This window comes from Aedes albopictus, chromosome 2 (genome assembly GCF_035046485.1).
Source record: "Aedes albopictus strain Foshan chromosome 2, AalbF5, whole genome shotgun sequence".
Classification (NCBI taxonomy): domain Eukaryota; kingdom Metazoa; phylum Arthropoda; class Insecta; order Diptera; family Culicidae; genus Aedes; species Aedes albopictus.
In genome coordinates, this window is record NC_085137.1 from 33,797,520 (window position 1) to 34,070,923 (window position 273,404).

Sequence of the window (273,404 nt, forward strand, 5' to 3'; positions counted from 1 at the left end):
AATTGATCAAAATACAATTATTGACTTTTTCTGACAACAGGGTGTGCTGTAATCATTCGTAAACGACGTCTCCATGCCGTTGTATGTGAAAACACGAAGTGACCTATATTGTTAATATAGTATATTTGGTAAAAGCCAGGAAGTTGGTGTTTGTGGGGTATGCGAGCCAGCAAAAGGCGTTCCGGTTCCTCGACACCAGTACCGACCGAATCACAGTAAGCCGAGACGTGAAATTCGTCGAAGATCTTCGAAATGAGGCGAACAATAGTGATGTGAAAAGTGAGCCAAATTTGGCTGAAGAATCGATTGCGCTGCCACCTTCTGTGGAGCCGAAAGTGAATGAAATTGGACAAGGACCTTTGGACCAAGAAGAAGAACCAGTGAGTGAAGAAGAACTACAAGAAGATGCAGTGCACGGAAATGTAAAAGTGAATGCCCGACGAGAAATGCCCCGTAGAGCAGCACGAGGCAACTTGCCGGCTAGATTCAAAGACTTTGAAGTTGGACTGATTGCGATAAACCAAGATGAACCGGAAACGTACCAGGATGCTGTTAGCTGTGCCCGGAAGGAGGAATGGATTCGTGCAATGGAAGAAGAATACGATTCCCTAAAGCTGAATAGCACATGGAAGCTCGTGGATCCGCCCAAAAACCGCAACATCGTCGGCTGTAAGTGGGTCTTTCGTACCAAGCTGGATGCAGAAGGGAACGTGGAACGGTTCAAGGCTAGGCTCGTGGCACAGGGTTTTCACCCAGCGTGCCGGGTCTGACTACGAGGAGACCTTTGCACCGGTCGCCATGCAGTCCACACTCCGAACACTTCTAGCTGTGGCTGGGCACAGGAAACAGATGGTCAAACATTTAGATGTTAAAACCGCATATCTTTACGGTACCCTCAACGAAGAGATATATATGCGGCAACCTCCGGGCTTCGTTGAAAAGGGAAGAGAGGAGCAAGTCTGCCGGCTACTGAAAAGCATCTACGGGCTCAAGCAGGCGGCCAGGGTTTGGCACCAAACGATAACCAGTATTTTGTCAGACCTTGGATTCACCTAGTGCAAATCGGACACCTGCTTGTACAGGAAGCAGATTGGAGGGAGTAAATGGATTTACCTCCTTATATATGTAGATGATATCTTGGTAGTGTGCGAGCAGGAAGAAGCCATCCACATCGTAGAAGCGGAGCTGCAGAAACGTTTGAAGATCACGAGACTCGGGGCCATCAGTTGCTTCCTCGGCGTTCGAGTCAGTCGTGATGCTGCCGGTATCTACAGTCTCAACCAAAGTGCATTCATCATGAAGGTTGCCAAGCGGTTCGGACTGGATGAATCGAAGGGATCATCCGGGTTATTTCAAGATTGTATCGGACAGTAAGAAGCTGAGTGATAACGTCGAGTTTCATAGCTTGATTGGGTCTCTACTCTATCTCGCGACGAACAGTCGTCCGGACATAGCAGCGAGTGTTGGAATACTAAGCCGAAAGGTAAGCTGCCCGTCGGAAGTCGACTGGACGGAAGGGAAGAGAATCGTGCGGTACCTGGTTTACACTAAAGACTACGTGTTGAAGCTTGGAGATGCGACACAGGAGTTGGAGTTGACTGGTTATTGCGACGCTGATTGGGCAGGGGACACTGCTGACCGCAAATCATGTAGTGGATACCTGTTCCGCGTAGGAGGAGCCACCGTAACCTGGACAAGCCGAAAGCAGTGCTGCGTAACTACGTCAACCATGGAGGCTGAGTATGTAGCCTTATCTGAAGCTGTGCAGGAGGTTGTGTGGTTGCGTGGATTACTGGAGGAGTTAGGTGCGAAACAGGACGTGGCGACGATAATCTTCGAAGATAACAAAAGCTGTCTTGACTTCGTTGTCTTGGATCAACTCAAACGGCGATCCAAGCATATCGCTACACGGTATCATTATACGAGAGAGCTTTGTGCAGCAGGCATCATCAAGTTGAAGTATTGCACATCGGAGGAGATGATAGCGGATGCCTTGACCAAGCCGCTTGGTTCGGTCAAGCTGAAGAGATTCGCGACCGCTATGGGTTTAGGAGGAGCTCAGGGCTGAATTCGCGAGGAGGAGTGTTGGCATCCCTACATGCCACCCTAGTGGGAACGCGAATACACCCCTGTTCGTCGTTGGGCCGTTATCGTTCGGCGAACGGCGAAGAAGAAGAGAAATAGTAAACAAACAGTGACAGATAATTTCCATTCAGTACCTTTGTAGAAGTTTGAGAATAAAGCCACGTTGTAAGAAGTACGTCTTCGAGTTTCGTTTATTTTCGCGTATTTTCCCTGCGGTTTTGTGGTCTCTGCCCCCTGTCCGCCAACAGAATATTCCATAAATTTTACCAAGTATTTCTTCCAAATTTCTTGTTGTGTTTCTTTTATCAATAACTCTTTCAAAAAACCTTCGAGGGATTTCTATGAAAATTTCTTCAAGAATTCCTCCAGAAATTCTCATAGAAACTACTTTAGGGATTCTTGTAAAAAATCAAATGAAAAACTCTTCTGGAGATTCCTCTCAAAGTTTTCTGAAGAATTCGAATTTATTCGAAAATCAGTCAACGAACTTCTCCCGATATTTCTCCAAGGATTTATTAGATAATCGTCCATGATTCCATTAATAAATTTTGGCCGATATTCTTTCAAAAAATCTTTAACGGTTAAATTTGTACAGTTTCTCTAAGGAAATTTCTCCACATATTCCTTGTAGGGCTTGATACTGAGTTTGCCCTGGAAAATCATCAATGAATTTTCCCGAGTTTTTCTTCAGAATGCTCATAAAGATTCGTGATTTTTTTTAAGGATTACTTTGAAACTCTTCAATAGATTTCCTCAGGAATTCCCCCTTGGATTCCTATAGAAAATCTTGCAAAGATTCCTTTAGAAATCTTTCTCAGAATTCCTTCAGATATTCTTTCAAGTTTTTGTTTTAGAAAATCTAGATTCCTGTAAAAATTTAATCAAAGTTTCCTTTAAAAAGTATTCTATACATTTTTTAGAAAGAAGAAATCTCTCAGAAAATTCTCCATTGATTTCTTCCGAAATTGTTCCATGTTCACTAGAGATTGCTCCATGAAGTTCTGCTAGAATTTCTATAGAACACCTTTCATAAATTTCCTCATAAATTTATCCATAAGATCATTAGTTAGAAATTCCTGTAGAAATTTTTCCAGGTCTTCAATTGGAAAAGGAACCATCAAGTATCTTTTGAAAGCCTTTTATGGATTCCTTCAGAAATTCCCCAAGAGATATCTTAAGAAAACCTTCTAGGGATTTTTCTAGAATATTCTTCAGAGATTCCTTAAGAAACTTTTTCAGGGATTCTTCCAGTGAAATTGCTTACACAAATTCCTACAGGAATTTCTTCACGAACTGCTAGAAGAATTCCTGCAAGATTTACTCCAATCAATTCTATTGGAAATTCTTATTGAATTGTCTCCCGGATTTTCAAGAGGTATTTATCTGGAAATTTCTGTACAAATTTCACTAATTTCATTTAGTGATTTCAGGGAATTGTTTCGGAGATTCCGATAATAAGTCATGTAGAGATTTCTTCAGGAATTCATCCTGGTCTTCCTCCATGTTCATGATTTGTCTTATGATTACTAAAAATTTTCTTACAGATCTTAAGGGAAATATATTGAATAAACTTCAAAAGAAACATTTGGTTTAGTTATTGATTTTTTTTTTTAAAACAAAATTCAATTGAATAAAAAAAAATAACATCACTTTTCCAAATTAACCAAGTCAAATAATTGTGGGGCGCCAATCTGAATACTTGCCAAGGGCGCCATGGGACCACGCTACGGCTCTGGGCACAGACAAACAGACGTAACACTTGCGAAATTTCCATCGACCTCGCTTTTAACGATCATTTTAAATTTTTATAGTTGTGGCTTTCACAACCAGAGGCGCGCGCTTCGTTTTTCTATGCGTTTGACGTTTCACACTAGCGCCTTCTGTTGACGATATTGCACAACACAGTGATTTGTGCAAATTTTCCACCAGGTAATGGTAGTGTAGACTGAGCGATGGATTTCCATGAAAATCTGTTATGTCTGTTTGTCTGTGATCACGCTTTCAGTTCATCCAAGATCCTCAACGAGGTAACTCTTTGTCGGTGATCCGAATACCCAGTTGATTTTGACCTATCCAAGGTTGTGCATATCAGGATATCAGCCTAATTTATTTCACCGGAGAACCATCTTCTGACCAGCTTTATTTATCTGGGCTCGTGAAATCAAAACGGATACCTGGAATACCTTTTCTCAGCATCATATTATATCAACGACCAAGGCAAGGATACAGGATAACGAGCAGGACCACATGACAATTAACTAAGACAACCGAATAACCCAAAAAACTCATCTTTGTAACATCAAACTGGTGGTCCTAGTACAGCCACCTCAAACGATTACTATTTTTACCGAGATGAACCAGCCCTGGGCTGAACATCTCGGTAATTAAGATTACAATAATAATCTGGGCTTGTTAAACTTTGCGGGATAAATTTCTTTCCTTATTCTAATCAACAAAATAACAATCGAACTATTGTTTAATTATCATGAATAATTAAATTTGATATATTTCTCGTCTCTGATTTCTAATATTTTCATATTTTAATGAAATTCATGTAGTTTTTTTTTGTTGAATTTTAATGTGCTTTTTTGTTGTATTGTTGCTTCTGCATATCTTTTTATTAGTATATTATTGGTTTTTATTATCAGTTGACTTCTCTGTGAGTGAGAATTTTAATCCTCTCTTTTTATCAGTTTTATTATTTCTTCACCAACCGCTTAAAATACTCTAGGTATAATTGAAATTTCTATAGGATTCTCTGTTTGCTTTGCTTTGATAGTTTTATTTTTTTTTTGCTTCTCGATCTCATACACAATAGATAAACGTAGAGTGATTACCGATAAGAGATAGTACATATAAGTAGTAATATGGTATCCTTGTTCTAGTTCACCTACTTAAACACTTGCAGCTTGATTTTTTTCTTCTCTTTTTTGCATGTAACTGACTTTGTAAGTGTGTTTGTTGTGTGTATTTATTTGTGTATGACATCCGACTTTATCTTTTTTTGTTTATTTTTTCGTTTCATTGTTGTTTTGATATATAAATTTAATACCTAGTTAAGAACTCCACTTTATTTTCTGCTCTGCAAGGATTTAACCCTTGTTATTTTGTATTTATTTTTTGTTTGCTTTTATTAGTTACTAAATACTCTGTTAAAATTTTGCCACAATCTACTCACAAGTTATTACTTTTATTCTCACGTCTCATCTATCACGTACATTTTGGTGAAAGTTAGGGTTTCAGCACCGACGAACCGACGTGACAGCTAGAACAAATGAATTCAAATTGGGTGTCCCCGACGCCATGCTGAAAAATAGCCGAACACTACCGCCTCCTCTATAACGGTTCGCGATGTTTTGATAGCTTGACTCAAAACCCTCCGTCTATTCAGATGGGAAAAGGTTCGCAGCTGTGCTGATTTGACAGAAGCGTTCGCTGGTCGACCGTTAAAATGGGGCGGGGGGGGGGGGGGCTTGGGGCTGTATTAAAACGCCACTGTCACGTCGGTTCGGTGGTGGTTTCAGGCTTAAGGAAACATAAAAGACTGGAATACGATGCGATAAATCAATTTGGGGATAAGCATGATGCTCTAAAGCAGTTCGTTATGACGTCTTTGACAATCAAAAAGGGATATTAGGGCTACCTATAGGTAAATCTCAGGTGAACCCAGGAGACACAACTGTTATTCAACTCCACGGAAATTTGCAGAAAAATGTTTACGCTAATGAAGGGAATAAACTGCAACTACAGTTACTGTTGATATAAATGAACTTTCACCCAGTTTATCATCCTTGAAAAAAAAATGGATCAATTTTTCAACCGCTGCAGAAATCCTTGTTGTATGATATTTAGGGCGGGAGCGGTACATTCGGCATAAACTCATTTGGCATAATGGACATTTGGCATAATCGAAATGCTCCCTTCTTTATTATGCCAAGTGCCCTTTATGCCAAATGACCGTTAATGCCAATTGCCAAATGTCTTTATGCTAAGTGACCTTATGCCAAACGGCATTATGCCAAATGACTTCATGCCACATGATACAGACCCATTTAGGGCAGCGTACCCACTTGAATATAATCTAACTTGTACAATACTGTTTTTCGATCCAATAATTTAGCTTTTAGCTAATTAGCGTCATTAACCTTCACCGACAACTCATTTTCAAAATGCTGGCATTTCGTCAATTTTCATCCGATTTTTTTGAAGTCGCCCTCAATCGATCATAAATTGGTGATAGTTTTTTTACACTCAAGTGCCCATGTGATATCCGGAACCATTCCGGAGATATTCCGGATTGTACTGGGGTCAGGAGGTGAGAGAGGGGTCTGTTTTGCCAAATGGCTAAAAGTGATTTTTTCGTGTGTTATTTTGTTTGAGAGGCCCCCGCGGAACCTGTTCCAAGTGTTCCGGAGCGGCCACATCAGTGGATACATACTTCAGTCATTTTTTTCTGCCCCATTCTCTCGAAATCATGAAGATCGATACGTCGCACGGCATGTTTTGGTTTCAAACCAGAAGTGTCCTCGATGACACCCCTGTGGAACCTGTGCTAGATGTTCCGGGGTGGCCATATTTGTTGATACAGACTTCAGGGTATCGTTTCTGACTCAGTCATTCGAAATCATGAAGTTTGCTATGTCGCACGACATGTTTTGGATGAAAATCAGAAGTGTCCCCAATGAGGCCCGCGGAACCTGTCATGGTGATCCGGATGGGTCAACTTATTCAAATCTGGTTATCGAACTTGTTCGCAATAAAAATTCCGCTGAACATCGATGATTCGAACACAATAGAAGAATTCGAATGACCCCCAATTGTAGAGGCGCTAGGTGAGATGAGGAGAAAAACGTTTGTTTACATCAAAAATTCAATTTTTCGTCTTCAAAATTAACTTATATTTTGCCTTGGTAATTGCTATTTTCCATTGGTAATGGCTTCCATTATCATCATTCTCGATGCCCACGCCGACAGACCCGGATTGGCCAGCTAACAAAAAAAAAAACCGGAAGATCCCTCGCCAGAGGCATAGCAAGAGCTCCTCAAATTAATCACATAAATTGTTCGTAAGTATCTACTGGATCTATGCGCATCTGGAAGGGAATCAAATTTTCTTTCCAAAAAGTGCTCGTTTGTTTCTCTACGATGCGGACTTCGATACGAAAAAGTGAAAAAAGTGCACTTTGCCTAATGCTGCGCCATGGCACTTTTTGGCAAAGTCACGTTTTTCGTAGGGTTCTCATTCCTGCCACCAGATGCGGAGGGATCGTTAGCTTCCGTCAGATTTGCCTATAACACACGAAATAATCACTTTTAGCCATTTCGGCACCCCCCTGACCCCAGTACATTCCGGAATATCTCCGGAATGGTTCCGAATATTGCATGGCCACTTGGGTGTAATAAACTTGCACCAATTTATGATCGATTGAGGGTGACTTCAAAAAAATTGACGAAATGCCAGCATTTTGAAAATGAGATGTTGGGGGTCGGGTACGTGAAGGTTAATGACGATTGTAAGCTGAAACTGGAATTTAACAAATTAGAGAGGATAACTAAGCTTCGTTATCAGTCATATTATTTTAATATTTGCAAAATAGGTAGGTAATAGCTACATTTTTTTCTGTTACAAATTCATGTATGCCTGGATTGAACGATCGACAAAAAAAAAACAATAAGGTATCCTATATCCTTTCAGCGCGTGCCATTGTGGGTCTAAAAATCCACCTTGCTCGTGTTGTGTACGACGAACGAGGTTTCTCTGGAGGTGTTGTTCCTTTTCCCATGAGTGTTAAGGTAAAATGAGAGCGCAACCAGGTGCATTCTAGACACGGATTTTTAAGAGCACGCAGCTCGTCATTCTTGGCGGAAAGTTAGTTGATGTGAAAGTTAATTCATTTCAAAGTTCAAATATTGGTGATGTGGGTGCTTGCTTTGTTCTTCCCAGCACGGCATTCACTTGGGTATCCATATTCGGCTGTGTGTTCTAATGAGTCTTAATTCATTCAATCTCTACGCAAAAAATTCAACGACATAGTAGAGAGGATTATTTTTAGTTATGGGGTAATCTTAATGTTTTATATATTTACAGAAACCTACTGGATAGAGAGAAAGAATCATACAGGTTCTGCCAATGGCTCATAAAATTAATTAACTGTAGCAGGGCATATGATAATACAAAAAAAAAAGTAAGTAAAAAAAGACTACGGATGATATCCTTCAATCACCTATTGATACTTGAACTGTTGGATAATTTGCTATGCGTCAATTTCAATTGCTGCTGTTTTGTGGCTTCTACAGCTGTAGATGTATGGTTAGGTTATGAAAAACGTATGCAAACTTCAACTGTGACTTGGAGAAGTGGGGATCACATATGGTTACTTGTTGGCGGAATTGTCGAGCTTAGTTGTAGGCGACGGTGGCTCCGACGAGGAATCGTAGCAGGTTGTATCATCACCGTCTCCGTTGTTCTCCACCGCCAGGATCACATGTTTGCCGTGCACCTTTGGCTGATGGTAGGAATTCGGAGGCGGAGGGCCGGCTACGTTGGAACCGGTTGAGGAAGCCGACGAGAGGGTTTGTTGCTGCACGATCGACTGGTTGGAGGATTTGTTGGAGGTTGTGGCTAGGGGATTATTCGACGGCTGCCCGCTACCGGTCACGGCCGAATTGTGATGCATCAGCGCCGAACCGATGGAACTGGATGGCGAACAACCGTAGTAGATCTCCGGCAAACTAGTGCTCTGCTGGATGCGGTTTGTACTGGAATTGAAGTGAAGCTTGTGAATCTTCTTCAAAGGCTGATGGTAGTTGAGGTTCTGCGTGGTCGAGGGCGAATCCCGACTGTCGCTGCCACTATTGATTTGGCTGTTATTATTACTACTGCTATTGCTATTGCTCCTGGCGACGTTCGCCGTTGACACCGCTGCCGTAGGGACATTGTGATGAATCATCGCAGGTGATCTTTTCAGTCGCTCCGTTTCCCTGTTTTCCAAGATTGCTATATTACCTCTACTGCTAGCGCTAACCTTATCCCTACTATTACTCCCTGTTATCACCTCGTTCATAATGTCAATTTTAGAATCGTATATAAACTTGCGAATTTTTTCGTTACTGTCCTGGATCATATCCTCCAGCGAGTTGTAGTACTCGGTATTGTTCGGAAGCTTCTTCCGGATGGTTGCTCGACCAGCCGTCCAACCACTTCCCACCGGGTCACTGGGTCCAACTCCCCCTCCTCCCAGTTTATTGACGTGAATAATCTTGTAATGGGCCTCCTTTGGATCACTACCCAAATTCTTCATCAGCAAAGTCTCGTACTCGCACAGTTGCTTCCCTCCCGCCGGTTTCCCAATGGCTTTTCTCTTCCGCTTGTGCTTCCTTGTATGCTTCAGACTATAGTTATTCTCGTCCTCGCACGAGTCACCGCCGCCTTCTATCGCATCATTGTAGCACTCATACCTCATACTCTCATCCAGCTCATCCCCGCCATACCCTCCACTTAACCTATTCGGTTGATAACACATTCGATACTTTTGAAGATTCCTATCATACACAAACTTGCCCGGAGGCTTCAATATTGACCTTACAACTACCCCAGCGCCCTCTATCCCACTCGGCCCGGCCAAATTCTGTCCCAAAACCGACTTGAATGACTTGGGCGTATCGCCACCCAACGGCGGGAAACCCACTGCACCCAACCCAGCCACGTCGCCCATGTCGTCCTGGATGTAGTTGATATGGATTGGCGACAGCTGCAGCTGCAGCGGCGGCTCCGGACTCAGATGGCCATCGTTGGGAGTGAAATACACGGACGCCTTGCTCTCGTCGACGCTTTTGGCCGAGAAGTTTTCCAGGTTGAACTTGCTGCTGGATGGCGCTTTGCCAATAATTCCGCCTCCGTTGGCAGCCGATACGGCGGCGGCAACGACGGCCGACGCCGCCGCCGGGTCCAACTGCGACAGTTTTTCGATTTTGGCCTTCAGGTAGACTTCAAAGCCTGGAAGTGGAGAGGGAAAAGGTGAATTTAGTAAATTTTGCGTGGAAATCCGGCTACTTATAGGCTACATAACATGGATGGTACCGTTTTCCACGTGGAAGTAAAACATACACAACACGGAACTAGAGCAATGTGGTTGGGTTAGTAAAAGTGCGGGATTAAGCATTGATGTATGGTTAAGGATTATTTTATAGCAGTTGTGGGTTGCATTTAGATACTCTTCTTTTCCTTACTCAAAATTATGATACACTCTCTCTATTATATTCGATTCTATCTAATTCATTCCACGGTGATTCAATATACCTCCATACGGAGACGGCGGTTTCCAAGGTGTCTCGTAAGGCAACATAAAATTCCCTGAGTTTTCCAGATTCTACCAGCTGAGGAATTCGCTGGATTCCTTCCATTTTTGTTAGTGGTTTTTCGGAGATTTTTATTTTCAAATGTCCCAGTTTTTCCAGGATTTCGTCCGTAGATCTCGAGATTTCTTTAATAAGTCTTTGCGGAGTTTCTCGCAAGATATAACCTGGTCTGGATTCCTTTTGATATTTCTCCGCAATTTTTTTACAGGAAATTTCGTAAGTTCCGTAAACCCCTGGAAAAATCCCAAGATTTTTAAAGAAATCACAGAAGGAGAATTCAAAACCTCAAACAATTGTTGGTAGAGATTATGGGAAGAACTCTGGAAATAAAAATTTAGGTGAATCACCGCAAGGAATACGGTAAACAATTACGTGAAAAATGCTGGAAAAAAGCTCTGAAAGAAATATAGAGAAGAAATCTCAGAAGACACTCCGGAACAAATCTTGGAAAAAATAGACAAAAAAAACTATTAGCAGTGTTGGTACTTACTTGCAAAGTCTGTTGAACACTTTACAATGCTGTCTTTCAAACAGCGTTTTTTGATGGCATGCTTCTAAACTGAGATAGTAGCAAGTGAATATAACCTTTGCAAGTGAGTATTTCCAACACTGATTCTGAGAGACAGGGGATAGACAAAATGATCGGGACAGGCAAAATTTCCACTTTACAAAAAATGTCCAATTAGCTGTAACTTTTCGACAAGTGCATCAAATATTTCAAAATTTTCACTGTAAGTTGATCAACTAGTTGTGTATTAGTGGACAAAATTTGGAAAAGATCGCGCTATTCGGCACGAAGTTATAAGCATTTTAGAAAAAGGTAGAATTATCCGATAGCCAACTTTGAGCTGTTATATCTCCGGAATCAATGAAGCGAATGCAATGAAATTTTGTCCATTCATGACTTATATAATGAGCTCTAAAAACGTTGGACACATTTTGAAGTTATTACCGAGCGAAAAAGTTATAGCAATTTCATTAATTTTATGATTTTTCAGTAAATTGGTCTATTTTTAATATTCATCCTATTACTTTTTCAATGAATTGCCGCCTATGTTGTTACTTTCTTTCAAAACATATCTGTATTCGAGAGAATAAGAGGGAATTTAAATGAACTATAATTAGCATCTTGAATTTTTAAACGATGTTGAAATTTAAGAAAATTGGGTGTTTTATTAGAAAAATAATCTAATCGTTATAATTTTCTTCCGTGTTAAGAATTTTTAGTTATGTCAAAAGTTTTTCGAAGCTTATTATATAAGTCATAAATGGTCAAAATTTCATTGCATTCGGTTCATTAAATTTGGAGATATAACAGCTCAAAGTTGGCTATCGGATAATTTTACCTTTTTTTAGAATCTTTATAACTTCGTGCAGAATCGTTCGACCTTTTCCGAATTTTGTTCACTGATACGCAAATAGTTGATCAACTTACAGTGAAAATTTGAGAATATTTGATGCACTTATCGAAAAGTTACAGCTATTTGAAATTTTTTTGATAAGGGAAAATTTTGCCTGTTCTGATAATTTTGTCTATCTCCTGTACATCCCAGGATCAACACCAGAAGGAACACCGGATCCCAGGATAAACTCTCGCAAAACAATCTCAAATGAAACTTTAAAAGAGTGAGCCTTTAGAAAATATTCCTACCGAAACTTCTGTAGAAAACGAGCGAGAAACTCTAGAAGAAAGCTCATAGAAAATTCTTGATGAAATCACAGGGGAAATTTTGGAAGAAATCCCGGAAGGAACTCCTGCATAAAATTTGTGAAAAAAATCCAGAAGAAATTCTTGGAGGAATTGTATTGGAAATCTCAGGAAAAACTCCTGTAGCAACACTGGGAGAAATCCCGAGAAGGTTTCCTTGGGAAGGCCCTCAGCGAAACACCGGAAGGAATTGCGCATGAGGAATCCTGGGAGAAATTCCGCGAAAATATCTGCGATATTTCCAGAGAGAAATGCTTGTAGAAACCTCGGGATAAGTCCTGATAGAAACCCCAAGAAAATGTCTTCGGGCAAAATGCATGCAGGGGTAATTCTGGGAGCAACACCGCAAAAACCCTTGAAAAAAAAATTCTTACTACAACAATGTAGTAAAAGCTCATGAACACTACATATTCGAAACTGTTTTATTTATACCAACAATGTAGTAAACTGAGGTCTCTATTTCTAAATAGATCTACACTGCCTCCACTCGCATAACAGTCCCATTTGTAAAACGTAGGAATTGAGAAAACGGCATTTGAAGTTTGAAAACATGTTTCCATATAAAATTTTGAAAAATATTTCGACCATCTCGAAACTTTCACAGATTGCTTTGCACATGAATACAGAACTGTGAAAAATATTACCATCACTACAAAGTTGTTTAGTTTTGTGTTACATGATGGGACTGTTATGCGGGTACTTTTAATATGGGACGCTCATGACTTGGTATTTTTTTCACACATTGACATAAAAATTCGCAATTTTTATTATGGGTTTTGGACATACATCGAAAATGATGACTATTCATAACGTTAACTTGATGAAAAGTCAAATGGGACTGTTATGCGAGTGGGGGCAGTACAAGCAGTAAAATTCACATATTTTTATTCACACGGCACAATGCTTTATTTTTTATCGGTGCCAATTTTTCCTGAGTATTGAATATATTCCCTGAGCATTCTAGGTTTGTCCCTGTGAAATTCCCTGAGGATTTTACCAGGTAGTATACAGCCCAGGTTCAATTCCCGTTCTGATCGGGGAAATTTACTTGACTTCCTGGGCATAGTGTATCATTGTAATCTTTCGCGAAGCTAGAAACGTTCTCGTAACACAATCTTTTTTAGACAACTAATTTTTGAACTGTCATATCTCGGAGATCAGTGAACCGAATTGAATGAACTTTTGAGCGATTATCAAAAATATATTATTGCTTGAAAGTTCATAAAACATAGGTACTTTTTAAACGTTTTCCAGCTTCCATAGTGATGCTTTTCCAGCTTTCAGAGGGCAGCTTACCAGTTTCCAGAGCGAAGCTTTTCCAGATTTAAGAGAAAACCTTTTCAGCTTCCAGAGAAAAGCTTTTCCAGCTTCCAAAGGACAACTTTTCCAGCTTCCCGAGGTAAATTTTTCCAGCTTCCAGAGGTATGCTTTTTCAGCTCCCACAGGGAGGGTTTTACAGCTTCCAAAGGGAAGCTTTTACAACTTCCAGAGGGAACCTTTTCCACCTTTCAGAGGGAAGCTTTTCCTCCTTCCAAAGGGGTGATTTTCCATCTTCTGGAGGGAAGCATTTCTAGCTTCCAAAGGACGCTTTTTCAACTTCAAGAGGGATTCTTTTCCAGCTTCTAGAAAGAAGCTTTTCCAGTTTCCAGGGGAAGCTTTTCCAGCTTTCAGAGGACAACTTCTCAGCTTCCCGAGGTAAATTTTTCCATCTTCCAGAAAGATGCTCTTTCAGCTCCCACATGGAGGCTTTTACAGCTTCCAGAGGGAAGCTTTTTCTCCTCCATAGGGGTGATTTTCCAGCTTCTGGAGGAAAGTTTTTCCAGCTTCCCGAGGGAAACTTTTCCACCTTCCAGAGAAATTCTTTTCCAGCTTCTAGAGGGAAGCTTCCAGCTTCCCGAGGGAAGCTTTTCCAACTTCCAGAGGGAAGCTTTTTCAGCTTCCAGAGGGATTCTTTTCCAGCTTCTGGAGGAAAGCTTTTTCAGCTTCCCGGGGGAAGCTTTTCCTGCTTCACGAGGGAAGCTTTTCCCGCTCCCAGAGGGAATCTTTTCCACCTTCCAGAGGGAAACCAGCTTCCAGAGGGATTCTTTTCCAGCTTCTGGAGGGAAGCTTTTCCACCTTCTAGAGGGAAGCTTTTCCACCTTCCAGAGGGAAACCAGCTTCCAGAGGGATGCCTTTCTAGCTAATAAAGGGAAGCTTTTCCAGCTTCCAGAAGGAATCTTTTTCAGCTTCCAGAGAGATTCTTTTCTAGCTCCCAGAGGGAATCTTTTCCAGTTTCCAGGAGAAAGCTTTTCCACCTTCTAGAGCGAAGCTTTTTCAGATTTCGGAGCGATGCTTTTCCAGCTTTCTTAGGCAAACTCCAGCTTCCAGAGAGGGTTCCTGGTCAAAGGCTCAGAACACTGCACAGATCATATTGGAAAACAAACAAGTTAAGGAGGTTTATTCAACAATTTTAACCATTGGAACCCCTTTCTGAAGAGTACCCTCTCTGATTGAGTAACAATATGATTCTACTCTGTGCATAACTGATCGGACAAACGCCGATTTTCATACAAAATGGCCATTTTTGAGATTCTGTTACTATGGTTTGCTTCGGTTGATTGAGCTCAATTTTTGACACTGAACCTCTTTGATTTGCACACCTGCCGCTGTTCGCTCACTTTTGCACATTTTAAACGCCTTGCCATGCCCCAACCTGTGAACGAATACATTTAGTACTTTGTATACATAAAATTTAGCATATTGTAGTTCTAGTCAAAAATTGAGTTCAATCCATCTAAGCAAACCATCGATATGGACCAGTAGGTCTGTGCCAAAAAGGGAGAAAATAAAAAAAAAGCAAACCATAGTTACAGGTTACAGCATCTCAAAATTTGTCATTTTGTATGAAAAACGGCGTTTGTCCGATCAATTGCGCTACAGTGTTGTATAAAGAAACAACATGTTTACAATTAAATATCAAATAATTAATTAATTATTTCAAATCAACCTTCATTTCACAGCAGGGATAACCTTTTTTTTCTATCTGTATTAACGAGATTTTTAGCTCTAGGCTAGTTCATCTCGGGACCCACGCTTTACTTCCCTTCCGAAGGAAGAACCCACATTTTGTGAGTTTGTCTGGAGTGGTATTCGTTCCCAGGTCATCGGCGTGATGGTCTAGTGTTCTAACCATCACACCAGGTCCGCTCCCGAGGGATAAACTGTTATTTAGCTGTAATGAAAGCCTGAGATTTCCTTAACCCTTAAGGTTACATAAGAGTTTAATAAGTGATCAAAATAATCGAATACTCTGGTACACCGGTAGCAACACATTGGTAAATATAACATTCCTCCAATCATGTTCGTGTGAATCGCCAGACCCCCGGGTGAAAGCTCCAAGCCAATTAACCTTGAACCTTTGAAGGCAACTCCCTAACTAGCATGCCACCGACGAACGTCGTCAGCCAACACCACCCACCACCACCATCGAAAACCAATACAATAACTGCATTCCCATAGAAGGGTGGCTGTCCGCCACATCAGCTGACAACTATTTGCTCGGAGTCATTTGGCCCCACGAATGCTATTGCTGCTACCTAGTGGCATGTTACAGAATTGGACCGTGTCTTTCTGGTAAGGTTCATGTTTTTGCCAGGTACGATCGTAAATCCTAAACCTGCACGCTAAAACTAATCTTATCAGAATTGAGTAAGAACTACTCGTATAATTGCATAATTTCCAGAACACACAAAAATGCACAATTCTTGTAGAGATAGAATTCGGCTGACCTGTTTGAGACTGTTAATGAGAGCTTCTAAATCTATTTTTTTTTTGTAATTGTGTCCTTACACATTTTAGAGGAAAGCGCTTTAAACGTGTAGGGAAAATCAGGTCCTCACGAAACGAAGAAAAATGTCTTTCCGCTCACGTTTGTTTCTGCTACTGCATGTGCAGTGCATCAACGAACAGCGAAAAACTATAAGACTGCGAAGACCTTGAACCGGTTGGGGTGAGTGTTCTTTTCATTCTTTCACTTTGAGTGGATCAAAAAAACTGTTCGCAGGGAAAAGAAGGACATAACGTCCCATCTTTGCAAATGTGGGCAGTTGGGTGGGTCAACGTTGTATGGGAAAATTTAAATTTGATCACTACAACCCAAATAAGTTTTTTTTCTCTCTTGTAACGACCAAAACAACTGTGCCAAATCTTGCGTTGATGATGTTAAAGTATAGCCTAGTGTCGAAAAACTTTGTCGAAGACCTCACAGCGATCCGACACATGTGACAGAGCTTATAACCTACGGATCGCGTGAGGGTGTTTAACCCTTATGTGGCCGGCAGGGTACCCGGGTACCCAGCACCCATTTAAAATACACGGTGTAGAAAAAAAGCAAAAAGTTTGCCGGACACATAACGGTTAATATTCAACGTGTGTAAAGGAATAACATCAACTATAATAATTTTATTTTTGACCGGAATTGCCATGGTTATGACTGCTTTTCTCAAGCGTCGGATCACTTTGTGACCAAGGTACCAAGGTAAAACTTTTGCTAACTTACATGTAATTTAGCTAAAATGGCAAGGCACGAATAATTTCTTATATTTTCTGTACATCATTTAACGTTGATTCTAAGTAGAAGAAATCAGTTCAATATCGTAAGAACCCTACACCCTACTTTCCCAGGCAAATAGGTAGAAACTGTGTCGTGAAACGTGACACACTCAACATAGAAGTCAAATCGGTTTGTTAGTTGCTCGAAACTGTATCAACAAAATACCCAGAACGAGTTAGCACGCGGATGCTCCCCGGCAGTGGATAGTGGGTGGCACTGGGGATTCGGACCGACGACGGACGGACGAACGGTAATGTATGCAAAGTGGCTGGACGTATGCGCTCGGACGAATGTTCTCTGCCTGGATGCAATGCGGTCGGTCTAGCCAGCTTGCTCTTCTGGTTCGCTTGGTTTGCGGTCGTCGTCGGTGTACCGTCGCGTCGATGGGAAAATGCAAGAAGAAATTGAAACTCAATGACCATGACTCGGACAGCACACACAATGACACCACGTTCGTCATAACGTTCGGGATTATGGCCAATTAAATATGCAACTGCTGGTTGATTGCCGGAATGGAAATGTCAGCAGTAGCAGCAATAAGAGAACATTGGGTAGGTTTGATCTTTGAGAAAATTGGAATCTGCTTCTTTTTCAGACGTAACGTACAAACTGGAACGAAGCCCAAAGTGTTTTTATAGTATTCCTCCAGGAAGGCATCTTCCCACAAAACCTTCTGGGGTACCTCCAGGATTGTCTTCTGAGATTTTTTTTTCTATTCCTTGTTGGGTATCTAAGTCACTGCGACCAGTTGATAGATCTATTGTGACATTGTCTTCTGAGATTACACCAGGTGTTTTTTTTTTGCGATCCCTCCAACAATCTCAATCGGGTTGCATTCCGAGATAACGTCAGAAGTTCTTTCTGATAATTCTTCAAAAATTTCTTCCAAGATTCCTTAGGATATTCATTGTATTGGCTCAACAGTCTAGTACGAGCATTAGGCAAACTACATTTTTCTGGCTTCGACGTTTTGGTGCCGGTTTGGAGCGTGAAAACTGTTGTTCGCTTAATGTTTATATAAAACTGCCGATCCAATATAATCTATGTGTCAAGGTGATATCATTTATCTCTATCTCTACTTCTACCTGGTGTTCATTGATTACGAAACAATTTTCGACCGTCTTAATCAGGAAAACATATGGGGAGCCCTCAGGCGCAAGGGTGTACCTGAGAAAATAATCGGCCTCATTGAAGCACAGCACAGGGCATTTTCGTGCAGAGTACTGCAAAACGATGTACATATGTTGGACAGAATCCATGGTGCGAACGTTTAGAGGTAATCATACCATCTACCAGAGCTGCGGCAACACACCTGGGAACAGGTTTCATCGTGATCGGTTGGTGGCCGATTGACGAAAGAATGTGCAGGTTGAGGATCAAGGGCCGATTCTTCAACATCAGCATAATAAACGTGCACAGCCCTCACTCCGGAAGTACTGATGATAACAAGGACGCATTCTACGCGCAGCTCGAACGTGAGTACGATCGCTGCCCAAGCCACGACTTCAAAATCATCATATGCGCTGTCCATAAACTACGTAGACTTTTTTTCGACCATCTCAGACCCCCCCCCTCCCCCCTCGTAGACTTCTGTTCATACAAAATTTTCGAAATTTGTATGGAGCGTAGACTTTGGCCAGACTCCCCCGTCCCCCCCCCTAAGAGTCTACGTAGTTTATGGACAGACCCATAGGAGATTTGAACGCTCAGGTAGGCCAGGAGGAGGAATTCAGACCGACGATTGGTAAGTTCAGCGCCCACCAGCAGACGAACGAAAACGGCCTACGACTCATTGATTTCGCCGACTCCAAAAATATGGCCATACGTAGCACCTTTTTTCAACACAGCATCCCTTACACGGAGACGAATTTCGTTCGTTTGAAACAAAAATATTCATGTTTATTCTGTAAACTGATAAAATTTTTAAAACTAAAATAATAATTTTTAAAACTAACTCAATTACATATTGATTTCTACAATACCCATTGAAGAGCCCCCCGTTTCGCCGTCGAGAACATAAACAAAACTCTCAAGTTCCAGCTGCAGTATCAAACAAGATTTCCTCTTGCAAAAAAAGTCAAGTTTCACCAAAAGTTTCCACGAAATCCTATTGATTTCGGGAGCGTATATTATCTACATGATGCCGGCATTGGAAAGTGGCATGCGGGAAGTGAGTTTTCCTAGAGAAGGAAATGACTTTGTAAATTTAATTGGAAAACAAATATTTCCGTAGGGCCGACCTGCCACAGAAAAACAAAAATGTTTACATTTGTTTCTAACATAACCTGTCAAAAGATGCATGTTTGTTTCAAAAATGGATTGAATTTGCTTCAAATGTTACGTTTGATTTGCTCCAAACAGTTTTATTTTTGTTGCCAGTACAAATTGACAATATATTTGATGATGATTAACCTGGGCTTGTTAGGGGAATATCTGTAAATAAAAAAAAATCACGTAAGTACTGTTCCTTTGAATTCCACTAAGAATTTGCATCCTTTGACAGATACGTATTTCGACCTCAACTGTAAGGCCGTCTTCAGTGTCTTGTACTTGACTCGACTGTCGAGTCAAGTACAAGACACTGAAGACGACCTTACAGTTGAGGTCGAAATACGTATCTGTCAAAGGATGCAAATTCTTAGTGGAATTCAAAGGAACAGTACTTAACGCGATTTTCTTTTTATTTATTTAATATATTTGAGTTTACCTGAAATATTTTTGATTTTACCATGCTTTTTTCTGCGTGTATCGTTACACCTGGAGATCACCAAAGCAGACGGAATTTCAAATCGACCACGTTCTGATTGACGGACGGCACTTCTCCGACATTACCGACGTCAGGACCTATCGTCGTGGCGCCAACATCGACTCCGACCACTATTTGGTGATGGTCAAACTGCGCCCAAAACTTTCCGTCATTAACAATGTACGGTACCGACGACCGCCACGGTACAACCTAGAACGACTAAAACAACCGGATGTCGCCTCAGCATACGCGCAGAATCTCGAGGCCACGTTGCCAGACGAGGGCGAGCTCGATGAGGCCCCTCTAGAGGACTGCTAGAGTACAGTGAAAGCAGCCATCAACGACGCAGCCGAGAGCACCATCGGATAGGTGGAACGGAATCGACGGAACGAATGGTTCGATGAAGAGTGCAGAAGGGTTTTGGAGGAAAACAACGCATCGCGGGCGGTAATGGTGCAGCAAGGGACTCAACAGAACGTGGAACGTTACAAACAGAAGCGGAAACAGCAGACCCGCCTCTTTTTGGAGAAAAGGCGCTGCCTGGAAGAAGCGAAGTGCGAAGAAATGGAACTGCTGTGCCGCTCCCAAGAAACACGGAAGTTCTACCAGAAGCTCAACGCATCCCGCAACGGCTTCGTGCCACGAGCCGAAATGTGCAGGGATAAGGACGGAGGCCTCTTGACGGACGGACGTGAGGTGATCGAAAGGTGGAAGCAGCACTTCGATCAGCACCTGAATGACGTGGAGAAGGTAGGCACGGGAGACCACGGCAACGGAGGAAACGACGACACCAGTGCAGCGGAGGACAGAAATGAACAAACTCCTACGCTGAGGGAAGTTAAGGATGCCATTCATCAGCTCAAAACTAACAAAGCAGCTGGTAAGGATGGTATCGCAGCTGAACTCATCAAGATGGGCCCAGAAAAGTTGGCAACCTGTCTGCACCGGCTGAAAGTCAGGATCTGGGAAACCGAACAGCTACCGGAGGAATGGAAGGAAGGGGTATCTGGCCCATTCACAAGAAAGGCGACTATTTGAAATGTGAGAACTTCAGAGCTATCACTATTTTGAATGCTGCCTACAAGGTGCTATCCCAGATCATCTTGTAATGATTTTTCTGTTAAAATAATAAAAATAATAATAAAAAAACCATCGTCCTCTGATTGGTATAAGATTCTTGATACCACCATCAGATTGGCTGTCGATGATATCATAAATTAAGTTTTCTCACCAATCACAGATTTCTACGCAGTAGAATCAGTAGGGAGCCTCCGCGCTATAGTATAAATAGAGGCTACCAACGCGCATTAGGTGAAGTATTTGTGCACTAGGTTGTCCCAAAAATTGCACATGGTCAAAAAGCTTGGGGGCTCACCCTGCAAATGATAGCTAAGGGTGTTAGAAACAAACTTTTGTATGACGGTAACTTTCAGAAATGACGTTTAGAGGTCGCCCCGGCGAGATTTTTGAAAAATGGCTATTTTTCATAATAAATTTCATACAAATATTTTTTACCGTACAAAAATTGGTAATATCCACTATTTTTATATTTTTTGCAGCTTGATATTGATCCAAACTACTTGGGAAAAATAATTAACGACATGTTTTGCAGGTAACTTTTTGATACTGAATTTTTGAATATACTAAAATTTGTCATTTTTTGATATACTGTGCCTTTTACCTATCATAAAACGTATCTGAACCTTATGCTAATTTAAAACAATTTCCATAAAAAGATCGGAAATTTTATGAGGAAAAACTTTGCCGAAGACAGCATGGCGTTTTTTCTATCCGTTTTAGAGTTATTCACAATTTGCTATTTGGTAAAATTTGAATTTTTAGGTATTTTTCTAAAAATGTCACATAAGAACTTCCCAAAAACACATACAAAGTAAAAAAAATCACGTATGCTCAACAAGTTTTTGTCCTGATTGTATTATGGAATCATGGTGACATCATTTTTTAATTTTTATTTTTTGTTATTCAATCCCTTCGTATAGAAATTAACTAGCAAAGATTTCTTAAAAAGCTAGCTCTCTTGACAAGCTTCGTACAGACTATTGATTTTTTGAAGATATTCTCCACAAAATGTTGTGCCATATTTTCGCGTTTATCTTACTTTCCTGTCGATATTCTCAATTATTTTTCTACATGAAGAAGTATGAGTCCTGGACCAGTGAAACAGCCCAGGAAACAGTGGCAAAGTGCATAAAGGCGAATACGTTGATCCATGTTAAATTCAAATCGCGTTTACGAACATCTTCGTACGAATACCAATGTTTAGACACTAAGTTCCAATTCTATACATTCTGAAAAGCAGGGCATGTCTTTTTTACATCTACTGATTTGAACTATCTTATCAACACCGAAAATAAGATACACCGAGGCAAATTGAAACGGGTGGGATAAGATGAATCAGTGAGTTAACGTAATGTTATCCAAAGTTAGAACAATTTGATTACCATAACACCTACACGGCATACAATAAGACAAGGTAGGCTATTACTGGTAAACAACAGTTTCGACATAAACAAGTGACGTCATTTTTATCGTCCTATATGTTGATCAAAATGATAGGGACTAATAGAACGTTTTATTCATGTCTTTGAACGATTAGAACAACATCATTGAACAATAAAATCAGCATGTTTTGCGAAATGTATCACCTTCTAAATATAAGGTATAGAAAATGTGCCGTGCGTTTGATTGTGTATTATGCTCGTATAAACCATTGTCAGTACATAACCGTTAAAAATGCCATGGCCTACTGAGGCATCTCAAAATGGTACCTAATGATAAAGTTTCTCGCTAGTAGGTACCTTTCTGTATCAAAGAAAATGGATTTGTCAACGGAAACAAAAATTCAATGAATGATGCCACCATAATTCCTTAACACAATCAAGACAAAAACTTGTTGAGCATACGTGATTGTTTACTTTGTATGTGTTTTTGGGAAGTTCTTATGAGACATTTTTAGAAAAATACCTAAAAATTCAATTTTTTTTTTTAAATACCTAAAAATCCAAATTTCACCAAATAGTAAATCGTGAATAACTCTAAAACGGAAAGAAAAAACGCAATGCTGTCTTCGGCAAAGTTTTTCCTCATAAAATTTCCGATCTTTTTATGGAAATTGTTTTAAATTAGCATTAAGTTCAGATACTTTTTATGATGGGTAAAATGCAAAGTATATCAAAAAGTGACAAATTTTAGTATATTCAAAAATTCAGTATCAAAAAGTTACCTGCAAAACATGTCGTTAATTATTTTTTCCAAGTATTTTAGGTCCATATCAAGCTGTAAAAAATATAAAAATAGTGGGTATTGCCAATTTTTGTACGGTAAAAAATATTTGTATGAAATTTATTAAGAAAAATGGCAATTTTTCAAATATCTCGCCGGGGCGACCTCTAAACGTCATTTCTGAAAGTTGCCTTCATACAAAAGTTTGTTTCTAACACCCTTAGCTATCATTTGCAGGGTGAGCCCCCAAGCTTTTCGACCATGTGCAATTTTTGGGACAACCTATTGTGCACCCTTCGGGCCAGTGACGACCGAATCCAGCCTGCCGATCGTGGAACGTGAGCAGTTTCGCCGAACGACCTAGCCGATCGAGAGCTGCTGTGCATACGCTGGTAGGCGTCCATCCGATCAACAACGACCAACTGGTGCCTGAGAATGCCTGATCTCTGCAATTCTTATTGCATGAGAAATCAGATGAGAGTTATATCAGAATGTTTTCCTCCATCGCCGGTCCAGAGCAATGTTGGTCCACCGAAGGGAACTATTGCGCTTTGTGGCTATCACGCATCCGCAGACCGACGTAAGCAGCCTGTGCCTACGAACAGTGAAAAAATGCAATAATGTGTGATTTCTAACAGCGCTTTCGAGCGGTCGGTTTTTTGTACGCCACCGATGCAGATACGCAAGCAAGAAGAGTGCACTGTGAAAAATGCACGAAGAAAAATGCGCGAGTTAGGGCTAGGTTTTTCCAATTAATAAATTTGTGCAAATGTTAATCAAAATGCATAAGCCTAGAAAATTATATGTAGTGATTGTGAGAACACTAATTGTGATAAAGATTTCTTTGTGTTTTTGATTCTTTTATGTTGTTTTTTTTTATGGAATTCCTCTATTGCGATTGCGTCGGACCTACGACTTCCCGACTGAGAGCTGGGCAACCCTTAAATGAAATTTCAGCATTCCTTTTTAGGAATGGCGCTAAAGCTGGAATTTTTGAAACGAGGATTCTGTTTTGATTTTTTTAGCCTAATTCTTTTGTTTTATTTATTTTACCACCGGGAGAAAACGTTACAATCTTCCATCGTCTGTCACCCGAAACAAATGAGTTCGTGGGAAGTTATCAAGCTGGCTTCATCGACGGTCGGTCGACAACGGACCAGATCTTCACCGTACGGCAAATCCTCTAGAAAAGCCGTGAATACCAGGTCCCAACACATCACCTGTACATCGACTTAAAAGCGGCATACGACAGTATCGAACGCGCAGAGCTATGGAAAATCATGGACGGCAAGGCGTCGGGGACTGCGACAAGGCGACGGACGCTCATGCCTACTCTTCAACATCGCTCTGGAAGGTGTGATGCGACGAGCCGGACTCCACAGCCGGGGAACGATTTTCACAAAATCCGGTCAATTTGTGTGCTTGGCGGACGACATGGACATTATCGCTAGAACATTTGGAACGGTGGCAGAGCTGTACACCCGTCTGAAACGCGAAGCAGCAAAGGTCGGACTGGTGGTGAATGCCTCAAAAACAAAGTACATGCTGGTGGGCGGAACCGAACACGACCGGATCCGTCTGGGTGGTAATGTTAGGATAGACGGGGATACCTTCGAGGTGGTGGATAAATTCGTCTACCTAGGATCCTTTCTGACGGCGGACAACAACGTGACTAAAATTCGTGAAATTCGAAGGCACATCGCCAGTGGAAGTCGGGCCTACTACGGGCTCCAGAAGAAGCTGCGGTCTAAAAAGATTTACCCACCACCACCATGCACCAAATGCATCATGTACAAAACGCTAATAAGACCGGTGGTCCTCTACGGGCACGAGACATGGACCATTCTCGAGGAGGACCTGCAAGCACTCGGAGTTTACGAGCGACGCGTGCTAAGGCCGAATTTCGGCGGCGTGCAGGAGAACGATGTGTGGCGGAGAAGGATGAACCACGAGCTCGCTGCACTTTACGGCGAACCCAGCATCCAGACGGTGGCCAAAGCCTGAAGAATACGATGGCCAGGCCATGTTGCAAGAATGCCGGACAACAACTCTGCAAAGTTGGTGTTCGCGACAGATCCGCTTGGCACAAGAAGGCATGGAGCGCAGGGAGCACGATAGGCGGATCATGTGGAACGTGACTTTACGAGCATCGGGCGTGACCGAGGATGGAGAACGGCAGCCACGAGCCGTGTATCATAGAGAAATATTGTTGATTCAGTTTTATCTTGAATTTGATGTAATACTAAATAAATGAAATCTTGTCGCCCCTAGCTTCAACTCATCATTTGAGTAAACTTTTTTCAACGTGTACGTCAGATAGGAACTTGTTTGAATCCCCAGTGTGGCAAATGTCAAAGTATACTGCCGTGAATCGCATATCTGTCCATTTTGCAAAGAAAATTCAGCAAAGATGGAACTGATATGCGATTCACGGCAGCATATCACGTCAAAGTCGATCTCAAATGTCAAACTATAACTGTTTACAATTTTACTTATTTCGAGTTTTTCATTTTTCTTTCGATTTTTGAGTTCGAGAAATGTACTGTAGTCAAAATGAGACGATATATTTTTATTGAGCAAATGGCATTTACTTAAAACAAACATCAGACTCTACCACCATAAATTGAAACCCAAAGGCAGTCCACCTACATAAATTCACACGTATTTCCATGCATAATGCAAATAACAAAAAAGAAAAATTAGTGAGAGAGAGAGAGTGAGTATGAAAAGGACACCGGACACGGTTCCCTGTCTGTCCAAGTGGAAAACTCGAAAATAGCACCCAGCCAGCTCCAACTGAAGTGTACTAAATGAAGCATACATCATCATCCAACGAGCCTAACGAGTGTGACAACCGGAAAAAAGGTAGACTATCTATTTTTCTTTACCATCATACGCAGTAGTACCTATTATAGCAGCACCACCATCATCATCCATTGTGTTAAGCATTGGCTGATGGGTGGTGGACGAGACCGGACAAACACACATGTTCCTTCCAAACACCCACCACCACACAATCATCATCAAACCAATCAACCGAAATTTTCCCCGACACGAAACAAGAAACATGAAACGGACTAATGATGGTCAGCTGTGAGAACTCGAACGATTTTCGGATACAGTGATGGATAAAATAATGGTGTATTCGATGATCGATTTTCATTGAAATGCTGAAATTGTCGTGCTTTGGAAATCTAGTTAACTCGGTCTCTGTAACCCTAGATTACAGTGTGATTCACTTGCACAGAATTCATCGTTGGTATTATTGATTCCTCGCTGACGTTTCGATTCTTTGATGTGGATTTTCTTCAGAGTTCTAAGTTTTATTGCATTTTTTGATTAACTTCAAGTTCTGAAGATGATCCAAACTAGTTGAACCACTAGTTTGAATCATCTTCAGAACTTAAAGTTAATCAAAAAAGCATCGACGAAAAATTAATATAATTAACGTTTGATTCTGTTACCGCTGTTCGAAATCACAAATATGTTATGTTATGTGAAGTTTTTACGCAGAAGGGGGTTCAGTTATGTAAAAGAAACCTAACTGCATGATTTTGAAATAGGTATGTTTCAATGTTTTTGGTCAAAAAAGTAGGTCGATTTTCTTGAACGAACAAGGTAAAATGCCTAACATGGATTCATTAGCATGAATTACAATAGGGGTATTCACTAAACAGATTATATAACTGCGTAAGCCATGACTATCTGATTATTGAAATGTTTCAAGAAAATTGCGAATGGAATAATCAAAGATTGTCTTGATGATTGCGAAGTTTAATCGGTTTAGGCTGTTTAGTGAATCCCCTAATGAACTTTTCATAGGATACAGTAGACGTTCGATAACTGCAACACATTTGATTGCACTGCTGTTAAACTGCAACTTCATTCTGAAGTTGCTTGTGGTGACTTAACTATCCATACACATTGTTTACGGTCGCCATGTTGTTTATCATGATTCAAAGTAAAATGTGGTGTAGGTGTTCTAAAACTCACACAAAAATCGGTTGAATTCTCTCTAAGAATAATTACAAAATAATATTTTTTCACGGAAATCGATCAACACCCACTTAATTTCGTCCACCACTGTACCACCGAAAGGTTGAATGGTTAATATGCGCTATTGTGAAAGGTTAATAAACAGCTCTCGCCTTGATGATGCGATGAAAATGGATACACGAACGATCAATAAACTGATGGGACTGAGACTGGACACCAAACCACTCGATCCGCCGCACCGAACCGAACCAAACCCCGAAAACTTGCAACACAGGAAAAGTAAAAAAAAACAGAACATACTTAGGTATTGGGGGTGAGTGGGGAAAAGATACGCGACCAATTTAGGTGCACCTGGGAAGAGCTACTCCGTTGACGATTCTTTGCTGGGGTTTCCTCCGTTGTAGGTGTTTCGGAATTGATGCTGTCGTACTACATAGTTAGTGGTGAGAGGGTTTAGGGTTTCTGTTTTTGCGAATCACAGCTTTGTCATGTGCTCCCACTTCCGGTAGGCTTCGCTGTCCTCCGGAATTATTGCGTACACTGTGTGTGTGTTTGTGTGGAAGTGGGCACGTGTGTAAGGTATTGTGGGTGTTGGGTGCAACCATTGTATTTTCGGCATTTGCATCAAAATATGAATCAATATTATTCAACTAGGCCAATAAAAGGGGAATTTGGTGGAAGGTGGTGTAGTGTTATCCAAAGCATGTTGGGTAGAGTGCCCCAGAAGAAATAAATGTCATTAAGGTAACATACTCGCTAATCCCACAGATTAGTGTCCCGAGCAAAACTTTGAAATTCAATAAAAGAGAAGCTGATAATAAATGAGTACCCTGAGGTTCTGTAACTGGGGAAGTACCGACAGGAGAAAAACATGTGGAACTATTGACTATGATGACACGGTCATAGTTACCGGGGAGGCAAGAGAAACGGGAAACTCTAAAATTCTACTCTAAGGGCAGTAGACAGGCAGTCTGTCGTTTACCGGGTCAGCTAGTTATCAATAAAAATAAAAGTAAAAAGTTTCCTTCAGTGATTTCTTCAGGATTTCCTTGAGAAATACCTTCTGTAATACTTCCAGAGATTTGTTGTAAAATTAATTCAAGAAATTCCATTAGGAATTCATCCAGAGAAACCTTCCTTAGTTCTCCCTGGAATGCCTTCGACATTGTCAGATTTCCACGAATTCCAGAGATCTGAATGGTCAATTCCCCTCGAAAAAAAATAAAAGGAAGTCTGAAAGCATAATTATGTCTGTGGAAAATGTTCATTTCATCACATCAGATCAGATCAGGAAGTCAAAGTTTTCTCTTAGAAAACAAGAACTCCCATTAGTATAGGTCAACCGATCGTACCTCGCTGTATTACGATTGAGGCTTAAATTATGGCTCCAATTTTCCCTGAAACTACCCAACCCATACATACCCATCTGGAACCCGTTCAAATCCTCAAATATCCCAACAAAACCTTATAAATATCCTCTGAAAGCCTCTTGAAATCCCTTAGAAATCCTCCAAATCTCCCTGAAACGTCTGGTTGTTTATAAAACGCATTGAACCTTTTTCTTTGTTACCAAAAGTTCAAATTAAAAATGAACCTCGTTGTCATGCATGAGGTATCATTCAAACCAACGTTGGTAGACGGTACATTGAAAACCCCCCTAGGTCCACTGAAAACACCCTGAGAGACAACCTGAAACTTCTTGCAAGGACTTGAATTCTTCTGAAACAATTCTGAAATCTTTTCAAAAACTTCCTGAAATCTCTGGATACCATTTCCTAACCCCCTTAAATCTCCTGAAGCTACTTGGAATTCCTTAATACCCAGCTGAAACACCCTGATGTCCTCTTGAAAATCCTCTGAAGCCCGTTGAAACCCTCAGGAATTTCTCCGAAACCTCCTGAAACTTCCATATACAATAGAAACATTCTAAAGCTGATTGTATCCTAACTCCAAGTTTTGAAAATATATGTATGAACATTTTCCTGGACTTCTGGACGGAATATGGCCGGTGGGTGATTGGGTCAGGTCGGGTAAAATATTAACAAGTACTATTTGCAACCTCACGCTTCTCTCATAAACAAAGAAAATCAATGAAAGTTTGCATATTTAGTTGCTAAAAAAATGTTGGAGTTGGTATTGGTTCGAAGTTTTAAGATTCCAAGGTGCTTTCTTTGAGTTCTACGGACATTCAACACTTTTGCACTATCGAAGTCTACGTTAACGTGTGTTAGTTACAAATGATTTTGAACATGAGATATAGTTCGCTTATTGATCAGAGAAGTCAGTGCAGGCATTCTCAGAACACCAGTTGCCTTTCTATCAGTGTTCATAATTCTTTGATATATCGATAGATTGCCTGAATCTGTACTTATACAACATGATGATCGAATCAATCCTCCAAGACTATTTTCTATTGTATTCATCGCTCTTTTCTGGCATCAATACTTGAAAAAGTGAATAATGTTTGAATAATTGAAGTGTATATCAGAAATCTTGACGCTCTGACTGAAATCAGGCTTTGACTTAACTTCAGAGAACCGTACGCGAAATTTTCTGTTGAACGAATATTACATCGCACCGGGTGGAAGATGTTTCTCAACAAGATTTCTGGGTATCTGTGATGACCTAGTTGAAGTCAGTCCCTGTGTTCAATAAACTGAAAACGAATCGTAAATAGGGAATCGCGCCACTTGGTCGGTGGCTTCTATATTCGTCTGTTTTCCACTATAACTCAGTCAAATTTGAACCAATTGACACAACTTTTGGAATGTGGTATAGGTATAGTATCTACCCGTGTACAACATTTCAAGTCAATTGGTTCAAAATTGACTGAGTTATAGTGGAAAACAGACGAATATAGAAGCCACCGCCCAAGTGGCGCGATACCCTACATGTGTTTACTTACGTGAAGCTTTATGAGCCACATAAACTTATATTTTATCATGTGTCAATGGGAAGATGTCTCATAACTATTCCCGAGAGTTTTTGATGGCCTAACTGAAGTCATGCCTTGACTTCAGAGATCAGGATAATCAGAGGTCAGGATTCAGATTCAGAGGTCAGGATGAAGTAAGTTTCTCGATAATGTTCCTGATTATCTCAGATAGCCTGATTGAAGTCAGTCCTCAAAGTCAATAAGTAGTAGATAAACTGTTATTATAAATGTGCATAAATTTGTCGCGTTCAAATTATTTTAACTATTGTCCATCTACGGTTCTCTGAGGTCAAAGCCTGACTTCAGTCAGGTTGTCGAGATTTCTGATATACACGATGATTATAAAAATATTGTCCACTTTTTCAAGTATTAATGCCAGAAAAGAGCGACAAATCTAATAGAAATAGACTTTTAGGATTCATTTCATTCATTCATGTTCTGTAAGGACGGATTCGGAGGATATCTATGGAGATATTCAAGAATTAAGAAGACTGATAAAAAGGCATTAGGTGTTCTGAGTATGGCTGTACTGACATCTGAGGTCAATAAGTGAACTATATCTCGTGTTATTTTATTTTTTTTTGTCTGTATTAACGAGATGTTTAACCCTAGGCTAGTTCATCTCGGGAACCACGTTTTACTTCCCTTCCGAAGGAAAAACCCACATTTTTTGTGAGTATGTCGGGAGTGGGATTCGATCCCAGGTCCTCGGCGTGATAGTCAAGTGTTCTAACCACCACACCAGGTCCGCTCCACATATCTCGTGTTAAAAATCACACTCACGTTAACGTCGAAGTCCATAGTTCAGAAGTGTTGAATATCCCAAGAACTCAAAGAAGCATACCGTCGTGCGGGGCTTCTTTATACACTTTTTCATGGTTTTTCAACTTTATGACATTATAACTCCCAGACTAGTGAATGAATTTCCGCAATTTTTATACGCAATAATTGTGAGTATGTATGTAGGATGTATGCAAAATTTGAGCTAAATCCATCAATAAACAAAAAAGTTGTTCATACACCAATCTGACACATCTCATATAGAACCGGATGGGGGCTACTTTGGACATTTTTATCTATAACAAAACTGCATTTCAAATTCCAGGGTTATTTGGAAAACTACATTGTGCCAATACTGTAGTATACTGTATCATACATAATTTCAATAAAAATATGCGTTTTAAGATGGTTCTGTGCTACCTTTGGTATTATGAGCAGCGTGATATTGCTATATAGATAGCCTGAAAAAAGGGACCATCAATCCTTTATTTGGGCGAAACGGTCATTTATAACGTATAACGATACAAATATTCGATTGTATATGCTACGTTGATACATTTTGAATGAATTGATCAACCCTTTGAAATTTATGAACTGTAGAAACAATGCCTACAGACCAAATGTTCTGATACATTATGTATATTATATTGGACTATTCGATTTTTTTTCGCGTCCTGACAAGCAATAAACGGTCTGTTTGAAAAATAATTTCAACCAAATGAAGGGAAAACTATTGCTTTATAATAGTTCCTAAGACATCAAACAGATTTGAACCATATTTTGAATTCAAAAAATCCATATTCAAAAGTGTCCAAAGTAGCCCCGCATTTCAAAAGTAGCCCCGCACGACGGTATTTGAAATATAAAACTTCGAACCTATCCCAATTCCAACCTTCACTTGGCAACCAAATATATTGTATATTTGTATATTTATTTATTTAATTTCAACTGACCTATCTGGTCTCACTGAAATACTTATAACTAATTGGACTGTATTTATACAACATTACTTGAATCAATAATATTAAACTCGGAAACAAACATCGTTCCAACGCGCGAACAAACTTAATTTAATAATCAAAATTTGTAAATTTTCTGTTATTCTGTTATTCTGTTATAATCAACGCACCCCCGGGCCGTGGCCAATCTGCGTTGAATCGCTGGGCGATACGTCTACCAGTAGACTTGTATCTGCCCTATGCTAAACCGATTAGCATAGCAAGTCCATTCCACTGATGAGTAGGCTCGAATGTCCCGCTCCTCCCTATAACCCATAGGGGGAAATAAGGAGTTTTCAGTTTCAAGTTTTGCATGAATCATGACACCAACTCTTTCTACCATAATGCTTTAAAAATTCTGAAATAAAAGAAAACTAATATGATGAAAATAATTGAGATGCAAGTTTTTATACAAAATTTAAAGATCAGTTATTTAAAGGTGAATTGAAGAAATGTTAAGTACGGTACCTATATTATAAAATGTTCCGCACAGCCACGAATGTGATGAATAAGCAAACACATAAATATTTTATTTGCCTAGTAGTAGAAAGAGTTGCGTGCCTGTTTATAAAAGTTTTTACTTATCTTGATTGCTCCGGACAATTTCCGTTTGTGTTTGGGAACTTCGTGGGTGTACCAGGATAAGTTTTCTTCAGAACTATGGCGTTTTCTGGAATTAAAAAATAAAAGGAAATACTGGGCCGCACAGCTCCGCGGCCCACTTATATTAGTATAAACATATATATATATATAGGACGAAGTAGTCAGTTTTTGTCGATTTCGTCAAGTATGCGTCTTAAGTCTTGAGTCTTGATCACCCGTTGGCTTCGAATCTATAAGCAAGCACTATTAAATGCTGCACTTTCACACTATTGGTTTCGGCTTCTTAGTTATTTTAAATTGATATGGCAAGAAAACATTATTAAGCATTAGACATTCAAAACATATTAGGGATTACTCAGAAAACAACTATCACATATGAAAATACTGATATTGAAAATTAAAATTAATATTAATCACAAGTAAATACAATGTCAGCACTGTGAATGAGCAATTTGAATACACGAGATACTACTATTTGTTGCATATTGATTGTTAAAATTAACCAAATAGTGGAAAGCCCAGACAACAATTCCAAGTCTGTTGACTCCAGAAAGATCCCAAGATTCGTCACAAAGCACAAATGTTTTCATTATGATTCACAACGACTCTCGCAACCCTTCCCGACTCAACCGACTGGACCTGTTTTCTGAGTATAGAAACTACTAAGCCCTAGCAGGTTCCTCCAGTTTATCAAGCATTTCTGATAAATCAGCTATACTCCATCTGTAGCAGCCGGTTCGCAATGAACCGCTGGAGGCGCATTAAAGTGTTAAAGGTGATATTTTCATTACAAGAATTATAATTAACTTCCTTCACTTAAATACCGTCAAACCCTGTGATCTTGGCTAGGGAGTAAACAGTTACGTGAAGTTGTATCAAAATTCTACAGAGTGTTGGGGAAGGGGAGGGGAGATAAACATACTTCTTCTTACACCTAGCAGTTCGGATCTTCTGTTCACACTGTCATTCCAACCTTCTTTCAGTGTGAAACGTTTCTGGATCTGAAACGGGTGGTATCACTTTACGCTACTCTTCTATCATGAACATAGATAACTACTTTTAAAAATAAAAGTTTTGTCCTACTACCTATTTTATACCTGAAAGATGTTAATTGGTCAAATGTTTCGTTCAGCAAGTCTATGTCCATATTGATGATACAACCTTTTATTAATGAGTAATAATGTTGCTTACAGTTGTGAGGCAATATAACATTCAACTCGTTGAGTGCAAGTTATGAACCTACAGAAAATTTCTTATTAGGCTGTTACCTCTAAAACTACTAAACACATATTGAAACGTGAAATTGTATTGTAACAATTGATCCTAATCTTAACCCTATCACTGGAACGCGTTTGAAGCAAATTGATATTGCTAATGATTTGGTTGGGCATTAAAAGTTTTTTTGGTTTTTCGACAATAGTCACATACTATGCCCTACGACATTGACGATTCTATTGTCTATGGCTCACCTATTTCGTGCCAACCAGCAGGGACTTGGTCTGGTACCCAATTCAGTATATCCGCTCCACGTAATATACCGCACCTCTTTTGATTTGTGATATATTACGCGGAACATTACTCTCTTCATTCGGATAGCGGCTATGTAACCCATTGGATTAAAAGCCTCCATCAAACATGAAGCGATTAATCGGAGACTGAAGACTCTATACCAAATTTGGCTCAGAGACAGGTAATCAGTGAGGTCAGTTTTTTTCGTTTGTCAGAGACGATTGATACGTATTAAGACAAATTTTCCACTGCATCTGCCAGCAATAATCGGTGATCGATCAACATTCCGAGTACCCCAATTTACACAAGAATGCCAAGGATCACCGCTCATGCTTTACAATACAGTTGGAAAAACTAGAACAACACCTGGCCACAATGATGCATAAAGCACTAAAGCGGACCGGAAGTGTTGGTGAGCCAGCCCCCACCAATAATCAAAATTTGTAAATTTTCAACACAAAAACAAAGGAGTGAGGTCAGGAGCATATTCAGTTAGGTATATTTTTTACATAATTATTCTGGTGCCCAAACAGTGAAACGGTTCTCAAATCACGACACTTAAGTGCTACAGGCCAAGTTGATTGATCCATCGCCAAGCACTTAAGTTGAATCGAGTGCAACTTTGAATGAAATGTAATCTAAATCATCAATTGAACTTCCCTTCGATAGCAATTTCCGTATTTTCATAGATTTCCTATCACTGATATCAAGGCATTCACATACAAGTTGAATTACATCCTCTTCCGTAGCGCGACAATCGATATGAGTAAGAAATAGAGAAAATGTATCATTCCGTTGCCAACTATGGTTTGTTACATTTTTCCCATGTAAATAATAAAAATCTTAATTATAAAATTTGAAAAGTGTAGGAGTTAGACCCTGTTATTATTGTTTAAAAAAACTTGTGTTCCGGAGAGCCGCGAACGCTAACCCCACTCCGACAAACGAAGTTTTCCCCAAAACGCAAAAATGATAATGATCGGGTGGCGCCTTCCGCCCGAGGATCGACGATGAGGCCACCGAGAGGGTCGATAGAAGATAAAACGGCGAGAACAGGTCTCTTCTGTGTGAGTCGTCAAGCCGATCAGTCGAAAACCATAGAAACAGGTCGATATAAACGGTGACTCCGTTCCGCGTGTGAATAGCCCAAGTGTCCTCAGATGTCCAATAGGGAACCTGGTCAAAATTAGGTGCCCAGAGTGCGCCGTGAACAAAGCCGAAGTGACCTCGAAAACAAAAATCGGGACCGCTTGTGGCTGGCGAGAAGAAATTCCGATTCGAGGAGATGTCTCAGTGTCGCGCGTGGGATTGTGGAATCTTGTGGTCTAAGTGTCCTGGCGGAATAGAATGGCCAGCTCTAAGAAAGCTGAACCGAGAACCTCTAGTGAAGAGTCTCGATTGGTGAAGATTCCGGGGGAAGTGTTTCCAAGGGATATAGGCCGAAGAAGGGTGGTCAGTAGGGTAGGGCGGGGCAAGATGAGCTCCCTAAGGATCACGTTGAGTTTATTGAAAGTTAACACAATTTTTCAAAGTACCTCTCAGTAGTTCTTTTCTATATCATGTTTTCTATCAGCCATAAACATGGGAGGGTTCAAAATTCACAATAAGTATGATTTATTTGACTAAACAAAAAAGATGTTTTATGGTCAGTTCGAACATGCTACGGGGCAAGAAGAGCACTTCATAAAAATCCCAATATTTTAACAATAAATTGGCCATACAGTGATTGATATAGTAAACCTTGTTTATAGCTATGGTATCACGTTTTAAAATTATCATTTTTTTTTCGATTATTGAAAAAAAATGCGGTTTTATAATACTTTATACAAAATAACCCGAAAAACAATAAACGATTATTAAGTTGTTTATTTTTAGGAATTTACGCAACCAAATAGTTGCAGAGGTCACGGAAACCTATGCTCGGCACTATTGAGTGGATTACAATAATTTCAAAATATTTTCTATATTCCCCTGATGGGGAATAATGGGTGCTCATCTTGCCCCACTATAGTTAAATAACTAAAATTGAATAAATTTTAATGTTTGTTTTTAGAAAATATTTTCTAATGTAAATTAAAATGCTTTACAATAAGCTAGTAATGTTGGTTAATAACCAGAATTATGGTAAAAATTTGATTCTGACATAAAAACCTTATTTTATTCTGATGATTTCTTATAGGAAAATGCTGAAAATCCATGCTATTGACTATTTTGACGATATTTTTTAATTCGTTTATTATAAAGTACCTTTTATCAGGTTTACAAACAGGATGAACATTATTCTAACGGATTATGAAGTTGTTTGGGCTAAATTCATCATAAAAGTAGTAAAACGGAGGGGTGCTCATCTTGCCCCGGGTGGCCATCTTGCCCCGTCCTACCCTAAGGTGCGCGAGTGTAAAACGTTTGTGGCCACATGTTAATCACTTCGTTACTCCACTATACGGCACGGCCCATTTTGTGACATTGTGAATCCACCCTCTGCGCCGAAGAACATTCGCGAGCGTGACGTGGTTAAGGTTGAAGGATTCGTCATTGACATAATCGTCATCGTTGAAAATTCAAAAGCAGTTTTCTCGCTCAAAACATGAATGTTTACATTGAAAAAGTATTCACTACACTCCATTCTGCATCCGCAATACAGTGAATACATTTTCACTGCGGAGTTTTCAGCTTTGAACGAGAAAACTGCTTTCGAATTTTCAATGATGACGATTATGTCAATGATGAATCCTTCAACCTTAATAAGGTATGCGCACAGCAAAATCTAGCCAAAGAAAATCAAGCAGTAATAAGGCCGGAACAAATCTCATTTTCTTCTTTTGTCACTTTGCTCGTTGACTCGTCAAGGGGGGGATAATAAATAATAAATGTATTTGATGAAAAATTACCCAAACAATTAGGCAAAATCGTCAAACTTATTGGATTTGTTAAGAAATTTTATCGACGGCTCTAATTTCCCTTTAAAATTTTTAAATTTCTTAAATAATTTATTTGTGTCCGAGGGGGGGGGGATGACATAAGAGAAAATCGAAATTTGTGTCAGCCTAATGCATTCTAACTTATTCCCAAACCAAAAACATTTTTCGTGAAAAAGCATTAATTTACTTTAAATTAAATCCACATCAAGACATTGCCAATTTCTTGATTTTGCTTTGGCTGACCAAGCCATGTGGGAAATTACACTGTTGAAAATGCTTTGACATCCATGTGCACAACAGAACATGTGCTCGATGAACAAATTGAGATTTGAAATTATGAAAAGTAATCCACGTACTCCGGTGAGACTCGAACTCACGACTCCCAATTCGCTAGACGGGCGCTTCTATTCCTTCAAGCTACGAAGTCACTCGACTATCTTCGTCGCCAGTAGGCCTAGAACTGAACACGGGTTAAGCGACCCCTCTGAAACATCTTTGAAGCTTTTTGAAAGTATTCGGAATCTTCCGGAAACCACTTCCAAATCCCTCTGAAACACCCTGCAATCACCTGACCTGGAAGGTTTGAAATCCTTTGATAACTTCTTAAAACTCCCATAAAGCCCTTGCCCATATTAAACCCCCTGAAACGTCTTGGAACGAATTCAGATGCACCTCTCTACAACAATCATGAAACCTTTTTAAAAGATTCCTGAAACCTCCGGATCCGCTTCCAAACCCCTGAAATCCTCTGACACCACCTGAAATACTCCGAAACGCTCCTCAGAAACTCCATTGAAACTCACTTGGAAGCGCACCAAAATCCCTCGAAACTCCTGAAAATCATTTCAAATCTTCCCTGAAATTTCATGTAGCGCCTTGATATGCCTGGAAACTCCTCTGAAGCATCACTGAAACACTTTTGAAAGTTCTCTGCAAGCCCCTTCAACTTCCAGGAGCCGCATGAAATTTTAAAATAAACATCTGACAAAATTGTAGCAGATGATTTCAAATTTCGACTACCAAAATTAGCGTTTGAAGAATTTCCGAAGAAATCCCTGAAGGTACAGGGGATAGACAAAATGATCAAGACAGGCTAAAATTTTAACTTTTGAAAAATGGTCAACTATCTGTAATTTTTCAATAAGTGCATCAAAAAATCTCAAATTTTTACTGTAAGTTGGTAAACTAGTCTATCTATGGTCCAGATTTGGAAAAGAACGGGCTATTTTACATGTAATTAAAGGTTCTAGTAATAGTCATAATTGTCCGACAGCCAATTTTGAACTGTTATATCTCCGGATTCCATGGACCGAATGCAATTAAATTGCGAACGTTCATTACTTATATAATGAGCTTCGGAAAACGGTTGACTTAACTTGAAATTGTTTATAAGAAAAAAAGTTATGGCGATTGAATTTTTAACATCCATCCCATAACATTTTCCATTTGTTCAGGAATGAGAAATGTACTGCAAAAAACGGTTACCGGCTGTACATTTGACATTTTTCCACACGAACATCATAGGCCCAGCCAAACTCAAACTGTTCGAAAAATAAATGTCATAACATTTTTTTTCCTGCAGCCTTCTTCCTCGAAACGGTTTCCAAGCGCGAGAACGCCAGTACTCGAGCACAACGACGACAAAAATTTCTGTCTTTCCCGTATTTCGCATTTTTCTGCGTTTCAAATTGCTTCTAGACAAACTTCTTTACATGCATCACAAAGCTAGGAGTATGCTCTAACTATTTGTGCAAATCGATTTAAATTATTTATTAAAACAAGTGAGTTATTAGCAGTTGAAAATATTTGACATTTTTCGCAATCACCCGCCTCAGCACGACTGCTCATAAATATTTTCGTGGGGAGGCGAAAACCATCAAGCGTCTGCTTGACTGCCGTCGGCGCGGCGTCTGATGGTATTGGTGCTGCCGTTGTTTTGTTTTTATTTTACTGCCAGTATCGATGAACGGAAAAGAGAAAAAAGTATTTTTGCCATCCCTGTGTTGCCGGGCATTTTGTAACTTTCTTTTAAGGGCGGACGGGACGGTCGGGTAAATATCCGCCATTGCTCTGTTGCTACTAAGATGGTAATCTCAGATTCTACTTCATATTTTGCAACAAAAACCTATCATTGTATATGCTCACTTGCACTGCACATGCTGATTGTTTTTCATCATCTTCAGTGCAATAGAACTCGAGATTACCATCTTCAAAATCGCGAGGCAAATTGTTAGAAAGAGAGGCAAGATAGGAAAAATAACACGGCGTCCCGTTTCACCTTAAAACATGTTTATATTCAAGTTAGAGACTGTACACACTAAACGCTTCCAGCAATATTTTGCTGAATTTTGCCGAGCTGAAGGGTACAGCAAAATTTTGTGCTGAACTTTCAGCAAAGTTTGCTGAATTTCAGCAAAACGTTGCTGGTGATCAGCAGAGTTTACTGAACAAATCAGCAAATTTTGCTGAATTTCAGTAAAATTTTTGCTGAAACCTCCAGCTCGGCAAAATTCAGCAAAATTTTGCTGAAACCTCAAATGGATTTTTGGTGTGTATATATAGAGACACGCAAAGACGACTTCTTTAGACTGTTGTTCTTCTTCTTCGCAAGACTTTGTTTTCATAATTTTGCTGGCGTGCTCGATAGGTAGCCGATTTGACAGTTCGATAGGTAGATTTGGTTTCACTCTTTGCGGGACTGTATTATAAACAGACTGTAATTCAAGTCAGTTAGAGGGAATTAAACTAAAATTATCATCTTGAATTTTGAAGCGATGGTAAAAATTTGGCTAATTTGATGGTTCATTAGAGAAACAATCAATCGCTATATTTTTTTTTCCATGTTAACAATTTCAAGCCAAAAGTTTCTGAAGAAATTTTTGCGAGTGCTCTTGACAAATGATCGCAGGTTTTCCTATATGAAATTCTTGACGATATCCTAAAGGTAGTATTCCTGAAGCGTTGGAGATATTCGTTAGAGTTTTGGAAGAAATATTCCTGAAGTACTAGATTAATTAATTTGCGGATTTGCTACGGATACGATAATCGACACTTTTACGGGGGCAAGCATGTTACCTGTTGTACATTTCTTCCGCTTTGGGACACGCTTATATTGGGCTGTTAACAATCATGGCTGGGATCTGGACAATTTACTCTTAATTAGCAAACAACTACTGAACAAACAAAAAGAAAAACTTAAAATTATCTACACTACATCCCCAACATTTTCCGGAAAACACTAAGCACATCATGTTTCTATCTTCTACCAACTCAAGGAATAGTAGCTAAAGTATGCAAGCGCACTTACCGTCGAACTCCTCATCCTCGTCGTTCCGCCCGCGGCAGTTCTCGAAGTAGAAACTGGGCAGATTTTCCAACACCTTGTTGAGCGTTTGCTGCTGGTACTTGTAGCCCTCGCGCAACCTCAGCGCCTGATGGGCACTGAACTTGCGAATCTTGTTCCGCTGGAAAACGTAATTCTCGCGGACCCAGTTCAGCTGACTCGTGGAATAGTCCCGGACGCGACGCACCTGGATAAAAAAGGGGGAAATGAGAATTGAAATTGAAATAACTGTAGTCACATGGCGCTGCTAGCACGTGGATGTACAATACAACGGCTCCCTATGGGATGCGCGAGTTGATACCTAATAAGATTGAAAGAGTGTCGTTGAATGAGAACCGCAGGGCTGGTAGCGGTCGCTTTCTGATTAATGAGTACATGTTTTTGCTTTCCTTAGCGCAACGAATTGAAATTCTTTGGCTTCAATATAAATAATGTAGGTAGTATATTTGTTTCTGAGAAATTCCTAGAAGATTTTCTGTTTTGTTTGGAACGCCTGATATCCGCGAAGGAAAGTTCAAGTGTGAAGCTCCTGCTGATGATATTTATGGAAGAATTCCTTAACAAATCTTGAAGAAACTTTTTGAACATTGTTTGCATGAAACTATTAGAATTCTGAAGATTCAAAAACAGAATTCTAAGAGAAAGGTAACAGGACTCTAAGCGAATTTCAAAGCAATGTAATTGTTAAACCGCTACCAGCCCTCAAACCGAGTTACACGCGGACTTTCTACGGATACGAGCCACATGTCACCCGTTGTCGTCGGTGCCGTCAACGGGAAAAGGCAGGGGATTGAAATGTATAAAACTTTTCTCCGTTGAACTTTTTTTCCGATGGCTTCGGCAACTTGAAACGTGAATGTACCACCGTTCATCGCACGGTGTTGTTCCGGTTGTCGTCATGTGGCGAGAAAGGGGGGGGAAATGTAACACTATAATAGCTTAAGAAGGTTTTAATCCTCTGTGCGTGGTGGCGTGGGAGGTCATTAGTCACCCGGCCACACTATACGGCAGCAAGGAGGATAAGAATGAGAAAAAATAAGTTATGTCCCGTGGTTGTACCGCGGAATAATTTATTCAGTTATAATTTGTGCCAGTTAAGAAATTGTCCTACGTCTTACCTTCTTTTTTGTGTTTTAAAGGTGCTTACTTAGAAAGTCTTTCTTACTCGATAGTATAAGCTTTCCGTCTTACCTGATCATAGTATTGATCCCGTAGCGTCGTCAGGTGATGTGTACCGATGTCACGAATCTCTCGCAAATGCTTGGCTTGAGTACTATAGCCATCCTGAATCCATTCGACCTGCTGGGCGCAATTATCCTTGATACGGTGGACCTGCGAGAACGAATGTTTGTGATAAACTCAAAACCAAGTCTCACATTTGAGAAGAATAATTCTTGAGCTCCGTAAGGTCAGAAATTCATCAATTTATGACATCAACCTTACCTGCTGGGTGTAATTCTCGCGCAACCGTTCCAACTGTTGGCTTTTGTAGTGCTCGATGTTGTCCAGCATGGCGTAGATCTGCCGTGCCTTCGAAGAAGTCTTGTCGGTGCGGTAGCAGTAGCTGCAGCAGTTCTGGCAGATCAGCTCGATGATGCGGAACCGGATGAACACCCGGCGGATTCCCTGGAAGATGAGCGTCAGCGCGAGGAACGAGACTGCCGAGATGGCCCCGGTGATGATGCTGCCAATCTTCACCCGGTAGAACACGATGGGATCGATGTACAGTCTGTCAAGAGAAAGAGAGAGAAGATGTCCGTATAGAACGTTGAATGTTAAGCACATTGCGAAGGTTATGTTAATGTGTTTTAGGGTCAACCGTAGTCGCAGTGGCTCACAGGGGAGACAAACTGCCACCAATGTCAATCAAGCACGTCAATAGTTCGCTGAATTATTCATTGGCAATCTGACTCGACTCTGGGCGCACTACTTGCATCATGCCGTTTCGTCTATCTCAAACTATGCGCCATTGCAATTTGGATGGAAATGCATCCATGGCTGTTCTGCTATGTTTACCCAGTCAAGTCGGTGCAGCACATGAACAGCAACTACAGCAGTAGGGAACCATGAAAGTGCACCCGCAATTTCGAATCCAAGTCAAATACTGTTGCAAATGTGGCAAGATTGTTTGTGCTATGTGATACGTAATGGCAAGAATAGATAACAGATAGCAAAGTTAAGGACAGACAGGAGTTTTTTGCTTCAATTCTCGAATCTTTGTGCCAATTATTGATGATATACATATTACAAAATCTGATTTGCAGTTATTTCAGATTTTAATAAGTAATGATATCTATAAAGTACTTACATACGTACATAACGTCAACGTCAATTTAAAACAAACCGAAACATCAACCGAAAACAGAATCAAATGGTTAATTATAGTATATATAGCAACAGTGATACAACCACCGACCGTCGGTTTTACGACTATATTTCAGCAACATACATGTATGACATTGTATGAGTAGGACTAGGAGTATTAATCATAATCAATAGAAATGACTCCCAAATGTTGTTTCTCATGCTATGTTGCTGTACAAACAGTGTGTTGAAGTTGAACAATGCATTGAGAGCAGAGTGTTCAATATTGAAGACGTCCTGTGCATGGAAACCGCCCTAAACGGGGCAATTTATTACAAGTGACAATTAAGGCGACAGCAAAAATAAATTATGTTGGAAAGGCCGGGAAACACATTCCCCCGGAGTGATAATGAACCCATGTTAATAGGCAGGAAATAGGGCTCTTTTGGTTGTTGTTACGTTTGCGCTGAAATTTGACATGGCTTTATTTGATTGTACTTAGAACTTACATACTGTCGATATTCAAATAATTTTTCTGATGTTTTTTATTGAATGAAAAAAAAACTACGATTCCTGAAGGTAATGGTTATCTGGCTCTTAGCAAAAAACATGTATCAACAATCTTTTTTCAATTCGATTTAAACCTATACAGAACTAAAACATACTTGGACACTGTGCCAATATCTAAAACAGCTGACATACTTGCAGCCCCGACAATGCGAGTCGACAACGTGAAAGGAGATTCCAACATAGCCCTGATGCTTCCACTGGTGAGTCGATGACAAAGACTGTCATTTAAAAAAAGTTGTGTGCCTTAGCTGGTAGTGCAGCTTGGACATTATGTCCTTCAGATTTCAGCTGGATTGAGGAGGTACGTATCGAGCTTCTGTCCACCAAGGAGGTGCGGATCAAACAGCGTCGGCTCTGATATCATGACTGAACATGAAATGCTGTATCACGTCAGCTCAATGGCACCTCATAACCTCACTTTTCACTACAATAAAAAAAAATCAACGACTCCGGCAAATTTATGATCAAAGATAGAAAGTAAATGATCGAAATCACTGTTTTATACCATTATACATCCATTACAACAAGATCTGTGGAGACAAATGCTTCATTCGGAGTAGATTCACTGCTACGAATTGTAGCCCATCTATCAAATACAAAGTAAGTACATACATCCAAGAAATTGTCGGTGTGTCAGCTATCAGGTATCAGTAGACACATTCCACGCACTTCTACACCAAGGGTGTGAAATTTCAAAGTGATTGTTTTGCCCCAAACTTTCCAGCATATGAAAAAGAGTAGATTCAATCTTCCGAAAACAATTTGCTTTACTTAAAATTTGACTGGTAACGTGTTTAAATATCTAGGTGAAGTAATAGCATTTTATACAATAAAAATGAAATATTTCATTGATAATTCTCAAGTATGCCTGCTTGCATGTTAAAGTTCGAAAACATTATATTTTTTTTTTGTTATTGTAGTATAATAATGTATTTTTTATACACCCAAAGGAAATTTTTCATAAAAATTGGGTTTGATATGTTTTAAGCACTTTTTGCAATAGCCGCAATTTTATGGTGTCCCGTTACGAAAATAGCACATTTGTTGTAATAACGAATTTATTACGAACTTTAGAAAAATGATTTTCAGGATTCTCTTAGTACTTGTGGAGACCTTTCTTCCAACACTTGGGTTGCCTTGATCGACGCGTTATATTAGGCGTTACAATGGATACGTAGACATGGTGTCCCGTTACGGAAATTTGAAAGACATTCATAAGTGAATAAAGAAGTTTGGTTTCATCAAATATATACCCAAAAATCTGTACCCATGATGAAATGATATTATAGGGTGTATATATTTTCATTATCCTTCTTGGTGTAACGCCCCTACTGGAACAAAACCCGCTTCTCAGCTCTCTACGAAAACTATGTAAACAAAGGGCAGGTATTCTGGTGGATCAGTATAACAAGTGATATTTTATTAAGTTTTGTGGTGACAGCATACTCTTTAGTTGCTATAGCCTTTTTACCATGTCCTATGAATTACCACCATGATGTATAAAAAGGTTTTTGGAATCTCACAACGTTCAAAACTTGAAGATCCCGAAGTGATGGTTGGCATTCCTTGTTTACCCCATAATTCACCGTATAATTTACTTATATATTTTGAAGCGATGCTGGGTCATTAGGCCGAAGGCCATTAGGCCGAATGGTCATCAGGACGAATTGAAAGTTAGCCGTTGTTTTTACCTTTTCCAACAATTTTTGCCAAAAACTAGTTTAACTATGAAACTAGAAAGAACAGCCTATGTTTTAAAGAAGGAAACATTTATGAATTGAATATCAGCAGTTTCAGCACCAAAAAACTAGAAAGAACAGCCTATATTTAAAAGAAGGGAAAATTCATGGGTAAAATATCAGTAGACTCAGCATCAATAAAGTATCTTCGTGCCTGTCACACGATACACACATGCAAAATGGTCATTTGCAGAGGAAGCTCTCAGTTAATAACAGTTAATAAGCTGAGAAGCAGGCTTTGTCTCAGTGGGGGCGTAACGGCAAGAAGAAGACCTAATGACCATTCGGCCTGATGACCATGCGGCCTAATGATTATTCGGCCTAATGACCTTCGGCCGAATGGCCTGACACCTTTTGAAGCTTATGTGCTTATTGAAAATAAAAAAAAACATGAAAAAATGCATCACGAACATGGCGTTGCGTTACATTACTTTTTGTGACTACATAAATTAGTAGTTGATTGAAAGTCTAGCGACCTCCCTCTTGTCGTTTTGATTATCAACCTTTTTTCGTCTCGAAATCCGTTTGTTTGTGTCGTTACTGGATTATAGCAACATGCAACATATGCTTGAAAAGACTGTGTTGGAAGAATGTACTATAGATATCATTGAATCGTATTCGGATCATTATAATGTTGAATATGGATAAACCGCGAAGATAGATACGTCACCCAACCATAGTTTTGGAGATACAATTGAACTTCAGGTATTACACTCAAGTGGCCATGTAGTATCGAAACCATTCCGGAGATATTCCGGATTATACTGTGGACAGGGGGTGGGGAAGGGGTCTGTTTTGCCAAATGGCTGAAAGTGATTATTTCGTGTGTGTTATTGTGTTTTAGAGACCCCCGCGGAATCTGCTCCAGGTGTTACGGAGCGGCCATATCAGTTGATATATACTTCAGTCAATTGTTTCTATCCCATTATTTCGAAATCATAAAGATTGATACGTCGCTCGGCATGTTTTGGTTACAAACCAGAAATGTCTTCGATGACACCCCCGTGGAACCTGTGCTATATGTTCCGGGGTAGCCATATTAGTTGAAACATACTTCAGTCTATCGTTTCTGACTCAGTCATTCGAAATAATGAAGATTGATATGTCGCACGGTGTGTTTAAGTTGAAAATCAAAAGTGTCCCCAATGAGGCCCCGCGGAACCTGTCACGAGGATCCGGATGGGCCAATTTATTAAAATCTGGTTATAGCAGTCGTGTTTTACTGTTCGCAACAAAAATTCAGCTGAAAATCGATGGTTCAAACATAACAACACACGAAATAATCACTTTTAGTCATTTAGACAACCCCCTGACCCCAGCACAATCCGGAATATCTCCGGAATGGTACCGGATATTGCATGGACACTTGAGTATAATAAACAAGCACCAATTTATGATCAATTGAGGGCGACTTCAAAAAAATCAGATGAAAATTGACGGAATGCCAGCATTTTGAAAATGTATTGTCGGGGGTCGGGTACGTGAAGGTTTAATAAACCTCGAAACAGGTTCCCCAGGGCCCATTCCGATGGCCACCATAGGGCCAGAGCGGGTTTGAAGGCCTATTTGTGTCCTACAGGACAGCTACCATCTGTCTGAAAAACATTGCCGAAGACACCAACATTCGATCTAGCAAAGCATTTGATCTACAACTAGATGTCTTTAGCCGTAACGGGACACCATTTGCAAAACACTGTTTTCACGCGAGCGTAACGCTGCGTTCCTAAAACTAAATCAAGAATATTTCCAAAACTATACATTTCTCAGTAAAACTCACTTCGGCAATCTTATTCACATCAATCCAAAGAAGAAATGTCTAGAAGACTCTATTATTCAAAACCTAATAACAGAGCTGATATACGCATTTCAGATTGAAAATTTTAAAAAGAAGATTTCTGCGATGGTGTCCCGTTACGAAATGTAACATGTTATATAAAGTAAATTGGAACCAAAACCCCATATAAAAAGTATTGCATCAGGAAGTACATCTAATAAGCTTGTTATAAAACCTGTTAAACCATATGGTCATGAACATTATATTCGATTGCAGACGTCATTTATTCACGAAAGTTAGTTCCTCGCGGTGTGCCGTTACGCTGGAATGTGTCAGTAGATCTCCTCCATTTGGGAAATTTGTGCCATCGCCATGAACACGAGCCTATTCATCATTTATCTGACGGAGAAGGGAATGAAAAAAGATAGGACAGGGGAAAGGACAGGTAAGGGAATAGGAATAGCGTTTGCTGAATTCAGCTCCTCGATTTGAGTTCGACAAGCGATAACTATGTTCGACCTGGAGTTGGCCGAAGCAAGTGCTTTAATAGCAGCCTGGCTATCTGAACAGAAGTATATTACTTTGCCCATTGCATGCTGCTGAAGTGCTGATTGCACTCCGCACATGAGAGCAAAGATTTCGGCCTGAAAAACGGTGCAGTATCTACCAAGCGAATAAGATTGATACAGCCTTAGCTCACGAGAATAAACACCAGCACCTGCTCGATCTTCGAGAAGGAAGCCATCAGTGTAACATGTGATGCCGTCCGAAATACTTCTCTCTAGATAACCAGATGTCCACTCTTCCCGGGAAGGGAATTTCGTGAAAAATGTCCTATATGGAAAATTTCAAGCAATTGTCAGATCACTTGGAGCAAGGACAGCTTTGTCCCAATTCACCAAAAGTGGAAACAACGAAGTGTGTGTTGACCTGCCGTTCACAGGAATTTCCTCTAGTAAACCGAGTACCCATAGGCGGTAAGTGCAAGGAAGTGCTTCTTGTTTGAGATGAATGTGTAGTGGGGCAACGTCAAAGAGATCTTCGAGCGCTGCCGTAGGAGTTGAAGAGAATGCTCCATCGCCATTAAGCACATCCTTTGGAGATGGCCTAACTTTGATTGGACCGTTCTCACTTCGCCCTTTTGCCACCACACAAGACATCCATAGGCCAATGTTGGCCGAACAACAGTTGTGTAAATCCATCTGATATACTTGGGTTTTAGACCCCAAGTTGTACCAACGGTTCGCCGGCATTGCCCGAAAGCCAGAATCAAAGAGACGTAAAGGTCGAACACCATTACGGTTTCGCTTTTCCGTGAAAAGAACAATAGATGTTTTACTCGGATTTACCGAAAGGCCATATTGGCGACACCAACCCTCAACTGACGACTGACCCCGTGCGGCTTCCAATATGGCATCGAAAGGCACGTTGGCGAAGGCACCCTCGACATCTAAGAAAACACCCAAGCAGGATTGCTTTTGAGCGAATGCCTTCTCGATATCGTAAACAACTTTGTGTAAAAGAGTCACAGTGGACTTTCCAGATTGGTAAGCATGTTGGTTCACATGAAGAGGCACATTGACCAGATGAACATCACGGATGTGATGATCGACAATGCGTTCTAAGCATTTCACAAGAAAAGAGGTGAAACTGATGGGTCTGAAGCTCTTTGCTTCTTCATACGACAAACGACCCACTTTCGGAATAAACTTTACAGTAATATCCCGCCAGGATTTGGGAATATACCCTGTAGCAAAACTGCAAACAAGTAGTTGTTTCAAAACATGTTGGAAATGATCAAATCCCTTCTGAAGCAAAATAGGATAAATCCCATCTGCCCCAGGAGATTGAAAGGAGCAAAACTATTAAGTGCCCATTCAATCGATTCTAAAGTTGTGATACTCCGAGCCGAAGCTAAAGAATCATAACTACAAGAAAAGACAGCAGCAGAAAACAGCAAGTGAGTGTAACTCTTCGCAAGTGAGTGTTCTCAACTCTGCATCCATTATAAGTTAATTTTGAAATTTGTACTTGTAGAACAGGTACATTTGAGAAATCGCCACTGTATCAGCTATATATAAAGAGGCAACTTTTTCACTGCGATGTCGGCTGCGCGATTCCGGTAAGGTAGCCTGACGAAATCCTTCAACTAACAAGAACAGCAAAAGTACAGCAAATGGATTGATTCAATGACAACAGACCAGAAATGTGGCACCTATGCATGAGATACTCTAGCACACAACTGGTGAAAGCGAATTATGGTCTCATGGTTAACACCCATCAAGTATGTAAGTAGAAAGAACATCGGGTTAAGTACTGGTGGGCTTCGTGGCCGTGCGGTTAGTGGCGTCAGTCGTCTAGGCGTGTCGTAAGCCTCGGAGTGCGGGTTCGATTCCCGCTCCAGCGGGGAAAACTTTTCGTCAAACGGAAAATTCTCCATTGGGCCACTGGGTATTATGTGTGCTGTCCGTTGTCTCGTGTATGTAATGTTCAGTCTGTACAGCCTCTGGCTGAAGACGGTGTAGTGTCTTTTTTTTAATCCCACTAAGAATTTGCATCCTTTGACAGATGTTATTTCGACCTCAACTGTAAGGTCGTCTTCAGTGTACTTGACCCGACAGGGACACCAAGAGATCTTTCGCGGTGTCTCCACAAATTTGTTCCGGGGGTTTATTTAGGATTCCTTCAGAAGTTCCCTCTGAGGTTTTCTTCTGAGATTCCGTAAAAGATTCCCTCTGGGATATTATCTAAAGCTGTCAGGATTCCTCCAGGAAATATTTCCGGGATTCGTCTAGAGATACTTTTCTGGAGATCTAGGAAAGAGTTCTCAAAGGAAGCACAGAAAAAAAAATCTCGGAGGAATCCACGACATAGCTTCGGAAGAAATTCCAGAAGCAATTGTTGCCAGAAGTCCAGAAGCAGTTCTCATAGGAATCTCAGAAAAAAATCCTGGAAGGAATTCCCGAAACATCTTGGAAATAGTTCCTAGAAGAACTCCGGAATGAAAACATTCTTTAAGCAATCCCAGAAATATTTCCTGAAAAAAATCCGAAAGGAATTCCTGGAGGAATCCCGGAGAAGATTTTGAAGGAAAACTAAAAGAAGTTCTCGTCAGTGTTCTTATAAGATTCCAGGACGGATCTCAAAAAAGGAACCCTGAAAAAATCCCTAACGGAACTGCAGGAGAAATCTCGCATGGAATTCCTTTAAGAAATCTCAGAAAGGATTCCTGAAGCAATCTCCGAAAGAACTCCTAGAGGAATCCAGGATGAAATTGCTGAAATTTTCAAGAATACTTTCTGGAAGTCCAACAAAACTTCTGAAAGGACTATTGGGAGAATCTCGGATGGAATTCCTGGGGGATTCCCGGAATTCATTGAGAAAAATCTATTTAAGTCTTAAAAGGAATCCTGGAAGAATCTCAGTTGGAACCTCTTAAGAATCTCAGAAAGGAATCTCATTTTCCCAGAGGAAATTTCTGAAGAAACCCTAAAAAGAATATCAGATTGCTCCCTGAGGAATCGCAGAAGGATTGATTGATTTGTTTTTATTTAAGAGACTTTCATCGCAGAAGGAAATCCTAGAGGGATCCTAGAATAAATTGGTGAAGAAACCACGGATAAATTTCCTGGAGGAATCGTAGGAAAAATAGGGTAATCCTAGAATGATTTCCTGAAGAAATCTCGAAATTTATTTGTAGAAAAATTTCGGAAGGAATTTTGAAAGAATCTAGGAACTCCTGAAGTAATCTCAAAATGTGTTTCTTAAGAAATCCCAAAAAAGGATCTTTGGGAGAATCCCGAAAGAGCTTCCTCGAGGAATCCTAACACGAGCCCTTGAAGGAATCCCAGACAGGACTCCTTCAAGAAGCCCAGAAGCGTGATGAATTAAGTGTAGAGAAATGAGTTTACTGTGGGGATATCGTATCGTAGTTCCTACCAAATTGAGGAAGATGTTACTGAACGAACTTCACAAGGCAAATGTAGGAATCGTAAAGATGAAAAGTATGGCCCGATCGTATTTCTGGTTACCATTTTTGGATAACTAGATCGATACCCTTGGAAAGAAGTGCGAGCTGTGCATCCAGTAAAGCCCAGAAAGAAGCGATCCTGATGCACCGTCACGACTGACGTCTGCACCAGGAGACCTGGATAGCTACAGCAAATGAATTAAAGCTTCTCCCTGTACACACTTTGATCTCTAAAGAAACAATCGAGAAACTATGTGAGTACAGTCAATTTTCGGTCGTTGGGCTACGTTTAGGTGGGCTACGTTTTAACTGGGCGCCCGTTAGGTGGGCTATAGCCCAATGGGGCACGTTCGGTGTACACACTCAAAACAGATTCGCGGGCTCGGCAAAATCGCGCACAGCCGTCTGCTCAGCAAAATCTTTATCTGGTATCTCAGCAAAAAGTGACAATTGTTAGCTGATTCTCAGCAAAACGATTGCCGACTATCAGCAATTAACTGTTAAAATTGCTGAGATCCCGGCGAAATGATTGTTTGCTGATTGCTCGGCTGTGCGAATCTCGGCAAAAGTTTGAAAAAATGCTGATATCCCGGCAATCTGAATTAAGTGTGTAGTACTAGATTTGTAGTAATGAGCTAAATTTTAGTATGGTGAGAAGGTCAGTTCTTTGTTTCTGCAATGAAATGGTAAAAAAAGCGTCAATTTTTGTCAATTGGTTTTTGTATGGTCCATGTATTTAGTTAGGTTCTTGTCAATTTGTCAGTTATTCGAAGTAGATCTCCAAGGTAATAGTCAATCAAGTCATTCTGATCTGTTCTATCATAGCAGCTTTAGTCTTTGCTTTATTGAAGTGTAGTTTTATTGGAAATATGCTGAATGTCGTTATTAAAAAGAGACGTCTGGAACTGTGTCCTGGTAGTTGTTGCGTCATGCACATACGTCATGTCTTAATAATGCCTAGGAGATTAACAAAAACACGTGTGTTCGGTCAGATTGCGTAGAAAGGCAAGGAAAATAGGTTTCTTTATTGTCAGTTGTTATGTAAGCCTCGCTTGAAGCACTTCCCGTGAGAACCCTGTCATCTGTACGCCAACTAATCCGTATCTTCGTACTCAGCTAAATACTGTACTGTATTAAAAAATGAATAATAATGCTGTCTAGCGCATTGTTTCCTATCGGTCACTATTTTAGTCTAGTCCCAACTGCAAGCTTTTTTCTAATCTTAGCATCAATTCTCTTCTACTAGATACTTCTAGATAGATTCATCGAATCAGTCGAACCCGTATGTTAAAATATAGTCGATTCTGTGTCAAATTGTTTTCTTGATTTCGCTAATCGTTTTCTACTTCTCTGTGTTCATCTCTTGTGTCCTTAAATTGTCATCGGTCCAAAACCCACAGAAACATGTAACTGAACTTCTGATATTTTTCTGTTTATGTCATAACATAATCTAAGAGATAAACAATAATACGCAAAGTTGGTCAGTTGATTGTAATAAAACAAAAATTGCTTGTCAACTATTATGTATTCATCCCCATATAAATACACGCAGAAAAAAAAATTGTAAACACAATTAAATTCTAGTTCAAATCAACCGATTTTTCAGTTTGCTATAGCGACAAACTGATTTCTAGTTTAAACTGAACTTTATCCATTGTTTGATAATACAAATATTTTCATTTGACGAAATTTTCGACAGTTTGTTAGAACAAACTGAGATTTGGTAGTTTCAACATAAAATGACAGATTGTTTTAAACGACTGCACTTTTGGTACTAACAAAACCGCAATGTGATTGTGTTGGTGACGGCAGCTCCTGCGGCAGCTCGGAAATCTATTTTTAGACACTCGGCAAGCGGATGGAAGCGAGAACGAATAAAAAAGGCAAAAAAGCGAAACCGACCAACTTTTTGAGGATGCTGTCTTGAGTACCTGCGCGTTATCCATCACGGCCAAAACTGCACTTGGAAGTTGGAATGATGGATTTGCAACACTTTCTTCGTTGTGGCGATTTTGGGGTAAGAATTTTAAAGATGTGTGAGTGCATCCGGGCCATGTTTATGGTCCCCATTTTGTTGAAACAAATGAAGTTTTCGTCGTTATATGGAATGATGGGAATTGATTGTTTTGATCGATAAACTCTAAGCAAGAACAAAGAAATATAACTTTGGAATAAGCAATTGCTCAGTTTGAAAATCAACCATGCATTTTATTGTTTTAAACAAGCCTCTTTTTTCTGCGTGACTATGAAAAATGTTCTAATTCGTTCAATTGTCCTATCGGTCCTACCTCGATAAACCATGTCATTTTCTCATGCGTGGCCTAGAAATGTCAACCTAGTCATACAAAAGTAACGTTGTTCAGTTATTAAAAAGCAGTCAGTTTTTTGTCCAAAATGTCACGTCAAACGCATTGACGTCAACAATGCGTTTAAGTGTTCGCATGTTAGCTTCGAATCTATCAGCACAATTAAGTGCTGCAAATCTCCTTCCCACTATTAATTTTTCGGTTGATTTTAATCAGTGTTGAAAAATTCATTTTGTCATATCTAAGTTCAATCACCTACAGCTCAATTTAGAAGCTGAACCTGAGAATATGGTATATGGAAAACTTGTGCGGCTAGACCAGTTCTGCAAGAAAGTCACGGAAAAACCACCATTTTTCGAATATTTAAGGTAAATGTCACGGACTACCTTCAAAAAATGCGAATGATATTCACGGTGAATATCATTTGGCATTTTTCAAAGGTGATCCGTGACATTTACCTTAAATGTTCGAAAAATGGCGGTTTTTCCGTGACTTTCTTGCAGAACTGGTCTAGCCGCACAAGTTTTCCATATACCATATTCTTAGGTTCAGCTTCTAAAATGAGCTGTAGGTGATTGAATTAAGATATGACGAAATGAATTTTTCAGCACTGATTTTAATTGCTATATTCAAAGAAATATAATCAAGTACCTAACATTTTAAAAATGCGAAAAAGCAACTATGACATTAATATATTACTAATCAAAATCAACCGAAAAACGTGGGAAATAGAGCCCAAACAACATTTTGAAGTCTTCTGGCTGTAAAAGGTTCCAAAACCTGTCACAAATCCTATAATACTTTTATTAGGATTTGTAACGATCATCAAAACCTTCTCAAATCCAACCGACTTGGAACTATTGCTTGGGAATAGACTCTACTAAGCCCCGGCGGTTCCTCCGTGTTTATCAAGCATGTCTGATGCATATGATCAGCCATACTCCATCTGCAGCAGCCGGTTCGTGATGAACCGTTGGAGGCGCATTAAAGTGTTAAAAAGGTGATATGTTTCACTAAAGAACACTACATTACAATAATCAAAATGAAACTCCTTCACTTTAATACCGTCAACCCCTGCGAACTTGGCCAGGGATGTTCAAATGCTGAACTTTATATTCAAAATCAGGAGAGTACTAAAACTGCTGCTCTAGAGGTTCTTGTATCCTCGTCAAGAATTCCAGTTATACATTTTTTAAGGAAGCCTTTGATCAATTTTCAAATATCTGGTCTGGATATTCCACCTTTACCCGCTGAACTATGTAGACCCCTTAACAATCTAAATCTAGTGATATGTGATAGAGAGCCAATTACAATAAACAATTTTCTTCAACACCTACTCCATCCGCCCCCTCCCAAGAACCATTTGCTAGGCAATCACCACAAATCGTGCTTGCTTCCCCTGAACGGACTAAAAGCTTTCTAACCGTTTCAGCCTCGTGCAGTAACACCAAACGCCTACCATCTACGGATTCGTGGAGCAAAATGAACCATGTTCGTCGCGTGTCCCGTCCCATCTATTAAAGCCCATAATCCTAGGAAAAATATCAATTTGCCTCATCTTTTCCGCAAACTTTGGCGACCTTGGCAACCGTGATGACCGGAACAACCAGCACGTTACGATTGAAAAAGATCTCTTGTAGACAAGTGAACGAAATAAATTGATTTTTCGCAAACCATTTTACGGACAGTTAGCCGTTCAGCACTTGATAAACTTAAAAGAAATATATGCCAAAAATAGTGAACCATAAAAAGCGCCTATTCACTGTTTTATGTGAGTCACACGGTGTGGTTGTGAATTCCGTTATCGTCAACTTTGTATCGTTGAGAAACTATTCATTTCAGAAAGTATTCCAAGCGTAATAGGCCGGAAAATAAAATATGAGGACATTGTTCTACAAATTTCGATGCATAATATTCATCTTTGGTTGGATGATGATGAAATTCCTTTTTCCGTTGGGCACAAAAAGTTGACTGGCGCCTCCAGGGCTCAAGGGACAATGCGGAAGATAGCATTCGCCGGACAGCATTATAAACACCCACTTTTCACGGCACTAATGACATCTCCGGGCCTCTCGACTCGCTTGACTCGGACACTACCAGGCTGCGAACGTTCTAGGCATAAACAAATCGTTCATATAACAGCCTCTACCGTCCACCATGAGGATGACTTATAACGATGTTGCCGGTCCACGCGGCTCCGACGATGATGGTGGCATTTTCTGACACAGAAATCGGCACACTAGTGCCTGCCTCTCATTTCATCCAAAGTCGCCGCCGCGCCGGTCACCATCAAACGCTGGGGAGAATCGATTCCAAAGGGACCAATGACCGCTGTCCTTACGGTGGTACTTAAAGCTGCCCGTCATTGCAGTAGATGTTGGCAGTTTTCTTTTTGCTTGTTTTTCCCTGGATTTATTGTTTCAAGAAGCTCCCTCAACAAACAATGGGGAACCGCAGTGGCGCGTCGGCTTGTCGATATTTTGGCATGTGGCAAGCTTCCAAAACAACGAACGTCGTTCCGAGGGAACATGCACATTAGGGTGTTCCGGCGAAAAGTTCCGGATTAGTTTTCCTAGATTCAAGTAGACGACATCTAGCTAGGATTGAAAAATAACTTGTTCTACAAAGGGTTTCAAATTACACAGGTCACATTTATATTCAAAAACTTGATTTTTGGCACATTCTATTGTATGAAAGCAAAGCACATACCCCGTATATGAATTGCTGTCGACGTAACTGTATAGAGTCTAGTAAGTACGTTTGTTGGCCAGACCTGAGCACGTCTTGTTGCGTTTGGCCGAAGGCCACCGTGTTTACCAAAAAATCGAAACATTCACATTTGAGCAGTAATAAATAGAGCGGAAAAAAGCTTACCTTATTCCTGCGGTTGCATTGCCCATTATGTTAATGGCGTAGCACGTGTACAGTCCGCTGTCCCTCCGGGAAATGTTATGAATCCGCAGGAATCCATTCTCCAGCAGTGTAATGCCCATTCCGAGATTTTCGTGCAGTTCACCATTCCCGGTTACGTTGTCGGTGGTGAGCATTTGGAATTCCACCGCTTGTTGGTACTTATTGGGAATGGTTTCGCTTGAAGACTCGAACAACAATGATTTCTGGTCGTGCTCCTGACTATGGCGGAGGATTTCGTTCTTCGGCGTAATCCAAATAATGTCCGGCGGGGGATTTCCGGTAAACACACACTCCAGCACGGCGTCCGACTTGAGCAGGTGCATTTTGCTGTCGGATGATTGTAGCAGTTCCGGTTTGAAGCAATTTATGTGCTGTAATACTCTGATGACGTCGCCCGGATAGCCGCTGCGGCACTTGAGCTGTGACAGACTTAACAGATCGTATATCTTTAGGGTATTGTTCTCCGCTTGCAGTTCATCGATCCAGCTGAGGATCCAGTACATGTGGCAATCACAACCATAGTCATTGTTTAGGAAGTTTGCTTGTTCCAGCTGATGAAGATGCCGGATCTGCTCCGGGATGTACATAATGTCGTTGTTGGCGACGTCCAGGTATCGCAGTTTAGTCAACTCGCCGATCTCTTTCGGCAAGCTCGTCAGTCTATTGTTGGATAACAGCAGTGTTTCCAGGTTTGGAACGTTTCGGAAAACGCATGGTTCGATCTCTTTTAGGCGGGTGTTATTTCGGATCGACAGGTAGCGTAAATTGCGTAGGATTTCCTTGTTGATTGTATTGTTATGCCTGGACACCCAGTTGCTTAGCGTTTCCAAATTGGTTCCATCCAGATACAACCTTTCCAACTTGAGCTGACCGGAAAAGATTGAGTTCGGTAGCGTTCTCATCACGTTGTTACTCAAATTGATGGACAGAATGTTCCTCAGCGTGGAAAATACCGTCGAAGGAAGAATGTAGATTTGATTGTTGGAGATGTTCAGATGCCGCAAATCTTCCAATGTATCGAAGGCATTCCGATCGATGAATACCAGCTTGTTGGAGGAGAGATCCAAAGTTTGAAGCTTTCTAAGGCCATACAGGGCGTTTTTCGAGATCTTCTCGATGATATTGTTATTCAGTCTTAATACGCGCAGCTGTTTATTGGCGAGAAAGAAATTATCCAGGAAAGAAACTAGCATGTTGTTGGAAACGTCTAGCACTTCCAACGCGCGTAGTTCTTTGAAGATCTGAAATGGCACCACGTACAGGCGATTGTTGGACATGTACAACTCGGTAAGGTTGTTCAGCCCGTTGAAAATGTTCCGCGGAAGATCGTGAATGGTATTGTTCGATAGGTTCAGAATCCGTAGCTTGCTCAGTGGCCTCAGCTGACCTGGCACGATCTCGACAAGGTGGTTGTGCTGCAATTGCAGCTCTTCTAAGTTTATTAAGTCATAGAAAATATCACTTGGAAGATTGGATAATTGATTCTCGGATAATTTCAACAGCTTCAATCTGTCTAGTTTGCTAAAATAATCTCGCCTTAAACTTCTAAGGCTATTTCCGCTTAAATCTACTATCAGTAAATTAATAAATTTCTTCTCTTCTCTCGCAAAAGTCAACTCTAGCTGCTTCTCCGTGACATTGCTGTCACTCCACTGTACCACCTCCAAATAGTTCTCATTTTTGAACGCCAGGTGGTCACTCTCCGGGTGTTCCACAGGAACCCGCTCCAATAACACTCCTTTGTAGGAATTGACCGGTCGCAGATAGTCTTCGTTCACCACTCGAATGCCCGTATCGGAGCAGCTCAGCACCTTGAGGAAGCTTCTTACATCCTCACTGTCATCATTGTAGGTCGGATAGTTGTCGTCCGATGGGAGGCGCGCTTCCAATGCGGCGCGACCTCCATCGGACAGGAGTGTGCTGAAACCGCTGCCGTAGTTCGGCGTTAGGGCACATTTTGTCTGATCCGCTACACGAACGATGCCGAGCAGCACGGTTAATATCAGGACAATAGGCGGACATCGGGCCATCCTGCTGCCTGCAGTTCGAGGAATAGTGCTTCTCCGCTGCTACTGGTGTCGGTTGTTGCTAGTACGCTGTTGGAAATCGGTTCACACGCTGCTGCTGGCCGTTTGTTGTACGGGCAGTTGCTCCATTTAGGTTCGGCAGAAGTTGCGATACTTGCGGAATGGAACAGGTAATGCATTTTTTACGACCCAACGGCGCAACCTGCGGAGAGGAGAAAAAAGTAGAGTAAGATCATTTGCAAAGTATTTTGGAGGCGAGATGGACCGTTATCGGTCTTAGCCGTGTCTGACAACAGACCCCACAAAGAAAAAAAAAAAAAGTATTTTGGAATATGATCATAATAGTTAGTAAACTTTTTTCTCAAGGTTTCATTGACCCAGCTTGTTCCTAATTGTTATGTCCACTGCCCAGTTTAACCCTATCCAGCGTTTCATACCATTTCAATCATCTAAACAATGATATTAGAATCTGAAAAATGACATACCAACTCCAAAAAAGGTATTCTTTCAAGTAAAACATGAAAAAAAAACAAATGTTATAGGCACAATTAAAAAGGACTTTTCAAAAAAAAATTTCAGAGATTCTTTTAGGAATTCTCGGGGATTCCCTTAGGGATTTTTCTGGGAATTTCACAGGCATTCCTCCGGGAATTATTGCAGCGATACATCCAGATATGTCTCCAGCAATACCTTTTGGGTTTTTTTTCAGTGATTGATCCAGGGATTCCTCCAGAACTTCTTCCGGGAATTTCTCCAAAATTTTCTCCAGCGATTCATCTGGGAATTCCTGCGGGGTTTCCTCTGGGAATTTGTAAGTGAATTTGGAAGTACTGAGCACGGTGTATGTACAAGAGCATGCATCCTTGGGGCAAAATTTCATTTAACCTATTTATTTGCGTGAATATCTTTAAGAAATGACAAGTCGTATCCTTTCAGCCTGTTTCATGTCCATCGGCGTCGGTGTCCGGCCATTTGGCCGAATGCCGTTTGGCCGAATGCCGTTTGGCCGAACGCCATTTGGCCGAATGCCATTTGGCCGAACGGTCGTTTGCCCGAATGCCGTTTGGCCGAATTATGTTCAAAAGAATTCAGAAGAAGTTTTGACATTCCAACTACCAATATGATCATCAGAAATATTTCCTTCTTTTAATCATAGGCTATTTTTTCTAGTTTTGACATTCAGGGATGAGTTGGCGTTGAACCTGTCAATATTTTATCAAAGATTTTTCCTTCTTTGAATCATAGGCTGTTCTTTCGAGTTATACTGATGCGAGGAATAGTGACATGGTCACTTAAGTTCATCATTTATTTTCGGCCAAACGGCATTCGGTCAAATGGCATTCGGCCAAATGACCCATTCGGCCAAATGGCGTTCGGCCAAACGGCACTCGGCCAAATGACCCGGAACCATCGGCGTCACAGTCAAGTGATTCCGTTGTAACCGCCATCGCCAAAGGATTTACTCCTTGCCTTCAATCGAACCAAGATCGAAGAACAGCAGCCACCATGCTCCTCCCCCTGTCCCAGGATAACAATATAGTCATTACAGAAAACACTACGTGTGCGAGCAGATGTATGTGGGGCGCCTCCGGGAGATGAAGGATTGCCATTCTTAATTAGTGTAAGGCTGCTTGGTGCCTTGACGTCGCGGAGACGTTGCTGCTTCTATTTCTCCTCCTGTCTGTCAACCAACATGATGTAATTGGATTCCTTATACGGGCATGTAAACTAAAAGAAAACGGGAAAAATGTTCAACGTTATGTGAGATAGTGGCGCCGCTCGGCGACATATCTGGTACATAGCGTGAATGTCGAGTGCATGAATCACGATTACGATTTATCTAAACCAATTAGATAAAGTGGTGGATGAGCACTGCTGCTGCTGTTTGGGACCGCGAAGATTGAAGTTTCGTGTGCAGCAGCGTGAGAGAATCGTGACAATGGTACCTAGGTTGCAAAGTGCTTTCCAGATTCGCAAATGCATTACACTCGAGTACGAATCTGTAACTTTGAAGTGATTGGCTGCCATTAGGACGGAGCTCGTTTTAATCTGCTCAAAAATTGATTTGATAATTAGATCACGTTCAACCTGGTTTGCTCACCTTGTTTGCTGTATTGCTCCCCTTTTTACATCTACCGGATTCACAAAGACCAGCTTTGCAGGGTTGTTGTTCGGCATTTTCGCAACATGTCCTGCCTACCGTATCTTTCCTGTAATTCTTCATTACACCACGAAATCTAACCTCCTATGGACTATTCTAAAAAAATCGTTTTGGGCATTCTTCCATGAACTCTATCTGTTGATTACTCCAGAAATGCCATCTGAGTAACCCTTTTCTCCAGAAACTTCTTCTGGAAATTCCTCCAAGAATTCTATCTAGAGGTTTCGGTAGGGATTCCTCGAAAAATTCTTTCTGGGGATTTCCCCAGATACTCTTGTGAATTCCTCCGAGAAATTCTTCTAAGGATTCCGTCAGAAATACAATTTGAGGGTTCCTTCCATCAGAAATTCCATTTATATATTCCTCGAGAAATTCCTTCCAAGAGATTCCTTCAAAAAATCTATCTGGGAATTCCTCCAAATTGTGCTTCTGGGGGCACTAAGTGTAGAATTAGCTTTAGTTGAAATACACGTAATAAAACCAACAAAAACTACTTCTGGGGATTCCTCGAAGATTCCTGTAGAAATTTGTTCTGGTGATTCTTCCTGAAATTTCACCTGGGAATTTCTCCAGAAACTCTTGCGAATTCTTCCGAGAAATTCTTCTAAGGATTCCGTCAGAAATTCCATTTATATAATCTTCGAGAAATTCCTTCCAAGAGATTCCTTCAAAAAAATCCATCTGAGAATTCCTTCAAACAGTGCTTCTGGGCGAACTACACGGTGTTCAATAAGTTTGAATACACAATAAAAATGAATTAATTTCTCATCTGTAATCAACTCCGCTAGCAATGATGGTTCTCCGTAGTTGCATGTCCGAAAGATCGTGAAACTATTGAGAACTTGAGCTACAGGTCCTAAGCCCTGGTAAAGGAGGAAGGTTGCGATGGCTGTTATTCATGGCCATCGTGTAAAGAAAAAATGGATAAACCCCAATGCCAAGGTGTCATGCGACCCGTGCCGAGGGCTGAATGGTTGAGGGGGTTCTAAACATGCTCAACCGCGAACGGAGCCTGGGGTGCACCAGGGCGAACACCCCAGTAAGCAGCCCTTACTGCACTACGGCGGGGCACTGGTGCAGCGGACATTTATTTCCCTAGCTACTCGTGGGACCAAAAATGAGTACAAATTTTACAAACAACCTTCAAGGTGACGACTGCCTCTCTCAGTCGTGTGAGAGCGAAGTGGAGAATACTCTGAGTCAGCTTGGCCTTACCGAAGACCAGCTACTCAGTAGTTCGCAGGAGAAGATGGAAATATCCTGCCCCTCAACGCCTACCTCCCGGAGCAGCACATGTTTCGACAAAGCTGATCCAGATCTACAACACCCCTCATCGACCGACTCCAACCTGCTGGACATGGAAGATAACGAAGATGATGGTATACGGATCGTCATCAACCCCCAAGAATCTTTAGCAAGTAGCAAAGGATCCGAAGATAACAAGGGTTCTACGGAAGCGAAGGGGGCTCCGAGTAAGAAATTCCCCATACTCACACGCTCGCAGAGGAAGCAGCTTAGAACCCTCCGGGAGAAGGGAAAAGACCGGAATGAGGCCTTGTCCATAATCCTGAATAAGGAGAGCGAGCCCACTTCCTCAAAACGCTCGAGAAACGACCTAGACAAATCCGCCACAGAGGACCCCAAACAAAAAAGGGTGAAGCACCATCTGGATCCGAGAGAGCTCGCCCAACAGTCCACAAACAGCGCGCCTCAGAAAAACGTGTCTGGACAACAAAACCCACCCATGAGGAAAACAGCTGGTATCAGCTACAGTGATATGGCCAAAAGCGTGAAGGTCGGGATAATACCCAAAGACTTTCCCACCGTCCAACTCACTACAGCCCAGCTAGACCTTCTACAAGAAGCACTCCTGCTCAGAGTAGTTCAACAACGAAACGAGCCAATAAAACCCAAATTCAACAACCTCATCTACAAGTCCGGTTACATGGTTCTAATCTGTAAGGATCAAGAGACTGCTGAGTGGTTAAAGAGAATATCCCCATCCATGAAACCCTGGGAAGGTGCAGAGCTGATGGCAATGGACGAAGTGGCGATTCCACGTCCAGAGATGATCCGAGCATTCTTCCCACAAAGCTCCAGCTATGACGACGACGATCGAATAAAGGCTCTCATAGAAAGCCAAAATGACATCACAACAACTAATTGGCGTATTGTGAAACGATCCATTCTGAAAGACATTCATGTCGAATGGATCTTCACAGTAGAGGGTGCGTCGATGGAAAAGTTGAAGAAGTCCAAATACACCCTCAACTACCGATTTGGTGAAATCCAACTAAGGAAGATTACAGATCAACCGACTGCCGATACCGCCAATCCGACTGGAAGGCCGACCCAAGAGCAATCTGAGGAGGCCTCCTGTTCGGGCAAGGTTCGGCTAACTGGAAGGCCGACCCAAGAGAAATCTGAGGAAGCCTCCGGTTCGGGCGAGGTTAGTAAATCTCACCCCAAAAGCACCATAAAGGCTAGTCAGTCCGCCTCTAAAGGAAAAGCTCGAAGCTTACATGCGACTCCCTGCTCTAGTGGTACCAAACCAAAGGTATCTAAACAGGGCAGAGGGAGTGCAAAAAGCGACAGTTTGACCACAGAGGCGAAACTGGCGGGCCAGGTCGCTACAGGGAAGAGAAACAACCCAAACTGTAACACCAAACGACACCCTGATGATCCGCAACATCCAAAGCCGGATAGTCGTCGTCCGGAAAAAAGCGGTAACCCCGGAAATGGCGACTAAAGTTCTGCAAGTGAACCTCCACCATGCTGAGAGCGCCACGGGTGTGCTCTGTCGGAGGTTCACCAAAGAGAATCTAACCGTGGCCCTCATTCAAGAGCCATGGGTCAATAAATCCAGAATACAAGGTATTCCACAACACTCATGTAAGTTGGTATATGATGACAGCTAGCTTTCTCCTAGAGCGGCTATTTTATTACATAACAACTGTAAATACTTTCCAATTTCAGAATTCATAAAAAGGGACATCGTAGCTGTCAGGATGGAGGTACCTTCCGCTAGAGGGAGTAGAGAGATCTTGATGGTCTCGGCATACTTCCCAGGTGACGTGGACGAAATCCCTCCTCCAGAAATAGCTGCGCTCGTAGCCTACAGCCACCGACACAACATCCCCTTCGTCATAGGGTGTGACGCAAATGCACATCACACCGTATGGGGAAGTACAAATATAAACACCAGAGGTGAGTACCTGTTACAGTTTCTCTCTTCCAAGAACATTGACATTTGTAATGTTGATGACCAGCCCACGTTTGAAAACCTCATTCGTCAGGAAGTTTTGGACTTGACTCTATGTAGTCAGTCTATCTCTGATAAAATAAAAAACTGGCATGTTTCTGAAGAAATATCAATGTCAGACCACAAACACATCATCTTCGAATGGGAAGGGGGTCTAACGATAGAAAAAACGTTTAAAGATCCTAAGAAAACTGATTGGGAATCCTACTCAGCTATCCTACAATCTGAAGAGTACATCATAGAAAGTCACATCAAGTCCATTACACAATTGGAAGATGCGTCCAAATCCATTAAAAACAAAATCCTTAATGCCTACCAAGAGAGCTGTCCAACTAAATCAATTAGTTCGAGCAGAGACGTTCCATGGTGGAATAAAACTCTTGAGAAGCTTAGGAAAACTGCGCGTAGGGAATTCAATCGTGCCAAGCGAACCGGCGATTGGAGCCTATACAGAAAGGCCCTGACGAACTACAACAAAGAAATAAGATCAGCCAAACGGAAATCGTGGATTCTAATGTGTGAAAGCATAGAGAATACACCCGTAGTGGCCAGACTCCAAAAAACTCTTTCAAAAGACCACTCCAATGGTGTGGGTAGCCTCCGAAAGACGGATGGTTCGCTCACTGTAGAGCCTAGCGATACACTGAGCGAATTGTTAAAGATCCACTTCCCTGATTCAATCCCTGAGTCGAGCATCGGCGACCAAGACACTGGAATTGCTGTCTCAGATCCACAAGAGATCCAATCATGGGTTTCTGGATCTAAAAAAGACGCAATAAAGGTTGCAAAGGAAGCTTTCACTCGGGCCAGGGTTGAGAGGGCTGTGAGATCTTTCGAGCCATTTAAGTCTCCTGGCATGGATGGAATATTCCCAGCGTTGATCCAAAAAGAGGAGAAAACACTGGTTCCACCCTTGGTTGAGATTTTTAGGGCGAGTCTGATTTTGGGGCATATACCCAACGATTGGCGTCAAATCCGGGCTGTCTTCATTCCGAAGGCAGGAAAGAGGGATAAAACCAACCCCAAAGCATTCAGGCCGATAAGTTTATCCTCTGTAATGCTCAAAATTATGGAAAAGGTACTATGCGAGTACATAAATCACAAATTTATGAAAGCAATGCCTTTGTCAAAAAACCAATTCGCTTATCAAAGTGGAAAATCTACGATCTCGGCACTACATACGGTAGTTCAAAAGATCGAAAAAACACTCAATGCAAAAGAAATTGCTCTTGTAGCATTTCTTGATATTGAGGGCGCATTCGATAACGCTTCTTATTCGTCTATAGGGTCAGCAATGTTGAGGAGAAAATTCGACCCATCCATTGTTACCTGGGTACATGCTATGCTAGCTAATCGAAAAATCTCCTCTGAGCTTAGCGGTTCATACATTACTGTTAAAGCAACAAGGGGATGTCCGCAAGGCGGAGTGCTTCGAAGTGGTTGGATATGCTGATGACGTTGTCATTATTGTACGAGCCAAATTCGAAAGTGTTATCGTGGAAAGAATGCAATCTGCCCTAAATCACACTTTTTCCTGGTGTCATAAGGAACAACTAGGCATAAATCCTACAAAAACTTCCATTATCCCTTTCACCAAACGGAGGAAGGTCCAACTGAAACCCCTTTTCTTGAATCATACACAACTAAAGCATTGTCCACTTAGAATCCGGACGCATGGCATATTTTCCAGGGACGCTCTCAATGATCACAATCTTCATTTTTTTACAGCAGTCTGATCCTACACTAGTCCTCTTTTAACGGTGAAAATTTCATCGATTTTCTTGCAACGAGTGAAAAGTTATTTCAGATTGAAGACAAGAGAAGGAAAAAAATCTTGCACAAACACGTTGAAAATTTAGTGTGGTCAGGTACGGCAGTCGCAAAAAATGTTAATATCTCCAGAACCATTATGTGTTTTGTGCACAGATGTTGTTAATCATGGCATAAAGAAGTGTCCCAGAAGATTAAAGCTTGGGTTCATTGATTGATCTGCTTGGAATTCGAAGATTTGGCAAGAAGTACGAAATCTGGGCATCGTTTTTTAAAAACAAGATGATGAGAACAAATTTATACAAGGATGGCAGCCTCAATAACCGCGTGCTGCTTTTCAAAAACGCACACAAGGGATCTATAGAGGTTTTACCTATTTCGATGATCTGTCACGGCAGCCGGAGCCGTTCAGTGGTTTCGTCATAGATGGGTAGTATTTATCAACGAAAAAACACTCAAATTTCGCGTTCACTCTATTCACCAAATTGCCTCTCATTTCGCAATAAGAAAAACTTTTTGAATTTTTTCTTCGGAATCCTAATCAGACTAATCAAGGTACTCAGGAAATTGCATAGACGACCTGATTGTTGGACTAACATGCCGATGGGGTTGATTCTAAAATTTACCACCGTTGTGCAGATTTTTAAGGAAGTTAATACGGAAAAAGTGAAAAAATGTATTTGAAATAAAAATAAATAATTTCAATGTAATTTTTCCATGAAACTACAATAAATAATCTTTGTTTTGAGGGCTTCACCTTTAATGTTTGTTATTCCATCCCTGAGATATACGTGATTTTGTCCGTCCGGATTCTAAGTGGACAATGCCTTAGTTTATTCACGCGAAGTAAAATATCTAGGTGTCATACTCGACGCAAAACTGAATTGGAACTCTCATCTCCAATCAGTTGTGCAGAAAGGTCTCAATGACTGGATGGAAACGGTAGTCAATTATGACTTACCTTACGATGTGTTCATTCCTTCCCGCCAGGAGTGGGAAGGAGGTGGACCCAGCGTTCCAACAGGCTCTATAAATTTCTTCACAGATGGTTCGAAAATGAATAATCTGACAGGCTCCGGAATCTATGGCCCTAGAACAAAAATCTCTGTCCACTTAGGACAGTGGCCGACAGTATTTCAGGCGGAAATATATGCAATATTAGAATGCGTGTTATTATGCCTGAGGAGAAAGTATAGGTTTGCAAAAATATGTATTTTCTCTGACAGCCAAGCGGCACTTAAGTCGCTTAATAACTACACTTGTAACTCAAAGCTAGTGTGGGAATGCATTCTGGCTTTGAAAAACTTATCCATACGCAATCGAGTCTACCTATATTGGATCCCAGGACATACGGGTCTAGAGGGAAACGAGATTGCTGATGAGCTAGCCAGAAATGGATCTAATGAAAGGTTCATTGGCCCTGAGCCCTTCTGCGGGATCTCAGACTGCTCTGTAAAAATGGAACTGAACAAATATATGGTCAGTCAAATCACATCAAACTGGAATGCACTTCCCCATACGAGCCAATCTAAAAGGCTCGTAACGATAAACCCCAAGAAAACCCAACAACTATTAGGTCTCAACAAAAGGGATCTCAACATCTACACCGGTCTAATAACTGGACACTGCCCCTGCAGATACCATCTACAAAAGATCGGAGCAATCCAAACCTCAAATTGCCGCTTCTGTGACGAGGAGAGGGAAACATCAGAACACATCCTCTGCTATTGCAGTGCACTCACTTAACGTAGGTTCAAAGTTCTCAGCAAGCCCTTTTTAGGGCCTGCTGACATATGGATCTTATCTCCCAAGGACGTGGTTGGCTTCATAAAGCTAGTCTCGCCAGAATGGGGGAGTCACATACTGTAACTCAGGATCTCTATTCATCAATAATAGATGGTCTTGAGTTCAGTCGATACCAAGGTATCTCAGTGACAAATATGTTACTGAGATAACTTGCGTACCTCACAGCAAAAGGGTATATCACAATAGTTCTAAAATCTGGACGCAGTGATCTTCACCCGACAAACGAGAGAGATCTGTAATTAATATTTTCAAAGTAAATGTATTTATTGAAAGCTCACATAACATTGATCAAATACAGTATATGATTTGAAATAAACTGTCCTTTATCTCACGTCCGTTTCGGCCGGCACGCAAGTCTTTTATTGGTATTTCATCTAGTTTTCATTGAGTAATGGTGTTAAGTTGAATCTTGATCCTTAAAATTGCAAAAAAAATGTCCCTGTACCTGTTTAAATGAGTTTTGCCATAAAAAAAACAAGGCTGCGTCATACCTCAGTTTAACCCATAACTATCTTTTCCAAAACTTAATTATATCCTTATTGTGGCAAATGTTGACCTAAATTTGCTTTATGTAATATATTTATCCTTTTTCATAGAAATAAGCACAAGTGGACTTTACTTGAAACTCAGAATTCAACGTTTTGGACTGCTGCTACAGCAGTATTGCTGGAAAACTGTTCGAAAATATTTCCACCGTGCCGAAGCTAACAAACTTTAGATAGGTACATCTAAGGCATATAAAAAAATTAGAAGATGACGTTATTCAATACCAAATGCTGTATTTGATCAGTGTTATATGACCTTTCAATAAATACATTTACTTTGAAAATCTGAATTACAGATTTTAAATTAGTTCAAGTTATATGGTGTGTTCGAACTTGTATTTTCTACCGTGTATTTTTACCAGAGGATGTCCAAAACAAATATTCAGTGTTAGGCGACTATTTGAGAACGTTGTCCTCAGCCTGCCCATAATACATGAATTACCATATTCAAGACTAGATTCTTGTTATCAATGCAATCCAGGCAGAACACATTTTTCCCGGTGCTGTTTACAATTTCTGTGTATTTCCCGGATTTTTTCCGGTGATTTCAAACTCCTGGAGTTTTCCCGGTTTTCCCGGATAGGTGGATACTAGGATGGAACAAAAAGCAAATCCCGTTTCTGTAGAATTTTCAAATACCTATTTGGTCCAGTATTACCCAGGTAACCACTAAGCATTTAAATAAGCCATACAGCAGCCCGTATTATGCATTTAAGATGCTTGCTGCCCTACATGAGCAGTTCGAATGCATAACTGCCTTGTAATAGCACAAGCTGTGCTGCTCAAAAGCTTTAGGCTGTAAATCAGCATTTCAAGTGCTTGAGGTGTTTTCGTTCGGGAGCAATCAGAGTGCTTCCCAACTGCTCTTTAAATGCTAAGAGCAAAGAGGATGGCAGATATGTTATGCATTTCACAGCACATGTTGTCTCTCTTTTACAGGACCTATGCTTCTGTTTACAAATTCGTCCATCTGATTTGCTTCTTCGTTTTTGCCTCACCGATCCAAGAGCTCAGAAGCAAACATTGCTGCAACTGGGTTTGATAGAGCTTGGCCATCACAAAAATAACTAATTATGATTTCGTCGGAAAATGTGTGCTGAATAGGTGGATGTTTGGCGGATCCTAGGGCGGATCATAAATCATAAAATCATAAAATCATATGCTACAGATCGAAAAAGAAATGAAAATGCCCTAAACATAACGAAATACCTATTTGAAAACAAGTTTTGGGTGTTCGAACTGAAGCTGTTTTCCAAGCATTCTTTATATTGGGGATAAATTCAACGCACGCCATTGCAGGGCTGGTAGCAAAACATGATGCTCAAAATAGTTAATTTAGTGAACAATTTCTCGAAAATTGTGACCAAATAGTGACTTACAGATAGCAAAAAAGTGACTAAATAGTGACTTTTAGCACACAACAAAATATTAGTGACTAGGAATTATTGGACGTACTTTATTCAAAAATCTTGGAGTATCGCATAATAAATATTTTTTAAGAAAACTTTCACGCCTATTTAAAAAATGTACAAAATCGCACGTATATTCAATTTTCTGCATATATTATGCAAACTAGATTGATCCAGATAGGCAAGAGGCTGATGAACGTAAGTAGATGTGTTGACCACGTTAACGGTAACGGCAGAAACCCTTTGGGACACATTGATTGAATTTCTTAGAAAATTCTTGATGAAGTCTCTAGAATAAGTTAAAACGGATGTCATTGAGTGATTTTTCGACCAAACCCTGATTGGTAAATACATTCTTGGCGATTTTATCTAAGGAATTGAAGAAGAAACGCTCAGAGGTTCATTGAGTTTCTGAATAGATTTCTATGAATATATTTATTGTGGGTATTTTCTTTGTACTTGTGGACTGATTTCAGATGAACATCTTGGAGAGATATTTGCTAAATTTTCCAAGAATGAAAATAAAAATATTACAACTTTCGTAGTTTGTTGCAGTACACCCAAGAGAAAGACAATGCTTCGAATGTGGAATTTCTTATGAAAACTTGTTGGGTGATTTTTTGACGAAATTCATGACGAACATATGCAAAGAAAATGAATGACTAAATTTGAGTAAGAATTTCTCAGGTATGATTTTTTGAATAATTTTGCAAGAATCCCTTCAAAACAAAAAAAAATGTGGAAACCAATAATAGTAAGGAATAAGGCAATTTTGATGGAATTCTTGAAGTATTTCTCGGCGTACCTCCTTCGAAAAAATCTGAAAAATTACAGGGAAAAAAATCAACTACCATTCTGAATATCCAAAGCAATGTTAGATGAACTTGTAACAGATTTTATCTATATATATAAAAATGCAGTGGCATACGTGGGACCGCGCATAACTTGCGATCGGGTGGTCCAATTTTGGTCGTCTAAGTTTTGTTTGGTTAGTTTTCACCCAAGGAAGGTTTATGAGGCAAAAAACATGGGAATATTTAGAGTTTTTGAAAATCGGGTTTTCATGCATTTTGAACGGGGACTTGGGCTTGGCTAGGGACATGAAACGTCAAAAAACGCAGTAGGCAAGACAAAGTTTGCCGGGGACAGCTAGTTTTTTTTAAATATCTCACATTTAAAGAGGGATAAGTAATTGGGCTTTTTGATGACTAGATTATCTGCAAATCTGGAAAGTTCAGGTTGGGTAGTCTCAGGTTCAATCGAATAGTTATATTTTTTCCTTCATCAGGCTATTCCATGTACATATTTACCTTCTTCCTTTTCAGGGAACTAGTGTTATTAGTTATCGTTTTCAATAACCTTTATAAATGTATGATCTGTCAAAATGAAATTAAAACATCAGAAACAGTTTCTGTTGTTTAAATTTGTCTGTAAAAAACAAACAGTCAAGATTTTTGGGAAATATCATCTCGGATATTTCTCAAGAAGTTTTGTTATAAATCATTCAGGACTTCTACAAAACCATACTGAAAGACCTACGAATTTATTCCGAAAGCCGAGTTATTCTTGTTTAAGGTTTTTTTTTTCATGAAAACATTTCAGAAGTATTGTAAAAAATATACCAGGTATTCTAAAAGGATTAAACCACTGTTATTCAGGATTGCATTTGTCAAACATTCCTCAAAGAATGTTATCAGACTCATGCTGCTAGATTTTTTTTTTTTTTTTAAAGACACAGACACGTTCAATGCTTCCAGTGAGCTATTTGCTCTTTGAAGGAAGCACGACACTAGACAACGGACTAGCATGCAACGCCCAGTGGCACAGCCGAAAACTTTTCCTGACAGCTGCGGCGGGAATCGAACCCGCGCTCCTTAGCACGATGCGACTAAAGGCTTGGTGACCTTAGCCGCACGACCACGAAGCCACACAATTTCTTCCAGGAACTTCCAGAATATCATACGGAAGATCTTGCAAGAAATTCAGAAATAAGTACATATATTTATATTGCAGCAACACTAAAAACCTTGTGTCCTGCTGACTGAAAATTTTAATATGAACTCAGCCAAGAATTTCAGCAAGATTTCTAAAAATACTTAAGTAATTTTACCAGCAGTTAAAAACCTATTAATTTTTGTTATTGCCGAGAATGCCATCACACATTTCTGTTTAAAGTGGAGTCACATGAATTAGACAACACTAATAATCAAAGTCAGTCTTTGTACAAAGGCGATTGGGGAATTTGTCAACAGACCTACTACATACTAGACATTTTATTGTCTCCAGCATGATTTTTAACTATTTTCAATATCAACTCTTGTTTCACTTACTAGCTAGATTTCAGGACATTGAAAAATAGTTGAAAATAGTGACTTTTTAACAGAAAAAGTGACTTTAGTTGAAAAGTCCTGAAAATAGTGACTTTATAGTGACTTACACGAAAATAGTGACCAAGTCACTAAATAATGACTCGCTACCAGGCCTGCCATTGGCACAGCTGTAGCATCGTGGAGCAATAGCAGCAGATTGTGAAGTAAATCTATTTCAGTATTGCGCTTAGCAAGAAAACTTTTAGTTTCACACTTTTACCGATCTGACAGTCAGTTGTGCGCAAGGGTGAATCTCATATCATTGGCAGTATCCATATTTGCATTACTTAAAACATACCCAACCGGTATCCACCGCGTGCGATCAATACTAGACTGAATGCAAAAAAATAATTGCACATCCAATCGAATCAGCAACAATTCCAGAAAATATTGTTTTATTTCCGTTTCATTAAAACAATCTCGAAAGGGACCATAATGAGTTAGCTTACCTTTCCACGCAAGTTATCAACAACAATGATCAGCCGGTGAGCGAGCGTCGATGTTTGTTTTGGTCGCAGACAATGGAAACGTGCTGCGTGTAGCTTTGGCGCGCAACGACGTCGTCTGAGGTCGTCAGCTTTCTTGCTCTTGATTGGCTGCGCGCAACTGGAGTGGAGCTGCGCGTAAATTGCGCAACGAAAGAAAAACTATACAAAATATTCGCAATATCTTCGGATCCTAAGTTCGAACCCAACCAAATCACTATTAAAACAAGCAAAAAGTACCACCTAGCACCAGCTGGAGTGTGGAAAGATGAGGAAGCGGCAAAACGGGCTGAGAGAACGAGATGCAGACGTAAATCTATTTTGGTTTGTTTTGTTCGACGAGGTGTTACGGGTAGCACGTTATTTTGCCAAAACCTGCTGTGGAGTACCACTAAAGGCGTATATACGGCTAGTTAGCATTTAATGTCTTGTCGTAAAGGCAACTATAAACCTCTACCTCTACCGAAACAACAATTTCCCAACAACAACCTGACGTAGTAGGCGCCATTCTCGCCTGAAAATAGAATATCACCAACACTCGCACACTGAAGATGCCTGTTAGTCTCAAGCAGCTATCTCATTGGTCCCCTGTTCCTTGTCATTTAGTAGCTGATCTGCCGATACAATAGAGTAACAACTACGAGCGGTCAATCAAGTTTAAGTTCATGTGTTTGATCAAAACAAAATCGAACTATCAGAAAATGGCGTGCCCATGTCATGGCAATCAACTTTGCCGTAAACGTCATAGCTCTGTTTAAATCCACAATCATATAAACTAATAATTGAGAGCGTAAAAATAAGCTTTGATCCTTTAGGTCTCAAAAGGTTAATCAATTAGTTCAATTACTCTCAAACCCCACAGTACTGTATTCATGTGAAAGCAGAAATCCTATACTATGGTATAAGTAATATGAACGTAACGGCTTTTCGGGCCCGTATGAAGTTGATCACCAATATTAACTTCTTTTCCCGATCAGCCTAGATAGCTGTGTAGTGTCGGTAGCGGTTAGTTCAACTGGCTAAGAATAGCACTACGGACCGCCTGTTCCAGTGGTAGGAATCCACTTATCAGGTGACCCCTAATTCATGGTGTTATGCGGCTTTACGCTTACCGTGCCTAGGAATGAATGGTTAGGGGGGTCTTATAAAAACCTAATCGCAAACGGAGCCTGTGGAGTACCAGGGCACCCTCCACAGTATTTGCCCTTACTGTGCTAACCGGAGCAATAGCGCGGTGGACCATGTGTTTCTCCGAGACAATCAGCTGCCCTTCTTCAATCTCATACTTGAGGCTGAATAAGGGCGGGATTATGAAGATGTTATTAATTAGTTTAAATTTTCACCTATATGGTTTCGCATTATGCGTTTTACACAGTGTATTCTGTGCATTCTCGCCTTTGGCGCACTCAAATCGATACCGATCTGGCTTTATTGTTGCTGCTCTTTGTGCTGTGATTGTTAAGAGTTTAATCTTGCCTAGTTTGGGTAGTGGCTACGGTTAGGATAGCTCAGATCAATCTTCAGCACAAAAGAACAGCAACGATCAATCTTTGTAGACTTATGCAAAATGGTACAGCCCAAGTGGCGTTAGTCCAAGAACCTTACTTTCGTAAGGGGAATTTCTATCTAGGAAACCTTGTGAATCCGGTGTTTGCTACTTTCAGTAAAAATGAAATGGCAAACTCACGTGTCATGCCTCGAGCATGTGTGCTTGTCAACAACGCAATCGTTGCTACACTCATCTCTGAACTAACTACCAGAGATGTATGTGCTATCACAATAGATGTATCTGTTGGAAACCTCAACAGGAAATACGTTTATTGTTCGGTTTATTTACCGCATGATGAACCATCCCCTACGGATGCTTTCAAGCAAGTCATTGCATACTGCACTTCAAAAGGCCTTCCGCTAATTGTTGGTAGTGTTGGCTAATGCTCACCATATAATCTTAGGCAGCTCAGACATCAATTTGAGAGGCTCCAGTTTGATGGAATACTTAAGTAGTACAGATCTTGGATTACTTAACATAGGCAACCGCCCAACCTTCATGGTATCTGGTAGAGAGGAAGTGTTAGACATAACGCTTTGCTCTAGCAGAATTAGTCATGAGCTGACCAATTGGCATGTGTCAGATGAAGAATCTTTATCTGACCATCGCTACATCTTGTTTGAACATGTGAATGTTACTTCGCAAACTTTGCCTTTCCTGGAATCCCCGGTCAACCAACTGGGATCTCTTTACCGATTTGGTTGCAGCCAAATTTCATGGATACTCACCATCAATTGACACTCCAAGTGATTTAGATGATGCCGTTGATACTACAACGGCCTTCATCATGGAAGCTTTTGAAGAAGCCTGCCCTCTGCGGTCTGTGAAGACCACAAGAGGAACCCCTTGGTGGAACTCCGATCTGGCGAAGCTCAGGAAACAATGTAGAAAGAGTTGGAACAGACGACGTTCGGCTGGATCGGAGGCTTTCAGGTCGGCTCGCAAGGCCTACCAGAAAGCTCTTCGATCTGCTGAACGATCCGGCTGGAAAAACCTTTGTACAAATGTTTCCAGTCTGAGTGAAGCCAGTCGATTGAACAAAATCCTTGCAAAATCTAAGGATTTTCAAGTGAACGAACTTCGTTTGCCAAATGGTGATTTCACTTCCTCTGATGAGGAAGTTTTGGAATGTTTATTCAGTACACACTTCCCCGGATGTGTGGATATTACATCTTCGGATGAACCTGATGTCTTTTCTTGTAGTTATGATTCTTTAGCTTCGGCTCGGAGTATCATAACTTTAGAATCGATTGAATGGGCACTTGATAGCTTTGCTCCTTTCAAATCTCCTGGGGCAGATGGGATTTATCCTATTTTGCTTCAGAAGGGATTTGATCATTTCAAACATGTTTTGAAAAAAGTACTTGTTTGCAGTTTTGCTACAGGGTATATTCCCAAATCCTGGCGGAATATTACTGTGAAGTTTATTCCGAAAGTGGGTCGCGCGTCGTATGAAGAAGCAAAGAGCTTCAGACCTATCAGTTTGACCTCTTTTCTTCTGAAATGCTTAGAACGCATAGTCGATCATCACAACCGTGATGTTCATCTGGCCAATGTGCCTCTTCATGTGAACCAACATGCTTACCAATCTGGAAAGTCCACTGTGACTCTTTTACACAAAGTTGTTTACGATATCGAAAAGGCACTCGCTCAAAAGCAATCCTGCTTGGGTGTTTTCTTAGATATCGAGGGTGCCTTTGACAACGTGCCTTTCGATGCCATATTGGAAGCCGCACGGGGTCATGGTATATCTCCAATGATTTCCAATTGGATTCACCAAATGCTCAAAAACCGCCATCTCTTCTCGACATTACGTCAAGCGGCGATTAGGAAATTGAGTGTTTGTGGATGCCCCCAAGGGGGAGTCTTATCATCACTTTTATGGAATCTCGTAGCAGATACGCTATTGAGGCAACTCAATAATAGCGGTTTTCCTACTTATGGTTTTGCTGACGACTACCTAACATTGTTAGTCGGTATGTGCATCAGCACCCTTTTCGACCTGATGCAAAACGCTCTTCAGGTAGTTGAGGGTTGGTGTCGCCAATATGGCCTTTCGGTAAATCCGAGTAAAACATCTATTGTTCTTTTCACGGAAAGGCGAAACCGTAATGGTGTTCGAACTTTACGTCTCTTTGATTCTGAAATCAATGTGACTGAACAGGTAAAGTACGTTGGAGTCATTCTTGATTCCAAGCTTTCCTGGACACCTCATGTTGAGTTCAGAATCAAGAAAGCTTGTATGGCCTTCGGGCAATGCCGGCGAACTTTTGGTACAACTTGGGGTCTAAAACCCAAGTATATCAAATGGATCTACACAACTGTTGTTCGGCCAATATTGGCCTATGGATGTCTTGTGTGGTGGCAAAAGGGCGAAGTGAGAACGGTCCAATCAAAGTTAGGCCATCTCCAAAGGATGTGCCTAATGGCAATGTCTGGAGCGTTCTCTTCAACTCCCACGGCAGCGCTCGAAGTTCTCTTTGACGTTGCCCCACTACACATTCATCTCAAACAAGAAGCACTTTCTTGCACTTACCGCCTATGGGTACTCGGTTTACTAGAGGAAACTCCTGTGAACCGCAGTTCAACACACACCTCGTTGCTTCCACTTTTGGTGAATTGGGACAAAGTTGTCCTTGCTCCAAGTGATCTTACAATTGCTTGTAATTTTCCATATAGGACATTTTCCACGAAATTCCCTTCCCGGGAAGAGTGGACATCTGGTTATCTGGAGAGAAGTATTTCAGACGGCATCGTATGTTACACTGATGGCTCCCTTCTCGAAGGTCGAGCAGGTGCTGGTGTTTATTCTCGTGAGCTAAGGCTGTATCAGTCTTATTCACTTGGTAAACACTGCACCGTTTTTCAGGCCGAAATCTTTGCTCTTATGTGCGGAGTGCAATCAGCACTTCAGCAGCACGTAATGGGCAAAGTAATATACTTCTGTTCAGATAGCCAGGCTGCTATTAAAGCACTTGCTTCGGCTAACTCCAGCTCGAAGATAGTTATCGCTTGTCGAACTCAAATCGAGGAGCTGAATTCAGCAAACGCTGTTCACCTTGTATGGGTACCTGGCCATTCTTTCATCGCTGGAAATGAATTGGCTGATGAGTTAGCTCGCACTGGAGCATCACATGACTTCATTGGCCCTGAGCCAGCTATTCCGGTATCCAAGTGTTGGGTAAAGCTTCAGATTCGCACCTGGGCTGCCACTCAACACAAACAATACTGGAATAGTTTGGAGTCATGTCGTCAAACAAAATTGTATTGTACTGAGCCATCTCTAAGGGGGGCAAAGTATCTAACAAATCTGTCAAAGCAGAATTGCAGCATGCTGGTCAAAGCATTGACTGGCCACTGCCGACTCAGTTATCACATGGCGAATATTCAGCAAGCTGATTCATTTGCATGTGATAGCTGTGAATCCGATTATGGAACTTCGTATCATTTAATATGTAACTGTCCAGTTTTTGCGCAATTGCGTTTCCGAGTACTCGGAAAACACTTATTAAGTGAAACTGACTTCAGAAACCTGAATCTTCAGGACGTTCTGTTGTTCTTGACCCGCTGTGGTAAAGAGCTATAGGCTCTCTTTGCGCCTTATGCATTATCACAGTGCCCTTATCAGGGCGCTGTTCGAACCCATTGTGGCACGCTTATGCGTTATTACAGTGTCCTTTTCAGGACGCTATGTGAACCCATTGTGGTACGCTTTTGCGAGTATGACGATCCTATTCCCTTACCTGTCCTTTCCCATGTCCTATCCTTTTTCCTTCCCTTCTCCGTCAGGTAAATGATGAATAGGCTCGTGTTCATGGCGATGGCACAAATTTCCCGAATGGAGGAGAACGTGCCTCTAGAGCCGACCTACTGATACCTGATACCTGATGGTATAAGTAATATGAACGTAACCATATTTATTGTCCAAAAGCAGCGAAACTAAAAAAAATAGAGTGCTTTTCAAGGACAAAGCATTTCCTGGAACAAGCGGATGTCGACGTTAGAAGAATTTGTGGAGCGGAATGAAAATAAAATGAGAAAAAAGGACATTGGAGTGCACTCATTGAATACTTTACACAAAATTGCAGTTAGTTGATACACTCTCGTTTTATTTCACAACAACTGCTGTTTGCGTAAATTAAAGTCAGATGTTTCAATTCAACATTTAGGAAAATTTATCTACGGTTCTAAGGTATTTGTCTTCAATAACTCGATGTTGTAATATTGTCCAAATCTTGTAAAAACTATTATAACCGTGTGCTCGGTTACGACTAGTACCGGGGACGATGGCACATAAATTCTCATTCATTAAACGCAGTACCAAGTCCAACCGACCGACCGACTGTCGAGTGGGAAGGAATAGGTAGGTATCTGCGGTGCATTTTCCTTTTCCCCTGGGCCTGGATGTGTGAATGTGTAAGTGTGCTTGCTATCCGGTGTGACGACGCTGACGACGGAAAATTGCACTATCGGTCATTTGGAAAACAACTCCGCTGCACCGTGGGCGTAGGGAGGTGGGAAAATCCCGACAGTACCGACCGGTACCTACAGTATGTACAGTGGGAAAGTTCCCGGATGAAGCTTTTAGAAGAGTGGTCTATTTGCTGCTTCCTTAGTTCTCAAGCGAGAAGCACGCCCGGTAAATCACGGTTCCTGTTTTTTTTTTACTGGAGACCACGTCCACGAGATGCGGCAACGCGAGAATACATACATCAAGATCACAATGCAATTACGTCCTATTTCGCAGCAGGAAGAAAGGATTTTTTCACTGTATTGGAGGCAACATATTTTTCTACAAATCTGTGCATGGTCCTTCGCGATAATTGAAATTTATGCCTTAGGCAACAAATTGTGATAGTTTGTTTGTTTCACAGTGTCTGCCATCAAGCCATGGCAGTGGCAGCAACGCACATAACAGAAGCCAAACTAGGTAATCTTCTTGTTAATAAGAATAAATAGTAATTTCCGCTTCAACGCAGTACTTCTACGTTGCAACAGTATTCTTTAGTTTACGACAATCAATAGCTTCTGAACTCAATGCTCTTTGTTATGAGAGTCTCTCGAAGGAACTGAACAATTAATTTTATTCTGAAACTGAAATAATCGTTCACTGAACCTCCCTGAAGACTGATAAAAGTTGTTTACACAGTTTTGGAACATTTTAGGACCTCCAAACTGTCCTGGAAATCAGTCCTTGACATCTGAAATTACGGTTGCCTGTTTCACTATAAAATAAAACAAACCCATATATACCTTTCTTGGAAACTTATAAACCATTGTTTGATTTTTCCGGAATATTTAAGGAGAAACTTCAGAGAATACAAACATGGCTGCCACAATGGCCGACTTGGTCCCCTACTCACGTTTTCAAGAGCACCAATCTTGAAAATTCGTTAAGAAATGCTCTCGATTTGTAAAAGCTGCATCTTTTTGCGAGTGAGCAAAGCCAGGAAAAACAAGTGCGGCTTGACTCGATGCTTTGTTCGTCAGATTTGTGCCTCTAAAGTTTGTATGAAAAATTGCAATGGGATTTCTTGATGTTTCACCTTAAGATCAGCCAAACTTCCCTGGAGTTCAAAGTTTCAGGTCTAAACGTGTATGTGCTAGATTGAGTAATGATGCGTATTCAACACCAGATCTACACTTATGACATTTAAAATGAATAAAGTTAGATTATCATACATTTTTTTTGAACACCTAAGTAACCAGTAAGCGTTTAAAATAGCATTCCTGCAGCATTAAAGTTGCCCTTATGACAAGGCATTTAATGCTAATAAGCCGTATATACGTCTATAGTGCTACCCAACAGCAGGTTTTGGCAAAATAACGGGCTGTCTGAGTGCAACACTTTCAGGAACGTCGTATCAAAATGCCAAAAAAGCGTAACGCCTCGTCGAGCAAAACAAAACAAAAATAGATTTACGTCTGCTTCTAGCTCTCTCGACGATCCCGCTTCTTCCACACTTCAGCTGATTCAGGTGGTACTTTTTGGCTTGTTTTGGTGTTATCGGGATTTGAACTTACGGTCCGGTGATTATTCAATCATGTTTTCAGCTCAAGCTGCTGCTCCCCGCTCCAGGATACGCTACAGTTGGTCCGATGGCGTGCACTAATTTTAACCCCAATATAAAGAATGATTGGAAATCAGCTTCAGTTTTGACACCCAAAACATGTTTTCAAAGAGACATTTCATAGTGTGTAAAGCGTTTTCATTCCCTCTTCCATCAATAACAAATGATTCCCTCTTTCGAATAATCTTGTGATCCGCCGATGATCCACCTATTGGGTATACATTTTCCGACAGAATTAGGTGTGATAATTTCTCGATGGCTATGTTCCCAATCCAAACCAGCTGCAGCAATGTTTGCTTCGGAGCCTTTGGATGAATACGGGAAACAACGAATAAACAACTCAGATGTCCAAATTTGTCACCAGAGGCATAGATTCTGTAAGAGAGAGCCAGCATGTGCTATCAAATGCATGACGTATCTCCCATACTCTTTGCTCTTAGCATTTGTAGAGCAGTTGAAAAGCATTCTGATTGCTTCCCAGCGAAAACACCTCAAGCAGTTGAAATGCTAATTAACAGTCGAAAGCTTTTGAATAGCACTGCTTATGCTGATTCAAAGCAGCTATGCATTCGAACTGCTAATGAAGGGCAGCAAGCAGTTTCAGTGCTTAATACGGTCTGCTGTACGGCTTATCCAAATGCTTAGTGGTTACCTGGGCAGCCTCGAAAACATTGCACATTAGTGATAATGTTGATGATTGAGTATCCACCATCAGCGCAACGATTTCCTATGGCTGCAGAATGGAATGGGAATGATCTAGCCGAGTAAGCTTAATTCACTGAAGACCTTCGGAAAACAACATGCACACTTAATTTGAAATGCCGGGATCTCAGCATTTTCTCAAACTTTCGCCGAGATCCGCACAGCCGAGCGCTCGGCAAACAACAACATAACCGAGATTTCAGCAACTTTGACAGTTCATTACTGAGGTTCGGCAACTGTTTAGCTGGGAATCAGCTAACAGATGCAGTTTTAACTGAGATACCAGTTTTTGAGTTTGCTGAGTAGTCAGCTGTGCGTGGATAGCCGAGCCCACGAATATTTTTTAAATGTGTGATGGATGTCATCTCGTGACAAAAGCCACGCCACCCCACGAAAATTAGTCTGGAAACCGGTATATGTTCAAATATAAAAGGGAATAGGAACAAACTCACCGGATAATCATATTCAGTTGTTTTTTTTTGTCTTTGCCTTTGCCAAACCATATCGAATGTTCACTCGTTCAAACCATTCGCTAAGTCTCCAGTCTTTGAACGAAAGAATATTGGAAGAATCCTGCATATTCCGTTATAGACTCCATAGGGGGTTTCTCCAGGAAGACCTTCGGAAGATCTTTTAGGCATTCCTGCAATCGTTTCCAAATGATCCTCTTGAAAGATCCCTAGAAGCATCTCCTGAACAGCAACTGAAGGATTATCACAAGGAACTTCAGAAGGGTTCCTAGAAAGAAGTAAATTCTCAAAAGAAACTTTTGAAGGATTCCCGCACGATTTTAGAACGAATTGCTGAAGGATTTCTAGAAAATACTCCTGGAAGATTTCCAGGATGAACTGAAAGATTTCCAGAAGGACTCTCTGAAGGTCCTTCTAGAGCATTTTCAAATGGAAATTTTGGAGTTTTGTATTGTACAAAACAAGTAGATTTTTTATAAGTTTGTCTATAAAACACACACTGTGTCTCTGTGTGAGTTTTTCCGTCCAGAGCCGGAAGAAACTTTTTGAAGAATTTTTGAAGGTACTCCTGATGGAGTTCCAAGAAAACGTTCTGAGGAATCACATGAAGAACTTCTGTAGGAACAGCAGAAGGAACTTGTTCAGAAATCGCAGAAGGAATTTCTTGAGGAATTTCATTAAAAAAAAACCGTGGAAGAATTACCGTTGCAACTTATGAAGAAAACTTGGAATAATATCAGAAGAAAACCCTGGAGAAAATTCAAATGATCTGTCAAGTTAAGTCTAGTCTAGTCTAGTCTAGTCTAGTCTACACATGAACAGCCATTTTTTAGAAGAATCCAGCAAAATGATAAAATCGACTACTGCCATTATCACTACTTGCAAGGCATCGGAGATGCCTTACAAGTGTGGAAGCAGCCAGGCCTGCTGTGCAGCGTTATTGAATACAATTGAACAAAACTATGGAACGGCGACATCTCGTCAGCCGCTCCGTATCGTATGTGTTATACACATGAAATACAGAAACGTTGGGAGTGACGTTGCTAAAAAAGTTAATGTCACTCCATTGCAGATCTCGATGATCTGTTGTGTAAAACTAAGTACGAGTTCCATAAGGAATTCCATTTTTTAAGGAAGTTCCGAAATAACTCCAGGAGGAATTTTAAAAAGAACAACTTTCCAGGAGGAACTTCTGGAGAAATTTCAGAGACCAGCAACTCCTTTGAAAATCCAACCAAAAACTTCTCATGGAATTCCAAATTATTACCTAGAGGAATCCCAGAAATATTCTTGGAGCAATCCAAGAAGGGCTTCTTTTTATCGAATTTCTGGAGGAATCACAGAAGAAACTCATGGAGCATTTCCTGTGAACTTCTGTCTGACCATAGTCTACGCTCCATTTTTTATTTGTTTTGTATGGATGAGGAGGTGAGGGAGCATGGTTCTTCTTCTTCTTCTTTATGGCTCGACGTCCCCACTGGGACTTGGCCTGCCTCGCTTCAACTTAGTGTTCTTTTTGAGCACTTCCACAGTTACTAATTGAAGGGCTTTCTTTGCCTGCCAATGCATGAATTTGTTCATTGTGAGGCAAGTACAATGGTTTTGATACGTCCAAAACTTGGTCATGCAAGCACACTTGTATGCACATGCAAGCACACTTGTATCTATTTGCAAGGTTGACGTAACTTACCTCGCTTCAGTAGCGATAAAGTTCGCAAAACAGTGAGTGTAGTGGCAATAAGTGATGGAAATGCTAATTATATTACTGTTAGTATTGCATTGAATTTGTCGTAATGGTCACATCCTAACCTTCTACCATCGGATCCATCCAAGAAACATAAGTAGCTGAACAGCAGTTTCTTAAGCTAAAGTTTGCCTAAGAGTTGTTTAATCCACTCTTATTCAGCAAAATGTTTGTTGGGCAGTATGGTTAAATAATAATTATTCGAATGAAACGTACGCATCGACAACTAAAGGAATGCTTCAACCGCGAAAGACTTCCAAAAGGCTTTTTTCATCAGTCCCAGCAAAATAAACAACGAACGTGAACAATCGTTTTCAATTGAAATAAAATTTGCTCCCGCCAGTTGATGCCATTTGTCACGGAGGACGTGTCAGCAGAGAAGAGGAAAATGGCATTTCTAATCCCTTGATAGTAGCTAGCCAAGCACGCTGTGTCGTGCCGTATCAGCTATAAGAGGGTGCACTAGACAAGACATCGAAGAGATACCTATACCGATATTGTGTTCGCAGGTATCAGGTGACGTGGGTTGAAACGAATCGATTTCCACGACACCGCACCGTTGCGGTGTGGTGACATTGTTAGATAAAGCTGGCGCATCGGAGCTCGTACAGTGCAAAAAAGTGCACTATCAGCTTGGAACAATAAAGAACATTTTCCAACTGTAGCCACACCGCTAGCTCATAAGTTGACGGTCAGGATCAAGTTGGAACGATTGTGCTCGGTTGATACGCCTTTAACAATAATGTGAATGGGTCAATTAGCATAAACAATCAACTATATGCAGAGTTAAGCAACACATAGATTTCAATCGTAATATGATATAACGTGTGAAGCCTTACTATTCCGCTGCAATCTGAAGTGTAAATTTAGTAGAGCTCTGCTCTAGGAAGCGTGCTATTTATAGATAGTAAAAAGTGCAACTGTTGCACACACCAACCAAATATATCCGCTTACTTGTAAGAGGTATACTGATATAAGCGCTAGCGTCGTCGGTACATTATCAAGACATCAAAAGAAACCTTATTTGCACGGTGCATCGCTAATTAAGAAGTCTTTCTCTCTCCCTCTAGGCGATAGTTATGATTGCTAGTTGAGTGGGAAGTGGATATAATCTTTCCATGTGCCGCTAAGATCCTTCATTAGAAGCATTTATTACGCAGTTCCTGTTAAAATATGTATAATCGTGATAATTATGATAGCAACCGACTGAATCTTTAGTTTTAGATGTTGGAACTAACATTGTGGACTAATGGACAAAATATAGTAGATGTTTGTGGATTATTTCGGTCCATTTGGTGGGCTCGTTCCATAATATTATTAGAGTACTGTTATATCAAACATAACAGACACACAAGAATGCTTTTGTACTTGTTTTACTAAGAGTTTGAAATTTTATGAAAATGGGGAAAATCCGAGAATTGGGAAACTAAATTTGAAGACCCCCTGACATTGTGACATTGAAAGAACATTGAAAATTACAACAATCAAACATATTTCACAATACCACTTCAATTTGAGAATACCCAACGCAGAGAGCAACTTCGTGAAGCCAAATACCAGGATCATAAAATATGCAAATTGGAACAGCGTTAGTTCTATCTTGCAGCTGTGAAGACAGAATATGTACGTATCTAGTTGTACGGTACGTACTCCGTGCATGGTGATAGGCAGGCATGTAGGTACATCGTGTACCGGCACCAAAACGGTGCATCATTAGAGTTGAACTGAGGACTAACCTCATAAAATATACATTGGCGACGGCAGCCGTTGCGTTGGTCGTTGAAGCTCACAAAAGTACACACTGATACTCAAACAGACGTAGACTATGTATGTTGATGACAATGACAATGTCTTGCCCACGAAGCTGTCACCATTTGTGGCATTTGTCAGAACAGTTTGGTCCCACTTACGATTGACCTCATGATTTGTGGACAAATGTCTATTCCATAATACTTTATTTACTAATTATTTTAAAAACGTTATCATGAGCTAGATACGAACATAAAAGAGGAATGAAAGGTATTGTTGTCTACTCATAAAACAACATAAAATTCCCTGATTTTTCCAGGATTTTCCAGGGAGAAATTTTGAATGTTTATAATTGAAGAGTAGCCCAAATTATATAAAATGTCTTTATTTCTCAAAAACTGTACATAAATATCCTCAAAACATAAGTAAAAATTTTAAGGAAAAATGCACAAGATTTATAATGCAAGAGATTCCACCAAATCGCTGAATTCTTTCAAGAACTTACCAGATTTTCCCAGAGTTCTTTTGGATTAATTGCAAGAAATTGCTTTGATATTTCACCTACAATGACATTTAAATAAACTAAAAATTCAGGTAAAATTCAGGAGTTCAATCAGTAATTCCACAGACTATATGACCGGTAAATTTCATACACAATTTTGAATATGAATTCGGATGTTTGTTTTCTGTGCTAGAGTTTTATTTTTATTTTTTTATTTATTATTCCAAGTTTCACGCAGATTTTTTTCTTAAAATTATCAAAGGTTTTTTTTTCTAGCTTTTTCCAGTTTTCCCGGGATTTCGCACGTAGTTTCTCCCGGGATTTCTTCTAGCGGTTTTCGGAGTTCCTCCTTAAATATTCTTGATATTTCTCTTGGGATTACTTCCAGAACTTTTTTTTTCCGAGATGTCCCAGTTGCTCTCAGCCTCAGGATTTCTTTCGATATTTCTCCAATAAGTCATTGAGGAGTTTTTTTTTGCAAAATTTGTCCGGGATTCCTTCAGATATTTCTTCGGAAATTTCTTACAAAGAAATCTTGTAGGTTATCCCAGGTGACACTCCGAGAAAAACTCTCTGAAAAACTCATGGAAGAACTGCGGGGGCAATTATTGAAGAAATTCCGGGAAGAGCTCTACGAGGGAATCTGTAAAAAAATAATCTCAGATAGATCACTGCATGAAATTAGGCAATCAACTACAAGGAAAAGCATTGAAAAATATCCGAAAAAACGCGGAAAAAACTCCATGGTAAATACCAGCAGTAGCCCTGCAGAAATCCTAGAAGACTCTTCAAAAAATCTTAGGAGAAAGAGGAGAAGTCCAGGATAAATTCTGAAAAACTCTGAGAGACATCCCTGGATTAACACTGAGAGAAGTCTCGGAAGAAACTCCGAGATAAATCTCAGGTGGAACTTCAAAAGAACTTCCGCAATAACTTTTGGGAAACATACCAGCTGAAACTTCTGCAGAAATCCAAGGAGAAACTCTAGAAGAAAGCTATCAGAAATTTCTTGAAAAAATCACAGGAGAAACTTCGGAAGAAATCTAGGAAGGAATTCCTGTAGAAAATTAATGGAAACTCCTTAAAACCCTTGAAAGAGCTTTAGTAGAGCTCCCAGGAATAACTCCTGGGAGCAACGCTTGGAAAAATTTCGGGAAGATCTCCTGGTGTAGTCCCAAGAGGAACACTGGAAGGAATTGCGGAAAATCTTCAAGAGGAATCCCGAGCGAAACTCTAACAGAAATTCCGCGAAAACATCTGCGGTATATCCTGAGAGAAACTCTTGTGGTGATCTCGGGATAAATCCTGGAAGAAACCCACGAGAACTCTGGGAAGCGATCCCATAAGAAACTCCGTATGTAATCTCTGAATTGAACCTTGGTGGGATTCCAGCCACGCTATGTCTGAACCAGCAGTTTATAAAAATTGAATGTACATCGGGATTCTTTCCACCAAGCAGCAGCATTCAAGTTATATTTTCATTTGCAGAAGGTTTTAAAATATTCTATCGGTGAAAATTTTTCCATACATTTTATATGGGAGAGAAATTGGCCGAAAATGAGAATTTCATGTAAATTTGTATGAAAAACAGCTAAACAGATGAAAAAATCAAAATTTCCCCGATGAAATATTTTAAAACCTTCCGCAAATGAAATTATAGCTTGAATACTGATGTTTGGTGGAAAGAAACCCGATGTACATTCAATTTTAATAATCTGCTGGTTCAGATATAGCGTGCAGCAGGTCCCGGAGGAGTTCATGGAAGAGTCCTGGAAAAGGCTCCTTTAAGACTCCTTAGAAAGATGTCCAGGGTAAATCCCGTAATTAATTCCTGAAGAAACCCCAGAACCAGAAGGAACTCCTTGCGGAATCCCAGACAAAAAAACTCCTATAGATTTACTGGAGAAATTTAGCTGAAATCTAGAAGGAACTCCTAGAGGTATCATAAAAGGTACGCCTAGAAGAATCCAGGAAGCAATCCCAAAAAGAACTCCTGCATGAATCTCAGCAGGGACACCTCGATGAATCATTGAAGGAGCTTCTGGATGAATCTAAGACAAAATTTCTGGAGAAATCCCAGAAGCAAATCAGAAGAACTCCTGATTAATGTTAGAAGAAAATGAAGGAGTTCAGGAAAAAAAACGGGGAAGGATCTTCTGAGGGAATCTAAGGAAAAGCTCCTGAAAAAAAAACCTCAAAACAAAAAGTTTTTTGAAGAATTCCAGAAGAAACTTCGTTAATAACCTGTGAACTTCTGAAGGAATCCTCAGAATCTCAAAAGGAGGAATTTCTGAAGGAACTCGTACAGTGATCCCAACAGGTACTCCTGAATAATTTTCAGAAGAAAGACGTAAAACTCCAGGAAGAAATTTTCAGAGAATGCTAAGAAAAAGTCCTGCAGGAATCACTGATTCGGGTCTCCCGTTAGCCTAGTGGTTACCCAGACGACCAATTTGCACTATAATGAAGTTTATTCTCATGTTGTACGTACTTTTATGCGTTAAAGTTACATCGCATAAGATGCAGCAAAAGTGCCTTATGCGTACAAAAGTGGAGGCGCTATACGTGCATTGACGGAACAATAATAACGCTATATGACTTGAAGCGATATCTTATGCGATGCCCCGTGTGCACTATTGCGACGTAATTAGCATCTTATGCGACTTAATAATATTTAAAAAAAACAATTCTTGTCAGCTCAATATCGAACTAATGACCTCTGGATTGTTCACACACAATACCAAACGCTACTTATGAAACAAACTGATTAATTATCATGATATTCTAACTCACCTCAGTATTTGTTGGAAAAACGACGAAGCACCATTTCCCGTACAGTTTTTACTGCCCCTCTTTGGCTAGCGCCTCCCAATGTAGATTATCAAGCCAACAAAACAAATAATGAAGACTTTGCAATCATAACTATGGGTGTCCACTTTCTTGTAGTTTTTTGGCACTGCACCCACAATGCAACAGAAACTCTTTCATTGTTATCACATATCAAATCGCATAATGTCAACATAAACGCTTCTAGCTTATGCGAGTTTGTATGCACACTTCAACGAGTTTATTTGTACTTTTATGCGATTTCATCCATACACCAATGCGAGGTAAACTAACACAACAAGAAAAGTACCAAACGAAGTCGTATAATCATCGCAGTACGCAATTATGCGAATTAATTTGACACTTTGCGAGTTCGCTCGCACGCGAATAAGTAATGTTCATCGCAATACAACATCAGAATATCATCTACTACGATGTACACATCTATATATATAAAAATGAGTTCGAAGTGCCTTTGAGGCAACAAAACTCTCGAACGGGTGAACCGATCAGCATGACTCTTGCACAGTTCGATTCGTATACATGGTGGCTATGTTTATAAGCAATGTTGCTGAACACTGATGAAACATGCGAAGGGCGATGAATATTGCTTCGCCATGTACATGTGAACTGTGATTGAACATATTAGCCAATGATTGAGTTTTGTTCGTCATCAACTAAGCGTCGTCGTCGCTCGTTACGACTGGGAAAAAAACTTCATCACCCGAAGACATGATTGCTTCGATGCATCATTATAAATTATAAGTATTGAAAATTACGAAACCCAGCTAAAAAAGTAAGAAAATAGATAAAGTATTGAATTTTCATGAACTGGGAAGAAAATCAACATGATAGAAAAGAAACCAATCTAGAGTGCGGTGCCGCAATGACGTCAACAGTTGTCAAACCACAACAGCTTGGCAAGACAAAGTTTGCTGGAACAGCTAGTACCTTATAAAAGTTGATTTGTATTCTTATATGACTTTATCTGATACATCGTAATAAGTTCAAAAAATAACATCATATGCGATAAAAATTGTCAGTCAGACGTACATATATGCGATAGTGACTTCAAATAGTACTTTATACGATATACAACGTGGTTTCTTATGCGACTCCTGGTTGTCTGGGTAAGGCTATGGATCGCCAATCCGGAGACGGCGGGTTCAATTCCCGACGGTCGAGAAAATTTTCTCGACTCCCTGTGCATAGCGTATCATTGTGCTTGCCTCACAATATACGAATTCATGCAATGGCAGGCAAAGAAAGCCCTTCAATTAATAACTGTGGAATTGCTCAAAAAAAAAACTGAAGAGAGGCAGGCCAAGTTCCACTGCGAACGTAGAGCCATAAAGAATACGAAGAAGAATCACTGATTCCTGGGGATTATTTGGGAGAATCTTGAAGGGTGATAATTTTAAGGGAAAACCTGGAAGGTATTTCTTAAAAAAAATCCACGAGGAAATCTGGGATTTTTTAAGAAATAATTCCTTCTGGGATTCATCAGGAATACTTTTGTTTTTGGAATTCCTCATTTAGAGAATTCCTCCAGGAGGACATACCTTCTGTGATTACTCCAACAGTTCTGTCTGAGATTCCGTTAGCAGTTTTTTTTTTCGATATTCCTCGAGCAGTTCTTTCGAAAATTTCTCAAGGAACTCTTCCTAGGATCACTTCAGATGTTCTTTTTAGGAAGTTCCTAATGGGATTCCTCCTGGATTTTTTTCTGAGATTGACCAGGAGTTCCATCTGCGATTCCTAAATGAGTTTATTCTCACATTCCTCTAGAAGTTCCTTCTGGGACGCTTCGAGGAGTTTCTCTTCCTTCTTCTGAAATTCCTTGAGGAGCTTTTTCTGAGATTCTTTCAGCAGTTTTGCTAGGATTCATACAAAAGTTTCTTTGCGGGAAGGCATTCCTGGAGGTACCAGGAACTCGTGAAGGAATCCCAAAACTCCTCAAAGAATTCCAGGAAGAATTTTTAGGGGAATCTCGGAACATATTCCTGGTGGAATCTCAGAACGAAACGATGAGAAAGTTGTCGTTTATGCCCGATTTGTCGAATTTCCTTACAGGCGCCAATTACAACATCATTGGTAATAACGGAAACTTGGAACATTCTGTGTGGCATTGGTAACAGTTTGCGGGTCAAGTTGCTTGAAGACGCTGCTGAATTGAGAACGGAACATGACGATGATAGCGATAGTAGTGTACTCGGTGTGTTTTCGACTTTGGTGTTCTTCAATCGATAACCCCATTTTATTTTACTGCATCGTTTGGGTAGTGACTACGCTTAGGCGCTAAGGACAGCTCAGAACAATCTACAACATAAAAGAACAATAACGATCAATCATTGCAAACTTCTGCAAAATGGCGTATTTCAAAAGGAATCCAGCTAGAAATCTTGCTTTTGAAAGGAGAAAATCTGGCCAGGTAACTTAGTGATCCCTGTTTTATGCTGATTTCAGTAAAAATGATATGACATGTCATGCCTCGAGCATGTATGCTTGTCAACCGGGAATATGTTTATTCTTCGGTTTATTTACCCCATGGTGTTTTCAAACCAGTAATCGTATTTACACATCGTACATCTTTTTTAAACGTTCGAATCTTACTTTGCAGATACCCTATTGTTAAGCGAATCTAAAGCTTGTTAACCCTTATGTGGCCGGCAGGGTACCCGGGTACCCAGCACCCATTTAAAATACACGATGTAGAAAAAAGCAAAAAGTTTGCCGGCCACATAACGGTTAATGTCCAGCTTCATTTGACTCATTCTAATGTTCTCATACAAAGTTAGGGTATCAATGATCTATGTATTGGAAAAAAAAATCATTTCAAAGAGATAGGGCAAACAATTGTAGTCAGGGGAGCAAGTTTAGCCGGTCTATCTTTTTGCATAGAGGAGCATCGTGTATTCGATTTAGTCCAACAACCGAAACTGAGATGCCAATCAAAGACAACTTCAATCTAGGTTACTGCGAATGACAACGTCATAATACCGTTGGTTGAACGCAGTGATCAACATCGAACACAGTCGAAAGGTGACGCCCATTCACGACGACAGCAACGCAGCGGTCAGCCAACTCTCCTCTGCTGAGGCTGCTGCTGCTGCTTCAATAAACCGAGCTGAGCTGAACTGATTCAACAATTGTGGCCCGGGCATTTCCAATCACTTGACCTTGGTTACGGATCTGCGAATTCGTACTTATTTGTTGCTCCCTGGCTCCGGTGCGGTGCTGATTGTCCTATATACCTAACTCTATTTTTCGCAGTTTTCGCTTTGGCATTTGGTGCTTCACCGCGTGGCGCCGTGCAAAGGTGCATTGCAGCAGCAAGCAGCAGCATTTGAGCGTATATTTTATACGGTTGCACTAGTTTTTCTTTTTTTGGCCTTTTTCGCATAGTCATCGCGCCGCCATAACTACCGCCGTACCACCGTACATTCCCGAGCTTTTCTGATGCCAAATTTTTAAGATGGTTGTTGTTGTTGTCGGGTTACCTCGTTTGACGCTGCAGACTTATGGGAATTCGTTATCCACTGCAACAGAGAATGCAGGGGAACTGTTGTATTATGTAATGCTTTTGGCTGGGGCCGCTATGATGGTAATCGTTAGCAGTTGTCTAGCGCAGCAAGGATAAATGTGAAACTGAATGAAGGTGTCGAAACCAGATTATGACAGCATGATATTGTCTCAGTTTCGTAGAGAGTTGAACAACTGGTACATCTAGCATTAGAGATTTTTACATTTTTTTCACAAATGCCTGCAAACATTTTCGATCATTTGAATAAAAAGTAGCTGGAACGTAGGATAAGTAAAGGTGCTCCAAGCATATTGTATTGATATTTAATACTTAGAAATTTATTCACCGTCATATAAGACGACCAGATTCACACTCAGCACATTTTAACGATGCAGTCTTGAAATAGCCTGCGAGGAATGCACCTGAAATGGAAACATCCATCGCTCGTAAATTCTGCGAAATTGTCTCTGCAACGTTCGCGAAGATGTTATTGATACCGGCATCGCATGTCGCCGGTCTCCTGCGTGACAATGCATTTCCTACGGTTGTATCGTGAAATCTAACGCTTCCATGTCTTCGTTACGTAAAGCAAATCCAGTCAGTAAGCAAGTGTCACCACCGACACGCCGTCGGTTTTGTCGCTGTCGCTACTAAGAGACTTTGCATTTGCGTGCAAAACAGTATTCCGCCCACGTTTCGCCGAAAACTCAAGTATTGAACTACGCCGATGAAAGTACAGACAACCGTCATCGGGAGATTCACTTCGAGTAGCTGATTGGTTTTTCGCTTTGTTTGCCCAAAGTATTTCAGACATGTTGAGCGAGTGACGTATTTATCGCAAGAGACTTCGGATGAATCATGAAGCACACTGTAAATTTATTGCTTTCAGCTACATTGGCGTTTTTTAAGCCATTACATTTCTATAACATAATGACCCAAATGAAACAAACGCTTGCCAATTTGCCAACAACCCCAGATAACATCAATCAACCCATTAGTCGACACACATTTTACCTGTAACATTTGCATGTTATCAGCCATTAAAATGAAACAGTCCATTGTTGTAATCCCAATCTCATTAACGAACAACAACTACAATTTACCAAACGATCAGATTCGAACTACCAAGGTTCAAACAGAATCCTCCCACCACTCCAACTCGACCGATAAGCTCCCACCCGCACCAAACCAAGCCGTTTTTTTCCTTATCACGATCACGAATCCACCACAGCAAACGTTTTTCATTCTCACGCCCGTCGGATTACCACCCACTACTCTCCCATATCGCTTTGTTCATTCATACTCGGATACCTACGTCCTACATATAGATATAGTGTACAGGTATTGCCGCCCGTCTAGCATCCATCCGGAGGCAGATGCTGGCTAGTCGGTCAACTTTGTGTTGTTTTGTTCATCGTTTTGTGACTGACATTAATATCCAATTCACACGCCAATGACTGGTGTGGCATCACCCCCAAGGCAAGGCAATTATCCTCAGGAGGTGGGTTTGCCGGAATGGGAAAAAGCGGCTCGTTAGCAAACCTGGCGGGTGAATAAACGAGATGCAGTTTTTCCTGGTGTATCGTTACTTTCGTGTAAAGAACTGGTAGATAATATTGATCAATTTGTTGTCACTATTTGCCTTCTTCTACTTCTAGGCAAAACGTCCACACTGGGACAAAGCCCGCTTCTCAGCTTTCTATGAGCACTTTCACAGTTTTTGAATAGGAGTTTCCTTTGTCAATGAACATTTTGCATGTGTATATTTTGTGGCAGACTCGCCAAAGGGAAGTCGAGGAAATTTCCTTCACGAAAAGTTTCTACACCGACCTGGAATCGATCGTCTTCATGGCCAAGCTGTATACCCACACCTTTACAGCTGTGGCTATATAGACTCTACACTTTTTGTCTATAAAAATGTATTTACATGATAAGGAAGCGTCTTATTCTTCTTCTTGGCGTAAAATCCAACTGAGAAAAAGACTGATTCTCAGCTCTCCCATTTACTAACTGAGAACTTCCTCTGTGAATGATTATTAGGTACGAATAGTACGTTAGGCCGAAGTACGTCAGGCCGATACACGTTAGACCAAATGGCTTGTTAGGCCGAAGTACATAGGGCCGAATGGGCATAAATTCAAATTTCGTTCATAAATGGCAATAAAATGTTGTTTTCGAGCTCCAAGAAATTTTTTTGACTGCCTGCGACATACCTCTCATCGAATGTGTTCTAATATTTTTTGAACTATGAATCTGGGCTGTGACACCACAAGTTCTCCTATCAAATATTTTCCCTCTTTTTCTTGAAGTATCAAATTATTCAACTAGGCTGCCCGTCCTTGGATTGAAAGTCATATTCGGCCTAACGGATTCCGGTGTCATCTATTTCGGTCAAACGTGGTGCGGCCCAATGACCCAACACCATCATTTTGCATAAATGGCAGGTACGAAGGTACTTTATGTCCAAGGAAATCAACTAAATTTGCGTTACGAAAAATTCTTGCACCGTTGAAATGGTCACACTATTAATGAACTCTTAAAGCTGGCCTGAAATACTTACTGATTTGTGATGACGTTAACAATTTTATGAATGCAGTTACCTAAAAAGAGAATAAAAATAAAGTTAGTATTTCCTGACACAAAGTTCTTATGAGCACTAGAAAAATAAGTTTTACAAGTAACATTCTAGTCTGCTACACGAGCCTGGTGGGTCGCTTCTGATTTTTATTTAGAAGATACAGGGGTTCTGCTCTGAGGTGTAATTTCCCTGTTAATTTGTATCTTTCCATACGTCTTTAGAACTATTTTTTTCGAATGAGTGTAATCAGTTTCGTACCTAATTGCATATCCTTTGACAGATACGCGTATTTCGACTACCACTTGTAATCTTCCTCAGTGTCAGTAATCCACTAAAGTGTGGATAACTGACACTGAGGAATATTACAAGCGGTAGTCGAAATACGCGTATCTGTCAAAGGATAAGCAATTAGGGCGGAATTAAAAGGTACGAAACTGATAACACTCATTCGAAGAGGGTATTCTGCTTAGAGGGTTCGAAAAGTCGGTACCGTAAACCGGGGTCAAATTGATCAGCGGGGTGAAATTGATCACTCGGGTACTACATTGTAATTCCATATTAGGAACTCTTAAGCGTCGTAATGATCTTAAACTTTTTACGTCATCTGATTCGTAGATGTCTAGAGATGAGTGTAGACTTTAATTTTTTTAGAAAAAAGTTAGTTTTGCCTTATTTTTTCAAGGAATTTGCAATGTATTTCTCATTTAGCTGAAATCATTGCTGCTAAACAATCAATTGCTAATAGGACTTCCCGTGAATTCTCTGTTTTAACATTTTTGTGGAGCCTTGGTTGGGATGTTAAGCAGCTAATCAGAACATAAAATTGTTATAAAAAGTTCATTTTATGAAGAAATAGTCATTTATTGTGATAGAAATCACTTATTTCAAATGAAATTGCCTATCTTTAGGCGTTTAAGGGGAAATTTCAAAATTTAATTTTGCATTTAAAGTATTAAATTGACTAGTTGTATGATTTTAAACGTGTTATTCGGTTTTAGAAGAGCAAAATTAAACGGAGAAGGAAATTTTCCTTTCCAACCGATGCTTAATTGTATACTGATCAATTTCGCCCCAAAGTGGCATTTCCAATTTTTTGATATTTGGAGTTATTTAACATAAAGTTTAAATTTGTTGAAAAAAATTCCGTCACATGGTTCCATGGAGATCCACTGGGTACTGGTTTTACAGAGATTCTTTTGGCAATATTTGAACAGGCACTGATGTTATCCGCAAAAGTTGTTTTAAAGTGATCAATTTGACCCCGGATAAGACCGGACCCACGGTACAAGATCAATTCAAGTATGTTTGTGCATTGTTCATAGGTGCTATAAACAGAGGAAGCCTTTTCCCTACTCTCAACATTACAGCAACTCAATGAAATCCAGAATTTTTTAGAAAGAGCACCTGTAAGATTCCTAGAATGAACATTTCCACAAGGAACTTCAACAGGATTTCCATTGAATTTGCTGAAACATTTGAAGAAGCACTCCAGGAGGATTTCCAGAAGAAACTCCTGGAAACTATCCACAAGGAACTTTTAAAGATTTTCAGAACTCCTGCCTAAATACTATTAAGAGCTCATGCAGGGATCCCAGCGGACCTAGAAAAATACCAGTGGACCTGGTGTGATGGTTAAATCACGTGACTATCACGCCGAGAACCAGGGATCGAATCCCACTTCCAACAACCCCACAAAATGTGAGTTATTCCTTCAGAACAGAAGCAAAGCATGGGTCCCGAGATAAATAAATAGATCTAGGGCTAAAAATCTCATAATACAGGTACATAAAATAAAAGAAGAAAAAGTTGAAAATCCTTTAACATTCATGTACACAACATAAACAATTTGTTCATCGAGCACATGTTTCTGTTGTACACATGGATGTCAAAGGATTTTCAACAGTGTAATTTCCACATGGCTTGGTCAGCCAAAGCAAAATCAAGAAATTGACAAAACAAGAAACGCCTGGTGAATTTTCAGAAGGAAATTATGTTGGGTGCTCAGCAATAACACCAGGAAAATTCCCATAAGAAACTTGCCTGAAGCACTTGAAGAAGGAACTTTAGAAAGATTTCCAGAAACAGCTATTCAAACCATTCAAGATTGAAGTTCCAGAACTCCTGTAATAATACCAAAAACCCAGATTAATCCACCTAGTGGTGATTGTGCCTTTCTCGTCGAACATGTACTCATGATCTTTCCTTGGTTGGGATACGACTGGGATGATTTTGCTTCAGAATGTTGGCTTCAGCCTTTTGGGGGAATCGAAAACACTAGTTTATGGTTTTTTCCGACGTTTCGATCTGTATGGCGCCTTTTCAAGGGTTCAATCGATCAAGGTTTCCTAGTCAAGATGGCCTAGCCTAACTTAAAAATGTCATACGGAAGTTTTGGTATTTATTGAGTCCGTTCGGTTTGAAACCGTCGTGATGTGGACAATCTCCTACCTATCGGGCGGTTTAGAATTCGGTCCTGTTTTTGGAATCTTCTACTATTGTTTGTTAAGCTAGTTTCTGTGCTAGGGCCATCATTCCGAAGCATGATCTTTCCGTCGACGTAATGCGAACTGTTCCTGAATCCTGAGAATACCTTATTTAGAAAAGCAATAATTTTAATAAAATTGGGAAATTTATTAATTGAACATATTCCGACGTTACGTTAAACGTATAGACTGGGCTGAAAAATATCAGAATTTTCAGTTGACTGCTTGAGCACCTTCACTATCACTGAAGACTGATCAACATTAAGACGATAATTACAAGCTAGGATATAACGTCTTCCACAATCACAGATGACTTTACGGCAGGCCTGCCCAACCTTTCGTGGCCGTGGGCCACAAATGATACTCCATACCAGTCGACGGGCCAGACATTAAATTTCGACATCAAATTTCGAAAGCACGAATGCAACAGTGAAATTTTGTACATCCGATTACCCGTTCTCACGGCAAATCACAACACTGACATCATTTGGGTCATAAAATGTGAGCAAGAATTCTTGGTTGTTTTACAAAAATCACCCTGAAAACTTTTTTTTCTGAATTTTGCCGAACTGCAGGTTGCAGCAAACAATTTGCTGAAATTCATCAAACTTTCCTGATTCGTTCAGTAAACTCTGCTGTTCAGCAGCAACGTTTTTCTGAAATTCAGTAAATTTTGCTGAAATTCTGCTTCAAATTTGGCTTAAAATTTAAAATTTTTAAATTTATGTATTTAAATTTTTGAATCTACCTATTTCGAGTTTATTTTTGTGTGTGTGTGTGTTGATGCCCGATTCAGACGCGTATAATTCTTGGCTTTTGAACTTACGAAAATACGGTTGATGTATTACTGCTAAATTTCCGAATCACCAAGAAAAGTCGATCCTCATAACGCTTTATCCATAACATTGTGTGGCAAGTTCATTTATGCAGTATTGTGTATCAAAATTGATATTTTGATTGAACCATGACCTGTGAAACCTGTGAAAAGTGCCGTCTTCCCGTCACAATGGAAGCGCAGCCATACATTGTGTGTACTGGTCCGTGTAGCCGAGTGTACCATGCCGATTGTGTAGGACTGGATGAAGTAAAACTGGATGCAGTATCCCCGCCGAACAAAAACAGCTGTTGGATGTGCGATGCATGTTTGATCGAGTTCGTAAAGTGGAGAGCTTATCAGCAGAAAAAAATAGCCGATCCGATCGTTCCCGAAACAAAGTCTGCACTGCAACTAGACGTGGATGAGTTGAAAATCAAAGTGGCCTCAATTATGTCTACACTTGCCTCGACCGTAGTGACCCACACTTTGAAGACGAAGACTATGGAACGCCATTCCACTCCATGATCATCATCGTGTCTTGATAATGCACCTAGAGAGAACTCATTCTCTCGCGTTGGAATATCATCTACGCCTGACGTTTCGTTACACTCATCCGATCCAGCGGACACTGATGGCACCTTTGCGTTGTTGTTGTCGAATATTGATGGAACGGTTTCAGAAGGAGAAATTCAGCACATGGTTTCTCGATGTTTAGGTGTCTACAAAACTGAATGTAGTAATGTAAGGAAACTCGTTCCGCGTTGGGTAGATAGTAGTAGCTTGGACTATGTATCTTTTAAAGTCGTTCTAGATAATAAATGGAAGAATTTGGCCTTAACATCGTCTACGTGGCCCAGAAATATCAAATACCGTGAATTCGTTCGAAAAAATTGTACGTGGAAACCAGGAGATGAATAGATTTGTTGTGAAAGTTTTTTTTTTTGTTTTCATATAATTTGTATTTTGATAGTTATTTTGGTTAATCTTTAACGCTTAAGTTGTGTGTTATTTGTTTCACTGGTTGTACTATGTAGACTAAGTAGTTGAAATTCGTAAGAATATTTGCCTATCCGTAATAAGTTAAATGTAACTAGTGCTGAATTTAGTAATATTAGTATAAGCATTATTATTTAATTAGACTGTAAAAGTCAGTTGAATTATCAGTAAATAAATAAATAAATAAATAAATAAATGAATAAATAATATTAAATTTTATTTAAATAAGAAATATCTTCAAATATTTCAATCCTTGGGCCAAGTTTCATTCATCGATTCCGCGGGCCGTATGTTGGACAGCCCTGCTTTACGGTCTTCGACATAGTTTTTTCTTCACACTTTAGGCTATATTTTATTATCATAGGTTACAAAATTCATGTAAAATTTGACAAAAAATGCAAGCAAGTGGAATTGCCCATACTAAATCCCATAAAAAAATTCCCAGTAGTTTTAGACGGAAAAGAGGATTGAAAAAACTTTTTCCGGGGTTAATGCGATAATTTTCTCATATAACGTTGACCTATCCTACTGTATATTTTTACACCTCAGTGATTTGATGAGATTGCTTTAGTACAGACAAACAGACATATCATTCGTAATCGTAACATATTGCTATTATATTCATCGTTACGAAAAAATAATAATCGCCAAATGCTAATCAGGTTGCGTTTCACTGCGGCTCGATGTTGGTAGTGAATAGACGTCAAACAAGCAACAACGATTAATACATATTTGTTTCAACCGTTGAAAACAAGGACGATGGAGAGTGAGTAGAGTAAGACGTCTGTATGTATGTGGCCTTAGTTCAGTCAAGATTTTTCTTACACATATTTATCGCTTGCATTGACTTTGTTCATTTTTGAAGTTCCTGCGAAGCACCCTAGGAAGCACCCAATGCTGGTTTTGCACCACTATCGGTAGCCTCTATTGTGGTCTGCGCCTATTTTCTTGCTAATCGTTCCTCATGGTTTAAAAAAAAGACCGCGGTTCGATGTGTCGCATGCATAGGTTTGGTTCTTTTTGGCATTTGGCCACTTCCGGCTGGACACCCTAGATCGGTCCTGGAACCAGGGTGCAAAATGTTCATAGTCATTGACTGAAAACAGCACGAATTTGAATGATTGTGCACTGAATATTTAAAACAAACAAATTCATTTTCGCTCTCCCTCTTCACACAGTCAGTCAATTCGTAGTCATTGAATATGAAGCCGATCAAGAAACATCTTCATAATTATCTACGTTTATGGCTACGATTCCTTCTAAAAACACTTCACAGCAATCAAATGGGAAAACATCTGTGTAAAGCACCGTTGAATGTAATCTAAACGTTAATGTTTTATCAGCAATTTAACACTTTGTAAGATGTTTACAAATATACATTGACTTTAATTCAGTTGACAAACGAGTATCGAGCAGCTGAATATGAATATGCAGGCAAGTGAATGAAAACTGCCGCACGGTGAACTTCAACTCGTCTGCTCGAAAATTTTGCGCCCTGCCTGGAACACTATCGGTAGCCTTTATAAAGATCTTCGTTGTGGTCTGAGCCTATTTTCTGACTAATCGTTATTTAATAAGCCGCTGTTTAATGTGCCGCAGGCATGGGTTTTGATATCTACTACATTTGACCACTTCCAGCGGGACACCGGAACCGGTTCCGGAACTCTATCGGTTGATCCAAATATGATCTGAAACTATTCTCTTTTATTAACCGTTTATCAGGTTGCCTGAAGAGCTTGCGATTTGATGCGTCGCATGTAAGGGGTTGGTTAACTTTTATACTTGGCTACTTCCGTCGTGGCATCTGGAACCGGTTCAGTAACACTACCGGTTCCGATATGGTCTGAGAATGTTTCCCTGCCCACTGTTCATCAGGCTATCGAAAAAGCCGCTGTTTGTTGTATCGCATGCATGGGTTAGGTTCACTTTCATATTTAGCCACTTCCGGCGGAACATCCAGAACCGGTTCCGGAATACTACCGGTTCAGATATGGCCTGAGAATGTTCTCCTGCCTACTGTTTATCAGGTTATCGAAAAATCCGCTGTTTGATGTGTCGCATGTATGGCTTTGGTTCACATTCATCTTTGGCCACATCCGGCGGATCACCAGGAACAAAAAAAATGCAAGCAAGTGAAATTTCCCAAACTAAATCCCAATAAAATTTCAACCACATTACAGAGCGCGAGGGCGCAACCAGTCACATCAGAATTTTGCGATTAAATTTAAATTTTCCCATACAACGTTGACTGTAAGGATGAGTAGGAATCTGAAATGGTGTGATTTGATGAGTTCTGAGATCACTTAAGTTTTGTCATGATGAAGAGAACAATTACACATATCTATCGCTAGCTATGATTTTGCTCACTTTCGTAGTTCCGGCAAAGCACCCAAAGTTGGTTCTGTAATACTGCTGGTAGTCTCTAATGTGGTTTGAGCCTATTTTCTTGCTAATCGGTAATCAGGTTATCAAAAAAGCCGCGATTTGACGTGTGGCATGCATTAGTTTGATTAACTTTTGTATATGGCCACTTCCGGCGGGACACCCGGAACCACAAACACTACCGGTAGTAACTTATGTAGTCTGGGCCTATTTTCTTACTAACCGTTCATCAGGTAATCGAAAAGGCCGTGATTTGATGCACCGAATGCATGAGTTTGGTTCAATTTTACATTTTACCACTTACGGCGGGACATCTGGAACCAGGACAGTACCAATTGTCCCAAATATGGCATGAAACTAGTTTCCTCTAACTGTTCACGCGATTTCCTAGATAGCCACGAATTGATGTGTCACATACATGGGTTTGGATCATTTTTACATTTTACCAATTTCAGCAGGACACCCGGAACCGGTTCTGGAACACTACCGGTAGTCTCTAATGTGATCTGAGACTATTTTCTTGCTGATCGTTCTTCAGGTTATCAAAAAAGCCGGTATTTAATGAGCCGCACGCATGTGTTTGGTTTCCTTCCACATTCGTCCACTTCCGGAGGGACACCCGGAATCGGTTCTGGAACACTACTGGTTTTCCCTAATGTGGTCTGAGATTTTTTTTGTTAACCGTTCATCAGATTACCTAAAAAGCTGCGATTTGATGTGTCACATGCATGGGTTTGGTTCTCTTTTACATTTGGCCACTTCCGGCGGGACAACTGGAACCGATTCCGGAACACTACCGGTAGTTTCTAATGTAGTCTGGTTCTATTTTCTTGCTAGTCGTTCATCGGGTTTTCGAAAAAGCCGCAATTTGATGTGTTGCATGCATTGCTTTGGTTCACTTATGTATTTGGCCACTTCCGGCGGGACACTCGGAATCGGTTCCGGAACACCACCGGTTCAGATATGGTCTAAGACTCTTTTCCTGATTACCGTTCATCAGGTTATCAGAAAAGCCGCAATTTGGTGTGTCGCATGCATGGGTTTGGTTCACTTTTGTATTTGGCCAATTCCGACGCGACACTCGGAACCGGTTCCGGAACACTACCTGTAGTTTCTAATGTGGTGTGAGCCTATTTTCTTGCTAACCGTTTATCAGGTTATCGAGAAAGCCACGATTTGATATGTCGCGTGCATAGGTTTGCTCCACTTTAATATTTGGCCACTTCCGGCACACCCGGAACCGGTTCTGGAATACTACCGGTTCAGATATGGTCTGAGACTATTTTCCTGCATACCGTTAATCAGGTTATCGAAAAAGCCGCTATTTGATGTGTCGCATGCATGGATTTGGTTCACTTTTTTATTTGGCCACTTCCGGCGGGACACCCGGAACCGGTTCTGGAACACTACCGGTTCAGATATGGTCTGAGAGTATTTTCCTGCATACCGTTCATCAGGTTATGGAAAATGACGCGGTTTGATGTGTCGCATGCATAGGGTTGTAGCATTTTCATATCTGTCCCCTTCCTGGGGTACCGGTCCGGAACACCTAAATGGCCATAACTCCGGAACGGCTGGACCGATCCGAACCATTTTCAATAGGAAACAATGGGACCAGATTCCGCGTCGAATGAACCGTCGGTCATTAAAATCGGTTGAGGTTTACTGCCAAAAAGTGATGTGAGTTTTTTGTACACACACATACACACATACACACATACATACACACACACATACATACACACAGACATCACCTCAATTCGTCGAGCTGTGTTGATTGGTATATGTGACTCGACCCTCCGGACCTTCTATCAAAAAGTCATTTTTGGAGTGAACATGTAGCCTTTCCAGTACACTTAGTGTACGAGAAAGGCAAAAACTAAGGCAGGGCGCCAGAAGGAACTCCTGGCGAGATTCTTAAACAAGTCCCGGAAGAACTTTCAAGAAGAATTCCAGAAAGAGCTCTTCGAAGATTCTCATAAAACTGTGAGGAATTCTAGGTATATTTTTTGGAGGAATATTAAAGGAATCTCCTGGTGGAATATCCAAATGAATATCTGGTGTGATTTTAAAAAAATAATCATGGAAGGACTTTCCGTAGGAAGTTCTGAAGAAAGCATCGGAAGCTCCTGGAAAACTTTCAGAAGGAACATCTTGATGAATCTCAAAAAATATCTCTTCTTGATTAGAATCACGAATAAGTTCGATTCCTGGTGGAACTTCTGAACAAATTCCAGTACAAACTCCAGAAGAAATTTAGAAAGGGATATCTAGGGCTATCTGAGGAGGAACTTCTTAAAAAATATCAAAGAGAACCCCTGACAAATAGAAACTCCTTATTTTATAAATAATTCCAAACCCAAATAAAACAGTATCGTATATGATATTGTGCGTTTCATGAAAAACACAATTATGGCGACTACTTCCGAAGGCCTAATGCGATGGTAGAAATTCAATCGCAGTGCAAACAGCACGTGCAGTCGCAGCAGTCATCACATCACCCGGCCATGTGGCGACACTTTTTTGAAGAATTATAAAAGAGTCCTATGAGTGAAATTTGGAAAACAGGTCTGTTTCCTTAGGCGACTATCTCCCGCGTATCTTTGATTGCGGGTAAAAGTAAATTTTATTTAGATTCGTATAATAACTAGGTTTCCGGGAAGAACCTGCCTACGGCAGAAAATTCCCGAATAAAGAGATTATAATAATAAAAAAAATATGCTAAAGGGGGGGGGGGGGGGGAGGGGGGGTTGGTTTGGTCCCAGAGGATCCCTGTGGGGGAAACCTAAAATAGTTCAGATTGCGTTCCAACAGATTTCATAGAAAAAAAACCCTAAAGGTAATTGTCCCAAAAAGCCTCAAAATTTACATTTTTCTGTTGCTCTATTCTTCATTACAGAATGAAACCTAACCTCAAATTGATTGAAAATTCTTGAAAATTCTCACGTCATTTTGACAGATCACATACATGCACGAAGAAGACAACAATTATATACTACTTTAGCTTTGTCGTCCTTTTCATGCTCGTGTAACACTTGTCAAAATGGCCTTTGAAATGAATTGTCAGTCATTTTGAGGTTAGGTTCGTTGGTGTAATAAATAATTGACGCTGACCGTCTTAATATTCCTAACAACTCATGGTCTATCTTTAGGAATCTGAATAGCATCCTAAATCCTAACGCACGTTACTGTCGCTCCAACGCAGAAATGATGTCACTCACTGCCAGTGTTGCCACATTTTTATCTGTACCGGAGGCTCAAAAATCTTTTTTATCTGTACCAGACATTCGAAAAATCTGAACCCAAAATCTGTACCAAATTAGTACCACATTCGGTTTAAAATCGCTTAAAATACACAAAAAAGAGCATAACATTCAGGCTAAACTATGAAAAATACTTAATTTGAGTATACTGTTATCAATTTCTGAACTTTAAAAACAAAAATACCAGTATTAAAAATGTTTTAAGTTTGAATTTTAATGATTTTTTCTCAATTTCAAAAAATCTGTACCATTCTGTACCTTTTACTGAAAATCTGTAATCTGTACCGTACAGAATCTGTACCAAAAAGTTGAAAAAAATCTGTACTTTTACAGAATAATCTGTACATGTGGCAACACTGCTCACTGCTGCTAAATGGCCCGAATGAGGGTCACTTTTCATGATAAAAGTGTATGGATGCTACAGACATATATAGCACACCATGTTAATGAAGGGCGAAGAATAAAAAAAATCATGCAACCAATGTTTTATGTTTGATTCTGTACTTGAAACAGGGAGAGACAATCGCTGCTGTTGGACGTTATTATTACTTTAACCCCTTCGGGACGACTTTTTTCACCAACCTCGCTGCTGTAGAACGCGTCAGCGAGGTGCAAATGACCCAACCGTCCTGAAAGGGTTAAATTAAACAATGGTTAATTTGGGCTGCTCTGGCGTGATTCGTCTTTCTTTTGATAGTAAGGGATTGTGATTTGATGCTCACTTCACAGTGAGTGTCGTTGGACACTAACCATCCTGAAATTGCTCAACTCGAACTTCAGTGAGTCAAAGTTTCAAAGTTCAAAGTTTGTATGGAAGTTAAAAGCCCCATCATGAGTAAAGATTTTGATGAGTCATGTGAAGTCGCAATTTTTCTTCAAATGTCAAATTTCGGGAGAAGCCATAGAATCGGGGTACTAATCGAATAAGCAGTATGCAGCAAAAACAATTTTTTGAAGCACGCTAATATGGCGGTGGATGACGGCAAGTGGCGTTGCTATGCAGGAGGAGGCGGATGAGATAAAAAGATATTGCGTTTGTGGCATTAGAATTGATTAAACTAGTTTGAGCATATGCGTATTCGCGTGCAGCTTCCAGTGAGACAAATATCTTTGAAAAGATCTTTCAAAAGCTTTCAAATCTTTGAAAAGTTTACACTAAATTCGCATATTTATAGTACATATCTCGAGAGTTGATTTTCAATCCATAAAATTATGCGATGTTTTAAATCGGCGGAGATCCTTATCGGTATTGGCAAGGGCTGCCATAGTATTTATTGTCCCGTATTCGGTGTTTGGACGGTTGATAATTAGAGCTGATGGGTTCCTTGTTTCGTAGCGATGCGGATGGATTGTTCAACAAGTTCTGACTTTGTACTAATGTCTGCAGATCTCGTAAAGCAGCAACTGGCAATACTGATTGAATAACATATGAGAGGCATTCCACGGACCAGCACGAATCCATTTTAATCGATGTTTTTTAATCTACTTGATATTTTTGTATACTATTCCTCTTTATGTGAGAAACCATTTTTTCATATCAAAAGTTCATATTTTGTCTCGACTAATTTTCAAATAGGGCCAATGAAAAAATGGAACACAAGCAAATAAAAAATTATAACACGGAAACGGCTTGTTCGATCTGAAAGGTGTCTTCAGCAAAGTTATAGAATAATATATGGCGGCTCTCAAAAAAATACACATTGAAAAATTTATTCAATTTTTCTTCTGGAAAAACTGAATTTTGTTACTAAAAATTAAATATCTCAAAAAGCTATTTTTTTACCTTCGTGATATTTTGTGAGAATAAAGTTCATTCTGTTAGCTATCATCTGTAAAATTTTTATAGTGGTAAAAAAATATACAAAAAAGTTATGGCACTTTGAACATTTTTGGTTGCGTGTTTTTTTTAGAGTGCATGACGAATTTCCCGCAAACTAGATTTTGGGGTTGGCAGCACCTCTCAGATTTCAATAGAATTGTGTAGGTATGAAGACTATGTACTTTAAGGCAACGTTGCATACTTTGTTGTTTTTTTTTTAAATTTTATCTACACTAATATTTGAAAAGGGCGTAAGTTTTTGACCATTTTTTTATACCAATGTAACTTGAAAATAACATGACCTACAAAAAAGTGTGGTATGTGTGACTTTAAGGAATTTGTGTGAACTTTCAAGTAAAAAATTGAAATATTGAAAAAACGATCACGCTAAAAAAAGTTAAAAAATAAATTGAAGTCAATTAGGAATACATGCCCATTTGCGAAATTAAATTAATCCTATTCCGGAGAACCAAATCCCACACCAACCATTAAGAATAGAATTCAAAATGGATCAAAGTAATTAAATTGCTGTTATCTGAATCTAACCCAACTTAAAATGTTTTTTTTTTGAGTCAAGCCAATTTTTGGGTATTTTTATACGTGGATTTTCACATATTAATATTGAACATAGCTTTATATGTTTCAATTATAAATCTATCCAATACAAAGAATATAATTAAGAATATAATTTAGGATTCTCTTTTGAATCAGAACACCAGATCTGTTACACAGAAATTCAGAATATCAACCAGAAGTCGAATTTCAACTCAAAAGTTCCCTTATTCATAGGAGAATAAAATAAATACTTTGCATCAGATAGACTTGTGAATCAAAAATATGGAGCTATGTTCAATTTAATATATGAAAATATCTGTAAAAAACGCCCTGAATAAAAACTTTTGTTTTCTACCGAAGAGAAACACGCAAAATGATGACATGAAGTATTTGTTGTTAGGAACTGTCCATTAAAGACGTAGCATTTTAGGGGAAGTTAATGATATTGCTAGCAGCCTTCTATTAGGTATAAGAAAATATACTTTAAGAGAGGAAGAGCTGTCAAAAATTTTCCACCAATGCTACCGTGATTTCGAATGCAGCGATATGGTCCAATAAGGACCGAAACGTCGGGTTAAGAAAACATATAGTTGTTTTTGATTGACCAAATTAGACTGAAATGCCAATTAAAGATATCATCCGAAAGTCAAACTCAAAGCAATAAAACAAGTACGACCACGATTCTCATCAGTCAACGAGATTGAAACTTTTACTACAAATCATTTTATTGTAATAGGTAAATATCATTTAGCATTAGCATTAGCATTAAGCAAGTCGCACAAAATCGTAGGTGGTACAGCCCTGGATCGCTGTTATGAGGGTTGCATCTTTCCTGTCCGTTATCAAAGCACAAAGATTTGGGACTAATCTCTGACTCTTAGACAAGATTGACGCAATCCTCCAACGGTCGAGTGCTGTCCTGGCCACGTCCTTGCGACAGCTGAGGGATGGGAAAGGAAGATTAGTTGGACACCTATGAAAGTACATAGAGACCTCTACATTCTTTCAGGCCTAGGCGTCACGGGAATTTGGATGTTAGTGGAAGGGTAAAGTTCAAAGGAAACGTTTGGTCAACGTTCAGGTGCACGCAATATTTTTGGTTGATGTCTGGTTCCTTTCCTAATTCCTTGTTGGGTGTTCGATTCCAGATCTGAAATAAAAAGTAAAATTATAGATTTTTAAATGGTGATAGGCTCACAACAGTAACATAATTACAAATTACCTGAATCCTCCTGAAAGAGATGGTTTATTAACAATGAAAAACATAACATGTAAAAGAAAAAAAAAGTAGAGCAAATTGTGATCTTGGATTTTTTCTGCATTTAAATTAACAAAGCTAAAAAATACAAGATCAAAATTTGTTCTGGTAGATCTTACGCCGTAACGCACCATTATAAGGTGATCTACCCACGTTACGGGACTAATAGGTAAATATCATTTAAAATAAAAAAAAAATCAATAATTTTGCTTTCGGGATGAAATTGATCAGTAAATGAAAAACCTTTGCATTTGCCAAAAATATGTTTTCCACCTGAATTAACCACCCCAGAATGCGAAATGCTACGCAAAACTTTTACGAGTTTTCTCAATTTTTAATTATTCAAGTTTTAAATTTAATAAATTTCATGAAAACGCCTTAAAGTATGCACTTTTCATACTGAAAAAGTGATTACTTCCGGAAAAGTGCAATTTTATGTATAAATTTGAATATTTATGAAAAATTTGATGATGAAATCGTGTTTAGCAAATACTTGGCAGCTAAAAGCATCCATTCGAATATTAATTACATGTGCGATACAGCCACGGTAACAAAAGTTTGAAAGGGTAGTTGAGATTCACCAAACACGCAATTACGGGAAAATTTGAATTTAATACAGAAATATGTGACTAATTGACTGTAAAACATCTAACTCATCATTCAATAATCCTTTAGCCGGCCATTTTCTACAAATTGTTTTAAGTTTAAAGCAATATTTTTAACAAATGAAAATGACCCTCACGTCGATCAATTTCACCCGAAATCACGGTACCTCAGAAATGCTTTTCTTCAAAAGTGCCCATCTTGTGATATATGGCAAAATTTTCAATAATTACAAAAATGTCATGTTTTGCAAATTGAAATAATTTATCTGAAAGTCACCCATACATAACTTTTTTGTAGGTAATGTCATTTTTTAAGTTATATTGAGTAAAAAACGATCAAATATTTAGCCCTTTTCAAATATTAGTCTAGATAAATAAAAAAACAACGTATGCAATCTTGCTTTAAAATACATAGTCTTTAAACCTAAGAAATTCCATCGGATTCTGAGACAGTTTTGCCAAACCCCTACGCGTGAATTCGTCATACACTCTAAAAACACACAACCGAAAATGTTCAAAGTGCCATAACTTTTTTGTATATTTTTTTACCATTATGAAATTTCTACAGAACAACAGAATGAACTTTATTCTCACAAAATATCACGAAGGTAAAAAAATAGCTTTTTGAGATATTTAATTTTTAGTAACAAAATTCACTTTACTATTACTTTAGAGCTTTTAGTAGAACTTGTTACTTCAGACTCTAGTTTAATTTAAAAACACTTCACTAATACTTTACTTTTGCAAAAGAAAATAAAAAATGAATAACTCTTTTAAAGAAAAACTAGAAAGGACGAGCAAATTCCTTTTAATTCTACTACTGTGCTTATCTTCGGACAGATAGGCCTATTTCGTCTGTGACTTACAGACTTCTTCAGTGTCAAGTGCTCGACTGAAGAAAACCTCGCATTCGTTGTGGTATTTATACTAGGAGTGTATGTGCAGGTACGTGTGTGGGTAAAAGTGTAGGTATAAAAATGTAGGTACAAAATTGTAGGTACAAAATTGTAGGTACATATTTGTAAAAAAGGAGGTGTATCTGCCTGTTAGAAAACAGGGCGTCAATAAGATACCTAAAGCTAGGAAAATTCCTACCGATTTGGTAGGTAGTCAATTGGTGTTTGTTGTGTTATTTTTTCCCGCCGATTTGGTAGGTAGTCAATTTGTGTTTTGTGTTGAGGTTTCCAATGGACACAAAGCATTACACAATACACAAAACACAAATTGACTACCTACCAAATCGGCGGGAAAAAATAACACAACAAACACCAATTGACTACCTACCAAATCGGTAGGAATTTTCCTAGCTTTAGGTATCTTATTGACGCCCTGTTTTCTAACAGGCAGATACACCTCCTTTTTTACAAATATGTACCTACAATTTTGTACCTACAATTTTGTACCTACATTTTTATACCTACACTTTTACCCACACACGTACCTGCACATACACTCCTAGTATAAATACCACAACGAATGCGAGGTTTTCTTCAGTCGAGCACTTGACACTGAAGAAGTCTGTAAGTCACAGACGAAATAGGCCTATCTGTCCGAAGATAAGCACAGTAGTAGAATTAAAAGGAATTTGCTCGTCCTTTCTAGTTTTTCTTTAAAAGAGTTATTCATTTTTTATTTTCTTTTGCAAAAGTAAAGTATTAGTGAAGTGTTTTTAAATTAAACTAGAGTCTGAAGTAACAAAATTCAGTTTTTTTAGAAGAAAAACTAAATAAATTTTTCAATGTGTATTTTTCTGAGAGTCACCATTTATTAACCTACAACTTTGCCGAAGACAGTTTTCCGATCAAACAAGCAGTTTCAGAGATATGATTTTTCATTTGCATGTGTTCCATTTTTTCATTGGCCCTATTTGAAAGTTAGTCGAGACTTCATAAAAAGTTTTAATATGAAAACATGGTTATTTATATTGATTAGAACAGCTGTGCAAAATTATATGCAAATCAAAAATGCAAAATTAAAAAAAATGGATTTTTTTCGTGCTGCTTCGTGGAAAGCCTCATGAATATAAATCAATGATTGAATACAGCCTTAGTTTTTTGTAGATCACCTACAGACAACGATTTTGAATCGTTTGAATCAATTTAAGTTTTAAGCTGCACCCCACACTGATGCAAGGTAGATTTTCGATTGGGCGAAGGCATGTTGTAGTAGCAGCAATTGTTTTGTGGTACAAACTTGACTATTCTCCATAATAGTTCGTATGTTGTACTGACTGATAGTATTTCGAAATTTAACAATCAATGTGCTCACTCCAGGACAACGTAGAGTCAAGTGTTACTCCCAAGTATGTAAAATAGAGTATAGCATTCACTGAAAGGTGTATTTTATCATTTTTGCATGTAGGTTTTATTAAAAACTGTAACCACTACGGACTTTGTTTGTGCCGGTCACTGTAGTTCTTTGATCTGCAGAACCACTTTCTGCAACGGGCTTCAAGGAAAATTGAGTTTCTGACAGGCCGTAGACTTCCAAACTTGTTGATTTCACGTTGGCTTGGGATACTAGAGGCTAGCTGAATGCATCTAAAATAAAACCAAATATTCGGTTATTACTCGTTGCATGAACTTTCGAAATAATTATAATTTCGAAAATGATTTCAACATGTGTCCAAAAACAGTACGAACTCATTCTATTTTGGGTGGCATTTCACGGGCCCGTAAAACGCCCGGTGCACGCGGCGAAAGGTAATTCACCTCGTCTACATTTCGCCCGCCGGTAGACGACGAAAACGCGAAAGACTTTGACAGATTTCAGAACAGGTGCTTGCTGCGGTGGAAGAGCTTGCACCACCTACCTCTTGGTAACTAGGAGGACCACCTGGTACGGACTGAATCGACATCAATTTCGAGCGAAGTGAATGGAATTTTTCCAGCTGTTTTATTAGTAGGTGGCACATGTAAATCCAACGAAGTCACTTCACTCACAGTTTTCACTGCGCACTCGAGTGAAACAAATCTACAGTGTACAAATGGAGTGTTGGTTACTGCTGTACTACACTCAGAAATAAAAGTATACACGGAATTACTATTATTTATGCATTTTGTATCTGCATCTCTCTCACTCTCTTTCTGTTTTCATGCTATCCGCTGCTTCGTCTGGGTTGACGAACCACTTCGCTTCAACGCAGGCTAAACGGCAGATAGCATGAAAACAGAAAGAGAATGAGAGAGATGCAGATACAAAATGCATAAATAATAGTAATTCCGTGTATACTTTTATTTCTGAGTGTAGATATGACTTGTTCCAAACTCAGGTTTGCATGCTATTGAATATGCCATTGACATCGGTTTGAATCGGTAAAGAAACTAGTTGAAAGCTTGTTGGATGTCTTACCCAAGACGAATTGTCAATTAAACATCTGTAAACGAGAGAAAGTCTGAGAAGTCCCACATGGTTCATGGACAATGCTCAAAGTGATACTTCCGACATCGTTATTCGATTTTTGCCAATAAGAGGATTACGATCACGTAGCAGTCCCAGTCAGCCGTCAATTCCCACTACTTACAGCTGTGTTATTTGTAAGAAAGGACCACCGGAGAAAAGGGGTAAAAACGACAACATTCCGGAAGAGGAACTAACAAACCCAATTGTGCGCATGATCTGGAATGGAGAATTGTTTGCTTTTTGGTTTCTTGCGAAATAAAATTCTACGGAAGTGGTCAGTAAATGCTGCTACATATTTTAACAAGAATAATTGAAGCAACCTGCCCAACAAATGATAAATTCTATAATCATTCAGTCGAAAACCATTAAACTAGATCCGTCTAGAAAACGAAGACACATGATTAAAGTCGTTGGCAAAACGAAGGCGAATTAAATTGCAATTTTTAACCTCGTTAGAACTCCTGCAGCTCATCACGTGCCACACGTTTAAAACAAAAGCAGCTGCACCAATTACACATTCGCACCACCCCTATTGCTAACGCTATATCATTATCGAGTTTAATTTGCGCATATTAAATGCACATTACTATTGTAGGGTGAACGTACACTTGTTGACCTTAGCTACAAGTATTTGACTATCTCTGACTGTAATTGGTCGAGGAAGTCGATAAAAATAAATATGTTTAAATGATGTGATGATAAAAGTCAATCCTTGAGTTTAACTAATTTGTTGAAGAACTTGTTGACAATTATAAGAATTTGAAGCTGTCACATAGGCTAGTTGTTTTAACTCTTTTTATAACAGTAGTTGAACACAACAACCAAGATTTTCTAGTTTTTTTTAAGAAAACAGCAAAGTCACCGAATTTAATTGTCAGTCAATAACATACACATGTAAAGACACTATTTGCCTCCAAACCCTCGAAGGCCACGCATTATCATACTAGCCTCCTCCCGCAGTAACACACATGAGTGCTCCAAATATCTCTTTTTACAGATACCAAACGAATCGCTATAAACCCCCGCCAGGCAAGCTGCATCATGGGGTGCATTCAACACTTGCAATTTTAAGCTCATCGAACCGCGACAGAATGATGCTTTAATTAGTTGCACACACTAGTGTCTAGGTTATAGTCAGCCAGTGCTCCACAGCGACGACACAACTATGATTGCGTGATGAATGGAATTTCCCGACGTTCAACTAGTAGAATCTCTAAGTTTTTAAACTGTTTCATTTCAGAGGCGTTTTTTTATAATGTTTGCAATGAACGAACATGAACGACATGGGCGACGATTTCTCCACCTTGCAGCAGTGCAGCGGCGGAGTCAGAAAACTGTTACGTTCTGCTATGATGAAGGGTTTTCATCTAATTCCCGTCATACTAAGCACCGACCAATAATGATCGAGTTTATTCTTGCACCTCGCCCAATGCCTCTTGGGCAGTTTGGTTTCAATGATTAATTTCTAAATTGGGGTCATTCAAATATGACGTCCATCGTTTAGGGGGAGGGGATGGGGTGTCTGAGAAAGTGTGACACTTCATGTATCAAAGGGTGGTACGGTCAAAATTTGGTCAAACAATTTTTTTCATAACTTTGGACTGCGTACACCAAAATAGCTGATTTTTGGACCAGTAATGGTGCATTATATGTAGCTAATGCCATAACATTTTCATCAAAATCGGTTTAGTTTTTGCGGAGATATTGTTGAATCCTGAGATCTGCAATTTTAAAATTTTGTACAAAGAGGCTTCAAAAATAAGAACACATTTTTACTGTTTTATTTATAGAGCCAGAAATACTGAACCGAATTCAATGATGTTTTTTCTGTATATAAAGAATGCATGCTCAAATGTTGTGTAAAAATTTCATTCAATTTGATTTTGTCGTTCCAAAGTTATACAGGGGTAGACAAAATGATCGGGACAGGCAAAATTTTCACTGTTCAAAAAACGTTCAACTAGCTGTCACTTTTCGAAAAGTACATCGAATATTCTCAAATTTTTACTGTAAGTTCACCAACTAGTTGTATATCAGTGGTCAAAATTTGGGAAAGATCGGCCCATTTTCCACGAAGTTATAAAGATTCTTGAAAAAGGTAAAATTATCCGATAGCCAACTTTGAGCTGCTACATCTCCGGATTCAATGAACCGATTGCAATGAAATTTTGAACATTCAGTGAAAATTTTGCCTGTCCCGATCATTTTGTCTATCCCCTGTATTTGTTTAAGTGGCACCCTGTCAGTTTTTTTCATATTCAAAATGCCACAACTTTGGAAGTATTCATACATAATGGCTCAAAATTTTACTTAGATCATATTTGTATAATAGTATTATACTGTAAAATTTTCATATGAATCGGAGCAGTATTAGTAGTTTTATAACCAAAAGTGTGCTCTACTGATCTTAAATTGTCAAAGATTTACTATGGAGCGCCTTTGTACAAAATTCTAAAAAGGCAGGTCGTTGGTTTTATCTATATATCAACCAATACATAATGGATTTTGATGAAAAAATTATGGCATAAGCTACACATAATGTACCATTACTGGTCCAAAAATCAGCTGTTTTAGTGTACGCAGTCTGACGTTATGAAAAAAATTGTATGACCAAATTTTAATCGTACCACCCTTTAGGTATACGAAAAAGCGAGACAAAGGGGAGAAGGGGGTTCAAAATTCCCGAAAAATGATGGACGTCATATTTAAATCGGCCAGCTTTCATATCATGTAAAAACTAATTGTAAAACAACTACCATTTTCTTAAAATAATAAGTTTGTATAATTGTCTGTCGAACTCGATTTCCATCTAGTCAACGTCTATTTCGGGCACAACATGAATTTAATTCCCGTCACCCCTTCTACGTGACACTATGGTACATAGAATGGTCAAAAATTATGATTTTACCGTTTTTGTGTATTCGAAAAGCCGATCAAATTATTCGCAATCCAAATCAAATCATGTGTTCAAAGTTCTATTGAGCAGAAAGCATTTAAATTGAGATAGATGTCGCTTTAGAATAACGACCAAGATATTTCATAGTGCATCGAAGAAATCTTTCTCTGTGGTTGTGAAATACGATGTTTCGTATGCAGAAAATCAAAGCACACATTTGTCTACATCTTCCCAAGGACGAAGACAACTTGTTTGTTTGCAATTTACCGACGAGAAAATGCAATTTATTTCAATAAGGCCGTTACAAATATTTATTTCACTTTTTGTCCCACCACTCTTTGACCGGTCGAGGGGGGGGGATAAACATAATAAAGCATTTAATTTGAAAAATATTAAAAACTCATCGGATTTGTTAAAGAATTTTAAGCAAGACCCGAAATTTTGATAAATATTTTTTTATCTGCCCCCTCAAAATGCAAAATCCAGCCAAAAATTTTTGAAGGGGGGGGGAGACAAAAAGTCAAAATAAAATTTGCATCAGCCTAATTGAGCTGCTTTTGCTGCATTCTGCAGCAGTGGAATCCATTTTCGATGTGCCACAGAGCTTTTTTTGGGTGTGAATAGAAGGTCATTTCAATGTGTGAATTTGGCGAGGTGAAAATTGAACGGTGATGAAGAACAATTCGTCTAGCTACTGCTTTGGTGCGGTTGCCTTCGACGTACGCAAAACGAGAAAAATTGTCAACTGGTAAGAGGAGTGAAATTAAAACGTGAAATTTTGCGTAATTATTCGATTTCCAGTTCCATAGGCGTGGTTATTAAAAAAAAATGAGAAATTGGCAAAAGTAAGATATAACATATTAAATAATTGATATGACAGGAATTAGAGCATATGACGAAGCAAACTTCTACCCTACTTCTTGATGAATTAAAGGTGGGCGTCGGTACTCTACGCTGTCGACAAATAATACTCCAAACTAACTATAATCTTCGATCATGGTAAATTTGCGATTCTTTGATGATCTCCAAGTGTACCGCAATGTTTATGTTTGCACAGGATTTTTTGCCCAATGATTGCATATAATCTTTATGCAATGTTATTCTTAGGGAGGGAAAAAAGAGCCTCAACACTAACCCGTCGTTTACTCCTGGCTACAGCTCTGCTGCCTGCCTTCAAAGGCCTGACATCGATAGGTTGTTGCTGAGAAATGCGATTCATCGCTTCCCATGCATTCGTCAACGAAAGCAGAGTGATGCAGCAAAGCTTACGTTTCAAGAAGGCAGGCGTCGTTGTCGCATCGCAATAGTAATCAAAACAACCCACTCAGTTTGTCATCGTTTGCCATCATTCGCGATTAAATGCATTGCCAACGACGACGTAGACTAGCATAGCATGCACTTGGAACATCCCATCATAAAGCCGGGTGTTGATTTCACACCGTTTGTGTCGGCAAAAGTTGCTCGGATTGTAGCGAGCGAGCGATTGTCGTCATCATCATTCATCATACCATCATACCAGACCGGAGACCAGAGAGATGTAAAATGCTTAGAAGCGCTCCGTTGTCAGATTAATTAGTGCTGCATTGAAACTGGAGAAGGTGCCGTTGTCGCCTGTCGCCCATCAGGCTCTTAAATGAAAGGACGTCAGCTTTCGGTCTCTGGTTTCATCAAAGACAACAGAGAGCGTGTTGCAGAGCTTGGAGCAACTCGGTGTCTAGACTCACGTGTTGTGATTGTTTGAGTGAAAACCGCAGTTGAAGGTTGAGCTCGTGTTGAATCCAAGTTTAGTTGAAACTTGTTTGAAACTGCAAGTATTGTTATGACCGACGTAAATCGTGAAAAGATTTGAAAACACCAAGGGAATGAAAGGACACTCATGGATGCGGACGAATCCTCGGCCTCTTCAATCGTTTTAGGACAAAATTGTCTTAAAACTGATTATCATTGCTTCCAAACAAACAGATGGAGGAATCCCTGGAGGAATTCCTGAAGGAATCTCTGAAGGAATTCCTGAAGGAATCTCTGAAGGAATTCCTGAAGGAATCCCTGGAGGAATTCCTGAAGGAATCCCTGGAGAAATTCTTGTAGCAATCATTGGATAAATCCCTGAAAGAAGCAGAAAAAATCCAAAAGTAATCCCGGGAAAAATCCCCGAAAGAATTCTAAAGCAATCTCTAAAATAATATGTGAAAAAAAATCTAGAAGGGAATCTCTGAACTCTGAAGGAATCCCGGGAGCTATGGCTGAAGCAATCATTACAAGACCAAATTAATTTAAAAAAAATCCCGGGAGGAATCGATGGATAAGTATCGGGACGATTTGAAGGGATTCCTGACGCAAACCCAAGAGAAAGTTCTGAAAGAATCTCGGGGCAAATCAACGTAGCAAACCCGCGAGGAATTTCTTTAGGAAAATCGTGAGAAATCCCAGGAAGAATCTAGAGAGGACACCCTGACTGAATCCTCGAACAAATTCCTAAAGGAAAGAAATCCCAGGAAGAATACATGAAAATGTCCTGGAGGAAACTCTGGAAGTATCCTAGGAAAAAAAAACCTTAAACAACATGGGAAGAATCTATATAGGAATTCCTGAAGGAATGCTTAAAAGATTGTTGGAGGAATTCCTGGAAGTATATCGAGAGGAGTCCCTGAAGGAATCCCGATTGGAATTCCTTTGGAAATACCGGAAGGATTTTCTGATAAAAAGAATTCCACCCCTGAAAGAATCTTGGTTGAAATACCTCCAGGAATCCTAGGAGAAGACACTGAAGGAATTAATAAAGAAATCCCAGAAAGAATTTTTGAGAAATCTGTGAAGGAATCCGAGGATAAATTATTTAAAAAAAAAATCCGGGAAGAATCAATAAAGGAATATTGGGAGAATCCCTCGAGGAATCGCGACAGAAGGCCTGTAAAGAATGCAGGTTTAAATCCAAGAAAGAAATCCAAAAATAATGCCGGGAAGAATCTCTGAGAAATCCTTGGAAACATTCCGAAAAAAAAAAACTAAAAAAACCGAAAGAGGCAATGAGGGAATCTGGGGAAGAATTTCTGAAAGAACCCCTGATGGAATGTTTGTAGAGAATCCTGAATAAACCCAGGAAGAATATCTGGAATCCCAGAGGACATTAAAAAAAAAAATCCAAGAAATAATTTTGGAGGAAACCATGAAGGTATCTCGATAGGAATCTGGAACAAATCTAGCAAGGAGAAATCTTTTTGCGAAAACCGAGAGGAATCTCTGAAAGTACCCCCGGAAGCATCCCAGGAGAAATCCTTAAAGGAAACCTGGGGAGAATCCATAAAGCAATTCCTGGAGGAGTCCCTCAAAAATCGCAAAATCCAGAGAGGAGTCCCTGGGAATTCCGATTGGATTCCCTTTGGAAACACCAGGAGAAATCTCTGAAAAAGAAAATCCCGGAGAAGTCCCTAAAGGAATCCCGGAAAAAATCTTCCAATGAATAAATCCCAGGAAGAATCCGTGAAAGAATTTTGGAGGAAGCAGTGAAGGAATCCGAGGAGAAATCGCTAAAGAAACCCAGGAAGAACCATTGAAGGAATATCGAGAGGTATCCCTGGAGGAATCCCGATAGAAATCCTGGAAAGAATTCAGGAATCAATCCCAGAAGGAAATCCTGAAGTAATTTCGGGAAGAATCTCTGAGGAATCCCAGGAAACATTCCCGAAGATATCTGAAAAAAAAAATCCTGGGAAGAGACAATGAAGGGAAGAACCTCTGATGGAATATTCCTGACGAAAGCCAGGAGAAATTTACACAAGAAAACTTGTGAGTAATCTCAGGAGAAACCTCAGAAGGAATCTCTGGGGGAATTCCGGAAAGAATTCCAAAAAGAAGCCTTGAAAGTATTCTGGAGGAAACTATGACGGCATCTCAAGAGGAATCCCGCGAAGAATCTCTTGGGGAATACTGAAAGGAATCCCTGAAAGAATCCCGCAAGTACTCTTTTAGAAGAGTACTTGAAGGAATCCCAGGAAGAATCCTGAGTGGAATAAGCAAAGTTCCATTTACATAGTGTTAAGTTGTTTTTTTTTACTTATTCGTTTATTTGGAAGGCTCGGGCGCCACTTGGGCATAACAGAGCCGAAATCATCTTTACATTTTTTTTATGTTGATTTTACATGTTGTTTTTTAAATTTATACTGACTTAATACTAGGTTAGTTTTGGGAGCCGAAGTACTCGCGGCTGTTTCGAGGTTAGGGATAACAAATATATAAAGTTGGAAAGGAGGGAATTAAGGGACTTATACTAAATTGCTTGCTATCTTATACTAAAAACCTTGATGGGACCGACTGTCCTGATCTGTAACGGGACTAAACAGAAAGGGCTTTATCGGAAGACAACGACAAGAAGAGGACAAACGGAAAGGGGGGCAACGAAAGACAGGGAGCGAACAACAAAACCAAATTTCGGGCAACGAAAACAAGGAACGTACGAGATCAAATTCTGACATCAACACGTTTCAAAAACTGGTAAATAAGATCCATGTACTCCAAATCAAGGCCTGCCAACACTTCTCTAACGGGTTTCTGTTGTTTTCCTCGGACCCGGAGAGTTTCATACAGCTCAGATCTGACTTCACGATGCTCATCGCATCCCCACACGACATGTTCGATATCCTGGTAAGCCACGCCGCAGACACAGAGATTGCTTTCCGAGAGCCCAATACGGAAGGTATGTGCGTTTAACAAATAGTGGTTGGACATCAGCCGACACATTACACGAATGAAATCGCGGCCTAAATCCAATCCTTTGAACCATGGCTTCTTCGATACCTGCGGAATGATGGAGTGCAACCATCTACCCATCTCTCCATCTCTCCATTTGTGTTGCCAGCTGATCAAGGTCTCCTGACGGGCTAATGCAAAAAATTCGTCGAAGGCAATTTGACGCTCGTAAATATCGCCTTCGCTAGCGCCCACCTTAGCCAGAGAGTCCGCTTTCTCATTACCCGGAATTGAGCAATGTGAAGGGACCCAAGCTATGGTGATGGTGTATGAGCGTTTGGACAAAGCACTCAAGACTTGGCGAATTCCATTCAGGAAGTACGCTGAGTGCTTCATCAGTTTCATTGACCGAACAGCCTCCAGAGAACTTAGACTGTCGGTAAAAATGAAGTAGTGCTCAGGTGGGAGAGTGCGAATGTACTCTAAGGTGTAGTATATAGCCGCTAGTTCAGCAATGTATACCGAGCATGGCTTTTGAAGCATGAAGGTGGCGCTATGAAATTCGTTGTAGACACCAAAACCAGTCGAATCATCGGTTTTCGAACCATCTGTGAAGAACTGTCTGTCCCCGCTAACATGCCCGAACTTACTTGCAAAAATTTGTGGAATACACACGGAACGAAAAGATTCTGGTATTCCGGTGATCTCATCCTTCATGGACAGATCAAAATCCACAGAGGAACTGTCGAAGTCTGAGAAGTTATCACGATTGGTGTTAACCGGAGATGGGCTTACCTCCAACGTCATGTACCAGTAGTACACACTCATAAAACGAGTTTGAGGGTTCTGTGCAAGCAGCTTTTCGAAGTTTTCAATGACCAATGGATTCACAACCTCGCATCGGATGAGGAACCGGAACGATAACTCCGCAAAGCGGTCTGTCAGAGGCTGTACACCAGCAAGTACCTCTAAGCTCATAGTGTGAGTTGAGTTCATGCAACCTAACGCGATCCGAAGGCAACGGTACTGAACCCGTTGAATCTTCAGTAAGTGTGTTTTCGCCGCGGATTGAAAACAGAAGCTACCGTATTCTAAAACCGACAGAATGGTTGTTTGGTACAGCCTGATCAGATCTTCCGGGTGTGCTCCCCACCATGTTCCGGTAATAGTTCGCATAAAATTGATTCGCTTTTGGCATTTTTGTATCAGATACACAATGTGCTTCCCCCAGGTGCATTTAGAGTCGAACCAGAGACCAAGATATTGAGAAGACATGCTATGAGTGATTGTCTTACCCATCAGAACGAGCGGAAACTTAGCCGGTTTGTGTTTTTTAGAAAAGACAACCATCTCAGTTTTCTCCGGAGAGAACTCGATACCCAGCTTGAGAGCCCAAGTGGACAAATTGTCCAAAGTATCCTGTAATGGTCCTTGCAGATCAACTGCTATTGATCCCGTCACAGAAACAACACAGTCATCCGCAAGCTGTCTTAACGTGCAATTTTCCATGAGACAATCATCTATGTCTCTGACATAAAAATTGTAAAGAAGGGGGCTTAGACATGAACCCTGGGGGAGACCCATGTAACTAATTCGTGAAACTGTCAAGTCACCATGAGCAAATCTCATCTGCTTCTCAAACAGCAAATTATACAAAAAGTTGTTTAAAATTGGTGAAAGGCCACTTTCGTGGAGTTTGTCGGAAAGAACATCGACACAAACTGAATCAAAAGCCCCCTTAATATCCAAAAACACTGAGCCCATTTGCTGTTTTTGAGCAAAGGCAAGCTGAATTTCTGAAGAAAGTAACGCAAGACAGTCGTTCGTTCCTTTGCCTCTGCGGAAACCAAATTGTGTATCTGACAACATGTCCTTCGATTCAACCCATTTGTCCAGTCGAAAGAGAATCATCTTCTCCAACAACTTCCGTAGGCAAGACAACATCGCGATTGGACGGTACGAGTTATGATCCGACGCGGGCTTCCCTGGTTTTTGAATAGCTATCACTCTCACTTGCCTCCAATCATCCGGAACGATGTTGTTATCCAGGAACTGATTGAACAAGTTCAACAAGCGCCTCTTAGCGACGTCGGGGAGGTTTTTAAGCAAGTTGAACTTGATGCGATCCATCCCTGGAGCAGAATTGTTACATGAAAGGAGAGCAAGTGAGAATTCCACCATCGAAAACGGTCTATCCATGTCATCCCTATCTTCGGAAACGTTACGAATTATTCGCTCCACGGGTACGGAATCTGGACAAACTTTTTTTGCGAACTTGAGAATCCACCGGGGAGAGCTTTCCCTATCCTCGTTAACCGACGACGCGTTACGCATTCTTCTCCCGACGTTCCAAAGAGTTTTCATCGAAGTCTCGCGCGACAAGCCCTCGACGAAGCGACGCCAATAACCGCTTTTCTTCGCCTTGATCAAGTTCTTAAACTTGCGTTCAAGGGAAGCGTACCGCTCAAAGTTTTCGACCGTACCGCGTTTACGAAACTCTTTAAACGCCGCGGATTTCTCGCGATAGATTTCTGTACACTCACTGTCCCACCATGGATTTGGGGGGTTTCCTACGAACCGACGGACCTGGTACTGGCCGACGTTGTGCCTGAAGCGCGCTACCGATGATCAGTTCTGAGAGAAACTGATACTCTTCCCGCGGTGGAAGGACTTCTACAGATTGCACACCGTCGATGATTGCTTCCGCGTACTTCCCCCAGTCAATGTGTTTCGTGAGGTCATAGGTGATGTCAATAGATGGAGGCTGCTGTGGGCCATTGGAAATAGAAACAACGATCGGCAGATGATCACTACCATGGGGATCCTGGATAACCCTCCATGTGCACTCCAGCGATAGTGAGCTCGAACAGATTGAGAGGTCTAATCGGCTGTCTCTAGGACTGCCATCTTTAGCTGGAGGTGCCACTCGCGTAACTTCCCCAGTGTTCAAAATTGTCATGTTGAAGTCGTCGCAGAGGTCATATATCAAAGATGAACGGCTATCATCGTACAGTTCCCCCCAGCCTGTACCATGGGAGTTAAAATCTCCCATCAGCAGCCGTGGCTCAGGCATAACCGAGCAGATGTGAGCGAGATCTCTGCGAGATATCGCAGTTCTCGGTGGAAGATAAATGGAGGCGAAACTTAGGCTTCTCCCCCGGATAGTCACTGCACATGCGACGGCTTCAATGCCTGTCATCGGGTGTAAATCGACTCTATAAAATGAGTGCTGCTTTTTGATCCCTAAAAGCACCCCTCCATACGAGTCGGATCGATCAAGGCGGATGATATTGAAATCGGTAAAAGGTAGGGTCACATCAGGTGTCAGCCATGTTTCGGAGAGCGCAAAAACATCGCATTGTAAATTGCTAAGTAAAAATTTAAAAACGTCTAATTTCGGTACTATACTACGACAGTTCCAGTGTAGCACAGAAATCATATCTTCGACCTCGGGGGTTAAATTAGCCATCGAAAGATACGATTGTCGCAAGAAGAGGCATTTTAGAAGCCAGCTGCTTCAAAAGAGGGGACACACAAGGAAGAAGTCCTTTAATAATGTTCTTCACTGAGTCGGGAGCATTGAGGAAGTTCAGAATGATGTCTACGATGCCAGACAGCGTAAACATCGGAGCACCAAGGGGTTGTTCCTGGTTCTCTGAATGCTGTCCCTCTGGCTGAGAAGTCGAAAAAATTGGAACATCTGGGATTTTTGATGTTCCTGGGAGCGAAGGAAAGTCCCGTTCATCTTGGATTTTGAATCCAGGAGGTGAACGTTTGGTGCCTTTCTTAACACTCCTAGAATTTGTCACGGTGGGTTGGGGGTCACTGCTAGGCAGATTCCGAGGTTTTTTGGTTGGTCTCTGGAGCCTCATCCGTTTCCTCGTTTCACCTTTGAAAACAAAGGGAACCCCGTCTCCAACCTCAGAGTCAGAGCCCTGATCATCGAGAGACAAAGACGAGTAGATGTTGCGTGATTCAACGACCGGAGCAGCTTTCTTCAGCATCTCGGCGTAGCTTCGCCTTGAACGCTGCTGCAACGACCGTTTTTGATGTTGTTTTTGCTGTATGTACTTCGGGCAGACATTGAGATCATGTGGACGGTCACTGCCACAATAAACACACTTGGGCGGCGTTTTACACGCACCGTCCACATGTCTCTCCCCGCATGTTGCACAGCGAGGTTTGTTGCCGCAGTACTGGGCAGTGTGGCCCAGCTGCTTGCAATTGGTGCAGTTCATAACCTTTGGTACATACAGCCGCACAGGTAGCCGAAGTTTGCCAATCACCAGCAGGTCTGGTAATGCTGATCCGGAGAAGGTCACACAAAACTCATCCGATGGTGTGTAAACCTTTTTCTCGCCCTCCTGGCAGACCGAATGCAGTTGCCGGCAGTCCAGTATCTGGACAGGAGGAAGAGAAGGGTTCTTGAAGCGACCACAGCCTTGCATGATCGTTTCGCAGGTCAAAGATCCTTCGGCGACCTTCCCCGAGATCTCGACCTGATGGCTTGGAATGTAAACGAAATATTCAAGTGTGAAGAGCTCATAGGCCACAATCTCATTAGCCTGCTTTCGGTCACCAACCGAAACCCGAAGCTTTCCTGTACCAACCATGTCAATGGCGATAACAGAAGAAAACCGCTTTGTCAAGTCCTTGCTAATCTGAACGGTGTTCAAACGTTTGCCTTTGGGTCGGAAGAAAACAACATATGGCCCGCCAAAGTCGGGAGGGTAGGCCTTGAGGCGGGGGGACGTCGAAACAGATTTACTGTTGGTGTCCATTGCAGAAGCGTCAGGGTGAAGGGAGACAAAGGGATTAGCATTTACATCGCCATGTTGGCTCGAGCAATCCGATGCCAATAATGTAGCTTCGTTAATGCGGTACGACGTACCCCCGCCATCTTCATCATCGCCCATTGTGGTAGCTAACTACCACCACGGGGCACTCAAAAATTAACACTATGACGGGGACGAGGAATAATAGAAAAACAAGGGACAAAAATAACGCTACAGGAAAAGTGAGAAAAAAAAATGCTTATATACCAAATTAAATCTAATCAAAGAGTCAGAGGAGAGGGGGAACAACGAAGGGTAACTTTATGTACTTATCTTTGTGCACTCTGTATAGCCACAGGCTCGACGACGACAGCGATCGGATCGCCCGCACTGGGAAGAGGCGAGCTGCTGCTGAGCGCCCGTCACGCTCTCTGCTCTTCTCTCGGTGGGCTGCTGCTGTCGACGACGATGAGCTTGGGTACTCACTGGAAGAACCCGATCACGGCCGCGCGAGCGGCGTGGTATGCGGGGGGTGCTGCACTGCTGTGCTCGATAATCGGTCAATCCACCACGTGATACAATAAAAACGTGAAATTTTCTCAAACTAACTGAACTTTTGCGGCAAAAATAGTGGCCTAGCCAACCGCACTCGTCCCACTAGGGATAACCACTTAAACACTTGATCACTCGGAAAACTAGCGCTTTGGAAATTAGCTACCGAACTGGGAATATCTGGAGACAAACCGGACGAACGAAAAGTTGCGACTGTCTCACACGAACGCTCGCCAAAGAGTGAAGTGTTAAGTTGTTAAAAATGTGTTTTTTTTTTTCAACTGGAAAACATAGTGTTCAAACTTTGTCTTATCAATTGTGTCGCAAATTAACCATCCAAATAGAACTTTGATAACGGTCTCTGACATCTCAATTCGTGCCAAAACCATCCAACAATTTTAGCGTTCACTTCACATCTCCATCCTCAAGCCAACAACCATCTTTGACATTTTGAACAATGATTTTCCTTCCCTCGTTTCACCATTTATTGTCTTCGTTTTCAAAGAGCTTGTCAACTTCCGTCCATTGTTCCTTCACATTCACATCACATACAAATTTTCTTCGAGAGTTTGGCAATAAGGAGAACGGTAGCGCGCCGGCCGGTCGTTGCTCGAACAAAACGGTAACGGCGAACAAGAGCACCGCCCGACCCGCTCGCTCGCTCGCATTCACCTGATTTCAAGTGGTTTGCCAAAAATAGAAGAACCAAATTAAATTTCGACAACCAAATCTGAATGGCCGAAAGTTAGGCGGCGGCGTGCGATAGGAATCAAGCCAAAGTGCTATTTTCAGCTCAATAAATTCTCGATTTATTACCATTTGAAGGCTTCAGCTTTCATTAATCCACTTACTTCATTTGCCTTAATTTCCAAAAATTCGAATTGGAAATACAATCGTTCATCATATTTGCTAATCACCGAATTGGATTCGATAGCCATTCAATGGTCAGTAGGTATACACTCACAGACCAAGCGCAAAGCACCGCCCGCCACTTAGAACCAGAAGAGCAGCAAATGATTTTCAATTTCCTGCTATCGATTATTGCTGATTGGACGAGTGTCGAGTGCCTTTCGAGTTTCGATGATGATGTGATGCAATCTCAATCACATGACATCGAGTAGGTCAGTTGTACGCAGCGAACAACTATTCAGAAGAACCATGCAGAGTGTGTCTGATTCTGATTCCGGATATAGTCCAGAATCTTTTCGTAATGGAAATTTCCAAACATTCTTTGGATATCAGTATTTGTCTTAGCTACGAAATCAGTCAGATTAAGTTACAATCGTTATCTTAACAATGAATAGTTATGATAAAAACAAACAGTTGGTGCAAAATTACTTGCATAATTCATACGATATAGTATTAATGATGGGAAATTGTAATAAAAATAACACTTAGGCAATTATTATAATGGATCTTTGGCTTAGTTAATCGATACGGAAGATTCATCTGAAGATACTTTGGATAATGTAATAGCGTCATAAATTTTTGACTTTTATCCCGTTCGTTTTCACAAATGGAAAATAAATTATGACAATTTTCTATGGAGCATTTCCAACTCAACGCACGAATCGCAAAAGTCTTACAAATTGTTACCTTTTGCTTGTTTTGAAAAACCGTTGAAAAATATTTAAAAAAAATCAATAAATAGGTTGAATTCATTTGACTATTCTGAGCTACTTGGCAACTTTTGAGGCTAAAAGACAGCTTTTTTGCAGAAAAATAATAAAAAAAATCAAACGGTAAGATTTTTGAAAAAATATTATATGACGTCTAACATAAAACCGCGATGACCATTACTATCAGTGTATTTTGTTTCAAAAAGTCCTTCAAATATCCTCAAACATCTCCGCAGATATCATTTAAATCCAATAAACCGTTTTCGAGTTATTTTATTAAAGAAGAAAATTATGTTTTTTTTTCATACGGCCTTTTCAAAAGTTTGGTAAGGAAAATGATTATATATTGATGCAAAAGTAAATGATTCACGAAATCCAGCGCATGAACAAAGTCCCATTCAAATTGCAAAATATCCAGTCAAAATGGCATTTTGTTGTGTTATTGGCTGGAAATGCTCTATGGAAACACATTTTATCAACATGCATTAATTCCGACGATCCGTGCTTCCCATTTCATCATGATTCTTATCTTTTCAGCATCGGCACTTACCGCTACTAGCCGGTATACCAAGGTAGGTATAGCCAAAAAAAAGTTCAACGTAATAAACTCTCCGAAAACGTCGCACGTCATTTCGTCGTGTCGCTCGCTGCTGTTTATCAACAACAAACGACGCGCTGAGCTGAACTCATTATTTTGCTTTCGAGTTTTAAAAATAACTCACGTCCTTTACCATTACCAGCCAGCAACAACAAGCAGTGCAACGTCTCCGGGTTTTAGCCTTTTCTAGGTACGTAAGTTAAGTTTCACCATTTCATGTCAATCTTCATTCAACTTTGAGCTCACTTCAGATCGTAGCTGTGTGAAAGTTTATGTTTTGACATACATTCTTGCGTAAGGGCATAACGGGCATAACAAAATCCTGATTCTGGCTGCTGGAAAAATTCCGTAAAAATGTAGGCAGCATGTGAAAACTAATTACATGACAATGAATGTGCATCCTTCGCCTCCGAATCAGCACTTTTCGTCAAAACTTCCCCATTTTTACGTACTTCACTTCAGGGATATAAATTCTATTTTTACGCAACGGATGCGTTCGCGCAAAAAAAGTTCGTGTAAAAAAAGTTCGCGTAACTTCGAGATATCGCGCAAAAAAATCCGAAGGATCCGCAAATGATCAAAATTGCGTAAAAAAGTCGTGTCAAACAGAATTGAGTGTATCTGGTCAAACACGACATTTCGTGCGGCTTGCGGTATGGATAAACCCATTTGACCCTTGAAGCAAAAATTTTGAATGTTTTGCATTTTGAAATGAAATATAATTAAAAACAAATTGAAATAGAATGTGTATTTAATGATTCTTTAAAGCAACATAAATATATAAACACCATTTTTAAGTTTCTTAAAGATTTCAATAGTATCAAATTTTGGATACAATCTTTAAGTTTTGAGAATTAAAGAGTATTTCAGTATCAAATGAAAAAAAAACGTTTCAATCACAGTTTGTGAGACTTTCGAAGATTTTATTTCTGTGACAATAATTTCAGAATTTTCAGCATGCTCTGGTATAATATCAGATAAGAATTCAGCGTAAAGTCCTTGTAACTAATGGAGACTAACCCACCCGGAAGTTTACATCGTCTTGGGGAGAAGGTCACAGAGGGTGACCCTTCCTAGCGGATAATGAGACTGTGTTAGACCTCACATTTTCAGGGTCGACACACTTATTCTTGTACTTTCGCGGATCCAGGAAAACACTTGAGTTAGCTTCTCACGCTCCTGTTTATTTGTCTATGCACTTTCTCTCTATATTTTCCTAGCTCAAGCTTGCTACCTAGTTACAGGGTTGTTACAAGAAGCTTGGGAAAAAATCCGCGCCAAATCCGCGCGAGCAAAATTTAAATCCTCGCCAAATCCGCGCGATCGTGAAAATGAATTCGCGCCAAATCCGCGTAAGTTTGATTTCTCTATATTACGTATATATTGAAAATTAAATTTGAACACTCTACAATAGTGCATGAAGTAAGGGTGCTTGAAATTGAAAGATTGAAAAAAATAGCTAGCAAAGAAAACGTTGGAGAATAAAAAAAAACTACTAAAATTTATTCATGGAGATATCCCTAAAAACTCTTAAAAATTTCTGAAGTTTTTAAATACAATGCCTGATACAAACCTTTTCGAACAATTCATATAATAATCAGCATGAGTTCTAGTAGGATATTGTGGGGGTAGTTCTTAGAACTTAAATTCGCGATTTTTTTTTAGTAATGTCTGAAGAATCTCAGTGAGCCATTCTAGGAAAAAAAAACTTTAGATAAGTATTCCTAAGTAGAATAATTTAAGTTCCATCCATGAACTATATAGACTCTAAGGAGTCTACAAAGTCTACGCTTTATACTAATGTCGATAATTTTGTATGGACAAAGTCTATAACGGTGGATGGGGAGAGGATGGCTCTGAAATGCCTAAAAATTAGTTTACGTAGTTTATGGACAGCGCCTCTAGAAAATACTGAAGAAATGCCATGAGGAAGAGATGCCTGTGAAAAACAGAAATAGCTTCCTCCGCAGTTATACAACTACTAAAAAATCCATACGGCAACTCTGTGAAGGTTCCTGAAAGACAATGTTGCATTTTTTTTAAAGATTTACTCTCGCTGGTTCAATTATTTTTTTTAGATTTTTTCAAGATTTTTTTAAGAATGTTTCCAGTTTTTTTGTCCTTGAATTTCTTTAAAGATTCGCCAGGGGTTTTCTTCAATTCTTTCGCTATAATTCTCACATGGATTTACATGTATTTTCCTTCATGGTGCCTCGACAGATTTTCCTAAGGGCTTGTTCACAAATGTCATAACGCTGGAGGGGATGGGTGGGTGTAGTTCATGGTGTTACAACTCGAACAAAAAATTTTTCTTCCCATATAAACAATGTTACGAAGGGATGGGTGGGTGTCAAAAAAGGTCAATTTTTGCGTTATGACATTTGTGAATGAACCCTAAAATGATCTAAGGATTTCTACTAGAAATGCCTCCAGAACCATTTGTTGGACCACTGTGAAAATTATTTTGTTAAATCTATTCTTACGGGAACTCTTTTAGTGGCTTCTGATAGATGGATTACTCCAGCCATGGATTCCTAAGAAATATTTGTAAAAAAAATCTCGGTAGCAAATTTGAATGTTTTTATTTTTTTTTTTATGTTTAAGAAACTTGTATTCAAAGGATCAATCGTACCATATCCATAATGCGTTACTACAGAGCATTTGTCCCCTCTGCTCCAATGCCGAGCGCGCTTTACTTTCAAATTCTTATAGTTTTGTCAGATAAACTCTTTCGAGGATGCTGGGTCATTAGGCCGAAAGCCATTAGGCCGAAGGTCATTAGGCCGAATGGTCATTAGGCCGAATGGTCATTAGGCCGAATGGTCATTAGGCCGAATGGTCATTAGGCCGAATGGTCATTAGGCCGAATGGTCATCAGGACGAATTGAAAGTTAGCCGTTGTTTTTACCTTTTCCAACAATTTTTGACAAAAACTAGTTTAACAATGGAACTAGAAAGAATAGCCTATGTTTTAAAGAAGGTAAAATTTATGAATTGAATATCAGCAGTTTCAGCGCCAAAAACTATTTCAGCAATGATACTAGAAAGAACAGCCTATATTTAAAAGAAGGAAAAATTCATGGGTAAAATATCAGTAGATTCAGCATCAATAAAGTATCTTCGTGCCTGTCACACGATACACACATGCAAAATGGTCATTTGCAGAGGAAGCTCTCAGTTAATAAGCTGAGAAGCAGGCTTTGTCTCAGTGGGGACGTAACGGCAAGAAGAAGACCCAATGACCATTCGGCCTGATGACCATTCGGCCTAATGACCATTCGGCCTAATGACCATTCGGCCTAATGACCATTCGGCCTAATGACCTTCGGCCGAATGGCCTTCGGCCTAATGACCTTCGGCCGAATGGCCTGACACCGGTCTTGAGTATAGTATCAGAAGAAATCCTTAGGTAAATTCTTGGGATGCACTTTGAAGAAGACCCTTGATGATTTCCTGGATTTTGTTACAAGTATTCGGAGTAGAGCTCAAAGTTTAGTTCATTCCAGTAAATCCAATACATAGATATTATATGTTGTGTCAGATGATCATTTATAAAAGTGAGAGAGTGCTGGCTATGCAAAAAAATTGCATGACGGAATGCCAAAACCAATTCCGCGCCAAATCCGCACGAGGGCCGAATTCTAGTGGCAAATCCGCGCTAAATCCGCGAAAATCGCGAAATCCGCGAAATTCGCAAAATCCGCGCTGATGTAACAACCCTGTAGTTATTCCTTTTCGCCGTTGTGCAGTTGCCTTCCAGAAAGCCTTTCATTTCATCGCTTTCGATGATGTCGAGCTTATCGCGAAGCATCGTATGTATATCGTATCGTATAATTGCTAAGATTCGATGAGCTCTCGTAAGGTGAAAATTTGCAATATGGCCCTAGCTATCTACCTTCTTCACTCTACTTCACCCACTTTCTTAACCCCCCTAAGATGTTAAGGTTTTCGCACCACAATGACGTAGTGCACGTTCAGCGTGCCTGTCTGGGTCATATTGACTCCAACATCCTACTAGGGTTAAGGCTAATCTGACGTTTTTGCTGCTTTCTCCTGGCTCTTTACTCTTGCTGCCATCTTTTGTCGTTCCACGCTCTAATTCCTTGTTGGTCCTCGGCTCAAATGCGACCTTTATCGCCTAAATGATCCGTTAGTTCTTCGCCAAGGGTAGCAGAAGGCCTTCGCCGGAAGCTCGTCAACGGCAGAATGTTGCCCATTTTGGGGTTAGGGTTCGTCTATCTATCGAGGTGACCTAGGATTTGAGATAACCAGGGTTTAATGATAAAACCAATGCAATGATCTTCACTCATGATCGTGATGATGACTTGAGCGAATGGCCGATCTAATCATTATGATCAATCCAAAATGGCCAAAAATCGAAAATTGACTTTATTCAATTTGAGATTTAGCTTTGGTTGTTGAAAGAAGACCACTTGGACCAATAAACCCTAGAATATTAGTTCACTAATCCCTATACTTATCGAGATATGGGCAGCAGAATGAGACCATTGCCATTTTTTGGTAAAATGAATGGAAAGTTCAACTTTACATAACTCTAACTGAAATGCAAAATTTCATACTTTGAAAGTTTTTTTTTTAAAAGCTTGCTTATAAACCTTTCGAATAATGTATCAGACGTAGAAATGTTATTTATAAAACTATTAAATGATACCGCATTTAAAAAAATCAAATTTTCTCCATGCAAACCGTTCCATGCAACAAAAAGTTTCGCAAAGTTTCGCTTCGGGACTACTTATATGTCTTTGTTTAGGATCCCTGGGCGACATTGAAATCAAATTTGGCTTCTACTAGCTGCTATTCTGCATCCGAATTTTCATGAATTTTGATGCCCGGGAACCTATTTAAAAATCAATTTGAAATTTGTATGGAAGCGATTTGTCGAATCACCCCTCGTCATGTTTTGAACTGGGCGGACTGTCAAGCAGTTGCCCCGCTGTCAAAAAGTGATTTCAAAAAAACTTTTCGATAATGGTTTTAGGTACCGAACCAAAATTTAAAAACCCAATTGACATAAGCGATTCACTGTCAAGCGATAAACTTGCAACGACTATGGTGGTACCTTCTTTGCGGTATTGTTTTTGGTGGAACAACATCGCGAAAAAGCTGACTATGCCGTCCTACGCTAGCGATTTTGCGGTGGGGTGATGACGTTTATAGATAAATATGAAGTCTAAAAGCAGTATCTGAAAATAGTTCTTGGAACATCTGTTGAACAGCAAATTTTGATGTTGGAAGATCAAAACGAATAGGTTGCTGCTTTCTATAGGTTATCTCACAAGAGCTAAATATATTTCTAGATTAACATTTGAAAAGGCGGAACAACCATTGCAAATTCTCACTTGTTCCGTCCCTCCTGGGTGTATTTCAATATTTTTATGCAAACTTTTCCCGTTAACAGATAGAGGGGAGTGAGATCTATCTGTTACTGGTAAAAGATTTCATGAATAATGGGGGGGGGGTAAGCCTAGGAGGGACGGGAGAAGCAGAAATTCGAAATGGTTGTTACGCCCTTTTCAAATGTTGGTCTAGATTTCTTGTGTTTGAAAAAGGCATATCTGTTGAAATGGTTTTCGGCTTATGCAGTCGGAAGACCAGCTAAAACGTTATTTTTTAATTCTGATCCGACGTTTCGGGCCTTTATTGGTCCTTTTTCTGAGGATTAGAATGGGCTAACGTTTTTTTGTCATCTGGGTCTTATCGTTCGTCAAAATTGTTTGTGTCCTAAACGTCAACTTATCCGGCATCTGTGATTTTTCGTCAAACTGTTAATTTAAATGACCGGATCGCTATCACCTACTTTTTTGTCTAGCTAGAATAGCTAGACAAAAAAGTTGGTGATAGCAATCCTCCAACTCCAGCAATCCAAACTCGATATTGAGCTAAAACTCAAAAACTGCTCTACTTAAAATTTTTTGAAGCGTGGGTTCGAAATCAGCGCTAAATTTTACTTCTAAAATTTTGGTCGTTGACAGAAGTTCACGACTTTCGTTTTATTTTGTAAACTAGTGTTATTGATAAAAATAAATTCAAAATAATTCAAATTTCAGATGAATAATACGTATTGTTTTCAGATCTTTTATCTTTAATTTTCATCACCTTTTTCCTCTGTTCCCATTTATTTCACAAAACATTTTCAAACTGAAGAACATCTGCAAATTCCTGCAAGTGATTCTCTCTAATATTTCTGCAACAATTTCTCCATATACTTCTTCTTTCTGATTTGTTTTGACATTGCCACTGAAACTGGATTGGCAGCCACTAAGTTATTTAACTGGAAAATTCGATACTGTTATAAACTTGATCTATTTTTTAAAAAAATATTTTTTGAAGTTTCAATAAATCCGTTACCAAAGACTTTTTGGAGATTCCCTTATCGTACAATCCACCAAAAATCCTCAAAAAATACCCTGTTTCTATTTACTGCAATGATGAAATTTCACTGTTGAGATGGGTAATTCATCGAATCCTGGGTGGATCATCCCGAGATGTTGGTGACGTGACCTACACTTGAAAATGATTTCCAAAGTGTTCCAAGCTTCTACGCTCTATCGTTCTTCTACGCCAACGAAGGACCTTTTCATCGCAGTGCTTTCCATTGGGCCTTGTGTTGATGCAGAACCCGATTCTCCCCTCCTATCGATGGTTCTTGATCCTAGCAAGTGCAGCCGGATTAAAACTCACCAAACCCCAAAACTCAATAACCAGTTCTCCGATTTCACTCATTTCGCCAAAACCACAGCATCCAAGGGCGTGCTGTGCTCATAGTCCGAGTTGTCGTAACCAACCTTTGCGTTGAAGTCGCCTTTAAGTATCTAGATGTTACGTTTTGTAAAATGTTAAACTCCTCTGTGGCTTGCATATTGGCAGCATGGTGGCGCGTAACATTACAGTTAGATGATGGAAAGCTTTCGAATCCGTGTTCTGAATCTGGCCAGAATTATCCTCCCATCAATAGGATTTACATGGCGATTGTGAGACCCAGAGTTACTTATGCGTCACTGGTCTGGTGGCCGAAAACTAATGAAAGGTTAGCTCAAAAGAAGTTGGAAAAAGTTCAAAGGATAGCTACTCTTTCAATTACCGGTGCAATGCGAAGTACTCCATCTAAAGCGCTAGACACTTTGCTATATCTACTTCCATTGCATCACTTTGTTCAATGGGGCACGTTCGGTGTAGTACTAGATTTGTAGTAATGAGCTGAATTTTAGTATGGTGAGAAGGTCAATTCTCCGTTTCTGCAATGAAATGGTGCAGAAAGCGTGGGTATTATGATTCCTTACCTAATTTGATGCTGTTTGAGCAAAACTTTGGATAACTATGTTGTTTATGTTGCAAGAAATGGAGAAAATAACAACACTGTTGCTCAAAGTTTTACTCAAACAGCATGAAATTAGGCCAGGAATCATAATACCCACGCTTTTTGCACTATTTTATTGCAAAAACGGAGAATTTACCTTCTCACCATACTAAAATTCAGCTCATTACTACAAATCTAGTACTTCACCGATCTGCCCTATTAGAAGCTGTAAAGAGTCTCTTGAAAATAAAAAGAACTAAAAACCTCTTTGAAGGTGACCTAAAAGGACACCTCAGTATTCAAAAAAACAATTAGTATCAACTCGTTAGTCACAAGCAATGGTGATTGGATGAGCACACGATACAATTTTCAACGTTCTTTCCAAGTGATCAATCCTGGGAGAAATATGTGGGAAAATGGTGGCCCACAGCTACAACCAGGATCGATCGTACGCTGATGGTTCTAAATTAAGGACAAACGTTTTGAAATCCCGCTTCAACAGTGCATCAGAACTTCAAACGCACAAATCTGAAGAAGCAAGCTTCAAACAGCAGTGCATTTTATTATTCTGTTCTTGCTCACTTGTAATAAGCTTAAAATAAAAAGCTCAAGTGCGCTGGTTTTGTTTACGAAGATATTTGTGCCCTCGAAATCGTGAGTAGGTGCCAAAGTCGGCCATTGTGGCGGCCATTTTGGGATTCCAACAAGTCTGTCCTTAAATCATCAAGTTGGTACAGGTGTCATTGGTCCAAGGATTAACGTATCAATACCTATGCGCAAGTGGCCAACCGTTTTTCAAGCTGAAATTCAAGCAATTTTAGAATGTTGTAATATCTGCTTACGTAGAAATTACAGGCATTCAAAAATTTGCATAATGTCTGATAGTCAAGCAGCTCTAAATGCTTTGAAATCAGCATCATGCACTTCAAAACATGTTTGGGAGTGTATCCAATCACTTCAACAATTAGCTTACCGAAATGAGGTGATGTTGTTTTGGGTTCCAAGACATTGTGGAATTGAAGGAAACGAGCAAGCCGATATGCTAGCAAGACTTGGGCCGTCTCATCAATTCATAGGTCCTGAGCCATTTTGTAGCATATCTGGATGTTCTCTCAGAATGGAGTTTAAAGCTTGGAAACAGGAAAAAATAAAATCAATATGGGAAAACACCACAATTGCGAGGCAGTCTAAGCGTTTTTATAAAGCCAAACGTTGCAAACACTCGCAAATTTCTGGAACATTTCATAAAAGATTACAGTACTTTAACTGGCCTCTTAACAGGTCATTGTCCGAGCCGGTATCATCTGAAGCTAATTGGAACACTTCAAGATGGTGTATGTCGCTTTTGCGGCATAGATACAGAAGACTCGGAACATTTGTTATGCCATTGTCCGGCAATTGTAACTCAAAGAATTAGGTTCTTCGACAAAGGGCTAATGGAACCCTTTGATGTTTGGAGAACAAATTCAAATACGGTGGTTCAATTCATTCGAAGTGTGGCACCGTGTTGGGATACCGCTTTTAGTCAAAGTCTGATTATTACCAATACCAATGGTGATACGTCGACTTGACAAAGCTAAACAAAAATGGGGCATATGTCACAATAGATCTATCAACTGGTCGCAGTGACTTAGATACCCAACAAGGAATAAAAAAAAAGGTTCCTACTGCATAAGCGCAGTGTGGGCGTGAAAGCTGATCAAGAAATCAACTCCACGGTGACGAGGAGCATGAGTATAGCAGAATTTGACGCGCTTATAGCCTGTTCTACGAAGTTCCACCAATGGACTTAGCTAAATCCTATGATATCAACCCGGGTAGAGGAAAAGAGCTAAACAATACCATATTTTGATATGGAGATCAAAAAGTGATATTAGTTTGATTGATATAAGAGATACAAGATCTAAAAATAATATCACAAATTTACTCCTGGAACATCATATCATATTTTGATTTTGTAAGATCTAACCAATAGCAGCAAACTATTCGTTTGATCTTGAAATATCAACTTTTGATATTGTTCAGATGTTCCAGGAACATTTTTGAGATATTATTTTTAGATCTTTTATCTCTTATATCTCTTATATCAATCAAACCAATATCACGTTTTGATCGTCAGTATTTCACCTCTACCCGGGAAGCGTCATATGGCCGCACTCTTGATTCGCTAGTTATGCCAGTTTACATTGCTGGGCTAGTGCTGGCACAGTTCAGCACAGCTGAACATTCTGACCATACTTTGGGATCTCAAAGACCATAATTTGAGTTAAATTCATCTCCTTTTGAATTTCTTTTGATTTTTCATTAGCATACTGGATATTTTTCGATTCCTTCCTTCTCGAACTATTTTAAACAGTAACCATGTTGCATATCTGAATAAACGCTTCAAGATGACACGTTAATTTGTCTTACGAAATGTTTTGCTTCTTTCATTTCTCATAACGACAAATATACATTCTTCAACTCCATAACATTTCTTCATAAGAAATAGCAGTGGCGATTCCCTAACCTCAACTCTACCTGTTCAACGAATGCAAATTCTTGATTTTCTCAATAAATTGGCTTGTAATTTGTAGGAAATGACGAGAATAGCCGTTTCCGCCCATATTTAATTTGATTCTGATCCTGAATTCTCCATAAATACAATTTTTAGGGTCGTTGAACAGGTAAAAAGTGAGGTTTCGAGACGCCACTGAGAAATAGGCAATTATCTTCTGTCCTCTAACTACAAATCTGCACCGCACCCTTTTAGTTTGATTGGTATTCATTGGATTGAGGCTCAGAGTGCAACAGCGTAAATAATAACCCTCGGACATCAAAGAGAAACTTTGCTCGCAAAGCAATTCCATAATCAGATTGACCAAGCCCCAAGCCTGTGAACCAGTGGAGATTGAAGACATTATGAGCATTCATCGCAAAGTCGTTCGAATGACAGGAACAAACCGGAACCCAGCCACAAGCAGATGAAAAATAATCCCAGCGAACCACGGATGTCCGTATCGCGCCGGCAAGCAAACTGCATAATCCGTTGGAAAAAGTTTTCCCCGGTTTCCTTGCGTATCGTCATTTTAATCAAGCGCCTCCGGGTCGTGGTATTCTTTATTTCCCATCCCGACACCGTGTCGGTACATAGTTATGGAAGATTTCTGTTTCGATATTTACTGATTTCTGTTGTTCGGGCAGCAACCGGAAATATCATAGCTAGCTGCTCATAAATCATACCGAACTGGATCAGGAAACACCCATACAGTCACCATCCGCGTATCAATCGATATCGATTCACCGGAAGGACAAAATTTTGTTTTGCGCATTTTTACTTGTGGTAGGTACGTGCCTGTACTTATGCGCGCGGGGGCGAGCGTTTGGCAGCAGCAGCCGGGTAAAAGTTGCAACCCGGCATGATGTTGGATTGGATCAACTACTGAAGTGTGGTTGAGGGGGCTATGTAGGTCACATTCATTGCATTCGGCAAACAAAACTACCGACAAGGTTCGATTCTCTAACAAGAAACCGGTGCGGTGTTCGTGGTGGTGGTTTTGCTGATGGTAGAGGCGGTAAACCGCAATGAATTCGCTTTATTATGCCTCCCGAACAAGTTGTGCAATAATTCCATCGACGGGCAAGCCAACCGGTGACTGTAGCTTTACGAACAAGTGCATTTGTTGGTGGAGAGAAAGAGGGAGGTTCTTTTCTGAGTGCAATCAAGGGCAATTTTTCAACCAAATTTAATGCTCTTCGAATGGCATAAATAAATTGGATGTAGGGCTTTCCCGGCATTGATTGGCTGGTTCTAGAAAATGGAAGGAAACGGAGAAATGTTTTTGCAGGTAACGGTTGGCTTTGCGATTGAAAACTCTTTGTTTTCAACGGAGCAGATATATTTTTCCAGTTATGAGGGTCATATATGTAAAGTTGCACCGACATTAGAGAAAAATATATAATACTACAACAAGAGCGTGAAAAGGACATCCGCAAAATTTGTATTTTCCATTCCTTCTGCTTGGGTGGTACATCCCAATCAGGATGACGGTATTGCGAAATTTCTAATGATAATGATAATGATTTCAGAGAATCTTGTACAGGTACTCGGGTATACCGAGACTTAAAACCGCTCCAACAATAGCTGTCCGACTGGCACTGTTGAACGAATTCGCTGGAGAGCTATCTCGTTTTAGTAACCGACAAGATAGCGTCTACGGTAGATTTTCTTATCCGGAAGCTGGTTGGCTTATAAACCATCTCCCTACACCCTCGGTTTGTTGAGAATGATCTTTTGATGACCACCTTCCACGCCGAGTTGAGCAAACCGATTATTTTGTCTACATGTCTACGAGCAACCGGGTGCTTTCTCCGCCTTTGGCAATAGAATGATTGCTGTTTACTTTTCTATTGATTGCTCTCAGTTGGCGCCAGCAGTGAAAAATGTAGACAATAACCATTATAGCATCTAGCTTCCAGCGCTGACAGCTCGACGGCCACCATCACTTGTATTCAATCCATCGTCTGTGCTACTTTCGGTTGTCAACTTTCTCATATTCTAACCTCAAGCTCACGAAAGCATGGTAGTCAAGAACTGTGAAATCGTATGGAAAAATCGCAAAAAACTTTAACTCTTGGAAAACGAGTTCCAGAAATCATAAGCCTTATTCATCGAACTCGTACTTACCATTTATGATTTTGGTTCCATCGGCAAAAAAGCCAATAATTATAAATTTGTGGCATGAAATCATGCTGCTCTCCAGAAACATGACGAAAATGTATGAAATCATAAACCTCATTTCTGTTATTTGTTCCTATCATTTTGATTTTGTAGAGATTATATGATAAATGTACTAAAATTCCCAAGGAGGGCAAAATACCTGCCCGGGTCAAAATACGTCCACTTCCAAATATACTATATTAATATAGGTCACTCTTACGATTTTTTGGCGACACCTTTTTAGTGAATGTGTCGCCACCAAACGTCAGAAGAGGCACTACTACACACTAAATGCATGCGCTAACCGACTGACGTTTATTCTGTCGAACTGTCATTGCATGGTGGGGATGCCCATTACTTTTGAAATAGTCGATTAAACATTAATCGATTTTTTTTTCAACTACTCAAATTAGAACAAATTTAACTCTCTCTTCTTGAACAATTTCTGGCGTATATTATCGTCGCAGCACCAAAATCGAAGTCGCGACTCGCACGACATGCAAAGTTGCAGAAGCGAAGTACATTTGAACCGATTAACGTTCCTAACGAACTGAAACACAGACGACCCAATTCGATCTTTCCGTTAGCGAGCTATGAACGGTATTTATACCGGAAATTACACAAGAAGTTCCTTATGGGATCCCTTTAAGAATTGCACCCTGGATTTTTTTCTCTCCAAGATTCCTCCAGAAGTTCTTGAGGGATTCCTTCTAGAAATTATTCTGGAATTATTTTAGGAACTGCTTTCGGGATTACTTAGGGAAAGCGTTCCAGCGTTCCTCCTCCATCCTACAACATTTTTTTAATGAAATTTCTCCAGCAGTTTTGCTAAAATTCCTTCAGATGTTCGTTCTGGTTTTTTTTTTTCAAAATTTCCTTCTGAGATTACATATCTCCATGAATAAAACGCAATCAGTGAAGTACTAGATTATGGTAACTGCAATAATAGTAACAAAAAGCAAGGGTTTTGTGACTGCTTGTCTGATTTGATGCTGTTTGAGCAAAACTTTGGATAACTGTCCTGTTGTATTCTCATTTATTGCAACTTCAACAACATAGTTCCCCAAAGTTTTGTTCAAGCAGCATCAAATTAGGCTAGGAATCGTAATATTCATGAGTTTGCACCGTTTTAATGCAGAAATGGAGAGTTGTTGAGATGCTACCATACAAAAAAAAACAGCTCATTATTTCAAATTTAGTATTCACTTATTCCTTCTTGAAATCCCGGAAAAAGCACTTCTGAAGACATTTCAAATTTATAGAAATCTCGGAAGGAATCACAAAAATAATTTCTGGAAGATTTCTGATACTTCAAAGAGGAAACTGAAAGAATGCTGGAAAGACCCCTCGAAAAATATAAATTAAAGTTCCCATATAAAAACGCGTTGGAGATTTACAGAGTCACTTCGGAATTTCTCCGGAATTTCAAAAGAAAATCCTTGAAGAATCCCAGAAGACTCTTGTGGAAATCCTTAAAGGACGGAGTGAATTCCAGAAGGAACTTTTGGAGGAATACTGGTAGAAATCCCGATTGAAATTCCTAGAAGGATGATTTTTTAAGGAACTCTTGGATACATCCCAGAAACAACTCCTGGTCATTCAATGGATAAATGCGTGTTTTTCCGGTTAGCAAAGGAAATGTAATTCCCCCTGGAGGAAACTGAGGAGGAACTTCCGCTGGAAAATCAGAAGCAATTGAGAAGGAACATCTGAAGGAATGCCTGACTATCACTCTGCAGCAGGCGAACTCGCTAGAATATTTTTACTAACTGAGGTTCACCGAGTAGGCCATGACTGTATATTCAAAAATATTGAGCTTTGCAAGGATTTCGCGACGTTCGCGTAAATGTTCAATCTTTGACAGCACAATGTTCACACATACAACAACAAAGGAAACCGATTAGTCCGGAATAAAACAATCAGTATTCGATTAAACATTAGAATAACTAGCCACAGAAGTCCAATGTCGCGACTGTTCGTGTGACTAACATCTAGTTTGCCTCGCCCTTACATCGTCACTAGCGGTACTAGAAGTGTCAAATAAATTTTGTTTATCAAAACAAAAGATCCTCTATAAGATGGACATTTAAAAATAGTCAATTATAACAATTAAAGTTACTAAAATAATTAATTAGGAAAAGTGACTACAGCGCCATTGGAGTTCTAGTGTATTTCTATTGATTAAACTCACAGTTCACTTCGGAAGAACAACGAAATTAATCGAGATTGAATTTGACGGGTTCCTTTCTCAGGTTCGGTCACGGAGCTCACTTTTCTTAAACACGGCACTGCTCAAACGTTGAAATTATTAACCCTAAAAGGGATACCTTCATGGCCTCAGTTTCGACACCTCGCTGAGTGTGTTCCATCAAAGACGAGCTCTGAAAGGCGCCTGGGGTCCAATGAACCCCAGATATCCCTTTTAGGGTTAAGTGTATCGGTCCATTAGCTTGTGTACCCTTGAATGCAATGTCTTGCACTCTGCCACAAGAAATTTGACATGTACTTGGTTGGTGATCTTCCGGATTTTTTGTAAGCTATCCAATCCGATGTATGTATGTCAGCGTGGACATTAAGAAAGATGACATTAAAAGCTATTGTCAAAGGAAAATATCAACCACCAGGGCAAAATATAAGTTAATTTTGAGGGTGAAAAATTTCAATTTCGAAGTTATGTTGTTATTTTGTTTGTGTATATTGTAAATCGATTATGTATTAATCGATTATTTGGGAATAAAAAACTTCGAAACCCTTAACATATTTTTTCGAGAAATGTCACCTTGCACGGTAAACTAAAATTGATCAAAATACAATTATTGACTTTTTCTGACAACAGGGCCCTGTAGCATAATCGTGCTAATAATATTAGCTACAAGTTACAAGTACTAATATTACAAGTGCTAATAATTTGTGTTGCATAAAGGCTCGATTTTCCACTAATATTATTAGCACTTGTAATATTAGTGATCATGAAAATACAAGTTGTTTTGGTTCATTTACCTGTCAAAATTAATTCGACAGTTCACTATTAATTTGAAATGGCAGTTGTTTGTTTATTTCCTGCAATTTTCTTAAAACATCCGGAAGAAAAATGAAAAAAAGTTAACAGAATGTTCGTTAAAAATAACTTCATAGATTCGGAAGTTTTGCAATCTCTATATGATACATATGCTATTTGGATCATTTTCGGCCGCTCTAACGAAATATTTTTTTTTCTAAGTATGGTATTCCAATTACCAAAATAATTAAAGTAACACATTTTTTTTTATTTTACTATTATTGATTATTGTAATTTTTTTTTTATTGTGGCATTTTCATAGACAAATCAACGACTAAAGCGTCAAAGAGAATAAACATATAAATGACAAATATGCATACACAAAACATGGAACAGCATTAGTGAACATGCTGAACCGGTACTTTGTTCAGTAGTAAAATGTCCCAAAGATTCAATTGAAAAACAGTGGATAAAGATTTAGCAACAGGTATCATACTTCTTTTTTAAATCCGAAGTGAGCTAGGATGCGATAATTGAGCTTTTACCTACTTTTACTCGATTCGGAACAGTGCATATTGTAGCTCTTAATTTGCTCAATTATGCACAATAAAAACAATTGATTCAAATGTATTTCGCATATGCAACTTCACGTGTGCTACAAGTTGCGCCTTCGATTTGGTGCAGTGACCATAATAAATAACTTAACCAAGAACCACAAATCAAAGATGGAACGGACTTGGTGTGAACGCAGCGACGCATAGTCCGCTGACAGTGTGCGTGGACCTATTCGACGGCGTTGCTAGGTGGCATTTAGTATAAAACTCGCTTCTGTTTGTTTTGGTGCATTGAAACATGCCGCTGTTTTATGATTTTATGACTCAACGGCATAATTCTATGACTTAGCGGCATGGTTCCTTGACTCAGCGTCATAATGTTGCATAAAGATTAACAACAAAAGCACAGAGAAACAGATGTCACACTCTCATTGCTTCCCATCGATTACCTTTTTAATGGTTGATTCAAATATTCAGTAGTAGGTCCATCGATCACTCGCGGCGCTGGCATCGTTTTTGCTCACTACCGCCATCTAGCGGCGATCCGGCCAAGCACAGTACGTTTAGCATTGGGCGATTACGTTTTCGTGACGATGTTTTTTTTATTGAAATTTGTACTGAGTCTTACGTCTGTTTCTCTGTGACAAAAGGTTTGTCGTAACGACTTTGTTGCCGACTTTTTTATGAGAATTGTAAAAAATATTTATGATATTCGGCGTTTTCGTCATGATATTATGACTTGTAGTCATGTTATCATGAAGCGACATATTTTATGATTTTAAGACTTTTTCGTCATGATTTGAGTTCCGGATTTTTACCCGTGAACGATTCCAAAAAGAGTCCAACATATTCTGGATCAGCTACCAGCTGCCTTCAAAAGCTTGCCTTTGAATGGCTGCCGAACACCGTTTGAGCTGAGCATAAGGAAATTATTCGATGTTATTGATTATTGCTCCTCACTGTCCAATGGAAGAAACGTCAAATGCCGCGAGTTCGCCATGTGCTCCACCTCCGCCAGCAACATGATGAACTACTCGTCGTCTAACGTTCGCGACATGGGTAAAGATCTACATATGTGCTGTCTTCACGAATCGAGCCATCCGTTCCCAACATCCACCAATACGTAGAGGACAGACGGCGGGTTGAATCTCGATTGGGTATTCATGTCGATGAATCACCGAATTGCCTTCTTGCAAGTTTGCAAAGTATGCATTACTTCCAAGTGGATGGCACGAACTGTTAGGCACGTGAAGATCGCTACCCAGCGCTTCACAGCACTGCGACCAACTTTCACTTGGTAGGGCCCAAAATAACCTACAGAAGTGAAGAGTCGCGGCAGCAACGCGACCATGTACGCGCCACGATCCATATTCGCCCAGCAATGGTGGAAGATTCGCCAGTTGACTGCTCCGGCTCAGCGCTCGTCCAGTTTTGGGAGTCAATTATGCGTTCCGGCTCATTGTGGCAACTTCGTCTGGGTAACCATCCGACTGAGCACTTCGCCAGAGGCACCTTTCTGCAGCTCGAAGGTTCTTGCCGCTCAAATCCATGGTTTCCTCACTTTTCACTTCTCCGATTGTAGAGGCGAATGAACCTAGGTTTAAAACCTCTATAATAATAAAAAAAAAAAAAAAAAAAACTTCTCCGATCATTCTCAGAAGTTTTTCTACAAACTGATGGACGTACGCAGACTTCGTAGCAGCCGCTCAAGTTTCGAAAACTGCGACACGTCGATTATTGGAGACGACAAGAAATGACTGCATACGTAGGCAGGTCCCGAGCAAAGTCCAACAGAATTTTTTAATCAAATTGAAAACAAAGTTAGCAGCAAATTGATATCACATTTTGATATAAGTTTATCTTCATTTATTTGGTAACCAATTTTGCTATAGTTTTGCTGTTATTGTAAATTATTGTAACTATGTTGTTTTTAAGAAATTCTGAAATTATTAGCAAATAATATCTTTATTAACTCTAAAGTGCAACTATTGAATTGCATTTATGCGTTGGTATTAACCGAAAAACTCAAGTACTCATAGCAAGTACTGTTTAAAAGCTATACAAGCAATTGAGTTTTTATGAAATTGTTTTCACACGGACGAAATTTGATATGCATCTCGACACGACACGGCTTCAAGCCACTTCGATTATATGTGTCAAAGATCTACGCTGCTCCGTTCTGCTGCATAACTTTTCATGAAGGCCCGTTTTCTACGTGAACGTGAATTTTCCAAGTCGGTAGTGTGACGCAAACAAAAAACGGTCATAACGACAGGGTGACAGGGCACGTGCTTGTTGTAAACAGTCACGTCTTATCTGTTCAGTGTTTCTTCACTTCATATGGATCCGGTGTGGTGGGTACGAAATTCTCTAAAGCGTCTAGCACACACATCACTCGGACGGACATCAACGCACACTCCTCGTCGACAAGCAAGAGAACGGAACGCGAGGTGAGTGCTTCCCCTTGAGAGCTCCCATTCGTTTTCGTAGCTTTCGATTGGATTGCCAATTTCGAGAAGGAGGCTACAACCCGGACGAACGGAACAGTTCTTTTAATTAATATCGGTCTGCTTCGCGGTGGATGTTTTATTGAGAAGGTGGTTCACCTTTTTTCTATTTGCTTTGCAACTTGATGTTCGTTCCGCTATAATGTTTGTGGAGTTATTATTCGTTCCCATTTTCTTCCAGAAACGTTAAAAGTTTGTGTGGTTCCTCTGAAGGTGGCCCGTTCTAACAAAAGCAAAATGAAATGGAGAATTTGGAAAATTTTGCACACCCAATTCCCATTTCTACTAGAGTTGTCGCCTAATTTCCGTCTATGTAAGCACTGACCATCAAATAATGATCGATTTTATTCTTGCACCTTGCCTAACGCCTCATGGCTAATTTGGTATCAATTGCTAATTTATAAATTAGCTTCCATATCAGGTAAAAATATTGCAAAAGAACTTCACTTTTCTTAAAATCTTCTTCTTCTTTATGGCTCGACGTTCGCATTGGAACTTGGCATATCTCTTTTCAACTTAGTGTTCTTAGAGCACTTCCACAGTTATTAATAGAAGGGCTTTCTTTCTCTGCCATTGCATGAACGTGTACATTGTATGGCAAGTACAATGATACACTATGCCCAGGGAGTCGAGAAAATTTTCCTGACCGAAACGGGAATCGAACCCGCCGTCTCCGAATTAGCGATCCGTAGCCATAACCATTAGGCTAACTGGAGTTTGAATAACTGTCCCTCGAATTCTGTTTCCGTCAAGTCCACGTCTATTTCGGGCACAACCAGAATTCAATTCCCGGCACACTTTGTAGGCGAAACTATGGTACATTGGATGGTCAAAAATTATTATTTGACTGCAGGTGATGATTGGAAAAGTCGGTCATATTCTTCGCAATCCAAATAAAATCATGTGTTCAAAGATCGATTGAGCAGAATTGTTTAAAATTGAGATGGATGTAGCGTTAAAATATCGACCAAATTATTTCAATTTTAATGTTTGCCCACCAGATGATAATACGTCATCACAGTGCAACAAAAAAATCTTTCTCTGTGGTTGTGAAATACGATGTTTCGTGTGCAGAAAATTCACGCACACATTTGCTTGCATCCTCCTTAGGCGATGACAACTGTAAACAAAAATTTCACCGATGGGAAAAAGCGATATGATCAATTGAACAGTTTTTGCAGCATTCTGCAGCAGTGAAGTTTGATGAGCCACAGAACTTGTGTGGGGTGTGGATTGAAGGTTGGTTCAACAAGTGTATCTGACGAAGTGAAAATTAAACGGTGATGAAGAACATTTCGGCTAGCTGCTGCTTTGAGCGGTCCTTATGCAAATGCAAAATGAGAAAAAAGTCATTAGGTGGAGTGAAATTGATATGTGAAATTTTGCGTAATTTTTTGATTTCCAGTGGAATGGTTATTGATGGTCTACATCTCTTTGCTTCTATCTGATGAGCCATTGATAAAGGTAAGTTGGAATATCTGTAAGTATCGGCTTTTTTCCGTCTGATATGACGAAAATTAACGCATATGACGAAGTAGATTTATACCCTACGTAAAGTGTATAAAACTGCAAAAATATCCAGCAAACCAATACATACTTCCATCAAAGTTATTTAATCTTAAGGACAGACTTGTTAGAATCCCAATATGGCCGCCACAATGGCCGACTTTGGCACCTACTCACGATTTCGAGGGCGCAAATCTCTTCGTAAACAAAACCAGTGCACCTGAGCTGTTTATTTTAAGCTTATTACAAGTGAGCAAGAACAGAATAATGAAACACATTGTTGTTTGAAGCTTGCTTCTTGAGATTTGTGCGTCTGAAGTTTCGAGGCAATGTTGAAGCGGGATTTCAAGAAGTTTGTCCTTAAACAGGAAGTGTTATATGTTTTAAATTTCCGACGGTTTAATTTGAAACATATAACACTTCCTGCACGCAGAAAAAAGAGGCTTGTTTAAAACAATAAAATGCATGGTTGATTTTCAAACTGAGCAATTGCTTATTCCAAAGTTATATTTCTTTGTTCTTGCTTAGAGTTTATCGATCAAAACAATCAATTCCCATCATTCCATATAACGACGAAAACTTCATTTGTTTCAACAAAATGGGGACCATAAACATGGCCCGGATGCACTCACACATCTTTAAAATTCTTACCCCAACATCGCCACAACGAAGAAAGTGTTGCAAATCCATCATTCCAACTTCCAAGTGCAGTTTTGGCCGTGATGGATAACGCGCAGGTACTCAAGACAGCATCCTCAAAAAGTTGGTCGGTTTCGCTTTTTTGCCTTTTTTATTCGTTCTCGCTTCCATCCGCTTGCCGAGTGTCTAAAAATAGATTTCCGAGCTGCCGCAGGAGCTGCCGTCACCAACACAATCACATTGCGGTTTTGTTAGTACCAAAAGTGCAGTCGTTTAAAACAATCTGTCATTTTATGTTGAAACTACCAAATCTCAGTTTGTTCTAACAAACTGTCGAAAATTTCGTCAAATGAAAATATTTGTATTATCAAACAATGGATAAAGTTCAGTTTAAACTAGAAATCAGTTTGTCGCTATAGCAAACTGAAAATCGGTTGATTTGAACTAGAATTTAATTGTGTTTACAATTTTTTTTTCTGCGTGTGGCACGATTTATGATCTCAGAGCTATTGTGATTTTCGGAATTTTCAGAAGTGTTGTTCTCTTTGTCATTAGGGTTTTATCGGCCAAACTGCCTGAAGAGTATACTTCAGATTGGTAGGAACAGTTTTCAACAGAGTTCAACAAGTTTCAGTAAACCCCTATGACGAAGAGAACAAAACAGCCGAAAATACATAACTTCCAACGGTTGGACTGATTGGACTTCCAATTTAACCTAACAAATAAAAAGCCACTGTTGCGACGCGCAGCACGCCCCTCGATCGAGATAAGAGCGATAGTTATAACAGGGCATCCTTATCGTTAAGGTGATTGGTAGCTGTAGGTAGCAGGCTAGGTAGCAGTCACGATCACGATGACATCAAAAGAGCGATCTGTCATATGTGATGAGTTGCGAAATTGAGATTCGGTATATGATTATTTGCTTTAGTTGGTTTCGATTTTGCTAGTTTAAAAACTATTATATTTCATTCATTACAATTCCTAGTGGTAAGAAACTCTGGTAAAAGAAGTGTTCAGCTTAGTTAACGATTATTTGTGTTGCAGTGACCCTAGAGTTCGATACACTTAACTGCATCCCCATCGCTATTTCTAGCCCAGTGCCCATTGGTTCTGCCCTCTGGCTCTGGAATTACAAGAACACGTAGGTGAATTGAATTAGTTTTCTTCGGCAGATATTTCTTATGTGAATTAATTTACAATTGAATACCGATTGATTATTTTTCCGATAGCTCCTAAATTCGTATAGAACGCGCAATTGAAAGCAATAACAGCCCAGGTCTTACGGTAGAACACTAAAACTGTAAGTGTACATTTATCAATCTAACCTTGTTCTAATCGAAATATATTATTTTTAGCTTAAAGCGATCAACAATCAACAACCCGTGTTTCGCTACAAAGATTTGGTGATTCTCCTAATAGCCACCTTTTTCTATCGCTATAGGGAGAGGTTAATTGTTGAAATCAGTATTTTTCCGTACAATAGTGCTACTTTCCTAGTCATTGTCAATAACACAGCTATCATTTTTTAAGGACAGACTTGTTAGAATCCCAAAATGGCCGTCACAATGGCCGACTTTGGGACCTACTCACGATTTCGAGGGCACAAATCTCTTCGTAAACAAAACCAGCGCATCTGATCTTCTTATTATGAGCTTGTTACGAGTGAGCAAGAACAGAATAATGAAATGCACTGTTGTGTGAAGCTTACTTCTTGAGATTTGTGCGTTTGAAGTTCTGGTGCACTGTCGAAGCGGGATTTCAAGACGTTTGTCCTTAAGGATTTCTGGTATTAGCCAGTCAAATTGTGTGCATCCTATATCAGATCCACCTCCAGTATGTATCGAAACAGCCGTACCTGAAATGGGAATTTGAGAGAGAAAAAAATATGTTAATTTATGGTAAGTAGTAGTTAAATTTAGTGACGTACATCATATCCAAATATTGTCATAACAAAATAACTTCTCAAATGGTTGGGAATGAACGTTCAAATGCATCAATTTTTGGATTCAACTCCGATAGAATTTAGCTTGAAAGTGGCTTTTCAAGTCTTGACAAAATTCAAATACAGCAGTTTAATCTTGTCGTTTCGGTAACATTTAGGACCTTCCTCAGGAACAAAGAATCGGCAATAATTGAGTCCCTGGGGAAGGTACTAAATGTGACCGAAACGTCGGACAAGATTAAATATGAAGTCGTACATATTTGAATTTTGTCAAAACTGGAAAAGCCATTTTTAAGCTAGATAGAATGCTGCTGGTATTTCCAGATAAACTTCTTAAGTGAAAGTTAAACTTAAAAACTTCGTAAATTTAAAGAAAGTTGTTCGAAAACAGTATTTTTGAACGTAGTTGATTCAGCATAGAACTTTTAGCACTGATCATGGTGCTTGAAACGTTCATCAAGTAGAAGTAAGTTCAAAAAAACATTAACTAAATGTAGCAAAATAATTGTTTTTTTTTTCATGAAGGTTTTCTAAGTTTACACTTTTTTTTGTAGATTGGTCACATTTGACTCGAGTATACAAATTTCTCAGCATAGCTAGGATTTCAATGAAAAGAAAACTCCTTCAACTTCATTCATAACCCCGTATTGTGCATGGTGTTTCTTGATTGCTCGTTTTCCAGACCTATAATGGGGTAAATTGAGTTTGTATGATGTGCGCTCCTAGAAAAAAAAGAAGAAAAAAGCCAACGTAGAGCAGCGAGAAGAGAAAAAGTTGTGTGTGACCTTGCCCCGTTGCCGTTTCCGCCAATGCCAACCACTTCCAACCAATCCCGAGAGTAGATAGATGCAGACGCAGTGCTCAGAAAACCTCTCTTGATAGCAATTGCAATTGCGGTGGTGGCCCTTGTCGGTAGCAAAACTGAAGGCAATTCACCGAGCTGTGACGGCTTACGACGACAACGAAAAAGAAAGATCCGAAAAGCAGCACATTACATAACTGCCTTCTCCGGTTATTGGTGCAGTTCTGCATCAGGTGCATCCGTTGCTGCTTGAATGTGTGCGCTTCTGGTGTAGAGTAGAGTGGGATCTGGTGTAGAGTAAGGTGGGGTTAGCCTTTGACCTTGATTTGATAAGTTACATTTTAGAAAACTGTAACATTTAAAAAGAAAGAAATACAACAAAATATTAAAAGTGGGTACTATTATTCCACCAAGGGGAGCCGAAAGAACTTTTACCCCAGCATACGCTATGTATGCACAGGTGTGCAAACTTTTGATCTCTGAAAGACAGCTTTGACTTGATGGTAATGTTAGATACTGCGCGCCGGAACGTGCTGTTTCAATCTATTTTCTTTTGTGCAAGCAGCTCCCCGTTTCCATTTGCATATATCTAGCTTTCCGGAGGCACTGTTCCATGAACCATCAAACCATCATCCGACTGTCTATCCTTCCTATCCGTCAGAGGTGTGAGATGGAAAAGTTGGCTTGCTCCAGAGTACACCAGAGTACACTCGAGAGGTTCAAGTCTTAATGATATCGTTAAAAATTCAACACCGGTGAAAATTAAATTGAACTTGAAACGAGAGTTGTTGGGTAATCCTAGATAAGAAGGAAGCCGTTGGCTAACTTCGCTCTATTTCTGCAATAAACTTACGCTTTGGGTGTAACCTTGTATCCCTTTCACCATGTGACCACGTTCCGGAAGAGTCAGATAGCAATCAGCTTTGCAGCCCGACAACGTGAATGCGGTGGATGGAGCTTCTAGGAATATGGATATACAACAACGTATAGGTAGCACCCTCGTACATGACATTGAAAAGGTGGAAATTCTGCTACTTCCTCCTCTATCCTGGATCTTATGCAGTACAGTTGGGTAAAAGTTGTTGAATCGATTCTCAGTGAAGGCATTAGCTTGGGATAGGCAGAGGCGTCTGCGAGGAAGGGTCATTTTTAGTAGTAATTCATTTCCTTATCGACAAAAGCAAGAATTACAATAATGAGTGACAATCTTCTTTGAAACTAGCATATCAGTCTAGTTAGTGCATGTTTCGGATATAATCCATTATACGAACCATTTTTATGAATGAAATTTTGACAGGAGGTAACGTCCTAACCCGTGAAAATCAATACCATCATCAACGACATCAACAACATTGTTGTCGTTTCGTAAAATGGCTCATTCTAGAGCTTTCGGGCAGAAAACTTTCAAGCTTCCTGGCTGAAACTTCCAAGCCTTAAGGTAGAAATCTTTCATGAATCTGGACAGAAGCTTCTTGTTTTACACCTTTTTAGCTTCCAGATATAATCCTCTCAAGCTTTCGGACAGAAGCTTACCAAGAATCCAGACAGAAGAGTTACAAGCTACACACAAAAGATTTTTTAGCTTCCTGGCAGAAACCTTTCATACTTCAGGTTGAAAGCTTTTCAAGTTGCCGGATATAATTCTCTCAAGCTTCCGGATGAAAGCTTGCTAAGCCCGGGCAGAAGCCCTTCAAGCTTAGAGGCAGAAGCCTTACAAGCTTTCTTTCAAGTCTTTCATGATTCTGGACAGAAGCCTTTCAAACTTCCTGTTAGACGCCTTTTTAGTTGCCAGATACAATCCTCTCAAGTTTTCGGACAGAAGGCTGCTAACAATCCAGACAGAAGACTTTCAAGCTACACGCAGAAGCCAGTTTAACTTCGGGGCTGAAACCTTTCATGCTTCCTGGTAGAAACCTTCCAAGCTTCCGGTTGAAAGCTTTTCAAGCTCCCGGATATAATTCTCTTAAGCTTTTGAATGAAAGCCTGCTAAGAGGCAGAAACCTTTTAAGCTATCTGGCAGAAACTTTCAAACTTTCGAGTAGAGAACTTTCAAGATTCTGGACAGAAGCCTCCAATCCTTTATTACACCACAGAACCTAACCTCAAAAATGTTTGACAGTTCTCAGGCCTTTCATACTTTCGGTTTCCCTGATAAAATTCTGTCAAGCTTCCGGGTAGGAGTCTGCCAAGAATTCCAACAAAATCCTTGCAAGCTTCTTGGTAAAGGCATTTCAAGAGCCTCTCAATCCATCAATTTTTCAATTCAAGTTCCGTGCAGAAGCCTGCGAGTATGAACTTTATTGTTGTTTTTCCAATACATGTAAAGGAATAATATCAATAATGAAATCTAAATATTTTGCTCTCTTTGCCTAGGGTATAACTTTTTTCACAGCCGCCGGATCACTTCGCGGTCTTCGACAAAGCTCTCTGGCATATAGTTACCCAGAATAATACAAAGGGGTTTAATTGTTGAACGCTTACAGCGCCACCTAGCGGCAAAATTCGAAAACTTAAAATTTCTGCAGCTGGCCAAGTTTTTCCATACAAACTTTAAGCGTTTTGAGCGCCCCCTTAGTCTCAACCGATTTTGCTCAAATTTTGAACGTAGCTTCTGGGAGTTCAAAACAACCGATTTAGGAGATAAGACTTGGCATTTTTCGAAATTTTTGTTTTTCATGTAAGTGTGGGCCACCCTAGTGTGGATGATTGGGAATCGACCTTGTTGGGTCGCTCACGAATGGAGCTCTCGGACTCTGTCAGTTCTCACATCGAGGAACTGAAACAGACCGCCGCAGTCATTCATTTTCGGCTGAAAAACAGGCACTGAGACTTACATTTAGCAGGCCTGATTCATACAAGGGTAGCTCTCGCTGAGACCGGCCCACTATTTACACCTTGTCTTCAAATATGTTTATGGTGCCGATTAAGGTGGCCCACACTTATATGAAAAACAAAAATTTCGAAAAATGCCAAGTCTTACCTCCTAAATCAGATGTTTTGGACTCCCAGAAGCTACGTTCAAAATTTCAGCAAAATCGGTTGAGCCTAAGGGGCGCTCAAAACGCTTGAAGTTTGTATGGGAAAACTTGGCCAAATGTATGCAGAAATTTCGAGTTTTCGAATTTTGCAGCTAGGTGGCGCTGTATGCGTTCAATAATCAAATCCTTTGGTATTATTGTGGGTGACTATATGCCAAACAACTTTGTCGAAGACCGCAAAGTGATCCAACGCCTGTGAAAAAAGTTATACCCTAGGTAAAGTGAGGATAAACTTTATTGTTATTTTTTCAATAGGGTAAAAACACTAGACTTCGCTCCCCTAAATTTATGCACTAAACTTCGCCAATACATACATAAAAAATGACATTTGTATGGAGGGGCGAAGACTAGAGCAGTGGAGAAGTCTAGTGCTTTTACCCTACATGTAAAGGAATAATATCAATAATGAAATCTCAATACTTTGCCTCTCTTTGCCTATGGTATAACTTTTTTCACAGCCGTCGGATCACTTCGCGGTCTTCGATAAAGTTCTTTGGCATATAGTCACCTACAATAATACCATGACTATTGAACGCTTACAGCGCCACCTAGCTGCAAAATTCGAAAACTTGAAATTTCTACATACATTTGGCCAAGTTTTCCCATACAAACTTCAAGCGTTTTGAGCGCCCTCTAGGCTTAACCGATTTTGCTGAAATTTTGAACGTAGCTTCTGGGAGTCCAAAACATCTGATTCAGGAGGTAAGACTTGGCATTTTTCGAAATTTGTGTTGTTTATATAAATGTGGGCCACCCTAGTAACGATTTTCTGAAAGTCCTCGTTAAAAAAGTAAGGAAAATGCATTTGGTTACTCAAATTGATGGACCCCCCCGTTAGTTAGAGTTACAACAATTTTTGCAGACACCTCGGTTTTGGTCAAATGGTGGCTCATTCAAACCTTAATAACTCGAAAACTTGTCCAAAACGAATTGTTGTTGAAAAGAGGAAAGATAGAACTACTATTTACAATAATAAAATGTTGGGTCGGTCATATTGATTTTGGCCGCCATCTTGGATATTTATACCAAAACATTTTTTTCACCACCGATTTTCAAAAAGGTTGCATCAATTGAAAGCTGAGACATTTATACATAACATATCAAAAAATTAGAGATGTCCCAACTTTTTGTTATTGTAAATAGTAGCTCTATCTTTCCTCTTTTCAACAGCAATTTGTTTTGAGGTGGTTTTTGGACAAGTTTTCGAGTTATAACGGTTGAAATGAGCCAGCATTTGACCAAAATCGAGGGGTCTTCAAAAATAGATGTGACTCTAACTATCGGAGGGGTCCATCAATTTGAGTAACCAAATGCATTTTCCTAACTTTTTAGCGAGGACTTTCAGAAAATCACTACCTTAAACATTTTTGAAGACAAGGTTTAAATAGTGGGCCGGTCTCAGCGTCCTGGGAATTTCAGATGGGGCCAAGGACTGTCCTCCAAGTCCCAGAGAGCCCAAAATAAAAAAGGGATTCCAAGAGGCTTCAGAGGCGCTCCAGGGAGTTGTTACAGGGGATTTCAGGAGCCTTTTAACCTCCCTTTTGCATCACATTGGCAGCAGCTCGCTGACGTTAATAGTGTACGGTTTGGGTAAAAAATAAGCCTAATACCAAAGGAGGGTTAGGATGTTCCATTAGGTTTTGTTGGTGTTTGTATGGGATTATGGGGATTTCACAGGCGTTTCAAGGGGCTTTCACCCATGGGAGTTGCAGAAGCCTTTAAAGAACGTTACAAGGGGTTTCAGGGGCATTTCAAAGAGTTTCTGGAGGTTTTAGAAACGTCTTAACCCTCCTTTGGTATTAAGGTCATTTTTGACCTAAATCGTACACTACGTCAGCGAGCTGCTGCCACGTGATGGAAAAGGAAGGTTAAAGGCGATCCTAGAAGGTTTTAGGAACGTTTGACAGCATTTCATGGGCGTTTAAAGGAGTGTTCAGGTGAGTTTCATGGGGTTTATGGAGCCGTTCAAAGGCGTTCCAAGAGGTTTCAGGGGCATTTCAAATTTATTATAATTATTTCGAAGGCGATTACAATGGTTTCAGGCAGTGTTGCGAAACTCATGCTCACGAGTAAAAAATACTCACTCATCTTACTCTTTTGTGAGTAATGCTCACGCTGTGAGTTACTCACGTATGAGTATACTCATTTGTGAGTATGACCTCGTTACTCTCTTGCGAGTATTACTCACTTGTGAGTAATACTCACACGAGAGTATGACGTCATTACTCACGCGTGAGTTACTCATTTTACTCACGGTGAGTTTAGTGAGTAAGTTATTTTTGTTGGTTTGAAGTAAAGTTTTCGTTTGTTCTATACTGCAATAGTGATTATTTATATACTAGGCAAAGTTTTCGAGGAAAGGTGGATCTGTTCGAGAGCTTTGGCACCATAGGCTAAAAATTCTTATTGTTTACCTATGCATGCAAAGGAATAACATCAATAAGGAAATCTCTATGTTTCGCTTCACTTTGTCAAGGGTATAACTTTTTTCGCATACGTCGGTTCCTTTGCGGTCTTCAACAAAATAGGGTTGGTCAATTACAGCGTCTCTTAGCTTCAAACATTTAAAACTTTTCTTTTCTGCATACATTTGGTCGCGATGAGAGGACAGATAAAATGGTAAACACAGTGTAAATACTACTTAACAAAGTTGCATGAAGTGTCGTCGGTGTTTCAACTGCCACCCCGTTCATCGGATGCCAAAAATACATGGTAAACAAAAGAAATCATCTTGTACCGACTTTTCCAACTCTCTAAGCAGAATACCCTCTTCGAATGGGTGTAATCAGTTTTGTACCTTTCAATTCCGCCCTATGTTGCTTATCCTTTGACAGTTATCCACTGTGGATAACTGACACTGAGCCAGAAATTGTCTCTGGGAGGGGTTTTCAATGGTCAATGATACCTTTTTTGATTTGACACTCACATTTTGTAAACAGTAATGAGTAAAGTAATGAATAATTGTATTCGTAGTGTGAAAATAGCGACGCAGCCGAAAAATTTTTTCGTCGCAAAGCGCTTTATACTAAAAATTTGTTCCACAAATTTTGGGTCTTTAGGGGGGGGGGGTTCAAAATTGACTGAGTTATAGTGGAAAACAGACGAATATAGAAGCCACCGCCCAAGTGGCGCGATACCCTATTAACTCTACATATTTTAAACAAAACTATAATTTTCCATAAAATACATGATTTGTATTCAAGTGGACATAATGTAAAGTGTCTCTCTCTCTCTCTCTTCTTGGCAAAACGTCCTCATTGGGACAAAGCCTGCTTCTCAGCTTAGTGTTTTATGAGCACTTCCACAGTTATTAACTGAGAGCTTCCTCTGCCAATGACCATTTTGCATGCGTATATCGTGTGGCAGGCACGAAGATACTCTGTGCCCAAAGAAGTCAAGGAAATTTCCTTTACAAAAAGATCCTGGACCGACCGGGAATCGAACCCGTCACCCTCAGCATGGTCATGCTGAATACCCGTGCGTTTACCGCCTCGGCTATATGGGCCCTATAATGTAAAGTGTATGTTTTTCAAAATATTATTGATAACTGGGCAGTGGGCATCCAGTGTACCACAACCCGGGTTGTAAGTTACAACTCTTTGCCTGCAAGTTCTCTCCAGCCACTGTCACCATTTCCTGTCATTCCGACATCGAGAATTAGGACTCTCCGCGAGGCGTTTGAGCTTCCCAGTTTGTAAGCAGTGTTGGGAATACTCACTTTCGAAGAGTAAGTATACCTCTCGCCACCACAGATAGTATAAACATAAATATGCATATATCGCTAAGTGCAGTGAATAGTGTTTGTCAAGAGTGCGATGGCTGAATATGATGTCATACTCGTTTGAATACATATTTTAACTGATTGTTTCATCTCCGTGGATTTATGTTTACTCTACTATCTATATTGCCACTATCTGAGTTCAGAAGCATGCTACCAAAAAACGGTATATGAAGGACTTTTACATTGTAGTTTTATCTTTAACTTGAAAATGGCTCTTCCAGTCTTGACAAAAATACAGCTATTTAATCTTGTCTGACGTTTCGGTCTCATTTAGGACCTTCTTCAGGGACTCAATTATTGCCGATTTTTCGTCCAGTGTTGTTTAATCGAACAATGATTGTCGGACGGATGGAGTTTTCCCGCACAGCAGTTAACGGTTGGGATTCGGTAACTGTGGAAAAACCCTTCCGGAATTTTACCGCTCTGGAACTTGACACCTTGAGTCCCTGAAGAAGGTCCTAAATGAGACCGAAACGTCGGACAAGATTAAATAGCTGTATTTGATTTTTGTCAAGACTGGAAGAGCCATTTTCAAGCTAAAATCTATCACAGTCGAATCCAAAAAGTTTTATCTTTAACTTCGCCGAATAAAGTAAAGGTCACATACGCATACCAAAGTCATAAAAAAGCTGTGAGTGAGACGTGAGTTTAATTTATACTCACCTTGTTGAGAGTAGCCTTCACATGTTTCTCACGACTTTGGTAGATGTGTGCGACTCTTACTTTATTCGGCAAAATTTTAGATTAAACTATAATGTAAATGTCTTTCATACACCGTTTTTTAATACCATGCTTCGGAGCTGAGATAATAGCAAGTGAGTATTCTCAGCACTGGTTGTAAGTCCCAACTCTTTACCTATTCCGGTCACTGACATCGATACCGGAAGGAAGCGTCAGACCATGCTGATAATATAATAAACAAAAACGATTATCCAATTCCAAACATCAAAAACATCCAACCAGCCTCCTGGTTACGGCTCAGTCTGTTTATACCACAGTCCCGCCAAGAGTGAAACTGAATATGCCTATCGAACTGTCAAATCGGTTACACTGAACGAAAACCCCCGCCAGAAATTGAATGAAAATGGGCTCATCCGAGCCCCATGCCTATTTTCCGACAAAATTAAGATGATTTTCGTTTGAAGCAGCCTCCCTCAAAATCAAAACAAGGCGAATGACTACTATCTCAAAAAAGGATGATTTTCGTTGCATTTTAAGAAGACAGTAAATTAATGATATTCATTTCTCTTCCGATATGGTTTGATGTGGGATCTGTTGACATAAAAAAATCGATAAAAAATATTTTGAATGAAAATAAGAACTAAGTTATCCATTTTCAAAAATCAATTTATTAACATTCACCATTATCAACTTTATAACATAAGTTATAAGTTCGTGGACCTTGGTGATTACGGGGGATTCCTGGGGGATCCTGGATACATATATCCTGTATAAATGAATATCAATCATGTAGGAAAAGCTGTAATAACGAAAATAATTCATTCTTACCTTTCGTGATGCCTAAATTGTTTTATTTACTATTTTCCTCTTCCTAGCCTCCTCAGGAACCAACAAACACTAACTCCGCCATACTGTTTTCAAACAAAGACAAATGCCTGGACAGATGTCGAACTAAAATTGAATGATTTCTGGTATGGGACACATAGTCAAATATTTTCAGATAGTTTTGTGATGATAATCAATCACAACAATCCCTAAATCAAAAATCGTTTAGTATTTATGTCGATTCTAATTTTAAAACAGGATGATTTCCATTTCGTAAGACGCAGTAAAATCATTCTCCTGTGTAATCATTCAAAATTAGGATTCTGTGGATTTCGATCGCATTGAATGAAGAATCATACTTTATACGGCGGGGGTTTTGGTTCAGTGTACCTATCGAGCACGCCACACACTTGCGTAAAATTACCGTCGGTAATTTTTAATTGCTATCTCTGTCAACCCCCTGAAGAAAGCGTTAGTTCTTGAATCCGCCGCCGTCTGCTGTACAATCTGCTACGTGCGGAAGCGAACTTCGTGGTACGAAGATAAATTTGTGCAATTGAGAAACGATCGTTTCCACATTTGCTCAATGCGTTTAGTGTTCTTTGTTAAATTTACAAAACACACAAGAATGAAAATACATTTACCATCTACCGTCGTTGTTTTGATCGCATCTAATCTGAATACTTTTTAATTTAACCCCCGCTAATCTGCACATCGCTCAAACTAAAAATGATTCAAACGTCATTCTGCTAATGGAACGGGGTACAACGGAACGCTGAATCAAAAGAAAACAGGAAAAAGTGTTACCATCAGTGTATTTTTCGATGCCCACAAGGTTTCTAGAAGTTCAAATTAAAAAATGTACCCCGTTGGTTTGCATAAGGTGTCGTTCAAACCAACGGGGGTAGACGGTAGTCCATTTAAAACAACGCTGAAGTCAATAATATTTGAATGTCGTGCCTGCTCTAACAGAAAAATCACTGTTTTCAGCTTAAGGCAACCGCCCATTCAAATCATCCCCACATCCAGCATCAAATTTTTGGCTTCACGCTAGTTGTATGTGGATGACAGCCGTTTCAGGGGGTGGATCTCTGTCACTCTACAATAGGTTTAAGTTCAAACAAAAGCACTCAGGTTGGGCTCAAAAGGGACCTCTTCAGGACCGCCTTTAACGGAGCGTTAAAAACTACCAGTGAGCTACAATTCACTAGATTAAAAAAAATAACAATAGAATTTTTGACAAGCAACCTTGTCTACTAATTTAATACATTCGCCCCAATAAAACATACCATTTTAATGTTTGATAGAATTCCAAGCCTCTAGATAAATTTAAGAATGCCGTATAAAAATGAGTAAAGCATACTCGTGAGTGAGTATTTGCACGTCAATACTCACGAGTGAGTGTGAGCTGTACAGCACTTACTCAAACGTGAGTAATACTCACGGTGAGTTTAAGGTGTACTGCTCATACTCATGAGTGAGTTTGACTAGTTGTGTGAGTACTCGCTCATTTCGCAACACTGGTTTCAGGGGCGTTTTGAGACATTTCGGGTCAAGGCCGTATCGGCGAGGGTTTCAAGGGCATTTCAAATGGATTACGGAGATGTTAAGGGAATTTCAATGGGATTCTGGAGGCTTCAGAGCCGTTTTAAGGCATTTCAGAAGCGTTTCAGGGGTTTTGTGAAAAGGTATCTGCAAATCCTCTGAAATTTCCTGAAAAACTTCCGAAATACCTTTATAACCCCCTCGGACCCCATGTAACGCATATCAGACCCTCCAAAATCACCGAAAACGCCTCCGTAACGCCCATTAGACCTGCCAAAAATCTTTTGAAAGTTGCTGAAATCCCTCCGAAATCCTTTTAAAACCTCCTCGGACCCCATTTAATGCACTTGAGCTCCTGAGTTTCTAAAAAAACACTAAAACGCACCTATAACGCCTCCGACACCCGCCTAAAGTGCTCTGAAACTTCGTGAATTGTATCAGAAATCTTTCTAAACCTCCCTCGGATCTCATGTTCCAAAACCCCTCTGAAACCCCGCCGAAAATGCTCTGAAACTCCCTGTTACCGAAATTCCCCGAACCCACGGACCCCATGTAACACACCTGAGACCCTCCGAAATCACCAAAACCGCAACTATAACGCCTCCAAAACCCGTCGTTTCAAGTCTTTTGAAACTATCGGCAATGCTTTCGAAACCCAGCCAGCAATTTGGTTGCTATATCGAAATTGCAACTGAAGTAGTCACACATATATAGCACCAAAGAAATCGTATTCAATGCACGAAACAGGCATATACATACTAAAGTGGAGGCCATATCGAAACATATATACGATTACTGCGATTTCATCCAACATAATTTACGATTTCTCGAAAAATGTCTACGATTTCGCCGATTTTATCCGACTAAATATACGATTATGCATGATCTTATTACGATTGAGAGTACCAATATACGACTCAAGATTTTCAAATTAAAAAAAAAACAATTGATGTTCAGTGGGAATTGAACTTAGGTCCTTTGATTGAGAACTGCGCGTTATCTCTATTGGCTATATTGCCAAGTTGAAAATAGAGAGTTCAAAGTGAATGGCATGAAACGAATAAAAATTAGCATGATACGGTGCGAGACTTGTGGTGGGAGCGTTGTTGTTGTGCATTGAGTGGCACCAAAAGTGATGCCTTGCAAGAGTCCCGGAATTTACATCGTTGTTGGAATCTATACATCACTTACTGTAAGTCATCTGCTAGTATGAAAACCTATATATTTGGTTGAAATTATTGCTGCCATGGTTGGAATGTGTCAACAACAACAAAAATACAAATTTGTGATGAATACCATTTTTTCTTTTTCTCCATCATACAAAAATGTAAACAAAACCATTTACGATTTCCGAGATTAAGATTCGACTATTAAAAGTGCAGTAACAATCATATGCGACTGTAAAAATGAATATACGATTTCTACGATTTCATTCACTTCGTATACGACACAAACGATCAATATATAACATTGTTATAGTTGTATACGATTTCACCGATTTTCATCATACCTTTAGGTAGCAAACTCGATTTAGCAGATCCATATACGATGTGAAGCGACGATTTCCACGATTCAAAGAAATCATATATACGATGCTAGCGAACTTGCAGCTTGACACTAAGAATGTATGTTTTTTTCACGATTCTGTGCGATCCTACCGATAGTATCTCGCACCTTTTATGATCGGAGACGACTATATGAAACAAAATCGCAATGGAAATTTAATTTGGCATGAAATGCGATTTTACGCAATCATTGTCAACAAATATACATATTATTATACAATTCTGATTCAATATATGAAAATATACGATTTTTTCCACACAATTATTTACGATATGTGGTTGGCTGGGAAACCACCAGTCCTCCGAAAAAGTCCATGAAACTCCCTGAGACCTCCTGGTACCCCATGAAACGCCTTTTATTTTCCTTGAAACACCCTTGAGACCCCCTGGAACGTCCTTTAGACTCCCTGAAGCACCCCAGAGACACCCTGGGGACTCCAGATATGCCATTAAGACCCTCTTTAACGTCACTAAAACCCACTGGACTCTTTTGGAACCCCCTGAGACTCCTTGAAGCGCCATGGAGGCTCTCTCAGGCCCCCTAAAATCCCTTGAGATCTCCAAGAATCCCCTGAAACCCCCTTTAACGCCACTGAGACTCCCTTGTACCCCCTCAAATCCCTTGGGACCCCTTAAAACATCTCTGCAATCACCCTTTTCTCTCCTCTATAAACGCCTTCTGGCTTCCGCATCCTCGCCTTTAACGTTTTCCAATCGATACCGATCTGGTTTTAACGCTGTTGTTCTTTTAAGTGCTGTGATTGTAAAGAATTTAATCTTGCCTAGATTGGGTTAGGATAGCTCAGATCAGTCCAGCATAAAAGAACAGCAACGATCAATCTTTGCAGACTAATGCAAAATGGTACAAGCCAAGTGGCCTTAGTCCAAGAAGCTTAGTTTCGTAAGGGGAATTTATATCTAGGAGACCTTGTGAACAAGGTGTTTGCTACTTTCAGTAAAAATGAAATGTCAAACTCGCGTGACATGCTTCGAGCCTGGGTCCTTGTGAACAACGCAATAGTTGCTACACTCGTATCTGAATTAACCACTAGAGATGTATGTGTTGTCATAATTGATGTATATCCATTGGAAACCTCAACAGGAAAAACGTCTTTTGTTCGGTTTATTTACCGCATGATGAACCATCTCCTATGGATGCTTTCAAAAAAGTAATCGCTTACTGCACTTCAAAAGGCCTTCCGCTAAAGGCTGTCAGTGATGCTAATGCTCACCATATTATTTGGAGCAGCTCTAGAGATCAATTTGAGAGGCTCCAGTTTGATGAAGTACTTAAGACTTACTGGATTACTTAACATAGGCAACCGCCCAATCTTGGTGTTATCTGTTGACATTACGCTTTTCTTTAGTAGAATTACTCATGAGCTGACCAATTGGTATGTGTGATAAGAATCTCTATCTACCATCATCGCTACATCTTTTTTGAACATGTGAATGTTACTTCCCAAATGTTAGAGTTTTGCTACAGGATATATTCCCAAATCTTGGCGGGATATTACTGTAATGTTGTGTACTTCGAAAGTGGGTCGTGCGTCGTATGAAGAAGCAAAAGGTTTCAGGCCTATCAGTTTGACCTCTATGTTTCTAAAATACTTAGAACGCATTGTCGATCATCACATCCGTGATGTTCATCTGGCCAACGTGCCTCGTTATGTGAACCAACATGCCTACCAATCTGTGGTAAGCCCACTGTGACTCTTTGACACAAGGTTGTTTACGATATCGAGAAGGCATTTGCTCAAAAGCAATCCTGCTTGGGTGTTTTCTTAGATATCGAGACTGCCTTTGACAGCCTTGCTTTTGATTTCATTTTGGAAGCCGCACGGACTCATGGTATATCTCCTATGGTTTCCAATTGGATTCATCAAACGCTTAACAACCGACATCTCTTCTAGACATTGCGTCAAGCAGCGATTAGAAAATTAAGTGTTTGTGGATGCCCCATTTTCAGGGCGCTGTTTGAACCCATTATGGAACGCCTATGCGTTAGTACCCTCTTCTAGGGTATCTTTTCCTATTTCACTACCTGTCCCTATCACCATCCCTAAAGTTTTGTTACAAACTTGTGTAGTAAGAGATATTCTATGTGTAAGGAGGGGGTGCAGAGAATCATTATTTTTTATCCATTAACAGTTGCGATGATCTTGCTAGAAAGCACCAGGAACGCCTATGCATAGAGCTACAAGGTTCTTACTGATGCATCTTTCACAATTTTCCATGGTGGTGGCTTACTGTATAATTGGTGCTTCTAATACAAAATACATCCAGAGTAATTAGTAGAAACGTGCTCATCGTGCTGTAATATATTTTTAATGAACGACCTTTGACGGTAGCTTACTCTATAACGAATACCAAACGAAATGATCTTTACTGCATTTTGATTACTTTGTTTACTACTAATCATCCCGCTCAATCAACGCCCAATCTACATCTACTTTACATCTTTCAACGTTCATCATAAACAGAAACGCACTCGGCGATACATCACTCAATGCGCCTCGTCACATGAAATGCTACTCTGGAAGCCGTTGTTTACACGATACTTCCACCCAAAAACATACACTTTTCGCACAAAGAATTGCGTTGCGACGCCAATCCAAACACAAACTCTCCTCCTCAATAACAAGCATCAGCTCAGCTGTCGTCGCAGATGATGCGCCGCTATAAGTGGATGCGGAATTTCTGAATAGAATTTCACTACGCGCGCCGCTCGGTGCTGACCAGGTCAGTGCGTCGTTGGTCTGTACGGACAGAAAACTCTTCCTGTTTAGAAGTGCGGTCACCATCGTCTGCCTGTTGGCTGGCGAGTTTGTAAACAGCCATTCCCCTCTTGTTCGATCATTTGCTGCTTTGTTTATTAGAACAGAACAACACACATTGAGAAATGCAGTTTGGCGTGATTTGATGTTTTGAATGAGCGCTTTCGTGCGGAATCGATCCGCGACGGTGAACTTCTAGCGTTTAGTTAGTAGTGCACAATGGTACAGATGGAGAATACTGAATACTAATTTGACATAAACTGTCTTCTAGGATTGTACCTATGCCCAGGCCCGGATTAAGGATTGTGGGGGCCCGGGGCCCGAGCGGATGTGGAGGCCCTTCTGAGAGATGACCAAAAATGTTTTTTCCTTATTTTCGAACAGTATTTGAGCAATATGAAAAATAAAGCTAATGTTAGCAAGCAAAAAAGGTTTTTGTGGGGGCCCCAAAAATGTGGGGGCCCGGGGCCCGGGCCCCCCCGGCCCCCCCTTAGATCCGGCCCTGCCTATGCCTAATGGTCTGCTATAGTAAGGTCATTCATTGAAAGAATTCTGAAAAATGACAAAATCGACTCGTTCTATATTTTTTTCTGTTTCTGTTAACCCTTTCAGGACGGTTGGGTCATTTTCACCTCGCTGACGCGTTCTACAACGGCGAGATTGGTGAAAAAACTCGCCCCGTAGGGGTTAATGCTTGCAGTACATCGGTAATGCATTACAAGCATTGAAGCAATCAGGCCAGCTGTTAATATTGCAAAGAAAGCTTTTAATTTAAACATGCATCATCTCTCACTTTCCGGACCATTGTTCCCCAAAGCGTGGAGTTTATTTCCCAACCAATATCGATCGATTGCAGCCCACGCACGGCCGCCCCGCACGCTATGTCTGAACTAGAAGATTATAAAAATTGAATGTACATCGGGTTTCTTTCCACCGAATATTAGAATTCATGCTATATTATCATATGCAGAAACTTTTAAAATATTTCATCGGGGAAATTTTGATTTTTTCATCTTTTTAGCTGTTTTTCATACAAATTTGCATGATATTCTCGTTTTCGGCCAAATTCTCTCCCATACAAAATGTATGGAAAAATTTTCACCGATAGAATATTTTTAAACCTTCTGCAAATGAAAATATAGGTTGAATTCTGATGTTCTGCGGAAAAAAATCCGATGTACATTCAAATTTTATAATCTGCTGGTTCAGACATAGCGTGCCCCGGCTCGCGCTCTGGCAATTACTTGATAGCTCCCCCGTTGTCGTTGTCACGATATCAAACCACAGCAGCAGCAGCTGTTGAACGCTAGCTATGCCTCTCGCTCGCTGTTTGTAACCAGCAGCGCAACAATAGATTGGCCTCCCGGGAGATTGTTACACATCATACCTACAGAATCAACATTGGCAAGCTACGCCATAACGCCACAATAAGGTTACGGGCGGCGATGATGGATGTTATTAATGTGGCGGAGCGGTTGTCATCGTCGTCGACGACGACGACGATGACTCTGTTTTGATTCGATTAGGAAGAATTTAATGTGCGTAGGTCGCGCTGTCAATTATGCTTTCGTTCCAGTATTGTGTGTTCAGCACAGAAAGGTTCCACTCAAATGAAAATAGATTATCTATCTACATGAAAGCCTGTACTGTGACAATACTGCAGAAACAAATTTGATTTATTTGTTGTTATTTGCGTCAATCCTTGCATATTCCTCTTATTTCAGACGTGATATTACAACTGGAATTGAGCCTGGTTTTCGCTGAATGTTGAACGCAATAAACGATAAATCCCTAAAATTTCTTGAGTTGTACAAGAAGCATGGAGGACAGAAGCATTAGCATTAGAAGCATTTCATGAATTGCAACTAAGCTTCAGATATATTCCTAGCTAGGGTAAATGTACCAATAGTGGTGCTATCAGTAGCTCCTTGTAGTAGAATAATTAAATAAAATTGATAATACCACCAATTAAAAAGTCTGAACCCGTTAAGGCGAAACTGGATCCATTTCCTCACTTTTTGGTTTTCGATTTTTTATAAAATAACGAAGCAATATTTTCAAAATCGGTTTTCGTACACATGTAGAGTATGGATCAAGGTATCTCCTGATTTTTTTTCAGGTGGAAAATGTTTTTCGTTTTTGCAGAAACCATTTTTTTATGATATTTTGTTTAAAAATGGTTTCTGCAAAAACGAAAAACATTTTCCACATGGAAAAAAAACAGGAGATACTTTGATCCATACTCTACTTGTGTACGAAAACCGATTTTGAAAATATTGCTTCGTTATTTTATAAAAAATCGGAAACCAAAAAGTGAGGAAATGGATCCAGTTTCGCCTTAATCGGTAGTTTTCCAATTAAATTTGCTAGTTAAAATGTAAAAACCCTTATTTATTTCAGTTTTTGCTAATAAATCACATGCACCAACTATAGGTACACGGTTCCTATTATGGAGGTAAAATTTAACATTGGTTCCTATAGTGGCGCATCCCATTGAATTCTTATGAGACCCACCACTATAGGAACACTGCCACCACTATAGGTGCAAAGGATCAAAAATATTAAGGAAAATAATTGTTTAAAACTGGTTTTTCAGTAAATCCTGAAACAAAACTGAATTAATGTAATTAATTAAGTATGATGCATCTATTAAAATTGTCATTTGATCGAAATAGCGCTAAATAGGACAGATCGGTGAAGTACTAGATTTGTAGTAATGAGCTGAATTTTTGTATGGTGAGAAGGTCAATTCTCCGTTTCTGCAGTGAAATGGCGCAAAAAGCGTGGGTATTATGATTCCTTGCCTAATTTAATGCTGTTTGAGCAAAACTTTGGGCAACAGTGTTGTTGTTTTCTCCATTTCTTGCAATATAAACAACATAGTTATTCAAAGTTTTGCTCAATCAGCATCAAATTAGGCAAGAAAACATAATACCCACCGTTTTTGCACCATTTCATTACAGAAATAGAGAACTGACCTTCTCACCATACTAAAATTCAGCTCATTACTACAAATCTAGTACTACACCGAACGTGCCCCATTGCCACTACCACCACTATTGGTACTACCTCCACTAAGGGAGCTTTTACCCTAAAGGAAAAAAAATAAGGGATTTCAAGTCAAGCTTAGATAAAGTTACTTTCCAACTTATTCACTTTTTTATTACATTAAATTGTCAATACCCGTACATCCTTTTTTTTTTTTTTTTGGAAGGTCCCTAGCGGCACGCCGACGGACGTAGAAACCTCTCCCATCAATGTGCGCACAATCGTCTCGCGTTTGCGCGGACAACGACAGTTCACTAGGCCTTTGGATAGGACAGAGAACGTAATCCTTCAGAAGCAGTTCACCAGCCGTGCACGGAACATGTCGTCCAGTAAGACACTGTTGCGTACTGACTTAGAAGGTTACGGTAGAAGGTGTGAAAGTTTCGGTTTTGTCATATGGTCGATTTCGTATTTGTTTTTTTTTTGTCATGTCAAGGCTTAAAGAATGTTATTGTTCAAATTTATGTTGTGCCCTATAATTCAGTAATCTTTGGTGTGCCTATGATCTGTTAGATGGTCGATGTGTTCGTTATGTCCATTTTTGTTGATCCTCATTTTAGTACTGTTTTTATTATCTTTTAAAGTTGTTTTTCGTCCACATCCCTAGCACTATCAGCATCTGTCCAAATAAGTCCAAATAAAAAAAAAAACCCTTTAATATGCTCAGTTGAAAAATGTAAACATATCTAATTTGTCATAAATAGTATGCGTTAGCCAAAGTCGAAGTAGTCAGTTTTTGTCAATTTCGTCTTGATCACACGTTAGCTTCGAATCTATAAGCATGCACTATTAAATGCTGCACTTCCCACTATTATTTTCTTAGTTATTTTAAATTGATATTGCAAGAAAATATTATTAAGCATTAGGCATTCGAAACATATTAGGGTTTACTCACAAAACTATCAGATATAAAAATAATGATAGAGAAAATTAAATCGCGAAAGCACATCAAATGTTGAGAACTATGTATTACCAAATGGATACTACTAATTATTTCATATTTGAATTGAATTTGTATTTGTTAAAATTAACCGAATAGTGGGAAGCCCAGGCAACAGTTTAAAGTCTGCCGACTCAAAAAAGATTCCGAGACTCGTCACAAAACACAAATATTTTCATTATGATTCACAACGACTCTCGAAACCTTCCCAGAATCAATCGACCGGAACTGTTTCCTGGGTATAGAAACTACTGGGCCCTAGCAGGTTCCTCCTGTTTATCGAGCATTTCTGATAAATCAGCCATACTCCATCTGTAGCAGCCGGTTCGCAATGAACCGTTGGAGGCGCATTAAAGTGTTAAAGGTGATATTTTCATTACAAGAATTAACATCCTTCACTTTAATACCGTCGAACCCTGTGATCTTGGCCAGGGTATTACATTAAATTGTCAATACCCGTACATCTTATCTGTCAATAAACTATGTTAAACCTGCTTAGAGTGTAAATAGATGGATAAAGAATTGATGAACTTGTTCCATGCTATTGTTTTGTTGTAATTTTTGAGTAAAATGTTACTCTGACGTGGATCAATAAAGGTTGGACCTATCCAGTGCCGGATGTAGGGGGGCGGAGGGGCCAGGCCCCCACATTTTAGGGCCCCCACAAAATTTCACTTCTCGAAAAAATGTGAAGCAAGAAATAAGAAGTAGTGAAAGGAAATTCTTTAGATTTGATTTTTGCCCTGATAACTTTATGAATACAACTGACTACTTGCAAGATGCACACACTAAGATCAGCTCGGTATTTTACCCATCTTTTTACTGAGTTCTCAACAGCAGATTTAACTCGATACGCCCGATTATCCCTTTTACTGAACACTCTGTAAATGAGTTAATGAGTTCTGCAAATGAACTGTCAAACATTACAGATGAACAGTAAATATCGTTACTGATGAACGGTAAATATTGATTACCGAGTGTACCGAGTTAAATCTGCTGTTGAGAACTCAGTAAAACGAAAAAGATGAAAACATACAGAACTCAGCGAAAAATTTACTGAGCTGGAAAATCAGAATCTTAGTGTGCATGAAATATGTTGTGATTCTATCGAGAAATTCAACTATTTGTACAGCTATTTATGAAATTTTAAATTCTTTCTCCAAAATTGATTAACATTTATTTGCTTTTGTGCAATTCCTCAAGATACCGGTAATCTTGACGAAAACCTTTGAAAACATTTCGAAGAATTTTTCAACCGAGTTCTTGAACGAATTATATGTTTTTTTTTCATCAATTTGGAAGTATCTTTGAAACTCTTGGTTTTGAGTTTACTTAGACATCTTATAACTTACTCAATTCGAAAAACACCAAAAGTGATGTTGTTGATTTTTAAAAGAAATCTAGCATTAATAAAACCCTCATAGGATATTAAGATAGGCGCATCACGCTGGAGTAGAACATGTCCAGCGTGCCTCTCTGGGTCATATTGACCCCAACATCATACTAGAGTTAAGGTTGCATATTTTGAAGAGTTCCAGTTCGAATTTCTTGATCTGAGAGAATTGCTTACTGAAATAATAATGAATCCATGGCAAACTCCTGATAAAATCCATAGATTCCTTGAGAAAATTGAAGAATAAGTTTGTGAAGAAATTAATCAAAAATTCGTCCGGATTTTTCGCTAAAACTTTTTGAGGATTCTTGATTTATCGACTGTAATATTTTCTATCAAATATGGTTTGGCATGCAGTATCCAAAATTAAAGGAACAGAGGTTATCTTTTTTTTTTTACGTTTCGATGCAATTTATTTTGCCATCTTCTTGAAATCCCTAAAATGGTTTATACGATAAGGTTCGTTTTTACATTCACATTTGTGTGTCATTTACTTACTAGAGCCCTGTTGTTCCCGTTTCACGAAAGAAACACCGTCATGTCAGTTGCTATCAAGCTGCTACAAGGCTGTAATTTATTTGGAGTTTTCATGAGTAATGTTTAAGGTAAGTATAATTGGTATATCTTACAAATTAGGTGCAAAATCCACAGTATAATTATGAAGTTCCAGCCAATTCGCTATACAATTTCTCTAATCACTTTCACCTAGGAATAGGTATCAGGTATCAGTAGGTCGGCTCCAGAGGCACGTTTTCCTTCATTTGGGAAATTTGTGCCATCGCCATGAACACGAGCCTATTCATCATTTACCTGACGGAGAAGGGAAGGAAAAAGGATAGGACATGGGAAAGGACAGGTAAGGGAATAGGATCGTCATACTCGCAAAAGCGTACCACAATGAGTTCACATAGCGTCCTGAAAAGGACACTGTAATAACGCATAAGCGTACCACAATGGGTTCAAACAGCGCCCTGAGAAGGGCACTGTGATAACGCATAAAGCGTAAAGAGAGCCTATAGCTCTTTACCACAGCGGGTCAAGAACAACAGAACGTCCTGAAGATTCAGGTTTCTGAAGTCAGTTTCAGTTAAGTGTTTTCCGAGTACTCGGAAACGCAATTGCGCAAAAACTGGACAGTTACATATTAAATGATACGATGTTCCATAATCGGATTGACAGCTATCACAGGCAAATGAATCAGCTTGCCGAATATTCACCATGTGATAACTGAGTCGGCAGTGGCCAGTCAATACTTTAACCAGCATGCTGCCAATTCTGCTTTGACAGATTTGTTAGATACTTTGCCACCCCTAGAGATGGCTCAGTACAATATAATTGTGTTTGACGACATGACTCCAAACTATTCCAGTATTGTTTGTGCTGAGTGGCAGCCCAGGTGTCAATCTGAAGCTTTACCCAACACTTGGATACCGGAATAGCTGGCTCAGGGCCAATGAAGTCATGCGATGCTCCAGTGCGAGCTAACTCATCAGCCAATTCATTTCCAGCTATGGAAGAATAGTCAGGTACCCATACAAGGTGAACAGCGTTTGCTGAATTCAGATCCTCGATTTGAGTTCGACAAGCGATAACTAACTTCGACTTAGAGTTGGCCGAGGCAAGTGCTTAAATAGCAGCCTGACTATACGCGATTCTGAAGTGCTGATTGCATTCCGTACATAAGAGCAAAGATTTCAGTCTGAAAAACGGTCCTATATGGGAAATTACAAGCAATCGTAAGATGACTTGGAGCAAGGACAATTTTGTACCAATTCACCAAAAGTGGAAACAACGAGGTGTGTGTTGATCTGCGGTTCACAGGAGTTTCCTCTAGTAGACCGAGTACTCTTAGACGGTGCTTCTTAAAGAAAATGCTTCTTGTTTGAGATGAATGTGTAGTGGAGCAACGTCAAAGACAACTTCGAGCGCTGCCGTGGGAGTTTAAGAGAACGCTCCAGACATCGCCATTAAGCACATCCTTTGGAGATGATTGATTGGATCGTTCTCACTTAGCCCTTCTGCCACTACACAAGACATCCATAGGCCATTATTGGACGAACAACAGTTGTGTAAATCCATTTGATATACTTGGGCTTTAAACCCCAAGCTGTACTGAAGGTACACCGGCATTGCCCGAAGGCCATACAAGCTTTCTTAATTCTGAACTCAATGTAAGGTGTCCAGGAAAGCTTGGAATCAAGAATGACACCAACGTACTTTACCTGTTCAGTCATATCAATTTCAGAATCAAAAGACGCAAAGGTCGAACACCATTACGATTTCGCCTTTCCGTAAAAAGAACAATAGATGTTTTACTCGGATTAAACGAAAGGCCATATTTGCGACACCAACCCTCAACTACCTGAAGAGCGCTTTGCATCAGGTCGAAAAGGGTGCTGATGCTCATACCGACGAACAATGTTAGATAGTCGTCGGCGAAACCATAATGAGCATGAGCATGAGATGACCGTACAATTCGTAGTTGCTACTCCGTTACTGACCAGAACAGTCAACATTGCACAGGGAACCAAATGGATGGGGCCTGGGTCTAGCTTTCCATCCTCAATGTGCAATTTTGAAGGTTCAAAACATAATATTGTCAGTACCGGCGCCGGCCACGTCCTTACGGTCATCGGGGAAGGGAAGGAAAGTTGGTGTGACATCCGTTGCTACTAGAGACCGTGTGTACCTCCGCATCCCCACGGTTGTCACAGGAAGGAGTTCTGTTAGTGGGAAGGGAAGGGATAGAAAGTTGCATAGATCTGGATTCACATTGGTAAGTGATGTGAGCTATGCAACCCTTGATATGATTTAGTCTTCCGCCAGCCGGCTGTCGGAAGAATACAATAATGTTATTGTATGTTTGTGTATTAAATTTACCGGGTATGAATAATTTTTAAACCACGCTTATGTCGGGTCAACTCGTAATAACGCACGTTATAAGCTTATCGTTTCTCAGTCAGAAAAGAAACTGTATGTAATTCCGTTTAGTGTTACTGCCAATGCTGAAAAACCGAAACCCGCGCCGTAGCATTACGAGAAAACTGGACAACTAAACAACTAGCATCGTTGCTTTTGAGTTTCACCTATGTATTACTTTTTATTCGCCTTCCCTTGTTAATAAGATTTCGGATAATGAAACCATTGTACATATTTATTATCCGCGAATGTTCGCAACGCGTAATATAGGTTGAAGGCGTGATAAACAAAAATACATTATCGTAAATGTTCGAAAAAGAAACCAAATTATGGAACTCGGCACGAATAAATCGACGCGGAAAACGTGGTGTACTTGTCACTGTATCGTACGGTAATCTTGACCTTTCTAAAGAAAGAGATACTTCGCCGTTTTGATCGCTGATTGCCTGCTTGTAAATCTGAAATAGAAAAAAGTATTAGATTGTGATACGCTCTCCACTGTTATATCTTTGTAAATTGTTATTTATATATAGGTCAAATTTACCTCCACCCCTCTGAAACAAACGGTGAAAAATAAATAGAATAAATAAATAAATAAATAGTGTAAAAGAGTACACCAAATCTTGATCCTGGAATGTTCCTGCATTTAAATAAACCAGGCTGGAAAATAGCAAGATCAAAACTTGAAATGGTAGATCTTACACCGTAACACACCATTCCAAGGTGATCTACCCACGTTACGGGTTAACAATGTTAGATAGTCGTCGGCGAAACCATAAGTAGGAAAACCGCTATTATTGAGTTGCTTCAATAGCGTATCTGCTACGAGATTCCACTAAAGCGGTGATAAGACTCCCCCGGGGGGCATCCAAAAACACTCAATTTCCTAATCGTCGCTAGATGCAATGTCGAGAAGAGATGTCGGTTTGTGAGCATTTAGTAAATCCAATTGGAAATCATTGGTGATATTCCATGACTCCATGCGCCTTCCAATATGGCATCGAAAGCCACGTTGTCAAAGGCACCCTCGATATCTAAGAAAACGCCCAAGCAGGATTGCTTTTAAGCGAATTCTTTCTCGATATCGTAAACAACCTTGTGTAAAAGAGTCACAGTGGACTTACCAGATTGGTCGGCATGTTGGTTCACATGAAGAGGCACGTTGGCCAGATGAACATCACGGATGTGATGATCCACAATGCGTTCTAAGCATTTCAAACTGATAGGTCTGACACTTTTTACGTCTTCATACGACGCAACGCACGACCCAGTTTCGGAATGAACTTCACAGTAATATCCCGCCAAGATTTGGGAATATACCCTGTAGCAAAACTGGGTGTTTCTCGACATTCTTTGTTTTTCAGAATGTTTCTTGGAGTTCCTTGTGGATTCTCTCCGGGAGGTTTTTTCGCGATTTTCTGTATTCCTCTTGATTATTTTTTTTGGAAGTACTCTTTGGATTTCTGCAGAAGTTTCTTGTGGGATTTATTCAAAAGTTTATCACGAGATATCTGCCAAAGTGTCTCCCGGGATTTTTCCAAAGATTTTCTGATATTTCTGCTGGAGTTCCCTGCAGGATCTCTCTGGGAGTACTTTCGGAAATTTCATCCTGAATTCATCACGAAATTGTTAGCAGTTCATCCCGGCATTTCATCCAGAGAACTCCTTCAGTTTTACGTTTTACGGTCCATTCCAGCATCCGCTTTCATTATTTGGCTTAGGGGTCTTTCCAGGAATTCCACCAGAGTTTCTCCTGGAAATTCTACCAGAGTTCCTACCTGTATTTCTCCAAGAGTTCCTCACAGGGGTTCTTTGCAATTGAAATTGCACCCGTATTATCGTTTTCCTGATTGGTTCTTCAAGGAAATTTAGAGTATTTCTCCCGGTAGTTCTATTGTAATTTCTCCTTGAATAGTGTGACTTAAAAATGCTAAGAGGAGTCAGGCTATTGAAAGACATGAAAAATTCGAAGATAAATATCTGTAGGTATCTGGGTGACACCCCGGTTGGTATTCTATAAGGAAGCTGGAAATAGTTTCGACAGACGATTTCAAAGAGAAATCCCGATAATTTAAGTTCCTACGAAGACATCTGCAGCCTGTGAGAAATTCAAAAACAAGGCCAGGAAAGATTTATAGGAATACCGAGAATAATTTTGCTATGGGTACCATGCAGAATTATTGCTGAATTATAGGAGGAATCTCCAGAACAAAAATCCGAAAGGAATTCAAAAACATCACGGGAGAAATTTTAAGAAATAAACCTCTAGGAGAAATCCTGATGGGAATTCCATGAAGATATCCGGGAAGAATCTTAGGAGATGTTTTGGATGAAATACCGAAACAATCTCTGGAGGAATCCTTGAAAAGTTCTTTTAGAAACAATCAGGAATATTTTTGAACGAAATCGTGAAATAACTACAAGGACTAGGTATATTCTATAATTCCAGTAGAAATGATTTTTCAATTTTCCAATTCAACAACACTCTGTGTCTTTTGAATACGACTTCCCTATGTAGCTTGAATGACGGTTTTTTTTTATGCAACGTCATCCTCAGACTGCATAGCCAAGCACCTTGAAAGTTCCAGCTCTAGCCCCACACTTGCATTGATAAATCTTAAACCGGATTAAAACGTTCCACTTGAACCTAACCACCACTAGCATGACGACGACGTCGTTCCAGTTTGAGTGGATTTGTCGTTGCACCACCATCGCCACACCACCACCAGTCGCATCTCAGTTCGGTGTTATCGCGGCGCAGCGATTCGCATGTTATCTCATATCTCCGTGGATCAATAACCAACCGTATTTACCATCCGCCTGCCATCCATCCATCCATCCTTTCATACGTATGTGCTTTCCTCTCGTCGTGAATCTATTTATGGACATTATTGGTGGTAGGCGGCAGACGTGGGAAGGCAAGGCATACAGTAACTCTACTGCAGCGGTTGGATTGGTTTACTTTTCTGTGTTGCTGCTTGCTTTGCCTCTCTTTGATGAGTTTTTCCGAGTTATGTTAGGTGTCAAAATGTTTTCAAAATAACAGCGAACCTTTGTAGTAATAATAATACAGAAAATATACAGACATATAAAACATTCCTTTTGATTGTAATAAGAGGAAAATAAAATAAGAAAATCAATACAACTACATGGAGTGAGCTCATCTGTTTAGCCCATCTTTCACACACGTAGCACATATCATAAGCTTCTGATTGAATGATTTTTGGTATAAATTTGTATCAAACTATGTTCTATGTATGTATTACTAAACAATATTTCACGCGTAAATTGATGAAGCCAATATGTAATTTCATAAATCGTAAATTTGCCTTTCCTCCGCCAACCGAGAGGCAATAGATAACGCGAAATCAACATGACTCGTTCGAATCTGTCTGAATGGCATCCGTATGACGAGCGAATATGTGTTTGTAACTAATCTTCTCTGGGGCCAATCCACCGAGGTAGAGACAAAGGCGGAGCCACTGTTTTTTTCCATACTCTATTTTGCAACTCATACAACAAGCTCGAGACATTATAATAATAAGTGAAAAATTGTTACACACAGTTCCACTTCAATGAGCTTCGATGAACGTGAAGTTTGTGCTGTTGTCTGCATATCAGCTGCCGCGGCGGTTCCATGACCGATGATGGCTGCTATATGGATGTAGGTTTCCGTTGGGGAACAGAAACAGATGGGCGCTCAGACTTGTACGCATAACATATCATCTGTGCGACAGAAAGTCAATATTGTTGCGGGAAAAGTTGGACGTGAAAAATCCGATTGAAATATGTTTGTACATTACTATTAAATTTGGCAGTTTTTTTTATTCGATGATCTGTCATATTATTTACAATGTGTAAGGCTGAAATGGAATATGCAGGTTCAATTCCCGGATGGTCTAGAAACTTTTTGTAGTGGAAATCTTCATGGGCACAAACTGTCATTGTATCAGTTACACGAAATTCGAATACAGCATTGTCGATTGACATGGCATAGAAATTCAAAAAGCAATGAAAATATCTATAGAATCAAGGCTTGTTCGAGCCCGTATGAAGTTGATCATCAATATTAACTTCTTTTCTCGAACAGCCTAGATAGCTGTGTAGTGTCGGTAGCGGCTGTCTCAATTGGCTCAGAATAACACTACGGACCGCCTGTTCCGGTGGTAAGAGTCCACTAAACAGGTGACCCCTAATTCATTGTGTGATGCGGCTATATGCTTACCATGCCAAGAAATGAAAGGCTAGGGGGTCTAATAAAAACCTAACCACTAACGGAGCCTGTGGAGTACCAGGGCGCCCTCCACAGTATTTTGCCCTTGCTGCGCTAACCGGAGCAATGACGCAGTGGACCTTATTTGTCTCCTGGATAAATCGGCTACTGTTCTTAAGTCTCAATTCCGAGGCTTAATAAAAGTGGGTGAATGCATATTTTCATGAACGGAATCAAGTTTGTAAAGGTAAACCTCCATCACGCAAAAGGTGCTTCTGCTGTGTTGAATCGAAGGTTTGAAAAAGAAGGACTGGAAGTGGCGCTTATTCAAGAGCCATAATCCAATAAACGAAAGATTCTTGGGGTTCTGACACAAAATAGTAAACTATTTTATGATGAGCAACAAGATTCTCCCAGAACTGCTATCTTAGTACGTAAAACGTTAAAATGCTATTCTATTACAAAGTTTATCAGAAGGGACGCTGTGGCTTCAGCTTACTTTCCTGGTGATGTTCCTGAGGTACCTCCTTCTGAGATCGCATCATTTGTTCAATTCTGTAACGAAAACAACAAATCGTTTATCACTGGCTGTGACGCCAATACACATCACACGGTTTGGGATAGAACTGATATTAACAGTCGAGGTGAGTCATTATTAGAGTATCTGTCGTCAAACAATATAGACATATGCAATAATAATGATAAACCTACTTTTTTAAATGCAATCAGACAACAGGTCTTGGATCTAACACTGTGCAATGCTGCAATCTTTGACAAGATCACAAACTGGCACGTGTCAGATGAGATTTCTCTATATGATCATAAACACATAATCTTCATTTGGAGTGGTGGAGACTATTCTAGAACTGCATTAAGAAATCCCAGAAAGACAAACTGGGGTCAATATGTAGAATTGTTGGATACGCGTTCATTAACAATGGGAAAACTATTGATTCAACCCAAAAGTTGGAATCATTTTCACAAAGGGTAAATGAAAGTATCGTCAATTCCTATAACAGCAGTTGTCCCACCATACAATCGTCTGCTACTAGAGACGTGCCATGGTGGAACTTTGAACTGAATCGCCTTAGAAAATTTTCTCGTAAAATGTTCAATGGAGCGAAACAAACGGGAGATTGGACTCAGTACAGGAAAGCCCTGACTAATACAACAACGAAATACGAAAATCTAAAAGAAAACATAAACAGTACTCCTGTAGTTGCAAAACTACAAAAAACGCTTGCAAAAGATCACGCAAATGAATTGGGAAACCTGAAACGTGACGATGGAGCTTTTACCAAAACTCCTCGTGAAACTGGAGAATGGAAACCCATTTTCCAGGTTCTGTTATTAGTGTGGATTATAATGATACTATATCTATGGAAGGTGAAGGATGTCCTAGTATAAACTCTACGGAGTCAAATAGTACAGTATACACCGCCTCAGATTTAGCTGATGAAATTTTCACGAAGGACAGAGTGCAAAATGCAATTAGATCATTTCAGCCTTTTAAATCTGCAGGAGTTGATGGGATATTTCCAGCACTGATTCAAAACGGAGAAGCGGTGTTGGTTCCGTCACTAATTGAGATGTTCAAGGCTAGTTTGAGGTTGAACTAGGGTATGTGTACCGTTCCTTGGCCTAATATGCCAGCCGCCTTGACAATTTTGACCATAACTCGTGAAATAATAGCAGTATAAATTATGTGTTTACTCTATCACGCACTCTAGGCAGTGCATGCTTCTGCAATTGGAAGTAAACTAGCGTAGATATTCAAGAATTTACTTAATTACGTTGAAAAGATTCGATGCGATGGTATGCAACGTTGGTCTACGGTACGAAAATTGGCCTATTAGTGGATACAACGTTGGCCTATTGCTTTCCAAACGCTAGAACCACTTATTCTATAATTTTTTAATATTTCTGCTGAAGTATTATCACTGTTTGTTCACCAATCTTGCTTTCAAATTACATTTTCGGAGCCAAATTTTTACATAACTATAAATAAATCACTTAAACTAAAGTTCTTTCTTTATTTAGTAACAATAACAATGCAACCACATTATTGTGTTATATTTTTACAGTCACCGCACACAAAATCTTTCTTCCCGTTCGTTCTTTCTGGTTCATTCGCAAGCAACGTGGTTGACGTCACTTTTTAGGTATTGTTGACGTCATTTTATTGGTGGGCCAAGATTTGGGTACATGGTGAAAAAAATGTTCGGCCCACATTTAATTTGTAAAATAGTAATTTTTCGTTGAAAACAAATATAGAAGATCAAAATAGCGTCTTTGACCGTCGCATAAAATGCTCAGTTATCGAAAAGTCAATTCGAAATGTTCCAGAATCAGGCCATTTATGATCATGTGTATAGACTACCCACTAAGCCGAAGAATCATGGCGTCTACAAAAGCTAAACAAAATGTCATTTTCATTCAATTTTAATGCTCCAAAATGCTAAAACTGAAACGAAATGTTATAGTTGTTTGGCGCATGGCTTTTCTGATCTCCAGTTATGCATGTTTGTTTGAGTTTTTGGTTAACGCTAAGATAGGCCGAATGAGGGGACTATGCCAACGAAGCATCCCGATACCCTACGTTTCATCAAAATGGAGACTTTTACAAGTTATTTTTATACCCAAAAAGGGGAAGCGAGACAAGACGCATCCGAAAGCATATAGACCAGTTAGTCTTTCTTCAGTTTTGTTGAAGACTATGGAAAAGGTTTAGAAGGATTTTATCATAAAAGAACATCCCTAATCTGACTTCCAGTTTGCTTATCAATCTGATAAGTCAACGGTTACGGCACTTCATTCGCTAGTAACAAAGGTGAAATAAACGTTTTCAACAAAAGAAATAGCTTTATGAGCGTTTCTAGATATAGAAGGAGCATTCGATAATGCCTCCTATTCATCTATGAAGCATGTCATGGAGAACAAAAACTTCGAACAATGTATCATACATTGGATTTATACAGTGCTTGCAAGAAGAGAAATCACCTCTGAGCTGGGAAGTTCGTCTATAACAGTAAGGGCAACAAAGGGTTGCCCTCAAGGAGGAGTCCTCTCACCACTAATGTGGTCCTTAGTTGAAGACGATCTTCTAAGAAGCTTGGAGGAAAAAGGTTTCGAAGTTGTGGGCTTTGCAGACGATATAGTCATAATAGTGAGAGGAAAGTATGACGAAACTGTTTCGGAGAGAATGCAAAGGGCCCTAAACTTCTTCTTCTTCTTCTTCTTTCTGGCTCTGCGTTCGCACTGGGACTTGGCCTGCCTCGCTTCAACTTAGTGTTCTTTGGCGCACTTCCACAGTTATTATTTGAAGGGCTTTCTTTGCATGCCATTGCATGAATTTGTATATTGTGAGGCAAGCACAATGATACTCTATGCCCAAGGAGTTGAGAAAATTTTCCCGACCGGAACGGGAATCGAACCCGCCGTCTCCGAATTGGCGATCCATAGCCTTAACCACTAGGCTAACTGGAGACCCCGGCCCTAAACTATACACATTCATGGTGTATTAAGGAGGGCCTTAGCATCAACCCGTCAAAAGTCGTAATTGTCCCTTTCACTAGGAAAAGGAAGATCAACCTGAAAGCTTTTCGGCTTGGAGGGATACAAATTCATCCTAGTGATCGAGTCAAATACTTAGGTTTGATACTGGATGCTAAACTGAACTGGAATGCTCAAATTAAGTCCGTGATCGGTAAGGCAACAAGTGCGTTTTGTGCGATTCTCAATCTGCTACCTTTGCACGAGTACGTGCAATTATAAGCAGAAAAGGAATTGCTGAGACTTAAAGGAGTAGTAAAGTTTATGCCAGGTGATCTTGTTGGTCACCTGGTTTTGTCGTCACAATACATCCAAAATAGGCCAGTAATGAAAATGATTAAAGACTGGATGAACCCTGTGGAGAACCATGATGTTCCCTACAAGTTGCACGAAACAACTCGCGCAGATTGGGAAGTCAGAGGTCTCACTGTTCGTCAAGGATCAATCAAATTCTTTACAGATGGCTCGAAAGTTGGAATAAAAACGGGAGCAGGAATCTACGGCCCTGAAGTACAAATTTCAGTGGCGACGGGACACTATCCTACGGTGTTTCAAGCGGAGATTCTTGCTATTTTGAAATGCGACAAATATCTGCCTTGAGAGAAAGTACAGATATGCAAATATTTGTATTTTTTCAGATAGTCAAGCTGCACTAAAAGCATTGTGCACTTACAAATGTACTTCAAAGCTTGTCTGAGAATGCATTCTTTCACTGCGCAGGTTGTGCCAAGGGAACTCAGGGAAATTATACTGGATTCCAGGTCACTGTTGCATTGAAGGGAATGAAATGACAGACGAGCTTGCTAAAAGTGGTTCCAATTTACAGTTTGCTGGCCCATAACCATTCTGCGGTATATCAGGAGCAGAGCAGAGGGTGACATCCAATTAGATGGATATCAAAACGATTTATAACACCAAATGCTTATAAAACCAAAAAGCTCTTAGGCCCGATTTCTTCACCTCGGCTTAACTCGTAAGCCATGCTTACCCATATAGTTAAACCTGGCTTAAAGCCTAAGCCAGGGTGAAGAAATCGGCCCTTAGAGCTCAACAAGAGAGCTCTATGTATATACACTGGCCTAGTAACTGGACACTGCACGAGCAGGTATCACTAGAAACATATTGGCCAGAGTGATATCTGTTGTTTCTGTAATGAGCGGTTCCATATCATTTCAGCAACGAGTAATTTTCATATATCTTTATTTGGATGAAACCTTGCATACAAGTCTTTGGGGGAGAAAAACGCCGTTTTGCATACTTGGTTCGCCATTTTGAATCTAGCCTTACTTATGAGAAGGGCCTATGAAAAATGCACATGATATCTTCAAAAAATTGTATCTCGGAAACGGTTTGTCCGATCGGTTTGGTGTCTTCGGCGAAGTTTTAGACAATTGTTGGTGCTATATGGAGAAAATATGCACGGTAAAAAAATATGTTTGGTTTTTGTGATTTGAACTAAAATATAGATTTTCCCTCAAAAGTGACATGTCAATATTTTTTTTATTATCCTTATGTTATAGCTGACTGAAAATGCTACCTAGTGCACAGTGGGTTGTTCTGGAGAACAAAATCCCACTATCAAGAACAATGATTTCTTCCAGTGGTTTTTATTGCCTTCTGCTGAAAACGTGCTAATAAGTATTAGATACAGGTAATTAGATACCAGTTAGCTGTACTACGTACAGTTGGTGATTGTAAACATGGTCTTTGTTGGAACTAGTCCACCATGGCCACGCTGGCCCAGGCTTGTAAACATTCGACACTTTTCACTGCCTTCGTTTCGTTGTCGCGGTCGGGTGTCAGCTTGCTTTATTTCATTCGAACGCGACCGCTACCTCTTACACACAACACAAGCGGCAGAACAAAGATCAATAAACAAAAAAGTGGATCAAATCAACGTAGTCTGACACGATGACATTAGTATAATTCCAGCTTTTCGCAAGATTTCAGCCAATTTTGATTAAAATTGGTATAATATTAGTATAATATTAGTCACCTTCCATCAAACTAGACGGCTGCCGACTGATACCTCAATCAACAACCGCCGCACTCTTTATTCATTCCAGGTATATACAATTTACAATCTTCTTCAATAACAATATACCTACGCCAGCAAATCTACCTCGCTCCAACTCTCCAAACTCGTACCTGACGATACCTGAGCGTTCAACTCTACCTATCTTCCAGCAGTCTTTACCCAGCATTCTATGATTTATACCCGTGAGCTGTATAATAATGTCTGACTCGGTTCTGAATTCATCCAGTATCTACTAGGGAAAACCAAACAGTAAATGCAGAAAGGTTGCTAGAAACATAGTGATTTCATAGTAATTTCAGCTAATAATCCAGTGTTTTTGAACTAGATCCAGTGTTGTTTGATAACATAATAATTGTAAAGGAAAGTGTAACACGTTTTGGTGCAAAGGTAAGTTTTAAATACACATTTTAATTATATGTGTTGTGATATTTTCGTTCAAAACAATTGGAAAATATTTTCTATGTTACAGATTACAAAATGAGTAAAATCAGATGTATTCGTCCATTCAAAGACATTCAGTGTTCGAAAGAGCTGCGATATCTCACGGATGGTATCATCCAAAAACTAAAGTCAATTGGATTTTCCAAGGTATCCACACTGAACACCAAGGATTTTCGTATTTGTTCGTCTTGCCGTCTACATATTGATTCAAGAGCTCACCTCACCCAAAACGAAGAACAAAGCGTAGCCGGTGGCTCAAGGATGCCAACTGTTCAGACCATACCTGTTGTACCTGATTCGCAAAGCTATGAAAGTTTGATCACGATACCATCAGCGTCAACGCTAAGCACAATTCAATCAAATGAAGACTTCACGATGCCTGTAGACGTCGAAATATTCAACCGAGGAATAGCAGCTATTCGTGTTTCGCCTATAGATTTAGGTAAGGTTAAAAATGTTCACTATCCTGAAAAAAAGTGCGCTGAAATCGTCGAAGGTGTACGAAGAAATCTTTTTAAATTAGACGCTAAAACAGAAAAAGCAAACGAGTTTAATGAAGTCATAGAAAATATGAAAATTAAATTTTTAAATTCAGCCACAAGGCAAGAAAAACTATCAATTTTATCATTGTTACCAAAATCATGGTCAGTACAAAAAATTGTAGACGAATTTAAAACTAGTAGAAATATGGCATCAGATGCAAGAAAGGAAAAAAATAATGTATTAGATTCATCTCAAGGTTCAAGCTCTGGAAAAGCTTTGAGTAATGAAACAAAAGAACTGGTTTTGAATTTTTTTGAGGACGATGATATAAGCCGTGCAATGCCAGGCCAAAGAGATTTTGTTAGCGTAAAGACAGGAAATAAGAGATTAGCTGTTCAGAAAAGATTGTTAATGATGACATTAAGAGAAGCTTTTAATCGCTTTAATGAAGTGTACGTCAATGTAAAAATAGGGTTTTCATCATTTGCAAGCCTCCGGCCAAGGCAATGTAAACTATTGACTATCACAGGAACACATAATGTTTGCGTTTGCACTACGCATGAAAATGTCAATTTAATTCTACATAGCTTAAAAAAATACAATGTCTTGAATGATCTAAAAACATTAACGCATAGATTACTTTGCGAAAATAAGACAACTCATTGCCATCTACGAAGATGTAAAAACTGCCCAGATACCTCAGTTTTAGAAGACAGTTTATTGAAACAACTGGAAGAAAACTTTGTTGAAAAGCTTTCATTCGAACAATGGGTTACCACTGACAGATGTGATTTAGAAACTATTGTAAAGCAAACCGATGACTTTGTTACATTTTTCAGCTCAAAATTAGAAAGTTTGATTCCGCATGATTTTGTAAAAACCGAACAATCCAATTTTTTGAAAACTACAAAACAAAACTTGCAAGATGGTGAATTTTTGGCTATTTGTGACTTTTCTGAAAATTACAGCTTCGTTTTGCAGGATGAAGTTCAATCACACCATTGGAACGTGCAACATGCCACAATCCATCCTTTCGTAATATATTATACTGAAAATAGGCAAATTAAACATTTTAGCTTCATTATAATTTCAGAAGAACTAAGACATGATTCAGTCGCTGTTAATTTGTTTATTGATAAAATGATGAACTTTTTACAAATTGATCAAAATAAAAACATGAAAAAAAAAAAAATTTATGTCAGATGGTGCTGCTTCACAGTATAACAACCGAAAAAACTTTTCTAGCCTTTGTAAGTTTAAGTCAAAGTATGGTATTGACGCTGAATGGCATTTCTTCGCAACATCGCACGGAAAAGGTCCATGCGATGCTATTGGAGGTACGATAAAACGCATGGCTACCAGAGCAAGTTTAGCCAAAGAACGCGAACACCCGATAAAGACTGCAAGAGAGTTGTTTAATTGGGCAAACAAACGAAAAGAAGAAGAACTTACAAAGTTGTCATTTTGTTATTCTACTACAGAAGAATACGAAAATATGTCTTTGCAGCTAAATAATCAATATAATAATGCAAAAACAATTCAAGGAACTCAAAAATTCCACTCATTTCTTCCTCTATCAGAAAATACAATAAAGGCAAAGCTTTATTCAAACTGCCCTGACAATGATGCCAAAATATTCGATATTGTTAAGAAAGTTGTGTAAACAATAATTTGATAAAAATACAGGAATAAAAATAAACTGATGTACAAAGTATAATGTTATTTTTTATTGCGCACAAATACCACCCCTGAAAAATAAGCCTTATTCGCTCTTTTGAATCTTGCTAATTGAGGAGCTTGCGATATGCAAGAGTTGAATGCACATTTTCAACACAATACACCAAAAACCACTGGAAGAAATCATTGTTCCTGATAGTGGGATTTTGTAACTTGTTTTTCAAAATACTTTTAAGGCAGAGAATTTCACTGAAATCTTTAAGCTGTCAGTGTCATTTTAACTCAAAATTTTCCAATCTTTCCGAAAAAAATACTTTTGAAACTGGAGAAACACGGAGTACATCCGAAAAGGGCTAAAACTTATTAAGTTATCAAAAAAATCAATATTAAATTAGTAATATCTTCTAAACGGTGCATCTTAGAAAAATGTTACCGAAGTACTTTTTTCTTGCAAATTTGATGTACTTTCATAAAATTAGGGCGACAAACTTTTTTGACTTTACTTAATAGCTTTTTTTGAAAACCGTAATTTTTTAAAACATTTTTTTTTTCATTGTAACCTATTTTTCTCCAGAACAACCCACTGTGCACTAGGTAGCATTTTCAGTCAGCTATAACATAAGGATAATAAAAAAAATATTGACATGTCACTTTTGAGGGAAAAACTATATTTTAGTTCAAATCACAAAAACCAAACACATTTTTTTACCGTGCATATTTTCTCCATATAGCACCAACAATTGTCTAAAACTTCGCCGAAGACACCAAACCGATCGGACAAACCGTTTCCGAGATACAATTTTTTGAAGATATCATGTGCATTTTTCATAGGCCCTTCTCATAAGTAAGGCTAGATTAAAAATGGCGAGCCAAGTATGCAAAACGGCGTTTTTGTTCCCCAAAAACTTGTATGCAAGGTTCCATGCAAATAAAAAAATACAAAAAATAAAAACTGGAAAAATTTCCCACTTGTTCGTGGAATCGCTCTAATACGGAACGTGAAACCTCGGAACATCTGCTTTGCAGTTGTGGTGCTTTATACACGCGCAGGCAAAGATTTCTAAATAGTGGTTGCTTGCAACCCAGTGAGATCTGGTCTGCAAAACCTGGTAAGGTCTTGGGGTTTATTAATTCCATTGCACTTGACTGGGAGACGACGCGTCGTGGCAGAAGCTGATTACTGATTATTAGCTAGCTGATTATTAGCTAGCTAGATGCGAATATCAAAACGAGACACGTCACAAAAGTTCAACTTATTGGACGTAGTTACTTAATTTCCCCAACAGGGGAGGAAAAAAATCTGTAGAATGCAAAGGCAAGGAGCAGACTAGAATAAAAATCCGACAAATGACCGTGTGCAAAATACGATTATCAAAAGTTGATTAAGATCGAGCCCTGAGGAAGATCCCAACCCAAGGATCGAAACATTGAATATGATATAGAAGTATTAATGCTTTTTCCGCGACTGAAAGCCGAAAAATTCCCATAGAAAGAAGTATTTGCAATGTATATCACGTTTCTTCATGAATGTAAACAGAAAAATCGAAAAACCTATACTCAAGCATGACATGAGCACCATTAGAAGATCCCTTAATTCTAGTTGAATTTCTTTTGCGATGTGATTTCTAGGTAAAGCAATAATTTACGCAGACTTCGTAAGAGACTGTTCATAAACCACGTAGATCAAATGTTGGCTATTTCAGACCTTTCTGCTCTCCTCTTGTATCCATACAAAATCCAGAAATTGGTAAGAAACGCATGGTTTCCAAGACTATTACAATGTAAATACTCAGATACTATAACGTAACCAAACCAACCTAGTTTATGAACTACTGCTTACAAACCTGATGGATAAGTGATCGGTCACAGTTAGTGCAAATGTTTCTGAAAATGCTAAAATCGTCACTCATTGTTCCGCAAATAGCTTGCCCTTTACTTGTTGCTGTTATCACTCCTTTGAATCCATCTCCAGAGACAACAATTAAGCCCATTTGCACCGTCACCCAGACGAAAAATATTGTCTCTTCAAATTATTATCAATTTCGACACACCATTGACGTCAGCCCCTTTTAACTTTCAGCGTGTTTCGATCAATTGGAAAAATTCAATACTGTAGGTATTATGTTTCCAGTTCAAAACCGAATTAGCGACATTTTTTCTTTGACTTCCGCTGCTTTTGCCTTGCGTTAAACACAATGTCGGAAGTGGGGCGCTGTATTGTACACCTGGTGCTCTATACAGCGCCCCACTTCCGACATTGTGTTTAACGCAAGGCAAAAGCAGCGGAAGTCAAAGAAAAAATGTCGCTAATTCGGTTTTGAACTGGAAACATAATATAAACCCCCCAACTCAACAAGAGCAAACATGTTCCACTGATGCGTCCTACACTGAAAGATGACCCACGACGACGCTGTTATCAACAAGCCCGGCTACATCGTATCGGCTTTGGCAACTCGTTGCCAATGGGATGTGTAAATTGATTGTTTTCCTCTGAGAGCGTGACCGGTTGGCCTGTTTTCGGAACGCGACGACGATCGGAAACTTTGCGAGAAGATGCTAACTGATTTGTTGCTACAATTAAATCCTATTGTCGATGATGTAGATCAGAAAAATAGGATATCCTGAAGCGATGTAACATTGATTGTCACCGTCACATAGCTACTGGACACGGGGAAATCAATAACTGTTGCTATTATCTATAAAACTTGTGGGATTTCACGAGGTGTCACTACTGGACTGAGTAGATATCAAGGCAAGGCTAATTGAAAGTGGGTGGGTTGCACGGAGTAAGAGTACATGGTAATTTGATTAGTTAACAGCTCCTCAAGGTTGGTGATTTCGTTACAGTTGTCCATAGGACAAAAACACTAAAAAAATACCAATATAGAACTAGGGCATTCTATTTATGAATCAAAACTTAAAAAATAATAAAAATGTAATCGTTTACTATACTAAGGAATAATCTAGATATAAATGCCGGATTCTCTTTAAAAAATGAAGAATAGGGCACTGCAAGCCGTGGTTCCTAAGATAAATTTATCGAAGTCTTTGACGTTTCGCAGCCTTGTTATTTACGATTCGAACATTTAATTGTTTGATTTAATTCAAAATATAAAGTTCGCGAGCGTGGGAAAGTGCGCTGATTTATGACTTGATGACGGCACAGTGGCACCCCTCCAGGAGGTCCTTCTGGGATTTCACAGCAATTTCCTTTGAGAAATCCTTCGCGGTTTCTCCACAAATTTGTTCCAGGACTCCTCCAGGAGTTTTATGTGTGATTCCCAGGGAGTTCTTAGTGATTCTCTGGGGTTCTTCCAGCAGTTGTTTTTTTCTGAGATTTTTAAAGAGATTCCGTCTGTGATTCCTTCAAGAGCTCTTGCAAGGATTTCTCCAGAAATTCCATCTCAGATTATCTAAAAAGTTTATAGTTTATAAAATATCTTCAAATGTTATTCCAGAAGGTTGAACCTGGAAGCAGCAATGTTACCCGGGATTTCTTTTGGGATTGCTCAAGGAGTTCTCTCGGGGATTGCTTCAGGCCTCCTTCCGGGATTCTTTCGGGCACTACTTGTGGAATTGCTTCAAGAATTCCTTCCCGGATTCTTACGGTAATTCCGCCGGGAACTTCTTCCGGGATTCCTCCAAGAAATACTTCCAGAATTCTTTGGGAAACTCCTTCCGGGATTCATTCGGGAGCTCCATCAGGGAACTGCTTCCAAGATTTCCTCAGGAACTCTTTCCAGGATTTATCTAGGAACTCTTTTCTGGTTTTCTCCACAAGTTCCTTTTGGTAATCCTGCAGATTCTTCTAGAATTCCTCTGGAAGGTCATTCTAGAATTCTTTCAGATGTTTCTTACGGAAATCCAAAGCAGCGTTGAACGCTTTAAAATCCAAAGTGTATACCAAATAACAATCGAACATGAAAGACGAACTGGAATTATTCGCTTCCTCCAGCAATAATCCCTTCTAGGATTTCTCTAGATTTTTTTACTATGATACTTTTCGAAATTCTTCTAGGGATTCCTCCAGAAATTTCTATTGGAATTCCTCCAGAAATTCCTGATGGGATTATTACAGACAATCTTCTTGGGATTCTTCCAGAAGTTCCTCTAATAATTCTTTCAGGAATTCCATTAAATATTTTATCCAGGGATTCTTTCATGAGATTTCTCCAGGAGCTTATATTGGCCTTCCCCGAGAATTCTAGCATCTCCTGCTGCGGTACTTCCAACATTTTTTTCTAGAACTTCTCCAGAAATTCTAACTGTGTGGTACTTCAGGAATTCTACTACGTATTCCTCTAGAAATTTCTTCAACCGTTCTTGCAGGGGTTCTTCCGGGCAATCTTTTTAGGATGTTTCCAGAAAACTCTTCGGTGATTCTTCCAGGGATTTATTTAAAAATTTATCCAGAACTTCTTCCTGAGATTTCATCTAGGGATTTCTCCAGGAACTCCTACTGGCCTTCCTCCATGAATTCCAGCTTTCCTATTAAGACTTTTCCAGAAATTCTAACTATGGATCTTCCTAAAGTACTTCAAGGGGTTTCTCCTGGTATACTTTCTGGCTACAATACTTTTGGGAAATCTTCCTCAGATTCCAGAAATGCCTCCTCCCATCAGGGGCTCCTCAATGGATTCATCCAGAATACCTCCACCGATTCTTCCAATGAGAACTAGGTATTCCTCCAGATATTTATTTAAAGAACTTCTCTTAGGATACACCCGGCATGCTTTCAACAATTTCTACTAGGATTTCTCTGAACATTCCTTGTATGGAACCTTCTAGAATTTTAGAAATTCCTCCAAAAATTCCTTCAAGAACTCTAGGTGAGGCCATTCAATGCAATCTTCCATGGATTATTTATGAAGTTCCTCCGGTGATTTTATCCTGGAATTCCAAATGGGATCCATGAAGCAATTGCAACTGTGGTTCTACCAGCAATTTCTTCTAGGATTATTTTAGAAATTCTTACCCCTATTAGTACATTTAGGAGTTGGTAGGGAATTCTCCAGAATTCCTTTAGAGATTTTATCTCGGGATTCATCTAGTAATATCTCATGGGATTCCTTCAAGAGCTCATTGTGACCTTCCTCCAAAAATTTCAACTAGAATTCCTCAAACAATTCTTCCTGACTCCTCCAGAAATTCTAACTGCGGTACTTGAAAAATTCTGCTATGGATTCTTCTGGAGCTTTCTCCTGGCTTTTTTGTGGGATCCTTCCTGGTATTCATGCAGAATTTTCTTCTGTTGTTCTTCCAGGAATTTCTTCAAGGACTCATCCAGGAATTCATCCAGAGATTTTATCCAAAGACTCCTCCAGAAACTCCTGCAAAAACTATTCTTAGCCTTCCTCCAAAAATTCCTCAAACAATTCCTTCTGCGGTTCTTCCAACAATTCCTCTTCCAGAAATTCTAACTATGGTCCAGGAGTATCCAGGAGTTTTTCTAGTGATTTCTGTAGGAGCTTATCCTGGCAATCTTGCTAGAATTCTTTCGGGGAATCTTCATGACATTTTTTCAGGAATTCCTCCAGAATACCTCTTCTTCTCTAGGTATTCAGGTGTTTCTTCAAGGATTTTTTCTTTAAATTCTTGCAGGTATTCCATAAGGGGCTTCTCTAGAAAGTCCTATATCCGCTTATCCGTAAGCCGTGATGGCGGCGGCGGGCACAACTAACCGGTTTTGACGGTTTCATCGTTTGTTGGGGCCGACCGATTTCGAAACATGCAGCAATTCCTCCTAGAAGTTCTGCTGAAATTTATACAATGATACATTCCAGAATCCTTCTAAGAATTCCTCCAGAGATTTTTCTAGAAGTTCCGCCGGTGATTTCTCCAGGTATTTCTATCCAAAAGATCCTTGGATAAAATCAAGGATTCTTCCATTAATATCTCATGGGATTGCTCCTTCTTGGCCTGTCTCTAAGAGTTTCAGCTGAATTCCTCTTCCTCAAGCAATTCCTGCTGTGGTTCTTCCAGCAATTCCTTCTTGGACTCATCCCGAAATTCTTACTGTTATATCTCCCGGAATGCTTCTTGGGATTCAATTAAAAACTCCTGGGATGATTCGAAGCAATCTTTCTACGATTCTTCCAGAAGTTCTTTCGGTGCACTTTGGAGGAATTCCTCCAGAAATTTTATTCGGGAGTTTTTTCGAAAATTTCTCATGATAATCCTCCTGGAGCTCCTCTTGGCCTTCCTCCAGGAGCTCCAGCTGGGATTCCATAAGCGATTCCTACTGTGATTCTTTCAGGAAGGCTTGCAAAGACTCCTCTAGAACAGTGAAGAGAATTGTCAGACAAAAGAGGCACAAAACAAGCAACAAAGAAGGTGCGACGATTAGTCTTTATCCCTACTGGTGACAGATAATGACATGATCTCGAAATTTTTTGTTGCAGACAAAACGGAAGCTGAATTTGTTGTGTACTTTTCAACTCGTGAATAATCAATTATTACTAACCCAAAGTCGAAACTGTTTGATGATAGAGCTTCACCAGAGTTGCAGTGTTTACCAACTCGAAGTTACCGTTCGAAAATCGTAATGCAAGGCTTAAAAATCTCTAAACTCGTGGTGTACGATGTTGATACCATTATTTTCAAGTTGGGACAAACTTATGTCGCATGGGTTGTTTTGTCGCAACAAATACAGGTTGCGACATTGTCATTATTGTTGCGCGATGGTTGAATTTTGATTCACTGCTCTAGAGTTTTTTACCGTAATACCTGCAGGAGTCCCTCTAATGATTTCTTTAGCATTCTTGCTGAAATTTTTAAGGGCAGTCTTCCTAGGATACTCCCCAGAAATGCCTTGAATGATTCTTCCAGGAATTTTTTTAAACACCCATCCAGGAATTCCTCTAAAGATTGTATCCATGGATATCTTTAAGAATTTCTCATGAAATTCATCCTGGAACATCTCTTGGACTTCCTCTAGAAATTGCAACTGAAGGAATCAGAATAGAAATCTTTAGAGGAATCCTTTTTTTTTTTTTTTTTCATAGTGATTACGGCGGTAGCACACTGTGCTTATGTTCTAACACCGCACCCTTTCCCTACGTTTGCTTCTATGAGCCTCTATTTTTGTTTCAACACACAGAAGTACGTACCGTCAAACGGGGTTACTTGCAACAGCGGTGTAACTTGCAACACGATGACATACACTGAATGTGAAGTATTTTCTAATAATAATGAAAACTAGTATGCCCTTCTATTCCGGTTATAGAGATTATGTTTACCAACGATCGTTTTAGTGGAAACAATAATGTTGTTTCTTTGTTTATTGTTTAGTTACACTGTTAAAATGGTTTGCTCATTTTATGCCATATAAACAAGTATGAAAATCGTGCTTCACCGCTCCCCTACGGTGAGTGTGATAAGTCTGATGACCTTGCTTGCAGTTAGGGTACCTAATAGTAAGCTTAGCTAAACGATAAAAGTTTACAAAACTTTTCGACTAAGTGATGTAAAAAATTATTATTATACTGGTCAACCACTATGGGGTAACTTGCAACAGTGAAATTTGACAAAAACCTTCTAATATTTATCCTCATTTCACGATATTTTTGACAGAAATAACGGAAATGGATCATTTATTGATTACGCAACTAGCTTATTTTCAAAAGAACAACTCATTTTTTACATATTTTTTGCATGTGACCTTGAAGGTTAGGAAACACCATATTATGAAGTTTTATTCATGTTTTATCTTGTTAAAAATTTAATTTAGATTATGGAGGAATTCCACGGAGTCATGTCAGTCGATCCTGAGCGACCATTTCAAAAATATCTGAAACTTTGCACAGTTCATATAAATCGCCATTTTTTGATATTAAACCTTCATATTCACTCACGACTAACTTTTCAAAAGGGTGTATGCGAAAATAGTTCTAAAATATTCTAAAAGCTATACAGCAAAAACGGATTGTTCGATTGTTATAAATTTTTCAGCAAAGTTAGATAACTAAATTATGATTCCTTAGAAAATATACACTGTAAAAAATTTCTTTTTCTACTTTGAAAAAATATGATATTTGTCACAAAAACTCAAATATCTCAAAACCCTATCTTTTTACCAACTTCAATTTTTTAGGGGAAATGGCCCATTATATCAGCTATCTACCATAAAATTTTGGTGATGGTAAACTGATAAACAAAAAAGTTATGACATATCAAACATTTCACAATTTTTACATTTAGTAACAAAAAAAATTTATTTCTGTGTAAATTATTTCGAGAATTATATTTTGATGCTGATTTTATTGTAAAGGCTACCGCCTGAATTAAACACGTTGTTTTCATGATACTTTAGTTTGATTATTCGTAATTACTATAGTATCTATTTGAAACTTAGACGCGATCCAGTGTTGTGATCAAAAATATTGAGATTGTCATACTTTTTATTGTACGTGACTGGTGAAAAAATCCCTTGATAGTGTTGAAAAGCTGTTGATTATAAGAAAAATGGAATTGAATTTATTTTTAAGACAAAAGCTGTATAATAAAAGTTTTTTATACGCGTATACGTCTAGTTTATCCGCAAAAAAAATCCCTCTTACACACTTATTTCTGAATTGCCTGTTCGGTACTTTTTTGACGAGATTATAACAGCAGTACGATCTCGGTAGTTACGGTAATCGATTTTACTGAGGCTCAGTAAAACAACTGTCAAAATCGTATGGAAAAGGTAAACAATGCATTTTTGCTGAACGAGTTCGGTGCTCAGCAGTTTTAATCTCGTCAAAAAATTACCGAACTCGGTAATCAAAATTAAGTGTGTAGAGAACAGACTTTATGATCGGAAGAATGCGAGTAACTTCAACAACAACAAATGCATAAGAGGTACATACCACAGACAAACAGACGAAACGCCTAGAACAATTTTAGTGAAAATTCATCGCCCAGTTCACACTATCACCAGCTGGTGGAAATGTTTCACGAAACACTGCGTTGTGCAATATCGTCATCAGAAGGCGCTAGTGTGAAACGTCAAACGCAAAGAAAAACGATGGGCGCTCTTCTTGTTATGAAAGCCACAACCAAGATTCAAAATGATCGTTGAAGGCGTGGTCAATGAAAATTTCGCCAGTGTTACGTTTGTTTGTCTGTATAAATACCTGACAATGCTCACGAAAAAAACAAAAAAATACTACCGCTATGAATATTAAAAATTGTATAGTATTTTTTTTTTCTTCAGCCACCAAGTAAGTTAAAATTAATAAGTGATTTTGTTTATTATAATCTAACGAACAAGATGAACAGTCGCTTTCTCAAAGGTCTTCAACTCAACGCTCTCTTGTAGACCGTTTGATGAAAAAAAATGTTCAAAAGAGTTACGAAATCTCACCGAAAGCACCATAGATAAACTGAAAGAGACTGGTTATGCCCAAATGTCCACATTGTGTACAAAATTACGCATTTGCACGTCCTGCCGTCTAAAATTTGACAAACGAGCCATCTGTATATCATCGGTAAAGCAGGGCGCAGGAAGTTCGAAAACGACAACAACTGAGAAATTGCCATCAGCGACATCTGTTTAAACAATTTAATTACGCCCCTTTTCAAAAATGCCCTGTAATATTCTTCAACATCTATACCCATTTCAATATTTTTAACGTTGCAAAACACGCTTTCAATATTCATCTTGAAGAAGAGGGAAAACACTTGTCCTCAAATGTAACAGCAAATTAATGAATAAACGACTAATGCGCGGAGGGCGTGATAAAATCGGAACATTACGGTATATAGTATATTATATGTATATATAATATATAATAAAAACAACTTGTTTTACTCACGCAAGGCCATTAACAATAAAATCAGCATCAAACTTCAATTTCCGGCCGAAATAATTTACACTAAAAAAAATTATTACTAAATGTGAAAATTGTGAAATGTTTGAATTGTCATAATTTTTTTGTTTATTTTCATGGTAGATTGCTAATACAATGGACCGTTTTCTCTAAAAAATTACGTTGGTAAAAAGATAGGATTTTGAGATATTTGAGTTTTTGTGACAAAAATGATATTTTTTAATGTTAAAAAAGATTTTTTTCACAGTGTACATTTTCTTAGGAATCGCCATTTAGTTATCTAACTTTGCTGAACAATAAAATCAGCATCAAATCGCGATTCCCGGCCGAAATAATTTACACAGAAAAATTTTTTTTACTAAATGTAAAAATTGTGAAATTTTTGAAATGTTATAACTTTTTTGTTTATTAGTTTACCATCACCAAATTTTTATGGTAGATTGCTAATACAATGGACCGTTTTCCCTAAAAAATTCAAGTTGGTAAAAAGATAGGGTTTTGAGATATTTGAGTTTTTGTGACAAAAATGATGTTTTTCAATGATAAAATAGATTTTTTTTCACAGTGTATATTTTCTTAGAAATCACAATTTAGTTATCTAACTTTGCTGAAAAATTCATAACAATCGAACAATCCGTTTTTGCTGTGCATATTTTTGAATATTTTTGAACCATTTTCACATACACCCTTTTGAAAAGTTAGTCGTGGCTCTAAATAAAAATTTGATATCGAAAAATGGCGATTTAGATGGAACTGAAAAACTGTGCAAAGTTTCAGTTCAATAGAAAATCATGAATTAAAAATTTTCCTTAAATTTGATGCTGTTGCTTGGAATCGCTCTACGGACGCTTCAAAACAACCACCAACATCGATTCTGAGCCTAGATGGAGTAAATTATTTCAGCTGAGTGCCCAAATTAACGACTCTGATATTTATAAAGTTGAATAGGTGTGTTTCAATCATGTTATTTTAGCTAAAATTGTCAAACACCACTTCAAACTTAAAACTCCTTATAAATGACTCACTCTACCTTTCCAAAAAATGACAATAATCATTGTTGACATTTTGTTATAAGTACTAAGTCACGAGATCCATATCTATTTTATAATTGAGGGACGTGAGACCTGTTGTTAAAGGATATACTCTCACTTACAATAGGTGTCAACCCTTTCATGAAAAATTATATGTCAATTGGTTAGTGTACATCTTTTCAATGCATTTTTCATGTGTTACATCAAAAATTTACAATACGACTGAGCACTAGAATGTTCGAGCTGTTTAATGATAGGTAACTCAGCTTCATATCCTGTGTTGCAAGTTACCCCACAGATGGGGAAACTTGCAACAAGCATGTATTTCGCACCTCCTGATTAGATGGCAACGTATTTTTGTAAATCAAGTGCTGCATAGTATTCTACTCTGGGTAATTAGCGTACATGATGCTTTACAGAATGTTTCAAATGTTTAGATTTTCAATGATATTGCTTCAAAGTCGAAAAGTGTTGCAAGTTACCCCATTTGACGGTAGGCATATCGTGGCCCAAGTCGACACTGTTTTGGCCTGCGTTGAACAAAAATAGTTTTAATAAAAGTTTCCCCTTTTTTCTTTTTGTCAATTGTTTTTTTTGTAGTATGGTCCATGTATTTAGTAAGGATTTTGTCAATTTGTCAGTTATTCGAAGTAGATCTCCAATATGTAGTCAATAAGTCAATTAAGTCATTCTGATCTGTTCTATCATAGCAGCTTTAGTCTTTGCTTTATTGAAGTGTAGTTTTATTGGAAATATGCTGAATGTCGTTATTAAAAAGAGACGTCTGGAACTGTGTCCTGCTAGTTGTTTCGTCATGCACATACTTCATGTCTTAATAATGCCTAGGAGATTAACGAAAACACGTGTGTTCGGTCGGATGTCCATTGCGTAGAAAGTCAAGGAAAATAGGTTTCTTGTCAATTGTTATGTAAGCCTCGCTTGAAGCACTTTCCGTCAGAACCCTGTCATCTGTAAACCAACTAATCCGTATCTTCGTACACAGCTAAATACTGTACTGTCAACCGCAGAAAAGCCTACGGGTAAATATTAAAAAAATGAATAATAATGCTGTCTAGCGCATTGTTTCCTATCGGCCACTATTTTAGTCTAGTCCCAACTGCAAGCTTTTTTTCCAATCTTAGCGTCAATTGTCTTCTAGATCCTTCTAGATAAATTCATCGAATCAGTCGAACCCTTATGTTAAAATATAGTCGATTATGTGTCAAATTGTTTTCTTGATTTCTACTTCTCTGTGTTCATCTCTTGTGTCCTTAAATTGTCATCGGTGAAAAACCCACAGAAACATGTAACTGAACTCCTGATATTTTTCTGTTGGTGTCATAACACCATCTAAGAGATAAACAAAAATACGCCAAGTTGGTCAGTTGATTGTAATAAAACAAAAATTGCTTGTCAGCTATTATGTATTCATCCCCCTACAAATACTATGGAAAATATTCAAATTCGTTCTGTCCTATCGGTCCTACCTCGATAAACCATGTCATTTTCTCATGCGTGGTCTAGAAATGTCAACCTAGTCATACAAAAGTAACGTTTTTCAGTTAATAAAAAGCAGTCAGCTTTTGTCCAAAATGTCGCGTCGAACGCATTGATGTCAACAATGCGTTTAAATGTTCGCACGTTAGCTTCGAATCTATCAGCACAATTAAGTGCTGCAAATCTCCTTCCCACTATTAATTCGTCGGTTGATTTTGATTGCATTATTTAAAGAAAATATGACCAACTAACATGGTAAAAAATCGAAAAAGCGACTATGACATTAATAAATTACTAATCAAAATCAACTGAGAAACGTGGGAAATAGAGCCCAAATAACATTTTGAAGTCAGCTGGCTGTGAAAGGTTCCAAAACCTGTCACAAATCCTATAATATTTTATTAGGATTTGTAACGATCATCAAAACCTTCTCAAATCCAACCGACTTGGAACTATTGCTTGGGAATAGACTCTACTGAGCCCTGGCGGTTCCTCCGTGTTTATCGAGCATGTCTGATGCATATGATCAGCCATACTCCATCTGCAGCAGCCGGTTCGTGATGAACCGTTGGAGGCGCATTAAAGTGTTAAAAAGGTGATATGTTTCACTAAAGAACACTACATTACAATAATCAAAATGAAACTCCTTCACTTTAATACCGTCAACCCCTGCGAACTTGGCCAGGGAATAAAGAAATAATAATAATAATATATATATATAGTAATAATAACATCAAATATGTGGACTGTACAACAATAGTAGTTTTAATGAAATGAATACTAAGAATTCCAGTCTTCCTAGGATACTCCCCAGAAATGCCTTGAATGATTCTTCCAGGAATTTTTTTAAACACCCATCCAGGAATTCCTCTAAAGATTGTATCCATGGATATCTTTAAGAATTTCTCATGAAATTCATCCTGGAACATCTCTTGGACTTCCTCTAGAAATTGCAACTGAAGGAATCAGAATAGAAATCTTTAGAGGAATCCTTAAATGAATTTCTGGACGTAGCTTAGTTAAATTTCTAAAATGAATCCTAGTAGATATTACTAGAGAAAACTCTAGTGAAGTCCCATCAGAAATGTCTGGAGGAATCCAGTAGCGTCTCGTACCTCACTTTTTACCTGTTCAACGACCCTAAAACTTATAATTGCGGAGAATTCAGGATTAGAATCAAATTGCAAATGGACGGAAAAGGTTGAGTCGAGTCAAGTACAAGACACTGAAGACGACCTTACAGTTGAGGTCGAAATACGTATCTGTCAAAGGATGCAAATTCTTAGTGGAATTCAAAGGAACAGTACTTAACGCGATTTTCTTTTTATTTACAGATATTCCCCTAACAAGCCCAGGTTAATCATCATCGGAAAAGGCTATTTTCTACAAATTTCAAGTCATTATCTTCAAAAAATACATGCCATTTGTTGATAAAATTCAAGAATTCAGATTTGTTGACTAGGTAGATTTAAAATTAGGGAATCGCCACTGGAGGAATCCTAAGAGATGCTTCTTGAATATATACCAGGAGAAATCCTTGTAAGAATCGTTGGAGGTATTTTGGAGAAACCAGTTAGAATTGCTGGAGGAGTCCTAGAAAGAATAGCTAAAAGAACCACAGTAGGTGTTGCTTAAGGAATCCAGTTCTTGGAGGTAGGTGATCGATAAGTATTCTTCCATGAATTCGTTGAGAAGTTCCTCTAGGCATAAGTTTTTTTAAGAATTCAAACTTAATTTATGAAGTTAATTAAAAGTTATCTGTTGCGACACAGATACTGTCACTTACCTTAAAAGATCTCCCCTAAAACTGCTTTAACTGTAATATTCTTCCGACTGGTGCTGATTCCATCCTGATTTCCGTTCCGATTCAAATCCAGCAATTAATAAATTATATTCCAAAGAAACCTCCTACTGCTGACTAGCAGCAGCAACTCCGCGTTGTTGCTAGGGGTCTGCTGCTCCTCTAATGACTTGCTCGCTGAATGCACAAAACTGGGTTCGACGAGACAACACAGATCAACGTGTCCTTGCTTCTGCGATCTGTGCGCTAGAGCTCTTGCTGAGTTTTTTTTTCCTTCTTTGTTCTTTTCGCCACTTGAGATTTCTGCTTGATAGCTCCCTCCAAGGACTGCACTGCACAACACTGCTTGATAAATTACACTGTTTTTAACTTTCTGCACTTAATTTCACAACACTTTTTGTTGAATGAATGAAGACGTGCAAAACATTTTACGTCGTTTTTCTTCTGACTGATGTCCAGCAAAAAAATTCTTCTTTTGCGGCACGAGAGAAGTTTTTACACTTTCTTATTATTCACACTGCAGCAGCTGATTCTATGAATCTAGCAAACTTTTTTACATAAACATTCTTCTGTCTCTCACAATCATAACACAATTATGGCTGCTGTAATTTCTTTGCTTCCAATCCCCAATCAAAATACTCGGTGCACCGATATTCAGCTGTTCTACTGAAAAACTAGCTGTAAAAATCGAACCATCAAATTTACGCAATGACGACGACGACGACAGAATCACTTCACTTTTTCAAGTCGTCGCCAGTCAGCCTTTCTTCGCATCCACTCTGGCACACTCGAAAATAGATCTCCCCTAGCACTCCAAAATGGGGCCAAAATATGGATTCTCACTCGACTCGACAGACAGCTGCACTTCTTCAATCGCATCAAACAGATCGGTAATAAATTTTCGCAGATTTTTTCACTTCACACTCGACCAACACAACTTTTTTCTTCCCTTTTTTTCACGCAACGCCATCAAATTTTCCACCAAAATATTATTCTCCAGGAAAAGAGTAGCCCCACTCCAAAACACTCTTCTGCTGGCTGCTGATGACAGAGGCAAGGGCCACCCTCTAGCGAACGGCGCACCACCAAACACGGCGAACAGCCACGGGACAAAACGGTGTTACTCGCGGAGGAAAACCTTCGAGAATGAAAACTCCGAGGTGGAAAAATTTTCACTGCACTCTGTGTTGGCTGACAGGACAGGACAGATTCCCTCCCTCTCTCTCGCTCTCTCCACTAGTGGTTGCGCACTTTTGTTGACATGTCACATCAGCTGTCAGGCAGATGAGAGAACGCGCGAAGGAGCGTGTGATGTGGGAACGCAAACTTTTGAGAGTGTTCGATTTGGCGACGAGATGGCGCCAGCGATGAATCTGAAAGTGACGCACAGCGGGACAATTTTAATTCAATGGTGGCAAAAGTTGAGTTACTTTATTTTACGAAGCAATGGCTCACTAAAATAACTATACTGGCGCTATGGAATGAACAGATAGCTCCACAGTAACCTTGTGCGTTTGATATAACCAGCAGCGTCATGGTAACGATACACGGTATTATGAATATTATACCTGACTGGACACACAAAATTTAACTTAGTCTCGATATAACCACAGACAAACAGACGTAACACCTTGAACGATTTTCATGGAAATCCATCGCCCAGTTCACACTACCATCACCTGGTGGAAAAGTTGCACGAATCACTGCGTTGTGCAATATCGTCAACAGAAGGCGCTAGTGTGAAACGTCAAACGCATAGAAAAACGATGCGCGCGCCTCTGGTTGTGAAAGCCACAACTATGATAATTTAAAATGATCGTTAAAAGCGTGGTCGATGGAAATTTCGCAAGTGTTACGTCTGTTTGTCTGTGATATAACTCCATACTGCATACTGATTCTTGCCCTGCACATCGTAGTGAAGTGATCAGAAGAGGCCGAAAGCACGTGATACGGTCAAAATTTGGTCACACAATTTTTTTTCATAACTTTAGACTGCGTACACCAAAACAGCTGATTTTTGGACCAGTAATACTACATTATATGTAGCTTATACAGGCCCCTGACACGGCCTATATCAATGCATTGGAATCATGGTAGACAGGATGTCCTGGGCGCTAGTAAATAGCGTCCACTGTCAAATGCGAAAACATCAACAATTTTTTGTTTAACGTTTGTTTTGGTTTGTTGATTAGTTTTTGGAATCATTTTTTCCACCTCTTATGATCACAAAAGAGTTCAAACTCGCTTTAATATTAATGTACGGTTAGAAGAGCATGCGATTAGTTGAATAAAGCAACCCAACAAACACGCATTGTGAATGTGATTTCGTGTGTGGCTCACAACATCAAACAAAAGCCGCGTTTGTTGATTACACGCTCGTTTCAATTTGCACCAATATGAGTATAAGGCAGTTAGATGTTGGCTACGATAAATTTCATTGATGCCAAGGGCCTGAGCTTATACCATCAAAATCGATTAAGTATTGGTTGATATATAGATAAAACCATCGACCTACCTTTTTAAAATTTTGTACAAAGGCACTCCATAGTAAATTTTCGGAAATTTAAGGTCAGTAAAGCACAATTTTGATTATAGAACTTCCAATACTGCTCCGATTTTCATCAAAATTTTACAGTTTGGGGCCGTTCATAAACCACGTAGACTTTTTGGGGGGATGGGGGGTCTAGCCAAAGTCTACGCTCCATACAAATTTCCAAATTTTTGTATGGACAAAAGTCTACGAGGGGGGAGGGGGGGTCTGAGATGGCGAAATTTTGGTCTACGTGGTTTATGAACAGCCCCTATAATACTGTTCTTAGTAAAATTTTGAGCCCTTTTGTATGAATACTTTCAAAATTGTAGCAGTTTGAATATGAAAAAAACTGACCGGGTGCCACTTAAGCAAATATAACTTTGTGACGGCTGGATCAAATTGAATGAAATTTTTACACAACATTTTGATATGCATACTTCACATACAGAAAATTTTTCATTGAAATCGGTTAACTTTTTCTGGCTATATAATAAAGCAGTAAAAATGTGTTCTTATTTGTGAATCCTCTTTGAACAAAATTTGAAAATTGCAGATTTCAGAGTTCAACAATGTCTCCGCAAATACTAGACCGATTTTGATGAAAATTTTATGGTACAAGCTACATATAATGTACCATTACTGATCCAAAAATAAGCTGTTTTGGTGTACGCAGTCTGAAGTTATGAAAAAAAATGTATGACCAAAATTTGACTTGACAAAATTTGACCACCTAAACAAATATAACTTTGTAACGGCTGGATCAAATTGAATGAAATTTTTAGACAACATTTTGATATGCATACTTTACATACAGAAAAATTTTCATTGAAATTGGTTCAGTATTTCTGGCTCTATAAATAAAAGAATAAAAATGTTGTTCGGACCACCGTTTTTGAGCAGCCTTTGCAGCAGCTAAAACTGTAATTTAATATTTTATATTGCTGTAATACACAATCAATTCATAAGCTCTACTTACAGTTGATAGTTTTTTTCTTTGTCCTCGTGCTACGAAAGGATCAGCAAGGCTCACTAGTTACGTTGATCTGAATAGTATAGTTTTAGGATATTAATCTAGTTTAGTGTAGATAGTTTAAGTTTACTTACGTAGGATTTCAAATAGGTTAAGAACAATATTTTATATTAAACCTTTATCTTCTACCACAGACAAACAGACGTAACTCTTAGAGGAAATTCATCAAACACTTTTGCCCGGTGTCATTTTCATGAGCACAGCGCCACCTGTTGGTAGAACCGCGCGCGATACTGTCGGCCATGATGGATTTCGATTTGACATTTTGCTGACACGCACACTACTACACAAATTGCCTGTAATTTTCGTTTGCATCATTCAGCAACGTGTACACTGGAAAACGTCAAAGCGATCGAACACTAGCGCATCTGGTGGAACTATCGCGCAAATCAAATGAAATTTGAATTGATCGTTAAATGCATATGCCAAGCCGTTTCGAAGAGTGTTACGTCTGTTTGTCTGTGCTTCTACTCAAGTAACCAGTTTTCAATTCACAAATCTAGTCGCAAGAATAAGAGTATAAATTGCATGTTATTTAAGCTCTATTTTAAGTTTTCAATGTCCTCTATCCGATTTACCAATTTGCTTATGGTCTTCTAATCTACGTAATTCACTTTGAATTTAAGAAGTTTACGTTTTGCAATGCGATCATGTAAAAAAACACAGAGAAACAGACGTCACACTCTACTCGCTTTCCATCGATCACTTTTTTAACGGTTGATTCAAATATTCGGTAGGTGGTCAATAGGGTCCTAAAATTAAAGACGAAATCTCGCTTATATTGAATAATACGATCAAGCAATGTATTCTAATCGGAACTGTACTTTACTCGAACTTGAAAAACAAAAGAATAATGAGAAAATTCGAAATAAGTAAAATGGTAAATAGTTCTACTTTGACATTTGAGGTCAACCTTGTGTGACTGAGCTCGACATTTTTCGCACTGGGATTTTAAAAATGTTCCTATCTGACATACACGGTGGAAAAAAATCACTCAAAGTATGTGTTATAAGCTAGGGACGAGACAAAAGGCTAAAAAAATAAAAAATTATATATTTTCAACTATGGTTAATAAAAACTTCAAAAAATGAGTAAATATGTACTCTTGAACCATATATTGTGGTTTAAAACAAGAATCCCGATAGGACTTTAGGAGCCTATTGACCACTCGCGGCGCTGGCATCGTTTTTGCTTCTGTTTGACGTTTGCTCACTACCGCCACCTAGTGGTGGCCCGGCCAAACACAGTACATTTAGCATTGGGCTATAACGTTTTCGTGACGATGTTTTATAATGAAATTTGTTCTAAGTGTTACGTCTGTTTTTCTGTGTAGAAAATTTAGTTTTACCGTCTACCCCCGTTGGTTTGACCTCATCTAATCTGAACACTTTTTAATTTGACCCCCTCTAATCTGCACATCGTTCAAACTAAAAATTGTTCAAACGTCATTCTGCTCATGGAACGGGGTGAAACGGAACGCAGAATCAAAACAAAACAGCAAAAAGGGTTACCATCAGTGTGTTTTTCGATGCCCACAGGGTTATTAGAAGTTCAAATTAAAAAATGAACCCCGTTGGTTTGCATGAGGTGTCGCTCAAACCAACGGGGGTAGACGGTATAATAGAGAAAACAAGTTATCACCGCTTCCCAAAATATCGAAACTTTGTTTTTTTTTTCTATTCCTTTCCTGTTCTTCCCTTAATGTCATTCCTATCAACGATTTGCATTGCAAGCTAGACTGTCACCGACCAGAGCCGTCTGACTGCCCTGTGGGTTTTTGTACAAATGTGTTCATATTTTTTAATCCTCTTTATACAAAATTTTAAAATTGCAGTTTTCAGGATTCATAATATCTCCGCAAATATGTACTATGTAGCTACATAGTACCATATGTACCATAGTACCATAGTAATGGTACATACTGGTACAAAAATCAGCTGTTTTGGTGTACGCAGTTTCAAGTTATGAAACAAATTGTGTGACCAAATTATGACCGTATCACCCTTTAGTGATCAGAAGAGGCCGATAGTATCCATGCAACAGCCAGGGATTTCCTAAACTCAGCTGAAACAAATGGCTCAAAAGTGTATCAGACGGCGTGACCCTTTTTATTTATACAAAATTGTGTTAATTTATGTAATGATAATCCAATATCCTGAACAAAATGACAGCGAAAATGTGTATTTAATGCGTGCAATTTGTTAGACTGCAACACCTATTCATCATACCAAAAATGTAATAAAATGTTAATCACGAACTTTAACTGAGAAATACTACGTACATGAATCCATAGTGCACATCGAGTAATATGTTTTATTTCATATTGGTTATTTTGTCAATTCGTATCTTAATTTCACCAGGAATTATGTCTCCTGTTTGTATAAGGTACTCGGATGTTTTGCCGTCTACCACCGTTGGTTTGAACGACACCTCATGCAAACAAACGGGGTTCATTTTTAATTTGAACTTCTAGCTACCCTCAAAAAACAATCTTTGCTTTCTGCCTTGTGTAAAACTTTGTAACGGTCATACAGTAAAGACCCGATTTTGTCAGCCCCATTTTGCGACGAACTTTTTACTCTCATTAAATTACGATCAAAATTTAAGCAATTTATCATTTTTCATCATCAAATTACAGCTGAGATGCAGAACATAGAGGAATAAAAAGTTTGAAAACTGTTTAAGTTTTTGAAGAGAGCAAAAAATGTATTTCGAAAAGGGGCTGACAAAATTGGATCACTTATGTATCAGAATATGTTGTTATGCTCCCGTTGCGTGGCGCCAACGTCCCATCACTTACATTTTTGTGTTTTCATTTTTGTTTCCAGTGCTTGCCGTTTTTGGCCGTTTGGCGCTCGTAGCGCTTTGTGGGCTAGTGTATTTTAACGATGAACACTGCCATCGTGGGGTCATATCGGCTTTTTATGTGGGGCAGTCTCCGTTGACAGACAGACAGACAGACAGACAGACAGACAGACAGACAGACAGACAGACAGACAGACAGACAGACAGACAGACAGACAGACAGACAGACAGACAGACAGACAGACAGACAGACAGACAGACAGACAGACAGACAGACAGACAGACAGACAGACAGACAGACAGACAGACAGACAGACAGACAGACAGACAGACAGACAGACAGACAGACAGACAGACAGACAGACAGACAGACAGACAGACAGACAGACAGACAGACAGACAGACAGACAGACAGACAGACAGACAGACAGACAGACAGACAGACAGACAGACAGACAGACAGACAGACAGACAGACAGACAGACAGACAGACAGACAGACAGACAGACAGACAGACAGACAGACAGACAGACAGACAGACAGACAGACAGACAGACAGACAGACAGACAGACAGACAGACAGACAGACAGACAGACAGACAGACAGACAGACAGACAGACAGACAGACAGACAGACAGACAGACAGACAGACAGACAGACAGACAGACAGACAGACAGACAGACAGACAGACAGACAGACAGACAGACAGACAGACAGACAGACAGACAGACAGACAGACAGACAGACAGACAGACAGACAGACAGACAGACAGACAGACAGACAGACAGACAGACAGACAGACAGACAGACAGACAGACAGACAGACAGACAGACAGACAGACAGACAGACAGACAGACAGACAGACAGACAGACAGACAGACAGACAGACAGACAGACAGACAGACAGACAGACAGACAGACAGACAGACAGACAGACAGACAGACAGACAGACAGACAGACAGACAGACAGACAGACAGACAGACAGACAGACAGACAGACAGACAGACAGACAGACAGACAGACAGACAGACAGACAGACAGACAGACAGACAGACAGACAGACAGACAGACAGACAGACAGACAGACAGACAGACAGACAGACAGACAGACAGACAGACAGACAGACAGACAGACAGACAGACAGACAGACAGACAGACAGACAGACAGACAGACAGACAGACAGACAGACAGACAGACAGACAGACAGACAGACAGACAGACAGACAGACAGACAGACAGACAGACAGACAGACAGACAGACAGACAGACAGACAGACAGACAGACAGACAGACAGACAGACAGACAGACAGACAGACAGACAGACAGACAGACAGACAGACAGACAGACAGACAGACAGACAGACAGACAGACAGACAGACAGACAGACAGACAGACAGACAGACAGACAGACAGACAGACAGACAGACAGACAGACAGACAGACAGACAGACAGACAGACAGACAGACAGACAGACAGACAGACAGACAGACAGACAGACAGACAGACAGACAGACAGACAGACAGACAGACAGACAGACAGACAGACAGACAGACAGACAGACAGACAGACAGACAGACAGACAGACAGACAGACAGACAGACAGACAGACAGACAGACAGACAGACAGACAGACAGACAGACAGACAGACAGACAGACAGACAGACAGACAGACAGACAGACAGACAGACAGACAGACAGACAGACAGACAGACAGACAGACAGACAGACAGACAGACAGACAGACAGACAGACAGACAGACAGACAGACAGACAGACAGACAGACAGACAGACAGACAGACAGACAGACAGACAGACAGACAGACAGACAGACAGACAGACAGACAGACAGACAGACAGACAGACAGACAGACAGACAGACAGACAGACAGACAGACAGACAGACAGACAGACAGACAGACAGACAGACAGACAGACAGACAGACAGACAGACAGACAGACAGACAGACAGACAGACAGACAGACAGACAGACAGACAGATCCTTTTTTCTTAATTTACCTGAAACTTTAAGAAAAAACATAAAACTAGATCCGATTTCCGTACAAAATGGTAGGTAAACATCTTTTGCAAGTTAATACACAACAGAAGGCCTTCAAATTATTGTTAAAGTGTGTTTTTATGGAGGCATGTCTTATGATGTACTTGATCCACAGAGAACAGACGAACATGCTCGAACAAAATTGCTTGAAAATCTTGTGTAAAGAAAAATCAAGCGCAGTAGCGACATCGACGGTGACTTTCCCACTTAAAAACCCCATCCGACATCATGATGGCGCTTAATTAAGAAATATTTCACTAGCGCACCTTTAAATATTCCTACTCAGAGATTGAGCTTTATTTGCTCAAATAACAAGATGTTTATGATTGTTTCACTAATTCAGCTACACAATTTGAGTGAACCATTGAACATTAGTTTCACCACTTTGAATTAGAAATGAGTTGAACAACAATACAATTATTATTTCCCTAGTAAATTCACACATTCTCTGGGTGGAACTATATTGCGGTGCACACTTGGCGACACTAGCGCCAAAAGGTAAAACATCGGAGAATTTGCACCGCGATTCGAAAAGTGACAGCGCCGCGTAATGGCCACATTGCCAGTTATTTCAAAACAACCGTTGCAATTCTTTACACAACTGCACTTCATGAGCTTAGACGTCTGTTCTCTGTGCTTGATCCCCCTTTGAGCACATGGTTTATTTAAAGGGAAAATAATTCCAGAATCTTCCTATTCATTTTCTTTTCGAGTTTTCTCGTATTTTCGATGAATATGGAGTGTTTGAAATTGTAAGATTTTCTTTAATTTTAAAAGATGTATTTTCAAAATGGGGAGACTTGATCCCCCTTTTCTTGGTTTGTACTAAAGTTATAGTCACAGACAAACAGACGTAACACCTTGAACAATTTTCATGGAAATCCATCGCCCAGCTCACACTACCATCACCTGGTGGAAAAGTTGCACGAATCATTGTGTTGTGCCATATCGTCAACAGAAGGCGCTAGTGTGAAACGTCAAACGCATAGAAAACCGATGCGCGCGCCTCTGGTTGTGAAAGCCACAACTATGAAAATTTAAAATGATCGTTAAAAGCGTGGTCGATGGAAATTTCGCAAGTGTTACGTCTGTTTGTCTGTGTTATAGTTATCTGACACATTTTATAGTTGATTAGACTAGAATTGTGTGTGTAATCCTCGAGGGATCAAGTCTCCCCATGTCACTGTTGTGTATACTAAGCTGAATTAATTAAAATATGTTAACAACAGCCTAATTTGGATAAATAAGTTTGAAAGTATTTTATATAAACTATGTGCTGTGAAATTTTGACACGATTTGGTTCAACTTTCACAAAGTTATTAAGATTTTTCGGAATTGCCTAAAAGATTTCTGAAGGACTGAAAACAAACCATCAGCCGTTAAAAAATAATGCAATGTACAATCGAAATCACTTGTAGCCAAAACATAGTCGTTTGTCCAGGAGTAGTTTTGGAAAAAATATGCTAGAAGAAAATTGTTTTTGATTCCGAGCAAGTATGGGGGGAACAAGTCTCCCCAGGGATCAAGTCTCCTCAGTCTCCCCTTCTTTTATGCGGGAAAGTTACATCGCATAAGATGCAGTAGAAGTGCCTTATGCGTACAAAGTGGAGGCGCTATACCAGACAGACAGCTACAGACAGACAGACAGACACCCTGATTAAAAATATCATAAAAATACTATAAATTTTATTGTTACAACACCATTTTTTCGAAAAATAACCACCATTAAACATATTGTAATTTACACGGCACACTCACCATCACCCCTATTGTTCTATACCATTCGGCGAATGGTAGGTAAATGGCACTTTTACAATAAAAAATTGTGGTCGTTATGTATCTTAACCATAAAATTTTGAGAAAATTTTCATACACTTTTTCGCGAAAAACAATAGAATGTATTGTGTTTTTATGAGACATTTTTAGGGCAATTTTCAAAAGATAACAATATATCTTAATGTTTTTTCATTGTTCTTACAATACAAATACAATTAATTGAATGGCGTCAAATAAATCGTTGTTACAATAAAAATACAATAATATTTGTTGTTATTTGCTCGGTTATTTGTAAGCAGTTTTCGCTTTTGAAAATCCATAGAATTTATATTTCCCGCTAACATTTATATCCAGCATTTACGAGCACTAACGTCCACCGGAATGACATGCACATTTTATGATAAGAATGAAACACTCTGATGTCTGTCTGGTATGTATTGCTTGATCTATCTTCAATCTTTTCAAATAACTGTCAAATATCACAAGTCAGACCTCAGGTCGTATGATAAATCGTTCACAATTCATGTGGCCATTACATGTACATGCTGGAGAAAAATGTTACCGAGAAATATGAATTCTTTGGTTTTTCAAAGGCGAAATCTGTTTACATAACAACAAATATTATTGCATGTTTATTTTAACATCGGCTCAATTGACCCCATTAAACTAATTGTATTTGTATTATTATCAATGTTAGTTTACTATTTACTTTAATTTATTGAAAAACATTAGAAAAATCATTGTTCACCTTTTTCTTGTCGTAACATCCTCACTTGGCTAAACCTGCTTTTCCGCTAGTTTTCTGTAAGTGTGCCGACAACCCCCTTCGTTGCGGCAACGCTGCCGATTGTAGTCATACCCATGGTTCTCCGGTGACAATCGTTTGAATGAAGCAATGGAGATTGTCACTGATCATGAGTTGGCAAAACTAGATGATTGATCGTAAAGTAGAAGAAACAAACATCATAGTTGTCGGCTCCATAGCGTGATACTTTTGTAAAATCTTTTCTTTGAATTCTTTCAATGGTAAAAATATATTATACTTATATGATTAGTTGATCCTTAAATTAGCCTATTTTCAGTTCCAAATGTAAGTTATAAATACATGTAACCTACGAGAAGTGCATTTAAACAATACATTATAATCAGATCGTTGTTGGTAAGATTAGTAGTTCAGGATCATACTGGCAAAATTATAATTCACTATTATTATTCGTTAGTTGGATTTATACATATAAACGATATCTAATTCGGGAAGATCACGCCATCCTTCTCCAGTTGATTTGAGTCACCAAATTTGTAAGTAGCCTTATATGTAGCATCATCAAGCATTATAATAAATGAAACCTACCGATTCTAGCTTAAAGCACACAGAAATCAAACAGTGTTGCTAAATAGAGTGGTGACAAATTCCACATTCTTTAAGAAATTTGTGGTAACTAGGATGGATAATCGTGTACCCCAGCCCCTCACGACCCCTCGGAACTGCCAATCCTGTGACCGGCCCGATGCAGCAGAGAGCGAAATGGTCCAGTGCGGTGTCTGCCGACGGTGGGAGCACTTCGGATGCGCTGGAGTTGGCGGTGAGGTGAAACAACCGAACGTCAGGTATGTCTGTGAGCAGTTTTCGGCCAATCAGGGAACGTCCGGCGGAGGTGCCCTTCTCGCTCCGGGCGAGGAAAAGCGTAAATCGAAAGGTTTGAAGGCGAGTTCTAAAGCGCATTCGAAAAAGGGTAAAGTGGTTCCTGACCCGCCGAAAAGTGTGAGCTCCAGCGTTCGGGCAAAGTTATTGGAGGAAGAATTGAAGCTGGTTGAGGAAGAACAGCGCTTGATGGAGATGGAGCTTCAGGAGCAGGAGGAGATCAAGAAGCGACAGTTACTTGAAGAAGAGCGTAAGCTCGCCTTGCAGAGGAGGAAAGTTTCCTCCGTGACCGGAAGCTGCAGGAGAAGCTGGAAATGAAACGGAAGCAGATGCAGGTTCGCAAGGAGTCCTTGGAGAAACGTCAAGCCATCATCCGACATGCAGCGTCGATGAGCAGCAGAAGCGGTTCAATTCCGGATTCAAACGACAAGGTAAACAAGTGGCTAAGTTCGCAGAAGAATGTTGGAGGATTGCAAGGACCACCGGAGGGCGACGACAACAACGAAATACAGTCTGTCGATCAGGACCCACTGGATGCACCAGTCAACCCAACATCTCAGATTCCCGATCTCAGCGCGCTCTCAATTTCGCCGAATTCTCCGCGATTCTTGCATGCAGCAGCTCCAGAGATGCGAAATGGTTCCGATCCAGCGACTACACGTAATCCGCATACACTCTCACAAGTTCAAATTGCCGCGCGGCAGGTTCTTGGTAAGGATCTTCCTACATTCGGAGGAAATCCTGAGAATTGGCCGATTTTTATCACCAACTTCGAATAGTCCACTGCCACCTGTGGCTATTCGGATGCGGAGAATCTGGTCCGCCTGCAGCGGTGTTTGAAGGGTAACGCCTTGGAGTCCGTACGCAGCCGGCTGCTGCTACCAGCAAGTGTGCCGCACGTCATCAAGACCCTGCGCATACCTTATGGAAGACCAGAGCTTCTTATTCGGTCGCTACTAAACAAGATTCAGCAAGTTCCTGCGCCCAGACATGATCGACTGGAGACGCTGATCCAGTTTGGACTCTCGGTACAGAATCTGGTGGATCACCTGAAGGCCGCCGAGCAGTTGAATCATCTTTCGAACCCGGCATTGATGCAGGAGCTCGTGGAAAAGCTGCCTGGATCCCTGCGATTGGATTGGGCCATCTACAAGAACAAGAACCAACTAGCAACGTTGGAAACTTTTGCGGATTTCATGTCGGGATTAGTGACTGCAGCGAGCGAAGTGTCATTCGAGCTTCCGACACTGATCGAGAGGCGATAAGCGTAAATCCAGAGATATCGGGATCGTTTATACCCATGCTACTGAACGAAACCCTGCAGCTTCTGGCGGGCCATCCGTCGGCACCAGCGCTAAGAATAGCAAGCCCTGCGTAGCGTGCGACCGGACTGGGCATCGAGTTGCAGAATGTCACCAGTTCAAGAGTGCGACAGTGGACGAACGCTGGGAATTCGTTCAGCAGGAGGGGCTGTGTCGCACATGCCTGAACAGCCACGGCAAGTGGCCGTGCCGCTCTTGGAATGGGTGTGGCATTGAAGGGTGTCGCCAAAGGCACAATACTCTTCTCCACACCTCCTCTCCGTTGCCCGAAAATGTAGGAATGTCTGCGAGCCACGTGTCGTCAGAGGATTGCAAGTGGCCGCTCTTCCGCATCGTTCCAGTCGTTCTCTTCAGCGACGGTTTCTCTAAAACAATTTTCGCCTTCATCGATGAGGGTTCTTCCTACACTCTACTGGAGGAGTCCATTGCGAAGCAGCTTGGGGCCAATGGTCAGCTAGAACCACTAACCCTTCAGTGGACCGGGAACGTGAAGCGAAAAGAACCCACATCACAGCGCGTACAGCTTGAGATCTGCGGCAAAGGTAGTACCGCCCGGCATAAGTTGATTGATGCTCGCACGGTCAGTCAGCTTGTCCTACCCTCACAATCGCTCAAATATGGAGATTTGGCGAAACGATTTCCTCACCTGCGTGGTCTTCCGCTAGAAGACTACGAGCTCGTCCAACCCAAGTTGTTGATAGGGCTGGACAATCTACGGTTGTGTGTTCCGTTGAAGCTGCGTGAAGGGGGACCAAGAGATCCAATCGGTGCAAAGTGTAGGCTGGGTTGGAGCATCTATGGCTGCATTCCTGGTCAACCATTTCGTACGGCCATCGTTAGCTTCGATGTCGGTGCAGTTTCGGACGGTGATCGCGAGCTAAACGAGCAGCTTCGTGATTATTTCACCTTGGAGAATGTGGGCTTATCGGGGACAAGTAGTATTCCGGAATCCGAGGAAGAGAAGCGAGCCCAAAAGCTCCTGACGGATACGACACGACGGGTGCTGGTCGGATCCGGCTATGAAACCGGACTGTTGTGGAGAACCGATAACCCCAGTTTTCCTGACAGCTACCCCATGGCCGTACGTCGTTTGGAAGCGCTGGAGCGGAAATTTGTCAGCAAACCGGAGCTGGAGCGTCGTGTGCGAGAACAAATCGTGGAATATGTGCATAAGGGGTACGCGCACAAAGCAAGTCTATCCGAATTGACATCAGTCGATGCAGAACGGGTGTGGTACCTACCCCTAGGAGCTGTTACTACCCCGAGAAAGCCTGGGAAAGTACGTCTTATCTGGGATGCTGCGGCGAAGGTGGGCAACGTGTCCTTCAACTCCAAGTTACTCAAGGGTCCCGACTTGCTAACGCCTCTTCCAAAGGTTCTTAGCCAGTTTCGCCAATTCCCCATCGCCGTTTGTGGGGACATAATGGAGATGTTCCATCAAATAAGGATACGCACTCCCGACAACCAGTCCCAACGATTCCTGTTCCGCAACAGCCCAGCGGATCACCCTGATGTGTACGTGATGGACGTCGCAACATTTGGCTCCACGTGCTCTCCGGCCTCTGCACAGTACATAAAGAACCTCAACGCCGAGGAACATTCTGGGGAGTATCCGCGAGCAGCAGCTGCAGTCATGAACAAACACTATGTGGACGACTACTTGGATAGCTTTGAGACCGTCCAGGAAGCGATTTCGGTAGTCAACGAGGTGAAGCTTGTGCATTCCAAGGGTGGATTTACACTGCGGCACTTCTCATCCAACGAAGCGAAAGTTCTGGAGGGAATCGGAGCAAGTTCGGACTGCGAGTCAAAAAGTTTGGACTTGGAGTGAGGAGAGAAGTCAGAATCAGTGCTGGGCATGCAGTGGATTCCTCACGAAGATGTGTTTGTGTACGCTTTAGGCCTGCGAGAAGACCTGCAGTACATACTCGCCGAAAACCACGTTCCCACCAAACGTGAAATCGCCAGAGTGGTGATGAGTTTGTTCGAACCCCTCGGGTTCATCTCGTTTTTTCTCGTGCACGGTAAAATCTTGCTGCAGGATGTGTGGGCGAAAGGAACGGAGTGGGATCAACAGATTCCCGACGACATTACAGGCCGGTGGCAGCGATGGTCGAGTCTCTTTAATCAACTGGTCCAAGTTCGCATTCCTCGGTGCTATTTTCCCGCGCCCTTTCCACCAAGTCTTGACAGGCTTCAGCTTCACCTGTTCGTCGATGCTAGCGAGTCGGCATACGCCTCTGTTGCGTATTTCCGATTGGAAACTGAAAGCGGCGTACAAGTGGCACTTGTCGGCGCAAAGACCAAAGTTGCTCCCTTGAAAACAATCTCAATCCCTAGACTCGAACTGAAGGCGGCCATCCTAGGAGTACGCCTGCTGGAGACCATACAGAACCAGCACGAGTTTTCGATTCATCGTCGATATTGCTGGACCGATTCTGGAACAGTACTTGCGTGGATTCGCTCCAAGGATCACAGGCGTTTCCACAAATTCGTCGCTGTCCGTGTCGGCGAAATCCTAAGTTCAACGGAGCAAACTGAATGGAAATGGGTGCCGACGAAGCTTAACGTAGCCGACTTAGCTACCAAGTGGGGTGCTGGACCACACTTAGCAATGGATAGTCCTTGGTTTCAAGGACCAAACTTTCTTCGCGATACCGAGGATAGCTGGCCGAAACAACGGCAGATAACGCCAACGTCAGAAGAACTGCGGACTGTCCACATTAACTTCGCTCACTTCGATCCAATCTTTGATTTTTCTCGCTTCAATTCATGGGCAAAACTACACCGCTCAGTGGCCTACACACTACGGTTTCCTGACAACGTCAGGCGGAAGAAGAGTGGTTATACTCTAGAGCTCGGAGTACTGACTAGTGCCGAACTGCAGCGCGCCGAAGAACTTCTCTGGAAAACCGCACAAACCGAAGCATACCCTAATGAAGTTGCAACTCTTATGAAATCGCACGGTCCCCCCGAACTCCGTCACAACGTAGTAGAGAAATCCAGCGGTTTCTACACCAAGTGGCCATACATTGATGAGAGAGGAGTCTTGCGCAGTCGTGGCCGAATCGGAGCCGCACCGTACACACCGTTGGAAGCAAAATATCCAGTAATTCTACCAAAACAGCACATAATCACGTTTCTGATTGTCGATTGGTACCATCGTCGATTTCGTCACGCCAATCGAGAGACAATCGTGAATGAAATTCGCCAACGCTTTGACATCCCGACATTGAGACGACTGGTCGATCAAGTTGCGAAGAACTGCGCATTAAGGTGGCCCACACTTATATGAAAAACAAAAATTTCGAAAAATGCCAAGCCTTACCTCCTCAATCAGTTGTTTTGGACTCCCAGAAGCTACGTTCAAAATTTGAGCAAAATCGGTTGAGCCTAAGGGGGCGCTCAAAACGTTTGAAGTTTGTATGGGAAAACTTGGCCAAATGTATGCAGACATTTTAAGTTTTCGAATTTTGCCGCTAGGTGGCGCTGTAAGCGTTCAATAATCAAACCCTTTGGTATTATTGTAGGTGACTATATGCCAAACAACTTTGTCGAAGACCGCAAAGTGATCCAACGTCTGTGAAAAAAGTTATACCCTAGGAAAAGTGAGGATAAACTTTATTGTTATTTTTCCAATACATGTAAAAAAGGAATAATATCAATAATAAAATCTCAATACTTTGCCTCACTTTGCCTAGGGTGTAACTTTTTTCACAGCCGTCGGATAACTTTGCGGTCTTCGACAAAGTTGTTTGGCATATACTCATCTACAATAATACCATAGGGTTTGATTATTGAAAGCTTACAGCGCCACCTAGCGGCAAAATTCGAAAACTTAAAATTTCTGCATACATTTGGCCAAGTTTTCCCATACAAACTTCAAGCGTTTTGAGCGCTCCCTTAGGCACAACCGATTTTGCTCAAATTTTGATCATAGCTTCTGGGAGTCCTAAACAACTGATTTAGGAGGTAAGACTTGGTATTTTTCGAAATTTTTGTTTTTCATATAAGTGTGGGCCACCCTACTGCGCATGGTGTCGCATTGCAAAGGCGGCCCCAAAACCACCAGCGATGGCACCACTCCCAGAAATACGGTTGACCTCGGTTGACTGCCTTCGTTCAACCGTTCGCGTCCACCGGGCTAGACATCCTAGGGCTAGACTACTTCGGCCCAGTTCTGGTCAAGGTAGGCCGAAGCAATGTTAAACGTTGGGTGGCACTGTTTACCTGCCTGACCACCAGGGCTATACACTTGGAGGTGGTGCACTCTTTGAGCACAGAGTCCTGTATCATGGCGGTACAACGTTTCGTCTCTCGTCGTGGTCTTCCGAGAGAATTCTGGACCGACAATGCCACGTGTTTCCAAGGAACATGTAACGAACTACAGAGACTCTCCGAGACAACGAGGAAGGCCATGGTAGAGAAGTTTACAACACCGTAGACAGTGTGGAAGTTCATCCCTCCTGCAACGCCGCACATGGGTGGGGTGTGGGACAGACTCGTTCGATCAGTCAAGGTGGCAATCGGAGCGATAATAGAAGGACCACGTAGACCGGACGAAGAAACGCTGGAAACGATTCTGCTAGAAGTGGAAGCAATGATTAACTCCAGACCGCTAACCTACGTTCCGCTCGAATCTGCAGACGATGAGGCTCTGACGCCCAATCATTTTCTGCTGGGTAACTCGTCTGGTTCCAAATTCCTTCCTTCAGAAGCAGTAGATTGTCGCTCAACACTTCGAAGCAGCTGGAAGCTAGCCAGATACATTACCCACGAATTCTGGAACCGATGGCTAAAAGAGTACTTTCCTGTCATCACGCGAAGATGCAAATGGTTTCAGGACGTGAAAGATATTGAAGTTGGAGACTTAGTATTTGTCGTCAACGGGAAGCTGAAAAACCAGTGGGTTCGAGGACGAATCACGGAAGTCTACGTTGGGCGAGATGGTAGACAGGCGTTAGTGCAAACGTCTACGGGGGTCATCCGGAGAGCAGTCGTCAATCTAGCTGTACTGGATGTCTTGGACAAGGGTAAACCTAGATCAGATATGCCTAGAGTTCCGGATCCACAACTAGGTTTACGGGGAGGGGTATGTGCCGACAACCCCCTTCGTTGCGGCAACGCTGCCGATTGTAGTCATACCCATGGTTCTCCGGAGACAATCGTTCGAGTGAAGCAATGGAGATTGTCACTGATCATGAGTTGGCAAAACTAGATGATTGATCGTAAAGTAGAAGAAACAAACATCATAGTTGTCGGCTCCATAGCGTGATACTTTTGTAAAATCTTTTCTTTGAATTCTTTCAATGGTAAAAATATATTATACTTATATGATTAGTTGATCCTTAAATTAGCCTATTTTCAGTTCCAAATGTAAGTTATAAATACATGTAACCTACGAGAAGTGCATTTAAACAATACATTATAATCAGATCGTTGTTGGTAAGATTAGTAGTTCAGGATCATACTGGCAAAATTATAATTCACTATTATTATTCGTTAGTTGGATTTATACATATAAACGATATCTAATTCGGGAAGATCACGCCATCCTTCTCCAGTTGATTTGAGTCACCAAATTTGTAAGTAGCCTTATATGTAGCATCATCAAGCATTATAATAAACTAGCTGTCCCGGCAGACGTTGTACTGCCATTTTCGTTGTGATTGTTTGACAACTGCTGGGGAGTCATTTTGGCACCGCACTCTAGATTGGTTTTATTGTGATCGCTTTGAATTTCTTCCCCGCTCATAACAATTTCAGTAATTTTACAATTGCTCTTCTTTTTAGTTGAGTTTCGTAACTTTTTTTTACATATAAACACAGCCACCATGAACACGAATCAAACCCTGCAAAAGTCATCCCGATCGGTTCAGCCGTTCTTGAGTTTTGTTGCCTCAAAGAAACTTCAAACTCATTTTTATATATATAGATGAAACATACTGATTCTAGCTTAAAGCACACAGAAATCAAACAGTGTTGCTAAATAGAGTGGTGACAAATTCCACAGTAAGTAATGGATCATTGAAGCCGACTTTTCCGCTACTCACCGCATCAAAACAAAAGCGCCACCATATATGGACGGTAACACAGTGACAGCAGTCGAGTTACGTCGAACACACAAGGCTACGGTGGCGCTATCTGTTCATTTCATAGCGGCCGTTTTAGTTATTTTAGTGATCCATTCCTCAGTTATTCATTGAGAGCTTCCTCTGCCAACACGGCTTGACGTCTGTCAGTCGTTGAAGTTTTAGCGAATAACATTCGATGACCGAAACATCTACTGTACTCAAATTTAAAACGAAAACTATGAAAAATATGTCAAGTGATTTTGTATTTGATTATACAAACATGATCCAAGCAACAATAATATTTATTGTTATTTATTTGTTACGAATTTTTTTTAAGTGTAATTGAGAAATAAACTCTTTTTCAATAAAAAGTCCATGAGAACTTTGCAGGCACTTTTGCAATTATTTAAAAACAACTTAAATTAATTTTTACTGATAGTAACTTTAAATTATTATAGAACTATTAAAAAACAATCGAATCAATTAGTCACTAATAAAGCAAATGTTCACTTATTGTACGAACTATATGGGCTTGATTTCTATTGTAAAATGTAACAATATATCTACTATGTGTTTTATTGTGAACAATAAAACCAATCATTTGTTAATAATATTTACCATGTAATGAATGGTAGTTTTTTATCCGGGCAGACAGACAGACAGACAAATATAGATATTCTGTAAAATTTTCAAGATGTGGTTTTTCTCCGTTCTTGAGTTATGACCAATTTTGTGCAAATCAATAATAGCCCTACTAACAAAATTAGCTACATAAGAGCTTATAGTACAAATGCAATCGGAAGAAAGCTCTTTTAAGGTCTTATTCAGCAAAAATGTTAGTTGGGAGAGACGTCAAAAATCAACCAACATCTGGACATTTTCCACTGGTCATAATTAAGGAACGGAGAAAAACCACATCTTGGAAATTTCACAGAATGTAGCTTATGTAATTCCCTTTCTGTTTATAAGAATTTTTCGGGCCTCCAATAGTTTTTCCGATTTTTTTAACCAATTTTCCTCAACAGTGAAAAATTTAGTGGAAAACAATTTTCATTTACTGACGATTTGACAAAAAAACATTGTGTTCTCATGCTGTTCTTAAGTTATAATTTTTTAAATAAACGGCTCATATAGCACATCTGGACAATTTCCGCAATGCGGACAATTTAGTTGGGATCACAGTTGGGATAAACTAAAAAAAAAAAATACTGTGTAGTAATATTTTTACGTGTAATGAACATTTTCCCCTCTGCTTCAGCTTCATTTTAGGCACGCTAACTTGCTTCGACACAAAAGATTTTTTACTATGTATAATTTATTGATTGATAGAATTTTTGTCTGTGGAATTATGATACATCTTTTTTCGTTTTTTCCTTCTACAGCTTTAATTTTATTTTTGTGAAATTTGAAGTAATTCGAGCAAATATTTTATGCGTTGGTCTTGCGTTCATCCTCGTTTAGTTTGATTCGCAAAAAGTTAGCGTGGTTGCACGCAGCACGGAGCCAAGAGAGAAGAGAGTGAGAGAGTAAAATACCAACTCACACATCAACAGAAGCTAGGCCCCGCCCACCGATGGGCGTCGCCCAACGCTGCCACCCTCCGAGCGGACTGCATTCATTTCCACTTGATGCGTCGTCTCCTTTTTCTTGTATCTACCGAGCCGTTCGGTGGGCTAGAAATGCATCCCTTTATTCACGTCTCATTCGACTGATTTAACCGATTCTCAGATTCTCCAGAAACTGCAATGACGGGATTTATATTGCATATGCATGCAAACGTCTCTTTTGCCCGCTCAGGCTGGCCCATTCCTCTGAAAATGGCTCTTGCCACACAAAGGGTTAGTTTATCGATGCAGGCGGTCCGATTCCGTAGATGCCCTTCTGCGGGTTCTGCAATTGCATCGTACAACGCACATCATGAGTATGTATAAGGATATGAACGAACAGTGCGCAGAAATGCAGTGCAGCGTATTGTATAGTGCAGTAGGTAGGTAATAAAATGGCGATCAGCGTTGAACCGGTGGAAAGATCACGTACCAACCGGACTGCCTGCCTGCCGTGGTGCACTTTTGCAGTTCCTCGATATTTGCACACGCGCGTGTTTTGTCTGCAGGATCGTGTTTCTGACCGGCTTACTAAAGTGCAGTATGTATAGCAAGCAGCTCAGACCTCGAGGGAGAAAGTGTGCTACGGTAAACAATGGAATCCGATAGCAGCGTTGAGGTATTTGTAATGGGTTTATACCCACCGATATTGGACTGACTGGTAGCTATGCAGATCTACAGGGGATAGACAAAATGATCGGGACAGGCAAAATTTTCACTTTTCAAAAAATGTTCAATTAGCTGTAACTTTTCGAAAAGTGCATCAAATATTCTCAAATTTTTACTGTAACTTCTTCAACTAGTTGTGTATCAGTGGACAAAGTTTGGAAAAGATCGGACAATTCTTCACGAAGTAATAAAGATTTTTGAAAAAGGTAAAATTATCCGATAGCCAACTTTGAGCTGTTATATCTCCGGATTCAATGAACCGAATGCAATGAAACTTTGTCTATTTAAGACTTATATAATGAGCTATGAATAACCATTGACTTAACTTAATATTCTTAACACGGAAGAAAATTATAACGATTAGATTATTTTTATAATAAAACACCAAATTATCCAAAACATCAACATCGTTACAAAATTCAAGATGCAAATTATAGTTCATTTAGTTTCCCTCTAATTGACTTATATATAAATGCGTTTTGAAGGAAAGTAACAACATAGCCGCCAATAAATTGAAACAGTAATGGGATGTATATTAAAAATAGATCAATTTACTAAGAAATCTTGAAAAAAATAAAATCGCTATAACTTTTTCGCTTGTTTAAAATTTCAAGTTAAGTCAAATGTTTTCCAGAGTTCATTATATAAGTCTTAAATGGACAAAATTTCATTGCAATCGGCTCATTGAATCCGGAGATATAACAGCTCAAAGTTGGCTATCGGATAATTTTATCTTTTCCAAAAATCTTTATAACTTTGTGAAAAATTGTCCGATCTTTTCCAAATTTTGTCCACTGATACACAACTAGTTGAAGAACTTACAGTAAAAATTTGAGAATATTTGATGCACTTTTCGAAAAGTTACAGCTAGTTGAACATTTTTTGGAAAGTGAAAATTTTGCCTGTCCCGATCATTTTGTCTATCCCCTGTATAGTCACATGGGCCACATGGCGATTGAATCGATCAGTACTGCAAGTGCAAAAGCAATGAAAGATCAAATGCGTTGAAAAGGTAGGGAGGGTGGGGGTTGTCTTGAGGCTTAATGACACCGCAAGCAAAATGGTCATTGAAACACATATTTGCCGATGATCGTTCTCGCTGGAGAGCGTGATATTCTCATAATCAAAATGTCATAGTCACATGACAAAGTCACATAAAGTTGTTCCACTGTAGTTTTTATCTTTTTACAAGTTTGCTGAAGATAAACCCTAAAGCTTGAAGGCAGCCGTTTTCAAAACATAAAACACTTAATTGAATCGGTTAATGACTGATCGAGCAGGAAAAGCGAAATTGTCAATGTTCTAGCCAACTTGTCTGTGCCAATACTATAACTTCAGAAGATAATCAGCATTTTCAAACTAGGAAACAAACTTCAAGCGGTATTCCACACACTACGTCAGAATCAGACATTTTCCGGATCTATTCTACATATGATAGTTTAGTCGTACTCGACAGTGGACGAAACAACTGGAATGTTGCTAACAAAAGGTCTAAAAATTGGTTCAAACAGGAGGCTCACGTTTATTCGTACGGGTGACGATTAGACTGGAGACCAGAATGCCGTTGGATGGCACGTACGACGGGTCAGTATTTCAAAACAAGGATTTTGGAACGGAAATCAGTTTTTCTAGTTGTTGTTGTTTGCATTTGGTGCGCAACGCACCGTTTTTAGCTTCATTCATGACTTGTGGTGATGAATGAAACTTTTTTTATTATATATTTTACTTCACGGCAGTTGAGACACAATTTATAAACACTCTCATTGACTGGCCCCAGTTTACTAGTATGTTTGAAATGTACCGAGACAAAAAGACTTAGCAATGTATCAAACTTGTGTTTGTATTATTTTTAGGCGTTTTTGTGTAAATTTTATGCCTAGATAGTTGACTCGTAAATGTTTTACCTGCATTAGCTCCACATAACTGAACATATTATATCGAGCAATCAATTATTCTTCAGTACACCAACTAACCTAACCTCAAAATGACTGACAATTCACAGGTCATTTTGACAGATGTAGCATGAGCATGAAAAGGACGGCAACAAGATCGATAAAGTAGAATCTATCATCCATCTTTTTCGTGCATGTGTGTGGTCTGTCAAAATGACCTGAGAAGTGTCATACATTTTCATGGCTAGCTTTGTTGGTGTAATGAAGAATTGCCTGTATATGTATGTGTTCGCGCGTACCATCGCAGTTACCTGTGAAATAACGACAACCCGGATCAACAACGGCGTTAGCAACCGCTACGCGGCAGATGGGCTCCTTGGCATATAAAAGGGGACAACCAAGCCAGAGATCGCCATTACCAATTTGGACACGAAGTAAACAAGATGGAAGCCAACCAATCAAGAAGTCCGAACATTATATCAAGCCAATAGCAATAAAGTTAGTTCATAGCAGCAGTTGTGTTATTTGTTCCCGCCCTTCTCAACCTGGAATTGGTCCAGGAGTTCCGTTCCCTCAGTCCATCGTTCCATCTACACACGTTGGGTTCACGGCCGAGCCCAAACAATATGCCAAATCATTCTTGTCATTTCTGGTACATATTTTCAGATATTTTGTCTTGGAGTTTATTTTACTTTTGTTTCACCCCTTTCGAAATATTTTAGAGATTTGTCAAAGAAAGTTTGCAAAAAAAATTAGTATGTTTTGAAAACAAAATTAATCTCTCGGTGAAGATCGTTGATTTTCATTATTCATGTTTTCTAGTAACCCCCGAATTTCGCTTTTTTTTAATTTTAACTGGCACCTCAACTCCATCATGAATAACACCAACATCATTTTTTTTATAAATTAATTATGATGGAAACTTTATTTATACATCGATGGACTTATTTCCAGAAACAAATATTGTTGCTTTTAATTAAATAATTTATTTATTTTATTTGTACATCTTCACATAGGGTATTGGTTCCCTTATTAAGCATGTGGTTCCCATTTTCATTCTACGAAAAACAAAGGATTGAAGCGCTGTTTTTTTTTTTGTTTATTTTCTTATTTTTTGTTAAAAGTGAGCACTAGAGTGGGTCAACGTTGTATGGAGTAACTTTAAATTTGATCGTATCAATCCGGAACAAAGCTTTTTCAATCCATATTACCGCCCAAAACAACTGTGCAAAAATTGGGAGTGATTGGTTGCGTCCCCGTATTCCGCATTGCGATTGAAATTTGTATGGAATATAGTATGGGAAAACGTGCTTTTTTGCATTTTTCTCATAAATTGAAATTTTTCGTCTAAAACGATCTAACTAATGACGTTAAAGTATATATACTTCTAGGCTATAGCCTAGGATATGCCGAAAAACTTTGCCGAAGACCGCAAAGTGATCTGATGCTTGTGAAAAAAGTTATTCGCCTGGTAACTTAGGCCAAAAACTGAGATTTTATTATTGATGTTATTCCTTTACATGTTAAATTTTAAGCACCACCGGGCAATCTGTACGTTATAACTTTTTTCACAAGCGTCGGATCACCTTGCGGTCTTTGGCAAAGTTTTTCGGCATATCCTAGGCTATACTTTAACGTCATTAATTAGATCGTTTTAGACGAAATATTCTATTTGTGAGAAAAATGCAAAAAAGCACGTTTTCCCATACTAAATTCCATACAAATTTCAATCGCAATGCGGAATACGAGGAAGCAACCAATCGCTCCCAAATTTTGCACAGTTGCTTTGGACACTAAAATGAATCGAAAAAGCTTTGTTCCAAAAAATCGACTTTGTTGACCCAGTCTAGTGAGCACCCATGAAAACAAAAAGAAAGGAATCAATCGGTGCCGTAATCGCTTGTTTTCAAATAGGATGAATATGGAAGCGTGAGATTATTGATGGCACAAAAAATACCCTATTTATTTTATTTACTTTTTTTATTTTATTAATTTTCAAAATCACACTAAATCATCGAAGGGGATATAGCTCAGTGGTAGAGCATTCGACTGCAGATCGAGAGGTCCCCGGTTCAAACCCGGGTGTCCCCTCTAAAAAAAATGTTTTTGAATGTTGGACATCTCCAAACAGTTTCTTACCATCGCCATAGAAAAATCTTTCATACGGGAGCCACCATGTACCATGTCCCCCCCAGATTGGCCAAATTTGGTCCGTTAGGTCGAAAGAGTGTTATCATTTGAACCAAATACACTCTCGATCAAATATTTGGGGTCATCCCCTCAAAAACAAGTCATTTTATTAGGCCCATATCTCCGCCAATTTGCGTCCGATTTCAAAACCCTAGGTTTCATTCAAAAGATAATAAGGGCCTGTCCATAAACCACGTAGACACTCAGGGGGGGACGGGGGGTCTGTCCACAGTCTACGTTTCATACAAATTTCGAAAATTTTGTATGAAAAAAAGTTTACGAGGGGGGGGGGTCTTAGATGGCCTAAAAAAAAGTCTACGTAGTTTATGGACAGCGCCTAAGTCAAAGAAACTTTGAACATGATCTTGCTTGCGTGTGAATTCTTCATTACACTAATAAAGCAAGCCATGAAAATGTTTGACAATTCTCAGGTCATTTTGACAGACCACACACATGCACGAAAAAGACGGATCATATATTCTACTTTATCGATCTTGTTGTCGTCCTTTTCATGCTCATGTTACATCTGTCAAAATGACCTGAGAATTGTCAGTCATTTTGAGGTTAGGTTCGTTGGTGTAATGAAGAATTGTCAAGTAACCTGAGAACATTTTCAAGGCTAGGTCAATTGGTGTAATGAAGAATAGTGCATATTCTTCATTACACCAACAAAGCTAGCCATGAAAATGTTTGATACTTTTGACGTCATTTTGACAGACCACACACATGCACGAAAAAGACGGATCATTCTGCTTTATCGATCTTGTTGTCGTCCTTTTCATGCTCATGTTACATATGTCAAAATGACCTTAGAACTGTCAGTCATTTTGAGGTTAGGTTCGTTGGTGAAATAAAGAATGAAAATGTAATCACAGACAAACAGACGTAACACTTGCGAAATTTCCATCGACCATGCTTTTAACAATCATTTTCAATTTTCACAGTTGTGGTTTTCACAACCAGAGGCGCGCGCATCGTTTTTCTATGCGTTTGACGTTTCACCCTAGCGCCTTCTGTTGACGATATTGCACAACACAGTGATTCGTGCAACTTTTCCACCAGGTGATGGTAGTGTGCACTGGGCGATGGATTTCCATGAAAATCGTTCAAGGTGTTACGTCTGTTTGTCTGTGATGTAATAATGACGGCAACTATGGCAACGAGGGAGCAAAGGGAAGATTCAGGGGTGTTTCAAGAGGAGACTAGGAGATCTCAGGGATGTTTAAACGGGTTCCCAGGGGTTTCAAGGGGTGCCAAAGGTGTCAGAAGCGTTTGGGAGGTCCCAAGGGCGCTCCATTGGGCTTCAGACCCAAGTAACCAAAAGTTCAGATAAAAGGGTACTTTATAAGCTAAGCAGCTTGTTCGAGGTCGCTCATTAGCCTTCTAAGCAGCTTCATTTTTAAGTAATTTTGGAACTTGAAAGTTCACATAAGCACGCTGGATAGCCTTCTAAGCAGCTTCTGACAGAACTTTGTCAAAATTCATGCAGAAACAAAAATGTGTTTTTCAGAATCACACCACCCTGTTTTTGTTGGTGGGGGGGGGGGGGGGGTTTGTGATTCACGTCTGGAAATTGCTACTGATAATTAATATTTTCCCATATGTCGCTGCTATGTAGATTTGAACTGGATTCTCCTGCGTGATAGCCTGCCGACTTACCGCTGCGCTGCTGAAGACACTTGACAAAGTCAAGCTAATTTCACTACTGTACAAATGTGCAAAACTAGCTGCCGGCAGAAAATCGATTCAAGTCAGACTTTACCTGCTGTCCACTCAATCGCAGCTGTAGTACTGTGGTAGAGCGTAGGGCTCTCACGCAGCGACTGTCGGTTCGAATCCGATGGGCGGCAATTTTTTTTTTGCTCAAGCCTAGTATTCTTTGATTTGATAAATTCATATTTGTCTTTTATTCGTGTACGCTTAAACAGTTGTTTTCTGTAAAAGAAATAAATTCAATCTTCATTGAAACACAATGCTACTGAACTGAACTTCTATGAACTTGAAAGTTCCGACAAAGTTCTGACATAGCATCTTAAGCAGCTTTGAAGTTCCGCGAAGTTCAGATAAAGTTCCGAATGGAACTTTCTGGCTGCTTAAGAGGCTAACAATTAGCCTTTCCCGAACTTGTGACCGAAGTTCCAGCAAGGCTCATCGTTAGCCTCTTAAGCAGCCAGAAAGTTCCGTTTGGAACTTTATCTGAACTTCGCGGAACTTGAAAGTGCATTTTGTCATGGGAAGCGGAACTTTTGGTTACTTGGGGAGGCACTTCAATAGGTCTAAGCCTAAGGTGATTCAGGGGCAGCAGGGACGGATGTCCTGGGGCCTGACGCACCCCCCCGCTTGCGAGTCAGCCGCGTAGTTGCCGGCTAAGAATAGGACTACTAACCCCAATTCAAGGTGTCAAGCGACCCGTGCCGAGGAATGAGTGATCGAGGGGGTGAAAAAGATGCTCGATCTTTAACGGAGCCTGTGGGGCACCTGGGCACCCCCCACAGTAAGCTGTCCCTTACCGCGTTAATGCAGAGCTCTGGCGTGGTGGACATTATTTCTCGTGCGACTCGTGGGAATCAAATATGAGTAAACAAATTTCTAAAACAAGTGCAACAGGTAGTAGTGGTGCGATCAACCCCTTCGCAAGAAGCGGGTTGATGCGGTCTCCAACAAGGAGAAGCGAGGAGTCAGGTGCTGGAAGCTGCTTACGCAGCTCAAGCGTGGGAGCTCCTGTCCACTCCACGGCAAGCCAGCCGGCGGAGGTTATGGACGGAGCATGGTTGCTGAGGGCCATCAGCCAAGTAGCAGGAAAAGGACGGCCCGCATTGGAGGTAGCTGAGCAGCAGCTTGGCAAAATTATTGACTTCGCGACAACTAAGTCGAATATAAGTAAGGACCTGAAAACGGCCTTGCTTCGGCTTAGAGCGTCAGTCGATGAGGCCAAGCAGGAGCACGCGGTCGCGTTGCTGGCTGCGGCAGCGGCGGAACCCGCAAAGGAGAAAGCGTCTAAGCTTACGCAAACGGAGGCCTTCTCTTTCGCGGGTAGTCCGAAGAGTGTGGATGCGAATGCTCGTGACAAACGTGTCAAGCATTCGCAGAAGCGGGCGAGGCAGCCGTCAGGTGAGGAGCTGTCTGGCGGCGCCCGCAAGGCCAGGCGTATAATAACCCCGAAAGCCGGTGGTTATGCCGGAAAGTCGGACCCCAGCCAGGGTTCCCGGAAAACTGGGAAGGGTGGGCCTGAAAAGGCCGGCCCGTCCCGGATTGATGGGAACAAGGGGTTGCGACCAATGGTGGGCCCTCAGCAGCCACAGAGCAGGGCGGTCCAAGGAGAAGACCCTCCTTGGACAAAGGTAGAGCGGAAGAAGAAGAAGAAGGTGAATCCGCAGGTAGAAGTGAAGGACGCCAATCCAAGGCGTAGGAAGGCAGGTGCCAGGCGTGAGAAAGGCGACGCTATCGTCATCAAGACGGAACAGTCCAAGTACTCGGACGTCTTGAAGACGATGCGAAGCGACGCCAAGCTTGAGGGTCTTGGAGCCGACGTACGCAGTATTAGACGTACTCGTACGGGTGAAATGATCCTGGAGCTGAAGCGCCAGAAGGAGCACAAGGGCGCCGCCTACAAAAGGCTGGCAGAAGAGGTCCTTGGCGAAGGTGTGCAGGTGAGGGCTCTGACACATGAGGCGACTCTGAAGGTCAAAGACATTGACGAGATCACCGAAGTGGAGGAGCTCGTCACGGCACTGCGGCAACAGTGCGATGTGCAGGTGGCCGCCGCAGCCGTCAAGCTACGGAGAGGGCCAGCAGGGACACAGATAGCTTTGGTTCAGCTACCTGTGGCGGATGTTAAAAAGTCCGTTAAAGTAGGGAGTATTAAGGTGGGCTGGTGTGTATGTCACCTGACATTCCACGAGCCACCTGAGGTTTGCTTCAGGTGTCTGGAACCAGGACACAAGTCGTGGGACTGCAAAGGCCCCGACAGGCGCAAACTGTGTAGGCGATGCGGCGCTGAAGGTCATAAGGCCCAAAGCTGCACGAGTCCGCCCATCTGCATGATCTGTACCGGGAAAACCTCGAAAAACAGACATGCGATGGGTGGTCCAGGGTGCCCGGCCTTTAAGAAAGCCGCAGTGAGCAACAAATCACAGTGCAGGTAACGCAGCTGAACCTGAACCACTGTGATGCGGCTCAGCAACTGCTTTGTCAGGCGGTTTCTGAGTGGGAGACGGATATCGCCATCATTTCGGACCCATACCGAGTACCCGCCGGCAACGGCAACTGGGCCTCGGATGGGACCAGGAAAATGGCGGCGATATGGACGACGGGTAAATACCCCGTGCAGGAGTTGGTGTCTACTACCTATGAGGGCTTCGTGGTCGCCAAAGTAAACGGGGTCTTCTTCTGTAGCTGTTATGCGCCTCCGCGGTGGCCGATCGAACGGTTCACGCAAATGCTGGACCGCTTAACGACCGTGCTAACAGGGCGAAGGCCGGTGGTAATAGCGGGTGACTTTAATGCCTGGGCTGTGGAATGGGGAAGCCGTTTCACGAACCAGCGGGGTCAGATCCTGCTAGAAACACTGGCCATCTTAGATGTCGACTTGGCTAACGTCGGTACCAAGAGTACCTATAGTCGAAACGGAGCGGAGTCAATTATTGACGTGACCTTTTGTAGTCCTGGCCTAACAAGTAGTTCGAACTGGAGAGTAGATGATGGCTACACTCACAGCGACCACCTGGCGGTTCGCTACAGTATCGACTACAACAATAGCAGACAGCGGATAGAAGAAGAGGCGGCTAGGCCAATGCCAAGCCCTCGTAGGTGGAAGACATCATACTTCGACGAAGAGGTATTTAGGGAAGCGCTCCGCCGTGAGCGAAACTTACTCGGTTTAGACGGCGACGAGCTGGTAGCGGTGCTCTCACGTGCGTGTGATGCGACCATGCCTAGGAGAGTCCACCCTAGAAATGGGAGGCCACCGGCTTACTGGTGGACCGACGCGATTGCGGACCTGCGCCGCGCCTGCCTACGGGCTAGGCGGCGGATGCAGCGAGCACGATCAGAGGAAGAGCGAAACGAACGGCGGGTGGTGTTCGCCGCTGCAAAAGCCGCGCTCAAGACCGAGATAAGAGCAAGCAAGAAGGCCTGCTTTGAGGGTCTCTGTCAGAGTGCCAATACGAACCCGTGGGGTGATGCCTACAGGATCGTTATGGCCAAGACGAGAGGTGTGATGGCTCCTACAGAGCAATCTCCAGAGATGTTGGAGGGGATCATTGGAGGACTTTTTCCGCGTCATGATCCTAGTCCTTGGCCTCCTTTCGTAGGACAGCCGGGGACTGGGGCTGGCGATGAGGAAAGGGTCACCGATGTGGAACTTGCGGGGATAGCTAAGTCCCTTAGCGTAGGTAAGGCCCCAGGTCCGGACGGAGTTCCGAATCTGGCCTTAAAAGTAGCTATTGCAGAAGCTCCCGAGATGTTCAGGTCTGCTATGCAGAAATGCCTGGACGAGGGAGTTTTCCCAGAAGCTTGGAAGAGGCAGAGCCTGGTACTATTGCCAAAGGTGGGGAAACCACCCGGAGACCCGTCGGCATATAGACCAATATGCTTGATTGACACGGCGGGGAAGGTGCTCGAAAAGATCATCCTCAATAGAATGTTGAAGTTCACTGAGGGCGCAAATGGTCTCTCGAGCAACCAGTATGGCTTCCGGAAGGGGAGGTCCACCGTAGACGCTATCTTGTCGGTTACAAAAACCGCCGAGAAAGCACTCGAGCCTAAGAGGAGGGGAATTCGCTTCTGCGGGGTAGTGACTCTGGATGTAAGGAATGCATTTAATAGCGCCAGTTGGGCTGCTATTGCCGATGCGCTCTTGCGTCTGGGGATACCGGAGTACTTGTACAAGATTCTCGGAAGCTACTTCCAGAATCGCGTACTAGTATACGACACGGAGGTGGGTCGGAAGTGCTTTCACATAACCTCAGGAGTCCCGCAAGGTTCCATCCTGGGTCCGGTGTTATGGAATGTCATGTACGACGAGGTGTTGAGGTTAGAGTACCCAGTGGGAGTGGTGATTGTCGGATTTGCCGACGATATTACGCTCGAAGTCTACGGTGAAACGATCGAGGAGGTGAAGTTGACTACCGACCACTCGATCAAGGTTGTGGAGGCGTGGATGCGGTCCAGAAAACTGGAGCTGGCTCACCACAAGACAGAGGTGACGGTTGTTAACAACATGCAGTCGGCGCAGCAGACGGAGATCAGTGTAGGAGAGTGCACTATCCTGTCGAAGCGCTCTGTCAAGCACTTGGGCGTGATGATCGACGATAAGCTTACCTTCGGTAGCCACGTCGATTATGCCTGTAAAAGAGCCTCCACAGCTATTGCGGCACTGTCCCGGATGATGTCCAATAGCTCAGCGGTGTACGCCAGTAAGCGCAAGCTTCTGGCTAGTGTTGCTACGTCCATACTTAGGTATGGCGGCCCGGCGTGGGGTACCGCGCTAAGTACTGAATGCTACCGACGGAAGCTGGAAAGTACTTACAGGCTTATGTGTCTGAGGGTTGCAAGCGCGTACCGTACCGTGTCACACGACGCTCTCTGTGTCATTACTGGTATGGTGCCCATCAGCATTCTTATCAGTGAGGATATGGAGTGCTTCGAAATGCGCGGCACAAGAGGCATACGCAAGACTGTCAGGATGGCCTCTATGGTCAAATGGCAGCGCGCGTGGGACAGTTCCACCAAAGGAAGGTGGACCCATAGGTTGATACCGAGGGTAGATAGTTGGATTAATAGGCGCCATGGGGAAGTTTCATTCCACCTGACACAGGTCCTTACAGGTCATGGTTGCTTCCGACAGTATCTACACCGTTTCGGGCATGCGGATTCTCCCGAATGCCCAGTGTGCAATGGTTTAGAGGAAACGGTGGAACACGTGTTGTTCGTGTGCCCGCGTTTTCGCACAATGCGTGACCGCATGCTTGCCACATGCGGGGAGGACACAACTCCGGACAACTTGGTCCAGAGAATGTGTAGGGATGAGATTAGCTGGAATGCCGTTTCAACGGCAATCACCCATATCGTCTGGGAGCTACAGAGGAGGTGGCGCGTGGACTCGGAGAATGGCTAGTCCAGATGCAGTACAAGAGGTGGTCCAGGGGTTCGAAGTCGGCTTCGTAGGTCATACCGGTGCCCTGCGGTCGAGATCGACCCTTACAGCGATTAAGTGGCCGCGGAGAGGAAGTCCCGGTAGCGGTGCTGTCGTGGCGTCGGTCTACTGGGTTGGATCTGAGCCCGCGGTTGGAAAGGGGTCCCCGGCAAGGGTCGGGGTAGGTGAGATCCTGCTGTCTGCAACCTACGGGTGCATCTGATAGGGCCTGAAGGGTAGTGATACCCTTCCTTTGCGGGCAGGTCAGATCGGGTTGCACGTGGGCATCAGTTCTTGATGTCCGCTCAGCAGTAGGGCGCGGGCGGGGTTGACCCTGCCCGCCTTCCGAGGACAAAGGGAGTGGCGAGGACCACTCGGGAAACTGGCTAAGCGCCAGCATGCTATCGTGATGGACTCTCCAGAGCGAGTCATCGATGTTCGTTGCTGCTAGGCTACGGCAGCTAACCTTGAGGGTGCGATATGCACTAGCCCCTCTCTGAAGCAATACCTTCTTGGTGGTTCCGGAGAGACGTAGGGTTTGGCGACCATAGGAATGTGTTTTAGTGGGTCGAGGAGAGAGTAGTCCTGGCTTCTACCGGCATTGTAGAAGACGGCCTCATCCCCACACTACCCTAACCTTCCTGTTAGGGTGTCTGATGAGCAGATTTATCCCCCTATGGTTTAGAAGGAAAAAAAAAAAAAAAAAGCCTAAGGTGATTCCAGGAGAGTTCGAGAGAATTTCCGGGACAGTTCAGGGGATATCAGAAGTGTTCCAGGGGATTTCAGGGTCAAGGGGGGCGGGTGCTAGAAGTTGTCTAAGAGGGTTTCAGGGGGTACCTAGAGGTCTCAGGGCCGTTCCACGAGGCTTTAGAGAGTAACAGGTGATCTCAGGGGCGTTTCAAAGGAGTCATAAGAATTTTCAGGGAGTACCGGGAGGTTTAAAAGGTGTTTAAGGGAGTCTTAGGGGCGTCTTGGCGGGTCTCAGTGGGCTTCTGGTAGTCTCAGGAGCGCTTTTGTGTAGTTTCAGAGGTTCTCAGGGAGTTGGGAGTTCTCAGGGATGTTTCAGGGTCCTCAAAGGTGATTCAGGGGGTCTCAGAGTTGTTCCTCGGTTTCTCAGGAGCATTTCAGGAGGACTCAGGGTAGTTCTGGAAATCTCAAGGGAATTTCAGGGGTTCTAAGGCGGCTTCAGGGGGCTCAGAGGATTTCAGGGTTGTTCAAAGAAGTCGATGGGACGCTTTTTAGGAGGTCTCAGGGGCTTTTCATCTCCATCATGGAACTCCTCCCAGGTTGTTTCAGTGGGGACCCAGGGGCATTTCAGGAAGGTTCAGGTAGTACCAGGAGATCTCAGTGGTTTTTGTAGGGAACCTCAATGAATTTCAAAGTGTACCAGGTGGTCTCAGAGGCGCTTGAGGGGGTCTCAAGGGCTTTTCAGGTAGTCCCAGGAGGTGGGTTTTATGGCGTACCATGAAGTCTAAGGGGCGCTTCAGGGGGTGTCAGTGAATAAAAAGAAAATCGTGTTAAGTACTGTTCCATTGTATTCCACTAAGAATTTGCATCCTTTGACAGATACGTATTTCGACCTCAACTGTAAGGTCGTCTTCAGTGTCTTGTACTTGAGTCGAGTCAAGTACAAGACACTGAAGACGAGCTTACAGTTGAGGTCGAAATACGTATCTGTCAAAGGATGCAAATTCTTAGTGGAATTCAAAGGAACAGTACTTACCACGATTCTCTTTTTATTTACGGATATTCCCCTAAAAAGCTCAGGTACATCCTCATCTGGGTTTCAGTGTTTTTTTCTGTGAGTCCTGGGGTGTTTCTGGGGGGGGGGTCTATAGGGACATTTCAGGGTGTTTAAGGAGGTACCAGTAGATCTCATGGGCGTTTCTGGGAGGTCCCAGGGAGTTTCAGGAGGTACCAGTAGGTCTCAGAGACAATTCAGGATCAGGAGGTCTTTGGGGTAACTTAGGAGGTCTCAGCGGGCTCCAATGGTTCTCTCAGGAACACTTTAGTGGCTTTACAGAGGGTCTCAGGGGAGTAAGGGAGGGCGCCAGAAGCACTTCAAGGGGTCACATGGGATTCCAGCATTTCAGGGAGTTTCAGGGGATGTTAAATGCGCATTTGGAGTATTTATGACAAAGTGCACGGCGATATTTTTTTGGTATTTTTTAAGTTGTTACTTTGTATATTTTGATGCACGTTGACATTTTTGAGAGATCGTTGTTTTTTTACAACATTTGACGAACGAGCCAATTTACGAGTTTGAAGACTTTATATTCTAGACTTGACAGCAGTTTTTTTTTTTTTGTTGTTTGGCACTCAATTCCGTAAGGCGACCACATTTATTTTTGTTTTTTGGCTTAGTATCATGAAAATCTTTCTAAACACGATCAATAGTGGATTTTTGGTATTGACTTGTATTTGAACACAAAAGGCTGGTGACGCATATACGTAAATTTAGTGTTTATGACATTTGGAATAGAAACTACTGCTTTGACAATTCAGTAGTACATAGAGTAATGCGGGGCAAAAGTTCGCACCTACACCTGCAGTTGTCAAAATACGTTGTGGAGTAATGTAGGATCTTAGATTTGATCATAGTAGTCTTTATTGTTCTAACCATCCTCACGAAGAGTCTACAAGTAATTATAGAGATACTTGATGCACAAAATACTTTAAAAAACTCAAATGTGCTTCTGGATCGTGGATCTCGAGGTGTAACAATTTTGGCTGATGGAAACCAGTTTATATTTGCGGTAATGCTGCAGAGTTTGTTTTCTCATTGACTATTTGCACTGAGACGATGTCATCCAGGGATCTATGACATTTCGTCGAAAGACATTTGGTCGAATGACGTTTGGTCGAATGACATTTGGTCGAACGGACGTTTGGTCGAATGGACATTTGGTCGAAACCCATATTCGTCGAATGGACATCTGGTCGAAAGGCACTAACTGATGAAAAGACACTAGACCAGTCGATGACAAAAACCGCTAGATAAGAGTTATGTGTTTATCAGGTAGTGCAGTCCGCGCACTGTTGTATTTCCGACTTCAGCTTGAGGAGGTACGTTCCGAACACTCAATAGGGAGGTGCGTACCTAATGGTAGCCACTTGAGCGCCATGTAGGCAGAGCAGCCCTGGTAAGGAAGCCTGCTTTAAACCGTCACCTACAAGAAAAAGCAAAACTAGAGAAAACGGATTGATTCAACAGCAACAGACCAGGCAACGATTTAAGGATAACGATTGGAAAATCAAATCTTGGAATGTGAGAACTTATCGATACAGTAAGCACATATAGAGTAAGCACATATGAGTTCGGAGCTGAATTGGTATCTGAACGGGCGTTCTTGAGCAGAAAGCTCTGACACGCAAGTTAAATTACTACTGCGTTTCAATCAAAACATTTATATTATTTTCGACTCGTGTTCAGTTCAAGTGCAACACTAAATGAAAGAATAGCCTATGTTTAAAAGAAGGAAAAATATCAGATGAAAAATCTGTAGCTACAACATATGAACAAAGTAAAATCAGGAAACTTGAACAAAACCCCAGAAGGTAAAATCACTGATGAGAAAAATCAGCAGTTGGTACACGGAGAAACTCGAGTACCTGAATTTAAGTATTTTTAAACTCACTTTTGAGTTCTTTTTTGTCTACTCTCTCATCCACCCTCTTTGTTGTTGTCAGAGAGCGAAGAGCAAAACAACTCAACTTTGACAGTTCGGTGCGGGAAGCCAAAATTGAGTAAACAGCATTGAACTAAAATTTGAGTATTTTGAACTAGCAGTTGGGTTAAAAAAAAAACTTAGCCGGTAGGTACTTTGTCGCACGGGATCAAATGTAAAAAACCCACTTCAACATCGCTTCCACGAACTCAAATATGGGTTCCCGCACGCAACCCCGAAGTTGGGTGAAATAAACTCATATTTGAGTACTTTGTTTTCTCCGTGTACATGACGCAATGAAATTAGTAAACTTGAAAGACCAGCCTATGTTTGAAAGAAGGAAAAATCATCGATAAAAAAAATCACAACCATAATGTCCACTGTCAGCACAAATAACAAACTTGAAAGAACACCATATGTTGAAAAGAGGAGAAGCCTTTGATGGAAAAGCCAGTATGTGCTACACAAAAACGCAATGAAATGATAAAACTTGAAAGAAGAGGCAATATTAAAGATAAGGAGAAATCTTCGATGGAAAATCAACTACTTCACCAATGCCAACGAAAACAACATTGCAAAACAAGTTACCATAATATTAAACACCCTTGAATGAAATATTTGCTGTTTAATGTTTAATAATATTAACATGATTAAATTGCTACACGACTTAACGTCCATTGGACAAAACATACTTTCAACCAAATAAGTTCAGCAACAAATAAATTCAGATACCGAAATCTATAATACTTTTTTCCACTTAAATCTCTTTTCAACGGTTAGTGCCTTTCGACCAGATGTCCATTTGACGAATTGTCCATTCGACTAATTGTCATATGCTTCTTCTTCCACAAAATGGTTTTCGACCAAACGTCATTCGGCCAAATGTCATTCGACCAAATGTCCTAAAGCCGTCATCCAGATGAGGGATTACCGTGTTTTAGATAAAGATAGACTGGTGATCAAATTGGTGAAGCTTGGAAGTGTGAGCACCCGTCACGTGATCTAACGATTACCAATTGTGTGAGTTGCAGTTACTGTTTCGATGATTTCATAATGAGAGCAGTGTCGCAGCGAATTCCTGCTTCAATGATTTGTACGAAACCGGAGAATCTACGTTGTACTTCAGGCAATACTAAATAAATGGGTGAGACCTTTCCTATTTACTTTGAATAACGTTTAAAAATGCATATTTGCGTATATTTCAACCATATTAACTAAATACAATCTGGAGCGTTTGGTACGGTATGTCCACATATCCTTCGTCCCCTGTAGATTCGGGAATTACTTTGACGAAAAAACAATCGTTCAAAACTCGAGGTACTTCGAAGAATCATCTTTGCGGCAAATACAACGCAGTAGGCCTGGCCGCTTAGACGCTTATGTCATATCTTTGATATGCTGCAAGTTTCAATATTGACAAGAAAAGTAATTGGGCATAATCTAGTTCAGGCCAAACATTCTAACCCAATTACTTTCCTGGATGCTTTCTCGTACTGGCTGCGTTTGTATTAGATTAGATTAGATTAGATTAGATAGCTAGATACTGCGCCTTCCTAATCGTGTTTCAAAAATCAACCCAATCGTTTAAAAAATGACTGGGTTATAGCAGCAAGTGCCCAAAATAGATGCTCCTGCCCAAATGGTCCCAGATCCTATTATAGTGCCGAGTTGCAAAAAAATCAACAAAACCAATCAGCAATGGAATTGTTACTTGGGACTCACTTCCCATCGTTTCCCTTTTTAACGGATTATTCAAATATTCAAAAATCGCTCGCTTATGGCGCTCGCATCGTTTTTGCTCCTGTTCAACGTTTGCTCATTAGGGGTGATACACAAATTATGTCACGCAAAAATCGACCTTTTTAAACCCCCCCTCCCCCCTATGTCACACTTTTTGTATGGGACCTCAATATTTTTTGTAAGGGTCGTCACGCTCTGTAAACCCCCCCCCCCCTCCCCCTAAAAGCGTGACGTAATTTGTGTACGACTCCTTACCGCCATCTACTCAGTGGGTTTGCGTACCACAGCATAATTAGCATTGGGCGATTATGTTTGTGTGACGATGATTTGTACCGCATTTTGTTCCAAGTGATATGTCGGTTTGCCTGTGATGTATCATTATATAATCACTAGCTGACCCGGCAAACCTTGTATTGCCCATTTTAATTTTTGCTCATGCACTACGTCTAAGTTTTCTGTTAATTTTCTGAACTTGTTCTACATATGAACATAGCCACCATGAGGACAAATTGAATTGTTCAAAAATTCATGAATCAGTTGTATATAAAAGGGTATGTAAATTAATTTGTATACACATTGGAATGCCGGCCCCAGAGGCACGTTATCTTCCATTTGCTACATTTTTCTCCATCCGTTTTAGCTGATTTTTTATGTGAAGGCCCATTCTTTCATATCAGTGCAAAAGAACAGTATATTTTAAAAGGAGGCAAAAATCTCAGAATAAGAATGCCGTTTGGTGGTTTGATTGCTAATCAATTCTTTATCAATGTGACTTAAACGGACAAATCTTATATGACCGTAACAGTTCAACTGCCATAAACTTACTCAACAGTGCCACTCGAAAGAAAAACCTTCGATAAAAAGAAGGAAACATTTGAATATGCAGTATATTTTAGCAGTTGGTCCGTAAAGAAAGCGGGACTTGAAAGAACAGCCTATTACTAAAAGAAGGAAAAACCTGTGATGGAGTTAGCATTATAAGCAGCAGGAAGTCCAACCTGTGTGACAAAGATGGCATGGTAATCATTATGCCTGTGGATTCAATGAACATTCTGTCTGATGTCCATTCGAGCTATTCTTCATTCGACTCTTTGAACTTCGGCCTAATAACCGTCGGCCGTACACTTTTTCCTAGTTATGCAAAAATTTATATTTCATTTGTATGAGAACCTCCTCCACCCTCTGGAAGGACTTACTTACAATATCACAGACATTTCATGCCTTCAAGAATGTCCTGCCAAATTTAGTTCGTTTTGAACATATAATGCAGACAATTTTGTTTCATTAGGGTGGTGAGGTGCTGCTCCCAGATAAAGAAGGGGTCGCAGACCCTCAACTTTCGAAACATTCCTTATCTTCAAAATCATCCACATGCCAAATTTAGTTTTATTTGCTTAATTATTTTTTGAGTTATGAGTCATATTTTATCTATAAGAGAGCCTTTATCTTTACCCGCCACCATAGAAACATTTCTGGTCTTCACCAACCTCCACATTTTGACTAAGAATAAGTTCAAACTTCTATCAGAACATGCTTGTTGGTATTCCTGTTAAATTTCTCGAGGAATTGCTGGTAAATTACTGGTAAATCCTGGTGGAATAGCTGGAGGAATCCCTTGAACCAATTCCTGGAGAAATTTCTGCAGGAATCCTTGGAGGAATCCATGTATTCTTGGAAAAATGCATGAATAATTTTCTTGAGGACGATTTCCTAGAGAAATTCCTGGATAAATTGCCGTTGCAATTCCTGAACGAATTACTGGATTAATTTCTGTAAGAATTCCTGAGGAAATTTTTGCAGGAGTTCCTGGGATAATTCCTGGTGGAATTCTTAAAGGAATTCCTGGAGGAGTCCAATAATCAAATTCTGAAGAAATATCTGGATGAATCCCTGGAGGAATCGCTATGAAATCCCTGGAGGAAATCCTGAAGGAATGCCCGAAGGTATTCCAAAAGAATTCTTTGAGAAAACTTCAGAGGAACTCCTAGAGGAATTTCTGGAGAATCGCTTGTAAACTTTCAGGTAGAATCCCTGGTATGGTATGGTGAGGTATCTCTAGAGAAATATTTGGGGGAATCATTGGCGGAATTCCTCGAGGAATCCTTAAGATATCTCCATAGGAACTTCAGAAATTCCATTAGGAATTTCCAGAGGAATTTCTGGAGGAATTACTGGAAAAATTCTTGGAGGAATATCTGGATGAACTATTAGAGGAATCATCGGAGGAATTCCTGGAGGAATCTTTGGAAGAATCTTTAGAGGAATTTCTGGTAAATACCTGGACCAATTCCTGAAGGAATCCCTGGAGAAAATGCTGGTGGGATTACTGAAGGGATCCCTTGAACCAATTCCTTGAGAAATCTCTGGAGGAATCCTTGGAGGAATACCTGGAGGAGAAATTTCTGGAAAAATTCTTCAAGGAAACCCTGGAAGAATTCCCGGAGGAATCCCTTGAAAAACTCCTGGAGGAATTACTGAAGAAATTCTTGAAAGAATTTCAAAAAGGAATCCCTGGAGGATTTTGTGGAACAATTCTTGGGGTAATTCTTAGAGGTGTTCTTGGTGGCAATCCTGGAGGAAATGCCTGGATGAAATCCAGAATTCCTGAGGTAAATTCTTTGGTCTTTGGAGGAATCCCTACAAAAATCCCTGGAGGTATTTCTAAAAGAATTCCTGGAGAAATTCCTAAAAGAATTCGTGGAGGAATTCCTAGAGCAATTTCTAGAGGCACTTCTGAAGGAATGTCTGGAGAAGCTTCTGAAGGAATTCTAGTAGACATACCTGAGAGAATTTCTGGGGAAATCTCTAGAGAAATTCCTTGAGCTATCTTCTAAGGAACTCCTGGAGGGATCTCTAGAGCAATCCCTAGAGGAATTTCTGGAAGATTTTCTTGAAGAATCAGAACTTTCAGGTACAATCCCTGGAGAAATTCTTGGACAAATCCCTGAAAGATTCCTGGATGAAACCCTGGTGGAATCTCTAGAGGAATTGCTTGAGGTATATCTAGAGGAATATCTGTAGTAATTTCTAGAGGAATCTCTAGCGAACTTTATAGAGGAATTCCTGGACGAATCCCTGTAGGAATTTTTGGACGAATCCCAGAAGGAATTCACAGAGGAATCCTGGAACAACTCCTGAAGTAATTTCTGAAAGAATCCCAAGAAAAGTGATTGAAGTCATTTTTAAAATACTCCCGAAAGTTGTTCCTGAAAATATCACAGAAGGAATTCCCGGGTGAATTTCTGAAGAAACCCCATGAGGAATCCCTTAGGGAATCAGAAGCGAGTTTTCTTAGCGAATTCCTGGAAAAAAATCTGTAGAAATCGCTGGATAAAAAATCTGAAGAAATCCATGTCTGCAATAATTTCTAGTTGTATTATTGGAGGAACAATTGAATGGACTGCTAAAGGTTTTTTTAACATAATTTTTAGGATTTTTTGGATCTAAAGATATTTAAATCTCCTCTTTAGGACAAATCCCCAAAGAAATGTCTGGTGTAATCCCTAGATGCATTCTTGAAGGAAACTCTGGGAGAATCCAGTCATTATGATTCTTCAAAACTGCAATCCAGATTTGCATATTCATATATCGGGCGACTATGCTGCTTAAAAATCATTTCAAGTCAGGTCCCCTGGCCCCCCTCGAGAAAAAAAAATATCCGGTTTTTCCGGGTCGTATTATCCTCAGGCCCTCTCAAGCTAGTTGCCCAGCCCCCAGTCCTTCCGGGCATTTTTCCTCGGGACAAAGTCGGCACACCACGGGAGTCAGAAACGACGGCCTTTCCTCGGTGGCTTTCGACGCCAACCTTGCCAGCCATCATCGTTGTCGGCCCGCCGTTGTCTCCCCGCCGTTGTTCACGACCCACGCTGCCCGCTTCCAAGCGCCCGGCCATTCCGGGACTGGTTCTTCGGGACGAAGCCATCGTCACACCACTGGGGTCAGAAACCCCAGGCCTTTCATCTGTGGCTATCGGGGCCCACCAAGCCAGCCACCGCCGTGTTTGCTCCAACATTGGTATTGGCAATTTAAATTTGTTAATTGTCACTGGACTGCGGTCACTGGAGCACCGCACTCTAGATTGGTTTTGTTTGCGACCGTGTTGAACTTCTCTCTCAGCTCATTTCCGGTTCATTTCTTTGGGAGTCCTCCTTCCCAGCGACCGGAGGAGTCTCACACTATGCTAAGAACCTTCCCCGGCCCCAAAAGTACCCACATACAAAGTTTCACGCCGATCGGTTTAGTAGTTTCCGAATGCATAGCGGTCAGACAGACAGACAGACAGACAGACAGACAGACAGACAGACAGACAGACAGACAGACGGAAATTCATTTTTATATATATAGATAGATAGATAGATATACGTCCAATCTAACATGAGTCCTGTTTATAAGGCCAATAAGCATTAAGATGAATTTAGCTTGGTCGAATACTACGGCACTGGTGTATTACGAATTGTTCGAACCTACTAAGCTAGTAAACAAATTTCAACCCAAGGGCAATGATCTTTTATTAAAATTCCCTTTTGCTTGCATTACAATACCAAGTTGCTTCCTACCAAACACCACACAGCAAAAAAATGCCTTCATAATAGCTATTCGCATTTGAGCATCAAGTGCACATTTTCCTCGCTTTGACAAGGTTTTTTCGTACGAACAGAAACAGCAGCAGCACCCTTCACATTCGGTCGAGCTTCTCAATTGCCTAGCCGACCGAAAGTTGTTAACCGCGCACAATCCTCCGCGGTGCGCAAGGTAAGCGCGACCCAAACGGACCCGGACCCCAAAGCGCATGACTCAGTAGAAAATCTGCCTACGCTTAGCCAAAGGTAGGTCGTCTGGGCAACCGAAGCGAACAGCTACACAGCGAACAGCCAGGTGGTTGACTTGTGCCACGTATCGTCGGCGTTATTCGTCACCCACCGTCGTCGCGTTCTCGTTAGCTCGCTACATCGAGCAAGCACGGTTGATTGCGGGCTGAAATTCTAACCAGATGAAATTGGATGTCGTTTCCCACACCCGAGCACGTGATAAGCACTTGCCGAACGATATGACGATATCTTTTAGGCGTTTGTGGATGACAAATCAGTTGGGGCGCCAACAATGCGCTAGGTTGATGATAATGAAACGGGTGAACCCTGGACTCTCGCAATGAAGAGTGGGCGGCTTAGCATCATTTTCAAAAGAACAAAACTTAACGAAAACCTTAGTTATCAGCGGAAGAAATTCACATTTCTACACAGCATGGGGCATCGTTAACAGTTGTTGGCTCTAGGTACGGTACTAGCACTTTGAACTGCGATCTTCGAGATGTGGCGGTGCTTAGCCTTACGTAGCCTAACTGATCGGTTTGCGTCATTTGCGTCGCGGCGATAACGTGAGAAGTGTGATTTCCTAACTGTGATGTTACTTTTCATTGCCAGAGGGTCACGTTCGTTGGTTGAGGTACAAACGACCGGTTTTGTTCACTGCACTTAAGAAGCATGAAAGGGGGTATAGCTCAGTGGTAGAGCATTCGACTGCAGATCGAGAGGTCCCCGGTTCAAACCCGGGTGCCCCCTCTGAAATATTTTTGAAGGTGGGTTTAATGACGTTAAGAAGTAAATGCAGTAGTGCGATAGAACGAATTATAAGTTATATAAATAGATAGCGCTAATAATGCTAATATGTAATAATTTTCAGAAGAAGATTGACATCAATCCAGCATCCATCATCTTACCACCGATCAATTGTAATTCCAGTTAAAAAACGTATAAGAGTATAAGAGTATGTAAAAAATAATCTTAATATTCTAGCGATGAAGAACATGAAAAAGTGAGACGACAACCGCTCTTTTCCGATCGGTGGAGATCAACAATATTAAATAAATTTTTACTGTGCTCACCACAAGTAACTTCGCACAATGAATGCGACAAAAATGAGGTTCCACCGAGATTTGAACTCGGATCGCAGGATTCAAAGTCCTGAGTGCTAACCATTACACCATGGAACCGATTACGCAAAACTGTGCAAGACTTATGATTTTGCTCTCAAATAATTAGAAAACATAAAATTAAAAGCTAATCTAGATCGAGTTTGAATCTCTTCTACATATTTAAGTGTCAAGATGCAAGCATGGTTTCCCATGGACCATGGTCGATGATGAGAATAATCGATCATGCTACTTTCGTTCTTATTAGAACTCAACCTAGAATAGCTCGATCTTTCCCAAATTTGGACCATTGATACACAACTAGTTGATCAACTTACGGTAGTCTAATTTGACATGTTTTATGCACTTTTTAAAAAGTAAAAGCTATTTAACCATTTTTTGAAAAGTAAAAATTTTATCTGTCCCGATAATTTTGTTTCTCTCCAAACTTTGTTTTCGGAGCTGTCATCACCACTGACTGGGCTGACTAGAGTGCACCAGAGTCTATACATCGACCTAGAGAACAAATTAAACAAAACGGATGAGGGACAAAAACAAAACCTACATTGAGAGTGGATGAAGTTTTTATTGAAAGTTATTAAAATCATTGAATTTCTATTGTGTAAACTAATAAAATAAGTAAAATTTGGTGGTTATTTATATGCAGTAATAAAGTAAGTGATTGCACTAAAGGTAAAATGTTCAAATAAATCCCTAAAAATTAATATTTTAGTTTAGGTGAACTACACGCGATCATCTGTAGTTTCAGGTACTCCAAAAGCGTTTGTAAACTAGTTTAAACATTAACTTAGTAAATATTCTTAACTACAAAAGCTAAATGAATTTGTTAAAGATGCTATTTGAAACTACAGGCTAGTGTTAAACCGTTTTGGGCACTGAATCGAATACGTCTAGCAAAATTGTTTCACGAGGCTAGCAGCGAAACTAAATTTGTAAGTTTGCACAAATAATTGTGAACATCTAATGAAACAATTCAAATTTCAGTTTGAGCCGCTCTTTGGGGCCGGTACACAAATTACGTCACGCTTTTAGGGGGGTGGGAGGGTGGCTTTGCAGAGCGTGACGACCCTTACAAAAATGTTGAGATCCCATACAAAAAGTGTGAGGGGAGGGGGTGTTGAAAAAGGTCGATTTTTGCGTGACATAATTTGTGTATCACCCCTTTATAGACTGCTACAAGAAATAAGTGCTAATTCTGCAAAAAAAATCCGAACAGGAGCCATGAACAATAATTTGAGGAGATTGGTGTGAATTATTTTTCAACTTACCGTAGCACGTTTACCAAAATTTGGCCTTATCAGACCCTCCTCCTCGTAGACTATTTATTACTACTTTCAGTCCTGGGCACCCACGGTGGTGCAGAGGTGGTTCCAATCTAACGCTTGTTTGCAGATTTAGTTTCCGCCCCTACGCAGAGTGTGGCCGACCCACCTCCGCTTTCGCTCCCGAATTTCTGTCGCTATCGGCTTTTGATGACATCGACGATGGAGCTCCACGTTGGAGATCCAATTGTGAGACCACCATGCACGAATTATATACCGCAGGCATCTATTGATAAAGAACTGCAGCCGTTGAGTGTTCTCAACTGATACACACCAGGTTTCACTGGCGTATAGCAGCACAGATTTCACGTTCGAGTTGAAAATTCGGATTTTGGTGCGTCGACGAATCTGGTTGTTTTTCCATACGCAAAAGCAGCCCTCGCCTTCTTGATCCGTGCACCTATGTCGTTCTTGATGCAGCAATCGGCCGCCATTTGGCTACCAAGATATTGGAAGCTTTCAACATTCTCCACTGATTGCCCAGCTACCGTAAAGCTGGGAGGGTTGACCGTGTTTACATCCAACGATTTGGTCTTGTTAACGTTGATGGTAAGACCTGCCGCTGAGGAGCGATTGGCAAGATCATCGAGCATGCTCTGCATATCAGCGCGCCGTTGAGCTAGGAGAGCAACGTCATCAGGCAATTCGAAGTCATTTAGGTGCTCCATGGTAATGGGTTGTTACAGCAATCCACGATTTGGTTCACGGTCAATCGCACCAACCAGGATCTCTTCGATTACGATGAGGAACAGTAGCGGTGATAGTATACATCCTTGCCTCACTCCAGCAACGACCTGGATGGGATCGGACAAAACAGCGTTGTGCAGTACTCTGCACGAAAATGCCCTGTACTGTGCTTCAATGAGGCTGATGATTTTCTCATGGAGACCCTTGCGCCTGAGGGCTTCCCACATCTTTCCGTGATTGAGACGGTCGAAAGCTTTTTCGTAATCAATGAACACCAGGTAAAGAGACTCTTGGAATTCATTTTGCTCCAGGATGATACGGAGCGCACAGTGGCCGGCAGCCGGACTAAACCTCAAAAATCGACTTCAATTTTTTAATTTTCTAATATTTTTCTTCCATTATAGATACTTCAACTAAGAAAAATCCAAATTTTCAAGTCATTTGGTCAAAAATTGACTCTTGTAGATTTTTTCAAAGTTGAGGTTTTGTGTGGTACTTTACTAGTGTTTATTGCCTTTATTTTATGAGCTTTCTTCATGAGCTCGTTGTAAAGCTTAGGAAGATTTGGATAATGTGACAATAGTTTTCGTGTTTTTGAAATGACATTTCAGGGTTTGTTTGGAATCCAATCACAAAATTATTAAGTTTTTACAACATGCAAAAATATTGACTTTAATGAAATTTTGAAGAAAATCTTCGCATTAAAGAGATCCAGTACTTGTTTAGGAAACATCAGAAAACGACGCCGTATCCCGGATCTGACCTGCAATTCTGTCTAGTTCTTGGCTATATAGGTCACTGTTTGCGCATTTTTGCGCTAAGGGCTAATTTTTTTTTCTTTTATCATGTCACAATGCAATGGAGCCGCATGGTTGTGGAGGAAGTGAAATTATTTGAAATTTATATTTTATCTTAACATAATTAAAATTGACTTCAGAATACTAACAATTCAGTGTAATCCTTATTCTAGTATAAGGCCTTAACTAAGTCAAGAGGGGGAGCGAAATAAGGAAGGGGGAGGGGGTAATAACGTGATGGAATCAGCTCTAACATTTTTTAAAATTTATTTTATTATTTTTTTTATATTATTTTATTTTTTGACAGCAGCAGTCTTCTATAAAATATATAAGAAATGCACAAAACGGCTTAAGACGCAACGTTAACTATTTTTCTGCGTAGACGTCGCGATCACCAAGGTTATTTTTGATTATTTTAATTGCAATTTTATGAAACGAAAAACTTTATGCTCTTCAGTGAAACCCCTCATATTTTATTCAAAAACTTGAAGTTTTATTGTATGTTATTCAAGCGTTTACGGAGAACAAATTTCTATTGAAGGACACTCAGAGTGATATAGATTTTGAAAATATTTCCTGGAGCTCTACAGTCCATCAATATGATTACCGATCTCTGATGATCGTGTATCAACAACTCCCACCAATATTGCGAATATGTATTGCCAATTATTTATATATAAGGTTATTTTGGTTGACAAAAGATAACAGAGATCAATGTACACTACAACCTAAACTCGGACGAGCATATATGAAGTCGTTGAAACGAGATTGATTAAAAAAACAGTTCAAATTCCACGCAGTACACTATATGAGACTGTTTTGACCTCATTTTAACTCGTTAATTCACCTCCGTTTATCAACCACAAAAAGTCACGTGGTTTATGGAGGGTCCCCGAGAATAAACCACGTACAGCCAACATTGTGTGTATCTGAATTGATCCATTTTAAGAAACCGTAGGTAATCGGATTTTTGTAATGATTTCTTTAGTTTCAAAGACTTTGGACCACCCTAACAGCAAAAAAAAAAACACAATTATAGGTATTTTCAATGCCAATACATGATTTAAGAACCCTCAAATCAAAAAGTTAATCAAAAAATACATTCAAAAAAACACATCGTGTTAGCTTATTATCGATAACTTTTTACATGATTCAAATAATCAGCAGATTTCAAAATTTATAACCACCCTAATATAGTAAAATCAATATAAATGAAAAGTTCCATATCAGAAATAGGTTTAGGGCACTAAAATCATCATAACAGCTTTAAGCATCTCAGCTGATGTGCGATCGACCCCTAGGACTCTGTTCCATTTCATGCTACGGATGGCTGTTTCTATCTCCTGCACTGATGGAGCTTAGGCACAGACAAACAGACATACTACTTAGAAGAAAATTGCTTCAAAAACATCGTTTGGCATCTCACTAGCACCCTCTATAATGCTCAATCCGAAGCATTCATTTGCAGGTGTTGTTTCCCTCGGCTCGATGTAAAAATAGCAGGTGACCACTCCCTCGTGGCGTCATCCATTCATAAAATATGAATGAAGGTTCATGATTGAGTCATTTTATGTAAACATTGATCGGCGTCGCATTCATTTCACTCCAAAATTGAGTTGTGATGTAGGCACAGCAGCGCCACTATGAAACATGCGAGCACGGTCCGAACCACACGTTATTTTCAAAATGACCGTTAAATCGTGCGATGATTTCGATTTGAGTAGTATGTCTGTTTGTCTGTGGCTTAGGTATTGACTGACACGGGTAATGCGTCGAACGCTTGCGGATCATGCTGAGGTGTTGATGGCGTGACCGACATTTGAAAAGGTTTCCAAAGTGCTCGCACCAGCGTTTCAACTGGTTAGCTGGGTCGGTCAGTAACTGTCCAGACGTGTCATCCACGGGCATCGTAGCATTCATCTTAGTCCCACTAAGGTGACGTGACACATCGTAGAGGAGATGGATGTCGCCGGTGTTTGCGGCTTTCTCGCCTTCGTCGGCTAGGGAGTCCCACGCTCTTTTGTCCCGTCTATACATGAGCGTTTCACTTCCTTCTCGAGAGCCGAATAGCGCTGGCGGGCTACGGCTTTGGCTCCTCGTGTTTTCGCTCGCTCTTTCACAGCTTTGGCGTTCCTTCGCTCCTCTATGTTCCTCCAGGTATCATCAGTGATCCACTGCTTTCTCCGGTTGCGTAGCTCACCCAAATTATTCTCGTTGATAGCGATGAAGGCGTTCTTGATGGTGCTCCATTGATCTTCTACGCTTCCACTTACTGGAATATCCGCAGCACGGTTCTCTAGCTCCTCGACGATGGACATTTTCACCGCAGCGTCTTCCAATCGGCGTGTGTTGAACCGGCGCCCGATTTTCTCCTCCTGTCGCTGGATCCTGGCAATAATGCGCAGTCGGATCTCGCCGATTAGGAGATGATGGTCGGACGCAATGTCGGCACTACGTTTGTTCCACACATCAAGAAGGCTCCGTCTCCATTTTCGGCTGATGCAGATGTGGTCGATTTGATTTTCCGTGACGCCATCACGGGAAACCCATGTCACTTTGTGCACTGGTCGATGGGGAAAGAGCGATCCCCCAATCACCATGTCATTGTTGCTACCAAACTCTGCAAACCTTCGCGTTGAAGTCGCCCAAGAGAATCTTGATATCACCTTACGGAATCTTGTCCACGACAGCATTCAGTTGACTGTATAAGTTCTCTTTGTCTTGCAATTCGGCAACATCGGTTGGCGCGTAACATTGGATCATGGTAAGGTTTCGAACCCGTGTTCTGAATCTAGCTACAATTATCCTCTCATTAATAGGCTCTCACTTCATGAGCGCAGCGTGGGCGTGAGCGCTGAGCAGGAAACCAACTCCACGGTGGCGAGCTTATTTACCTCGTAGACCAGAGTATAGCAGAATTTGACCCGACGCCAATCTGTGTTCTCCGAAGTTCGGTCAACGGACTTCTTCTCAAGCTTCATACGGGATGCCTCATTGACTAGTTGTGCCAGTTTACCCTGCTGGGCTAGGGTTAATACATTCCAAGTTCCAGTTCTTGTCCGTTGTTTCGCGCTAAAAGTCGTTGCCGTTGAATCATTTCGTAATATTTCATTTTCGGTTTCAGTAACGGTTTTTTGAGTTTCGGAAACTGTAGGTTGTTGGCCTAAGGTCCCCAATCAACAGTGGTGGGGCTACCACCTTAGGTATAGCTTCCGGTGGAGGAGCATTTCATACTCAGCCGCTGAGGTAGACTATTGCCCATACACAAATTTTGAAATATGTATGGAGAGTAGACTTTGGAAGTTGCGGTATGGATTTGCTACACCTTCCTCGTTGTGACGAAGTTGGGCTAAGAATTTCAAAGATGGGTGAGTGCTTCCAGGCCCTGTTTGCGGTCCCCATATTGTAGAAAAAAAAATGAAGTTTCTAACGTACTGGAAGATGGTACTTGGTTGTGTTAATCGATAAACACTAAGTAAGGACAAAGAAATATAACTTTGGAGTAGGTAAATTCTTAGTTTGAAAATCAACCATGCGTTTTATTGTTTCAAACAGGCGTCATTTTTCTACGTGTAGATGAGGTAAGAATTTTACGATCATAAATACGAGCATAAATTGCTAATGTGGAACTACACTTTAGTCCGCGAACGATCAATATTTCACCCCGGTTTTCGGTTCCAGAAATTTTGCAAATTCAAAACATCAAGAAATCCAATTTTCTTGAACCGCTGCGTTTGATTATTCTGGCTTTGCTCACTTGCCAGAGGTGGCAAATAATGCGTATTTGTTAACGAATTTTAATGATTAGTACTCATGAATACGTGAGTAGCAGCTCAAAGCGACAGCATTTTTTCAGCAATATTTGTGTTGACGAAAGGTCAACAAGAAGGCGTAAAAGGAAACGTTTCCAAGATTTCAATCGGTTTATTGGAACAGGATTAAAATCTACCTGTAAACGGTAATGTAAATTTGCTGAGGCTACATATATCATTTTAGATTACAATTTGAAACTTACGCTTAGTATTCCTTATTTTTTTTTTACTCCTTCTTTATATCCTACTTGTCGGGATTCTTTCCCTAACTCGATATGTATGTATTCTCTGTAAGTTAGAATTTTTCGTTTGGTAGTTTTTATTTTTTTTATCTTTTTCTGTTAAAATCAAACCTGTTATAAGAGGAACAATTCAAAGAGTATAACCTCAGTTCTTTGATTGCGCCGATCCTCAAAAAACTACATGGGAGAAAGTTGCAAATCTGTATGTGATATGTTTGATGAGCTGGTTTGCCTTACCCACCAATTTACGATCAGTCTGATAAATTGTTTGTTCCTATGGATCATTATGCACAACGTGCAATTTGAGAAACTAAAAGCTGGTTCACCTTAAAGCACAATATGGGATTAGTCAACAGAGATTCATGTTATAACTCCTTCCATCATATCACTAGGATTATGAAATACTAAGTTTCAACAATTGGCAAACTCTGTTTATTTAGAATACAATACAAAAACTTGAGAGAGAAACTAATCACTATAAAATGTTTGCTTTAGATCAATTTTGCAATTTATGCTGTGCGGTAGTGAGATGACGTTGAGTCGATGACGGAACAATCCGTCCTTAAACAGATGACAGATCAATCCGTCCGAGAGCTGGGCCATACGATTGACATCTTTGCCTCATCGTTTGTTCGTTGTGTCGTACAAAACAAACCTTGTATATTACATATTGCTTGAGGAATCTTATTTTTACATCCAAAAAATGTTATGCTGTTCAGTTAACCAACATATCAACAGATTCTATTCATGCTTTCTAATTCGAAATAAAAAAAAACGAATAAAATGAATTGAAAAAAATATCTAATTTGAAATAAAACTTTTTTATTTTGAGATTTGACATAATCTCAGCTTTATGCCGCTTTATTTCCGGATAGTCCGGCCTGTACTCCAGATACTGATATATTTTCAAAAAATTACAGTGGAAGTCGATTTCCATACAACATAAAAAACTTTGAAATAGTGCAATTTTGATTTCCTATGAGGGGTTAGGATGTACATTTGCCAGCGAACTACAATTATGCTGAAATTACGCTGAAATTTGAAGAGGTCTGATAGGTGCACGCATATTAAGCAAAAACAGCAGGTCAGGAGCATCAGTTTCGCCATTCACCAGCTTTGCAATCATCAATGATTGCTGTACTTTCCGGCGTCGATCCAGCGTATCCAGTCCCAGTAGGCGGCATCTATCAGGATATGGCAGATTGTCGGGGTCTCTCCATGGCAAGTTCCTGAGTGCCAAGAGAATGAATCGTTTCTGTATCCGCTCAATCCTGATGCACCACGTAACTTGATAAGGATGCCTTACTATCGAAGCATTCTCTAAAACTGGGCGCAAAAGAGCACAGTACAACGATTTCCAGCAGTGCGGGTCCGAGAAATCCTTGGCTACTTTGGAAATGGAGCCCAACTGTCGGGTCGCTTTAGAAACAATTTCAGATCGATGCAGATCGAAAGTCATTTTCGCATCCAGCTGAATTCCCAAATCTGTTACACTGGTAACTCTGTCCAAAACATTTCCACTGATATGGTAGTCAAACATAACTGGGGTTTTCAAGCGATGAAAGGTGATCACTTGACATTTCTCCACGCTCAAAATAAATTTGTTTCTATTGCACCAGTCTGCAAATAGTGTCAAAGATTTCTGCAGGCGCCTGCAATCATCTTCGGTACGAACCACAATATACAATTTCATATCGTCAGCATAGGCAAGCTTGAATCCTTCGTCTAGAACCAAAGCTGCATCGTTGAAGAACAGAATGAACAGTAGTGGCCCGAGGTTGCTTCCTTGAGGGACTCCAGATTTATTGGAAAACGATGATGAAACACAGCCATCAATTACCACCCGAAGCTCTCGCCCCGTAAGGTAAGACTCCAACCAAGAAATTTAATGCGAAGCGACTCCGAGACGGGACAACAATATCCTATGGTCAATTTTGTCAAACGCTGCCTTCAAATCTGTGTAGATTACGTCCACTTGTGCATTATCTTCCGTAGTCGTAATACATTTCGACGTAAAAATAAGCATATTGGTAGTGACTGACCGATTTGACATGAACCCGTGTTGATCATTAGAGATGTAGCTTTTTGTAGCTTCGAGAAGTATTCCACGCATTATAGCTTCAAACAGTTTTGAAGCAGCTGATGCCACGGTAGTTCGTAACATCATGACGATCGCCTCGTTTGAAAACGGGTATCATGAACGATTGCTTCCATATACCTACGCAGGAATTTGGCCTGCTGTACTGCCGTTCTACGCATAGTTGTCCTATGTTGAAAAACTTGAAACTGAGAAAATCGCGATTGAAGTTTCAAACAGGTTTTTGATTTTTGGCCAAATGGTGCAACAAATCGGATTTAAGTTTTCATAGTATGTATCGTTAGAAATCGCTTATTTGTTCATGCCTGAAGTATTTCCCATCAAAATTTTTTGTAAATATAGTGTTTTTAGCAAAAAAATTATTAGTGGGACTGTTATGCCTAGAAATGTGGTCCGGTTGGCTAAATTTATACGCGTATCAGTCCCACGATAATTAGTCGTCTCTTTTCACGATAGATGTGGTCTGTTATGTACGTTTTTGATATATTTTTTATAGCAAACAATGTTAGCTTCTCTTATAACATTATAAGACTCTCATGCATAAGGCTCAAATGTCTCGAGGCAAAACGGAGCCGAAAGACAACATAAGAGTGGCTTCACATTTTAACACTTTCTTAATAATCGGGTAAGTAGGAACTAGGTGAGTGAGTTGGTGAAAAAGAAGTTGATTAGTGAATTGATGAGAGGATGAATGTGAGGTGCTTTAAGTGAGTTGGTGAGTGAGTCATAGTGAGTAAGTGAGTGAGACATAGTGAGTAAATGAGTTTGTTGGTTTATGAGTATGTGAGATCTGTTCCGTAGGAGTGAGTGCATTAGTAAGTGAATTAGTGATTTAGTAAGTGAGTTATAAGGTATGGGTTTCGTGGCCATGCGGTTAGCAGCGCCAGCTAAAGACACTGTATGCTAAAGACACGAAATCTGATGATTGTTGCTGTTGATGATGATTGTCGCGTCATGACGATAATGCTGTCGAGCAATGCTTTTAAAGCGCGTTTGACAGGTCTCCTGTTCGATTGGAATGACATTGACAGCAAATTTGGAATTTCAATTGGAACATTTCGTGTCTTTGCATATAGTGTCTTTAGCGCCCGCCATTTAGGCGTACATATTAATGTTGACATAGTGTGACTTCGATTCTCACTCCAGTTTGAGGAAACTTTCCATGAAACGAAGAATTCTTCATTGGGCCACTGGGTGTCGTACACTCAAATCTCCATTAAAAAATAAGTCGAGTATATTTAAATGTACTCATTACGTAAATGGATTCATTTTTTTTACTTAAGGACAAACGTCTTGAAATCCCGCTTCAATAGTGCATCAGAACTTCAGACGCACAAATCTCAAGAAGCAAGCTTCAAACAACAGTGCATTTTATTATTCTGTTCTTGCTCACTTGTAATAAACTTAAAATAAGAAGATCAGGTGCGCTGGTTTTGTTTACGAAGAGATTTGTGCCCTCAAAATCGTGAGTAGATCCCATAGTCGGCCATTGTGGCGGCCATTTTGGGATTCTAACAAGTCTGTGCTTAAATAGCTCTTCCATCGCAGTTTACGTCGAAATATATGCAGTACATATTATCGAAATAAGCTATTAGAACGTTAGGCCAAAAACGTTATAAGGTCGGAAAGGTCATTGGGCCGAAAATGTTGTTAGGTTGAAAAGGTCTTTAGCCCGAAAATGAATTGAGCCCGAAAATGAATTGAGGCCGAAAAGGTCTTTAGGCCGAAAAGGTCTTTAGGCCGAAAAGGTCTTTAGGCCGAAAAGGTCTTTAGGCCGAAAAGGTCTTTAGGCCGAAAAGGTCTTTAGGCCGAAAAGGTCTTTAGGCCGAAAAGGTCTTTAGGCCGAAAAGGTCTTTAGGCCGAAAAGGTCTTTAGGCCGAAAAGGTCTTTAGGCCGAAAAGGTCTTTAGGCCGAAAAGGTCTTTAGGCCGAAAAGGTCTTTAGGCCGAAAAGGTCTTTAGGCCGAAAAGGTCTTTAGGCCGAAAAGGTCTTTAGGCCGAAAAGGTCTTTAGGCCGAAAAGGTCTTTAGGCCGAAAAGGTCTTTAGGCCGAAAAGGTCTTTAGGCCGAAAAGGTCTTTAGGCCGAAAAGGTCTTTAGGCCGAAAAGGTCTTTAGGCCGAAAAGGTCTTTAGGCCGAAAAGGTCTTTAGGCCGAAAAGGTCTTTAGGCCGAAAAGGTCTTTAGGCCGAAAAGGTCTTTAGGCCGAAAAGGTCTTTAGGCCGAAAAGGTCTTTAGGCCGAAAAGGTCTTTAGGCCGAAAAGGTCTTTAGGCCGAAAAGGTCTTTAGGCCGAAAAGGTCTTTAGGCCGAAAAGGTCTTTAGGCCGAAAAGGTCTTTAGGTCGAAAAGGTCTTTAGGTCGAAAAGGTCTTCAGGTCGAAAAGGTCTTCAGGCTGAAATGGTATTTTGGCCAGGTCTTGGCGAAATGACGTTGTTCTATACCTGAATTATTCGGCTTAATGACGAATGGCAAACGTCCTTTTCGGCCTAATTATCTATTCGACCTAATGAATTTTTCGGCCGGCACTGGCCAAAATAGAAGCATTGCCGCAGTTTTGGCCATATTCTCAGTTTTGCTTTCTATTTTGGCTAATCACGTGTATTTCTTATGGAAGTGGCCAAATTAGAAGCACCCTGGCCAAAATAGATATATGGGAGCTGATTTTTAAAGGAAAATTATTTATTTCTTCCAGTTTTTAATCAAAATGTATGATTTTCACAGCTGTATTCATCATATTATATTAGAATCTTCTAGTAAAAAATAAATTTATGCCGATTTAGATCGTAACAGGCTGAATACCGCACTATGGCCGAAACTCCGGGCTGGCCAAAACTGAAACTTCTACCCTACACAGAAAGCCGCTCATCTACGACACAACTTACTAACAACAGTTAACTCAAGAATTCACTCACTCATCAAGTCTCCGAGCGTCTAAGTCACTTGTTTATCAAGTTACTCAATAACTCATTAACACATTCATTCAAAACAATCACTCACTTACCCATCAACCCATTAATAAACCATCTCACTTATCAAATCGCTCGCTTATCATCTTACTCATTTACTCATCAACCCACACACATACAAAATCTCGCTCACCAAGTTACTCACTTACTCTTCAATTCACTTACTCGGTTGATCTCTCATCAATTGATATATTGATTGATTGTTCAGTACCTCCAGCAGTTCGTCTTCGATTTGGGTTTAACCCAAAAGTGTTCTTTTTTTTTTAAATAGGCGATAACTAAGCCACTCATTTACCGACACAGTAATTCAATCAAATTATTGGGATAACATATTGAAATAAAAAAGTGAAACTCATCAACTCACTTACCAACTGTTAAAACACCAAGTGGCTACACTTTCTTTCAGCTTTATAGAACAGCTCAAGCTAAAATATATTTCCGTAATTAGAAGAATTCAAACAATCTTGCAAGGTACTTACAATTTGGTGTAGGCTTAGTATTCTTAGGATTAATTTGAATAATGTAGATCGCAGTGTGTTTACTGGACGCTGTAATTGTAGAAGCTTTTTTAGTTAAAATACGGCCAAGGGTAATCCCAGTCTAACTCACAAGCTTGATATAGTGCCCTTTCCAACAATTATGCGGCCCGAATATTCTAGAACTTAGCTTCCATACACTGCCTATAGGAACAATTCGAGGTTATTAAATCACCGATATTTATCTTTACTATTTAACGTTTCACCTTTAGCATAACATAATCCACAACGGCGTATGAAATAGAATTCAGTAGGAATAACAAATTGTAACTACAGTCGAACCTCCATGAGTCGATGTTCCTTGACTCGATATCGACTCATGGAGGTATTTTTTTCCATAGTGAAAAATAATTTCTGGGTTACTATGATGGTCCCTCCAAAATGCTTTCCGAAGGATTCCTATTCCACTACTCGATATTTCCATGAGTCGATGGTCCCTTCAATATCGACTCATGGAGGTTTACCTGTATAACTAAGGCTTTAGAATAATAAATTTAGGTTTAATCTGTCTCAAATAAACACTCGTAGATCACCACGTTGGAGTAGATTTCGATTACAGTTTTGTTGTCATCTCATTATCATCGTAGCATCGTTCTGTCACCGATATCCCCTTATCCCGTAAGTTAGTGTGAGTGACCTTATCAGAGCCGGACTCAGTCAGCTGTACAGTGAGGCCAGGCGACGCAGCAACACCAACAATATTTCAAGCTTGCTTAAATTGTGAAAATTTTCACATACACCAGTCATTCAATTCAGCAACCTCTTTGTCATTATATTGGATCGGCTTCGTCATGCTTCACGACATTTGAGCCTCTTAATTAAGTTAAAATGTTTGTGTTTGGTTTATGAGCTCAACGCGCATTGCAGCAATATTTGAATTTAGATTGAAACTGTAAGTTGCGAAGAAATAACTAGAAAACAAGTTTCGTTCCAGCTGGAGCGTAATGCCAACATAAAAGAAGAGTTTATACCATGCAGTATTAAAATAGCCATGCTATTAGGTGAAGTAAGTTAATAAAAATGATTAATGTATCGGTTTTACGTAGAAATTTTATGGTGGGACTGTTATGCGTAGAATTTCAGTTGTGGGACAGACATGCGTAGAAATTCAACAGTGGGACAATTTGACTTGACATGCTTTTCATTGAGCCTTCGAACAAAGTATGTTATTTTTTGATGTTATATGAAAATATACGTATAAATAGAGCGCCTGGTACAAAAAAGTCAAAATCGTCTAAAGGTAACATGGGACAACTATGCTTAGAACGGCAGTGTAGCGAACGGTTGAAAATATCACACAAAGGCTGTGCGAGAGAGCAGATACAGCGACAAACTACAACTGCAGGTAAACCGTCGGGACCTGGAACAAACGATCGTTTAAGTTTTTTAGCTGCCAGTTTGACCATCTCCGGATTAATATTGAACACTCCAATATCCACGACGTCAACGGGTACATCACGGGTTGCGTTTGCAATATCCATCGTTGAAGCGGGGTCAATTTGAGCAAATTGTGAAGTTTGAATGAGTGTAATTGTCTTTTATGAACGTGATCTTTTGTTCAAAAACATTTTTCTTGTTGATTTGCATTGTTCAAGGTTGAAAATCAAAGATGGCGAATTTGAGGTAGGGTAAGCGATCCAATTATGGTCATAGTACCAATTATTCACCATAGTTGATTTTCACCCTTTAACGATGTAAATCAACAAGAAAAAAAATGTGAACAACAGATCACGTTCACAAAAGATGATTGCACTCATTTAAACTCCACATTTTGCTCAGATTATTATGATAATAAATCATTTTCTTTAACATTTCGGCTTCCTTGCACCCTTTTTTGACATAATGTACCAGTTATGGCTAATCCCATAAGGAATGCATGCAAATAGTGCGAAAAGAAACCGAAGTTAAAAAATGAATCCATAACTGGTACAGGTTTCCTATCATTGGCACACGCTGTAATCAATACTAAAAGTAGTTTTGGCTCCGTTTCTATATTTGTCCTGTAAAGTATGGACACTAAGCTATCTTTTAACATATTGATGGTATTCGTTGGTCTTCTCGTTATTTTTGTACAAATAGTTTTCCTTAGGTAGTGCCATAATTGGTACACGCACCCTACTATAGCCATAACTGGTACACTGAGCCTACGCCCTTTTCACCACTCCTAAATATTAACCGAAACAAACATAAAAAACAAAATGACTTTTTAGTGAAAACTCATGTTTTTAATTTTTATTTTCAACGCTAGCATAAGAAATAAAAACAAATCTCTGCTTCGATATAACGTACAAAGAGAAATTTTTTTTGTACGTTATATCGAAGAGTACAGTCAGGTTTTTTTTACGCGGTTTTTTTTACGCGGTTTTCATTTACGAGGTTTTTTTACGCGGATTTTTGAATTTACGCGGTTTTTTTTACGCGGATTTTTGAATTAACGCGGTTAATTTTTACGCGGATTTTTGAATTAACGCGGTTTATTTTTACGCGGTTTTTTGAATTAACGCGGTTTTCATTTACGTGGATTTTAATTTTAAGCCGGAATTTTTCCAAGCATTATTATAGAGTTTTTCTACATATTTCTGTAGTTTTGGTGCTTAACAGCATTAAAAAGGTGGAATATGATGCAGAGTAATTTTCTGGATATCCAAGGACATCCAAACTGTTCTTGAGTTTAGATCCTAAAGTCTACGTCTATAACGGTAACTTCTTGCATTATACAAAGCAACGATTTGTAATCTATTATGCCCAGTAAGTCTTTTAAAAGTTCAATAGACAGTATCAGATCAGTCGGGATATCCTAGGTCATCCAAACTGTTCTGCAGTTTAAATCCCATATTCTACGGGTGCAGCGGTAACTTCTTGCATTATACAAAGCAACGGTTTGTAATCTATTAAGCCCAGTAAGTCTTTTGAAAGTTCAATAGACAGTTTCAGATCAGTCGGGATATCCTAGGTCATCCAAACTGTTCTGGAGTTTAGATCCTAAAGTCTACGGGTGCAGCGGTAGCTTCTTGCATCATACAAATCAACGATTTGTAATCTATTATGCTCAGTAAGTCTTTTGAAAGTTCAATGGACAGTTTCAAATCAGTCGGGATATCCTAGGTCATCCAAACTATTCTGGAGTTTAGATCCTAAAGTCTACGGCTGTACCGGTAACTTCATTCATAATACAAAGCTACGACATGTAATCTTTCATGACTTACTGAACATCTCAAAGTTTAATAGACAGCATCAGATCTGTTGAGATGTCTAAGGACATCCGAACCGTTCTTGAGATTACATGAACTTTTTTCATTGTACAAATCTACGATTTGTAATCTATTATATCCAGAGATTATTATTATATCTATTATTGTATCTATCTATCAGATAATTATGTCTATTATGTCCATTTCTGGCTGTTCAATGGGCTGATTTGGAATATTTTAAAATTATTTTGGAATAATTATTGATTTAAACCCTGTCTTATTATGTATAGTTACTATTTTTAGCTTGAGAAACTACTGTCATAGCCATAGACTTTCAAAACTGAGTTCCAGAACACTTAGGATTGCCTGGAATATCCCAAAATTTTCTAAGAATGCTTTTTGACCTTTAAGCGCAGTTTCGAGATCGAAAGGAATCGCTCAAGAAACTTCTTGAGTGATTCCTGGCAGAAACGTACTTCGGTGACTGCCATTTGAACTGTCATTTCTTCGCAACTGCGTACTGCGATCGAAGAAAAACCGGTTTCTTGAGCGTTTCAGGCAAGGAATTTCCCATGCATCAAGATAGGCTGAGAAATTCCTTCTGAACTGCAAACAGTGCTTTAACTATCAACCCTCGAGCAATCGCGCTGTTGTATTTTGTACAACACGTTGAAATAATCTTGCTTTTCGTGTTCAGCATTAGCGTGGTGTTGATGGTGGTGGGCAACCGCGCGAGTTACGGATGGTTAAGTGAACATGATTTACTGCCTGTACTTCGACACTAATGCGACAACTGTGAGATGGAGTCTTAACAACGATCCGGTTTAAACCAGTGTTGCAAAACTTCATCTCATTGATTTGAACATTAACCAACAAATCTTTTTAAACATTTTTCCTTCTATTCATGTTCAAAACGATTTCATTCAATCAGAGCACCTATCAAATGAGAAGCGAATCCTTGTCAATTGAATACATTGTTACTCGAATGAGTAGCTGGGCATGAAACACGAGAAAACCCTGCAAAATTCCGCCAGACTGAAAAAATATCGAATGTCGGATCAAAGTTGGGTCAATTTTTATCGAATGTTGATCCACTGTTGGACCAACATCGACCAAGTATTGGGTCCATGTTGGGTTTGGTGGCCAAAATAAAAATAGGTGAATGATAGGTTGATGTCGGGTTTGACGTCATCAATGATGGTAAAAGCTTTAAACCTTTAAACAATAGCTTGGCAGTTTGTGTAACTTGTAGAAATTTTGAGTGACAGGCAAAAATCTTAAAATGTTGTCTTAAAATAATTCGTTGAGTTCATTTTTTAATATAAAATCAAGAAGGAAATTATAAAACATGGTTTTCATTTACGCGGATTTTTAAATTAACGCGGTTTTCATTTACGCGGATTTTTGAATTAACGCGGTTTTTTTTTACACGGATTTTTGAATTAACGCGGTTTATTATTACGCGGTTTTTTTTTACGCGGTATATACCTATATGTATCGCGGTATATATATATGTATCCCCCGCGTAAAAAAAAACCTGACTGTACCTGTAATCCATTATCCATCCAACTGTGCCATGCTGCCATACCTTCCCCGTAGACATATTTTACATCGCAGCTAGGGCCTGCATTTTTCTGTGTGGCTCGACCTCCCAAAATCTCCCCTCAGAGGATCGTCGTCACATCGAGCGGAGCGCAGCCTTGCAGTCAGCATGAATAGGGGTAGGAAAACCCTGAGGAATGCCTACCATTAGGCAGCCTCACACAACTATTTACAAACAGCGGGCAAATGTTTTAGCAAATATTTACTGCATTTGGATGCCTGAACGTATAACAATGTCGGGAGCCAAGAGCGCTCTAAAGGAGAAATTTTGTGTGTTGCTCGCGTTTCACTTACAATTGCGTGATTTTCCCGAGGAAAATCCGCAATGAAATCAGAGATAACATTGCTCAGTGCGCAGGAGCTCCAGCATACCCACAATCGCCAACCAGGAAGTGCTTCTGTGGTGCTACGATGTGCTCGTTTCGGTTCTTTGGGCGATCGAGGCGCAAGCAAAGTCCACCCGTGAAGTTCCACGAAAGTAGCACCGTAAGCGCATAATGGTTCAACGCCGTCCGTGACCAAGTCGATTATTCGAAAACAGTAGTGGAGTGCACCCGCGCGTTCGCCAACGTTCGCCGTCGACATCGTCGTTGTTTACAGATGATGGTATATAATATAGTGTGCTACTGCCGAGGGGGATATCAATTTCAGTTTTGTAATCATACCAATCGGTTCCAGTTTTTCCATTTCATTCTGCTGACCATGCGATCGGTTGCAGATTTTTTTTTATTGGTCTTTTATATTCGTTTGAAAAGTCCAGCAGAACCGATCGACCGGCTGCCGGTTCAACAGCTTCTAAATGACACACATTAAAAGCGATATGGCGTTGGGAGCCTTTTCCAGCGGTCAGCACATTTTTGTCACTTTATTTAATTTTGAGCTTTTTATAGTCTTCACGGAATGAAACGAACCAACGAACGACCGACTGGATGGATGTTTATGGTAAAGCTTTCGATCGAGAACCAATGATATGCTACCGGAGTGTTATGTTTTGAGTTTTGCTGGTTAGGCTCCAACAGAACGCGGCCAGTGGGTTAGTGGGCCTCGCGTTGTGACAAACAACGTCCACTTTTTGCTGCAATATGTGAAGCTCAGGTTGTGTAAACAGGTATACTTAATTTAAGGTGTTCGACTTAGCGACGATCACGATGAGAACTTTGGATTGGGCGTGTTTTCATTTCCATGTGGCGCTAGTTCCAGTCCAACCTTGTAATCTTTGGTGATCAAGACTGGGAAATTTTAAAGCTCACATGTCTCAATTTGTTGTATTTAAATCAATTATGATTTTATTTATCTAAGGTAAAATTTGACCTATGAGGAGCGATGCTAGCGGGTTAACAATCTCCAAAGTCGAGCTCAACAGAGTTATTTAACTGAGCATGAGCATTAGAGTGGGTCATCGTTTATATGGAAGAGTGAAAAATTCAATGGTATCCCATCAGATCAAAGCTTTTTTGATCCCAATTCAGGATCCAAATAAGTGTGCAAAATTTGGGCACGATCGGTTATGTCTACGTTTTGCGCATCGCGTTTGAAGTTTGTATGGGGTTTTACATAAGAAAACACACTTTTTTGCATTTCTCTCATAACAAGCTCGAACTTTTCTAAAACCGTGTAACCGTTAAAGTGAAAACATAGCCAAGGGTGTCCTGAAAAACTTTGTCGAAGACCGCGAAGTGATCTGATGTTTATGAAAAAAGTTATAGCGTTGGCATTGCTTGGCGAAACATCATGATTTTGTTGTTATTCCTTTACACGTTAAAACATAAACACATGCATGCGGTTCGTTGGTTATAACTATTTTCACAAGCATCGGATCGCTTTGCGGTCTTCAACAAAGTTCTTTAGAACATCCTAGGCTATCATTTTACAGTATCGGTTAAAAAGTTTCAGACAAATTTTTTCAACTTATGGCTAAAATGCAAAAAACTGTGTTTTCCCATACAAAATTCCATACAAATTTCAATTGCAATGCGCAAAGTGTGGACGCAACCGATCGTGCTCAAATTTTGCACAGATGCTCAGGACCCGAAACGGAACCAAAAAAGCTTTGATCTGAGAAAACGCTTCCGATGACCCACACTAATGAGCATAATGGGACGTCCATAAATTACGTCCTTCGAAAGAGGAGAGAGGAGGTGTGGTTCAGCAAAGTATGACGACCCATACGAAAAATTCAGAGGTCTCAAACACAAAGCGTGTCATAGGGAGTCATTGCCTAAGAAGCATAGTTGGCCATATAGTTCGTAGTTGCTACTCCGTGATTGGTCAGAACAATCAAATCAATTCAGTCATTTTTATATCAATTGCCTATTTGTTTGTATAGGATACTTTCAAGGTCAAATCAATACTATTTGCTGAATTATGATACTCTAGTGAAAATGTAAATATGGTTTATTTATTTATTCATAACCGATTGCCGATAAATCAGTAAAGTAGAGTAGAGAGATTAGAATCAACATGGTGATTGTAAAGGCAGTATAATTCATTGGAATTATTCATAAAAAAAGCCGTACGTCTTCTGAATTCAGGGTTTCCAAATCTCGGTGCGGCCTTGAATCATTACTTAAAGTCTTTCAAACAATGTTTAATTTAGTTCGAAAATTTGTCTGAATCAGATTTTTTTGCTGTCTCATGCATATGCCAAAATCTTATCAAACACATCTGTTGATCGCCGAATAGCTCAGCAATTTGGTTTGACGAAGTTCCGTATACTGAGGTACAATCCATTGAGGATTTTCAGTAAAAAATGGCTGAATTACGGTAACATCTATTTTGATTACTGAAATTTCAGCATTTTTTAATATTGCCGTTCCTGCTAGATATTTTGTTAATTTCCGGAAGTAGCGGCTACAAGACGAGTTGCTGCAGGTTATGTATTAAAAATATGAAAAAAATATGTTCATGTTAAGTTTAAGGGGTGGCCAAAATATTTGGGATAGGCAACTTTTTTTTTCTCTTACAAAAAAGTTCAACTTTTCATAGACTACATAAAAATTCTCAAATTGTCAGCTACGAAGTGGAACGGTTCAGTAACGGTTGCCCTCGTGACACGAACCTCGCGCCAACATCGTTAGGCCGTCACGCCGAAGCAGAATAACCACGGCCCTGTGAGAAATTGCGCCGCGTTGCTGACGGTCACCGAGGACTGGATGCGCACACGTGCTCACTGCTGGGCCAATCGAGGATATTGGAAGGACGAAGTGCCTATACCGGTAACGCCGGACCGAAAACGATTGATTCCGCTCCCCCCAACACGTGCCCACCTACGGAAAGAATAACAGGTCAGATTAGAATTAAGAGAAAACTGTACCTAGAAGGAAGAAGTGACGTCACTGATAGGCAGGGAACTACTCGAATTTCTTAAATACAAGCTAGCTCGACTTTGTTGCCAGAATTTCGTCTCCGTCTATCAGAGGTTCCCAAGAGAAAGTTGACGTTTCCATCTGGGTGTACCGCGTTGTTTTAACTGATTGATTACACCGCTGCGGGTGACTAGATCTCCTCTCATTATTTTAAAAATCGGATTAGGGACCCAATTTTGTTGGTCTTCTGGGTGGGAATGCTAAATGGATTCGGTTGTTTGAGCCTTAACAGCCCGCCTTGAAAAGAGTCTCTAGCCGAGCACTTTAAATTGCAACAGCAGCCTCTCTTTACGAGAGTGGCGCTTAAGCTGCTGATTGTTGGAAGCTTAACATTCGTTACAACTGTTTGTCAACCTATTATATGTGCATTATTGAGCTCGATTGGTCAATCTTTCGCGAAGCTAGAACCGTTCTCGTAAAACACTATTTTTTAGACAACCTGTTTTTGAACTATCATATCTCCAAAACCAGTGAACCGAATAGAATGAAATTTTGAGCGTTTATCAATAATATATTAGCGCTTCACAATTGAAGACTTGTTCATAGGTACTTTTTGAACGGTGAAAAAAGTTACCAAGCATTGGATTGGATTTGGATTTTTCTCGAAAAAGTGTAATTTTTTTACATCAATGACATCATATTTTAGTTTTGATATCCAAAGATTTTCTACTTCTATTCTCAAAATATCTCTAACGAGATATATTAGAGCTTATTTGGATTAATGGAAAAACACATTTAGTAACTTTTGTGTGGTATTGTAAATTCTACTCATTTTCCTCTATATGGGTGAAACCTGTATAGCTTTACACGTCGTAGAAAAAAATATTTCATATCGTCGTATTAAGTATCAATATATTGTTGATAAGCGTTCAAAATTTCATTCAATTCGGTTCACTGGTTTCGGAGATGGTGCAAAATAAGTTGTCTAAAAATTGGTGTTTTACCAGAATGGTTTTAACTTCGCGAAAGATTAACCAATCGGGCTCAAATTTGTACCAATTGGTCGACAAACAGTAAAATTTGAGAATTTTTAATGAACTTTATGAAAAGTTACAGCATGTTGAACTTTTTTGTGAGAGAAAAAAAGTTGCCTATCCCAAACATTTTGGCCACTCCCTGTAGTTCTTTGAGTTGATAATGTTAAACAAATGGTCTGAGAATTATATGTTAAAAATCGTAGGGGAACGGAAACCATCTTCAGCATGTGCTCCCAGTTTCAACCTATGGAAATCGAAACTAATAAGCGCTATTTATTGTTTTCTGTATTTTTTTTTGTTTGGGGTGAGCATGCATGATAACAAAAAGATCGGTAATAATTGGTGCTTAAATCGTCTGTTTTTGGAATAGCATAGATTAGGGACATTGGCTGGAGAAGGGTGCACATACCCTAGAAAAGTATTCAATAAAACGCAAGAACAATAGACATTTTCTTTGATGTGAAATTTGCAAACGTGTTTTGCCATTCTTGGTGACACTTCTTGCCTCATCCCAGAAGTCAATTTTGGCAAATTTTTGCAATGAGTTTCTTACCACAGTTTTGGAATTTCTTGAAATGTTCATCAAAGCTTTTATCAAAAATATGTTCTTTGAAATTATACATACTTTCTTAACGAATCTTTCATTGTTTTGTAGGTGAAATTCCAAGATTTTACTGGATATATTGTAGTGGATATCCTTTTGAAAATTTTTACTTATTTTTTGGCGGAATTTTTCAGGGAGTCAATGAGGATGCTCCCAGAAAACCTGCAGACACGGTTATCTGTGAAATGACTGTGAAATAAAAAGATTCGAGTTCGGAAGAAAAAAATCCAAACCAAAATACTGAGGAAATTATTTTCCAGACAGCTTCAGGAATAACATTGATTATTAAAATAGCTTTTGAGAGAACAATTCAAGTTTATAGATTTTTTGGCAGAACTTCCTGGAAGTATTGCTATAGGATTCCCTTGAAATGTATTCTGTCCAATACCTGGAATTTTTAGTGGAATTATTAAGGTAACACCGCTTTTTAGGTAGAATTATAGACAAATGTTCTCGAAGATTTTTTTTTGAGATTTCTGATAGAAGTGTTGAATACATCCTTGAATATTATTAAAAAATAATAAAAAAAAACTTACAAGAATATTCTTAGAATCATCTCGAAAAGTATACTTATCGGAAACAAAGTAAACGAAATGAAATTTCCCAATCTAAGGGAAATTAACTTTCAAAATGTAAACAGTAATTATATAGAAACTAACAATTTGTTAAATTGAGATTTTCAATCTTTATCTTGTGAGAAAAATGATAAAACCAAATTGTTTTAAAGTTTTTGCATTGAAATAAGCGCTGCGTCAGTTTTTGGCGACATTCTTAACTGACTAATAGCGAGTTTTTCTCATTGGAGTGGCGAAATAAGAAGCCTGTTGGCCAAAATAGGCATATAGAGCTAATGTTTTTTCTTCTAGTTTTCAATAAAAATCTATGGTTTTACAGATGCTATCATCATATTTTACTAGTAGATCAGTAAAAATAAAACAACAGGCTGAATAACACACTGTAACCAAAACATCCGACTGATCAAAACTGATGCTCCTTGATGTTTCACACATTAAACATACTATTCTCACCTAGCTTGTTCGCATGAAAATTCTGCTTTTTTTTAACTATCAAACTCACCGTGAATTATCAATCTTTTAAGGCCAAACTGGATACATTTCCTAATTTTTTGGTTCTGATGTGTTGAAGCAATATTTAAAAAAATGGGTTTCAGACACATTTACAGGATTAAGTTTTCTCCTGATTTTTTTTCCTGGTACAAAATGTTTTCAGTTATTTTTTTTTTCTTTTAAATGTGTATGAGAACCAATTTAGAAAACATTGCTCCGTTATTTAATAAAAATAAATTTAAAAAAATGAGAAAATGTGTAGGGTTCCGATTTACTTGGGCACCTGCGTCAATTCCCGGCACCTTACCAGCAAAGAAATCAAAATATCACTTGCCGCATATTTTCCAAACGCACTTCTGTGGGTAATCATCTCCCGCAACATTTCTGCTACGGGATCTACAGACAATTAGCTAAACGTTCACTCTGAAGCCGCACAAGTACTAAAAACAATTATCAGTGCACTTCATCAGCACAAAGATGGGTGCCGATGTGATTTCCCATTTGATTTTGCTGGAAGTTTGGCACTGGTGCCGAGAATTGGTGCTAGACTAGGTGCAGTAAACTCGTTCAAAATCAACTTTCCAGCAGCCAACCTTCACAACAATCAATGTTAACAACAAGTTCACGCAATATGGTATATGATCCAGATGAAAGAAGTGGACGAAAACGGTCGTTTCGTTGTGAATTTAGGTAATGCACAATTTTGTTTACCTGTGGTGCCGGGAATGGGGTCAAAAACCCTACTACCTTACCCTTAACTAATAAATAGCACAATCACGTCATTTTGTGGAGATGTAATATTCCTTTCATAACAGACTTAAGCAATGTTATTTGTTGAATAAAATTTTCAAATTACAAAAAACTTCTGGTGTAATGGTTCATACTGGGATGTAGTACAGGTACTCTTCGATATAACGTACAAAAAAGTTTTCTCTTTGTACGTTATATCGAAGTGTACGTTATATCGAAGCAGAGAAAAATTTAATATTTTTTATGCTAGTATTGATGTATTCGACGTGAAATTAATCCCAAATAAGGATTTCGGTGGAATTCACAAAACCAATAATGAAAAACTTGAGTTTTCACGAAAAAATCATTTCGTTTTTTGTGCTTCGATATAACGTACATTTTGCTTCGATATAATGTACACTAATTTTTTCCCCAATTTGCGCTAATTCTGGGCAACAAGGCTAATGCTGCAACAAAACATTGATTTGAGTGATTTCGTAGTTTATCTAAGGGTTATTCCTGGGAAAAATAATAATTTTCAATGTTGTACGTTATATCGAAGCAAAATGTACGTTATATCGAATTCGCTATATCGAGGGTACGCTATATCGAGGGTACGTTATATCGAAGAGTACCTGTATTATTAACTGTAGTGTGCTGATAAATGATCATTTTCGGTGATGTAATTAGTATTGGTTTGAGCCGTGGGTCAATCGGTCACCTATTTGTTGAACATTCCAGAATTATAAGTTAAATAAAATATCAGTTTTTTCGATTATTTCTTGTTATCACTCCGTGTCTAAGTCGTTTCGTTACACTGGACTAATCATTGTTTTCAATATCATTTTTATGACAAAATTCAGGGTACTAGAAAAGTTGCCAACATTCAGTACAATTCGTAAAATATATCTCGAACGCTTTGAAAACATTCATTTTTCTTTAAGCACGTGACCAGACACTTGTGAAAAAAAGCTATAGCCTAGACAAGTGGTGCTCAACACTTTGCGCATTTCGGAACTATCAAAAATCATTTTAATTACAAGCAAATTCGTATTCTAACTGAAGCTCAGTATCGAGGCTAGTAGTGTAAGATTACTAAACTGAAATTAGTTTCGTAACATTTCGTAATTTTTATGAATTTTGGCAAAAATGAATGCGCGTGCCGCACCTCATTTTTTACTCTATCGAGCAAATCTCGAACAAATTGTAAATATGGCTGAGGTTTCTCCTCATAACTAGTTAGCTACAATATCAAATTTTAGATTTAATATAAATTTGTATCATATCTTTCTTTCTTTCTCTAAACAAATGTACTCGACTCGAGTCGAGTCAGGTACGAGACACTGAAGACTGTTAGGTCGTCGTCGTTGAGGTCGAAATTCATACATATCTGTCAAAGGATGCACATTCTTAATGTATTTAAGGACAAGGTTTTTGAAGTACATAGTTCTAATTTTCTCGAGCACAAATCTAGAGAATCGTCAAACGTATCTGGCTGAAAATGTAACTTGATTCTTGCTTCCACACAGTAAACTTATAGAAATCGAAACAAAAAGTAGATCTTTTAAATGAGAAACAAGAATTGTTGTTTTGTTGGGAAATTCAAAATTTGGGAGAGCCGAGTTGAGCCATTTGTATGGAGATTTCACTTGTTTGCGCTCCGTCCCGAAAGGGACTCTTGGATAAATCCCAGAAGCAACTTCTGGTAAATCTTGGAAAATTTTAGAGAAATCCCAGAAGGAATTGCAGGTGGTATTCGTAAAGGAATTCTTGAGGGAATCCTCGAAGGCGCCTTTGGAGAAATCCAAGACAGACTTTAAGAAACTCTTTGAATAATCTCAGAAAGACCTCCTTGAAAGATCATAGAAGAAACTTTTGAATCATTACCAAAACGAAGCGCTGGAGGAATTCTTAAAAAAAAAAGGAAATCCTAAGGAACTACTTGACGAATCCAAATTTCATGTGGATTCCCAGATTTAGCTCCTGGAGGAACACCAGAATAATATTCGCAGGAACTCCTGGGGGTCCCTCGAAGGAACCTCCGGAGAAATCTTAGAACGAACTCATAGATCAATCTCTGAAGGCACTCCTGGAGAAATTGCCGATGGAGCTCCTGAATGAATCTTAGGAAGAACTCTAGGAGGAATCTGAGAAGAAACTTCTGTAGGAAAATCAGAAATATTTTATGAAGGAATTCAGAAGTGACTTCTGATGGAATGACCAAAGCAATTCTTGGAGGAAGCAGCAGGCGAATTCGTTGGATTTTTTTATTAGCTGAAGTTCATCTAGTAGCCCATATCTGTATGTACACTACCCGTCATAAGTACGGACTCACAAAAAGTATTGCAACAATATTGCATCACCCTGAATCACCTCGATATCTTTTAAACCAGAACACCTACAAAAATGCCACCTTCAGAAAAGTTGTTGCTTTTGGTCTTCTGAATAACTTTCCTGAAGACAGCGTCTTTGTAAGTCCTCAGGTTTTGGAGATATCGAGGTGAGTCAGGGTGATGCAATATTGTTGCAATACTTTTTGTGAGTCCGTACTTATGACGGGTAGTGTATATGGAAAAAAAAAATGGAATGAAAATAAAGTAAACGGCATTTTTAAAGTGATGGAGACGCATGGTCATTTCCATACAAACTTACACCTTTTCTTTAAAAATGCTTAAGGTGGCGATTTTCTGAAAGTCCTCGCTAAAAAAAGTAAGAAAAATGCATTTGGTTACTCAAATTGATGGACCCCCTGTTAGTTGGAGCCACAACAATGTTTGCTAACCCCTCGATTTTGGTCAAATGGTGGCTCATTTAAACCGTTATAACCCGAAAATTTCTCCAGAAACCATCTCAAAACGAAATGTTGTTGAAAAGAGGAAAGATAGAGCTACTGTTTACAATGATAAAAAGTTGGGCCGGCCATATTGATTTTGGTCGCCATCTTGGATTGTTATACTAAAACTTTTTTTTTCACCATGATGGCAACCACCGATTTAAAAAAAAAGTATCAATTGAAAACTGAGACATTTATACATAACATATCAAAAAATTAGAGATGTTTTTTTTCTATCAAAAGTTATCTACAGGTTTGTATATCAAGCCACGTTTTCTCCATACATTTCCATGCGCACCGGCAACGACATGCAACAGCACCAGAGTTAACGCCCGCACGTACCGTCCATACACGAGCATCTCAAAATTTATTAGACTATTGTGCAAATAATTTTTGCACAGTGATTATTTGCACACCTCACTTATCACCTGCGTTTCCTCACGGTTACCCCGACAACAATTTGTTTCCTCATGGTTAGGATTTTTTCACTCATCGTTTGATGTGTTTAATTGTTTTGAGTACCGTGGTACGTGGTACCGTCGTATGCGTCCGTCGAATAAATGCGAAATTGAGCTCATGTATTCAGGAACATGGAGTTCTTGGAGCAAATTGACGTGAATCTGAAGTTTCGCAAAGTTTTGGTGAGCCAGCTATATGAATCAGGGTTATATAGGAACAATGAGGGGTTCCATAAGCCGGAATCAGTTGGTAGAAAGTTGTGGGAAGGATGGATCACAGATCGGAAACAAATAAATGCATGATGAATCTGGGGATTGATTCAGTCCGTAGAGTTATAAAAGGATACGTCGGGTAGTAATTATAATTGTAGTTCTGAAGGAAGGTTCGTAGATTCATCAGGGATAAGATGGTTGGTACAAAAATCGGCCCCGCATTCGCTGCTTCACACAGCCCGGTCGTGCCAGCGCATATCACCAGGGGAAACTACTATTTGACCCTTGTTTCACACCTCATTTCACCCGGTCTAGTTGCACCGTACCCGATTGAGACACGAAATATTTCCCAAAAACAAGTTTCACTAAAGGTCGTCGTCTGTGAGTTCATCTCTCCAGTATCGGTAAAATGTCAAATATTTCGATGCACACGCCTACTAATATTAGTGAGTGTGCAAATTGTATCTCACTAAAACGAAATTGCACTAGAGTCTAAAAATTCATGCAATCGTCAATACACAGTTACGGATCACTTTGATGTTTAAAGCCAAATATCTTGATCAAAACATATGTTTTGACACAAAATTCATTTCTATATGTAGGGAAGTGGAACCATCTCGGCAGGGGTCCTGTTTTGGGCACTTTTCTTCTATAACTCAGCCAATTCTGAACCAATTGAGTTTTTAAATTTTGAAAAATGTATTGATTTTTTGATTCTATTAGAAAGAGCACCTTTTTCTGAGTCACTATGATTTTTTTTCCAGATTTTTAGAACTTTATTTTGGTTATTTAGTTATTTTAAAGAGATTTTTCGAAATCACCTTTTGACAGCTGGGCAACTGCTTGACAGCTCCGTCCAGTACAAAATACGACGAGGGGTGATTCGACAAATCGCTCCCATACAAACTCCAGATTTATTTTTAAATAGGTTCCCGGGCTCCAAAAATCATGAAAATTTGGATTTCGGCTCAGTTCGGCATGCAGATTCAGAATATGGAGTTATCTTAACACCCCTAAAGAAGCCAATTAACACAATTTTTCTAACGCGATAGATACGTATATTATCTAGCCGTGTACAAAAGTTCAAGTCAATTGGTTTGGAATTGACTGAGTTATAGCGAAGAGTGCCCAAAATACCGGCCGCTGCCCAAGTGGTTCGCTACCCTAGCATAATCCTATTTGTCTTCTGCAAGGGGAGTGGCATATCCTTTTCTAACCGGAAAATTCGCATTTATCCGTTCAGTAATCGTCGATAACACAAGTTTACAAAATAAAACGAAAGTCATGAACTTTTGTCAATGACCAAAATTTTTGAAGCATAATTTAGCGCTGATTTCGAAACTGTGCTTCAAATTTTTTTTAAGTAGAACAGTTTTTGAGTTTTAGCTCGATATCAATTTTTACAACTTTTTAAAATATGGAATTTAAAAAAATTCAAATATCTTGCGTTTTGTTCAACCAATTTTAAATCTTTTTCTATAAATTAAAAGCTGAATATAATACCATTCAATCATCTGAATACAGGTTTTGCATCAGATTGATGAAATTCAAGATATTGGCGAGTTTTGTGGACGATCTCCTTAAATTTTAGTAAAATTTCCAAAATTATATGAAGAAATGTATTTTTTTCAATAGGAAAAAAATAATTTCAAAATTCTTTCTCAACGTTTATTTGACATATCATATGTAGGCGAGTTACAGTAAAAAATTCAGCTCAATCGGAGCATTGATTACGGAGAATGAGATGTGTGAAGTGAGCAACGTTGCTTAAAAATAGAACAAAAATCGATTTCAAATCATCAACCTTGTATGGAAAGTCGAAAAAAATTCCGTTCTACTGTAATTTTTTTCCTTCGCGTTTTCGAACTCAGGGCATGATTCTACACCAAAAACAATCATCAGCTAACCGAGTTTAAAAATGCTGTAAACTAGTGTAACCGCTGCTAACTGAGCAGCAGTTAGACGCGGTTAGCAACGGATAGATGCCAATTTTTCCGGCTAGCAAAGGAAATGTCATTCCCCCTGGTTTTCTGAGATAAAAGGTGATGTACAAGAGCTTAACCTGAAAATCGAATGTATTACAATGCAATGATATAATTGTCATCTCACTACTGCCAGAAAATAGCCGAATTCCATAAGAAGTTACTCCTGTAGTGGTAAGCTCTAAAAGTGTCGGAATCCATCGATTTTGATATAAAAATCGCTTGATAAGATATGTTTGCATCTATTCAGCGAAGTTTTGTTAAATTCAGGGACTCAAATACTAAAATAACGAAACTTTCAACAATGATCCATAATGTGACCCAGAAACTAATCGTTTGACGCTATTATGGATCACTTTAAACAAATTAAGATTTTTGCTGCCCTTAACGCTACTGATAGAATATTTTTAGCTTAAAGTGCCAAACACATTATTCAAAAACATAGAACCTTGAAAATCAGGTATCTTGAAACGCAAAATAGTAATATTTATACTTAAGATGTAGAAAATCACTGAACCCTAGTGGCGTACCTGTTGCAAAGTACATGGCTTCGGGACTTCTTTATGTTTTCTCTTTATTTCTGTTGAAATATCGGGTACATCACCAATGAAATAATCAATATTCTGCGTAGTTAAGCTTTACCAACACAAATTTAATATTAGAGTTGGAATTTTGAAATGCCATATGGCAAAAAATGATCCATAATATACGGGATTCTGAGGAGCTGATCCATGAAAGGACGTTCGGTGAACAGGGACTTGCCATTATACTTCAATCGGTAATTACCTTTTTTTGGACTGCAAGCCTTTTTTTTATTCCTGTTCGGGTTTGTCACTGCGACCAGTTTTTAGATCTATTGTGACATTACCCGTATCCTTCGTGTAGTGCATGTCGCATTACTCAATTGCCATTGAGGGGCAATAAAGTATCGATTTTGATACAGTTTTTGTTTTGTTTTCTTAGAAAACAAAACAAGAGTACTGATATTGGCCACGCATCGGAAACCTAGCATCACCCTTGTTTTACTGCTAAATTCTCCCCAGTAAGAAGTTTAACATTAGCAGCAAATCGGAGATGAACCAGCCATCGGCTGAAAGTCTCGATAATAAAGATAATAATAATAACATTAGCAGCAATACCATTCCAATAATGGAACATATGTTCAGTAATAAGGATTCTAGTATGTTCCTTGCATACCAGCACTTACCTGTCTTTGAAGAGTTAGTACATACATGGATCCATAACCCGATTTGATGTCCTTTGCATTAAGTTTAGCCTCGAACGGTGAGGTTTTTAACTATCTGCAAAGTAAAGTTGGATACCTTAGTTTTATTCAGAGACCGTAAGCCACCACGATACCAGTGACAAGGACTAAATACTATGATTCCTTGAATTGCCAGAACGCATATTCCAAAATTGGAAAAGTATGTAGGACGACACTAGGTTTCGGTAGATTTTACTCCGTAACGCAACACGAAAAGGCGATCTACCCACGTTACGGGCTCCGTTAACGATCGAGCATCTTTGAAACCCCCTCAATCATTCATCCATCAGCACGGGTCGCCTGACACCTTGGATTGGGGTTCCCTGTTTGGTGGACTTTTACCCCCGGAACAGGGGGTCCGTAGTGCTATTCTAAGCCGGCAGCTACACGGGCAACTGCAAGCCTTTAATCAAGGTAATATTTTTTTAAGCAATCTAAAGGTTAATTGGTCAATTAACATCTAAATTAACGACTCATGCAAAATATTTCGTTTTACCAAATCGAATTTGATAGTTTTAAGCGATTTATAACAGGTACGACATTTCCCATACAAGTCATCCTCCAAAAGTTGCATGCAAGTTTTCATACTATGTAACATAAAATGCTTAAATCTATCAAATTTGATTAGGTAAAACGAAATATTTTGCATGAGTCGTTAATTTAGATGTTAATTGACCAATTAACATTTTGATTGCTTAAAAAAAATATTTCCAAGCTTAATGGCTTGCAGTCGAAAACGCCCAAAATCGCATATTTTGCCCTATAAATTGAGGTATAGCACAAAATTGTGACGTGTTAGAGCAAATTTGAGCCCGGATTCGGATTCAGCGGCCCAAAATCCTTCGGTGACACATAAGTTTGCTCTTGAGACAAAAAAATGTAGCGCTGTGTAATCAAAAGTTCCCATCAATTTGAGT

General features: G+C 40.0%; 2 protein-coding genes and 3 non-coding genes across 6 annotated transcripts; 3 read left to right on the forward strand and 2 right to left on the reverse strand.

Annotated features, from left to right (window-relative positions):
• Positions 1 to 4,555: 4,555 nt before the first annotated feature.
• On the reverse strand, positions 4,556 to 198,853 carry LOC115268609 (uncharacterized). The gene is made up of 6 exons (XM_062849444.1): positions 197,654 to 198,853; positions 55,354 to 57,621; positions 41,260 to 41,545; positions 41,008 to 41,148; positions 39,781 to 40,003; positions 4,556 to 10,081 (listed from the first exon to the last, which is right to left on the reverse strand). The coding sequence occupies exons 2-6, from the start codon at positions 57,420 to 57,422 to the stop codon at positions 8,460 to 8,462; spliced, it is 4,341 nt and encodes a 1,446-aa protein (XP_062705428.1). The 5' UTR covers positions 57,423 to 57,621; positions 197,654 to 198,853; the 3' UTR covers positions 4,556 to 8,459.
• Positions 180,459 to 183,520, forward strand: LOC134287538 (uncharacterized). 2 transcript variants are annotated; one of them, XM_062849443.1, is made up of 3 exons: positions 180,459 to 181,189; positions 181,252 to 181,313; positions 181,396 to 183,520. In XM_062849443.1, the coding sequence occupies exon 3, from the start codon at positions 181,404 to 181,406 to the stop codon at positions 183,072 to 183,074; it is 1,671 nt and encodes a 556-aa protein (XP_062705427.1). In that variant the 5' UTR covers positions 180,459 to 181,189; positions 181,252 to 181,313; positions 181,396 to 181,403; the 3' UTR covers positions 183,075 to 183,520. The 2 variants fall into 2 exon arrangements, with proteins under 2 accessions (XP_062705427.1, XP_062705426.1); XM_062849442.1 differs by having other exon boundaries at positions 180,459 to 181,313.
• Positions 198,854 to 223,105: 24,252 nt separating the features above from the next.
• On the forward strand, positions 223,106 to 223,177 carry Trnac-gca (transfer RNA cysteine (anticodon GCA)). Its single transcript has one exon. It is a non-coding gene; the product is annotated as a tRNA-Cys (tRNA).
• Positions 223,178 to 241,305: 18,128 nt separating this feature from the next.
• On the forward strand, positions 241,306 to 241,377 carry Trnac-gca (transfer RNA cysteine (anticodon GCA)). The gene has a single exon. It is a non-coding gene; the product is annotated as a tRNA-Cys (tRNA).
• Positions 241,378 to 241,736: 359 nt separating this feature from the next.
• Trnaq-uug (transfer RNA glutamine (anticodon UUG)) lies at positions 241,737 to 241,808 on the reverse strand. Its single transcript has one exon. It is a non-coding gene; the product is annotated as a tRNA-Gln (tRNA).
• Positions 241,809 to 273,404: the final 31,596 nt, after the last annotated feature.

What these genes read in the sequence shown, in the direction of transcription:
- LOC115268609 (XM_062849444.1), bottom strand. Translation starts at nt 57,422, where the DNA reads ATGGCCCGATGTCCGCCTATTGTCCTGATATTAACCGTGCTGCTCGGC. An exon ending in GCGAGAATTACACCCAGCAG is followed by an intron (nt 41,149 to 41,259) that starts GTAAGGTTGATG and finishes TCGTTCTCGCAG; the next exon opens with GTCCACCGTATCAAGGATAA. An exon ending in CGAGGATGAGGAGTTCGACG is followed by an intron (nt 10,082 to 39,780) that starts GTAAGTGCGCTT and finishes CTCCACTTCCAG; the next exon opens with GCTTTGAAGTCTACCTGAAG.
- LOC134287538 (XM_062849442.1), top strand. Translation starts at nt 181,404, where the DNA reads ATGAGTAAAATCAGATGTATTCGTCCATTCAAAGACATTCAGTGTTCG.